The 285,841-nt window shown below is 47.4% G+C and overlaps 6 protein-coding genes across 23 annotated transcripts in view; 2 read left to right on the forward strand and 4 right to left on the reverse strand.

Moving 5' to 3' along the window:
• Window positions 1-54,285: 54,285 nt before the first annotated feature.
• Window positions 54,286-63,919, reverse strand: Fkbp6 (FKBP prolyl isomerase family member 6 (inactive)). 3 transcript variants are annotated; one of them, XM_021663544.2, is made up of 8 exons: window positions 63,809-63,919; window positions 63,493-63,610; window positions 61,761-61,850; window positions 60,894-61,096; window positions 59,143-59,262; window positions 56,535-56,729; window positions 56,075-56,184; window positions 54,286-54,641 (listed from the first exon to the last, which is right to left on the reverse strand). In XM_021663544.2, the coding sequence occupies exons 1-8, from the start codon at window positions 63,863-63,865 to the stop codon at window positions 54,551-54,553; spliced, it is 984 nt and encodes a 327-aa protein (XP_021519219.1). In that variant the 5' UTR covers window positions 63,866-63,919; the 3' UTR covers window positions 54,286-54,550. The 3 variants fall into 3 exon arrangements, with proteins under 3 accessions (XP_021519219.1, XP_021519220.1, XP_021519221.1); XM_021663545.2 differs by lacking the exon at window positions 63,809-63,919 and adding an exon at window positions 63,694-63,785 and having other exon boundaries at window positions 54,290-54,641; XM_021663546.2 differs by lacking the exon at window positions 59,143-59,262 and having other exon boundaries at window positions 54,548-54,641.
• A 2,494-nt stretch (window positions 63,920-66,413) lies between these two features.
• Window positions 66,414-84,033, forward strand: LOC110555863 (E3 ubiquitin-protein ligase TRIM50). 2 transcript variants are annotated; one of them, XM_060382194.1, is made up of 7 exons: window positions 66,414-66,545; window positions 67,864-68,275; window positions 75,277-75,372; window positions 79,756-79,986; window positions 80,077-80,099; window positions 82,648-82,772; window positions 83,177-84,033. In XM_060382194.1, exons 2-7 carry the CDS (start codon window positions 67,877-67,879, stop codon window positions 83,755-83,757), a joined length of 1,455 nt encoding a protein of 484 aa, XP_060238177.1. In that variant the 5' UTR covers window positions 66,414-66,545; window positions 67,864-67,876; the 3' UTR covers window positions 83,758-84,033. The 2 variants fall into 2 exon arrangements, with proteins under 2 accessions (XP_060238177.1, XP_060238178.1); XM_060382195.1 differs by having other exon boundaries at window positions 80,080-80,099.
• Window positions 84,034-85,337: 1,304 nt separating this feature from the next.
• Nsun5 (NOP2/Sun RNA methyltransferase 5) lies at window positions 85,338-90,405 on the forward strand. Of its 4 annotated transcripts, none has more exons than XM_021649331.2 (10): window positions 85,338-85,477; window positions 85,594-85,716; window positions 86,715-86,889; window positions 86,969-87,077; window positions 87,997-88,135; window positions 88,227-88,342; window positions 89,207-89,385; window positions 89,551-89,761; window positions 89,836-89,979; window positions 90,150-90,405. In XM_021649331.2, exons 1-10 carry the CDS (start codon window positions 85,385-85,387, stop codon window positions 90,256-90,258), a joined length of 1,398 nt encoding a protein of 465 aa, XP_021505006.2. In that variant the 5' UTR covers window positions 85,338-85,384; the 3' UTR covers window positions 90,259-90,405. The 4 variants fall into 4 exon arrangements, with proteins under 4 accessions (XP_021505006.2, XP_021505008.2, XP_060238181.1 ...); XM_021649333.2 differs by having other exon boundaries at window positions 89,836-89,971; XM_060382198.1 differs by having other exon boundaries at window positions 88,079-88,135; window positions 88,232-88,342.
• On the reverse strand, window positions 90,404-113,749 carry LOC110555859 (nuclear envelope pore membrane protein POM 121). 3 transcript variants are annotated; one of them, XM_060382196.1, is made up of 13 exons: window positions 113,598-113,749; window positions 105,230-105,445; window positions 104,597-104,755; window positions 101,904-101,984; window positions 99,996-100,167; window positions 98,627-98,718; window positions 97,917-97,990; window positions 97,467-97,591; window positions 97,260-97,362; window positions 96,525-96,698; window positions 94,293-95,900; window positions 92,853-92,975; window positions 90,404-92,370 (listed from the first exon to the last, which is right to left on the reverse strand). In XM_060382196.1, exons 2-13 carry the CDS (start codon window positions 105,292-105,294, stop codon window positions 92,273-92,275), a joined length of 2,874 nt encoding a protein of 957 aa, XP_060238179.1. In that variant the 5' UTR covers window positions 105,295-105,445; window positions 113,598-113,749; the 3' UTR covers window positions 90,404-92,272. The 3 variants fall into 3 exon arrangements, with proteins under 3 accessions (XP_060238179.1, XP_021505004.2, XP_021505005.2); XM_021649329.2 differs by lacking the exon at window positions 113,598-113,749 and adding an exon at window positions 106,845-107,446; XM_021649330.2 differs by lacking the exons at window positions 92,853-92,975; window positions 113,598-113,749 and adding an exon at window positions 106,845-107,446.
• Window positions 113,750-116,572: 2,823 nt separating this feature from the next.
• Hip1 (huntingtin interacting protein 1) lies at window positions 116,573-241,985 on the reverse strand. 5 transcript variants are annotated; one of them, XM_060382202.1, is made up of 32 exons: window positions 189,471-189,692; window positions 172,755-172,853; window positions 167,813-167,876; window positions 165,736-165,878; window positions 164,486-164,542; window positions 162,098-162,178; window positions 160,026-160,102; window positions 159,269-159,330; window positions 155,334-155,474; window positions 150,845-150,902; window positions 146,223-146,298; window positions 146,001-146,141; window positions 144,788-144,885; window positions 142,592-142,664; window positions 141,586-141,769; window positions 141,420-141,508; window positions 140,476-140,592; window positions 139,086-139,187; window positions 138,726-138,869; window positions 137,861-137,996; window positions 136,633-136,719; window positions 136,186-136,293; window positions 135,972-136,108; window positions 133,765-133,875; window positions 132,284-132,342; window positions 131,971-132,064; window positions 129,405-129,505; window positions 128,436-128,541; window positions 126,719-126,842; window positions 123,517-123,578; window positions 122,489-122,597; window positions 116,573-121,018 (listed from the first exon to the last, which is right to left on the reverse strand). In XM_060382202.1, the coding sequence occupies exons 2-32, from the start codon at window positions 172,782-172,784 to the stop codon at window positions 120,966-120,968; spliced, it is 3,024 nt and encodes a 1,007-aa protein (XP_060238185.1). In that variant the 5' UTR covers window positions 172,785-172,853; window positions 189,471-189,692; the 3' UTR covers window positions 116,573-120,965. The 5 variants fall into 5 exon arrangements, with proteins under 5 accessions (XP_060238185.1, XP_060238183.1, XP_021505000.1 ...); XM_060382200.1 differs by lacking the exons at window positions 172,755-172,853; window positions 189,471-189,692 and adding an exon at window positions 241,795-241,985 and having other exon boundaries at window positions 137,861-137,992; window positions 138,722-138,869; XM_021649325.2 differs by lacking the exons at window positions 172,755-172,853; window positions 189,471-189,692 and adding an exon at window positions 241,795-241,984.
• A 28,665-nt stretch (window positions 241,986-270,650) lies between these two features.
• Window positions 270,651-285,841, reverse strand: part of Ccl24 (C-C motif chemokine ligand 24) — an 18,343-nt gene continuing 3,152 nt past the window's right edge. For 2 of the 6 annotated variants that reach the window (XM_060382204.1, XM_060382203.1), the window contains exons 2-5: window positions 281,514-281,672; window positions 273,245-273,346; window positions 272,924-273,041; window positions 270,651-271,277 (exon numbers count right to left, since the gene is read on the reverse strand). In XM_060382204.1, the coding sequence (XP_060238187.1) occupies window positions 271,109-271,277; window positions 272,924-273,041; window positions 273,245-273,314 (357 nt within the window). In that variant the 5' untranslated portion in view covers window positions 273,315-273,346; window positions 281,514-281,672 and the 3' untranslated portion in view covers window positions 270,651-271,108. Of the gene's footprint in view, window positions 271,278-272,923; window positions 273,042-273,244; window positions 273,637-281,513; window positions 281,673-281,792; window positions 281,940-285,841 lie in introns of those variants that run through there. The other 4 variants (XM_060382207.1, XM_060382206.1, XM_060382205.1 and 1 more) reach the window with 3 other exon arrangements.

Genomic DNA, 285,841 nt, shown 5'->3' on the forward strand with positions numbered 1-285,841 from the left:
CAGATATGCGCACAGGCCAATTGGATCTGAGAGATTCCTCAAATGAGACTTCCTTCTCAGGTGACTCCAGGCTGTGTCAAGTTGGCAGTTAAAGTTAATCAGAAGAGGTTCATGGGAGGAGAGTGGTCTGGCAAAATCCACAGCTCACATGAACCGGGTGGGATCCTGTTGCTGGCCTTCGAGGCTTTTCCAGGTGCCTCCCTAGATTTGTCTTCTTTCTTATCAGAAGGTTTGTCACTTAGCTTTCCACTACAGGGCAGGCCGGGGCAGCCTCAGTCCAGGCTGCCTGCCGTGCGCTGCCACTACACCTTGTCCTATCCATGTGGCAGGGGTCCCTCTAATAATTGCATTGAAGGGGCTGGAGACGTCTCTCGGTAGTTAACAGCACTGGCTGATCTTCCGGAGGAGGCACCCCATGACATCTGTAATTCCAGTTCCTGTAATCCAACGCCCTCCTCAGGCCTCTGTGGGCACCAGGCACCCATGTGTGGCTCATAAACACGGAGCACACACATACGTGTAGGCAAAACACTCATACACATAACAAATAAATTAAATCACTTTCAAAAGCATCATCTTAGCCAGGTGTGGTGGCCTTTAATACCAACATCTGCGAGGCAGAGGCAGGGGGATCTCTGTGAGTTCAAGGCTAGTTTTGTCTACATAGGAAGTCCCAAGCCAGTCAAGGCTACATAGTGAGACACCATTTTAAACAAAATGATCACTGCTCTTACTACTTTGGTGGTATTGGGGATTGAACTCAGGGTCTCACATGCCAGACAGCACCTGACTAAGGGCTGACACTCTCCCGCCAGGCTGAGCATTCATCCCTGCAGTCTTTGTTTGTTTGTTGTGTTTTTCCAGTCAGGATTTCTTTGTATATCCCTGCCTGTCCCAGAATTCACTCTGGAGACCAGGCTGGCCTCAAACTCACAGAGATCTGCCTGCCTCTGCCTCCCCAAGTGCTGGGATTGAAGGCGTGTGCCCCCACCACTCAAGGCAGGGTCTTGATAAGTTACCCAGGCTAGCCTTGAACTTGCTCTCGTGCCCAGGCAGGTCTTCAACCTGAATCTCTCCTGTTTCAGCTTCTATAATAGCTGTGATCACAGGCTTGCATCCCAGGCCCATTCCATAAAGGGTTCACAGTAGACAAAAGCCTGGCTGAGACCCAGGCTGAGCGTGGAGATTCAAAGTCAAGCCTCAAGGGGACAGTGCTGAGTCCATGGGGGGATGGGAATAAGGGGTCTGGGTATCTCTGGGGACATCTGGGGACCACCACGGCTCATGTGGCGGGAGCAGAGACTGCTGAAGGCCTTGGGCCTTTTGAGCTTACTTAGGATGTCTGAGCGCAATGCCAGGTTCTGGAATGACTGAGGAACCTCCAGCTGGGGTGAGGTGGACTGCTGGGGAGGGGGGAGGGGTGCAGGGGAGGTGTGGCAGGTGTGACAGTGATTGACTGAGAAGTTATTTGCACGGATCTAGCCAAGGCAGGAAATGGTAAAGAGTGTGTATAGGGGTCACCCAAGGACAATGGGTGTAGCTCAGCATGGAGGACAGACTGAGGTGTAGTCCTTATTATCAGACTCATAGCCATTGTGTCTGCCAAAAAGCACAGTGGTGGCATAAGCCTGTGATCACAACACCTGAGAGGTGGCCGGTGGCAGGAAGATCAGGAGTTCAGTGCTGGACCTAGCTACCGAGGGAGTTGGCAGCCAGTCTGTCTCAGATAAGAAACTGCTTTTGAGCTGGCGTGGAGAAAAGGCTCTTTGGTTAAGGGCACTTAACCGCTGCTCTTGCAGAGGACCCGGAGTTTGGTTGACAGCACTCACTGGTGGCTCACAACTCAGCTCCAGGAGCTGATACCCTCTTCTAGCGCCGTGGAAAACTGCACACACATGGCGTTTGCAGATGCACACACAGAGGTAAAAAGAAAATACAAAAATTCTAATTTGGGGGTGTTGAGACAGGGTTTCTCTGTGTAGCCCTGGCTGTCCTGGAACTCACTCTGTAGACCAGGCTATCCTTGAACTCATGAGATCCACCTGCTTCTGCCTCCCAAGTGCTGGGATTCAAGACGTGCGCCACCACTGCTGGCTAAAACATCCTAATTAAAGAAACTGCTTTTGATACAAGGCACTGACTCTTCACCTGGACCCACAAGGTGACAAAGCCTGAGGAAAGCCTAGCATCTCTGCTTTCACTTTGAGGCAGCTGCCAGCTCTGCGGCAGGCCTGTTAATCACTGAAGACTAGGGGAGCCTGGTCCAGCTCCCTGCCCTCAAGGTGAAGGAGTGGAGGAGTTAGAGGCATCTTACTGCTGGTTTCTACAATGTTCAGGTCTAGGCCCCAGAAGTCGTCTGGGGCTCTCCATCACTTCCACAGTCTGTAGTCCCCTTGGATTCCAGGGGCAGCAGAACTCTGAAGACAGATCACCCAGAATGAGATCACCCACTGAGCAGAAGCAGTCACCTGACCCAGGGTGTCCAGGGAAGCAATAATGACGTCGTCTCTAGACCACCTTGCAGAGCTGAGACGATGCATCCAAAGATGCTTTGGCCAGGTCTACTTCACCGTGCATGCCTGTTATCCCCCCCAATTCTTCCTCTGCTTAAACCTGAAGTAAAGGTCAGTACCCCAAAGACAGTCGTAGGGCTTACTAAACCCCTTTGTCTCTCTTCCAGATACAAAAGTTGATTAAATATCTCTGCTGTCCCCATTGTTCTTCTCTTTAATTGTACTGGGAAGGTGGCCAAGGCTAGTTTGTTGGGCTTTTCCTAGAAAGAGGCTCAGTTTGCAAAGTGCTTGTCACACAATCATGAGGACCGAAGTTTGATTCTGGAATCTCTGAAAAAAGTTGGGCACAGTGGCTTGTGCCTGTAACTCCAGCACTGGGGAAGCAGAGAGAGGGGCAAATCTCATTAATTTACTGGCCAGCCAATCTACCCAAATCCATGAACTTCAGGGTCAGTGAGAGACCCTGTCTTAAGAAATAAGACAGAGCTGAGCACACGCCTTTAATGCCATCACTATGGGGGCAGAGGGAGGTAAATATCCATGAGTTTGAGGCCAGCCTGGTCTATACAGCAAGTTATAGGCAGCCAGAGTGAGATTCTGTCTTTAAAATAAGTCACTAGCTACGATGTGGTGGCACACCCCTTTAATGCCAGCACTCGGGAGGCAGAAGCAGGCAGATCTCTATGAGTTTGAGGTCAGCTGGGTCTACAGAGTGAGTTCCAGGACAGCCAGGGCTATACAGTAAGACCCTGTCACAAAAAACTTCCTGCAGAGTGCTGTAGGAGCTCCTGTCTGGTTCTGGCTGGGGAAGGGAGGTGTCTACCGGACTCAAGGACACACACTGTGCCCTTTGTCTGTTGCTAGGCTCTGTTGCTCCCGAAGTCCCCTGGATCACACCATTATTCAGGTCCCCTCCCTGCCCTTGCAGCTTTGTGCTGAGGCCCCTGTACACTCTGGGAGTGTGGTTATTACATCCCAGGGGCCACTGGCTGGACCTGCCAGCACGAAATGGGCTATGTCGCCCCCTATTGCCTGTGCTCAGCATGAATCAGCTAGATCCTTGTCGACTGGGTCCAAAGAGGTCAAATCCTTATGGGGGTGGGGGGGGATTGTGTGTAATGCACGCTGTGTATCCCATGTTAGGAGGCAGAGGACAGCTTGCAGAAGTCTCCTTCCGCCACGCTGGCCCTGTAGGAAAGAGACACTGAGAGTGAGGTGGAGGGTAGAAAGTTTGATGCCAGCCTGGGCAAGTGAGACTCTGTCTTAAAATAAAAACAAAAAGAAAGGCTGGATATGCAGCTTATCCCTAGGTACTTCCTGACATGTACAAGGTCCTGGCTTCAGTGCCCAGCACTGACAGAAAGAAAAACAAAAAACAAACAAACAGAAAACACAGCAACGGGGGTGATGGCACCTTTTCCAGTCAGAAGCTGGGAGCTGAGAACTGAGGGTGTGGTCCGGTGTAGAACGCTGGGAGAGTGTGTGCTCAAAATGGAGTACTTGAGCTTACTTCAGGCTGCTGGTGTCACCTGACTCAAGTCCTTCCGCCACTGGGACTCAGGAACCCCGGAGAGTCATTCTGGGGCGACAGCAGGCCCTAGGAGGGTCTGACTAGGAAGATGGTTCTGGAAGCTTCCGGTCCTTTCTGGCTTTTTCCATCCTAGGTAAGTGTGGATCTTGCCCGTGGCCCCACACTGGTGGCAGGCTGAGCTGATGGAGCACTGCAGAGCAGGTTTCTGGCTACCCATAGGTGACAAGAGGCATTACTTGTTCCCACACTGTCCACCAGGGAGTCTGGCTATGTGGCTTCCACATGGGCACATTTTGCAAGAACACAAGCAGGAAGAGCATGTAAAGCATGGGGACAGCTGCCACAGGAGGGGACAGCTGCCACAGGAGGGGACAGGTGAGCAGAGACAGCTGCTGGGACAGGTGTAAGTAGCTCCATCATGTATGCTGGAAGTAAGAAAGGGGAGACCAAAGCCCTGGCACCCACCTGACCTGAGAAGGAGAACAGCTGGAAATGATGGCACACACCTGTCATCCCTACTACCGAGAAGGCTGAGGCAGGTGGATTTCATGTTCAAGGACTATCTTGAGTACAGAGTGAGTTCCAGGCCAGCCCGGGCAATTTAGTGAGAAACTGACTAGCAACAGGAAGTAAAAAGAGGGCTGGGATATAACTTAGTAGAAAAGTTGCCTAGAATCCCCCCGTGAGGGGCTGGGGTCATGGCTCAGTGGAAGAGCACCTGCCTAGAATCCAGGGGTTCAAGGCTATCCTGGACTACCGCATAGTAAGATCCTGTCTCAATCAGCAAACAATAAACAAAACTGGGAAATAAATGAGAAAATGCAGTTTGGGTTCATGAATTATAACAAAACCACCGTGATTCTCATGGCCAGCTTTGCCTGCTCTCCTCTGCAGACATTAGAGGGCTAGCTGATGTCTGGGCAGCAGGACATGCTGGACCTTGCAGTGCTTATTGTGGGCGTGTGGGCCATCCTGCTGCATTCAGCAGGAAGATAGTCATGAGGGCACCAATAGCAGATACCATACCCAGCGATATCAGCAACCTAACCAAGCCCTCTCCCTCATTCTTGAACGAAGCGAAGCGCTCCCTGGGGTGGCCACCCTGATCTCTTTCCCCAGTTCCTCAGAAGAATTTGAAGTTCTCTTCTATTTCACTGTTTCTCTAGCCATGGTTGAGCTAGCCTTTCACCACAGTGACAAAATGCCTGCCATGACAAACAACAAAGGTTTACCCTTGTTCACGTTCCATAGGTTTCAGTGTCTGGTCAGCTGGGCTGGGGGAGACAGAATGTCAAGGCAGCTGGACGGCAGAATGCAGTAAAGCTGCCATTTCACGATGACCAGAGAACAAGAGGAAGGGACAGGACCAGGGGGACCTTCAACCCAACCAGGCCCTCCCTCCTATAGCCCTACATAGCTATGAACTCGTCAGTGGGCTAACCTGGATGAATTGGTGCCTTCATGTCGTACTCACCTGTCCCCAGTCCCCGCAGCTGGGGACCAACACTTCCAACACAGGAGCTTTTTCACCAAAAAGACACACCCAAATACTAACAACGGTACAGGACGAGCATCCACTTAGCCTAGTGTAGCTGTTTCAGGAGAATCCTAGAAACGGCAATGCTGGGTTGTAGCGTGTGTATTCTTACTATATTTAAAATGTTTCATTTTAACTGTGTCTGTGTGCATGTGAGTGTTAGGCACCTGCAGAGGCCTAAAGATGGTGTTGGTTCCCTGGGAGCTAGTTGTAGGTGGTTGTGAGTTAACTGACATGTGAACTTGGGTCCTCTACAAGAGCAGGACTCGCTCTTTTTCATTACCATTTAGTCACTTTGTATCCCAGCTGTAGCCCCCTCCCTTGTCCCCTCCCAAGCCCACTCTCCCTCCCTCTTCTCCTCCCATGGCCCTCCCCAAGTCCACTGATAGGGGAGGTCCTCCTCCCCTTCCATCTGACCCTAGCCTATCAGGTTAACCACTGAGCCATCCTTTTTTTTTTTTTAATTTAATAATTTATTTATTTACTATGTATACAATATCTGCATGTGTGCCTTCATATCAGAAGGATGTGCCAGATCTCATTATAGATGGTTGTGAGCCACCATGTGGTTGCTGGGAATTGAACTCAGGACTTCTGGAAGAACAGCCAGTGCCCTTAGCCTCTGAGCCATCCCTCCAGCCCCAGAGCCATCCCTTTTGAAATAGGCTCTCACTGCATAGCTATGGCTGACCTGGAACTTGCTATGTGGAGCAGGCTGGCCTCGCACTAAGACATCTGACTGCAAGAGGGTTAAAGGCGTGTACCACCATACCCGAACTCCCTGTTTTTATATTATCAGTGTGTACATGCAGGCTTCTAGGTGAGTACAAATCCAGGCAAATTGACAATCACGATTGTTCGTATACAAGGGAGCACAGCAAAAAAATGTGGCATGACTGTTCCACTGTATGTTCAAGGTGAAGGTTTTTATTGTAGGTGTGTGTGTGAGAGAGACAGACAGATAGAAAGAGCGAGAGAAAAGAGGGTAGCCAGAGACAGCGTAGTGAGAAACAGCCAGGTTATCAGAAGGATGAATAGCTGAAGTGAGGAACCCTGTGTGCTGGGAGGGAGTTTTCGGTAGAGGAGGAGGCGAGGACAGGATGCTAGCTTAGACTTAGCACCTGTGTGACAGGTACTTGTGATACTGAGGGAGCCTGGAGACAGGCATGGGCTTTGATATGCAATCACAGGTTGTCCTTTCTGCCAGGGCTAAGTGAAATGACTCCTTTTAGCAGATGGGACCTGATCTTACAAGTTCCTGAGGAATGCTGGTTTTTCTGTCACCACCAGAAATCCTTTAGTCTTGGAGCCTGAACTCATTTCTAAATATTTGGAAAACCTATCAAACACCAACAATCTCATCCAAATAGAGCCATTCATGGTGGTGCAGCTTGGAATCCCAGGCCTTAATAGTCAAGGCCAACCGGGATACATACTGAACTCTAGGCCAGTGTGAACCATAACATGAGGCCCTGTCTCAAGGCCCCCCTCCTGAGAAAGACAACTAGGTGGAGGATCATGGGTCGTCACCACAGGAATCAGAGGGTATGACGGTGTTGGGTTTGGGAACCCCTGAGTCTAGAAGGACTGAGGGACATATGCTGCCAGATGAAGCTAGAGCATGCTCCAAATATGAAGGTTAAGGGTTGGGAGTGTCAGGGGGTTCTCAGGGCCTCATGTGGCTCTGTCTTGAGGCTGACGGCAGCATCAGGAGCATCCAGGAAAGAACTACCAGGAAGTCCTCCTGTCCCAACTCCCAGCACTTACCATCTTCTCCAGGCAGAGGCTGCCCTGGCCCACTCTACCCAGCTGGTTCCAGAGGAAAGTAAGCTGCTGGCAGATGGGGCATAACTAGGGGTTTCATTTAGGTCAGGGGGCGCACTAGTCTCCAGTGGTATGTAGCCTCCATGGGTCCTCATCCTCACCCATGTCTTCAGGACATGAGGAATGCTTTTGAGAAACTTTTCAGGGGTGGGAGGTGAGAAGGCTACAGGGAAGCTCTTCCTGAGACCAGGGAAACCCAGCTAGGTGGCAGGTCACAGAAACCTTGCTGCGTTGGAGGCATTTCCAAGCTGTAAAGTGGAGGCCAGTCAGCATTAGAAATGCCTGCTGGATTGCCCTGAGCTTCCAGTGGCAAGACGGAAGGCAGAGTGTGGAGGATAACTGGTTGTGAGGAAGGAGAAAGGCAGAAACAGCAGACAGCATTCCTGAAGGAAGGCCAGGAGGGCAATGTGAAGGGATACAGAGGTTGGCAAAGAACCTGGGAACACGGTGAGAGCTTTATGAAAGACCCTGCAGTCTACTGTGCTGCTGGGAACGAGCAGCTGGGAGGCATCTGAGAAGGAAGAGGGGTCCTTGTGCTTCAGCCCAAAGAGGAAGCACAGGTACTAGGGGAAGACTCCAGGGGTCCAGCAGGAACAATTGGCTTCCAGTTTCTAATTAACTTTCCTGGCCATAGTTCCCTGCAGAGAGGTGTCAAGTGTGCTAATTGTCCAGGTGCCTGGGGAATCTGGGGCTCCAGCAAACTGACCCATTCTCACTCTTGCTGCTCTCTGCAAATGGTTCCCCTTTGCCTGACCATGGACTTCAGGAGTTGACCCCAATTCACACAATGAATTTGTATTGCATACTGCTAGAACAAGAATGTGTTTTATTTACAACAAAACAATTGTAACATAATTCCCTTAAAAAAAAATCCAACAGAATATACAAAACCATTTCTATCTGTGTTGACCCACTGGAAAGGGGGAGGGGTGAGAGTGGCAGGTAAGCCAAGGAGACAGATACACACACAATTTCTGCTGCTGTTTTCTATACTTCGTTACTGTGTATGGACCTGGAGAAACAGTCTGGCAGGGATGCTGTTGTCTTCCAGGCTGGTGTAGTCTGTATTAGGCAGCTCCGTCCAGTCCCAGCCACGGTATGATGGAAGAGTCCAGGGACCCTTCTTCTTTGCAGTGGCTGAAAACCCTAGAAATGAAATAAGAGTGTGAGGCATATGCCAGGAAAGCAGCCACCATACAAGAGGAGGAAGCCAGGCCTCAGAAGGAATCTGTGGTCCAGGGAACAGGTCTAGTTCCTGGCTGACACAGGAAGTCACATGCTATTAAGTATGGCCTCCTTGATGACTTCAGGAAACCAGAACCAGAGAACATGGCTGCTCAAGAAAACAGCAACAACAACAAATATACAGGTCCCGGTTAAGAAATGTTCTAGATGAGGCTCTAAGACGTTGTTTTTTTTCCTTTTTAAAGTTTATTTTTGTGTGTAGAGGTACTTTTCCTGCATGTGCAACATGTGCACACAGTACATGAAACTCCTGGAGCAGGAGCTACAGGCAGATGTGAGCTGCCATGTGGATGCTGGGAATTTGAACCAGGGACCTCTGGAAGAGCAACCATTGTTAAGCACTGAGCCATCTCTAGCCCTCAATTTCTTTCCTTGGTGTGTGGAGCCAGAGGTAAATCTTAGGGGTCATTCCTAAGGGGCTGTCCAACTTGGGCTGTCTTTTCTTTTTTGAGACAGGTTCTCACTGTAGAACAAGCTGACCATCAACGCATATAGATTCATCTGCCTCTTCTGCCTCCCAAGTGCTGGACTAAAGGCACATGCCACCATGGCCAGTCCTGCCTTGGCTTTTGACACAGGTTGCCTCACTGGTTGGCCTGGTGTTCACTAATTAGTTAGGCAGCTGCCCTGGCTATTTCAAATGGGGTAGGGGGCTGTTTCCTAAGGTTGAGTGTCTACAGTGCAGATGCAGGAAGGTGTCAGGTATGACATGGTTGTAGAAGCAGCTACTGGAGCACTGTCGTCCTGCAGAAAACATCTCTGGATTACCAGTCCACAAATAGCATTGCTTTTTTAATATGTCTGCCTGCTTTGTTTCTTACTGTGACTCCATCTTTTTCCTAGTCAATGCAAGTGGGAAGATTTCCAAGGGACTGGGGGAGAAGAAATTGGCTAAGAAACAAACCACTAAGGAGGAAGCAAAAAGGCAGTGAACCCTGAATTACCCGAACAAGAAATTGAATCCATAGAAACCTTTTGTGCTAATTATTCCCTGAAAAACTTTAGTCAGCTTATTGGTATCAAACAGTATCAGGAATTCTTCGAGTTCCCACTCAGACCCTGGATTGCTGCAGTCATAAAGGAATTAGATACTAGAGAAACTAAAACTGGTATCTGGATTTATACTAATGATTAGTTTATGAGGAAGGGGCTAGATATCCTATGAAAAATCACTTGTATTACAAAAGATGTTTAGAAAGCGCTCAGAAAGAACCTGCTCAGCTACAAACAGCAGCTGAGAATTAAGAAGTCTAGTTTGTTTAGCACCTCTTTTTTCTTATGCCAATTATTGTAACCACAACATCTTGCCCAGATGACCTATTATGTGAAGGTTTGTCAGAGAAAAGCACTGAGTTAATGGTTAAATATGCTTGCTTGCTTTCAATGTAATCACTGTACTGTGTATGAAGAGCACAGCTTGCTATATTCTGTTTATTCTCATCTGTGGGTCTTTAGGGGAAAAGTCACTATTTTGGGGAAAGAAAACAAGGTTTTTTTGATCATGTTGCAAAATATATAAGGAAATTATTTAACAATAAAAGACAGATTGACTCTCTTCTCCAGAGCAGAGAAAAGAGAGCATGAGCAGACACCAGAGAGAATGTCGCCTGGGAACAGTCTCTTGAAATGAGTCATCTGTCAGCTTGTACCTCCTGTGTGTAAAGTGATTTTCTCTCACGCAGCCTCAGACCCAATCCTCTTAATCTCAAGACTCACAACTGGCTGAGGCTGGTCCCCAGCAGGAAGGACTTCAAGGCATTTATTATTTCCTATCCAACTCTTTTTCAAAGAGCACTTATGTCTTTAAACCATCTCAAGAAGGAATGATGCCCCAAAGCCACCCATAGGAACTGTTTGACCTTAGGTCCCTACCTGCTACAGGGTGTGGCTGGCATATCCTGCCTTATACCTAGAGGCAGGGCTTTCCCTCTCCCAAAGGCCCTTCACTGCATAATCCAGACATTTTGGTTCCTCCTGGCCCTTGCCCTTTCCTCTCTCTCCCTTCTCCTTTCCCCTGCTTTCCTCTCCCCTCACCTCTCTCTCTGTTCTCCTCTCGTTCTGTGTCTCTCCTCTTCTCCCCCTCCTTCCCTATTCCATGCTGCTCCCAGTAAATCTGCATTTATATAACATAGCTTTGTCTCATTCCACTATCACTTTTTAGTGGACACTGTAACCCCAGGGCATGGTCTGGGCCACGCCACTCCCAATATCAACATCCACACTAGAGGTACAGAACAACCTCTCCATGATCACTAATCTACCTATGCAGATGAACAATTGTTGCGGGACAGAGGCATGTCTGTACAGAGGCTTAGGCCCTTTTCTTCCTCTCCACAGTATGGAGAGAACTGAGCTGGCATACAGACACAGTTGTCTGAAGAAGTACACATGTAAGAGCTGCTGTAACCTGCCTGTCTTAGTGGAGTCTGAAAACCTTTCATCAGCAAGTATCCCATCAAGCAGTTGCTTAGGGAAAGCAGCACCGAGCTCAGGGAAGCTGCTGCCAGTTACAGAGGTACGACACATTTATTCCTGCTACACCAGAGCCAACCACATAAACCATAATGAGTCAAATGGAAAGGGGGAAAGAAATGGGTCTTTGTGCTAGAAGATACTTCATAATCCTTTTGATAAAAGCCCTTAGTAAAATTTTATACTGATGTTGAAAAAAAAATGTCTAAACTCAAGGCTAGCACGATGGCCAAGAGCAAAAGGGCAACAGGCCCACTGTAGGACCACAAGATAGGCCTGGGGTCTGGTCCCTCACCACTGATCAGGGAAGACAAGCTCTGAATAAAGCAAGGATGTTAACTTGAAGGAGGAGAGAGCAATCCCAGACTAGCATACACACACCCCGTGTGTCCTGCAAAGCTGCTGACATAATACAGCCCACTGTCAAGTGTGAGGCAGTTAAAGCAAGAGGCCTGGGAAATGGATCAGTGGAACAGTGTTTGCCCCATAAGCATAAGGACCTGTGTTCGATCCTTAGCACCAAAACATAAAGCACCTCCACTTCCAGGAAAACAAAACAAAACCCCAAACCACCACCACAGTGCAGCGGTGTGGAACACATACATTTGTAATCCCAGATTGGCTCACTAGCCAGCCTAGCCAAATTGATAACTTGAGGTTCAATGACACAACTTGTGTGAAAAAAAAAAAAAAAGAATAAGGTAGATGTAGGGTATGGTGGCACAAACCTTTAATCCTAATACTTGGAAGACAGAGACAGATGGATTTCTGAGTTCTAGGCTAGTCCAGGCTACACAGTATATTGAGACTCTACTTCAGAAACAAAACTGTGATGGTTTGAATGAGAACACCTTCTTCCCTAGGCTTGGTCCCTAGTTGGTGGCACTATTTGGGAGGCTTAGGAGGTATGGTCTTGCTTGAGAAAATGTTGATGAAGGTGAGCTTTGGAATTTCAAAGCCATGTGCCATTTCCAGTTCATTCTCTCTACTTCCTGCTTTCAGTTTAAACCCTTCCTTCTATAAATTGCCTTGGTTGTGATTTTTATCACAGCAACAGAATCCAAACTAACATAAACCAAAAAGTGGCAAAGGGCTGGGTAGGGGGCATGCCTGTAATCCTAGCACTCAGGGAGGCAGAGGCAGGCAAATCATTGTTGAGTTCAAGGCTAGCCTGGTCTACAAAGAGAGTCCAGGACAGCCAAGCCTACACAGAGAAACCCTGTCTCGAAAAACCAAAACCCCACAAACCCAACACCCTCACCAACCAACCAAACAAATAAAATCCAGAGGCAAAGGTTTGCAGAGGTGAAAACTGCAGAAGACAGCTACAGACCAGAATTTCTGACAGTAACAAAGGGAATGGGATGGCCAAGTAGGAAAGCAGGAGAGATGGTTCAGGTATTAGCAGCACTTGCTATACAATCATGAGAACAAGGGTATGGGTTCCAGTATAAATCTTAAAATAAATAAAAAAACAAACAAATCTTTCACCTCTTTCCTATAAAGACTCTATGTGGAATTCCATTAACTTCCTACATAGACTTCTTCTCCCCTCAGTACACATATTATATCTAATCCACTTGTTTTTTTGCTGGATTTTTGGTACTTTGTGAGCTCTTCTTTCTCTACCCTTCTCCAAGCCTTTTCTTCCATCCTTTAAAGCCCCCAACACTAGATAAGAGAAAAAAGGAAAGGAAAGAGCTCCCTGAATAAAATCAGGGGTTGGAAAGGGGATGACGTTATCATCAGACTACTTCCTGCTGATTAGGGGTGTTGTGTTCTTTGAGGGCAAGTTTGATCTTTGATGTCAGGATATCTAATTTCTTCTTCTTTTTGTCATCGTCATCGTCATCTTCTCTCTTCCTCCTCCTCTTTGAACAACAAACCTCAATCACCAACAACCAACCAACCAACAACCCACCAACTTCTAGGGATGCCATAGAATTTATATAACCTCTAAAAAGTCCCCAGAATTCCAAATGTCACACAATCACAGAAACTCTCTGAGCTGACAAAAATCACACCATTACTAGAGGAGGAGGTAAATCACAAGTCAGCTGCTGTGGCCAATCTGAAGCAGACCCATATCCCAAACCTGGAATTAAAACAAAAACATATTCCTATAATATTTCTGGGTTTTTTCTTTTCTTTTCTTTTTTTTTTTTTTTTTTTTGTTTTGTTTTGTTTTGAGACGGGGTTTCTCTGTGTAGCCCTGGCTATTCTGGCAGTGCTTTGTAGACCAGGCTGGCCAGAAGTCAAGAGATCTGTCTGCCTCTGCCTTCCCAAGTGCTGGCATGTGCCACTGCACCTGGCTGCTTCTGTGTTTTTCAAAGAAACTGAAATTCTCACTACACACTAGCCATTTTTTTCACATGGAACAAACACATCAGACATGGTGGAGTCATGTCTCTTTTTCAGCAGCTGTTGCTTCTCACTCCTTTTTATTAAGAAGCCAAAGCTCTATGAAACAATTCCAGTTATCACAGAACTAAGCTCAACAACTGTTGAGACTGTCAATCCTGGGCCACCATCCCAGTGAGTTCTCATCCTAGTGATCTTTGGCAAATGGATTTAAACCACATAAATTCCTTTGGTTGTTTTAGATTTGTTCATGTTTGCACTGATACCTCCTCAAACCTTATTTCTTTTATGGCTCAGACACAAGACTTTGTGAGCTGTCTGCAGACTCTGCTTTCTCTGTAACAGGAGTCCCAAAACAAATGGAAACAAACAGTGGTCCTGCTTATGTATGTACAATTTATCTCCTTTTGTCAACTTTGGGAAATTTATATCTCTCATGGCATTCCTAGAAGTCTCAGCACAAGCCATAATTAATGCCCTAATTTATTACTCAAACTTCAAATACATAAGCAAAAAGGGGAAAACGGAATTGACTGCTCAGGAATAACTTGCTAAAGCAACAAATACTTTACATTTTTATAAAAATTTCCTCCCAATTTCCATACCACCTGCTAGAAAACATAACAAACAGGAAGCTGAACCCCAAACCATGATTTTACATGAACTCCCACAGGGCCCAACCAATGGCTGGGCCTTGTCCCACTCATTAGAGTGGAGGCCCTGCATCTGTGCTTTCTCCCACAGGCCCTCTCTTGATCCCAGCATGACTGGTAAAGCCATAGGACCTGGCACCAGGAGACAAGGAGGAATCATCTGGATTTCAACCTGTGTCGTTAATACTGCCTGGGATGAGTTGCTGCAAAGGAGACAACATACATACTATCAACTTCAAATTCCCCCCTCCCCCAGCTACCAGCCAATCTGGGGAGACATCACACACCCAAGCAATGCAGCTCAACATATCCTAGGGGACACTGAGTCTGAAAACACCCTGAAAAACATTCCTATATACACCCATATAACAAGTCTGGTGACCTGTATACACAGAGGAGCCCAGCTCTGAGTGGGGTGGACACAGGAGGGTCCCTAGGGCTTGCTAGGTTCCAAGCTCACTGATAAAACAAGAGCCCTGGGTTCAGGGAAAGAGCCTGCTTTAAGGCAATGGAAGGAAAAAGATGGAGGACACCAGAACTCACTCGCCTCTGACTTCCTGCTTACATGTGTGTATATTCCCACACAGGGACATGCACATATATAAATAAAATAATCACATCTTTTTTGTTGTTTTCCCTTTTCTACAATAATTAAACATTTAAAAACTCACAAAAGGATATTATGATAATACTCACAGCATGGAACTATGAGGTGGTTCTTCATGTGTTGACTTAAATACTCAAAATGTAGTTACAAGTATTCTAGTATATGATGTATTTGTAGAGAAAATACACAGTAACATAAAAAAATTTTACCAAAAGCTTCAACAGAAGACACAGGGAATACCAGTGCTGGTTGCCTCTGCAGAGTAGTCTCAGGGCCTGGGGAGATTTACTGACCCTTTTTAGAATGTTGGTTTAAAACATTAAGTATGAACTGTTTTGTTTTGTTTTGTTTGTTTTTTAAAAAATCCAAAAGGTAAGTGCAACAGGCAGCTGGCTGGTACAATCACCTTTGGGTAGAAGGCAGGAAGAAAGGTTTAGTGATCACCTAGAAAGAGGAGACAAACAGCTTTAATCTGTTCGATGCCTTAGTCTCAGTGCTCTGAGCACCGAGGAGACAAGAGCCCTTAAAAGGCAAGATTCCAGATCTTTTGTTTGGCGCAATGAGCTCAATTTACAAATTGGAACTAAGAAAATATAACATAGCTTGATAGAGAAGTCAAAAGAGAACTGCTCCTGTTTCACTATGAAAACCCAGTATGTACATCACAGCGGTGAGTGAAAGAAGAAAAAAAAAACAAAAAACAAAACACAAAAAAACCAAACAAACCCAAGGACAGTGCTAACAGGGACCCACAAAGACATGGGAGTGACACAGCCTGGTCCCAAGGGCAGACTCCGGCTGAACCTATGAATACTAAGCAAGCTGTTTTCCATGGCCTCCAGAAAAGGTACAGGCCAGTGTGAAATAGAAACTCAGAGGGTGATAGCATCAGTGTCCACAGTTGTCACGCAACACAATGAGCAGTAATCAAGAAGAGTGTGAACATGTAACAGAGACAGGATGGAGAAGCCAAGTAATCCGGCCTTTTCCAGCTGCAGGCTGCAGACCCAGGATGCTTACAGCACAGAGAACCTGAGGATGAAGAGCTGAGGATCAGGGATGGGAGGCAGCATTCAGTTGGTGGCTGTGCTTCCAGCACTTCCTTCTGGTTCTGTGATAGCCACTCAGTTCTCAGCCAGACAGATGAGAATAACATTAGTGAGAAGCCTCTGGAACCATTTTGAAAACATGAATGATGTGGGATGTGGTGTTGTATGCTGTAATCTCAACACCTGTGAGGCTGAGACCAGAGGATCACAGGTTTAAGGCCAACCTGGACTACATGGTAAGACACTATCTCAAAAAACCAAACCCCACAGATGAAAGCTAATGGCTCCTGTTCCAAAGCCCTCGTTGAGAGATGCAGGACTAGGTGGCTAGGTGGGAAAGCACCTGTCACTAGGCACAAGGACCTGAGTTTAACTCCAACGCACTTATATAAACTCTTAGGCACAGTGACACACAGCTGTAACCACAGTACTGGAGTGCAGAGACAGGTAGATCCCAGGGGCTCAAAGGCCAGCCAGTCTAGCCATACCAGTGAGCTCCAGCTTCAGTGAGGAACACTGTCTCAAAAAATAAGATGGAGAGTCATTGAGAAAGTTACTTGACATCCATCTCTGCTGCGTACACACACACAGTCGTATGGGGCAGATCCAGAAATTCTTTCTTATACCTGAACAAAACACCTTAGGCATTCCTCATCATCTCACTGGAGGAAATGGAGCCCATCACTGATACTGTGCTCTGGCCACTTTGGGCAGCTATGTCTCTGGCCAGATGGTCCTAAAGCTGAGCCTCCCTCCCTGTCAGGTCTCCTCTACTTGCCTCTCCAGCATGATCTAGGAGTCTCTGGTGTCACTTCTGCACCTTACTTGTGGGTCCTCTGGGCCAGCCATCTGCCCCACCTCAGCTATGCCTCAGCATGGGGTGCCAAGACCTCAGCTTCCCCGTGGAGTGAAACATCAGTTTGAGGCATGGTTGAAGCCATCTTTGACATGGTTTAGCTTCACAAGCATCCATCCCCTAGCCGCTTCTCATAGCATCATCCTACCATACTTCCTCAGCAGCTGGAGCTTAAGGCCCAACTTCCACAGGGCAGTTTTAAAAGCAAGGATTACACCATCTAATGTGTTGCCAGTTACCATCTTGACATTCCCATGGTTACATCTTGAGAAAGACCCCACTGCTGGGACCCATAGCCAGTGCAGTCACATGATGACCTACCCTGGGGTCAGAAACAACAATCCTAAGCCCTCTAACCTTTGGCTCACCATCTCTGGGAGAAGCCCAAAGCTGTGTATTGGTTGTGTTCTGCCACCAGGGTAAGGTCTCAGCAGTGCCAGCTCAAGTGCCCTGCATTCTTTCTTCACACCAGGCAGTCTGGCCTTTGTTCATGCTGCAAGTATCATCTTGGTCCTTTACAGTAATTATGAATTCAATCCTTTAATTGCATGCCTTTAATCCCCAAACTCTGAAAGCAGAGGTAGGTTGAGTCTTTGAGTTAGAGGCCAACCTGGTATATAGAGTAAGTTCCAGGATAGCCACAGCTACACAGAGAAACCCTGTCTTGAACTCAAATATAAACTCTGTTGGCAATGCTGTGTTGTGTTGTGGATAATACAGAAGTATGGTCTAATAGTGCTTATTATTAATAGCCCTTAATTATTATGGTGGTATTATCTAACTCACTATTATAACCAATGAAAGACACAAATAGAATAGTCTTATTTCACCTGGGGTAAGGCAGATATATTTACCTCCGAAACCCCATCCCACACCATCTGCTCTAATATTTTCTATCTGGGCTATTTTCCATCCATAATCTGTAAGTGGGATGGATCTTGGGGAACTCAAACTAGCACAAAATGACTGACTGATGCTCTGAGCAGCCTACCAGTTTCCTCAGATGTGAGACTCTCAAGAGAACTGATAAGAACCTTAAAGCAAAATAAATAATCAATTTATAATTTAATTAAAGTAATTTAATTGATTAAACACAAGTCCTTGTTCCTATGCTTTGGATTAGGGCAGCCAAATCCTCAAAACAAATCCAAAGCAGGCTGAGCTACATAAAAAAACTTATCTCAATGAAATTAGTGATTATCTCTGTAAAATAGTATTATTTAAACTCCATACAATTTTGTTCTAATTTATCAACATGAGAATGTTTAGGACGCTGGAGAGATGGCTCAGAGGTTAAGAACACTTGCTGTTCTTCCAAGGGTCCTGAGTTCAATTCTCAGTAACCACATGGTGGCTCATGACCATCTGTATTAAGATTTGGTGCCCTCTTTTGGTGTATAGGCGTACATGCAGGCAGAATACTATATAAACAAGAGATCTTAAAAAAAATAAAATGTTTATACATTCAATAAGGATATTATTCAACCTTTTTGGGGGAAGTCAAATTACAAAAGGCCTAAAACATTGGACTGATAAAATAAATAATTCTATACTTATGTTAACTTCAAACTGGAAGACCAAAGCTACATTATTTGGGGAGGGAAGCCTTATGTTTTTGTTAACAGGAAAAAAGAAAAGGCTTTAGAGTCCATCCAAAGTAATAAAGATCAGATTTAACAGGGGTGGTGGTGGGGAGACCTACCGAAGATTTTGACTACAAACAGAAGGGGAAAAAAAAATCAAGAAGACCAAACAGGACAGGTGAGATAATTTGCTGACCCTCCACATGGGAACAGCTCTGAGGCCGCCTGGGACACGTAAATGTCCCAGCCAGAACTTCAGCTATGCATAGCTAATAAATCTTGTTGGCTACAAAATTCTTAAGATTTATCATGCCATTCTTTTAAGTGGCATAGATAAAATTGATATTACAGTCTGGAATACAATCCAGATTGGCTTAAAGAAAGATGTCTTTCTTCTTCTCATAGAAAAAGCACAAATCACCCTTACCTTGATCTGTGCATCCTGAACATCTCATGCATTTATAATTTTAGGACTGTATATTACTTGTGAGAAATTATATTTTCAGAGCAAAAGACCTGGACACCAGTAAAGTTGAATCAGACCTGTAAAGATTTTCACAGAAAGATGCTGAGATGATGACACAAAATTTTCCAGCATCCTACATTGTCCTGCTTCAGACTGCTTCAGTTACTTTTCATCAAAGCTTGCTTCAGGGACAACTTCAAAGAAAGCTGCTGATCCTAACTGTTCCAGCATTTCAGATTGTTTCAGACAAGACTTCAATTAAGCCTGAAATTTATCAACATTTAGAGACTTGACAAATGTTATGCTAGATTATTTAACCATTTTTCCCCAATTTTCTTTGCCCCCCCAAAGGCATCCTATGCTCCATTTTAACAGGTTGGGGTGGGTAAGTTTTTAGTTGTTTTCTTGGGTAATGGATGCTTATCACTATAAGGGGGTTGTTTATAAGTTATTAATGGTCTTATACAGAGAGAAAACAAGGTATAAAAACTTAGACTCGGATTTTTCTCTTTTCTTTCTTAGGTAAGGAGAAAAGGGCTGAAAAAAAAGAAAAGGGGAATATAGGAATATATTATATGACTAATAAGACAAAAGGAAGGTTATTGAATCTACGTTTCAACTTAGAGCTCTGCTATTTTCCAACAAGGTTATTTTTGTTTACATTGTTATGTACTATTGCATATTGATACAGATTTAAGGTTTTCATTGGTATAAATCTTGGTATATTGATACAGATTTAAGGTTACCTTTAATATACATTTCAACTCTGGTATAAGGTATTGGATCTATACAGTTCATTTATAAATTTAAGGTTTACTTCCAATTCTTTAAAAACTGCCATTACAAATGTTTAGGATAATTAAATGATGCAAGTTAATGGTTAGTACATCAGATTCATGGTCATGTCACATAATAGTCTAGTATATTACAGAAATATACTTGCTAGGTTACACAGATAGTAAATAGCTAGAAACAAGCAACATTTGCCTGATCAGACTTATTATAGACAGACAGACATATGTTTATAGATAGATAGATAGATAGATAGATAGATAAAATAAAGGTCTTCAAAAACCTTGGAGACCTATAAAATACAGCATTTAAAGATGTTATTTTAAGTCCTTTTTGACTTAAAGTATATTGGCTCCTGACAACACTCCTCTCCACTTGGAAGATAATGAATATATATATATATTCATTATAGATGAATATATATATAAATATATATATATATATAAATATATATATGAATATATATATATAAATCTCCATTAGGAGACGGCTTCAAATCTGACAAAACTAGCCACTGGGCAAAAGGTAATGCCCCTACTCTGTATGCAGACAGTATGCTGTCTAAAAATGGACAAAACTTGGACACAGGCTGAGTCGACTGCCCAGCTCTGATAAGACAGGGTAAGCAAGTACTTCATAGTTCCTGCTTCACAATTATGTCTGTCAAATATACTAAGCCAGAAGACAGAAGATGATGCTCCAATGTTATAGAGATGTTGGGTGACTATCCAGGCAGCAAACTGTCGCTGTCACTTTTACTTATTCTGGAAGCTGCCTGCCCACACTTCCTGTTGTTCACTCAGGTATAAATTTATTCCTTCTCATGTCTCTGATGGGAATGAAGACTAGATAGTTATAGTTTTACAATTAAGTTTGGCTGCTTAGGAGTTAAGATGTTTTAAGGTCTAGAAAGCTGTTTTTAGGTTGACAGATAAAAGATATGACAGAAAGTCATTTAGGTACAGAATTTTTGACTCACCAAGATACGATAGACAGTATTTTCTTCAAGGATGCCACATACAAATGGACTAAACATAACAAATATAACTCATAGAATAGTTTCTATGACTGTTTCATAATACCTCTTACTGTATATTGTTTATTATAAAAATGGATTTTTAAAAATAAGATAGAAAGGGGGAGATGCTAAGGCATGGTCTGGTGCTTTGTATTCAGATATTAATTATTCTTAACTGTTCTACGAGCAAACACTCACATATACCAAAGTAATGCTTTGTAATCTTGCCTCCAAATTATCCCTGATTTATTATGCCCACTTCTGTCCTATCCCTGATAGGCCAACAAATGCCTATACCTGGGCAGGGCAGAAGTGGAGTAGGTGGAGCTAATGTTCCAGGGCTTGGAGGACATTGGATCGTGGGAGATGAAGGGGGGAGGGGAGAAGACAGGAGAGGACAACAAAGAAAGAGATGGCCATGGGTTAGTGTAAAGAAGAACCACCTGGCTAGGAGGAGTTTACTCTGAGAATCAGTGATAGAGAAGAGCAGCCCAGATAAAAAACATGTGCAAGTACTTATGAGAATTATGGACGGGAAGCAGCAGAGATAGGAATAATTAAAGCAAATAGCATGGGATATAGGGCTGGGCGGTAACAAGGTAGCTTAGGGGGCTTATTTCTACCCAGTACCAGAGTTTAAGGCATATTAAAAATCTAACAGGTATCTGTGACTTTTATTGGAATGATAGTGGTTCAAGAATAACCACCACAATAATTATATGCTATTAATAATAAACAGTAATAGCCATTTTTCTACAACAATTTGTGAACCTTTTCCCTAAGCCTCTCTCCTCTTCCCTCCTCTCTCCTTTCCTCTCCAGAAGATCTGCTTCTGAAGGATATCTTCTTTCTGGCTTGCTCTCTCTCTCTCAGCTAACTCCTGCCTCTAATCACGGGCTCTTCCCATTTAGAATTAAGACCTCTCACCTACCTTCCCTAATCTCCCCACCCAGATTCAGAGATTTCATTATTGTTTCACTGTCTTACTGCAAATGGCTTGACCTCACACAGCTCAATGGCAAGAAAATGGCACATTTAGTTTCCAAATTATCAGATTATAACAACTTCTGCCACAGTACAAGCAAATGATCTACAAAGTCAATCCCTCTACGCTTTACTCTCCACTTTTAAAAATCTATCTTTACGCTATCTTTACTTTCTGCTCTCAAAAAAAAAAAAAAAAAAAAAAAATCTCCTAGGGCCATTGTTCAAACTCTCTGTACCTCAGGATTTGTAAACTTAGTGGGTGTGGTTAAAAATCTGTAACAAGAAGCTTAGAGCTGGTAACAAAAAGGATTGACGGACTTGCTACAGCATACTGTACATGTAACCTGGATCCAAGTCTTGTTTATAAAAAATAAAACTTACTAACAACGTATGTTTGATGATTAAGTTTATAAACTCCTAAGGTTGCAAGGTCTATTCAGGCTAGCAGAAACTGATGTAAAGATGTATGTTTAGCTCTTTATCTTTGTTTTGTTAAGTTTTAGCTAAACTTTGTTATGTTTCAGATAAACTGAGTCATATAAGAAACTGTAAGATTGTGTAAAGGTACACTGTGTGAGGATAAGAAAAATAAGGTTCCCAGACTCTTTGTAGACTCTATTAATGGTTTAAAGTTTTGTTTTTATGCAAAACACCTTCAATTAAATATTTAATTCAAATTAAAGCTTAAACTTAGGTATAAAACTGTAAAACTTTATTCTTATAAAAGCTACTTCTGGTAAACTGTTACAGATAACTAAGACATGCAAGTTTAATAGTCAGTCAACTTATAAATGACCGAATTCTTTAATGTGCTCAGAACTATGCTCACAGTCATGCTAACTACAAATGTAATTCATTTACAGGGATAAATTTTAACGTGGTGTCAATGTTAAGCCTAAAGTGAGTAACCAAAATCAAACTTTGTTTAAAATTAGGCATACTTAGCTGGTCAGTGGTAGCACACACCTTTATTCCCAGCACTCTGGAGGAAGGAGGAGGTAAATCTGAGTTTGAGGCCAGCCTGTTCTACAGAGCCAGTTTCAGGACAGCAAGGGTCACACAGAGAAACTCTGTTTACAAACAGACATCAGGTATACTTGACAGATTAGATAACAGTCCTCAAACCCTTCAAAGAGATCTGCTAATAAACAAGGCATTTAAAGTGCTGAATGAGAAAGTCTTCTTCTGACAGACAAACACCATCTTCTGGTAGTAGCAGCTGAGCTCTTTCTTAAGAAGTTGGACAGTAAAGGACTTGCTCTGAGTGTAGTAATGCTGACCACTGGGCAAAGAACTGCCCTATGCCTCACCTACTGGCAGGTCCCTGCCCAAACCATGGACACTTTTGGGTTGACTGCCCCACTTCACCTCCATAAGGTATGTAAGCAGTTTCCAAAGTTTTTTCTCCACGAAAAAAAAAAAAAATTCAGGGCTGGAAATTCAGTGGTTAAGAGCACATCTGCTCTTCCATATGGACCGGGTTCAATTCCCAACACCCACATGGCAGCTGTCTATAACTTCAGAGATCTGACATCTTTCCACTAATGCACATAAAATAAAAGTAAATAAATAATTTTTAAAAATCTCTCAGATCTTCTGGGTCTGATATGCTGCTCAAGGCTGATATGCTGCTCTATGTGACTGATGACCTCTGCCCACAACAAAGCCACTGAGATCACCATGGAAAATCCCAGATGCCTGTCCAGGTATCAGGTAAGTCAGTATCATTTTAATTGATATAGAGGCCATTTGGTTTGTACCTACTCAAATTTATCCTTTTCAGATCTCTGTGATGGCACTGCTCTAGCTTTATCATGCTGACAGGGCCAAAACTGAGTTCTTGTCCCCAGTCCCAGGAACCAATTCCTATCCTGCTTCTCCAGGTGCTTCATGCTTTTCTGTTAAAGAATTCGAAGACTGTAAGGAGGGAAGTTGCTATTTTCTAAACTAAGGCACACAAGTAAATGTGTTGCTTTGTCATGATTTAGGACTAGATGCAGCCTTGTCCATCCTTTTGTTCCCTTATCATACTGAATTCCAGGTAGGGACCTGACTACAAAATCCAAGTAAAGGATCCTCAAACAGGGGATCCAGATATAGCCCAGTCACCTTCATTTATTTCTTGGCTCAATCCCTTGTGTCAAAATATAATTGGACAATGTTAAGGACTCCATATTCCCCCTCCGTCTATGGTTCCATCCTTTAAAAATGCTGTACAATCTCCCCTTTGAAGATCCCTAACTGGCTGCCTCCCTGTGTGCAAGGAAAATAAAGCTTTCATTTTAGTTTCTGTCTTAGAAGTTAGTCTTCTCAGCTTCTCCCTGAACCCAAGATTTAGTACACTGGCTGGGAAGCTGAGCACTCACACTTGTTTAGGGGACCCAAGGGAAAGTCTGTGGCAGCAATCAGAGACTCACAGAGGAAAATCTGGGGGAAGTACTGCTCCTAGAGTCAGGATATGTCTAGGTACCCCATTGGTTCCCTGAGAAAACACTTGGTTTTGAACTTTGTTCAGCCACTTATTTTCAAAGTCTCGAGACTGTGTCACTTACTTTGCTGATGCCTCACCATCTGTCTACTCTACTGTTGTCATCTTGTCACTCTGTTCATTTGTGTCAAATTTTTGTTTCTACTTACAATTCTTTTTATAGGCCTACTTCTCATTCTCTACTTTAAAAACATGGGTCAACACTCCTCCTCAGTTTCCTTCCCTTTAAACTTACCTTACAGCATTTCAGAGATTTCTAGGAGGCCAGTACCTTGGGAGACAGTCTATACTGGAAAACTGCACATTCTGCCAGCTTGAATGGCCAGCTTTCTAAAACCAATTGGCCTCTGAGAACTCATTTATGGCATTCCTACTCTGATGGAAGGATGTCCTAGGACTCAGGAGCCCAGGAACCACACATCTCTGAGAAGAAGCCTCCTCAGCAGAGGCCTTGCAGCTCCCAGGGGAGGGTATCCCCAGCTGAGCTCAGAAGCTCAGGAGCCTCAGTCCTGTTCCACTTCTTCACTTCCATTGTTGGTGTTGGCCTGCCTTGCTGGTACTTGGATGGGTGTCCAGGAAACTTACAACTCAGAGGCCTATGAAAGGATCCTAGCTCTGTGGTGGGACAATGTCCCTTCAAGGGTATTCTGAGACTAATAAAGCCCAGGAACCACACAGCTTTGGTGTGGGACAATGTCCCAAGGCTATCCTGAGACATGGGAGCCCCAAAACCACACAGCTCTGAGAGAAGGCCTCCTCAGCAGAGATGTAGTTCTCACAGGAGAGCTAGCCCAACCCTAAGAAGCTTAGGAGCCTGAGGTCCACTCCTTCTTCAGATGATAAACTCCCAGGGAGGGTCACCTCAAACCCTGATGAGATGAGGAGGTTAGGAGCCTGAGCTCTCCTTCTCTAACCGTTGCAGCTATAGGAGGGTTATCCCAACCCCTGAGGAGCTGGCCTATAGAGCCTAAGCTCTGCTCCTCCTTTGTTTTTTCTGGGGGAGGACCTGGGCTGCTGGAGCTTCCCCAGACACAAGTATGGCCACTTTTCTGCCTTGAGGGATTATACAATATATAAAAAGTCCAAAATTTACAGAGTCCACTGTGAAGGCAATAGGCTGAATCAGGAAAGACTGTTGTCATTATGGATAGTTCCCATGGTGGCAGCAGGCATTCTGAGGCAGGAAAGATATCGGCTCCCATCATAGCGGTAGGCTGAGACAAGAATAGTTCACCAGCTCCTGTGGAGTTGCTGACAGGAACTGCCATTTTGTCTCATCTTCACAGCTCTAGGGCAGAAAGGAGGGGCTGACAGCCTTGAGGACTTGAAGTTTTAGTGGCCTGATGCTCAAGGGCTAGACATGGTTCTTGGAGGACTATAATGGCCTGGTTAGTGTGGGGGCAGTGTGCCACAGACCGACAGCTTGCGGCGGGCTGCGGTAGCTTGAGGGCAAGCCGCTCGCTCTCTCTGCTGGCAACAGGGCAGTGAGGCGGCAGGCACCTTGGAGCAACTATCACTGCCAGGGTGTTGGGGTGCTTTGATCTACCTCTACCCCAGCAAGGTGGCTATCTTCTCTTCCGCTGAACACTGCTGCAGTGGAGTTCTGCTCTGTGGCGGCAGGCCACTTTGATCACTGTAATCACCACAGCGGCAAAAGCCCTACAACTTCTTCCCTTCTTCTCTTCATTGCTTCTTGGCTTCTTCTGATAAGTCACATCAGGGAGCAAAAATCGTGAGATTTATTGGGAGGGTCCAGGGTGTGGAGGGATGAATCAAAGGTTGGTTGCCCCGTTCCCCAGAAATTCGGGAACTGAGCAGACACAGTCTTTATATAGGATTTCTTGGAGGGCAGCGATTTTCAGGATGAGCATTGGTGGGATTTCAAGTCCTGAGTTTTAGGGAGCTCAGGGATTGGTGGGAAGCTTAGGGTTTGGTGGGTTTTCCTGTTCAGGGATTGGTGGCTTACTGTTCAGACTTTGCACTTGAAATTAGCATAATCTGAGAAGGGTCCTACTGAGGAGCTGGAGATGACCTTTTTGACAGTTAAAGGCTGGAAACGCTGTTATGACAGTTGAGAGGTTTGGGGGAGGGGTCTGGCTGCTGGAGCTCCTCAGGCAGGGTCCCAACCACTTTCCTTCCTTGAGTGTTTACAAAGTATACAGAGTTTAAAGTTTACAAAATATGCAGTTTACAAAGGAAGTCTATTGTAGGGAAGCCTTTGCATGCCACTTGAGTCAGCATGAATAGCCAACATCATTTAACTTGTCTGATTTATTCGAAGCCCAAAATGTCATCTTTGGACCCCTAGGGATCCAGAGAAGACCTCATACATTGTTGACTGCCAGATCCTGGAGGGAAACAGAACCAAATATGGCTGAGGATCCTGAGCATCAGTAAGTACGATGCAAAAGAACACCTGAGAGACTGTGCTGGAGGGCAGTGTGTTTATTAGGAAGGGGTAGGGAATATTTATACCCTAGGGAGAATGACACTTTGGGACCCATGTGATGGTATGTTATTGGCTGGGGCAAGAACATTAAGGGTGTTTCATTTGCATACTTGGAAGCAGCAGGGGCCAGGAGAAGAAACCTTGTAAGGTCATATAGAAAGGAAGTCCAGCCCAGTGGCCAGAAAAATGGCAACCAACCCTCATAACTCTGGAGTACATGAGCTTATCAGTTGCTACATGCATGGGGTACGTTAATGACCAGAGCAAAGGAGGAAAGCAGCCAAACTCCTGCTGCTCTCATGAGAGAAAATCTGGGCCTTTAGGCATGCTTTAGGCCCTTCTCAGTTCCAGGCCAACCCCACAGTTGCCTAGATTTTCTGTGGAGAAAGCCCTGAAATGGCTCAAACCCACTGTACTGGATGGTTTTGTCAGCTTGACACAAAGCTAGAGTCATCATAGAGGAGTCTCTGTCAAGGGAACGTCTCCATGGGATCCAGCTGTAAGACATTTTCCCATTTAGTAATCAGTGGAGAGGGCTCAGCCTAGGCGGGTGCCATTCCTCGACTGGTGGTCCTAGGTTCCAGAAGAAGGTAGGCTAAGCAAGCCATGAGGAGCAAGCCATTGAGCAGCCTCTGCATCAGCTCCTGTCTCCAGGTTCCAGCCCTGTTTGAGTCTCCTGACCTTTGATGATGAACAGAAACTTGCTTTTTGGTCATGGTGTTTCATCATAGCAACAGAAACCCTAACTAAGACACCCCACCTTCAGAACAAAGGGGGAGCACCCACTTCTCCCTCCTCACTGAAACCTAAAGTACCTGTCCTTCCTACTCCAGAAGAGACCTCACCCACCTCCTTATTCCAGTCCTTCTCAGCCTCTATTCTAGCTCCAGCCTCATGGCCATTCCCCACTGATCTTCACTACTTTTGATCTTCCCTCTGCTTTGCCTCCAGATCCATCCTCTCCTCCCCTCTTTGCTTCTACTCTTAACTCTCTGGCTTCTTCCCCTTCTGCACACTGAAGCTGCCTCCCTCTTTACCCAAACCTCCAACTGGTCCTTCTCAAGCTCCTCCCTCCTAATCTCAGCCCCCTCTCCAAATCTCCACCAGGCCCTCAAACCCTTTCTTTTCACCAGTCCTTCAAGTTTCAGATCCACATAACAGCTACCCAAGGAACCCATGCCTCCACCATTGACAGAAGCCTCTACTATTTTGCTCCTCCATCTGCCTTCCACACCTCAAGGAGGGAATAACAACCCTTTTTTGGCTGATATTTCCTTTACTGATAGTGGCCTTTGCAACTGGAAAAATCAGAATCTTCCTTTTTCTGAGGAATCTCAGGTCCTAATCTCCCTCCTAAAAACCGTTTTCCATACTCACCATCCCAGCTAGTATAACTGTCAGCAGCTTTTACAGACTCTCTTTACATATGAGGAGTGGGAAAGAATCCTCAGTGAGGCAAGAAAATTGGTCTTGGATGATGATGGACAACCATCAACCAGCCTGGGAATGATTCAAACTGCTTTCCAATCCATTTAACCCAAATGGGACCCAAACATGGCTGAAGGTAAGTAATCTATCAACAGATTTTATTGGGAGGTTTCCTGTCAGCTGCTAGGCAGCCCACAAATTCATCTAAGACTATTCAGGTAGTTCAGGGGCCTAACACATCACCCATTGCCTTCTTGGATTAACTCATGAAGGTTTACCACATATCTATTCACCTATTGATCCAGAGGCTCCAGAAAACTGACAAGCAATAAATAGAAACGACCCAATCTGCCACAGATATCAGGAGGGAATTACAGGGAGTGGAAGGATTTGAGAAAGAAACTCTGTCCAAATTGGTTGAAGTAGTCAAAGTTTACAACAACTGTGAAGACAGGGAAGCCAGGAAGCCAGCTAGAATTATGATAGCTACATTCTGGGAAGAAGAAAAGTCTTGGCAGAATAAGCCCTAAAGGCCCCTCTCAGGCAGGCTGTGGCAAAATCTGCCAGTACTAACGAAGAGACTTGACGTACTTACTGCAAGGAGATAGTATTAGCAATCTCCTGGAACCTCCACAGCCAGCCCCAGGAACCTGGTGAGAGCAGGACATGTCATCAGCATCCGCTGCCAAGATGCAACACATTTCTTACTCTTGCCATAAGCCACATGTCCTCTCCCTGGCACATGTCCTGGCTCACCTTATAAGAGGACTTGTCCCCTTACCCACCCTCTCTTTCCCACCACCTCACACAGAAACTTTCTGCATTCCCTTCCTTAATAAACCTCCCACGTGAACCCTGCCACATGTGTGACTTTATGGATTACTCCACATGGCTCCCCTGCACAAATCCCAGCATTCGGCACCATCAATTCATAGACTTCCAGCGTTTATGCTTTTCCTCTTGGGTTTAAGCCACAAAGCTTGTACCTGATTTCCGGCCTGCCCGCCCACAGGCTCACTTTCCAGATACCCAGTCGCTACATTCCTACAACCAACAGCTTCTGATAGGTAAGTTCCTCTTTACTGTCGGCTTCCCTTTGTCCAGAGACTGACTGTTGATCAACCAGCACATCTCTGCATCACTGGGGAGCAGAGGTACCTCCAACTATGGCCTTCACAGCTACAGCTGGGCCCTTCTTGTTGACCTTCATTTAGGGCCTTTTTCCCTTGTGTAAGATTAACAGAATGGTTTCGTCTATCCTTCCCCTTCCTGCATGCCTCTGAAAATCCTAGTACTAGGTAAACTGTGTCTGTCTGGACTATATTTGCCCTCCATTCTGCCAGCAACTAATGAGCCTCTGGACCAGAGTTTACCAATTTCTTGAGTCAAACTTTGTTTTTGGAACGCCTTTAACGAGTCACTGACTTCTACTCTAGCTCATGAGAACAGCCTATTCATCCACCCCTCCAGCTTCCTCTCTGGGATGCCTTCTGGGGAACTTCAGATCCCTATGCTTAGCACCTGCTTTATGGGCTTCCAAGCTACATGCTTCTGTAACCAAGCTTCACCTCAATATCCCTTAAATAACGAATCAAGACTGCCACTTAATGCCACTTTAGACCCCAACAGTAAAAGGGACCTTTTTAATTACTGCCAGTGATCAGCTAAATGAAAAGAGGTTCCCTATGTTCAAGACTTTTTTTCTTCTTCAATCCAAACCTTCCCTCTGTTCTTCCTGTTCCCCAATTCAGCTCCTCCTAGCTATCAAGCCACAACCTCAAGAATTCTCTACTACTTTTGACCCTGCTAAAGAAGCCCCCAATAGGTCCCAACCAACAGATCCTTCCTCCTCTCTGGCTTCCTCAGTCTCCTCACTTCCCTCTCCAGCAACAGGATGCTCTAATTGTCCTACTCTGGTAGCACCTACTTTCACCTCACCAACAGATTTTTGACTCCTACTACCTGCTCCACTCTACAGCAACCCTCCCTCCCCCTACTCAGTTTGAACCAGCCTCAGCTCTTCTTTTGCGGGAGGTTGCTGGGTTTGCTAGCCTAGTCAGGGTGCATGTCCCTTCTCATTAAGTGAACTCTCTCAAGCAAAAAAAAAAAAAAAAAAAAAAAAGACTGGGTTCTTATAACTCTGTATCATTCAATCTTATAGTCTCACCTTTCTCTCTCTCTCTCATCCCTGATTCTTACCAACAACCTACTTCCTGAAGAGTGCAGGTGAGTTTGGGAACAGGCGAGAATGCACGCAGATGAGGTGTGCAGACTAATGCAGCATACCCTGTTGGGGCTGAGGCAGTGCCCAACCAGGACACCCAATGGAGTTATAATACTCTGGAAAGCATTTTAGCTAGAGATCAGTTTATGACCTGCCTCCTGGTTGGTCTCCATAGGGCTGCCCTCAAGACAGTAAATTATGAAAAGCTCCAGGACAAAACCAAAAACCCATCTCAATCCCTAGAGCACCTTACAAAGGCCATCTTACAGTATTCCAATCTAGACCCTGAAAAATCCAGAGGGCAGACAACTGATGATGTATTTCTTTTCCCAGAGCTTCCCTGACATCAGGGCCAAGCTTAAGGCCGTGTGACCAGCTTCAGTGACTGACTACCCAAGCTCCCTTGCTAAGGCCCTGTTTCAAATGTAGTTGGGAGTGTCATTGGGTCCAGTCCTATCCTAATCTTCATAGGCCACTGGGGCCATGTCCAAAATGTCACCAAGAGAACACTGACTGTTGATTGCTGCTGTATTCCCCATGACACAGGAACATCACTCCCACGATCATCCTCCACCTGATCTCCTAGACCTAGCCATGGAAGACTAAAGGTACCCAGGTTCCCTTGGCCCAACCACTCTCATCTCTGACAGGGATCCCCCAGAGAGTCATCATAGTATTAGGGCGACCCAGCTTCTTTCTTCAGGGCACCAGAGCTACTTACTCGGTCCTGACAGAGTTCATCGCCTAATGTCCAGGGTAGGAAGACAACCTTACCAACCTCACCAGACCCCACCACACAATTGTATTTTGAGGGGCATTCCTCTCACCCACTCGGCATTCCTCTCACCCACTCCTTTTTTGTGGTGCCAACCTGTTCTATCCCCTTATTGAGAAGGAACCTTTTAGCCAAAGTGGGAGACTCTATTTCCTTTGCTCCTCCATTTGCCTAATCCCAAGATCATTAGCAGCCCCTCTTTTTCCTATCGATCCAAACTACTGCCCCTAACTTGTCATTTCCTCTGCCAGCCTCTCAGGTGGAACCCCAGGTCTGGGATGTCAAAAACCCCTCTGTCACTGGACACCTTTCCCCTGTCATTCAACTACAGGATCCTACCTGGTACTTCACCCAAGCTTAGTACCCACTCTCTCTCCAGAGCTGCAGGGAACTTAAGCTTGTTATCTCTTTGCTCCATTTCTCCTTTTAACACCCCTACACTGCAGTTAAGAAGCCCAATAGAGGGCTGGAAAAATGGCTCAGAGGTGAAAAGCACTGCCTGTTCTTCCAGAGGTCCTGAGTTCAATTCCCAGCAACCACATGGTGGCTCACAACCATCTATAAAGAAATCTGATGCCCTCCTCTGGTGTGCAAGTATACATGCAGCCAGAACAGTGTGTACATAATATTTTTGGAAAAGCCCAATGGAACCTACTGCTTGGTTCAAGATCTCTGGCTCTGCAATTCTGCATTGGTTCCTCTCTACCCTGTTGTGGCTAATCCTATACCCTCCTCTCCACTATCCCCTCAGGGACATCCAATTTCTCAGTCCCAGATCTCAAGGATGCATTTTTCTCTATCCCCCTCAGATACCCAATCACAAAACATCTTTGCCTTCACCTGGACTGACTCTGACAGCCGCTTCTCTACCCAGCTTACCTGGACTGTCCTACCCCAGGGGTTCTGGGACAGCCTACACCTGTTTGACCAGGCTCTGGCCTCTGAGCTATTCTCCTTATCTCTCCCCTAAATCTAAACTTATACAATACGTAGATGACCTTCTCCTCTGCAGTCCATCCCTACAAACTAGCCAGACTAACACTTCTGCTCTCTAAATTTTCTGTCTATCAGGGGCTATGGAGTTTAACCTTCTAAGGTCCAACTGTTGGGACCCATCAGATCACCTACCTTGGACTAACAATTATCTGAACCCACAAAGCCATTACCTTAGACAGGAAACACCTAATCCAGTCTCTAGCAGTCCCCTCTACTAAAGAAGATTCTATACTTACTTTTCAACCATGCCCCCTTCTTAGTATTTCAAACCTTCTTCCCCGGCCTAAAGCTCACCACTCTCCATCTCATTCTTGCATTGAAACCTCAGAGGAATTATTGCCCAACCCCTCACACTTACAGGAGGGCACACTGCCCCGGGACATCTATACCTGGTACACAGATAGTAGCTCCTTTGTACACAAGGGGTCCCTAAAAGCTGGCTATGCCATAGTGTCGGATCCTGAGGCAGTTGAGGCACAAGCCCTCTCTGCCTACACCACTAATCAGCAGGCTGAACTAAAAGCCCTCGCCCATGCCTTCCAGTTAGCACAGGACAATCCCTAAACATCTACATAGACTCTAAATATGCTTTCCACATCCTTCTTCCCATGCTGTCATTTGGAAAGATCACAGGTTACTTATAACAAAAGAAGGAGCTCATGTATGGATGACTGGCTCAAACTCCTGGCCTTTCACCTAAATCCTCACCTTTCCTCCCAATAGATAGCCACTGGAAGAATCAATGCCCAAACAGAAAGGCCAGCCCCAAAGTATTAAGTCTAGGGGAGGATTAAAGGCATCAGCTTAGCATCCCTCCCTGGGCCCCAAAACTAGAGAAGAAAAACTTCCTAGTCAACACTGGGACCCAACTCTCGGTTCTGCAACAACCTGAAGGAATGCTTACCAGCTGGTCCAGGCTGACCAGGCCATCCAGGGTGCCACTAAATCCAAATACGACCCCTGGACCACTCCCAGAATTAGTACCTCAGAAAAGGTACAGCTACCCCTTCCTTCACAGTTATTCTTGGCAGCACATGTCCCCTACTGGGCAGAGACCTATTACATAAATTAAGGACTCAAATCGTCTTGCAAGAAGATGGGATTGCAAGACACCTAGCCTCCCCTTACTCCAATATCTGTTACTCTGCCTTTTGGGAGAAGAATGCCTACCTAGAGTTATGAGCATTCTTAGTTACTATCAAGGATCTGCTATCACTTGACCTTCTTTGACCTAAGTGGCAGAGCCTGGACAAACAGAAAAACCTGAGGACTCTGCCATGACCAGGCATACTTTGACCACTGCTAGCTTTGTAGATAAGGACCCAGCCAAACCAAAAGTAATTTCTCTATACCCGGAGTTGGATCAACTCAGTGAAGCTGAGACTGAGGGAGGACCACCACTGCCATACCCAAACGGCACGCCTTCAAAGGGAATGATGGCAGCCCCCTGTCCCCTGCAGGGCATGGCCCAATGTGGTCAAGGGAGCAGCCTGCCACATAAAACCTTGGGTGGCTCCCTCTAGCTCTCCTTTGAAACCTATATTGCTCCTCTGCAAGGTGTGTTAAACCCTAAAAGGACGACTCTTCTGCACCCCAATATTTCCCTGGAATTCTCCAGCCTCAGGGTGCCAACAACCCTCAAAGAGTTTGGGAGCCCCATTCAATATAAATGCTACAAAAATTTACAACAACAGTGCGAACAAGTCTATGGCCACCACTTTGTGAAACTGACAGCTGCCTACTGCACCAAGGAGGCAAGTTAAAGCCGCCTCTTTAAATATACCCCAGGACTGGAAAAACATTATGCAAGAAATCTTATCCAGAAGGTAGTTCCTTCAATGGAAATCGGCATTCTATGATGAGGGAGACGTCCTCAGACAAGGAAACTTGGCTTGAAATGTTCAAATCCCTCCTGAGGCCCTCCAGGGAGCACATAACTATGCTTCTCCTGCTACTCAAATGTTAAGCCCTCCTATCAGGTGCACCTGTGTACCAGGCGGGCCACACAGAAAACTACCAAGGGTGCTACAGTACTGCTTGGTTAAAACAAAAACCAAATGAACATTCTGTCAACTTTGTCTATAGAGTTCAAGAAGCGGTCAATTGGAAGGAACAACATTACGTAGCAGGTGCCTTAACAAAAGTACTGGTATGGAAGGCACATAGAGTGATTGCTCCAGTGTGGAGTGGAGAATTGGAGGATTGGCTAACTGCCACTAAGAGAGTTAGGTTCTACACTCAATCATACAGGAAGCTTGGCAGCTACTCTAGCCATGCATTTAAAAACACAGGACACTGGGTAAAAGCAAGGCAGGATGGCAGGAAGAACATGGGAGGGGAGGGGTCAGTGCCACTTTGTCCATCAATGTCTTAATAAGATACAAGGCAAAACTGAAAAAGTCCCCCATTAATCTGGCCTATAGAGCCTAAGCTCTGCTCCTCCTTTGTTTTTTCTGGGGGAGGACCTGGGCTGCTGGAGCTTCCCCAGACACAAGTATGGCCACTTTTCTGCCTTGAGGGATTATACAATATATAAAAAGTCCAAAATTTACAGAGTCCACTGTGAAGGCAATAGGCTGAATCAGGAAAGACTGTTGTCATTATGGATAGTTCCCATGGTGGCAGCAGGCATTCTGAGGCCCAAGACTGCCACTCCAAAACTACTTTAGATGGGCAGTCTTTAAGCTTCTAGTTGGGCAATCCTCAGCCCCAGAATTAAAGGGAAAACCCACAAAAATGGACAATTCCTTCAGTATGCATCAGCCTTTGGTTAAAAATAGAGGATAACATTTTGTGGTATGAATGATACCGGGTGGAGAGAACTTTAAGAAAGGAGGAAGTTTTCATTAATTGGAAACTTCACACTGAACCTCATGTAAATAAAGGGCATTGACGGCCTGACACAGTCTTGGCAAACAGCTCGACCAATCACATAGTGTGACAATGATGGTAATCAAGGAATAATTATACTCCTTGTGTTGGTAGATCTTCCCAATAATCTCTGAGGAAGAGATGTCTATGAAGATATGAATGTAGTCATTACCACAGACAATAAAAGCCTTTTATGACAATTGTGTTGTACAATATAAATTACATTTGAAGCCTTCCCCCCAATTCTAAGGGCCACTGTTCCAATAGGATTCTAATTCCCCTCTAAAATGGATATGGAATTAAGATAATCCTGTGTGTGTGAATCAGTGGTCAATGGAAGGAAGAAACAAGAAATTGCTCTAACTTGTTCCAAGAACAGCTTGAGTGTAATCATATAAAACTTTTTACTAGTCCTTAGAATTCTCCTGTTTTTGTTATTAAAAAGAAGTCAGGCAAATTTAGATTGTTACATGATCTCAGGGTGATGGGGGCTACCCAGCCTAGCATCCCTGCATTATCTGCAGTTCCCAATGGATACTATATTGTCACCATAGATATTAAAGATTGTTTTTTTCTCTATTCTTCTCCATCCAGAAGACAAAGATTTGCCTTCTTTGTGACTGTAATTAATAATAAAACACCTATGTGCAGATATCAGTGTAAATAGTCCCACTATTTGTCAGATTTATGTATGGGAGGTTATTAAAAAGAAGTGGCCAGTGACTGCTGTGATTCATTATATGGATGTTTTTTTGGTCACCCTGAGCAACAAACCTTAAATTAGCTCAAGCTCCAGGATATCTCTACTGCTTTGAGGGTAGTTGGTCTTCACATTACAGCTGAAAAGGTACAATCTCAAGAACCATATTTGTTTTGGGGGCACACAGTTATCCCTGATGCTATCAGGCCCCAAATGTTACAGTTCTCCTTTCTCATTCCCCCTCCACTGGCTTCCATGCAGACCATTTTGGGAACGTGGTATGGATTAGACCTTGCCTTCCTGTACAGCACAGCTCATCCTTCCCTACTTCTCCTGCTTTGTGGTGTCAAATAGCCAAAGGAGATTTTAACCATTAAAGAGGAGGCAAAACAGGCCTCCTGTTTTATAGGATGTTAAGAAAGACCTTAATAAAGCCCTTCTACACTACTTTGATCCTGCTACTGAGGTTTGGGGCCTTGTGATACCCACACAGGAATTTCCTACTGAGGTGTTCATCCAACCTCCCAATAAAATATTATACTGGGTTCATTTGGCTTATTCTACTGCTCCTAATGTTACATCTTTTATAGATAATATTTTTACTCTTTCACTAAAGATACTTAAAACATCCCTTTTATTTATTGGGTAAAAAGCCAGATACAAATATTCTTCTAATATCCCAGGACTTACTTGCCTGAACGTTCTCATCCTACTATATAGCCCAGCTCTTTTTGTTAAATATCCAGGGTAAAGTAGATAACCATGTCCCTAAAAATAAAATCCTATCCATGCTTCAAAACCCGTGATTTAGGTACTTATTAGAAAAACCTCATTCCTGATGCTGTGTCACATTTGGCTATGTTATTCACTCTTGCCATTCCCCCACACTAAAGTGTTTACTAGTTACTTTGAGGGATCTGTGAAGCTAGGAGAACTGTTGGCTATCTTAGTCCTTTTAAGAGATATTTTCAGTGACAGTCAATATACTACTAATGTTGTCAAAGTTATACCTTTACCCCAGCTGAGGGTCCACTGTATTGAGCTATGATTCAACTTTAAACAAAGTTGAACAAAGACAGGCTCCTTTCATCTATGGGAGTCCAGGACATCTTGACCAGGTGCCACACATCACCACATGGCAACATATGGTGCAGAGAACTCCACTTGGCTTGAAGCCCTTCCTAATGCTACACCCTGCGATTTTGCCTATCAAGAAGCCAGAGCCTCCAAGAAACCATAGGCCTCAAGTTCTGGCTCCCTCTGCCCCAGAGTTGAGAACCTCTACCCACACCCTATGTACCTGCCTCAGCGCTAGCGCCTGCCCCAATGGCAGCAGCAGCTGAGCCGGGTCCCAAGGAGGGGGACAAAGATAGAAGGGAAGATCAGGAAAACCCATTGAGCCCCCCTCATACCCAGGCACAGAGTGCTAGGCAGAAAGACTCCACCACCGTCACCTTGCCCTTGCAGGTAACCAATACATCACTCACCTGCCTTTCTCCACCAGTGACTCATATAATTGGAATATACAAAACTCTAAATTCTCTGAGAAACATTCTACCTTGATTGACTTCCTTGACTCTGTGATGGTCACCCATCAACCTACTTGAGATGACTGTCAACAGCTCTTACAGGTGCTCTTCACCACTAAGGAACATGATTGGCTTAGAAATTGGTTCTGCTGCTCAGAAATTGGTTCTGGGTCCCAAGGGCCAGCCCACAAACATCCAGGCAGACACTGATACAGGCTTCCCATTGACGTCCCCAAATTGGAACCACAAACACCCTGAAGGACAGGAGCAGCTGAAAGTCTACTGCTAGGCTCTAATGGGGAGTCTCCATGCAACCGCAAGGTGGCCCACCAATTTGTCTAAGGTAGTGCAAGTACTGCAGGGTAAGAATGAGACTCTGGAGCCTTCCTGGATTGATTAATGGAGGCATACAGGATCTACACTCCCCTGGACCCAGAAACAAAGGACAACCAGTTGGCTGTAAACATGGCCTTTGTCAACCAGGCAGTGTCAAACATCTGTCAAAAACTTCAACAACTTGAAGGATTTGAAGGTAAACAGATGGCAGAGCTTGTGGCCATAGCCGAGGAGGTCTACAACAGGAAAACTCCTGAAGATAGACAGACCAGGAGACACGCCAAAGTTTTGTTGGCAGCCACAGGGGGAAAAAAAAAGTAAAATACAAAGGAACTAAAAAATCTGGCATAGGAGGAAAAGGAACAAGCCCCTCTTAGAGAAGAAGCACAGCTCCACCTCCCAAAGAACCAATGCACCTATTACAAGGAGATGGGGCATTGAAAAAACAAATGTCCCAAACAGCAAAAAGAGAGGGGGCCAAAGGTCTTAGAACTAGAACTCACACGACTCAAGGCGTTGGGGCTCACATCCCCTCCACGACCCCTGGGTAACTCTAAAGGTGGAGGGAAAGCCAGTAGAGTTCCTGGTGGACAGGGGGATGTAACACTCCATCTTAAAACAACCCATGGGGTCCTTATCCAATAAAATGTAGGTACAGGGAGTTACTGGGACTAATCAATACCCATGAATTACCAGAAGAGACATGGACTTAGGAATAAGACAGGTAACCTATTCAAAAAATGAAAGCCCAAAGTTTACTTTGCCCCTGAGGGGGTACAGGTTCTGGATGAAAATGGCCCCACACATGCCCTAACTGTAGCATTGGAAGATGAATATAAATTTTATGTCCCACCTCTACCATCCAACTGCAAGAACTCATACCTAGCAAAATTATGGAAGAAAATTCCAGAAGACTGGGTGAAGAGAAACCTGATGGGGCTTGTCTGGACACCGAGGACTGATCTTGATCCAACTAAAAGCCAACACTAGTCCAGCCAGGGTTTGCCAATAACCCATTTCCTGAGAGGTGAAGGCAGGCATAATTCCCCATGTCAACCAACTATTGGAGCAGGGGATACTGGCTCCATGTCAGTCAGCCTGGAAAACCCCTCTCCTACAGGTAAGAAAGCTCCATTCCAATGACTACTAGCACATGCAAGACTTGTGGGAAGACAACAAAAGGGTAGAGGACATACACCCAACAGTGTTAACCCAAACACTCACTCTACTGAGCAGCCTGCCACCCAAGCAGGTCACTTACAGCACACTGGACCTCAAGGATGCTTTCTTCAGCCTGCTGCTGGCCCTGGCCAGTCAGCCCTTGTTCTCCTTTGAATGGAACGATACTGATATGGACTAGGCTACCACAAGGATTTAAGAATGCCCCCACCATCTTCAATGAGACTCTCCATAAAGACTTAGGTGAGTACAGGCAATCTCACCCCCAAATAAACCTCTTACAGTACGTCAATGACCTTCTTGTAGCAATTGCAGACCACGAGACCTGTCACATGACGACTGCTGATCTACTCAATGAGCTGGGCCAAATGGGATACCACGTGCCCAACTAAAAAGGCACAACTCTGTTAAAAGAAGGTAACATACCTTGGGTATGTTATCCAAGGTATACTCAAGATGTTGATGAACCAACGTCTGTTGTCCCAAGCTTAAAAAAGACAATCCTCAACATCCCTACCCCTAAGACATGGAGACAAGTCTGTGATTTGTTGGGGTCAGCAGGGTTCTGTCAACTCTGGGTACATTGCAAAGCCCCTCTAAGTGACTGCAAGGAGACAGGAAAATTCCTTGGAGTGGACTACTGAAATGGACAAAAGCCTTCCTCAAGCTAAAAGAGGTTTTCCTAAAGGCCCCAGCCCTGGATCTACTGTACATTTATAAACCTTTTCATCTGTATGTGGATGAGAACAAGAGCATAGTCAAATGGACACAGGCCCTGGGCCCCTGGAAAAGACCAGTGGCCTGTGTGTCCAAGAAACTGACCCAGTGGCCCAAGGATGGCCGCCTGTCTCTGCATTGTAGTAGCCACCAAACTGCTGCTCAAGGATGCAGGCAAAATTACCACAGGGCAGAAACTTATCAGCACCCCTCATGAAACTGAGGGTAACTTCAAGACCCCTCCTCCCCCAGAATGATGGCTATCTAATGCCTGGCTAGTTCACTATTAAGCCTTACTCCTGAACCTGACCTGCATCCAGTACAGTCCCTCCTCTACCCTCAATCTGGCTCCCCTGCTGCCTGATCTGGACCTGGATGTAAACCATGACTGACTTGATCTCAAAACTTGAGGCCAGATCTGACAGATATCCCCTGCCCTGATGCAGAGGTAGTCTACTTCATGGATGGGAGCAGCTTTGTGAAAAATGGAACCAGGTGTGCGGACACTGCAGTGGTAACCCTTGGCTCTATAGAATGGGCCTTTGCATTACCGCCTGGGACCTTGGCTCAACAGGCCAAACTGATTGCTTTGACTCAGGCCCTTAAAATGGCCAAAGGTACAACTGCCAATATTTCCACTGACAGCCGATATGTTTTTGCCATGGTTCATGTCCACTGACTCACCTATAAAAAGGGGAGCTACTCACAGCAGAAGGAAAAACTATCAAAACAAGAAGGAAATTCTAGCTCTGTTGGAAGCTATATGGCTACCCCTTAAAGTAGCCATCATCCATTGTCCAGGATATTGAAAGGGGCTAGGCAAGAGGGCAAGGGGAAATAGACTGGCTGATAAGGCGGCCAAGGAGGCTGTGCCAGGCACCACTACTACAGCCCTGTTGGCTATGGCCCCACCAGAGTATCCCCCAGCAGCCCACTATAATTTGGAGGACAAACGGGACCAGGCCAAATGTCAAGGGCTCTATCAGAAGGATGGATGGCTCCACACTGCTGATTGTCCTATAACCCTTCCCTATGACTTTGCCAGACAACTTATACAGCAGATAATCAGAACACCTACCTAGGACTCAGAAAACTCAAAGAACAGTTGTGAAACGCTAACTTCAAAATCCTCCACCTGGGACTATTGGTAGATGACACGATCTCCCACTGCACTACCTGTAAACCCCCTACAAACAGCTCAAGGGACTCCAGGAACCAGGCTTCATGGACAGAGGCCAGGTGTCAACTGAAAAACAGAATACACAGAAATCAAGAAAGGTATGTATGGATATAAATATCTCCTGCTCCTTGTAGATACCGCTTCAGGATGGATGAAGGTGTTTCCCATAAAGAAAGAAACAGCCAACACAGTGGCTAAGAAGCTGCTGGAAGAAATCATTCCCAGGTATAGACTACCTTTGCTGCCAGGATCTGACAACAAACCCACCTTCATATCTCAGGTAACAGTCACTTGTTAGGGTTATGGGGACAGACTGGAAGCTCCATTGTGCCTACTGTCCCCAAAGCTCAGGGCAAGTAGACAGAATGAATCAGACCTTTAAGGAGAGACCTTAACTAAATTAAACCTAGAAACTGGTGGTGACTGTGTGGCCCTCCTTCCCTATGCCCTATATAAGGCAAGAAATAACCCCTATACCCTGGGTCTAATTCTGTTCAAAATATTTTATGAAAGAGCGCTCCCCGTCTACCTTATCTCTAGCCTGAAATTCTTGCAAAATTTAACCACCAAAGAGTTTTGGAATATCTGCAGACCTTCCATAGGATTCAAAAATGGACCTGGCCTGACATATGCTACACTTATGAATCAGTTCGCCTTCCTAACCTCCATTGCTCTGAACCAGGTGATGAGGTCTGAGTTAAGAGACATAACCACAAAACCCTTGAACCCAGATGGAAAGGTCCATAGTCTGTGATCCGGACCACACCCACTGCCATGAAGGTCAATATAGATAGATAGATTTGGATATATCACTCACATGTCAAGCCTGCAGGAGGCTGTCATGCAACACTTTCGCCATGGAATGCAAAGTCCACCCACACCCTCAGGATCCTCTAAAGACAAGGCTTTGCAAAATCCTAACCGTGCTGACTCCCATAGCTGCAGCCAAAGCCGATCCTAACCTCTGCATCCACACCCAGATTCTCAACCATTCCAAAGGGTTTTGTGCACTGGGCCAGATTTCTCTACTATTCAGATGAGGATATGATCACCCAGCTATTCCCCGCTCCTTGCCACCTGAAGAAAAAAAAATGTTACTCTTGCAGCAATCTTGGTACCAGCTCTACTAGGGCTATTTTCAGAGCAGCTAGGGTGGGCACTTTGGCCCTCATCCTACAAGACCAAAATTATAAGGCTCTAAGCTTAGCTATAGAGGCTGATTTAACCGAATTAGAAAAATCCATATCTCATTTGGAAGATTCCTTAACCTTTTTAGCTGAAGTTGCTTTCTAAAATAGAAGAGGACTAGACTTTCTGTTTTTACAAGGGGGATTATGCCTAGCATTGAGAGAATAATACTGTTTCTGAGCCATGGAGGCCAAGGAATCAATGTCCTTGGTTTGAAGAAGATTACAAGATAGGGAGAGAGAAAGATAGCAGTCCCAAAGCTGGTATGAATCATTCTTAAATTGGCCTCCATGGCTCACCACTCTAATCTCAGCCTTAGCCAAACTTCTAGTCCTGCTGATTGTACTTACATGTGGGCCATCCATTATCAATACTCTTGTTAAATTTGTCAAAAATAAAATCTCCACTGTCCAATTCATGTTGAAGTCTCAATAGCAGCTCCTAGACTCTACTCAAGGATTTGGGATGGAACCAAACTCGGGGGGGCGGGGGATGAGAAAACCTGACTCACTTTGTTTTGAGACTAGGCCTACAGCCAAGTCAAAGTTCTTGCCACCTTTCCCCCTTTTTTTCTGCTTGATGAGCTCCTGGAAGAACCATAGGAGATGGGCAGCCAATCAGAGTCTGCCTCAACATCTGACCTGGAACTAAATCAATATCAAGTAACCAACTTGAAAAGTCCCCAAAGTCAGAACCAATCAGAAATGCTTAAGTACCCCTTACCATGAACCCAACCAATTCTAACAAAGGTCGGATGACCACGGCTGGAAATCCTTTAACTGGCTTTAAAAGGAGCCTGCAAGCTCCCCTCTGGGTTGCCATTTTACTCAAACGGTAGCCCCTGCATGCTGGATGTTTCTACAGAGTAAATGCTCTTTAGTTTTGCATACTATTTGAGTTTGGAGTCTTCTTTCAGTGATCCACAGACCCTAACAAAGGTAGACACCTGCATGTTCTTGAGGGAAGACTGTTGCTACTGTATCAACAAATTCGGTCTGCTAGCAACTAATATCAAGTCACTCTGACCAAATTTGCCAATACAACCAGAGCACATTTTCATTCCACTCTTTCTGGCTAATACCCCGTCCACAGGGCTGGTGGCAATAATCTGTCTACTTTTTCTCTTAGCACACTGCCTCCTCTGCTTTCTACAGAAACACATCTGTAAGCTTTCCAGAGTGGCCATTCATCAAATGTTCCTAACACTCCTAGATCTCTGTGCCCAACAATCCTGCCTACTCCCAACATCCCCTCCATTTTAAATCCTGACTCATCTGGAAGTAGTCAGACTTGAGCCCAACATCCCTATACCGAAAGAGGTCAGGATGCCAGGCTCGAAGTTTTGGGGCAAAAGAGATCCCCACCCCCTTGCTCCAACCAGAAGTCTTTGAAAAAGACAAAGAGATTCCTGTCAGAAGCCTCTGTTTACAAAAGCACCCAGAAAAAAAAGGACAAAGCAGACACTTAGTTCCAAATTCCAAAGTGACCACTGAACTCAGAACACATCTATTGGAACCCCAAACCTAGGCAATATTCCAATACACTCACCATCATATCAAAACTTTCTCCCCACTTTTTTTTTTTAATATTTATAGTGTTCTGGCTCATGTACACCTGCTTACCAGAGGGCACCAGATCTCATTATAGATGATTGTGAGCCATCATGTAGTTACTGGGATTTGAATCCAGGATCTCTGGAAGAACAGCCAGTGCTCTTAACCTCTGAGCCATCTAGGGTAGTTAGCCCCTCTTAACTCCCTTTTAAGAAGCCCCTACCCCAGCCCAGCCTCTGAATTTCACAGACCTATTGTGAGACATGAACTAGCCTGGGAGCAACTAATCCCTGAATAAACCCACTTTTTACTTTTTAATTCAATTGGAATTACAGCAGTAGCGATGAGAAGCCATTCACATATATCCAGAAATGAGCTCAAAATGGACCATAGGATGATTTCTGGTGGTTAGATAAAAGCCAGAATTCATTTGGGTCTTCCAAAAGGAGTCATTTCCCTTACTTCTGGCAGAAGGGACTTATGGCTCCACTGACATATCCATGTCGTTACTTACATACCAAAGCCTATGATGGCCTTCAGCCTCTTTCAGTCCTTACTCACAACTACTCAAAGACCATGCCAGCCTCCCCACGCTTCCCTCCTCCCAGATACTTTTTTTGTTTGTTTGTTTGTTTGTTTTAACAATGGCAAGTGTACCCCCCACCCCTGTTATTCTCTCTTCTCTAGCAAATAGCCTTGGCTATGTCTAGTCACTCTGTCTGACTCCTTCAGATGCCTCTGGATATTTTCTTATGCATTTCTTATGTATTTCTCTTATGTATAATAAAAACCTTCCCCATAACAGTGGAGTGGCCATGTCTACAGTTTCTTTATTGAGCCCTCTCACATTTTTGGGGGTGAGGGGTGAATGTCAGAGAAATGGAGGGCATGGGGACAGAATCAGGGAGAATCAGGGAGGGGGGAGTGAGAAGGGAGTCAGACAGACTGACAGTTCAGAGTGCTCAAGAGGCTATGCCTGTTCATGTTGGAGCTAAAGGCCACGAGCCCAGAGCCCTGGTGGTAGTGTGGAGGCATGAGCGGCAGGGATGGCTGGCGGCTGATGTGAAACTTCTTCCATTCACATCACACTTGCTCCCCAAAGAGATGAAGTGCCAGCGTTAAGACATCAGGGTGGTGAACAGCCTCTTATATCAATGCTGAGCAGAACTATTGATTGCTGTTAACGTAACAGGGCTGGCACCTCCCTTCTACTCTGCAATCACACAGCTGTGCCTGAGGGAACCTTTTGGCTCCTAGCTATTTAACTATCTTCAACCTTTAGCTGTTGTATCTGAAATCCTCAGGCTCTCCCCAGTTCACCTCTGCTTCTTCCTGGGTCTGTGACAGCTCTGAGGTTAAGGAAATCAATAAAGGTCAAAATCAGAGGTTGAAGAGGGGCGTGGTGATGCACCCAGGGGGCAGAGGCAGGAAATCTCTGAGTTGAATGTCAGCCTAGTCTACAAAGTGAGTTCCAAAACAGGCAGGGCTACACAGAAACCCTGTCTCAAAAAACAAAGAAACAACAACAAAATCAGGACTTGGGATGTGGCTCAGTATGTAGAATACTGATTTGGTATGTATGAGGTTCCAACTGCAGCACCACATAAATTGAATATAGTTGTGCATTCCTGTAATACTATCACTCAGGAGGAGGCAGGAGTTATCAAAAGCTCAAGGTCATACTCAGCTATACAGTAAGTTTAAGGCCAGCCTAGGACTTCATAAGATCCTGTCTCAAAACAACAAAAAACCAACCCCTACATACAGAAAGAAATCAAACTCAGCATATTATGCAGCTCAGCAGTAAAGTATTTGTTTAGCACATGGGAGGAGTTGAGTTCTACCCCTAGTACTACCATTTTTAAAGAGAGATTTATTTTATGTGTATGACTATTTTGTCTGTATGTCTGGTGCACAAACACCAGAAGATGGTGTTAGAGCCCCCTGAATTGTCATTAAAGATAGCTGTGAGCCACCATTTGGGGCTGGGAATTGAACCAGGACCCCTATAAAGAGAACAACCCATGTTCTTAACCATTGAGCCATCTCTTCTGCCCCTATTGCCAAATATTTAAAAATGATCTTAGCATGTTTATTTCTTTATTGTGTGTAAATATGTGAGTATGCATGTCCACATGTAGTCAACTGTAGAAGGAACCAAACTGAAGGCATTTTGAATTAACACTTCCATTTTGAACATGGGTCAAATAAAGTTTAAGTTCCCAGTATCTCCATGGAGAACTGACATCTTGCTTGGCAGAAAGAGACATGTATGTGGGTAACTGGCATCCTGACTGGAAAGTTCAGATGTGAACGCTAGGCAAGTCACCCCACTACAGTTCATTAACCCAACCATTGGGGCAGAGTAGTGTACCATAAAGACATGTTCCTAAGACGTTTCCTACACTCACGTTTCCTGATTGGTAGGAAACTTAGCATAGATGTTTGTGGACTTGGGGCTTAAAAACACTATACTGCCAGGCCCAGTGGTATGCACCCTTAATCCAGCACTCACACAGGCAGAGGCAATCAGATTAATGTGAATTTCCAGGACAGCCTGGTCTACAAAGAGAGTCCAGGACAGCCAACACTATACTTGAAAACAAAACAAAACAAAACAAAACACTATACCATTCTGGCTTGGGGTCACAGTTCAGCTCCGAAGTCTATTCTGTGGCCTTGATCAATCAGTAATGGCCTGAGTACAATAAATTTTTGTCATCTGTTTAAATACTTACTACAATAAACATTCAAAGACACAGTCAGCTCCTGAGTCTGTGCTGTTGTCTCAGACTGGTCAGTTTTTGCTAATTCAAATAAAGATCTTGCTTTGCTGAACTTTTGTGACTGCTCTAATTGTTTTAGATTTTCATACCCCAAAATGACATGTATATGAAGTCAGAGAAACAGAGCTGTTTCCTTCCACCATGTAGGTTCCTCTCAGGGATCAAACTCAGGTTGTCAGGCTTGTAAGTGCCTTTCCTGCCTGAGCCATCTCACTGCCAGCACTTCCCACACACCACTTCTTGAGTAAAATCAATAGTAGCTGTAACCTGAAGCCATGTGGGCATAGTCCATGCCACAAACCTGGAGGCAAACTCTGGGAAGTGGAGACACTTGTCATCATCCCGCTCAGAAGGCAAGATGGTTACCTTTATTGCTTGGGTCCCTCCTGGATGTTTCTTTTTTTTTTTTTCTTTTTTTAATCCAACATGGTGTAATGGATCACATGTGCTCAATGGCAGGGCACATGCAGTTACTAAGAAACCCATGAAATTAGAAACAGGCTCAGTCGACTGAGTGTGTTTGCCTAGCATGCACAAAGCTCTGGGTTTTATCCTCGGCACATGAGCCAGGCATGCCTGGAAACTTGGAACTTGAAAGGTAAAATCAGGAGTTCAAGGACATCCTTGGCTACACTGCAGGTTTGAGTCCAGTGTAAGCTAATAAAATCAGGGTAAGCAAACACTTAATGGCATCAGTGAAGTACAACCTAATGTGACATAAGACAATCCCATTGAAGCCTAGAAGGGCTAAAATGACTTGGCTAACCTCATAGCCTGAGCACTACAACTGACAATCTGTTTTTTATTTCTTGACCCTGAAATGAAGGGATGGCATCTCTGTACTTGCTCATTCTTTAGATCAGAAAAAAAGCCTGACTAGCTTCCAAGATAATAATAGCCTCATTGATCCCTCACTCACGAAGAACATGCAATCCGCTAAAGCACATCTCAGCTGGACACAGGCTATGGGCCTGTGACCACTGCCAAGAAAGGATGTGGAAGAGGTGAGGGGCCAAAGACACCCTACAGAGGAAATGCCTTCTCAGGAAGGGGTTATCATGAAACAGGAGCTACCTGAGCAGAGGTATTTATAGTCAGACAACAAAGGGGTGACTTCAATGGCACCTCCTGAGCGTGCAGAAAGGCATCTCACAGAAGTCCAGAAGATCAAGAGCTGTGTTTAACAGCTTAAGCTGAATAGCCCTCAGCCAGCAACAGAAGTAGGAAAGGTTGGCTTGACACCCTGGGGAAAATGAGACTCCACAGTCATCAGAAAACACAATGTGCAGAGAGGAAGCCAGAAGAATGAATCCCATATTAAGTTTCAAAAGCACATTTAAACAAGGTATCTGTCTGGGATGCCAACATCTAATTGGATGCACAGAGCATCTTCACAGACTGCATGCTGGGATCGAGGGCTTTCTCCCTCCTTCCTCTCTGGGAAAGAGAGGCTCAAATAGATTCCCCAGATAAATTCAATCACATGCTATAAACAACAAACAACAATGATCACCTCAGGACTTTCTTGGCAACTGGCCTGAGGCCTGGACACTGGAAGGCTGTTCTGAAACACCATTGTCCCAAGACCTCTGGGTGCCCACTGTTCCTGTGCTCTCTCAGCTGACTCTTGAACCAGGACCAAATTACTGGATCTTGGCTTCCAAGGCCTTCTCCACAGCCTGCCGCATTTCCACATGGGCCTCCTGTAACTTCCCAGGAAACATGTTTGTTTTTGTAGTTGTTGTTTAAAATCCCATGAAGATACACTTTTCCCTGAAGCTGTAGAAAGAGCTCGACGTACCCAATCCTCATGTGGAAGCCAGGCTTTCACCTTTACTCCCAGTGTTCAGGAGGGTCTCTGTGAGTAAGGCTGGCCAGGGCTACACAGTAAGACCCTGTCTTGAGGAAAAACAAAAACAAAGACAAAACAGCAAAATGCAATGCTGGGAATGTAAAGCCAGGACGGTCCCTGACCAGCCAGCTTAACCAAATTGTGAAGATCTCAATGAGAGATCTTGTTCAAAAAGGTGGAGGAATGTAATAGAAGACACCTGATATTGATCTCTGGTGTCTATCTCATGTGCATACACACAAAGATACTCTTTTATTAAGGCCGGCTGGCCACATAGCTCAATCTTTTAAAATTTTGTTTTTGTTTGTCTACTGAGTGTATGTAGGCACGCATGTCACTGTGGGTGTGTCAGAAGACAGCCCATAGGTGTCAGTTCTCTCCTTCTACCATGTGACATCTGGGGACTGAATCTGGATCATTAGGCTAGATGGCAAGTACCACTACTCACTTGAGTCACATTGTTAGACCCTAGCTCAATCCTCTGAGTTCTGTGGCCCAAAGGCTTTGACTTCCCTTAAGAATGGAAAGAAGAGAATAAATTCCTTTACACTTAAACACAAGAGACACCATGGCCACACTCGAACTTACATTACACCCAACAAAAGTTATCACAGTGGTCACACAGGACCCAACAGGAGGATTCAGGTGTGGGAGTTCTATCCTTTCCCAACCTATGAGACAGAAGTGTTCACTTCTTTCCCATATCAATGCTGGTGAGTTAAGTGGGTCTACAGATGCCATGGAGCACTGCAGACATGGAATGATGCCGGGACGCAGGAAGACCTGTGAGAAAGCCTTTTATCCCGACTCCTGCCACAAACCACAGACCTCTGCTCTCTCCCACAGGCCAACATCAGCTTAGCCCCAGTTCCTGGAACCACACTGAAAGTCAGAGAAATTATCTGACCTTTTAAAATTGGTATCTAGTTATGATACTTCACACAGAAACCAATTCAGATTATCAACAACAACAACAAAAACCTACCTAGAAATGGTAAAGGGTACTGGTAGGCAATCTGCATAAAGCAGATATAACAGGGCAGCTCACAACTGTCTGTAACTTTAGTCCCAGAAGATCCGATGTCCCTCTTCCGGCCTCTGAGAGCACTCCATGTACGTGGTACAGGCACACGCAGGCAAAACATCCATACATATAAAATGGGGGGGGGGGACGACAATATGGCCACCAAGGTTTATGACTTGAGTTCTATTCCCAGAACCCACATGATCAAGAAATCAAGGACAATGCTGATTTCCACACAAATACCAGGAGAGTCACACATGCACAAACGCACACAAATAACAAAATATAAACAGGTAGAGTTAGGCTGGAAAAGTGGGTCAGTCAAGACAGTGCACAACATGCAAGCATGAGGGTGTGAGTTTGATTCCCGGTACCCAAAGTGCTGGGAAGCAGAGACAGGGTTCTGGGCCTTGATGTTCAGCCAGTTTAGTACAAGCTCCATGTTGAGAGACTATCTCAAAACATAAAGACGGTAAATGACTGATGCTTAATGTTGACTTCTGCATAAACATGGACACACACACAATAGAGTTTAAGATTTGTTGTGGTTTTCAGTTTTTCCAAGACTAAAACTAAGAGTTTCTCTGGCTGTCCTGGAACTCATATCATAGACCAGGATGGCCTCAAATCCAGAGATACCACATTCCTCTGCATCCTGAGTGCTGGAACTAAAGGTATGCGCCACCACTGCCCGGCTTGATTTGTTTTATTTTTGATTATGTGTTTTGGGTATGTGTCCCTAGGACAGTACTCCAGGAGGCCAGAACAGGTTGCTGTAAAGCCTAAACTTTAGTTACAAGTGGTTATGAGCCACTTAACATGGGCTGGGAACTGGAGAAGAGCAGCAAGCACTCCTAATCAATGAACTACCTCTCTGGACCACAAAAGTTTTTTTTTTTTTAACATTTTTTAAAATTCATTTATTTTTATTTATACAGCATTCTGCCTCCATGTGTGCCTCCACACCAGAAGAGGGCACAAGGTCTCACTATAAATGATTATGAGCTATCATGTGGTTGCTGAGAATTGAACTCAGGACCTCTGGATGAGTAGCCAGTGCTCTTAAGCCTTTGAGCCACCTCTCCAGCCCCAACCACAAAAGTTTTACAGCAATAAATAAACAATACAATAAGGGGATAAAGTATCAGTAGGCCATTCGCATAAAGAATACAGATAGTCGGTAAATGTTTACAAGATTTCATCTTCACTACAAAGTGGAAAAACATAGTGAAAAGCTACTTGTATATACGACTTCAAGAAAAAAAAAATGCTTCTGAGGAAATTTAAAGATACTAGTGTTGTGGTTGGTGTTCAATGCAAACCCCTTCCTTCTGCCTTTTGGATCTCAAAACATTCTGGTTGTTTCCCCCTATCTTAGCCTTAAGACCACTTAGTGCAAATGCCTTCACTGTCCAGAGTTGCTAGCCAACGTTTTTACTGGCATGTTTGTGCTATGGTGATGCTTGGGATTGAAGCTAGGCATTTGAGAAATACCCATAACAGAAAGCCAAAACACATAGGCAGAAAATAGCCCAGGCAAGGAAAGAAAATAAACATAGAATGTTTATTTTATGTTTATTATTACCCTTATGAATTCCAAATACCCCTTGGGAAGTGCCTGAGTGTGAAACGTCTACTGAGATCTGTTTTTACATTAATCTGCGTGCCAGGGGTTGGGGACTGTGACAGAAACAAGTATTTGAATATGAAAGTCTACGTGTTTAAACAGGCTTTGTATAATGTGTGGGTCCCCCTTTACCTGAATGTCCTATGGGAACAGATCTTAAATCTTGCCTGGGACCACAGTCGGTTAAACCCTACGAATTGCTGTAGGTGGAATGCAAAGTGAGTGGAATTAAGGTTTACAGAGCGATCTCTTCTGTTGTGAGGTCTTTTTTACCTGTGTTATAGAGAAGTGAACAGTGTGTCTAACAGGAGTTATCCTTACGTGGTTTTGAAAATCTACCCATTTAGCAGTGTTGGCTGACATGCTGAATGGGAGCTAGTAAGGAATCCATGACTATTTCACCACACACAGCATGGGTGGAGGCTGGAGTGCTGGCAAAAACAAATTCTCTGTGCTGTGTATCTATGCCCAATGCAGACTGGGGCTTATGACAAAAGACTATGCCTCCCAGGTACAACTGCTAGGCCTCTGGGCTGTGGAATTTAAATGCCTTACATAGGGCCATGTTGCCCAGGGAAGACACAGAGAGACTCATAAGCAGAGTCCTTTCCCTTGGGATGGAATGAACGGCTTGAGAAGGGCCCCTCAAGCAAAAAGGGCTGCCTGCTGCAGGCACCAGCTGTCCTACCCTAATTTGCAAGTGCTAGGTCCTAATGAGAGACTGTCTCAACAAAAAGGTGGCAGCATCCTGAAGACCACCATGCCAAGTTGGCCTCTGGGTTCCAAGCATATGATCACACATGTATCCCCTCCAAAACATGTTCCGGCATGATGAGCACAATTATGACACATACAATGACAGTGTGTTTTGGTGCACTGGTGACATCACTGCTGCTGTGATGATGTTATGGCAAGTCGTATGTAACACAAGCAGGAGAGTTTCAAGTAGCACCTCCAAGTCTGGAAACACTTCCATGGCTTTGTAACCACAGGAGAGCTGCTACAAATATCCCTTCCCACCCAGCTGGAAACCTGCAGGGCTTCTGACCACTAATGACTTGATTATCCCAAAGCACAGTCCCATTTGGAAGGACATCTTCCTGCCAGGTGGTATGGAGGTCCTCGGGAAAAGAGGATGTGACAGGCCCACTAAGTGTCTATCCTGTCAAGTTCACCTCCTACACCAGGAGCTGGATTACTCTAACAGTGGCTCCTCCAGGTCTTTGTGTCACTGGTAATCACAGAGTCCTGTCAGATAAAGCAGGAGCTATGGAGTGTTTGAAGCAGGAAGTGAAGGAGGAGGAAGGCTCAGTCTTGGCTGTTTAACCTGATTCAGTCTTCACTGGGGCTAGGAAACACACAAATGAGAAAAGACAGGGTCTCCAGTCTTAAACTGTTCGTGTCTTCTATGATAGAAGGCTTGGGGTCGAGGCCTGGAAATGGCTCCAGTTAAGAGCACATGCTCTACAACCACAAGTACCTGACTTTGGACCCAGCACAAGGCAGGGCAGAGACAGGAAAACCACTGGGACTGACTGGCTTCTACTTAGCCAAGAAAATAAGGGTCCCAGGCTCAAGGAGAGGCCCTGCATCAAAGGAATAGGTAAGACTGTAATAGGTCACCCAAATATCTGCCTTCTAGCCTCCGCCTGTTCAATATACTTGCAAAACCTTCCCCACCCAGAGCACACGTATTCCCAAAGAAACAAACTAGCCTTTAAGAAAGACAGAAAACAGCCCTAGACAAAACAAGCACATCAAGCTCACAAATCTAACTTCTTTTAAATGACTGGTCAGTCCCAGCACTTGGGAGGCAGAGTTGGTCTACATAGTGAGTTCTAGGTCAGGGAGGGAGACCCTGTCTCAAAAAACTGTGGTGCTTAGAAAGAGAATGCCCCTCACAGACTCATATATTTGAATGCTTGGTCTCCAGTTAGTGGAACTGTTTGGGAAGGATTAGCAGATGTGGCCTTGTTGGAATAAGTGTCTCACTGGCTTTGAGCTTTCAACAGATTCATACCATTCCCAGCTAATATACCAATTTTCTGTTTATCTCTTTCTGTGTCTCCTGCTAGATGAGTGGTGCACAACTTTAATCCCAGCACTGGGGAGGTAGAGGTGGGTGGATCTCTGAGTTTGAGGACAGCTTGTTCTGTAGAGTGAGATACAGGATAGCCAGGGCTACACAGAGACCCTGTCTTGAAAACAACAAAAAAAAGATATGAGCTCTCAGTTATTGCAGTCCCATGCCTGCCTACCTCATGTTCCTCACACCATTATGGTTATGAACTCTAATCCTTTGAGACTTTAAGCCCTGAATAAACTCTTCTATAGGTTGCTTTAGTCATGCTGTCTTATTATAGCAACAGGAAAAAAAGTAAATAAAATAAAAACAAAAATCACTCGCCAATGGGTAGGTAAGACAGTTCAGTGGGTAAAGGCACCTGCAGTGAAAACCTGGTGACCTGAGTTCAAGAACCCATGGAGAAACATTTGCAAAAGACAGACACACAGTGGGGGCGGGAGGGGCAGACAGAGAGAGCAAACACTATATATACATGCAGCTACACAGATCCTTACACACACAGGTCTGGGAAGCAGATGTCTTTTATACCTACCGAATGTGACAAGAGACAAAGAGAAGAGGTCTTCTGGCTTGCAGCTCAGTTCAGAAGTCCCCCAGAAGACTCAGAAGATGGGGTCAAAAAGTCATGCCTGCAAAGGAGCTGACTGGTAGCATCTGCCAAGCAGACAGCAGTGCTCCAGAGCCTGCCTGAGCATATGGATGAATGAGCCTTTCACAGCCCCTCCTCTCAAGCCCTATTTTTGTAGACACAAAGGGGCAAGCAACAAAGGCAGGATTTACCACAGGAGCCCGCTTAGCAGCTGCTTCCTTCTTCTTCCATATTTAACTTCTCTCCGGAGAGCGGGGCTCTGGACCTGCTTGACTAGGTGTTTAAGGCAGGTGATTTTGTTCCCATTAATTTTCTTAAGTAATAGCAGAGCAGACTGGAAGGTTACCTGGAATACTTGTGGGGACACTCTGCCCTGTGTCTGCCCAATCACAAGCCACTGTTGCCTGACAGCAATGTTAGTATCTGCTCCTTCAGGTTTCCACATCTTCAAACTCTGAATTCTGATAGTTAGCACAACACTGCCCAATTCCTCAACACAGGGATTTTGTCTAGTTTAGTAATGTGTTAGAGGTAACATGAGATCGGAGGCTTTCTAGTTTTGGGGAAAGTCTACATTAACCTGAGCTTTTCAGTGATAGAACGCTTGTCTATACTTGCCTAGCATATCTGAGTCCTGGATTCAACCCTCAGCACCACACAAACACACACACACAGGCTTGCAGCCAGGCATAATGGTGCATCTTTGTAATCCTACCACTCTTTTTGTTTGTTTCTGTTTTTGAGACAGGGTTTCTCTGTTATAGCTCCAACAGTTCAGGAACTCGCTCTGTAGACCAAACTGGCCTCAAATTCACAAATATCTACCTGCTTCTGCCTCCTGAGTGCTGAGAATAAAGACATGCATCACCACCACCAGCCTTAATCCTACCATGACATCTACACCTACACACACCCACACGTACCCCTAAAACAAAACACAAACACCACAGGCTAGGAGTGTGGCTCAGTTGGTAGAGTGCTTGCCTAGCATACACTAGTGCACACACAAGGCTCAGGGTTCCATCCTCAGTACTACATTAATCAGATGGTAATGGTACAAGCCTATAATCTTAGCACTCAGTTGGTAGAGGCAGGAGGATCAAAAGTTCAGGGTCATCCTCAAATACTTAGTGAATCATCTCCAAAACATAGTAACAAAGAAATTCGTTTTTTCTCTTTCAAGCTCAGCCAAACTGTCAACACTAATGACTTCAGTTATAAGAAAATTTGAGTTTAATTTTACCACGCATAAAAAAAAGTCCTTTGAATGAGAAAGCTCAGGACCTCCCAAATATGAACGTAAACTCCAAGTCCTCCACCCTCAGTGACCCATTCGGTGGGAAAGCCCCAACGGCATATTTTGTCCTATGCTGTCCTCAGTGGAGAAGAGTCAGCAGTCACCAAGCCTTGCTGAGGACCATCTTCCCCAATGGATGAAACCCTGAATCCTTTCATGAGTGTCCATTCCTGTAAGTACCTTCAGTCTCCTCCCACCGAGGAGCCGCTCCCACGGGGGGCAAACATCCGGTGACACATCTCTTTCTCTCTGTCCACATAGGCCCTGTAGTGGCTGTGGAGAGAAAGGCAAGCTTTGTAGGTTTGCAGAAGGTGACATCTGGTGGCTGAATATATCTGGCAGCAGCCACTGAAATGTCAGCATTGGACAGCAGTCAATGTGAGATGCAGGGACAGGCAAGGCTAAGGCCACTAAGGAAGATCCTGGACACAAGGCTATCATTTGGAAAGACAGCAGCTGGGAGGGCATAGCCACCATTAGTCTTGCCAAATGACCCTTGCACTGAGTGACCTCCCATTCATTTTGAGATGTTTCTTCCTAAGGAATGGTGAGATCCCCCAAAATTCAGTTCTAGCCTGCAAGAATTCTTTCTATAACAGAATGGAAGCTCCTGGGAACCCCAAATAGATCAGCAGCAAAGAGACTGCATCTAGATAAAAATGATGCGCACACCTTAAGAGACCTCAGCAAAGAGATGGAATGTTTAATGTTAAGGAGAAAAACCTCACCAAGACAGAAAACTGCATGAAAATAGGTAGGGTGTTAAATACAACCTTTTTTTTTTTTTTTAAACAATTAATTTTGGTTTTTAGAGGCAAGGTTTGTGTAGCCTTAGCTGTCATGGAACGCACTCTGTAGACAAGAGTAGCCTTGAGCTCAGAGATCCACCTGACTTTGCCTTTTGAGTGCTGGGATTCAAGACTTACTTACTCGTGGGAGATCTAAAAAGGCTTTTTGTACATTTATTGTATACCTGTGTACACCAGGTATGGAGGCCAGAGGACAATTTGCAGGCCAGTTTTCTCCTTCCTAGGGATCACAATGTCAAGTACTCTCTGCTGTTGAGCCATCTTGCCAACCTTTTGGTTTTTGAGACTGTCTTATTCTATAGCACAGGTTGAGCATTTGTGATCTTCCTACTTCAGTATCCCAAGTTCTAAGACTATTAGAGTAGACCACCGTACCTGGTTAGCACGATGGTACATGGTGGACTACAGAAATAGCTCAGTTGGTAAAGTGAGGACCTAAGTTTGGATCCTCAGCACCATGTAAAAAAATAAGCCCAGTGAATACAGTGTGTCTGTAATTCCAGTTTGGGGTAGGTGGGAGTAGAAGCCAGGGACGGGGGAAAACAGAAATAGGAGGATTTCTGGGACTAGCCACCAGCCCAGTCTAATTGCTGGGCCCCAGGCACAACACTCAAGGTTGTTTTCTGGCCTACACACACACTTACAAATATACACAAAGGAGCTGCATGGGCTCCTCGCTGGGGAGTGCTGATCTGCAGGAAGATGCTCAGAAGTGAAGCTTCCTCACACAAAACAGCCAGTTTAGGGCAATGGGAGATGGACTGTGCAGATGGAATGGCTGTCTCCAAACCACCTTGGGGCAACATTCGTAGCCTATCCTCTATCCAGATTGAACTAGAATTCTCACAGTCACCTCTCATTGTGCCTCTTGTCATGCTCCTGGCCCTTGACCCTTACCTGGACAGCTTCTTCAGCTCATTATTGATGTCATGGTTACAGGGCTGCTCCTTCTGAGCTCGCACCAGAAAATCCCGGGCCTGCTCGTACTCAGTCAGGAGAAGGCAAGCCTGATAGGAAGGGACAGGACATTAGATTAGGAGATTGGCATTTGTAGTAGTGGCCCCAGTGAGATTGTTGGGAGTACACACATGGATGGAGGACAGAGTTTGTCAAACTACCATCCTTCTTGGGAGCAGCCCTCATTTTTCAAGATAAGGACTGCCTCTGGGACTCAGGGCTCCCTAATTCATCTAGGCTAATTGACCAGAAAACTCCAGTCTGTCTCTGCCTCCCCAGAGCAAGGGTCCAGGCCCCTGAGTTCTGGAGAATGAGCTCAGGCTCTCAGGCTTGCATGCCTGGCAAGCACTTTACTGGCTGGGTTACTGCCCAGCCCCTCTCCCTACTACCTTCAACTCACCTGTCCACACCTAAAGAGGGCCTTGGCATTCCTTTTGTCAATGAGCAGAGCCTGCTCCCCATAGCGTAGGGCCATGGCAGGTCGGTCTAGCTTCAGGTACACAAAGGAAAGGTTAAGGAGGACTAGGAGCTCAGCAGGTTCTACCAAGTGCTGCTCCTCACAGATTGCCAAGCGCCGATGGAGCAGCAGCAAGGCCTGCAGAGAAGAGGGAAGGCAAAGGGTCAGGAGGGACAGTCCTATATCCTTACAAGTCACACAGAACTACTGATCTAAGAAAGAAACTCAGCTAGCTCACCGGACACATGGTTAATATATTAAAGACAGGAGGCTTCTAAGATTTATTTTCGTTATTTTATATTATGTAACTATGCCAGAAGGTAGTGGAACACATGTTTAATCTCAGCGTTCAGGAGGCAGAAAGGCAAGCAAATCTGAGTTTGAGGCCAGCCCGGTCTACAGAGGGAGTTTCAGGATAGCCAGGGCTACACAGAGAAACTCTGTCTCGAAAAACCAAATAAAACAAACAAACATGCATATGTGTGGGATAGGATGTGTGCATGTGAGTACAATGCCTGTGGAGGCCAGAAGAGGGCATACATCTTCCTGGAACTGGAGTTACATGTCTGTCTTTGATTTCTCAGCACTGGAATTACAAATAGGCACTGACTGCCACACCTGTCCTTTTTTCTTTCTTTTTAAATATAAATTCTTATGATCAAACTCAGATCATAGTGCTTGCTTTCAAGCACTCTACCAACCGAGTTGTTTTCTTACCTCCCCAGGATGGTAATTATTAAAATGCCAGATTAAAATACATCTGCACATAGGTAAGAAAAAGTATATAGTTTAATGTGTTTTCATAACTCAAACATCCAGGAACACAGCATGAAGAGTTACACAGGCAGACATAATGGTGCACACCTTTCATCCCAGTACTCAGGAAGCAGAGGCAGGTGGATCTCTGAGTTGAAGGACAGTCTGGTCTACAAAGCAAGTGTTGGCTAGATAAAGCTACACAGTGAGACTCTGCCTCAAACAGACACACAAATAGAATCAACGGATAGAGCCAGAGGTTATAGCTCATGCCTATAATCCCCTTTGCGATGAGCCTGAGGCCAGCCTGGGCTAGAGAGTGACAATGTCTTAAAAAACAAAAGGAAAAAAGATCAACATACAGAACATTATTCTACTCCTAGTCATTTCCATCTAACTTAAGGATTTTCTCTGTATATAATGTGTGTGTGGCTTATGTACATATGTGGGTGGGTTGGTGTGCACATGAGGAGACCAGAGGACAATGTCAGGTTCCTGCTGTATCATTCTACCTCAGTGGCTCTCAACGTGCAGATTGAGACCCCTCTGAGGATCAAACAAACTTTTCACAGGGGTCACCTAAGACCAAAAGAAAACACAGATATTTACATTAAAATTCCTAACAGTAGCAGAAAACACAGTTATAATGTAGCAACAAAAATGATTTTATGGTTGGGGGACTGTATTAAAGGGTCACAGTATAAGGAAGGTCGAGGACCGCTGCTCTATCTTGTTCTTTGAGACAACATCTCTCATTGAACTTAGAGCTAGACTGCAAGCATCAGCAATCTTGTCTCCGCCTCCCACAATACTAGAGTTGCAGCATACATGTGTCCATACCTGGCTTAAAATAAACTTTTATGTGTAAGTGTGCATTCCTATATAAACAGATGTGTCCCATGTAGGTACAGGAACTCATAGAGGTCAAAAGAGGTATCATATTCCCTGGAACTGGAGTTATAGGCAGCTGTGAGCCATATGGATGCTGGGAATCAAACTGGGGTCCTCTGCAAGAGCAGCAAATATTCTTAACTATTAATCATCTTCCCAAGCCAGGCACGGTGGCACATGCCTGTAATCCCAGGGAGGCAGAGGCAGGCAAATCTATGTGAGTGAGTTGGAGACCAGCCTGGTCGATGAAGTGAGTCCAGAACAGCCAAGGCTACCCAGAGAAACTCTGTCTTGAAAAACTAAAACAACAACAACAACAAAAAAACAAAAAACAAAAAAAATTTGCAGCATCCACGCCCAGCATTTTATGTGGGTGCTAGGATTTGAACTCAAATCCTCATGCTTATAAAGCAAGCACACTTACTCACTGCTATCTCCCCAGGTACTTTTTTTTAGTTTGTTGAGACAGGGTCTAGCTAAGAAGCCCAAGCTGGCCTGTAATTTGCAATCCTCCTTCCTCAGACTCCTGGGTGGCAGAATTACAAACATAAACCATCAGGCCCAGCTTATATGATCTTTATCATGGCTGCCCATGAAGAGCAGCAAAAGAGATGAAGCTCATGCTCGTAAGTTTTCTGGGCTGGAGAGATGGCTCAGAGGTTAAGAGCACTAGTTGCTCTTCCAGATGATCTAGCTTCCATACTCAGCAACACATGGTGGCTCACAACTTTATGTAACTCCAGTTTTTGGAGATCAATTCCCAGGGATCAGATGTCCCCTACTGGCCTAGAAGTCACCAGGCATGCACGTGGAGCCAGACATACATGCAGACTATACAGTCATACACATAAACAATTTAAAGATAGAAGTTTTCTGGATCATACACTTATAAGAGCATTCTTACCCTTTTGTATCTCACTTTGGCATCACAGAAGCGATTCTGGCGAAAAAGGTAGTTGCCAAACTCCCTCTCAGTTGCTGCTACCTTGAGGACCTTCTGAAGTGGAAACTGTTCTTGCTGCTCCTGAAAAACAAGAGCAGCAACATGGAGCCAGAAGCCCCAAGGGCATAATGGCAGGCATGTTATAGTCATTAACATATCCCTCTTGGACCATGAGCTGTGCTTACTGCCTTTCGGGTGCAGAGGCCACACAGGTGGATGCTATAAGCGTGTCAGCGATCCATCTACAGAGCAGTGCAAGTGATAGTGGCTGCAGTGATCCTTCTCAGTTTCCCCAGAAGCAGAAGCATCCACAGAAACTGAAGGAGCCTGCCCAGCCCAAACCAATTATGCATCAAGAATTTGGCAGGTTTTGGATGGCTCAATGCTCTGGGGTTTTTACATGCTCATGCTGTTAACCCTGGCTTCATATCAGAGCCTCAAAATCAGAATCCCAGGTGAATGAAGAACGTCTACTTAGTGGAAAGATGTGGAAAGGGTGAGATAATCACTTGAGGCACTGACAGTTTAGTGTGGAAGGCCAAATTATTATGAAGTGTCTTAGGGTTGCCACTGCTGTGAAGAGACATCATGACCAAGGCAACTCATTTAATTGGGGCTGGCTTACAGTTAGAGGTTTATTAGTCCGTTATCAGCATGGTGGGAAGGATGGCAGCGTGCAGGTAGACATGGTGCTGAGGAAGGAGTTGAGAGTTCTTGAACATGAACTTGAATTACATCCTACCTTGAACCGCAGGTGGCAAGGAGGGGACTGGATTTGTTTTACTAGGTGTAGCTTGAGCATTTAAGACCTACCCCCATAGTGACACACTTCCTCCAACAAGGCCACACCTCCTAATAATGCCACTCCCTTTGGGCCAAGCAGTCAAACCTATGGGGATAAAACCTATTCAAACCACCACATTCCACTCCCTGGCCCCCATAGGCTTCCAGTGAACTAAACCGCTGAAACTGTAAGCCAGCACAAATTAAATGTCCTTTATAAGAGATCTCTTCAAAGCAGTCAAACCCTAAGAGGACCAAAGCCTTCAATGAATACACACCTACTACTCCGTATGCAGTCGATGGAGGAAGCATCATAGAGACGAATGTGATTGCTGATGGGATCACAAACTCTCCTTCTATGGGCTGCGGAGGGAAAGGTCACCAAGACCTGGGTTATGAGAACTGTGGCTCTATCTCCCAGTTTTCCTGAGATTGTCTCAGCTTGGACCTCATGTCACAGCTATCTTGTCAAGTTAGTAAAAGTCTGTTTCAGTTCTTGAGAGACCAATTCTCTAACTTGATTTTATGGTCCTAGGGATGGAACCTAGGGCTTGTTAATATTGTCACTCTACTGCTGAGCTACGAAGCCCCAACTCCTTAGTGGGGGAAGGGGGGGTCTAGGCAAGAACTCCATCACTGAGTCACATCCTCAAGCCTCGATTACTAAGCTACCAGCGCCTAACTTCCTGAAAAGTAGTCACCATCTTGTAGTGAGAACTAAGCAAAGGGTAACTAAATAGCAAACTGCTAATACAGAGCCAGTCTATACCTTACACTACCTAGCATGCTCTACCTCAAACAGAAGAGAGAAGGCATCACTGTACAGGAGGCCAGGTGAAACCTGGGGCAGGTGATCTAACAACACCACCCAAACATGATCTAATCCCACCCTTCAGAAAGTGCTGGAAAATCCAATGTCTGGAACTTACAGCTGAGAGTGCACAAAACTTGTCTGACTCAGCAGAATCCAGGAAGTCAATCAGCTCAATCTCAAACAGGACAGTGGCATTTGGAGGGATGAGGGGTGGGCACCCTAGGGTGCCATAAGCATAGGTTGGCTTGAAAAGGAACCTGGCCAGTTCCCCTCTGCGCATGCTTAGCAGGCCCAGCTCCATGCCCCAGAGTGTAATATCTGGAAGAAAGGACAGAGAACTCAGCTAAACTCACTCAGCATCCTATGCACAGCTACCTGTTGTTCCCTACTCCAAGTGTGTATGCCAACCGCCCAAAGCCTTTGGTGGGTGCCCAATTCGGTGCTCAGTCTTGTTTCTGCTGTCCTGTTTTCTCCAATGCCACTTCTGCAGGCTCCATCTCTGTTGCATAGTCTGTTCTTTGAAACCCTCTGCCCTCAATGCTGGCAATCTACCCTAACTAAAACTTTTTCCTTCATTTTTATGTGTATTTTTAATGTATATGTTTTGCCTGTATGTATGTGCACCACATTAATGCATTGTCCACAGAGGCCAGAAGAGGGCATCAGATCCTCAGGAACTGGAGTTATATATGGTTTGATACCACCATTTGGGTGCAGGCACTGGGCACATACACACCTGTGGGAAACGTATGCATAAAAGTTTTAAACATCAAGGATAGGAAAAAAATGTCCAGTGGGTAACTTAAGATGCCAAGATAACCTTGCCAGGTAGGTTATCAGTCAAAAAGTCCCCAAAAGAAAAGTGACAAGATAACCCAAGTGCCTCCCTGAAATCCAAACTCAGCTACCAACTGTAAAAACCTGTTCTCTGGACACTGTGACAGTCCTAAAACATGGCCATCATTTGTCCAGATGACATTACCTTCTCCAAGTTTCATCAGCCGGGGTGCTTTTCTAAAGCAGTTAGAATCAAAAGGCTTGTCCATGTGCTCCAGGTATCCAGAATATTTCACTAGGGCAGAATGGGGGGGGGGGGAGCACAAGTGTGAGAAAAACATTCCGGAAGACAGGGAAACACCACAAGTAGTTGGGCATGGTGGAGAATGTCTGTAATCCCAGCACTTGGGAAGTGGAGGTTGGAGCAGCCTCAGCAATGCAGCAAATTCTACACTAGCACCAGACACAAGACTCTGTCTAGGAAAAAAAACAAAACAAACAAACAAAAAAAAAAAAACAACAAAGAGTTTAGGCTGCCTGGAACCCAGACCCACAGGAAAGCTTCATGTGGCGTTCTGAATATCTGACTTTCAACTCTGAGGTTCAAGAGCTCTCCTGATGAGCCTTAGCTAACTGTTCACCATGGCATAAAGAAAAGTGGAGATCAGAAGCCTGCTTTACTTCTTAAAAACCTGAGGCAGACCAGGGTGGCAGCCATCTGTCACTCCAGCTCTGCAGAAGCTGAGGCAGGAAGAGTGGCAATTTGAAGCTGGCCTTGGATACAGAGAAGCCCTGTCTTAAAAAAAAAAAAAAAAAAAAAAAAAAAAAGGGGCTGGGCTTGGTGAGACAGTTTCTCAGTGAAACTGAAGGTTGGCTGGCAGGCAGCAAGCCCCAGCAATCCTCCTGTCTCTTTCTTCCCACACTGCTGGTGTCACACACATACATGGTCATGCCTGGCTTTTTACACAGGTGCTGGAGATTAAAATTCAGGCCCTTATGCACCTAGTGCTCTCACCATTGCACCATCTCCCCAGTGTTAGAATGACCTCACTCATGTCTCCTGCTCCTTTGCAGGTGCTACTTTAGTCTCTCTCTCCCTCTCATCTCTCTTGCCTGTTTTCCTTGTGATTCAGGTCTCAGGTTGGCAGTCCATCTCTTTCAGGAAGCCTTCCTTGACTACTTAAGACAGCAGGATGCATGACTACTTTGACAGTTAATCTTGGTTGTCAGTTTGACTAGATTTAGAAAGAGTATGGATATCCTTTAATCCCAGTGCTGTGGAGGCAGGTAGATCTCTGAGTTTGAGGGTAGTCTGACCTGGTCTACATACTGAGAAACAGACCAACCAGGGCTATAGCTACACAGTGAGCCCATCTCAAAAACAAACAAAAGATAAAACAAACGCTGTGGATGCGGCCCAGTTGGCAGAATGTTTGACTAGCATGTGTGAGGCCCAGGGTTTCATCCCCAACACCACATAAACCAGGCATGGTGGCATAAGTGAGTAATCTCAGCAATTGGGAGGTAGAGGCAGGAGGAACAGAACTTTTGGGTCATCTTTGGTTACGGAGGGTTTGAGGCTAGCCTGGGATATATTGATTCTTGTTTCTCAAAACCAAATCCTCTCCATTCAGGGAGGGCCCATCCAGTCCTAGAAAACACCCTATTTTGGAAATATGCAATCACCTACTTGAAGACACAATCCCCAGCACCTTGGAACAAAGAATACCCTAAATCAACAAGGTGCACAGGAAGTGGGCTATGTCCCCAGCACCACGTCAAACACGGTGGTGCCCAGCCATAACCCCAGCACTTGAAAAGGAGATGGAGTATCTGGAGTTGCATGAGACCGTATTTCAAAACAAAGCAAAGCAAAACAAAACAAAACTTAAAGCACAGCTCCCCAAGGACGAAGAGCAGCCCAGCGGCCACCATACCCAGGACAGAAGCGTCGGGTGTCACAGGGTCGCCGGCGCCCTCTCGGATGATATCCTTCAGCACACCTCGGTCCCCGGAAATGTCCAACATCCGTTGGCTTAATCGCTCATAGGGAGACTGGTAGAGAGAAAGCCGCAAGCCTCAGAGGTGGAAGCCACTTGGCCCATGTCCTCAGGCCAGCGCCCCGTTCCCACCCTCACCTGGCCCAGGACGTCGTCCCCTTCCAGGGCTCCGGGACCTCGGCTACCACCCATGGCCACGCTCCGGGTGCTCCCCAGCTCGTGCTCCCAGGCTTCCCGAACCCCCGCTCTGTACCCGGCAGTCGTCTCGCGACGGTGGAATTCCGTTCCTGAGGCGCGAGAAGACGCTCATCTTGCGGCTCAACCGTCGCCAAACGCCCCACCGGAAACTACTCCAGCGAGTCAGGCGTGGGCGGGCGTATGTGGGGGCGAGCACGAGAGACGCACGTGATTGAAGCAGCGAGCATGCGCTGACCATGCGCTGACCATGCGCTGACCATGCGCTGACCATGCGCTGACCATGCGCTGACCATGCGCTGACCATGCGCTGACCATGCGCTGAGCGTCTCTCAGCACGTGCCACACGTGTGACTGCAGACACAAAGCATGATGGGGTCCTGGGAGGGCTTCGGAATGGCACACAAGAGCGAGACTGCGAGCCTTTGTTTTGGTCTCTGTTTTGCTGATTAGTGTTTTGTCACAGGAGGAACACATCACACAAAATTAATGACTTAACGTGACATCTGCTTTTTACCTCAGTGTTGAATAGTCAGATTTCCAATAGCTTATTTTTCTTTTTTTACTATTTGTTTTGAGACAGGATTTCTCTGTGTGTAGCCTTGGACTCACTTTGTAGACAGGCTGGCCTCAAACTCAAGAGATCTGCCTGTCTCTGCTTTCCAAGAGCTGGGGTTACATGCACATGCCGCCGCCACCCTGCTTTTTCCTTTTTTTTTTTTTTTTTTTTTTTTTTAAAGAGGATCTAATTATGTAGCCCTGGCTCTCCTGGAACTCTCTCCAGATAGCAGCCTAGCCTCAACCTGCCTCTTCCTCTCAAGTGATGGGAATCAGGTGTATGCCACCACAGCTGGCTCCAAGAGTTCAGATTTTAAAAGTTCATAATTTAGTAACATTGACAGAAAGAAGTCCAATGTCAAACAGTACTGTTCATACCAAATTCAACAAACAGGCCCTCTAGCCTGGGCTAAGGGTGCAATTCAGGGATAGACTGCTTTAGTAGCATGCGCAAGACCCTGGTTCTATCTCCCAACAAGACAAGAATCAAACAAGGCCAGGCAAGACTGGCAAGTGGGTAAGGTGCTTGCCACTAAGCCTGACAGTCAGGACCCACAGGTAGAAGGGGAGAACTGAATACTGCAAGTTATCCTCTGCGCTGCCATGCATGAGGTGGCCTGTGCCTGCAAGCACATACAATAAACGTTTAAACAAAGACAGCTCCTAGGAGGATACAAGCCAGGACAGTGACTATCTTGATTGGGAACCTGGACTGGCAGGAGGCAAGGGACTGACACTGAAAATTCCCTATAACTAGATTTTTTGTTTTGTTTTGCTTTTGAGATAGTCTCAAGAGGCCTAGGATGGCCTTGAACTTGCTGTGTAGCTGAGAATGACCTTGAACTCCTGTTGGCATTTCCCAGGTTCTGGGGTTACAGCTGTTCACCACCCTGTCCAGTTTCAACTTGACCTTGAGAGTGAACAAACATAAAGTATACGTCAAACTGTGTGGTTAAGATCTGTTCATGGTACACCTCAAATGAAAAAAATTAAAATAAGCAGGGAGATACATACATATATATACACTATATATCTATACACATATATATACTATATATATACATATACATACATGCGCTGAGCGTCTCTCAGCACGTGTCACACGTGTGACTGCAGACACAAAGCATGATGGGGTCCTGGGAGGGTTTCAGAATGGCGCAGAAGAGCGAGGCTGCGAGCCTTTGTTTTGGTCTCTGTTTTGCTGTTTAGTGTTTTGTCACAGGAGGAACACATCACACAAAATTAATGACTTAACGTGACATCTGCATAGAGAAAAATCTAAATAAACTACCTTTAAGATTCTGGGTTGGAGGCAGGCATAGTGGTGCATGCTTTTAATGCCAGCACTTGGGAGGCAGACACAATTGGATCTCCGTGAGTTCAAGGCCAGCCTGTTCTACAAATCGAGTTCCAGGACAACCTGGACTATTATACAGAGAAACTCTGTATAAAAAAAAAAACAAAACAAAAAACAAAACAAACTCTTTAGGTTGTGTGTGATGGCTCATGCCTGTAATTCCAGCACGAAGGAAGGCAGAGGTAGAGGCAGGTGGATCTCTGTGAGTTTGAGGTCAGCCTGGTCTACAAAGTGAGTCCAAGACAGCCAAGGCTACACAGAGAAACCCTGTCTCATAAAAACAAAAGAAAAAAATATTCTGGGGTTGGGGAAGCTGGGCACAGTGGCACATGCTGTAATCCCAGCACTCAGGGAGGCAGAGGCAGTCAGATCAATGTGAGCTGGAGGCCAGCCTAGTCTACAAAGTGAGTTTGGGACAGCCAAAGCTACACAGAGAAACCCTGTCTCGAAACAAAACAAAAAACAAAACAAAACAAAACAGAAAGTAGAGTTCTGGGTTGGGGGTGTTCAGAAAGCTGTTTGTCATAGGGCATTCCTGTTCTTGTTTGGGTTGGTAAGTATGAGGAATGTGCTTTCTCAACCCTCCCCCATCTGGGCAAGGCCACAATCTGCCTGTCTAGGTTATAGTTATCAGAAGGGACCCAGCAGAGGCTGCCACCTCAGTCTCGTGGTATGTGACCCGATTTCCACCTGATTCTGGATGACCTTGGGGTGTTCCTGCGAAAGGGGAGGGGAGAAGGGCCAGACACCAGGGAGCAGAATCTGTGTGCAACTGGGTGCTCCAGCTCTGTGTGTCAGCTGTCCCATTCTGGGAGGAAGGAAAGACAGAGCTGTCGGTTTGAGGCCCTAGTGGGAGGCCTGGTGGATCACAAGAAACCAGGTAATATTGGGGCTGGGGACTGTGTTACTGTCTTGCTCAGGAGACTGTTTCTGTTTCCATAGAGGAGCAGGTGGGAAGATGAGCACCCAAGACTCCCTGTCTCAGACTTTCTGAGGACAGTGTTACTCTGGGACAATGGACTTTGCTTTTGGTATTGGAGATGTAGCGGTGAGTAGGTACTGACTTGCCGAACATGCGTGAGACCCCACGGTTCTCTACCCAGCACTGTACACGCTGGGTAAAGTGGAGCATACCTGTAATCCCAGCATTCCCAGGACTATGATCCCAGGTGGAGGTAGGAGGATCAGGAATTTATCTATCGATAAATACAGGGTTCAAGGCCATCACCATTTAGATGAGCCCTGTCTCAAAAGAAAAAAGGTAATAAATCTAAGATTGCCTGGGTGGCAGGTCAGTGGTGGCCCAAGCCTTTAATCCCAGCACTTGGGAGGCAGAGGCAACTGGATTTCTGTGAGTTCAAGACCACCCAGGTCTACAGAATTCCAGGACAGCCAGGGATACACACAGAGAAAACAAAAACAAAACAAAGAAAAAATGTTGCCTGTGTAGCAGTTGTGTATTACAGATTTCTGGGTCTCAGGAGAGAAGTAGAATCCCTGGCTGGGGCTGGGGCTCTGGGACCTCTCGACAGCGGTTCTCAGCCTTCCTAACACAACCCTTTAATACAATTCCTGATGGTGTGGAGACCCCAGTCATAAAATTATTTTCGTTGCTATTTCGTAGCTGTAATTTTACTAGTGTTAGGAATTGTAATGTGAACATCTGTGTTTTCCAGTCCTCTTAGGCCCACCTGCGTGAAAGGGTTGTCTGATCCCCAACAGGGTCGTGACTCACATGTTGAGGATCATGCTCTAGGATAGCTTAACATAAACAGCAAGTGGGGAGGGGTGCTTTTAAAACAGGCAAAAAGAAGGCTGAGGCTTTACTTAATCAGAGTGCTTGCCTAGCATGAGCAGGACCCTGGGTTCAGTCCTCGATGCTGGGGTGCTGTGGAGGGGGAAGGGAGTTCACATCTCCATGTGACATCTGTGGTGCTGGTATTGAACCCAGGACCTCATGTATGCTAGGAAAACTTCTGAGTTAGACTGCCAGTTAAGCTGTATATCCAGACCCATGGTGACCATTGTTTTTCCATTTAAGTCCTTCCCCCACCCCCAGATAGGAAAAGTGGGGCTCAGGGTCATAGTAGGTTGAGATCAGAATCCAGGGCTGGCATCCTTTTCTCCCTAAGCTTCCAGCAGCCTTCGAGGGAGGGAGGGAGTGGAAGGAGAGCGACCTACGGCCACCTGTGTTGCAGCTGAATCGCGTGCATGGCTTGGCGGGTGACTGTGCAGGAGCTTCAGGACCAGCTGCAGTGCCCCATTTGCCTGGAGGTTTTCAGGGAGCCTCTGACGCTACAGTGCGGCCACTCGTACTGCAAGGACTGCCTGGATTCCTTGTCCCAACACCTGGACTCGGAGCTGCGCTGTCCCGTGTGTCGTCAGTCAGTAGACTTCAGCAGCTCCCCACCGAACGTCTCCCTGGCCCGGGTGATCGACGCTTTGAGGCTCCCTGGGGACACGGAGCCCACGGTCTGCGTGCACCACCGAAACCCTCTCAGCCTCTTCTGCGAGAAAGACCAGGAGTTCATCTGTGGTCTCTGTGGCCTGCTGGGCTCCCACCAACACCACCGAGTAACCCCAGTCTCCACTGTCTACAGCCGCTTGAAGGTTCGAGGGGCGGGCGGGAAGCTAGGGGGGAGGAGCGGAGCAAGGGGACGCTATCCTGAGCTCTCCTGTGCCTCCACTCGGTGGAAGAAGCCTACTGCACCGGGCTCTACTTTCCAACTCTTTCTTGGTAGCGTATGGCGTGCCTATGCATTCAGTCATTCGTTGGTTTTCAGCATTATGTGTTTGTTTGTTGACTGATGAACCGTGTGCACGCAGCCACGTGGGCCCCATTCATTGGTCTGAGTAGTTATTTATATGCCGGGTGCTGGGGATCACGGCTGCAGGAATGATGGAGAACCCTTTGCCAGACCTTTCCTCTTCTTTTTCCCTCCATCTCTGGTTTGATTTATTTTGTTTTGCTTGCTGTGATAGGATGGAGTCTAAGACTTAGTTTATACCTAAAGCATCATTCTGCCACTAAGTGGCATCGCTAGGTTTCCTTTAGTTCAGTGGTATGGTTTTTGGTAGTGGCTTATTTGGGCCAAGGTTTTACTATGGTAGCTCAGGCTGGCCTGAACTCACTATACAGCCCAGACTGACCTTTAACTCTACATCCTCTTGTCTCATTCTCCATAGTGTTGAGATTATAGGCATGTACCACCATTTATTTTTTCTTTTTACACTTTTTATTCCTGTATGTCTAGACACATACAGGAGACAACTTCAAGGAATCAGTTCTCTTCTTCCATCATGTAAGCCCTGGCTCAGACTCAGGTCATCAGGCATCACACGCTGAGTCTTGAGAGCTCCTAAGCCTATCTGTTCACAAGCATAGGGGCAGGACCTTTGTTCCGGGCTGTAGTTGAGCATCTATCTATAGAAGCCGTTCTCAACCTGTGAGTCACGACCCTTTTAGGGGTTAAACAACTCTTTCATAAGGATCGTATATCAAATAGCCTGCATATTTGATGTTTATATTATAATTCATAGCAGTAGCAAAATTACAGTTGAAATAGATTCATGGTTGGGGGTCATCACAACATGAAGAACTGTCTTAACGGGTCGCAGCATTAGGAAGGTTGAGAACCACCAGTCTACAGCTATAGCTGGCAAGCGGTAAATGTTCGAAATACAGAGATTAAATTTGTAAATTTCTCAGCCCATGGGCTGTTTTTTTTTCAGGTGAACAGATCAACATTTATTCTTTAATTTTTTTTCAAATGTCATATAAGTCTGGAGGTGTGACTCGGTGGGAGAGCACCTGCCTAGAATTACTCAGCGAAGACCTGTGGGCATAGCCTCCTGGTAGAGCCCCTGCCTAGAATCCTGCGGTGAGGGCCTGGGGATGTGGCTCAGTGGGAGAGAGCTTGCCTAGCATATGCAAGGACATGAGTTTCATCCCAGCACCAGAAAGAACTTGGTTTTATTGTTCTTTTTCTGATGCACTTATTTGTTCATTTGACCTGGAGTATAACATCAGGTATAATTCTAGGGCTGAGAAGTTCTGAGCCTTTCACCCACATGTACATACTGGGTGTCGAATATGTGCTTATGCCTGCTACAGCAGTAGGCAAAGGTCTCACCAGGCCTGGAAGATGCATCCCTCAGGGTCTGATGAGGCCCATGTGTCGGATGCCCAGGTTGCTGACAAGAAGCAACTTAAGGGAGAAAGGTCTACTTTGGCTCACAGTTTGAGCACACACAGTCCATCATGGCGGGGAAGGCAGGAGAAGGAGGCAGCCAGTCACATCCACAGTCAGGAAGCAGACAGAGATGAATTCACGTGCTCAGCTTGCTTTCTCCTATTACTCAGTCCTGGACCTCAGCCATGGCATGGTGCCACCCACAGTCAAGCTAGGTTTGTCTTCTTGAATGAAACCACTCTGAAAACACACCAGAGATGCATATCCATACTCTTTCTAAATCTAGTCAAACTGACAACCAAGATTAACTGTCAAAGTGGTCATGCATCCTGCTGTCTTAAGTAGTCAAGGAAGGCTTCCTGAAGGAGATGGACTGCCAACCTGAGACCTGAATCACAAGGAAAACAGGCAAGAGAGATGAGAGGGAGAGAGAGACTAAAGTAGCACCTGCAAAGGAGCAGGAGACATGTGTGAGGTCATTCTAACACTGGGGAGATGGTGCAATGGTGAGAGCACTAGGTGCATAAGGGCCTGAATTTTAATCTCCAGCACCTGTGTAAAAAGCCAGGCATGACCATGTATGTCTGTGACACCAGCAGTGTGGGAAGAAAGAGACAGGAGGATTGTTGGGGCTTCCTGCCTGCCAGCCAACCTTCAGTTTCACTGAGAAACTCTGCCTCAAGAGAATAAGGCAGAGAGTGATAGCGCAGGACACATGACATCCTTTTCTGGGTTCCACAGCTGTTGCAAATGGGCATGCAAACCCATATATCTGTGTGTGCTGGGCATCACACATACACACACTCACATGCTCGTGCGCACACACACACACACACACACACACACTAAATACACTCACACATCATCCCACAGTTCAGGGGGTAAAGTGAAGTGAAGAGCCAAGGGTAAATACCTCTAGTCTTAGCCTTGAAAATGTGGAGAATCAAAAGTTCAAAGTCAGCCTTGGTTACATATCAAGTTTGAAGACAACCTGAGTTACATGAAACCATCCTTTAAAAGAAAGAGAGAATGAGAGGAAGAGGAAGACAGAGAGGGAGGGAGGAGAGAGAGAGAAAAAAGAGAGAGAGAAAGAGAAGAAGAAAGACCTGGCATGGTGACACATGTGAGGCAGAGGTGGGTAGGTCTCTATGGATTTAGAGCCAGTCTGGTCTACATAGTGAGTTCCAGGACAGCCAGAGCTATACAGTGAGACCTTGCCTCAAGCAAGCAAGCAAACAAAGAAACAAAATAAAGGAGAAATTATTGATGATTATTAATATTTAATATTGGTTTATCTTTTAGTTAAACAGCAGTTATTCCTAAAACAGCTGTATACCCAAATCACCACACAGAGACTAGTTTTGTTTAATTAACCTAGTGTACAATGCTGGGCAATAGTTACTCCATCCTAAACCTCTAAGCCTGTGTAGCTTCCTCCCATTCAGTTCCTACATTATACTTGCTTTTTAGTCATATCTTAGATCCGGTTCATTTCTCCTGATGTTTCCAGGTCCTCTCCTCTTGGGTCTCTCCCCTCTTTCTTTCTTTCTTTCTTTCTTTCTTTCTTTCTTTCTTTCTTTCTTTTTTTTAAAATTTTCATCAATTACACTTTATTCATTCTGCATCCCCCCATAAGCCCCTCCCTCCTCCCCTCCCAATCCCACCCTCCCTCCTCCCTCTGCATGCATGCCACTCCCCAAGTCCACTGATAGGGGAGGTTCTCCTCTCCTTTCTGATCTTAGTCTATCAGTTCACATCAAAAGTGGCTGCATTGTCCTCTACTATGGCCTGGTAAGGCTGCTCCCCCCCAGGGGGAGGTGATCAAAGAGCAGGCCAATCAGATTATGTCAGAGGCAGTCCCTCTTCACATTACTATGTAACCCAATTGGACTCTGAACTGCCCTGGGCTACATCAGTGCAGGGGTTCTTTCTTTCTTTCTTTCTTTCTTTCTTTCTTTCTTTCTTTCTTTCTTTCTTTCTTTCTCTTTCTTTTTTTAATCTTTTAAAACTAGTTTATAAAGATTTATTTATGAATTTATTATGTATATAGTATTCTGCCTGCATGCCAAAAGAGGGCACCAGATCTCATTATAGATGGCTGTGAGCCACCATGTGGTTGCTGGGAATTGAACTCAGGACCTCTGGAAGAGCAGCCAGCAAAACCACTCTTAACCTCTGAGTCATCTCTCCTCCCCTCTTTCTTTTCCTCTCCTCCGGACCAGGATGTCCCACCGTATTTTCTCCATTGCTCAGCATTGGCTGATTGTTTTTATTGGCAATACAGAGAACAAATGGTAGCATGTCTATACAAACTTGAGACAGGTAATGATTAGAATGAGCATCACAATGCAATATCCGGAGTGAAACCAGATAGTTCCATAGAGAAATCAGCATTTAAATGAACAAGGGCAAATTGTATACATTCCAACATGAAATTTAAGAAGAAAAAGAGAGGGGAAAGATGGAAGGAGGGAGGAGCTAGAGCCAGATGGGGCAGGATCCAAGGCGTAGAGGCCTGCACGACCCAGGAAGGGACCTGGAGTATCTTTAGAAGCCATGGTCATAGGATGGCCTCTGGAGGGTTTGAAACATGGTGGTGAAGTGGTCACATCTCCCTGGCTAGAGCGTACACTGGCGTGAGGCTGAAGGCTGCAGCAGTGTCTGCAGGAACCAAGAACTAAAAAGTAGAAATGGGGAGGGGGACTGGGTGTGCCAGGATGCTTGGAAGGAAGATGAGGAAAAACCCCAAGGCCTGAAGGGAAGGAGGGAGCATGGGAGGACCCACAGCCTCGCAGGCAGGTGGGCTGGGTGCGAGATGTGCAGTGGTCCACGTCTGGATAAGACCAGTGCTAGGAGACCAAGGCAGAAGAGGCTGCAGAGAGAGAAGGCAGAGATGAATCCAGGAGCGCCAGGCTTAGGATACAGGGAGAGGGCTGGAGAGCTGGCTCAGCAGCTTAATGAGCACATACTGCTCTTGTAAAGGAGCCAAGGTTGCTTCCCAGCACCCATGTCTACTGGCTCACAAGCTCCGGTTACTCCAGCTTCAGAGGAATCCCATGCCTCTGGCCTCCCCAGGCACCAACCAACACTTACACACACATACCCCACCTCAACACACAGATATATACACACAGACCCTCACATGGTGGCACACGCCTTAATCCCAGCACTATGGAGGCAGAGGCAGGCATATTTATGAGTTGGAGGCCAGCCTGGTCTACAGAGTGCATTCCAAGACAGCCAGGGCTACACAGAGAAATCCTATCTCTAAAACCAAAAATAAAAATAGAAAATAATTGTTTTAAAATCCTTTTTTTTTTTATTTTTTTTAAGGCATGGACAAGGGCTGTGGACTTAGTAAAGTTCTTGCTCTACAAGCATGTGGAATTGAGACCCACATAGAAAATCAGGGTAAGGGTAGTATGTTTGGCAATGCCAGCACTGAGGAGGTAGAGACAGGCAGATTCCTGGGGCTCCTGGGCCAGCCAGCCTTCCTAGCTGAATTTGGGGAGCCCAAAGACAGTGAGAGACCCTGTCTCAAAATACAAGGTGGAGAGCATGTGAGGTTGACCCTTGGCCTCCACACACATGTGCACCTGTACATACATGAGCTCACGTGCACACAGGATATCGGGAGAGAGATAGAGAGGGTAACCATGAGAAGGAGCAGAAGGAGCAGTAACTGACTATAGTATCCTGGGAATCAGGGGGCTCAGCTACCTGTCTATGAGGCCTAGAATGGAACCTGGAATGTAGGGCTGATGAAGTAGGGGAGCCTGAGGCAGTAGGATCAAGAATTAGAGGCTAGCATGGAATATATAGAGGGAAGCCTGTCTAAAAAAATAGGCAACAAAAACCAACAACAACAAAAAAATGGCATTTGGAGCCAGGTGTGGTGGTGCATGCCTTTAATCCCAGCACTCAGGGAGGCAGAGGCAGGTGGATCGCTGTGAGTTCAAGGCCAGCCTGGTCTACAGAGTGAATTCCAGGACAGCCAAGGCTACACAGAGAAACCTTATCTCTACAAAAACAACAAAACAAAACCAGCACTTGGAAGCAAGAGGATCTGAGTTAACAGATGGGCCAGTACGACAGCGCAGCACGTAAAAGCATCTGCCATGCAAGTCTAAAGACCTGAGTTCAATCCCCGTATATGGTAAAAGGAGAGAATCCACTCCATAAAGTTGTCTTCTGAGCTTTACACACGTGCCTTGACAAATGTGCACACATGTACACATACACATACACACACACACACAATATTTAGGGGTTTTGGGTTTTTGGGTTTTTTTTGTTGGTTTGGTTTGATTTTACAAGACAGGGCTTCTCTGTGTAGACCTGGCTGTCCTAGAAACTGCTCTGTGGACCAGGCTGGCCTTGAACTCAAAGAAATCTGCCTGCCTCTGCTTCCCCAGTGTGTGTGCTACTACCGCCTGACCACACACACAATTTTTTAAAAAAGACTTTGACTGATTTTTTTTTTTTTTTTTTTTTGAGTCTAGGTCTCAATACATTATCCCGAAGACCTGGGGCTCACTATCTTCCTGTCTCAGTCTCCTGAGAGCTGGAATGTACGTGTGTGGCTTGGATACAGAGCTTCCTCTCCTCGTGGCCCAGTTCACTGATGTGGTCTCAGCCTTCTTTGCTTAAGGAAGAGACTGTGGGTTCCCTCCTGAGACTGCTGGAGATGCTCTGTGAGAGGCCTAGGGCAAGAGCACAACATCAGCCACCCTGTATACCCGGGCTTGCTTACTTCTTTATTTAAAAAAGTATATTTGTTTTATTATTTTATGTGCATGTGTGTTTTGTATGAGTGTATCATGTGCATACCTGGTCCCCAAGGAGATTAAAAAAAAAAAAAAAAAGGCTGTGAGATCCCCTGGGACTGGAATGAAGAAGCCACATGAGTGCTGGGAACAAAACACTGAGCTATCTCTCCAGCCCCTTGCCTTTTCATCATCCTTTCTTTTGCCCATTCTCTTCCCCCCTTTTCTTTCCTTCCTTCTGCCTCCCCTCTCCTTTTCCCTCCTCCTCCTATCTTTCTTCTCCCTCACCTATCTGTCCTTCTTCTTTCCCTTTCTTCCCCTCTCCTTCCTCTTTTACCACTCCTCCTCCCCTCCTCTTTCAACCTCTCTCCTTCCTCATTCCCTTTCTCTTTCCCTCCCTGACGTAGTCTGATTCCATGAGATGCAGGCTGGTCTTGACCTCCTGCCTCAGCCCCCTGTGTGCTGGGATGACAGCTATGGACCACTACACCCAGCTTCCTTAATATTCTTATGTATGGAGGGCACCTAGGAAGCTCTGGTTCCTGCCTGGCTCCGCTGCCATGGGCACTGCAAAAGTCCCAGAAGGGAAAGGACTTCTGGGAGTGGAAAGAGCAATTGTCTAGCTGATTATGGGTCCTTATGTCACCTCCAGGAAGAGCTTGCAGGCCGCATATCTGATCTGAAGGAGGAACAGAGGAAAGTGGAGAAGCACATCGGCAAACTTGTGAACAACAGGACCCGGATTATTGTGAGTCCCTTCCCTCCTCCTAGGGTCCTAAATCTATTCACTCCATTTCCTACAAAACTCAGTTTCCCTCCTCCTTTCTCCTCCCCAATCCCTATTCTGACAAGGTCTTGTGTAGTCCAGACTGAACTCTTGATGTAGCTGAGAATGACCTTGAACTTCTCATCCCTCTACCTCCTCTTGCTGAGTGCAGAGATTATAGGTGTATCCCACTCTCCCTGGCTTGTGCAGTGCTGGCAATGGAACCCAGCACTTCATGCTTGCTAGGCAGGTGCTCTACTGCTGAGCCACATCCCTGGGAGAGTCCAGGTAAGAGCTCAGGTAAGAGCTCTATCACAAAAGAACACCTCTAACCCCTTACTTGAGGGTTGTAAGCAAGTGCTCTACCACTGAGCCACACTCCCAGTCCCTCACTGGGGAATTCTAGGCAGGTGCTCTACTACTGAGTCATGTCATCAGCTCCTTACTGAGGGTTCTAGACAATTGCAATACTGCTAAGCTATGTCTCTGACCCATATTTTCTAACTTTTTTAAAAAATTATTATTGTTGTGCTGCAAATCAACCCAGAGCCCTGTACAATTGATGCGAGCACAGGGTTCTAGCACTGAATGACAACCCCAGCAAGCCCTTTTTTAATTCACCCTTTATAGAAGAGGGTGCCTTCCACACAAAGCCAAATTCAAAGACTACCTAGGTGGCTGGAGGAAAGTTCCCTTCCTTATAAGGGAATTGAATCCAGTTGTCAGAACTGGTTCCAAGTTGGCTTTTGTTCAGTGTCCTTTGGGGCTGTGATAAGGCAGGACCGGAGTCGCAGAGATAAAGTCTCAAAGCTTTGGCCCAGCTCTCCTTTATATCCTGGTGCTAACTGTATCTGTTTGCTTTTGGCAGCTATCATGAGGTAATGGGAACAAAAGCCTGGACACAAAGCTGTCAGCGTAGGAGTGGCAGAGAAGGAAAAGCAACGTTACATATGCTCACTCAGCTCTCCTGAGCCTTAGGGGAAAAATGACGGAGCTTTTTTTCTCTGTGTGTAGTCCTGGCTGTGCTGGAAATCACGGTGTAGACAGGCCAGCCTCAAACTCACAGAGATCTTCCTCCCTCTGCCCCTTAAGTGCTGGGATCAAAGGTGTGTGCCACCACTGCCCCAGTAATGGTGTTTTTTTTTTTTGTTTTTTTTTTTTTAAGCTAGGAAAAGCCTGAGGGTCCTTTAATCTGATTAGCACTGGGTGGTTGTCATTGTCCTACCTGTCACATTAGTAGCTCACACTCAGGGTTTCATAGGGAAGCACGTAATGCCTGACGGTCCCTTTTGCTCTTGCTTGCTTGCTTTTTTAAAATGTAGCCCTGACTATCACTATCGGAGATCTACCTGCCTCCTGACTGCTGGGACGAAAGGCGTGCCACCATACCTGGTCCTAGTTCTTTTCCTATGTGTTATTACAAATCATTTTACTCTTTGGCTATTCTTTAAAAAAAAAAAAATCTTAGTGTTTAAGACCATATATGCGGCCATGCAGTGGTGGTGCACATCTTTAATCCCAGCACTTGAGAGACAGAGGCAGGTGGATCTCTGTGAGTTTGAAGCCAGTCTGGTTTACAGAATGAGTTCCAGGAGTCAGGGCTACACAGAAAAATCCTGTCTCAACAAAAACAACAACAAAAGACCATGTATGATCAAATGTTTACCAACTTTATTTTTATGCTCGAAGTCCACTGAAGATCACGTTAGGGGCTGGATGTAGAAGCCCTTGGCTCCTTTAATCTGTCCTGTACCAATCATGCTGTGGGTATCAGGGTCTTTCTGGCCAGGTGGCGTCCCCCAGAAGTTTTGAGGACATTTCAGTCTGTGGCCATTTTCAGAGTGTACACTCCCGAGAGTGTAAACCCTGGGTCTCCACAACTCTGTCTGCTCAAGAGGATGAGGCTGGGTGCCTTGCCAGAACTGCCCTCTGAGAGGCATCCTACTGTGTCTCAGAGCACAGCCAACCCGGCAGCGTGGGCCAAAGTATTGGCAGCTGTCTGAGCCCCTATCCCCTTATTGGCATTGGTCTCCCAGAATGGTTACTAACCATTCTGAAGGTCACTTACAGCAGCATTTAAGAATGAACAGTGCTTCCAAACTTAACTGTTGATAACACTTTGATAAAGTTTGACAAAGACATATTTCCAAATAAACCTCAATTCTGTTAGGACTCAGTTTCCTAACTAGAAGCCTGATGAGCTCGGTGGGAAACATGAACAATGATCTTGGTAAAACAGCAAACCTTTTTTCTCTAAGCACATTTTTGTAAGCCTTTACTATTTTTGCTAATAAAACAATTTTATATTTTAATGAAAACATAGGAAACTGTAACTTAAAAACAGAGAACATTTATATTATGTCTTAAATATGTAATAGCTATAAATGCAAACAAAATAGTTCTTGAGATAATTTTTTTAAATACCATGCATGGTAGTGCATATCTTCAGCCCCAGCACTTGAGAGGCAGAGGCAGGAGGATCTCTGAGCTTGAAATTATCTTGCTCTACATAGTGAATTCCAGGACAGCTGGGGCGACATGACAACCTTGTCTGAAAAATATTTTTAAAATTACTTTTATTATAACAAGCATTTAGAAACTGATTTTTAAAGAATGTGATTACCTTTTGAGTTATTTATAATTTTTTGTTGTTTTCTTTTTTTTTTTAGATTTAAAAAATTATTTCTTTATTTTTTTATTTTATTTTTTTAAAGATTTATTTATTTATTATGTATGCCTGCATGCCAGAAGAGGGCACCAGACCTCATTCTAGATGGTTGTGAGCCACCATGTGGTTGCTGGGAATTGAACTCCAGACTTCTGGAAGAACAGCCAGTGCTCTTAACCTCTGAGCCATCTCTCCAGCCCCTCTTTATTTTTTATTTTTTTATGTGCATTGGTGTTTTGCCTGCATGTATGTCAGATCCCCTGGAACTGGAATTACTGGAATTATAGACAGTTGTGATCTGGGAGTCTGTGGGTGCTGGAAATATGAACCTGGGTCCTCTGGGACAACAGAGAGTGGTCTTAACCACTAAGCCACCTCTCCAACAACCCCTTGTTATTTTTCTGAGACAGGGTTTCTCTGTATAGCCCTGGCTGTCCTGGAACTTGATTTGTAGACCAGGCTGGCCTTGAACTCATAGAGATCCTCCTGCCTCTGCCTCCCAAGTGCTGGGATTACAGGTGTGTGCCACCATGTGTGGCTTTATTTGAGTTCCTAAGTTAGCCAAAGCATGCTGACATCTTGTCACCTGTCTTTACCTTGTGTCTGTCCTTTTGTTAACCATTAGCTTACTTTTGCAGGTAAGTGTATTAATTCTTACTCTGGAAGCACAGAGACAAGTGACTGTCTCAATTCTTGACTTTGGAGAACAGTAAAGTCTAGAAAGATCAACCCCCAAGTGAGGCTAATTCTCCATTTGGGTGAGATTGCAGGTTGGAGCAGAAGTCACTGTTCCTGAGGGGCAGTTTATTTTCCCCAAGCAATAGGGACTACCTGGATCATTTTGTGGAGCCAGAGGATGACCAAGCAAACAACATTGTAAGAATGTTTAAGTACGTACACATTTTGTCTTATGCTTTAGAGTTTCAGTCAAACTATGGACTAAAATTAATTCAGCCTAACTTAACAGTTTTTATTTATATGACCTTGTTTTAGTTACTGTTCTATTGCTATGAAGAGATATCATGACCAAGGCAACTATTTATAGAAGAAAGTATTTAGCCCAGTGGTGGTGGTGGCATATGCCTTTAGTCCCGGCACTCAGGAGGCAGAGGCAAGGGGATCTCCCAGTTCAAGACCAGCCTGGTCTACAAAGTGAGTTCCAGGAGAAGCAGGGCTACACAGAGAAACCCTGTCTCAGAAAACTAAATAGAAAAATAAATAAATAAATAAATGCATACATGAGTGCATACATACCAGCCAAAACCATGACCCAACAAAAAGCACACCATGACTCAAAAAAAAAAAAAAAAAAAATCAAGAAATCAAGCCATGACTCATCAAAATCACAAACAATGGCTCAGCTGAATCGCCAACCATAGCTGCACACTGCCTATTTTAGGGGCATGGGGTTAGGATCAGAGTCAGGGTCAGGGTTAGGGGAAGATACTTACCTAGCATGCATGAGGCCCTAGGTTCACTCTCCAGTACTACAAACATATATACATATACACATACACATACACGTATTAAAAGTTCATTTTTAGGGCTCCCCAGTCACATGAACTCACTGTTATCATCTGCCCACTTGGCATCTAGAATAAGCCCTCTTTAGGATGCGCCAGACAGGGCCCTGGGGATGCTGAGACCAACCCATTAGCTCATCTGTAACTGTAGTGTGGCTGGCCCTCCTATCTTAGAATGAGTCAGATGTCTTCAGCTGGGTGATCCACAAGGAGTTCCAGGAGCTGCATCACCTGGTGGATGAAGAGAAAGCACGCTGCATAGAGGGGGTCGAGGGTCATACCCGTGGCCTGGTAGCCTCCCTGGACATGCAGCTGGAGCAGGCTCAGGGTACTCAGGAGCGACTGACCCAGGCTGAGCAGGTGCTGGAACAGTTCAGCAATGAGAGTCACCATGAGTTCATCCGGGTGAGTGGACAGGAGCGTGGTCCACAGCTCTCTCTTCAACAGTGCAGTTTCCATACAGCAGTAATCCCCATATCCCTCTCTTTTTTCCAGAAGTTCCACTCTGTGGTCTCCAGGTAATCACCTCAACTGAAGCTGCTGGGAGAGAGGTCAGCTAGTGTCCAGGGGCTGCTGGCCCAGACATCTCATCCCCATGGTTCCTCCATGTGGTCTAACCCTAGGCTGCTCACCATGTGTTGTCTGTCACTGAGCACAAGGAAAATAATGGTTGTCAAGTACCTGCCATCAGGGTTCTCACAGACTAGTGGTGTAGAAGGAAAATTGGCCCCGCTTTGTGGTAGCTATGGCAACAGATACTGTCTCAAGCTATTAAAACACTATGGAGGGGGTGATGACCAGGGACTGGCAAAGGCATGTAGGTGTGACAGCGGAGAAGGCTGAAGCGTGCAGGTAGGCAGAGGGAGAGCCATCTCGAGAAGTGGGGGTGAGGTTGTGTGCGGATCACAGGATGTGACAAAGTTCGGTGGAGTCAACTATTATGTGTGAGGAAGGGAAGAGGAGAGGAAGGCAAAACCAGAATGAGGGCACTTCAAACCTTGGGGCGAGGAAGAGTGAGTCCGTATTAGTGCTGGGAAACTCAACAGTTTCTGAGCCTTCCTCAGAACTGGTTGATGTGCAGCTCCTTTTCTTTCTTTTTAAATTCTTATTTTATATGAATGAGTATTTTGCCTGCATGTATGTCTGTGTGAATGGCCCACAGAGGCCAGAAGACAGCATTGGATTCCCAGGAACTAGAATTACAGACAGCTGAGAGCTGCCATGCAGGTGCCGGGGATTGAACCTGGGTCCTTTGGAAGAGCAGCCAGTGCTCTTAACCACTCAGCCACCTCTCCTGGCCCTCCTAGTTTTCTTTATGTGTGTGGTGTGCATGCACATTTATGGGTGTGAAAGCCAGAGGACATCCTTGGCTGTTGTTTTCAGACAGTGTCCACCTTGTTTGGGTTTTTTGTTTGCTTTTTGAGACAGGGTCTCTCAGTGGCCCACGCTCATCACCTGAGCTAGGCCAGCTGGTCAAGAGCCCCAGGGATTTGTCTCTTCCCACCTTTCCAGCATGCGCCACCATGCTTTCCTTTTTAAGATGTGTCCTTTTATTTTGCGTGAGGAATGTGTTGCCTGCATGTGTGTCTGTGCGCCAACTGTGTACTCTGAAGAGGGAGCTGGAGCCCCTGGAGCTGGAGTTTCAGCCAGTTGTCATGTGCCATGTGTGTGCTGGGAACTGAACCCCGGACCTCTGCAAGAGCAAGTGCTCTCAACTAAAAGTGCTCTTAACTAGTGAGCCATTGTTTTAACCACCACGACTGGCTGTTTTATACATCACCTGGGGATTGGACTCAGGCCTTCATTCTTGCCAGGCAGGCAATTTACCCACTGAGCTATCTCCCGGCCTGCCCTTCTTGTTTTCTTTGTTTCCTTTAGTCTTTGGGGCCACATGCCTAGAGAGCACAGATGGAAATGAACACACAGACAATTTGCCTATTCGGCTGGTCCCCAGCTACAGTGAGGAACCAGGTCACTTGCTGTAGTGGTCTCAGGTGTCAGCACTGGACAGAAACACCTGGCAGGCCGGCTAAAGCACATAACACCACTTTCCCAGGGTGATCAGTTTCTGATCAGCAGATCTGGGGCAAAGCCCAAGGGTCTGCATCTCTGACAAGTTCCCAGGAAACCAGACTCCCGTTCCCCAGACCCGTGCTCTGAGAACTACTGTTGTATAGTAGCCTTGCTGAGAATTACCTAACGCAGATGACGGAAGGGGGAAAGAATTATTTTGGCTTCAGAGGGATTTCAGTCCACCATGTCCAGGACGGTGTGACAGTCATGGCTTGCTCACATGGAGGCAGATAGGAAGCAGAGAGATAAGGCTGAAGCCAGAGGTGGGTATAACCTTCAAAGACCTACTGCAGTGACCTAGTTCCAGCAGCCAGGCCCCTCTTTCTAAACAGCACTACCAGCTCACAAGTGTCAGCACATGAGGCTGCAGAGCCAGGTCTATGCAGAACAGCAGGTGTGCAGCATCTCCTACTTCGTCCTCCATAACTGGGCAGCAGAGAGAGAAGCTGGGGTCAGGTGGACATATATACTCTGACGCACTGGCATCACCTACACAGTGACCTGGAATCTTTGCATGTATATAAAGCGCAGCACGAAGGGCTGCATCTCTAACAAGGGGGGAGTGAAGAGGAGGTGTCTGTAGGCCTGCAGTCTTAAACGGCAAACACCTGGGAGGAGGAATCTGCAGTTTTTGCAGACACCAGTCAATCTTTTGTAAACATGCAAGTGTTTACACACTGTCAACATTTGCACTGGGACAAGAGGAAGGCTTTGCCACTCCATGGGTCTAGTCATTGAGGTCCTTGCTCTGGGCCATGCCAATGTCACGATCACATTCCCTCAAGACTTCACCTGCACTTTGGATTCAGGACTTCTTCAGCATCCAACAGTCCCAATTCTAGGAATCAGGCATGCTCTCCAGGAAGGAGGTGACAAGATAGGGAATGGTGATGTCATGAATGTGTGATCTGAGTGGTGGATTTCCACATGGGAACGAGGGCGGGAGGTAGCCTTGCTACCAAGCTCTTCAACCACTGGGGCTCATGCACACAGGGCAGAGGTCCAGCAGGCTCGGCCTTTGGAAGGCGTGTTCAGCCCAATCTCCTTCAAGCCAGGTCTCCACCAGGCCGACATCAAACTGACTGTGTGGAAGAGGCTCTTCCGGAAAGTTCTTCCAGGTAAGCCTCTCAATTCATCAACAGCACCAAGAAGCATGCAGCAAACTTAAGGGGAGCCTTGCGTGGGGTAGTGAGGAGAGTGCGGGAGTGGTTGCATAGACACATAGACTTGCAGAGCAGTACACACCTGTCCTTTAGCAGAACTCCTTCACAGTGGCTCTGTCTGATGTGCTTCAGGCATCATCTAACCACCAACTCACTCACCCATATCATCCACTTACCCATTTATATCCCATCCATCCTTTCATCCACCCACCCTTCCATCCATACAGCCCTGTGCCTGCCCCTTCCAGGTCCTGGGACAGAGTCAGCAGTTCCCCTTGAGGACACAGGGCTTGCTGTCACCTCCTGGGCAGGGTTTATGGGTTCTCTGTGACCCAACTACAGGCCTCTTTATCTTCTAGCTCCAGAATCTCTCAAGCTGGACCCAGCTACTGCGCACCCTCTCCTGGAGCTCTCTAAGGGAAACACAGTGGTGCATTTTGGTCTCCTTGCCCAGAGACGAGCCAGCCAGCCCGAGCGCTTTGACTACAGCACCTGTGTCCTGGCTGACAAGGGCTTCTCTTGGGGTCGCCACTACTGGGAGGTGGTGGTGGGGAGCAAGAGCGACTGGCGCCTGGGGGTCATCAAGGGCACAGTCAGCCGAAAGGGCAAGCTGAGCAAGTCCCCAGAGCACGGCGTATGGCTAATTGGCCTAAAAGAGGGTCGGGTATATGAGGCTTTTGGCTGCCCACGGCTGACCCTGCCTGTGGCCGGCCACCCCCACCGTATTGGCGTCTACTTACACTACGAGCAGGGTGAGCTCACCTTCTTTGATGCCGACCGCCCCGATGACCTACGGACACTCTACACCTTCCAGGCTGACTTCCAGGGCAAGCTGTACCCCATCTTGGACACATGTTGGCATGAGAGGGGCAGCAACTCACTGCCCATGGTACTGCCCCCACCCAGTGGGCCTGGCCATCTCACTTCTGCACAGCCATAGGCTGTCCTGGTGCTGTCTACCCATTGGTCCATCTTGCTAGACAGAAGGATTTGAGGGGTTCTGCTGGGCCTCAAAAGTTTGGACTGCTTGACAAGGTTCTTCACACCTGCATGACCCTAACGCAGGGAATATAGCTCCTCCCCCAGCACCCAGGGAGATGCATGCTGCCTTTCACCTTTACTCTGTATCCACTCAACCTATGGAGCAGCCCTGTGTATCCCAACTCTTCCAGCAGAGGGCAGAAACATTCCCACACATATTTTATCACAGGGACCTTCAAACATCTATTAAAAACAATACATTTGATATTTTTCTCATTATTATACTACTATTTTCAATATTTTATTTTTAATTAGGTGTATGTTTGGGGGTGCTGTGCACATAGGGCTCAGAAGGAACTATAGGATCCCTGGGAACGGAGTTCTGAGTTGTCTAACAGGTCCAGGAATAGTACCTTAACATCTAACCACCTCTCTTAGCCTGAGTACTGCGATTATTTTGATACATAGTCTCAGGCTAGCCAAAGATTATCTTGGACTCTTTCTTGATCCTCCTGCCTCCACCTCTTGCATGCTGGGATACAGGCATGTGCCATCATGCTTGGTTTATACAGAGGAGGGACCACAACCAAAGGCTTTCTGCCTGTTAGGCAAAGCCTCTATTGACTGAGTTACATCACCAGCCCTCCTTCTCCCCCTCCTCTTCCTCATCAATGTTGCGTATTGATCCCAGGGATTTATTTGCACCTGCCAGGCAAGTACTCTGCTCCTAGCGTCAATCTCTGCCCTATATACTGTTGAACAGTCTAGTGTATTCTTTTCAGTGCTGGGGGTAGAATCCCCGAGGCCCACCTTTACTAGGTGGGTGCTCAACAGCTCCCAACCCACATTAGCAGATTTACGGCGGGTAATCTACCTCTGAGCCACACCCCAACGCCTCACTGGGTGAGTCTAGGCGGCACTCTACCATGAACCACACCCGGAGCTCCTCACAGAGGGGTCCTAGGCAGTGCTCTACCACCGAGCAACACTTCGAACCTCTCAGATGCTTTATCACTGAACCTCCCACCCTATCATTGGGGGAGGCTGAGTCAGGGCTGTTAGGAGTTCCAGAGTCTTTAAAAACTACAAAATAGGGCCGGGCGGAGGGAGGCAGAGGCAGGAGGATCTCTTGAGTTTGAGGCCAGCCTGGTCTACAGAGTGCGGACAGCCAGGGCTACACTGAGAAACCCAGTCTCGAAGAGACAAAATATATATATATATATATATATATAAAATAACTACATGGACTTATAAAAAGAAGACAGAATAGCTCTTTTTTTCTTTTTTAGTCTTTTAAGACAGGGTCTCACTATGTAGCTCTGGTTGTCCTGGATTTCTAGCCTCGATCTCACAGAGATCCCTCTGTCTTTGCCTCCCGCTGGCTAGGATTAAAGGCACGAGCCACCACGCCCGGCTTTAAAACTTCTATTTAGATGCTCAGAATGAAAAGCAGCTACCTTCTCCGGAGTCTAAAAAAGGCGCGAGCCTTTGGTCTCCGGAAGTCCGGCTGCACTGGCTGTGGCAGGGGCCGCAAAGCCACGCCGAGCTTTGCGACAGCGTCGTAAAGACATTGCGGCTGCGAGAGCATGGGGTTGTATGCCACTGCGGCGGCGGTGCTGGCCGGCGTGGAGCAACGCCAGGGCTCCCTCAAGAGCCTGGTCTATTCCAGCAGCTTCCAGGTAGTGGGCCGCGTGCAGGGAGGAAGGGAGAGAAGGAGGGTTGGGGAGCGGGGCCCTGGCGGGCGGAGAGGAAGGGCCGGTGTTGGGTGCAGCGCGTCTCCCCCTCTGCCACCCAGAACGTGAAACAGTTGTACGCGCTGGTGTGCGAGACGCAGCGCTACTCGGCCGTCCTGGACGCGGTGATCGCCAGCGCCGGGCTCCTTCGAGCCGAGAAGAAGCTGCGACCGCACCTGGCCAAGGTGAGTGGCGGCCGGAGGCTGGCACCCGTGCGTACGACTTGCACCTCTTTCCTGGGATCCGAATTGAGCGGGGACAGGTGTGACTCCACCCAGGGCATTGCATGAAGGGTTGAATAGAACAGAGGGGTAGGGTGATGATGGCAAGGAAGGTTGGGGTCTAGAGCTCTGCTGAACAGGTGGCTCTCGGGGGTAGGGAGGCAGGACACGCGTTTCAGTGCCGAATCTGCTCTCTTCTGTTTGTCTTTCTTTTTGTAATGATGAGCATTGAACCCAGAGTCTCCAGCATGCCAGGGAAGAGGTCCATCACTGAGCTACTAATTCGTCATTGGAGGATTCTAGACAGGTGTTATATCCCTGAGCCATGCCCCCAGCCCCTCACTGGGGCACTCTAGACTCGTGCTTACTGCCCAGCTACAACCCCCATTCCTTTTCTGGTGGATACTAGTCAAGCATTCTACCCTATTGCTCTGAGTCTATTCAATGATAAATTATACCGGTGGTAAGTCTTTGAGCCACACCTCAGCCCTTCATTTGGAGATTTTAGGCAGGTTCTACTGAGCTACATGTGCCTAGCCTTTGTTATGTTTTTTGAGACAGTCCTGCTAAATTGTTCCAGAAGGTCTTAAATTAGTAACTAAGGTTGATCTTCAACTTACGGCCTCCTCCTCTTTAGACACAGGGTTTCTCTGTGTAGTCTAGGTTGCCCTGGAACTCACTTAGGCTGGCCTTGAACTCAGAAATCTGCCTGCCTCTGCCTCCCAAGTACTGGGATTAAAGGTATGTGCTACCACCACCCGGCTAGCATGTAGTCTTCTTGCTTCTGCATCTGATGTTTGCTGGGATTATAGGCATTTACCCTCATTCCATGCCATTAATTTCTTGTGTGATCTTGGGCAAGAAAATCCTCTTGACATGACCATTAGGACAGGTACTTAATCCTCCCACTGGAGGGTTCTGTGGTGTTAATATTGGTTTTTGTTTGTTTGTTCTCTGTTCAGGTGTTAGTGTATGAATTGCTGCTAGGGAAGGGTTTCCGAGGGGGTGGAGGCCGATGGAAGGCCCTGCTGGGCCGCCATCAGGCAAGGCTCAAGGCCGAGTTGGCCAGGCTCAAGGTTCATCGAGGTGTGAGCCGAAATGAGGACCTGTTGGAAGAGAAATCCAGACCTGGCCAAGGTAAACTGGAGGTTGGTAGGAGGATGATGGCCCTCAGGAGGAGCTTGCCTTCCTACCCACCCACTGCTGTGGCTTTTAGCCTGCCAGGTGCCTCGGTTCGTGCGTGTGAACACGCTCAAGACCTGCCCTGAGGATGCGATCGATTATTTCAAGAGACAAGGTTTCTCCTACCAGGGCCGGGCTTCCAGGTGAGAGCTGAGCATCCTGTCTGGGTGCCTTCATTTTCCCCTATGTCCAGAGTCTTAGGGCAGTTGGAGTTCATGGAGAGAGACTGGAAACTAGTGACTGCTTTCTCTAGATGTTCTTCCTACTTTTCCAACAACATTTTCCTTCCAAAAAGATGTTGTTTTAAATGATGCATAAGTATATATGTCTATGTGTGAGTGTGTACATGTTCCTGAAGAGGGCATTAGACCCTCTTGGAGCTGGAGTTACAAGCAGGTGAGCTGCTGGACATGGTGCTAGAAAACCGAACTTAGGTCCTCTGCAAGAGCAGTGTATTCCTGACTGCTGAGCCATGTCTCGAGCCCCTCCAGCCCCTCCAGCATTTTTTTTTTTTTTTTTCATCTTCTGGGACCTGTTTTTTACTCTAAACCCTAGTATTCCTGCAGTTCTGGTGACTATTTGTTCTCTAGCTCAATTGCTGTCTCCCATCTTTTCAGTGTCCTGTCTGATCATAGCCTCTTTAGCTGTAAGCCAAGACCCCATAAGCTGGGTAGTTGTAGCGCAAGCCTTTAGTCTTAGCACTTGGGAGGCAGAGACAGGTGACCTCTATAAGTTCGAGGCCAGCCTGGTCCACAAAGTGAGTCCGGGGGCTGGAGAGAGGGCTCAGAGGTTAAGAACACTGACTGCTTTTCCAGAGGTCCTGAGTTCAATTCCCAGCAATGATATGGTGGCTCATATCCATCTATAATGAGATCTGGTGCCTTCTTCTGGTGGGCAGGGATACATGCAGACAGAACACTGTATAAGTAATAAATCTAAAAAATAGAATTAAAAAAAAACACCAAAAAACCCAAAGTGAGTCCAGGACAGCCAAGGCTACACAGAGAAACCCTGTCTCCAAAAAGAAAACAAACAAAACCTAACCAGTGGTGTTCCCTGCAGCCTGGAGGACTTGCGAACTCTCAAGGGGCAACAGTTTCTTTTGGACCCCTTGTTGCCTGAGCTTCTTGTGTTTCCTGCACAGACAGATCTGCATGAGCATCCGCTCTACCACGCTGGACATCTCATCCTGCAGGATAAGGTAGGGAGGACAGGTGGGGAAGGAGAGGAAGGATGGGAAAGTGACTTCAGGGCTCTGTGTTCACCCAGCTGCCTACTGTCTTCTCTGCTAGGCCAGCTGTCTCCCAGCCATGCTGCTATCACCACCACCAGGCTCCCATGTCATTGATGCCTGTGCTGCCCCTGGCAACAAGACCAGTTACATTGCAGCCCTTTTGAAGAATCAGGGGTGAGTGCTGGTGGTAAGCTTTGAGGCAGAGGGGGGGTGAGGTTGAATCTTGTGCTTTGTAGGGAAAAGTTTCACTGAATAATACAGGTGAGCGGCCCAAGCAGCTCATAGTCCCAAGCCAGGCTACAAAATTCCCTCAGCCCTTGGGCTCTTTCCAGGCTGGTTGTCTGTGGCAGGGACCTCTGTAGGCCATTTAAATAAGTTGTGTCCCAACTTTTTGGTTTTGGGTGGTAGTATACTGGGCATTGAATCCTCAAAGCCTTATACATACTAGGTGAGCACTCTACCAGAGCCATGCCCACAGCTCCTCACTGGGAGATTCTAGGCAGGTGCTCTACCACTGAGCCACACCCCAGCCCCTTACTAGGGAATTCTAGGCAGGTGCTCTACACTGATCTACAGCCCCTCACTGGGGAATTCTAGGCAGGGGCTCTACCACTGAGCCACACCCCAGCCCCTCACTGGGAGATTCTAGGCAGGTGCTCTACCACTGAGCCATCTCCCAGCCCCTCCCTGGGGGATTCTAGGTAAGCCCTCTATTACTGAGCCACATCCCCAGACCTGTGTGCTGATTTAGCCTACATTACGGTTTGATGGTATCTGTGGGCCTCCGTGCCCCATAAATTTTCAGTTCAGAAGCTGGCAAAATGGCTCAGTGAGCACTTGCTGCTCTTCCAGAGGACCTGAGTTCAGTACTCGGCACCCGTGTCAGGTGGCTCACAACATCTGTTAACTCTAGCGCCTTGGGTTCCAACATCCTTTTCTGGCCCCCACAGGCACCTGCATTCGTGTGGCACACAGACACTTAGAAGTCTTAATTTAAAAGAATTTCTCAGTTCATTCTGCCTCTGCTCTTTTCCCCAGGAAGATCTTTGCTTTCGACCAGGATGCTAAGCGGCTGGCAGCCATGGCTACCTTGTTGGCTCGGGCTGGAGTCTCTTGCTGCGAGATAGCAGAGAAGGACTTCCTGACAGTCTCTCCCTCTGACCAGCGTTACAGCCAGGTCCAGTACATCTTGCTGGATCCTTCCTGTAGTGGTTCTGGTGAGATGGGGACAGGGTAGCTGTGGTCATAGTCCCACAGTAACTTGGATGCTGAAGGCTACCATTTAGTGTTGATATTACCTGTGACTACAGGCTAATGCTCTCATCTATAAAATGGGGATTCTATTGGGAAATGGCTTCATAACTGCAGCTCCTTCTCCATAGGTATGCTGAGCCGGCAGCTGGAGGAACAGGGAGGGGCCACACCTAGCAAGGAGCGCCTGCAGGCCTTGGCAGGGTTCCAGCTGCGGGCTCTGTGCCACGCACTCACCTTCCCCTCTCTGCAACGCCTAGTCTACTCCACATGTTCCCTTTCCCAAGAAGAGAACGAAGACGTGGTCCAAGAGGCTCTACAGCAGAACCTGGGGACCTTCAGGTAACGGTGTCCCTAGGATCTGAGAGGTCACAGGCTGCTCCTCACCAGGGTCTAAGTCCTTTCCTTCTTTACAGATTGGCTCCTGTCCTACCAGACTGGCCTCACCGAGGTCTGAGTACCTTTCCAGGGTCAGAACACTGCCTCCGGGCTTCCCCCGAGACCACGCTCACTGGTGGCTTCTTCATTGCTGTGTTTGAACGGGGAGATGTGGTGCCAAGGTGAGTGAGAAGCTGTGCTCATTTTTGTTGAGGCAGTCTATGTGAGCCTCGTCAGCTTAGAACTATGTAGGTAGACCAGGTTGGCCTCAAACTCTTCTCAAGAGATCTGCCTCTGCCTCCTGAATTAAAGTAGCGCTTCACACCTGCTAACCTCTGGCCTTTTCTTACAGCCCAGCCCCACAGGCCAAAGCAGCAGCCCCAGAACCTCTCAGCCAAGCACCAAAGAGAAAGAGAAGATGCAAAGCAGCAGCTGGTGCCAGCACACAGTCAGGCACATAGTACTGTGAGCCCTCCAGCCAACAAAACGTGGAAACCCTGCCCCTCTGGGAAAGGGAGATGATGTCCTAGCACTGTGGGTCTCTCCTGGACACAGTTCTGCCAGTCAAGAGTTCTTTGTGTCACAAATAAAGAGCAGACTCAGATCTATGACAGATCACAGTTTTATTTTTAATGACATAAGCAAGAACAATCTCAAATTCATACTAAAAATCTCAGCTACACTCACAGGAACTCAGTCTGTGGTGGGAAGCCCCAGCCTCCCTGTCCCTGTCCAGCGTGAGCACGGACGAATGTGCTCACACACCAAGGCTATGCCAGGACGCCTCTTCAGGAGCCCTGGATACAGGCCTGCTGTGGAGCTGAGGTAATTCGCTCAGACTGAATTTCAGGGAGGCCCCTTCCTTACCTGAGGCATAGGCAGAGGCTTCCTGTGCAGACCCCCACCCATCCCTATCCTCACAGGCATTTGGGACTTGAGGTTCAGCTCTTTCCCAGCTCCACACAACCCCAAGTCTAACGCTGCCACAAAACATTCAACCCAGTCACAAAGGGAAGGGGTAGTTACAGCTACATCACATTGTTTATACGACATTCCAGAAGGAGGAGCTCTGCCCCGTCAGGAGAGCTGCGGGGGAGTCATGAGCCCCTCCTTCACACAGGCATAACTACACCTAATTCCTACTATTCAATAGCATTTATACTTAACCACCTCAGTGAACCAAGCTTGAAGGAATTTAAAAGGCAATTTAGCTTAAATATAAAAATAAATTTTTATTTTGTTAAAAAAATGTTTAAATATTTTTTTTTTTAATTTAGACACACGCATTCATACTTCTCCCAAAAAGGATGGACATGGCAGCCAGGCTCTGGGGCCTAAGGGCATGGTTTTGGAAGGAAAGAGACAGATACAACTACGGACCCTTAAGTGTGGCCATTAATCTAGAACTCCAAACACGGGCTGAAGACGCCCTTGCCTGGAGTGGGATATGTCGGGGAGGACCAACAGAGGAAAGTCTTTGCTCCTAATAGGCTCGTCCCCTGGGCTGCCAGCCCTTAAGTCAAAACACTATTGAGACTTCAGGGGTCAGCACGGTGCCTGTCACGCGGTGCCACTTTCAGCACTCAATTAGCTGGGCCCAGGAGGGCCCGGGCGACATTAAGTCCGGCATTATCAACATGCCGCCACACACAATTCAAGTCTTCCTCCAAACTCGATTCAAGGAGCAACACACATTACCATCAGACAAACAAGGTACAAGGCTTGGAAAATACAATCCCAAGGAGGCAAAGTGGACAATGGGGTGTGGGCAGGTGAAGAGGCAGCTAGAAGCGGTGGTGAGTGGTCTGCTTGCTCCATGACTTCCTGGAGCAAACTTCTCCCCTGGCCCTACCAGGCTAACAGTCTTGAGCCACCAACCTTTTAGAGGCTGGACTGGCAGAGGGCTGGAGATGAAATGGACTTGGCAGAAGAGGCGGAGCAGGGCACACTGGGGTCTCCAAGGCAAAGCAAGATTCACTGCCATTTAAAAGAAATGAATCTCTCAGAGGACTGGTGAAGGACAAAGCAGCAAGAAATAGGGAGAGACTGAAAGAACCAGAGGAAGAGAACCACTTCTTATGGCCAAGCAAAGCGTAGGGACATTCTGTTTCCCCCAATCCCATCCAATGTATACTAGGGATCCAAGTGGGTGCCAGGCACTCTCCAGCAGAGATGGCGCTCAAGGCAAGGGGAAGGCCGCCTAGGTTACACTAAACAAGCGCTGGGGCAGCAGGACGATATGTACAGCTGTTTCTTCAGTTCTTCAGCCTCACCAGTGTGACTGTTCAAGTACAGTGTCGGGCTTCTGCCCCTCCTGGGGCACCCACTTCCTCTACAACAGAAAGGGCCAGGCTGCCATTTCTGCCCTGGTGATGGCTGGGTTCGCTATGGAATTTGAAGGGTCAGAGGCTCTTCCTAGCAGGTGCTGAGGTCCAGTTTCGGGCAAGGGCTAGGGGAGTGGAGACAAGAGGCAGGCTACTTCTTGCGCGTGTGCTGCCTTCGGGCCTGCAGTCTCTGTCGAGCCCCTGGGGTCTTGGATCCAGCGCCAATGGAAAATGAAGGAGCTGCTGATCCTAGAAAGAGTTGACAAGACAGTATCAGGGCAGCTGCCACCCCAGAAAATGTGCTGGTGCCTTGCTCTAGGAAGTCAAGTCAACAGCAGAAGCCTAGGTTTTCCACTAGGGCTTCTGAGGCTGTTGGCAACCCTCACAGTTCTTGGCTACAGAGGTGGCCTGTTCCAGAAGACCCAACCCAGCATCAACATAGCAGTTCAAAACTACAACTCCAGTACCAGAGGATCTGACACCCTTACACAGATAAACATGCAGAAAAACACCAATGCACATAAAAACAAATGTCTTAAAAAAAAACCAAACAAACAAGAAAAAAAACATAGAAAACCAGCACTTGGCTTCCCAAACACTTGAGTTTCCTGAGACGACTCAATTCTGCTGTCCTCCCCTGGACCCTGAGGGCCAGTAACCTGCTATTCTTGAATGAGCACTCCTCATCCAAGGGACAGAGGTGTCATGCTGGCAACAGACTGGCTGCTTACCAAAAGGTACGACTCCAACAAAGCCTGGGGCAGGTGTTGAAGAGGCCCCAAATGAGAGGCTGTTGCCTGCAGTGCCTACTCCAGGAGCAGGGGCACTCTGCCCAAAAGTGGGTGTGGATGTGCCTAGGGGGGAGAGACAGAAAAGTTGCAGAGACTGGACTGGTATCAGGCCTATCACCCAGTACCCAGTGCTGATGAAACTGGCCTCTGCCACCCCTCCATTGTATAACATGGGGCTGTCAGGTTAACCCAGCCCTACCCCTTCCCTCTCCTGCTGCAGGGTCCCTAATCTTCCCAGGATGCCCTATGGGAATGGCCCTCAGCTTGTGTGCAGTTATCTCAGGGCTGCCTTGCTCTGTCATGCTTCCAGACTCCTTCTCTCCCCTCCTACTTAAACAACACCCATTTTGTTCTGCTTTTTTTGAGACGGGCTCTTCTGCTAGGTAGCCCAGGCAGACTTGGAACTCTCCAACCTCCTACCCAAGCCTAAGTGCTGGGATGACAGACACGCACCACCACACTCAGCCCAACTCCTGAGGTTCAGAAGTCCAGGCTCTTAGGAACAGTCCTTTGCAGTGTCACCTGTCAATCATTCCTTTGTTTTTTCCCCACAAAGGACTCTCAAGGGCCTGGAGCTGGTTACTTTGGACAGACTGACCAGTGAGTCCATGGGACCCACTGACCTCCACACATCCAGCACTGACATTACTGGTACACACTGCCACAGCAAACTCTTGAGGACGGGGGACTGAACTCAGATCCTCATATGCAAGCATCAAGTCATCTTGCCCGTCCTCTGCTCGCGAACCCACCGTTCCCGCTCCTGCTGCTATGCCCGGATACCACCCTCCCCTGCAGCAGATGGATGCCTATCACTGCAGCATTTGGGGGGCTGAAATATGAAGATCTTGAATTTGAGGCAGCCTGGGTTACAGTAAGAAACCGTATCAAACACATTCTTTCCTTCTAGTCCTTACTTCCTCAAAGGCTTATGATTTTTGTTTAAGTGAGGCTGCAGAGATAGCTCAGTAGTTCCAGAGAACCTAAGTTCAATTCCCAACACCCACAAGGTGACTTGCAGGTCCCAGGAGACATAACACCCTCTTGTAGCTGCTATGGGCATTAGCACACATGTGGTATATAGACATACATGCAAGCAAGACCCATACACATACACTTTTAAGCTTTTTTACAAAGTTTGTGTATATGTGTGTGTGTGTGCAGTGCAATGCCTGTGGAGGCCAGGGGGCAACAGATACCTTGAGGCTGCAGCTATGGGCAGCTGACTTGATGTGGGTGCTAGAACTGAATTTGAGTTCTCTTTCACCCACTGAGCCCTTTCTCTAGCCCTTCAAAAACCTTTTTTAATCATGAACTTGCTTGAATCAGCTGGCCTATAACAAAGTATAGCATGAACCCTTACCATGTTGCTAATCTTACCTCCAAAGACAGATTTGCTTTCAGGCGTGCTGCCTATACTGAAGGCGAAAGGTGAGCTCTGGCTGGGTGTGCCCAGGGTGTTCTGACTCAGGCTCCCACCAAAGGAGGTGGTGGTGCCCGTGGTCCCACTCTGTCCAGATCCAAAGCTGAAAGTCCCAGAGGTGGAGCTGGTGCCTGGGGTAGCACCGAGCCCAAAGCCTCCAGTGCCCGCAGGAGCTGCTGAGCCACTGAATGTGAATGGGGATGGAGTAGAGCTGCCAAATAAAGAGCTGCTGCTCCCACTGTTGGTTGTCTGAGTGGTGGCACCAAAGCCCGAAGTGGTGGCTGAACCAAAGGAAAACACTGATGTAGTGCTACCAAAAGCTGGCTGCGAGCTGGCAGGGGTACCAAAGGTGGAGGCTGTGGCTTTCAACCCACCAAAGGCCGGTGGTGCAGCACTGCCAAAGGTGGCTGGTGCCGGAGTTGCTGATGGGGCTGAGGCTACAGAATTGCCAAAAGTGAAAGAACTGCCAAAACTTGGGGCAAGCACTGGCTTGGTGGTCCCCTCAGTAGCTCCAAATGTGGGCTGTGGGTTGGCTCCAGGGTAGGCTGGGAGCGCAGGCTTGGCACTGGAGCTAAAGGGAATGTTGAAGGTGGGAGTAACAGTGTTGCTGAAGGTCAGCGTGGGCTGGCTGGTGGTCGCAGGGGCCGAAGTGGAAGTGGTGACGGTGCTGCCAAAGCCACTGAAGCCAGTGCCACTACTGTTGCTGGCCGCTGTCTGGACAGAGCTGGCAAGGGACTGGCTAAAGGAGGTGCCTGCTACAGATGATGCTGGGGCAGGCTTGCCAAACTGGAAGATGGAGGCCAGGGCTGGGGAGGAGCTGGCAGCAGTGACAGGGGGCACTCCCCCGAACATAAGTGACTGGGAGGTGGAAGTGATGGTACCACTGGCAGTGCTAGCCATAGTGTTCAATCCAAAGCCAAACACAGGCTTTGGGGCAGAGGCTGTGGTGCCAGAGGCCACCGTGGAGGTGGCAGTGCCCAGGCCAGTGAAGAGAGGGGCTGATGTGGCTGGAGCAGTGGCTGGAGCAGTTGTCTGCTTCAGGGAGAAGGGAGCTGATAGGGGCATGGGTGTAACTGACTCCAAGCAGTTAAAAATGGGCTTGAATGTGGGAGCAGTGGTGCTAGCTGTCGTGGGGAGGGTGGTGTTGGAGGAAATTGTGGTAGCTGAGGAGCTAGCTGGCAAGGGACTATCACTCTCACTTTTAGGTGTAGCGGGAAAAATGGGCTTAAACATGGGAGAAGCACAAGCTGGGCCAGGAGTAGCAAGGGAGGAAGAACTGGCAGGTGGACTTAGCATCCCAAACAGCATGCTAGGCTTTGCGGGGGAGGAGAGAGCTGAGGAAGCTGGGGTGCTGACAGGCTGCTCAGCCTGGGGGACTCCAGGGGACTTGGTATCAGCGAGTGGTGTTGCAGATGAAGCAGGGGCCAGCCCCAGGAAGGCAGCTGTAGGTTTGGAGTCTGAGGAGGTGCCGGTCAGGGCCCCTGTCAATGGTGAGACTAGAGGGTCCAGGAGGCCAGGTGTCTTCGGAGGTGAAGGGGCTGCAGTTATTGCTGACTCAGCAAGTTCTGCAAAGAAAAGGAAGTGAGGTGAGGCCTGAGGATGTTTGAAGGTGGCACTCAGCATGCTTGCATCTTCCAGCACGACCACTGTACCAGGGGCTCAAGAAGTTTTAACTCCCACAGATTCCAGGAAAGACAGACGGGAAAAGCTGGGGGAGTCTAACTGGGCTGACGTCTGCTTTTACTTACGCACATGTGCCAACCCATCCAATAAAGTCCTATCATATTTACCAACCCAGCAAAGCAGTCTTTGCCTGAGCCCTGAGAGCTGCATCACCATAGTGCAGCTTCATAGGTTGTATCCATGTGCAGGAGCATGAAGGCCTGAGGTTCACCAGCCTTACCGAGGAATGGATTTCAGTTATTCTAGGCTTGAGGTCTAGAAAGCTACCACACCTTACGGGATGGATCTTGTCATATTGCAGATACCTCCCAAGGAAGACATCATTCTCATTTTATCGATGACAAAGCCTCAGAGCAGCTAGGGCAGCTGGCTTTGAAGCATGCTCTCAGTATGACAGCCTGCCTTCCTGTGTTTCCAGACCAGGACATTCTGAAGCCCAGAACTGACTGGCTCACACTCCCTTCAAGTCAAAAGCCCGTCATCCCAGGGCAGACTGCCCTGCTTACCTGAGGATGGTGGGGCTGGAGAGTCCTGCATCTTCTTCAAGCTCTCCAACAGTGGGTCTGAGCTGGGAGCGGGGAGGGAGGCCAGGGAGGCAGCAGGCCCCGCAGTTAGCAGGTTAAAAGTGAAGGGAGGATTGGCGGCAGGTGGGGTGTCAGTGGCCGAGGTGGAGGCATCACCTGGGGAGGAGAGACAGCTTTTTACATAGGACTTCCTTCCACAGCAAAGGTACAGGAAGCTCAGAGCCCAAAATGCTTGTCCAAAAATGCTTCCCTAACCTCACCGGTTGACACACCTCAGAAGACCCAAGCAGGTTTCTCAGAGAAGAACAAACAAGGGAAGCTGGGGGTTGCGGGTGGCACATGGCCTGTGCTCCAGCACAGGAATGCATACAGGAGGACCATGAACATGAAACTACCTGAGTTAGACAGTAACACTACTTTCACAAATAAAACAAAGATTCCACATCCCATGGAAAAGTATTGGTGACAGCTACTTGGTAGTAAGACTCCTGGTGAAATCAGGAGAAAAAAAAAATCCAAGATCTGGTTGTGGTAGTGCACATCTGTAATCCAGCACTCGGGAGGCTGAAACAGCCTTGCATAATGTGACTGGAAACTGAATGGAAAATCAAGTATTCTACAACTTCCCTTCCAAGGGAAAAAGTCCAAAAGATACAAAGGTGTGTAGCCCTTTCGGAGTGTCTGTCCCCTGGAGCGTGCAGCACTGTGAATCCTTACCAGTCTTGTCCTCCAAAACGGTGTTAAACCACTGCAGGGAGGCTTTCCTCTCCATGTCCAGGTCTTCAGCAGTGATAGGATAACCAAGCTCAGGAGGTGGAGGCTGCCCAAGACAACAGAGGTAGGTCAGACTGACCTCCAGAAGCTGGACAAACCTGCTCCCAGAGCCTCTGAGACTAAGAGCTGAAAGGGAAGGACTAGACATACCAGGGTCAGCTGGTCCCCTCGCCGGGAGGGCAGCAACTGAATCTTGCGTTTTCGTTGCCCTGAGCTGCCAGGCGTGGGTGGAGAAGTCCACAAACTCTGCTGCTTCCCCGTGGCTGTATCTGTAACTACAGAAAGAAATATGGAATTGCTGGCCTCCCCCCACCTTCAGGACAGGAAGGTTTTGTTGGAAGACACTGTTTTTGCTGTAGGAGTAGCCTGGAAGTATGTGCAATGTCATTCCAAAGGAGCACACAACTGCTTCTGGTACAGCTGTGACCCCATTCCCCAGAGCCCGACACTGAGCCCATGCCTGCCAGCCCTCACATTCTGTGCTGGACTGTGTGCTGCCTTTCCCTTCCTACACTAGACCTACAAAGGGCCCCACATAGAGCAAAACTGTTACCTTCCACCGTAGATGTCACCCTCAGTGCCCATGGCCTCTTTACTTACCCTTTTCTCCCGGGGACTCCTTGTCTGGCACCACGGGAGCTGAAGAACTGGAATGGTGACATGGCTCCTCCTCTCTGGGGATCATGAAAAGGCTGGATTTTGTTTGGGAAGACTGCCTGGGGGCTGCATGGCACCTCCCTCCCTCCCTCCCTCCCTCTTATATGGCCAGTGTCTAGACAGGCCATAGCTTTGCTTCTCATATCACAGTTCTTGTAGAAATGAAGGTGGGCAGCTGACAGAGCCATAAGCAACCCACCTTTAATCTGCAAAGCCTTACTCAGAGCCTGCCAAGTCCAGGGCCCAGATTGCAACTTCAAGCTCTAACAACAGTTTAGTGCTGGGAGCTAGGAGTGACACTGGTGAGAAAGCAGGCCTGTGACAGGCAGGGCGGGGGGGGGGAGGGAAAGAGCAGACACAGAAAGACCTGATTCCCGAGGAAGCAGAGCTCCAGTGAAGGGTGAATTGATTGGAGCCAGGGACTCAGGTCCCTGCTGACCCAGTCCACTCTGCACTCCACTCCCACTGGAGTATGGGACAGAGAAGGGACCCAGCTTAGACTGTGGGTCAGGGGAACAACTCTAGAAGGTACTTTGCTGCTCTTTTAGGGATTGACTCTTTAGTTGGCCAAGTCACAGTCAACACAACATCTAGTCCCTGTTAAGCCCCAATCCCCTGTCCATACAAAGTGACCACTAGTAAATGTTGAGTACCTTGTTTTCTTGGCTGGCCTCTCTGGTGTCTGGGAGCGGGAAGAGGCTGGGCTGGAAAAGGGGGAAGAGGCAGAAGCACTCCTCTTCCACAGCTGCAAGTCGAGCAGAGTAACACATCTTAGACTACTACTGATGACATGACTGACTACTTAAGACAGATATTCTGAATAGGCCAGGCATGGTGATGTGATGTATGCCTTTACTTCCAGCACTGAAGAGGCAGAGGCAGGTGATCTCTCTGAGTTTAAGGCCAGCCTGATCTACATAGTGAGTTCCAGGATAGCCAGGGTTATGTAGAGACTCTCAAAAAACCAACTAACCAGACAACCAACCAACACACTCAAAGAAAAACCTTTTTGAGAGGCTGGATAAATGCTTCAGTAGTTCAGAAACACCTGCTGCTCTTGCAGAGGACCTGGGTTTGGTTCTCGGCACCCATCCAAGACTCACAAGTACTGTGACCCTATTTCTAGGAGATCGGATGCGTTCTGGCCTCTGTGGGCACCTGTGTGCATATGGTACCCCTAAACTTACACAAGATTGAATAAGAAAAAAATTAATATATATATATTATTATATGTTATATTGAGTCCTTGTCTCACTGCATAGCCCTGGTTGCAATTCACTATGTAGATGAGGCTGGTCTCAAGTTAAAGTATGCCACCACAACCCACAAAATAATAAATGCTAAAAATTAAAAAACAAATAAATATCATTTATAGTAAAAAAAAAAAAAAAACACATTCTCTATTTTCGCAGATTCTGACATACGATCAGAATCAGCTTAGGCATATTAAAAAAATACAAGCTGGGCGTGGTGGTGCACGCCTGAAACCTTAGTACTTGGGCAGCAGAGGCAAGAGAATCACTACAAGTTCAAGCCCACCCTGAGAGGTACTCAAGCCCCATGGAAGGCAGGGTACCTGAGCCCTTGTCTCAAAAACAAAGCCAAACAGAAAGGATGATTGATCCACCTGCACAAGCCTGTGTGGTGCTTGTGTCAATGACACCGTTTAGGCTCAAGCTTGCCTGACAGCAGAGCTGCCTGGCTTCTCAACCTATCGGTACTAACTCTAAAAGCATGATGACTACTTCATGTTTCAAAATGTGCACTAAATCCTAACCGCCTATAAATCTCATCTATATGCCAAACTGAGCAAACCCTTTAACTGCATCAGTACCATCTTTTGTTGGTCCATCTGCAGTAACAACTCCATTTGTACCAGGTTTGCTTTCTGGTCAGTCCCACTGATCTATGTTTTATGTCATTTGCTATTTAAGGCTTTATATTCCTGTTAGCCTAGAGACCGGTCCAATGCAAGGCAAAAGAGGGTGTTCTGCATCATTTGCTCAGGGCCTTGAGACATACCTTCGAGATACCACGGGTGGAGCTGTAGGAGCTGGTGATGGCATTGCGGCTGGAGCTGGGAATGCCTCCTGTGCATGTACTAGTCATGGAGCTCAGAGAGGAGGTTCGAGACCGTTTGTTCAAGTGGTCATCTGAGCTTTGGGAAGCCAGACTTCTCTTCAGGGAGCCAGGCCTAAAAAAGAAAAAGTAGACATGCTACCGAAGGTGTGTTCTTCTAGGATTTCATCCACGGTTCCAACAAACCTTTCTGAATAAGCCTGAAGGAGACCATAACGCTCTGCATGGGCACCATCAGCACTGGACATGGCTGCCCGTATCCAACAAAGTGACTGGGTAAAGCAGAACATGGGAAACACAAACTGGAACCCAAAGGGCAGAGCAGAAGATGCCTGGGGCTAGATGAGAGGGTTATACCTTGATTATGACTTCATGGGGAAAACAATTTAACATCTGTCAATGATCCTTCAATAAAGCTTTTCAAAGAAAATCACAATTAAGCACTAACCATAGTCCTGAGCCTCCAACCCAAAAGAAGTCTCTCATCATCGGCCTGTGCTACCTAACCCTGCTATAATAGGGTCCCCTTGTCATCTCCCAGGGCAACCCACACCAACCACAAACCAGTTCGCTGACACTACAGCGGAATGCGCTCCTTTCACCAGTGCATCCTGTCTGCAGCAACACCAGTCAGTTGCTCTACTCCTTTCAGACAACACCACTTTAGTTTTGGGGAACCATCACCTTAGGTAGCTCCTAGAAACCTGTGTTTCCTCGAGTCTGTCCTCTAGACTGGAGCTCCTCACCACCACCACCCTTTCACCCGTTTCAGGCCCTTTTCCATCTTGGTGGTCCACATTTGTGCATGTCTCCCACAGTGCAGTACAGGGAGCAGAATGCAAGGAACCTCTGCCCCATCCACAACACATTCTAAACCCAAGTATCGGTATTTCGTATTCACCTGAAATTTCAGACTACAACATTCCATGCGTCGCAGAAGCCTTGTGATCCTCTGTGAAGGATCAACTAGAGCATCTGAGTGAAGTGGAGTAAGACACAAGAACAACTGCTAGACGCCTACTTATTGATTTACTTGGTGGTTTACTCAGAGCACTGTTGTACTGCCCAGTGCTAAGCATCCGCTTCACTTGCTACTTGGAACAGAATCACCTGGAGAAACAAGGCATTTTCTGTAACAACCTGAACACAAAAGCTTACACCTGTCAACCATAATATATGCCTTTAAAACATATAAAACATATGTTAAATTGTTTTCCCCATGAAGTCATAATCAAGGTATAACCCTCTCATCTAGCCCCAGGCATCTTCTGCTCTGCCCTTTGGGTTCCAGTTTGTGTTTCCCATGTTCTGCTTTACCCAGTCACTTTGTTGGATACGGGCAGCCATGTCCAGTGCTGATGGTGCCCATGCAGAGCGTTATGGTCTCCTTCAGGCTTATATGACTTGCCACATATGCTCCTATAAAATCTCACTTGCTTGCTCATACCACCTTGTGGTTTTACAGTATGAGAATATAAATTGGGCCCAAGAGCGAGGTCTTTCAGGAGCTGTCCTGGCTTCAGTCCACTAGTGACTACATCTCTCTTCTACTCTCATAGGTGTCAAGAGTGTTTATTCTACAAAGAGTACCACAATATTAGCATGATATACACACACACACACACACACATATGTCATTAAACACAGGTTTCATTCATATTAATGGAAAAACATGAAAAGAAATTGAGGAAAAAGTATCTAATCATGGCAAATTAGTCAAAATACACCTTCAGATTTAAGGGTGTTGACTGGACACAATGCAGACAGCAAAGAAAAAAAAAACCGACAGGGCACCAGTCAAAACATACTTTTGTAAGCAGTTAGTATTTCATTACCAAAGATTTCACTTACTTAGGCACAAATGCAGCAGGGACTCCGTTGGCCACAAGGGGCTCGAACGCTGAATGGCCGCTCCCACTGCTATCATGGCGCCTGTGATAAACAAAAAGTCCTCCGTGAAATATTATGCCTGTTCTCCCAACACCTTTAAGCATTCCCTGGACTCCACACAGTGTGATCAAGCTGTGGTCTGACTTCCATGTGCGAACCAACACATATACAAACATGTAAATAACGTAAAGAGAAATGAAAGTATTTCTTTTTATTCCTGGGGCTCAGCATTACCTCTGTAGAATATACATTTTATACAAAACAACAAAGCTTGTCTCAAACCACTCAGTTCTGGAAAGCACATTACTCTAAGATTGTCCTGCTACCTAAGAAGCAGGAGCAGCAAAAAGCCTTACCTGTTTTCAGGGGCATCACAAGAAGGGAAAAAAATTGAATCAAATTGTTATTCTGCCCCCCCAATAAATCCCACCAGAACTTATTTAATAAGGCTGTATTTGAACTTCCAATCCTCTGGATCATCCTCCACAGCCCTGGGATTATGAGTGCTAGCTACCATGCCTGGCAAGACTTATCAGTTTTTAGTGGCTGACTTTGTATTAAGATATTACCATCATAAATTTAGCTACATCATAGCTAGCAGTTCACATACCCCCAGTGTTCCAGACATGTTAGGAACCTCTACATTACACACCTGGCACACATGGTACCAGTGACCACTGCTAAATTCTAATTAGTGGGAATACGGAAGCCTCAGCTACAGATGCACCGGAGAACATGAGAAACCTACCTGGAGGGCAACGGTTGTCACTGCCTGCCTGGCCATGCAGCATTAGCACAGCTGCTTACTTCCCTCATCTATAACTCCTCTAACGCGCCACTGATTAAGATTTCCCTAAGTAGTGTGGAGCACGGCAACGCACATTTGTAACCCCAGCATTTGGGAGGCTATGGCAGAATGATTATGAATTCTAGTCTAGCCTAGGCTATACACCAAATTACAAGCCAGCCTGTGCTACTAAACAATCTCATAAAAATGTCAAGAACAAAATCTCCTTCACTTCATTTTGTCATCCAGTATCAGAAATGGGCAGTGTAAAATCTACCAGCTCTGAAGAGTCCAGGCAAAGGGGACAAGGGTTATTTTCTTCCTAGGCGTGTGGCCCACTGTCTTCTAAAAGAGCTGTTAATCATCACACCAAGAGAATGCCTCATTATTCCTAACACTATTTCCAATCCTTAAACACTTACAATTTGTAATTACCTTAACCACTTAAACAGTTTGTAGTGGCACATAGAGTGGAGACCACCCTCAAATTTCAGGCCAGCCTGATCTAGATAGCAAGTGCTAGACCAGGGCTATAGAGCAAACCCTGTGTCAGTAACCCCGTCCTAGACAAATGCAGTGGGGGCTGGAGAGTGCAGCAGGTGGGTGTAGGTAAGGTGCCTGCCATCAAGCCTGATGACTTAATGGTCTGGGCCCACTCGGTGGAAGGAGAGCCGACTCCTCCAAGTTGTTCTCTGGCCTCCAAATACCTTCTCTGCCATGTGTGTACCCCTTTCTGACAATCCCCTACGAATAAATGAATACAACTTAATTTTAAAATGTCAGAAATTGGAGCTGGACAAATGGCTCTGTAGTTTAGCACTGGCTGTTCTTGTGAAAGACTCAGGGTCAATTCCCAGCACCCACACAGTGGCTTCGAGGTATCCAAAACTCCAGTTTCAGGAGTTCTGAACCTCCAAACTCCACAAAGACACCAAGCACTTAAACATATCTTAAAAGCCAGGCGTGGTGGCATAAGCCTTAATCCCAGCACTCAGAAGACAGAGGAAGGCGAATCTGAGTTTGAGGCCAGCCTGGTCTACAAAGAGAGTTCCAGGGCAACCAGGGCTGTTACACGGAGAAACCCTGTCTCAAAAATCAAAACTAAAAATATCTTAAACACACACTTGTATACATACACTATACACTCGTACTTGTATATATGTGTACACACAAAGACGCAGACATTTGTTTGCCTCGAAAGTCCCAAGTAGGGGCTGGCACATAATAGGTGCTTGATAAGCATTTGTTAAATTTTAAAAAACAGTGGAGGGCTGGGTGTGTGGTTCAGTGCTATAGAACTTGCCTAGAGCCCTCCAGGAAGGCACCAGGGGTTGTGGCTTGGCGGATGAGCACTTGCATAGCATGTAGCACGCCCTATGTCCCATCCCAGGACCACAAACAAAACCAAAACAAAACACAGGCAAAAAAAAAAAGGTCCTGTATCTCCTAATGAGCATCTTTAAGCTTCCCTTTCTACAATCAGGAAGCTGTTTTTGCCATTCCTACTAAGCTCTTATATAATACAAGAAATTGGTTCTGCCTATCACTGACAGACCTCCTATGCTTTGCCTTTCCTGGAACAAGCACTTCTTTCAGGAAACTAGCACACTTAGCCATAAACAGAACAACACAACTGGGGTGGAGTGGATGACTTTGTGTATTTAGTCTTGCAAAAAGTAACAGATCTGTACCCCCGTCTGATGGCTGGTCACATATGCAGAGGATTCCAGCATTTGGGAGGCAGGAGGACGCAGGAGTTCAAGGCCAGCTTGGGTTGTAGAGCCTCTGTACTTTCATGGTAATCACCAATACAATAAATTCTCCAGACTCCACCAGGGAAGGCAAAGTACTCTATTAGGACCATTACCTTCTCTTGTTTTCCTGGCCATCAAGGTGTAGTTGCTCTTCTTCCTCCACTGTCCTTTTCTTCTTTTCCTTGAGGGCACTCAGCACAGTCTCCTTTGCACAAGGGTCCGGGGCATTACTTGATGGTGAAGACAGTGTCGTGTTGAGTATCTGCTCTGGCCTGTAATGAAAGGCTATTTGAACTACCATGTCAGAACAGAGGCCAACAAGCAAGACCTTAGCTCATGTGTAAAACTATCATAGTTAGTAAGTAAGCATAGTGACTTATGCCTGTAATCCCAAAAGTAAACAGCAGGCAAATCTTCCTGGGTTTGGGGCCAGTTTGGGCTACAAAGCCAATTTAAGGCCAGCCTTATCTAGGAATAGTGTGTGTGTGTGTGTGTGTGTGTGTGTGTGTAGAAATGGCTCGGTAATTAAGAGTTGCACAATCACAAGGACTGAGATCCCAGCACCCACAAAAAAAATCCAGGCATCCTACAAGCCCCTGTAAACTCAGCTCCAAGGGAAAAAGAAGACAGCTGGAGCTTTATCAGCTAGACCAAAGAAACATGAGCCTCAGGTACAGGGAGAGACTCTGGCTTGAAAGGAAAAAAATAAGAGCAATAAAGACCTTCACACACACACTCATACTCACATTGGTGAGCGAAGTAGCTTGCTGTCTGGAGGGGCAATCCTCACTGTCACTGGGCTGCACACCATCCTCGAATTCCGTGCAGACAGCACGGCCTTCTTGTGACTGCCATTCCAGCACACTGTTGGCAATGCCCCAAGCAAGGAATACTGGGCCTGCTGAATGGGATATCGTCTTCGGGGTGTTATAATAAATCGACTGGATAAAGACCCAAAATCTCTGTAGAGAACAGGAGACAGATGATGGATTCATAGTATCTTAAAAGAACCTCAAATTCAACTGACTGCAGAAACAAGAGGCACTCTTTCCCAAAGAGTATCAACCTTTTTTTCCTTTTTTGGTTTTTTGAGACAGGGTTTCTCTGTGTAGCACTGGCTGTCCTAGAGCTCACTCTGTAGACAAGGATGGCTTTTGAACTCAGAGATGCCCCTGCCTCTGCCTCTGGGATTAAAGATGTTGTGCCACCATAGCCCAGCTCCCCCTCTCTTTTTTATTTTTTTGGCAGTGCAAGTAATGAAACCCAGGGGCATGTGCATGTTAGAGAAATCACTCTATGACACTAACAGCTCAGATCTTAAATCTTTCTAAGCAACAGGGAACGTAGCATTTTTATGGTAAATTCCTCCCATTCCATCCAACGACAGAAAATATCAGTTGTTTAATGGCTATCTCTACCATGGACTTCAACAAATTAAGAGGGAAACTGAAAACCTTGCTTTTAAGTAGAAATAGGATGTGCTCATGAAAACTAGTAAGAAAGAAGCAGATGTAATTTCCATTACATTATATGTCAGTGGGATGTATCTGGAATAGAAACACATAGGTACTTCAGAGCAAAACCACATGGGGATGGGGTGTGTTCGGACAGTTTTTGTTTTGTTTTTCAAATTTTCTGCACTAAATCACAGGTATTTACCTCAACTAAGCACACTTATCAGGGCCAGTGAAATGGCTGAGTGCTAAAAGTGCTTGCTACCAAGCCCGATGACCTGAGGTCAATCTCAGAGACCCACATGGTGGAAGGAGAAAAATTACTCCAGTAAGCTGTCCTCTGAACTCTACATGCATATGAAATTGGGAAAAAATGCTTTTATCTAGAATCTAGGCTGAGTGTGTCAGAGCACACCTGTAATACCAGCAATTAATATATGGAGGCAAGAGTTTGAGCAGTCCAAAGTCATCCTCACCTACAGAGTGAGTTCAAGAGACAGTACAAGCTACTTAAGATCCTGTCTCAAAAAACCAAACACCACTAGAGAATAGGCAGAGTGCTTCCCTACTACGGATGAAGTTCTGGGTTTGATCCCAGCACCATACAACCTGATACACTCTTCATCCAGAAGGTGAAGGCAGGAGGATGAGGAGTTTAAGAACAGTCTCAAACAAAGAAATGGTTTGAGACATGACAGCCTGGGCCACCAAACACCCTACCTTAAAAAAAGAGAAAGGAAAAAGACAGGAGAGTAATGAAAAACGATAAGGGGGGTGGGAATAAAGAGAAAGAAAAGAAAGGGAAAAGGCAAAGCAACGAGAAAGGGAAGGGAAAATCGGATTTCCAGGGCAAGCCCGAGGTTAAAGTCGCAGCCACACAGACCTTGGGAAGATCGCCTAGGCTTACCGGTGGGGAGGCCTCCGGGAGGGTCGCAAAAGCGGGGTGGGGAGCGCGGGATACACATGGTGGACTCGCTGGGCCGCCGAGGTCGGCGGCGGGGAGCGTGAGGGTGGGCGGCGGCCCGGCCTGTCCTTAGGGTCCTGCGCGACGGCAGGCTGGGGCGGGCCGGGCTTGCCCAGGTAGCTGCCCATGAGTAGGAGCTCGGCGGGATCGGGGCCTCCAGGCGGGCTGCGGGGCTCACAGAGGCTACCGTTGACTGTCGACTTGGCCGGAGGCGGCGAAGCGTAGAGCACGGGCCGCGGGGGACGGCGCGAGTCGCGCACGAACGAGGACAGGCCCCGCGAGCTGCGGGGTTCGCGGCTCAGGCCCCACCAGGCCGCGCTCGCCCCCACGGCCAGCCAGGCCAGCGCGGCCGCCGCGGGCACCAGGTAGAGCGCAAGGCCGAGCAGCGCTAGGCCGAGTGCCGCAGCGCCCGCCGGTCCTCCGCAGCCGCGAGCCCGGCCCCGGCCCTCCCGGACGCCCAACGGGGGCCGCCGCCGCCGCTCGCCTCCGCCAGCCGCCGCAGCAGCCGGAGACATCGCGGCTCCGCGCCGCGGGGCGACTTAAATATCCCAGGGTACACCGCGCCGCGCGCCGCCGCCTACGTCACTGTCCCCGACGCCGCGCCGGGTGAAAAGGGGAAGTGCTGCGGCGAGGTGAACCAGGCCCGAGAGCCTTGTTTTGGGAAGTGTGCGGGTTCCGGTAGGCGTAGTGGTGCACGCCTTTAACCTCAGAACGCAGCAGGCAGAGGCAAGAGGATCCCTGTGAGTTTGAGGCCAGCCTGGTTCACAAAGAGACACATGCATAGGGACAAAAATTCTGTCACAAAACAAAAAAATAAAAGCACAGCCGGTTCTGACGCTCGAGGTTTTTCCCTCGTGGACTGTATTAGAGCCGCGTTAGAAACCAGGGCACGAGTCCGGAGTGGTTGACACGCGCTTGTAATCTTGGCATTTGGGAGGTTAAGGGAGGAGGAGGAGCGAGTTCTAGGTCAACCTGGGCCGTGTAGCGAGACCCGTCCTCCTTCTCAAACAAAACAAAACTGGATCAGCCAGACCCTGTAGAGAAAACGTCAGTAAGGCCCAGCATGGGGGCTCGCTGTTAATCCCAGCAAGATCAGCCTGTTCTACACAGCGAGGTCAAGGCCAGCCGGAGCTACACAGTGAGACCCTGTCTCAACACATAAATTTGTTTTCTTATGTGTTTTGCCTGAATGTATGCTGGGATTAGTGCGCTAACACATCTGACTTGTTCATTTGTGTACGTACGCGTGTGTATGCACACACGTGTGCAAGCATGGATGGATATGCACATACATATGCACATACATGGAGGTTAGAGGTCAACAGCAAGTGTCTTTGCCAATCGCACTGCATCTTATTTTTGACACAGGGTCTCTTCACTGAACCCATAGCCCACCAACTTGGCTAGGCTGGCTGGCTGGTCAAAAAGACCCAAGATCTTTTTGTGTGTACCTCAGTGCTGGGATTACAGGTTTTCATTGCTGTGCCCATGTTTTGCACGAATGCTCTAAACTTAGGTCTGGTTCATCCTAAATTCATCTTCCCAGTCCTTTTTTGTTTGTTTGTTTGTTTGTTTGTTTGTTTGAGGGTGAGGGATTAAAAGCTGTTTCTTATCGGACGTAGTAGTGCTTTAATCCCAGTGCTCAGGATGCAGAGACAGTTGGATATCTGAGTTCAAGGCCAGTGTGATTTACCCAGAGATCAGCCAGGGAAACCCTGTCTCAAAAACCAAAAACAAACAAACAAACAAACAGAAAAACCCAAAAGTGTTTCTCCACAATCAAGAGCAAGGTAAGACCAGACATGGGTAAAGAAAGCCAGTTGGATGAGAGAGAGAAGTGGGGAGAAGCAGAGGTTAGAGTTCAGAGACAAAGCACATTGTTTAGTTTGTTAATAAACGCTAGCTGAACTGGTAAATGACAATGAACAGAGAGGGCACTGATTATAGTCATGAGACAGGGTGGTTCTCCTCTCCTCAGGTTTTCTTAGTTTCTGAGGTGTAATCCAGTAGGGCTTTATTTTCTGTAAAGGTACACACAGCCTTTCCTGTCAACCTTGGTCTTATGCAGTGGTTCTCAACTTTCCTAGTGAGAAACTTTCAACAGTTTAATATAGTTCATCATGTAGTGTCCCACCACAAAAAAAGGTGTTTTTGTTGCTACATCGTAACTAATTTTGCTACTGTTATGAGCTGTAATGTAAATATCCATGTTTTCCAGTGGTGTTTTGTGGGTCCAGACCCACATATCGAGAACCACTGGTCTTGTGAACTCACTAAAGCACTGTCTCAAGGACACGTGACCAAGCTACCTGGGGTGTGTATTTGTCTTTTGAAAGCTGTGGTTAACAAAACAGCAAAATGGGATGGGCCTGTGCTTAGAACTCCCAGCCTACTCTGTCTGTCGATTTAGCCCTTTTCCATGCAGAGCTGGAGTGAACAGAGCAGGATGTGCCTATTCTGGAGGTAGAGGCAGAAGGATGAACAGTGCAAGGTCATCCTTAGCTACTATCCTGGAACTCATTTGAGGACAACCTGGGTTACATGAGACCCTGTCTCATCCCCCTCCCCAAAGAAGGGAGTCAGGGAGATGGCTCAGTAAATATGGTGGTTGTTTTTTATCTACTTGACAAAAACCTAGTCATATCTGGGAAGAGAAACCTCAACAGAGAAAATGCCTCCATGCCTCCCTCCATCAGGTTGCATGGGTGGCATTTTCTTGGCTAATGATTGAGGTGGGAGTGGGCCCATGCTGCGGTGAGTGGTGCTACCTTTGAGCAGGTGGTCCTGGGAGTACATGTATATATGCAGGCTATGAAGAGCAAGCCAGTAAGCAACTTTCTTTCTTGATCTCTGCTTCAGTTCCTGCCTCCAAGTTCTTGCCCTGACTCCCTTCAATGATAGACTATGATGTGGAAGTATGAACCGAATGAAACTTTTTTCCCCCCAGGTCAAGTTGCTTTTGGTCATGCTTTTGTATTTCTTTAATCACAGCAACAGAAACCCAACCTAATAGGTAAATGACTTGCTTCACTGTAATTTCTAAGACCCATGTTAAAATCCAAGTGCAGACAGCACTTGGTGACACATATCTTTGGTCTCAGCACTCGGGAGGGAGAGGCAGTCAGATCTCTTTAGATCAAGGCCAGCCTGGTCTATAGAGTGAGTTCCAGGACAGGCGGAGCTACACCGGAGCATGGGTATGTAGAGTGCTCAAGGCAAATAGTTAATAAATGTACACTGATAGCACTGGTTTTAAAGATATGCTTTTTGGATTGTGGGGTGTGTGTGTGTGTATGTGTGTGTGTGTGTGTGTGTGTTGCTTACTACTGCTAAGCTATGTCCCAGTCCTGACTCTGGCTCTTGACATGAGATCAGGCTCCTTCAAATACAGGTGCCATGGAGAAAAAGTGCTGCCAGTCACTGGTCTGAGTTGAAGGCAAGACAGATGATTCCGTGGGGTGGGTAAAGGTATTTACCGTGCAAGGCTGACTTCCTAGGACCCATACAAAGATGAAAGGAGAGGACCAACTGCACAAAGTTAGCATATACGCCCCCATATCTACATCATGTAGATATATAACAACGATAATTGTTTTCTCTTTTCGAAACAAGATTACTATGTAGCTATGTCCTGGGATTCACTATGTAGACCAGGCTACCCTCAAACTTAGAGAGCTCCAGCTGCCTCTGCCTACTGAGTGCTGGAGTTACAGGTGTGGGCAACCATGCCTGGCATAAGTTTTTAGAAAAGAATGGAGGGCTTCGATGCCCTTTTGCTGTGGTCTTGCTAGCTCTCCCCACCTGCCTTGTGTGGTTGCTAGGCCTTGTTTGGCCTCCCCCACCCACCAGGGCTTCCCAGGGCATATGAAGGGAACAGGCAGAGGCAGGAGACCCATGGCGCCACGATTCTCTCCAGACTTCTTACTTCATCTGGCAATGAGCAGGCAGATTTGGTTCTAAAGTTTTTCTTTTAAGTTTTATTTTAAATGTTAGTTTTATTTATGTTATGTATGCTGGTATTTTGCCTGCCTGTACATATATGCACAATGTGTATGCCTGGTGCCATTGGAGGTCAGAAGAGGGAACTGGATCCTCCAGAACTGGAGTTAAGGATGGCTGTGAATTGCCTGCCGTGTGAATGCTGGGAACCACACCTGGGTCCTCTATAAAAACAAGTGCTCGTAAATGCTGAGCCCAGTTTTTAGTTTTTGTTTGAGTCAGGGTCCAGTGTAGTTCAGGCTGGCTTCACTATGTAGCTGAGGTTACACTGAAATCCTGACCTTGTATTTCTATCTCCCAAGGGCTGGGATCCCAGGTCTAAGGGCTGCCATACCCCACTTTCAGTTGGTTTTATCTTCTGGGGGACTGGCATCAAACACTCTTGCAACTTTCACATACGGAGGTGTGAAAGGTGCTGTGATTAGCTGCTGCTGTGTTCTCAGTCTCCCTGTTCTGAGACATTTGCTACTCTTACTCAGAGAGTATAACTAAGGACACAGGACATGCTTCCCTTCCCCCCTTTCCCACAGTGCATTGCCTTTTAGCGAGTCTTTACTGCTGCGTAGCTCCTTAGCTGAAGTCCCTCATCCTGTGCTAGCATGACAGCTTATGGCCCATTGTGGATGGATACATTCACTTCCTTCCTTCTCTCTCCTTTCTTGACATACATTCACACATGTGTCAAGTGTGTGTGAAAGCACCTCTGACACAGGATAAGCCCTCCCTCCTCACACAGTGGCGGTGGTTGTGATAGCCTTCAATTGTGATGTCACTTATGTAAAAGGTACACTTGGTTGGCTCTGTTCCCACACCGAGAAATGACTCAGATTCCTGTTGCCTAAAGTTTGAGGATAAACTTTCTATCCATTGGCCAGTTTGTGGCAGTCCACACTTATAATCCCAACACTTGGGAGTTGGAGGCAGGAGAGTCAGAAGTTCAAGGCTGTCCTTGACATAGTTGTGTTTGAGGCCAGCTTTTGATACAGGAACAGGAGGACCCTGTCTGAAGAACCAAAAGTGAGCAAGACACTAAGAAATTCTCAAAGTAACAGGCTAGGGAAATGTTTTGATAGTGTAACAAGCATTAGGAACTGCATTTGCGATAAAGCATGAACTCCTCTCTTCAAACCCACAACTAAAAGCAGGGAAGGGCAGTGAGAAAGATGGCCCAGCAGTTATAAGTTCTCAATGGCCTGTGACCTCTGACCTGAGTTTAATCCCACATGGAGGAAGGCAAGAACCAACTCCTGAGAGTCTCTTCTGATGTCCCCATGTATGTTGTGGCACTCAAGTGAATTCACTCACAAACATTCTCTTTCTTTCTCTGACACACAAAATTAGTCTTTCTTTTCTTATCACTCCCCTCTGAGGCTAAACTGAGGCATCTAACTGTCAGCTTTTTCATGTCTCAGCCTCCTGAAAGATCCCTAAAGTTCACCGTGAACTCATGGAACCACCTGAGAGTCCAGAAACAGAGTAGCTTCCAAGGATGGAGCCATTGCTGCCACCAGGGGTCACTGGTTCACCACAGAGAGGTAACTCCTGGAGTAGGTGCAGTCTCTGGCTTGTCCCCTCAAGCAGTAAGGATTTCTTCAGGACACTTGGCAGAAGCAGAACTCAGGCAACTATCAAACAGAGACCACCCTGCTTTTAATTACACATAGCTCTCTACCCCTGGCCCCTCTAAAACCTAAAACTCATATCAGTACCCTAAACATGGATTAAGAGTCACTAGACCCTTTTGTCTGTCCCACTTTGTAACATACATTTAAATTTATTTGTTTTTTATGTGGGTATCAGCATGCATGCAAATGACAGGGTTTCTCTGTGTGGCTCTGGCTGTTGTCAAACTCAGAGATCTGCCTGCATCAGCCTCCCAAGTGTAGGGATTGAAGGTGTGTACCACCACTTCGGAGGGTATTTTTAGTTTTGTTTTTAAAGACAGGATTTCACCCTATTGCCTTGGCTGGCCTGCAACTCCCAGAGATGCTCCTTCTCTGCCTCCCAAACGCTAAGCTCAAAGGTGTGCACCACGTGCCTGGGCTCAGATTTAAATATGCTAAGAGGTATGCTTAAAAAGCAGGCTTGGTTAAAACATGGTCCCTCCCATCATTATCTTCAGTCCCCCAAAGGTCGTCTGACAAGCTACCAGGACTGTGTGACATCTCTTCCCAGGAGATCAGAACTCCTCTTCCTTGCTGTCTCTCTTAAAGTGGGTTGGAATTCCTCCTGCCTCAGACTCCTGGCTGCTCTGTTACAAGTGGATGCCACCATGCCCAGCACTCTTCCCTCCTTCACAGTAATTAGAAGGGTTTGATGCATCTTTTATTTGTGTATTTATTTTAGATTTACTTTTAGTGTCTTGCTTGCATGTATATGCACTACCGTATACATGCCTGGTGCCAGAGAGATAAACACTAAAAAGAGGAGGCTGGAGAGATGGCTCAGTGTTCATGAGCACTTGCTGCTCTTTCAGAGGACCTGGGTTTGGTTCCCAGCTCCCACATGGTGGCTCATAACTGTCTATAACGCCAGTTCCAGGAGATCCAATGCCCCTTTTTGACCTCCTGATGTGTTCCTTACAAAACCCAGTCATACAGTGCTGCCCATCCATCAAGGCATCTGCCTGGAGTGTTAACCCACCCTCAGCTGAACTTGGCAGACAGGAGAAGCCCGAGGGCTGCAGCAGGGACTTACCAGACCACACCAAACCCGGGCTGGGTCCACGTGGACAAGAGCCCGGACACGGCTGCTGGCCTTGGACCCTAGGTCTTGTGCCAGTTGGCCCTGGCTAGAGCAGCCCACATCTCTAAACAGCGCGAAGGTCTGAGGAGGCAGGGACCCCATAGTCCGAACGTGCACCGCGCGCCTGCCTCTTACATCACTACAGGGCGGCTCCTGCGATAGAAGCGCCAAAGGCAGTCAGTTGCCAGGCAACCAGGCAGCAGCTCCTAGCTCCCAATCAACTGCCAGCTTTTGGCGGAAAGCGGGAAAAGGAGATGCACGTGGTTTGAGTGTTAGGAATACAGTTTCTTTCTTTCCTCTTTCTCATTTATTTTCTTTTCGTTGCCTTCCTCTTCCCCTTCCCTTAACCTCCCCTTCTCTTACACCATTCCTTCTCCTTCCTGGCCTTTTCCCATCTCCTTTACTCCGTTCGGCTATGCTGATTTTCCAATGGAACAGAGTAAAAGGAGCAAGAAGCCGGCCTGCCAGCCATTCACCTTCCCCAGCGAGGTTGTTTCTTGCTGCTGCTGCAGCCTTGGACATCAGACTCTAGCCCCCCTAGACTGGACTGTGGCGGGATCATCCCATCCCTCGGGACGAGGCTTCCAGCGTTTTTAATTTGAACAAATTTCTTGGCCCGTCAGTGATTCTCTAACCTCGGATGATGCAAACGTCATGCAGTTGGCTGCAGTTTGGACCCTCTCAGCCACCGTAGACTTTGCCATTCTTTAATATGCCCCCGCCCCCATGCGCCAAGTCAGCTTTCTTTTGCACACACGTGTGAGCATGCATATGTACCATGGCACTCACGAGAAGGTCAGAGTACAATGTGTGGAGTTGATTATCTTCTTCCACACTGACTCCTGGGGCTCAAACTTAGGTGATCAGACTCGGTCAGTAAGCCTAATTTCTTCCCTGGCCCTCTGCTTCAGCACTTGCCTCGATTTCCCTTCATCTGGCCTACATTTGTTAGCTAAAATACACCTACAACAGGCGTCTGGCTCCTTGCTTTTGACCCTTTATTGAGGCAGGGTCTCGGTTGTCTTTCTACGGCATCTGCCAGGCTAGTTGACTGGGGAACTTGAGTCCCTGGTTTCAACCTCCACTCTGCAGGGACCAGTGTCCAGCCTTGATGTGAGTTCTGGGGATTCAAATCCAGGTCATCACACCTACATGGTTAGCACTTTATCCACTTGGGTTTTCTCTCCGGCCCTCTCTTCTTTGAATATTGCTAGGTCTTTCTTTCTTTTTCTTTTTTGACATGGACTCACTACATAGCCCAGGCTGTCCTGGAGCTTGCAGTCCTCCCAGCCCAGGCTCAAAAAGGCTGGGTTACAAGTATCTCCTTGGCTCTTCTTTGTGGATGAGGCCATCTGGACCATATGTGTCTCACCCCAGCCTTTATCTACCCATGGGCCCCTCCTGGCTTTTCACAGTGGCAGCACTAGGCTGCAGCTAACCCTGCGGCGGCAAACTTGTCAAGCAAACCAGCCTCATTGTTTGTTACTCCAGGAAGCTTCTGGTGGCTGCAAATGGCCTGGTCTGAAAGCTTCTATTATCTGCAGCTAATAAGCATGTGAAGTCTGGAGGGACGGGACAGCACCAGCCTAAGCCCTGGTCTTTATGGAGAGGCCTGACTACTTCAAGCCTTTCTGGTTAGGTCATTCTCACACCGTTGTGTTTAAAGAGGATGGAAAATGTTTAATACAGTGTTTCCTTTCTTCAAGTGTTTTTTGAAACAGCTTCCTGTAGCTCATCCTGGCTTATGACTCCCTGTGTAGCCAAAGATGCCCTTGAACTTCTGATCTTGCTGCCTTTACCCACAAAGGACTGGAGTTGCTGCCATAAGCCATGAGCCTAGTTTCACAAACTGCAGAGAACTCCGTGGCTTTGGGCATACTCAGTGAGCACTGTTTCAACCATGCTACACCCTTTCTAGGATACCGAAGCCAAGTTCCACTATGTAGCCCAGGCCAGTAACAAATGTATAATTCTCCTGCCTCTGCTTCCCAGTGCCAGGAGTACAGGCTTGCACGACTGTGGCCCTTCTTCCTCGCCACCGCTACTGTTTGCAATGCTGCAGATGGGGCAAACAGCTCTGTGCTTGGCAGGCAAGCACTCTACTGTTGAGCTACATACCCAGCTCACAACCAATGTTTCTTTAATTAACAGTAAATTAGTTATCTTTAAATTTATGTGTATATGCCTAATTTATGTGTATATACACCAGTGTGTCCAAGTGATTGCAGAAGCTGGAGAAGGGGTAGGATCCCCTAGAGCTGGACTCAGAGGCAGCTGAGAGCTACCTGATGTGTGTACTGGGAACCGAACCCAGGTCCTCTGAAGAGCAGCAATTGCTTTTTAAGTGGGAAGCCTTTTCTCCAACCTCTCTTTGTGTGTGTATATATATATATGTATTTTAATATTTGTTAAAAAGAAAGCTGGAGGGGGTGAATACCCTTAATCCTGACACTAGGAAGGCAGAGGCAGGAGGAACTCCCAGTTCAAGGCCAGACTGGTTCTCAGAGCCAGTTCCAGGACAGCCAGGGCTACACAGAGAAATCTGGTAAATGTATCTTATAAGTAGTGTGTATGTCTGAGTATATGCATATGTGTAGGAGTCTGAGGTCAGAAGAGGGTGCCAATACCATCGCACTGGAGTTAAAGGTGTTTGTGAACTGCCATGTCAATCCTATGTCTCTCAGACCACAGAAACAAGATCATTGACACCCAGCCTGGGCTTGATTGCACACGCTTATAATCCCAGCACTTAGGGTGGCAAAGGCAGGCAGATCTCTGTGCTAGAGGCCAGCCTGGTCTACATAGCAAGTCCTGGACAGCCAAGGCTACACAGAGAAACCTTGTCTCCGAAAACAGAAAAACAACAATAAAAAAGACATTGGTACCCATTCCTCAGGGCCACTCTGGTTGGTCCTTTAATACCACTCTTCTCCACAGCCAGGCTGACATATTTATTGGAAAAATTAAAAACACAGATGCAATGCATTATACAAAGAAAGGTCTTCATTCCATAATAAAAGTTGTTGGGAGGAAACAAGAGCCGGTAGCTACCTGCCCTGGGAAGGTAGGCACACTGTGAAAAGTGAATTTACTTAGAGGAACTATTCTAATGGAAAATGGTGGAAAAGGTTAAAAACTAAGGGGGAGGGTATAAACAATCGAAAACCAACCCCACCCCTGCATGTCTGAGAGTCTGTTATAAGCTTAAGATATTTAGGTTATCACCAAGATCCAGCCGGATTCCTCGGTTTGTCCCTAGAATGGTAATCAGTTAGGGTCTTCAAACCTGAGGTAGTTGAGGGTCACCTGAAACACATGTCTAGAAGGTTCTATGCTCACACCTGGATCCAGTCATGTCTAATCAAACATTTGTGGCTTTGGCTCCTGGGAGAGGCACTCTACCACTATGTTTGCTGGTCCTGCATTTGGCCTGGACGTGGGAGCCAGGGTGGCACATAGCTGTTCTGGATCACTGTTGAGGGTTGGCAAGTGCGGTAGTGGTTTCCAATGTTACAGACAGCACGGTCTCTGAGAACCACCACTCTGGTTGGAAGGCTAATATGGAGGATCCAAGATGGCAGAGAGGGCAAAGCTGTTCTGCTTGGAAGGTATGGAGACTCCAAGATCAGGAAGAGCAGGCAAAGCTCATTCTTGTTGGATGCCAACATAGAGGATGCTCAAAGATGGTGGAGAGAAGGCAATGCCCACTCTGGTTTGAAGGCCAATAAGAAGTTTCCAAGATGGCCGGGAGGGCAAAGCCATTCTAATTGGCAGTTAGTGTTGTGCCCAAAGACTTGCTTTTCCAGCAAGGTTCCCAGAGATACAGAAAGGCAATAATACAGGGTAGCACATTTGCCATCTATTAAAAATTAGGGTCAAACAGTGCCAGAGACCCTTCCACAACCAAGCTGATGACTAAGTAAAAACTCCCCTAGACAGAAGATGAGGACCAACTCCTCCTAAGATGAGAGGTCACATCACAGTAATGTGACCACAATGACAAATACTTGTGCCTCAGGTTACCTGGCACAACCCCTGGTGCCTGACTCGGCATCCACACCAGTTCTGAGAAAGGGTGCCCTGGAGGTGTCTGGTCCTCTGAGCTACTGGGCTAAGGGTTTAAACACACAGGACTCTAGAAATAGTGATGTGGTGAGTACAGTCAACAAGCCATTTACATTAGTCTTTTTCTTTTTGAGATAAGGTCTCAGAATATAATCCAGGCTAGACTTGAACTCACAACCCTTCTGCCTCCAATTCCCAAATGCTGGGAGTACAGGTGTGCACTGACAAGCCTGGTAGTTAATAAACTCCTTGCTCAGCTATGACCTGACCCCTCGAAGGGAGATCTATGCATACATGTGCTTAATCTCGATGACCAGAAAACTGCAATACCGTTAAATATGAGACATGGCTGGACGTGAGCTTCCTCCTCACCCCACCCTCAGCCATTATTTTGTCAATCTTCTGTCTTTAAAAAGTACTTTTTAAGAATTATTTTTACTTAAAAGGATGTGTGTGTGTCCACATGACTGCATGCCACCAGTGGAGGGCATCGGATCCCTTGGAGCTGGAGTTAGAGGCGGTTGCAGGCCACATGATGTGGGCACTGGGAACAAAACTTGGGTCCTCTGGAAGAGAAGGAGGTGCTCTTAAATGCCAACCTCTCTCTGGCCCCTCAGTTCCCTGTCTTGAGGGTCTGGCTACACCCTTGCAGCACACTTTAGTCTAAGGAGCCTCAGGCTATAAAAGGCTGTGTGTCTCCTTTTGAGCTATAGGGATTTTCAGAGTTTGGTTTGTCCAACCACTGAGTTAAAGACTCATGTTTAGGTAACAGCAGAGCCAATAATTATGGCCTAAGTTGGGTGCAATGGCTCACACCTTTAATCCCAGCATTTGGGAGGCAGAGGAAATCTCTTTGAGTTCAAGGACAATGAGGTGTACAAAGCTAGTTTGAAGAGGCCATCCAGGGCTATGCAGTAAGACCCTGTCTCCAAAGACCACTTATATACAAGATTGTCCTGCTTCAGTCTCCCGAGTGCCAAGATGGCAGGCATGCACTAGCAAGCCTGGCTAGAAAAAGACAGTTTCTGACTTGAGTTACTACAAAGTACTGATGGGACATCAAGCAGGTAGGGAGGGACCCTCCTGTGCTGTTGACTGACCTCATGCTGGGGCTCTTGACTTGGCTACTTGGGCAGAGTTCACTAAGGTTTTTAAAATGATGATGGCTTTCCAGACAGGTGTGTTATTCATTCAGAGTCCTGATCTACTGACCCTATAAGCAAGGGCTACCTAGTTATTTGGAACAGCTGACCTACAGTGATCATGTGGGTTGGCTTGATTGGCACAAATGGGCCAACAATGCCACACATTGTTTGTTCTGGTCCTTGGACTCAAGAAACTCTAAGCAGAGAGACAGTCTTCTGGTATCAGAATGGGCAGCTTCTGCTGCCAATAACTAACTCCTTTTGCCCAATGTGAAGGTCACATGTCTCAGCAGTCATCTGGGTTTCTGGGAGTTTTTAGAATGCCCACTGAGAAAACACCTGGGGACAGAGTGGAGGTGGGTGTAGCAGGAAAAGGGGGGTTAATTCACAGTGATCAAACGTTAGTCTTACAACCCAGTACCCAGCAACGCTGAACCATGCCCCAGTGGGGACAGGCTCAAGGAACTGCAGCTGGCTGCCGCCTATGCATTCACTGCAGATAAAGAAGGAAGAAGCCATCTGTCTGCCCCACCCTACAGATCAGAAGGTCACTTAATTCAGGGGGTCCATTTGGGAGTTGCAAAGTGCCATCTGGTTTCTTGTGTCTAGGTGGGATGCCCGTGTGTGCCCACCCTGTCTGCACAGGAGCAAGAATGGGTGGGTGGTGGTGGGTACAGTGTCATAGCCAGTGGTCCCTTTCTCCTTTTCCCTGCTCCTCAGTGCTTTGAGGAACTTGCCTCCTTTGGGAATCCGAGCCTGGAAATGACCAGGGTTTGGCCCTTTAACCTTGTGCATGATTTGTGAAGAATGATGGCAGAGGGCAAGCCTGGTCAGTCAGCCTCGGTCCTGATTGCCCCAAGCATCTCTGGGGCAGACACTGCGTGAAGATTGTTAGTAATAAATACATACAAAGAGTCCTACACTGAGCAGAGGCCTTTTCCTGATGGAAGCAAGTGGGTCTGTCAGATAAGTAGCACACAGAACCATCTCTTTCTGGTTCAACAGGATGCAGAAGCAGGCCAGCAGGGGAAGGCCCCACTTCTGGTCCTTTATATTTGTCCCTCTGAGGGCCTTGCCTAGGTTTGACGAGAGGCGACCGCAGTGACATGGCACAGGAGCTTCGCTCGGGGGATGTAGTGTCGCTGTTCACACCAGCTCCATTCCGGCGTGTGACAGGAGGGGAACCTGCTCGCAGGAGCTCCTAAGAAATTTGCCTCCTGAACAGCTGCACCCCTGTAGTTTTTCTTTTTCTTCGTCTTTTATTTTAAACTCTGGTGCTCCCTGGCTTGGAAAGAGGCCTTGGGCTGGCATCAGGGTCAGAAAGTAAAGGCACTAGCTCTGCTTCAGACTTCCAAGGAGAGTCGTCACCCTGTGGCGTGGCCTTGGCTGACACAGGGCTGAGCTGGAGCACCACGGCATAGCCTGAGCCGCACCATGGTGTGTGTGGGGGCTTTCCTCTCAGAAGGCTCAGAGCTCAGGGTGGGGCTGAGGGTTGGAACCCTTCTTGGGAAGGTTGGCTGTGTGAAACTTTCGAAACAGGAAACCAAAAGAGCTGATTGGCCACCTAATGATAAGCAGGAGGGAAACCATCCAACTGCCAAAAGTGTGGTGTGGCGGGAAGAACCGTTGCTTTGGTGTTACTGGCCAGGCCGGCTGTCCTTCTGGCCATGGATTCAGGCAGCGGTCTGGTTTGGAATCCAACGGAGTCCAGATGCTCACAAGTTTGTGCAAATGACAAAATGCAAAAGACTGAGGAGGGGGAAAAAAAAAAAAAAGAACAGGTGTAAGATGTCTCCTCTCTAAGCTCCCCGTGACAGGACAAGGACAAGAGCCCTCTCTTAAGAGGGACACGACTGATGAGAAGCGGATATTAGGCAAGGCAGGATGGCCATGTCGCTGTTTTTCTGTGGATCTGAGCTTGCTCAGGCCGACCCTGGTCTGCCTTATGCCAGGGACACGGGAAGAACTCATCATGCGCGAGGAAACATGACGGCCTTCAGCTTTTGTCAATGGAGAGGTCTGCAAGGGACCTGGAGTGCCATGGTGGGATCAGCACAAACAGAAGGGGAACAAGGATTTACACTCTGATGTATTGGACGTTGGCTTGGCTCTATTCTTTTTCGGGTATTGCTTCTTGAACAGTAGAAGGTGATGCTTCTGTCCCTAAAAACAACAACAACAACAACAACAACAAATCACAGGGAACCTCATGCATACATGAACACATGCAGCAGACTGTGGGCACATAAGACTCTCAAGCTCATGACCGCCATACAACGGTGGCATTAACTATGTCCAAGAATAGGGATCATGGTGATGGATATATGCTTAGTGACTAGGGTTTGTCAAATTCTTATAAGCAACAACAATCTTGCCTGTTATGGACTGAACCACTTTGGACATGCAAGAAGCTGTATACAGCAGCAGGTCTCTGGCCTGGGACAAAAGGCAGCTCTCCAGAGTCAGTCCCCTCTTTCCCAATTAGGTTCAGGAACCGGGGTTCATTGAAATATTCCAGTCACGTGCTCTACTGCTGATGGAAGAATCCAAGGGCAAGTATTTCAAAACCCAGCGACATCCCTAGCTAAGCCAGCCTCCCCCCTACTCCCTATAGGCTTTCTTTCCTAGCCATCTGTAGACCAGGCTGGCCTGGAACTCACAGATCCACCTGCCTCTATTCTTAAAAACTGTGTGTGTGTGTGTGTGTGTGTGTATTGGTGTTTTGACTGCATGTATAGTCTGTGTGAGGGTGATCCCCTGAAACAGGTGTTACGGACAGTTGTGAGCTGCCCTGTGGTTGCTGGGAACTGAATTCAGGTCCTCTGAAAGAGCAGACAGTGTTCTTGGCTCTTGACTGCTGAGCCATCTCTCTTGTTTCCTTAGCCCTTTTCTTACTTTCCATTTTTAAAAGAGTCTTAAGTTGCCTACATTGGCCTTGAATTCATTTTGTGGAATGAAGATGGCCTCAAACCTTCATTTTTTTTTTTTTTTTTTTGGTCTTAGACTCCAGGATAGTTGGGAATACAGGCAGGTGCCACCAGACTAAGCTTGGGGGTGTGTCTGAGTATTTTTACATTCCATTCATCCTCTTAAGTCTGTTCACTTTTGGGCATTGTGGCCTTTAAAAAATTATTATTACTTTTTTAATGTGTGCATGTGCTTGGAGGTGGTGGTTCAGTGTTAAGAGCCCCAGAACCCACAAGACAGCACAGATCTGTGCTCACACCCAGAAAATAAAAATAAATCTTTAAAACAAAAAAAACCAAAAAACCACCCCAAAAACAAAAAGACAAGAGGACACTGTAGTGACACTGGTCAGTTTCCTGATCAGCTTAGAGGTTTTTATAACATTGTTTATAACTATGTAGTTGAGGGTGGCCTCAAATTCCCAACCTTCTTGCGTCCATCTCCCAAGCTCTCGGCTCAGAGGTATGCAACCCCACATTACCGAGGCGGCTTTGAAGAGCAACAACAAAAGCTTTTTAATTCTCCATGATGCAGACCCCGGCTTTAGGCTTACAGGTTATTTAGGAATGGAAAGAGGAGAGAAAGGGCAGGCCAGAGGTCCTGCTCTGTTTCGGGAAGGCCCGTCCCTACTGCGGCACCGTCAGTAAACACCCATGGTGGGCTTACCTTCTTCCCAGCCCTCGGCGACGCCGGCCAGCTCGTAGTGTTTCTTCCGGAGCTCTCCCAGCTTCTGACGCTCCTTCTGAAGGTCGTTTTCCAGCTCTAGCACCCTAACCTGTTGGCAAAGGGAGTGAGAGGTTGGGGATTTAAGCTAGTGTCAAACTCATGCTGAATGTTCTACCAATGAGCTGTGTTCCCACCACTGTATCTCTCAGTCTCTGTTACTCTTTTGAAGTGTTTGTGTGTGAGGCTCGATCTAGGGCCTCGTGGATGATAGACAAGTGGCACGCTCCAGCCCCTCACCGGGGGATTCTAGGCAGGTGCTCTAAGACCAAATGACATGCAGCCCTTGTAATGGTCCTTTGAACTTCTCTGGGACTTGTCTTCTTTGGATTTAACTTGGTCTCTCTGTGTCTCAGATTCCCTCTTCCATCATGTCCATCCCATTTCCATAGCTTATTTAAATTTCACTTTACTGACTGATCTATCTCCCTAGCTTGAGACAAGCCTTTTTACATCACAACCCAGCTCCTAGTTTAATTCCTCTTTTAGACCGGGTTACATGAGCCAGAGTAGCCCAGGAACCAGGCTCGTTCCTGTACCACCATAGTGCCAGGATTGCAGATACACAATGCAGCATTTAGCCTTCTCTACCCTTTTCCTTTTTTAACTTTTGTTTATATGAGGGAGACATATGCAAGTGAGTGCCGGTACCCTCAGAGGCCGCAAGGTGTTGGTTCCCCAAGAACTGGAGTTGCAGGTTGTTGTGACAAGTTCTCACTGCTGCTGAGTCAGCACTGCCGTTCTTTTTAACAGGGTCTTGTTATGTAGCACACACTGGCCTCAAACTCATGGCAGTCCTCCTGCCTCAGCTTCCCAAGTGCTGGGATTATCACATACATGCCCACACCAGGCTTCACTTTCCCCCAATTATCCTGTCTCTCTGGCTTCTCCCCTTGGGAACAACACTTGAGGCTGCTGTGCGGGCAGCGGAGACAGCCAGCCTTAGACGTGGTTAGCCATGGTTTTCTCACCTGGGAATCCATCTCCTGGCGCTTGATCTGGGTCAGTGTCATGCTTGAGAAGTCCATACTATCTGCAGGGATGGATGGAGGAAGAGCCAGTCAAGTGATGGCAACTGCAAGCACAGTGGTAGCCCCCACCCCCACCCCTGCAGCGCCTGCCATGCCCTTTGCCACCATCATGGTCTCGAGCTGAACTGTCCCTACAGGCCCCTCTTTGGAGCATTTGTTCCCCAGCTGTTGGTGATATTCTGGGAGGAAGTAGGTTGGGCCCGGCTGGGAGAAGGAGGTCCCTAGAGGCATGCCTTTTTGTGTGTGCACACTAGGTGTATACAAGGGCATGTCATGTATGTTTGTGTGTGTGAGGTCAAAGTCATCTTTAAGATGTTGTCCTTAGGAGCTGACCACTGTACTTTCTTTAATTAATTTGCTTATATTCTCCTCCACCCTGCTTTGTGAACTGGGGTCTGTCAGAGACCTGGAGCTCACCAAGTTGGCTGGGCTGGCTGGTCAGCGAGCTCCAGGGACTGCCCATGCCCACCTCCCTGCACGGAGATTACACCAACGCTCCACCACCACGTCCGGCTTTTTTATGTGGGTTGGGTTCTAGGGATCAAGTCAGGTCCTCGTGTTTGCATAGCAACCACTCTGCTGACTGAGCAATCTCTCCAGCCTGAGACAAGCCCGTTAGGGTTACAGCCCAGCCCGTAGTTCCGGCTGCCCATTGGTCAACTATAATGCGAGCAAGCTTCGCTTCAGGTTGCCAAAGTGTTTTGCTTGAGCTCATGAGCCAAGCAACCATGAATAAAACCCTCCGAAAGTGTGAGCCAAAATACCCCCCCCCCCCGCAGTCTTAAGCTTCTTTCAGGATTATATTCACAGGGATGCATGAGTCACTCATACACAAACACACATGTGCATGCCCAGAGGACAGAAGTGAAGGAAGGCTGGAATTACAGGATGTGAGGGCTAGTTTATTACTTTTTTTTTTTTTTTTTGAAACAGCTAAGCATGATAGCGGATGCCTCTAATCCTAACACCCAGGAGACATAAGACAGGCAGATCTCTGTGAGTTCCAGACCAGCCACTATATACTGAGACCTCACCTAAAATAAATAAATAAATAAACTTAAAAAAAAAAAAAAAAACAAACCAAAAGCACAAACCCCCAAAACAAAACAAACAAACAAACAAAACAACAAACAAACAAACTACAACAACCAAAAAAGAAATTAAATTTATTTTGACTCATAGTTTGAAGGTACAGTTCATGGTATTGGGAGCCAAAATAAAACTTCAAAGGGAAAGGAGCCTGGAGCTTCAAAGACCCCCTGCAGGACCAATTACCACCTACAAAGTTTATCTAAGCTGTCATTTAATGATGGCTACTTCCCTAGCTGGGTGCTCAGTCTCACCCCAAAACAACAACAATTCTATGTATAATTTAGAGGACAACACATTGGTCTTCCCCAGTGACCATACGGTTCCAGGAGATTGAACTTGGATGTCAGCCTTGGTGACAAGCACTCTTCCCAGCGTGAGGGATCACCTGCAGCATCCCCATGGGAACAGGCCTCAGGGGCGTGCTTATGGTGGGGCTTCCAGACTGGTTAACTGAGGTATAAAAACCTACCCTGGATTTGTGTTTGGTCCTCAAATGAATTAATAAGCAGAAAGTGGAAATCAGGTGTGATCGCCCGTAACCCTGGCACTCTGGGAGCAAGAGCAGGAGGAGCTTTATGAGATTGTGGGCAGCCTGAATACATAGTGTGTTCCAAGGCAGCTGGGGCTACACAGTGAGACCCCATTTCAGAAAAAGACAGACAGACAAAAAGAGCAAGAGCGAGTAAGAGAGATACAGAGAGAGGGGTCGAGCTGAGCACCAGCATTCACCTGCCTCTGCTTCCTGACTGTGGTTGCCATGTGACTGGCCGTCTCATGCCCCTGCTGTCAGGACTTCCCAACACCATGAACTATACCTTCAAACTATGAGCCAAAATAAATCTAATTTCTTTTTTGGTTGTTGTAGTTTGTTTGTTTGTTGTTGTTTTGTTTTGTTTTTTGGGACAGGGTTTCTCTGTGTATCCCTGGCTCTCCTGGAACTTACTCTGTAGACCAGGCTGTCTTGAACTGAGAGACCTGCCTGCCTCTGCCTCCGAAGTGCTAGGAGTAAGTGTGTGGTGTGTGACAGAATCACCTAGCTAATTTTTTTTAAACATACTTATTAGTGTCAGCATGCACATACAGGTGCCGTGCTATGTGAGTAAAGGCCAAAGAGAGTAAGGACACTCATGTTTCATCATGTGGGTACTGGGCTTGAACTCCGTCATCAGACTTGGCAGCAGTTACCTTTATTCTTTGAGCCAGCTACCAGCCCAAATCCTTCCTTTTAGAAAGGTGCTTTTAGGGGCCAGGCGTGGTGGTGCACATCTTTAATCCCAGCATTCAGGAAGAGGCAGGCTGATCTCTCTGAGTTGGAGGCCAGCACAGGCTACAAAGAGAATTCCAAAACAGCCAGGGTTCTGCTACACAGAGACACCTTGTCTCAAAAAATGAGGTGGGGGGGGGCTTGGGTGGGGGAGGGAGAGAGAGAGATGCTTTTAGATCTTTTAGATCTTTGATCTGCTCACAAACAGGAGAAAATTAACTAATTCACAATTCACAGGTAACCAGGGTCTGATTCTCTGGGGATAACTAGACTTGTAGAGAATTTTCTCTGATCTCAGAGAAGCAGTGTAAGGAAAAATCTACTTAATAGCCTGGCACTGTGGGAATATAAAATCAGTTTTATGACATCCTACCTTAGGAGATCAGTCTGGATATAAGGACCAAAAGGACAACTGGCTTCGCACACACCAGAGAAGCACTCTACTAACTGAGCGACACCCCTAGCTGCCCACACCCTTCCCAAGAGTGTGTCTACAAAGGGCAGGGTGAGGTGGTGCACGCCTTCAACTCCTGTGTTCAGAAGGCAGAGGCAGGTGGATCTCTGAGTTCAAGGCCAGCCTGGCCTCTCTATCTCAGAGAGACAAAGAGACAGACAGACACACACACACACAGATAGAAAGAGAGCAAGAGAATCAATATTGGAAGAGACTTACATATATTAGTATACACACCTACACTCACACCACACATTCAAAATGAAAAATAAAAATAAAAAACAGAACTAAATTGAGATCATGGAGAAAGAGATGCAGACTATGAAGGCTACCTGTCTCCTCAATCTGAGATTTGCCGGAAATGGTAGAGGCCACCACAGCAGCTGTGGCCTGGTTCACTCCCCGAGAGGCCTGCTGCAGCTGGGTCAGATTGAGGCTGCCCTTGTTAGCTTTCACCTGCCGGGACAGACGACATTGGTGTTCACACTACATCAGAAGCAGCAAGCATGGGACTGAAGAGCTGGCCTGATGGTGCCCAGGAGAGTGAATGCTGTCACCAGTCAGCCTCTCAGTCACTGTTGCCTGTGGGACCAGCCCCTGACATGTCTAGAGTAAAAGTGACCCCTGGCATATAGGTTGGATTAGCCTACACTCTGGCTTGTATAGTTATCTGCATGAACCTCTTCCATGTGTAGAAAAAAAGAACTTGGAATCCTAAGAAATAAGGGAGGGATAAAGAATACTCCGGGGAGTTCCAGCTCACTGCCTGGCTTGAGGATTAAATGGGGCAGTGGTTCATGTTCAGAGACAAAGGAGGGACAGATTAGTGGTTATATAGACTCTAAAGGCCAAGTCAGGTGACCTGTAGACTGTGCCAAGCAGCTCCACAGTAGCCTTGGCTGGCCTGGAGCTTGCTAGATAAGCCAGGTTGGCCTCAAACAGATCCTTCTTTTCTTGTATTTTATTTTTTTGAGACAGGGCCTCACTACGCAGCCCTGGGTGTAGTGAACTCACAGAGACCCGCCTGTCTCTGTTCTTTGAGTGTGGTGATTAGAGCTTGTGTCTCCATCACCACACCTGGGGAACAGATGCTTTTTTCATCTTTGGATACTAGGGACATAACCAGGGCTGTGGGCTTGCTAGGCAGGTGCTCCAGCACTGAGCCACATCACTGGGGGTTTCTAGGCAGGTGCTCTACCATTGACCATGGCCCCTGACTCTTACCAGCAGATCTGAGGCAATTACTCTGACACTAAACTGTACTATCAGACAATTTAAAATTACTTTTTATTATTTATGTAGTGCTTATGTGTAGGTATGCATGTCATGATGTGCATGTGGAAGTCAGAGAGAACAACTCTTGGGAGTCATTTCAATCTAGCATGTAGGTCCCAGGGATCAAACTCAGATCATCAGCTTTGGTAACAAGTGCCTTTCCCTGGCTGAGCCATCTCACTGATCCCTGTTTAAAATTTTTATTAGGAGCCAAAGTCTTATTAGGTTGGCCCTAATTCACTTTAAGCCCAGGCTAGACTTTAACTTTTAATTCTCCTGCCTCATCTTCCAAAGTAGCTGAGATGACAGGCCATGTCATCTGTTTCACCTGAATGCTCCTTGAATGATGGCAATGCTACAAGGATGACATGCCTGGGACCCTCAAAAGCTACCTAACGATAGTGACAAGAACACTAAGGCATGCATGTGATGAGCTGGGAGGAGCTCCTTGTTGGCATATATTAGGGTTGGTTTGTTTGTTTCAGACATTTTTTTTTCTCTGCGTAGTTCAGGTTGACCTTGAACTCAGAGATCTGTCTACCTCAGTCTCCTGAGAGCTGGGATTAAAGGCATGCTCCATCATCATCTGGCATATATCAGGCTTTAAAAAGAGGGTGCTATGGAACCCTTGAAAGGCAGAATTTTTATTCGGGATACCACCAAGCAGGGCTATGGATTATCACCTGTCCCTGAGGTCACTTCCATGGCTCAAGTCCTCTGTAACTCAGAAAGGTCTTACAGTGTGCTGGAGTGTCCAGTACCAGCTGGTCCTACCTTGGATCCAGCCACAAGCTGTGCTGTGCTGGCAGCAATCTCATGTGAGCATACCATCAGTTCCTCAAACTTCCCTTTGCCTTGGACCACAAGATCAGCAGCATCCCTGAGAACCAAGAGTCATGAAGGATGAAGTTACAGAGAGCATAAACTATCATGACCCCAATAACCCCTCAGTCCCTGGCTACACAGAAAAGGCAGCTTACATACCTGCCTACGGCTTATTTTTTTGAGATATTGTTTTTTAAGACAAGTTCTCACTATGTAGCTCTGGCTGTCCTGGAACATTCTGTAGACCAGGCTGTCCTGGAACAGAGAGCTCCTCCTGCCTCTGCCTCACTAGTGCTGGGATTAAAGGCATGCATGCACCACTATGCCTGGCTGAGACACTGTCTCTTAATGAGACTTGGAGCTGACAGATTAGGCCTAGGTTGGCTAGCTAGTGAGTTCCAGGAAGGACTTCTTGGGGCAGGCATGGTGTCACACATCTTTGATCTAGGACTTCTTTGGCCGGCATGGTGTCACACAGCTTTGATCCAAGCAGTTAGGAGACAGAGGCTAGTGGATCTCTATAAGTTAAAGGCCAGCCTGGTTTACATAATGAGTTCCAGGCTAGTCAGGGCTACACAGAGAGACCCTGTCTTAAAAACCGAACAGACAGACCCAACACCAAAAAAAGAAACTTTTTGAAATGATTGGGTCTTGAACCAAGGAGCAAACACAAGCTCATCAAATGCTCTACCATTGACCTACCTCAGTGGCACTGTAAATTCTGCTTTTACACTAGCCCAGGGTGGCCTCTAACCTGTTATACTTTTGACTGAGCCCCTTAAGTGCTGGGACTACAGGTGGGTGGGTACCACCATGCCTGGCTATGAGAATGGTGCTTTTTTCTCTCTTAGCAACCGTCTGGGGTGGATCAATGGGATGGCAAAGGGGGCGTGGGGCACCTTGGAGCCAGACACTTACACCATGATGGTTGCTCCCCAACCAACAGCTTTGGAGGCAGATATAAGCCCTTCTGTCCACCGGGAGTTCTTCGCATAAAATTCTTTAGGGGATGCAGTGCCCTATAGAACCAAAACATAAAAGAGCTTAATTGTTTTGATTTGATTTGAATTGATTTTGAGACAGGGTTTCTCTGTGTATCCCTGGCTGTCTTGGAGCACACTCTGTGGAGCAGGTTGGCCTTGAACTCAGAGATCTGCCTGTCTCTGCCTCCTGAGAACTGGGATTAAAGATGTGCACCACCGCTGCCCAGACTAATTTTAATTTTTTAACATATTTCACATGAGTGTTTCGCCTGCATGTACATGCACCGTATGTATGCAAAGGCAGGAAGAGGGGGTCAGGTTCCTGGATCTAGAGTTACAGATGATTGTGAGCCGCCACACGGGTGCTGGGAACTGAACCCGGTCCTCTACAAGAACAACAGTGCTCTCAACCAAAGGACCATCTCTCCAGACTGCATTATTTGTTGCTATTTCCCCAATTTTTGATCTTCCTACCTTAGCCTCCCAAGTGTACCACCATACCCCAATTTTTGAAAAAAATTACATTTATTGAGGGGGGTCCCTGAAGATGCCATACAGGAAAGTGAACCATATGAAGAGATGAGAATAAAAGCCCAGTGCTGACTGACCTTGTCAACCTGGATCAGACTTCTGGAGTCCAATGCCAGGCGGTCCACTGTCAGCATATTTAAAACACAGTACAATTGGGGAAGAGGTTTCCAGGCAACAAAGAGTCCAGTTCCAGGTGCACAGTAAAGCTTACAGTGTGGCTACATAGAAACTTCTATGTTCTTCTACAAGTACATGTGACCATGAGGGTGGGTTCTAAGCTGAAAGGCCTCAAGTCTAGTGTGGTTAGGAGATCAGTAGGCCAGAGTCCATGTGATATCTTCCCCAAGGATGGGTAACCCTTAGTTAGGGAGGGGAGAGTCTGGGTAACTGTTCTGGGGAATTTGGGTGAGGTCACCCTCCACAGATAGCAGAGAGGTCACCAGGTCATTAACAGTCCACTCCCAGCACAGATAACAGAGAGGTCACCAGGTCATTAACAGTCCATTCCCAGCTTCCTGGATGGACTTAGGTATTCGATTGTATCTCCTCCATTGAGGAGACACCCTGTATGATTAGCATTTCTGGTTCTCTCAGTGCTTCTCTGTGGGTACAAGAACCTCTATGTCCCCAACAATTTATTTATATATTCTGCATGCACATGTGTGTGTGGGTGAACATGCCCATGCCAAGTGTGAAGGTCAGAGGTTAGCTCTATCCTTCCACCTACACATGTGACTTGGAGACTGAACTCAGCTTGTCAGATGCCCTGCTGAGGCAGCTCACTGGCCCAGTACCCAGCCACTAACAGCTAAGTTTATAGAATACCTACCAAGTGCTAAGTGTCTTTACTGTCACTTTATGGATAAGAAAACTAAGGTACAAATAGGCAAAATAACATCCCTAAGGCCATGGAGATAATGAAAAGTAGAGAAGACTCATTTTTTAACTTTTATGTGTTTGTGTAAGAAAGTGCAGGTGGGCCTGGCGAGATGGCTCTGCTGTTTTTTAAAAGCACTGGCTACTCTTCAAGAGGATCCAATTTCAGTCCCCAGCACCCACATGGCAGCTCACAAATGTCTATAATTCCAGTTCCAGAGGACCCAACACCTTTGTACAGACACACATGTAGGCAAAACACCAAAGGACATAAAACAAAAATAAATTACTAAGAAAGAAAGAGAGAGAGAGAGAGAAAGAAAGAAAGAGTGAGCGCAGGTGTCTGGTGACAACAGAGGCATCAGCTCTGCAGCTGGAGCTATATGGCAGTTGTGAACCACCTGATGTGTTGGCTCAGAAGACCAGGAAGTACTCTAGACCACTGAGCCATCCCTCTAGCCCATTAAGTTCTTGCTTTGAGACAGGATCTCTATGTATAGACCAGGCCGGCCTTGAACTCACAGAGATCCGCTTGCATCTGCCTCCCAATGTCAGAGATAGTCCACGCATGGTTTTATGTACAGTTTGGGATGGAGTCCATGGTTTTAGAGATGCCAGGCAGGGACTCTACCAACCAAGCTACAGCCTCAATTCATGAAGGGAGTTTTGAGAAACAGTCCAGTTCCACAGCCGATGCTGAGGTCACACGTGAGATCACTCTGCCTTAGCCTTACAAACACTGGATTATGGAAGGGGTTAAGTATCTGTAGATCTGGTGTCTACAGGACCAGTCTTGCACGTCTGCGGAACATACCAGGTTTATCCCTGAGATCTACCCGTTTTCCCCAAGTCCTCGGTTGTTCCCTGAAGACCTAGACTTGTAATGCTGCATTTGCACAGGTCTGGTCTGTGTGTGGCCTCTGGGATCCGCGGCTAGAAGCCACTGGCTGACTGCTCCCTAGAGGCAGCCATCAGGAATCCTCAACTTCCTACAGTGTCTGCAATTTTCCCTAGGAATGGCAGATCCACCCATGCTGCAGGACAGCCCTGAGCACAGACGAGGGGGAAGGAACCGACCCCACAGCTCCACTTACCCTGCCGCTCTCCACAATCTCCTTCTGGAGGTCCTTGGAGGCCACAACGAGGACCTTGATGGCTTGCATCAGGCTGGTACAGGAACCAAGGATCCTAGTGAAAAGAAAGGTTGGTAACAGACACAGAAAAGCAGGTGGAAGACTTGCTTTTTCATTCCTAAGCCAGGAAACCCTTCAGGAGGAGCTAGGAGCAGGAAAGGCATTGGGATGGCTAGAGGACCCCGAGGAAAGCTGCTAATCGGCACTTCGCTGCGGGTCTTGCTTTCATGCAAGCACCTTGCTCACCTACTGCGACCACAAGGCTCACACTGACCTTTCGTTCACCTCCAACTTGACCCCCGTGTCTCCTGCTCGGGATTTACTGAGTATTTCCTGTTAAAAAGAAGCGTGGCTGGTTTCATTTCTTTCCTTTGTGTGTGTGTATTTCTGGGGATTGAACTCAGGCTTCCTCTGTGCTAGGCAGGGGCTGTGGTAAGCCCCTCGTTGGGAGATTTTTCGCTAGCACTGAGCTACACTCCCACCGGAAGAAGCACAGCTCGCTAATGGATCACAAACCCCATCACCCACCCCTGACTGCCTCGATGCACTCTGGATCCAGAAAGATGTGGTGTGATAGAAGGGTGAATTGAGGTATTTCCACCTCTACCCTTGGGAGTCAGAAAAACTCGTCTGTCAGATGGTAGGCAGCTGAAGCCAACTGCTCTAGCCAGGCTGATGTGCATGGAACACCAAGAGCAGTGGTCAAGTGACCCCCAGATTCACAGGGCAGTTGCTCACTCACAGCACAGCAGGGAATTAGTCTTCCACCAAAGGGGCCTGATGAGTCCTCCCCAATGGGACCCATCCAGCTTCTCCTAAGCCCCTTAACACCTACCAGGCTTCCTTGAAGATTTTATTATTACAACAGTGACGGCTAGCTTTAACTGTCAACTCGACAACCTAGATTCACTCAGCAAGACTCTCGATGAGAGACTGTCCACCTTGGGTTGGCTTGTGGGCATGTCTGTGGGAGGGATGTCTTATTAAATTAATGCCCATTGCGGGCGGCACCATTCCCAAATCAAGTCGCACACAAGCAGGCTAGTGGGCATGTATGAACTGACCTCTCTGCTCTCAACTGCGGTGATTTCCCTGCAGTATCTGGAAACTGTAAGCAAAATTAAACCCTTCTCTCCTTAATTGCTTTTTTGTTAAGATGTTTTATTTTATTAAAGGGACAGGTATGAAACTGAATCAATGTCCAAAATATAGAACAGGATCTAAACCCTAGCTAGGTGAATGTAACTGCATAGGTCATGTAATTATTATTAACCATCCTGGAAATTGAACCCTAGGTGGCCTAACACCAAAATATTGTACCTCGGAGAAAACTATTCATCTTTTTTCATAAGGACTTTGTTTTCTTCCCCTATTGATACAGTGACATTGGGCTTTGATTTTGTCGTCTTCTTCCTCCTTCTTGGTTTTTCAAGACAGGGTTTCACTGTATAGCCCTGGCTGTCCTGGGACTCACTCTGTAGATCAGGCTGGCCTTGAACTCACAGAGATACACCTGCCTCTGCCTCCTGAGTGCTGGGATTAAAAGTAAGCACTACCAGGCCTGGCCCCCTCCCTCCCTTCCTTCCTTCCTTCCTTCCTTCCTTCCTTCCTTCCTTCCTTCCTTCCTTCCTTCCTTCCTTCCTTCCTTCCTTCCTTCCTTTTTGACAGAAGACTCTAAGTCATTCCCAAGGTGCAGCATTGCCAGAGGAAAGCCACAGAGCTGTTGCTCTGGGAAATCCTTCAGAATCTTCTTACTTCTATCCGGGTGGTGGCAGCTTCAATGGCAGCTGAAGTGGCAGCCATCTCCTTGTCCACCAGGTCACCAAGCTCTTCTTGCTTGATGTCTAGGCCTCTGGGCAGCAGTTCCTGTGGGCAGCATCACAGAGGTTAAAAGACAATTGGTCCATCTCTTTGCTTTATCTTAGCCCTATCATGGAAACCTTCTGTAAGGCATGGAAGGCACCATCTGTCACAGACCCCACCTGGAACTTTCCATATGTCAATGTTGTAACCTCACTTCAAAACTTTTTGTTTTGTTCCCCCCTTCTCTGCACATACCCAGAAGCATGTCCAACTGGGAAGCCACCATTGCCTACAGAGTCACTCAGCTACAGTTATGGTGGCCCTATGAGGATTAGCCTTGATTGTCAACTTGGTGGGATTTAGCATCACCATGGAAACAGACCTCTGGGCATGCCTGTGAGGGAGTTTCTAGACTGGGTTAGTTGAGTTGGGAAGACTCACTTGAGAGAAAGTGGCACCATCCCATGGACTTGGGGTTTGGACTGAATGAAAAGGACAAAGTAGGCTGAGCACTAGCATTCATCTCTCTCTGCTTCCTGAGGGTGGATGCCATGTGGCTAGCTGCCTCACGCTCTGTCACCAGGCCTCTACCATAGCCTCAAAAGCTGAGCCAAAACAAGCCCTCCCTTCAGTTGCTTTTGCCTTAACTCCGCTGTCTCAGGTATCAACTGTATTTACTAATGGAAGGGTTTTTGTCTTTGAGTCAGGGTCTCACTATGTAGATCAGGCTGGCCTCAAACTCACCTGCCTCTGCTGCCAAGTGTTGGGATTAAGAGTGTGAGCTACCACACCTGCCCCTCCCCCCTTTTTTTCCTGAGACGTGGTTTCTCTGTGTAGTCCTGGCTGTCCTGGGACTCACTCTGAAGACCAGGCTGGCCTCAGAGCTCTGCCCACCTCTGCTCCCGAGGGCTGGGATTATAGGCGTGCACCGCCACCACCCAGCTTTATTTTTATTTTTGTAAATGGGGTTTCAAAAAGCCAGGTTCAAACTGCCTATGCAGCCCCAACGGCCTTGAACTGCTGGTCCTCTTGCCTCAGCCTCCCAAGTGCGTGACACCGGCAGGCACCACCATGCCCAGTCATCAGACTGTTGAAGTACATCTCTGCTTCAGCTCTAGTGCAAGGAACACAAACAGCTGCTCTTAACTTTCTTTTGCACAGAACTCATGCAGTTTTGTACTTCCATAAATACCTACTACACATTCATTGTGTGTGCATGTTCACGTGTGTAGATGATTATACATATGTGCAGGTATACATGCATATGTATCTACAGAGTCCAGAGGCGCTCTGGTGTAAATGGTGAGATCCTATTTCAAAGTGAAACAAGAATGTGTGTTGTCCTCAGCCCTTAGTCTTTCTAGACTCAAGCTGGATCTGCAGAAAGGACTAGGGGTTGCATAACTGATTCCCTGACAATGCAGCGGCATTCATACTTGGCATGAGAGTCACTTTCTGGGACTGGAGAGATGGTTCATCGAGTAAGAGGGCTTGCTGCACAATCATGAGTTCCGGAGTTTGGATCCCAGCACTGGCATAAAGAGCCAAGCATCTGGCACAGGCCTGAGTGGGACAGAGACAGAGGGTCTGTGGAGGAAGCTGGCTTTCAGTTCAGCAGAGAAGACTCAAAAGTCTCATGTCCAGGGAGTGTCCCAGCAGGAAAAGACTAGGTAGAGCCATCGAGGGCATTTGATATCCTCTTCTGGTATGTATCAGCAAGCACACTGGCATACATATTAGAGAGCGCATCACACACACACACATAGACACACACACACACACACACACACACACACACACACACGACTTTCTGGGTAGGCGTGATAACACACGGGAGGTGGATGCAAGAGGGCCAGCTGTTCAAGGTTATTCTTGGCAAGTTCTAGGCTAGCCTGGTCTATAAGAGACCAAACAGTGCTAGGAACATGGCTCAGTTAGTAGAGTGCTTGTCTAGCACAAGTGAAGCCCTGCATTCCGTCCCCAGCACCTCATAAACCAAGTCCAGGACTGAAATCCCAGCACCCAGGAGATGGAGACAAGAAAATAGGAGTTCAGGGTCATCCTTGGCTACATAGAGAATTCGAGGCCAGCCTGGGCTACACGAAACCCTGGTCTCAGACAACCAAACAAAAAAAAGCAAACCATATCACTAACGATACCTCGCCAATGGCCCTGATCCTGTCCAGGCAGTTCCTCAGGCCTGTGCTGTCAGCTCTCTCCATGGCTCCTCCTTCCTCGAGGGAGGACAGATAGGCCAGGGCTTCCCTGCCACACTGCCTGCAGGCCTCTGTCAGAGCTGTAGGCAGGAGAGACAGACGTTAAGCGCTTCCCGTTTCCTTGTTCTCAGGGGTGTGCTCTCTACTCTGTACTCACAGTCGGCTGGCTCTGGTGGGGCCCGGAGGCTGGTAGTACTCCCCTGAATGATGGTGTCGCTGGTCAAGTGGGCAAGCAGGGTTACTGAGTGCAGAAGGTCACCGATATCTACAGGAAATAGAAATAAAATGTCAGGCCTAGTGGTGAGTGCTGCTTTGTTTAGGTTGATTTTACTTAAAACACACACACACACACACACACAGACACACACCTCTTTAGGGATATGTGCCCCTGGATGCAGATAGCCCTGGGGGTGACAAATCCCTTGGAACTGCAGTTTCAGGCAGCTGTGAGCAGTCTGAAGTGAGTGGGTGTTGGGAACCGAACTAGGTCCTCAGCAAAACTGAGTGCTCTTAACCACTTGGCCATATCTCCAGCTCCCTTTTGTACATCTGAGCCTGGCCTGGTTATTCTTGTGACAGAGTACATGTCCTCTGGTGCTCTTACCTTCGGGGCACGCCAGATACCGGCTGCGGTTCTTTTCCAGTTGTTCAAGGCAGCTGAAAACAGACTTGACTTTGGAGAGAAGGTGATCTGAGGGAAGAACAAGACAGAACAAGATCTCTTAAAATTTGTGCTACATAAGCAGCTAGGTTGGGTGGACTGATGGGCGAGAGTTCCTGTCCCATAGGCTTTTCCTTAAGTATGGGAGGGAGGGAGGGAAGGAGAGAGGAAGGGAGAGCAGGCTGCTGGTTATTCTGGTTCTGATGTGATGTACATAATTTATCTCTGTCTGTCTTTCTCTTTAGAGGCAGGGTCTCACATAACCCAGGCTGGCCTTGAACTCACTATGTGGCCAAGGATAGCCTTGAACTTCTGATCTTCCTGCTGCCTTCCACAGTGTGTTGGGATAAAGGCATGTACCATCATACCCAGGGTACATGGTACTAGGACTAGAACCCAGGGCTTTGTGCACACTAGGCAAGCACTCTAACAACTGAGCCATGTCCCCAGCTCAGAGTCTCACTTCACTATTGTCTCAGGGTCCTGCTCATGATAGGGGCACGGCACACTATAAAGTTTGAATCTTAAGTCTCTATTACAAGCTCATGACATTATGGTTGTTATTGTTATTATTATTATTGAGACAGGGTCTCACTATATAGCTGTCTATCCTGGAATTTACAAAGATCCCCCTGCCTCTGCCTCCCAAGTATAAGTTCATATGACAATGCTTGGTTCACCAGCTTTGGTGCTCCTTTGGGAAGCTATGCAAATGTTGGGGGCAGAACCTATTGGGAGGAAGCAGGTCACAAGGGGCAGATCTTGGTCTGCTCTTCCTGTCCATTTCTTATCTTGCTCTCCGCTTCCCACACTGGGAGCAGCCTCTACCATATATTCTCACAGCCATGAACAGAGCTGCTCTTCCATGCCTTCCTCTTCACTGAGGACCTTCTGAAACTGTGAGCTGAATGAAACTTTCCTCCCTTAAGTTGTTCTGGTCAGGTGCTATGCTCAGAGTGACACAGCAGTGACAGGTACACGAAGGCACCGGGTGTCCTGGCTTGAGAAGTCACAATGACTCAGGCATAGGCCATAGAACTTCTGATTTAACTGACCTAGGATGGAGACCAAGTACACCCCAGGGGCTCCTGAGCTACGTTGCCTGTGGGATTCAGCATGGACAAGAAGTGCCAGGCAGCTGGGCCCGGCCGGTGGACAGCTGAAGACTGACCTGTGGACCCTGCGCAGCTGATGATGGCAGGCTCTTCCAGCTGGCCCAGCGCCTCCTGTATCTCGCGCTCGGCAGCCTTCCTGGTTGCTGTCAAGAGGGTCTCCCTCTGGGCCTTTACCTGCTGGTGCGTGGCTTCCTAGAACAAGCCCCGAGAGGTGAGAGTCAGCCAGGCAAACCTCAGTGAGCCATAGCAGCATATAACCTGAGACCACACCGGGATTCCTGGCCTCTCACTGTGGCACTAATGAGATCCAAGTCAGTCAGTTCCACAAAGAAAACAATACCTGACCTTGGTCCCCAGACACCTACAATGGACCAGAAGCCTGCCTCCACTACTAGGGTGGAAGTCAAATTACTTCCTGAGGACTGCTAACTCTGTGGCCTTGGTTAAGAGAACCCTGGATTAATAAAGCACACCTCGGGCTGTGTCTGGGAGAGTGTTTCTGGAGATAATTAGAACCCGACATGGGTCCTCTGGAAGAACTGCCACCACTGAGCCTCTAAGCCATCTCTCCAGCCCCTATTTTATTCCATTTTATTAGGCAGCGACCTATGTGTCCTAGGCTGGCCTCAAACTCAGTATTAAGAGAGCTGAGCATAACTTGAACTCCTGCTCCTGCTGTCTCCACTTCCTGGGTGCGGGCTGGGATTACAGTGTGTGCTGATGCTGAACTCAGAGCCTCATGCTCATATAAACTGGATAAGCCTACTGAGGTACGCCCCCAGCTCACATGATTTTCCTCTTACACAAAAAGAGGCAAATGGATTTAGGAACTGTGTCCTTAGCCATTAGGCCCAGTGGCCTCAAACCCTTCCCAGCGTATCTCTGGCTTCCATAGTGTCCCAGTGGATGTCTGTCACTTGCCTGGGCACTGGCCAGCTTGAGCTGGGTGCTGTCCAGCTGGTCTCGGAGGGCTGATAGCTCTTCCTCTTTCTGAGCTGCGGCAGTCAGCAGGCCCCCCTGTTCCTTCTCCAGTTCGGAGATCTGGGCCAGCCATTTGGCTTCTGACTGCAGAGGTCACCATATGGAAACAGAGAGAAACTGAGGAAATTAAACAGTCTCCTCGCTAGGACTCCAGACCTACCTCCTGGCTCCAAAGCGCAGAAGGTCACATCTCCTCCACACACCTAACACTGCCCTCAAAAAACATGTGTGGATGACAACTGCAGCCAGCAGGCTCAGGGGAAGGGCTGGTGCAGAGGGCGGAGGTCAGGGGGCACTCACCCGGGCAGAGCTTTCCAGGCTGCTGTGCAGGACCTGCAGCTCTTGTCTGCTGGTGGCCAGCTCATGCTTCAGGTTCTCGAGTACATCCTGCTGCTCTTGAGTCTGAAACAGAAGCAGAACAAGAGCTCTGTGAGCTGGGGAAGCACGAGATGGAATAGCATGTGTATCCATGTCCTATGCTATTGACTGAGACTGTGCAAGCCACTGGTTCTCAGTTACAAGTGTGTACGTACCAGGTGGGCTACAAGGAGATAACCCAGACCTTTCCTCTTCAAAGATTAATTTACTAGCCATTAGTAGGAATTCATAAAAAAATATTACATATGTGCTTGTCAACGTTAATAATTATCTACAACACATTAATAACACTAATATTAATGATAATTAATACAATTAATATGGTATTAAGGAATACTATGGCAATCATACTAGTGATTATATAATTATGTTATATATGTATATGTTATGTATGTATAATATATACACATTATATTATCATATCATGTTATAGTGATATACATATTGTATGATCATATATTATTAACTAATAATAACACTAATATTGATATAATTATGTTATAGTTGTATGTTATATATGTATAATGCATTATACATATTATATCATATCATATATTATTAACTAATAACAGCAACATTAATATATAATCATGCTATATTTGTATGTTATATATCTAATGTGTTATACATATTATATCATATATTAAGTAATAATAGCACCAATATTAATTATAATTAATAATGCCATTAATAATAACACCATTTATAACAATATAATAACAAATAGTAGATTTATTTATTTATTTTCCCCTTTCCTTTCTTGAGACAGGGTTTGAAGTAGCCCAGGCTGGTGTTCAGTTTGCTGTATAGCCAAGGATACCCTGAATGTCTGTTCCAATTGCCCTCACCTCCCAAGAGGAGTTACAGGCATGCACCCCCATGCCCGGCTAATGTGATACTAGAGCTGGAACCCGGCCTCCTAGATGAGCCTGCTAGGTGAACATTCCACCAACCGAGTGACAGGGCCAGTCCCCAGCGCCTGCTCTTCTGGGTAGCCCCCAAAGGCCTCCTGGAAACCACCCATGGAACATATGCTGAAGACCTGATCCAGCCTGCCCCAAAGCCTGTTTATGGGGTTCAGAGGAGGACAGAGGGGCTCAAAGTGCTTGCTGCTTGGTTATGATCTGAGTTCCAACCCTAGGATCCACATGGTGCCACAAGAGAACCCAAACCCACAAGTTGTCCTCTGACTTCAGCATGCATGTGGTTATGTGCATGCTTACACACACAATATATACATGCAACAATAGCCCGGATGAAAGCCCCTTCCAGGAGTCACCTCCCTTCTCACCCAAGTGCCTCTTCTGCTCACCTTCCGCTGGGCCTGGTCATTTACATGTGCAAAGGAATCGGCTAGTTCTTTCTTCTCCCTTTCCAAATCCGCCTGGGCTTGCCTGGCCAAGGACACCTGTTTGGTCACCTCTGCATTCTGAAAGGGGAGACTGTTTTGAGCTGACATCCCTTAGGCTCAAATCACACCTTCCTTCTAGCATCAGTGACTTCTACCAGACTGTGAGTAACAAGGAGGCAGACACAGGAGAAGGTTTTTCTTTTCCTCTCAGAGGGAGCCAGAATCAAGCCATGACCTTCAGATCTTAGACTGTTAGGTATTTACAAAAACACACAGATGGGTAGGGGTGGGGTTGTCTGATGCAGTGGTTTTCACTAAGTAGCCCAGGCTAGCCTCAGACTGCCAGCAATCCTCCTGCCTCTGCTTCCTCAGTTTGGGGATTGCAAATGTAAGACAGTACGCCTACTTATTTATTTTTTGAGACAGGATCTTACTATTTAGTCCTGGCTGGTCTGAAGGGCTGGGTTTAAAGTCATGAGGCACCACAGCTGGCTTCTTTTAGAGGCAGGATTTTGCCCCTCCCCGCTCTGACAGGATTATAGGCACGACTCACTATGCCTAACTCAAATGTGAGGTAATTCTAAGCATGGCTGGCCCATAAGACAGAACTGAAGAAGACTTAAAGAACTTAAGAAGACTTGGGGACAAGAAATGGGAGTCTAAGAGCTGGAGAGACGGCTCACTGGTTAAGAGCATGTACTGATCTTTCAAAGGACCCAGTTTTGGTTCCCAGTTCACAATTGCCTGTATCCCCAGCTTCAGAGGATCTGATGCCCTCTTCTGGCATCCCCAAGCAACTGCACACACAGAGGAATAATTAGAAGTGCAGCTTGGAGAAACTCCTGAGGTTTGCACTGTATCTCCTGGGGTACACGGAAGGATTAGAGAGGGGCCAAAGCTCCTACCTTCCGAAGCAGGTCAGCATGGTTCTGAACCAGTTCACTGTACTTCTCTTTGAGCTTGCTATACCGCTGTTCATTGGCCTGGGCCTTTCCTGTATTGGGAAAGGCCAAGATGAGGCCTGTGGCCTGGCTGGGGTCCCCACACCTCAGTCCCAGCGCCGCCCCTCACTTTCTATCTCTGTCAGGCTGCGCTGCGCCTTCTCTGTGTCCTCTCGCTGCCTCTTCAGCTCCTCCAGCTCCGTGCGCAGGAACTCACAGTCATCTGTAGCTCGCTGCCCCAAGTGCCGCTGCTCCGCCAGCTCTGCCTCCAGCTCACTCACTCGGCCCTTCAGCTGTAGCATGGCCCGCTGGCTCTGTCGGAGGGACCCAGGGTGATGACCCTGCTACCGTGAAGCTACCCCATGGGGGTGCCAGGCAGGGCAGGGCAGGAGCTACTTATCTCATTGCTGGCACTGACCAATTATGGTTGATCTTTACCATTATATTCTGACCCACAGATCCAACCAACCATAGACAATAAAATAAAATAAAATAAAAATTGTTTTTGTTCTTGTTTTTGTGCTCTGGGTAGGAAGCCTGTTAGGCCAGTGGCTGTACTCTGAGCCACACCCCTGTCCCCTTACTGGGAGATTCTCAGCACCCCCATTCCCAGTACTTTTCTGGGAGATTCTAGGCAAGCCTTCCACCAATGAGCCATACCTCCTAGGGGATTTTAGCTCAGCTCTCTACAACTGAGCCATATTTCTAGCCCATCATTGGTTTTCTCTAGGCAGGTACTCTAGTGCTGGGGCATAGCCTCTAGCCTTTACTGAAGGATTTTAGGTAAGCACTCTAACACACTTGTGGCCCTTCTGAAGGATTCAGCCAGTGATCTATCATTGAGCTCCAGCATCAAGCTTTCTGAAGGAGAACTCTTATGAGAAGAATTGGTCTTTCTCATCTCCGTCTGATGGCCAAGCCATAACCACAGCTCTCAGGGACACTGGTGACCAGCATAACTGGACCCTGCAGTCACATGTTATGACAGAAATCCTAAGTGAGATCCTGAGATGACCAGATTGATCGACTCTGGCATATCTGTTGGTTAACTTGTCTTCGGGTAGAGTCCAGCCAGCATCATGAGACATGCGCCACATGCTGCTGAAACCCAAGCGCAGGTGGATCTTAGCATGCACCTCAGTCTTCACACTGTCCAGCTGTCCTGTCAGTCCACTGATCTCTCTGTACAGGCGTTCAATCAGGTGGTCCCTGAGAAGAGAAGAACAGGCTTGGTGTAACTACGCCCCGCCCCTCTTTTCCACGGAAGCTGAGACTGGAAAAGGAGGTAAAAGTCTATGTTAATTTGGGGCCATTCTCTTAAAAGAAAACAAAACCAAAAACAAAATAAATCTCCTTTTGTTGCCAAATAGCCATGAGAAAATGACACTTTCCCTTTCTCCCTCCCTCCCTTCCTCCTTCTCTTCCTTCCTCTGGCAAGCCAGAATTACGGACATAGGCTAGTGTTCCTGGTTTATGTGGTCCTGGGGTGTCCCTGAGTGCTACAAACGAGCCACATCTCTGGCCCGTGAATAGTAATAATTCTTTGCAATATAAATCTTACAGTCAATTTTTCTCATCTGTGGGTTCTATATCTGTGCATTCAGCAGACTGAATATATATACAAAATATATACAATATTTTGAGAGAAAAAAATTGCATCTATACTGACCACTTTTATTCTTCTCATTATTCCCTAAACAACAGAAAAATGGGGGCTGGTAAGATGGCTCAGAGGGTAAAGATGCTTTTATCAAGCCTGACAGTCCTTGTTAGATCTCTGGGACCATACAGTCGAACACTGATTCCTCTAAGTTGTCCTCTTACTTATATACTAACGTCACAGCATGCATGCAGCAACTCCCTTCCAGCACAAATTCATGAAGGAGTCTCAAACAGTGGCTGATTTCCTATCCGGGTCTGTCTGTGGGAGTGACTCTGGAACCAACAACACCTGGATACCTGACCAATTATGGTTGATCTTTACCATTATATTCTGACCCACAGATCCAACCAACCATAGACAATAAAATAAAATAAAATAAAAATTGTTTTTGTTCTTGTTTTTGTGCTCTGGGTAGTGCCAGGTGTTGGGGTTAGGGAGATGGCACCTTAAACATTCAGCATCTTACCCTGAAACCCACAGGGACACAGTTACTGATCTGGAATACAGACGGTCATGTCTGGAGAGGGGGTAAGAGACTAAGAGAACTTTTTAAATGTATGTATGTGTCTCTCTGCCTGTTAGTATGTGCACAGGTGTACAGGTGCTCTTGGAGACCTGAAGAGGGTGTTGAAACCCTGTGAGTTATAACTGGTTGTTTTGAGCCACTCAATGTGGGTGCTGGAAATGAACTTTAGGTAGCAGGGGCTCTTGGCTACTGAGCCATTTCTCTAGCCCTGGCCGCTTTCTTAGTCGGGAGATTGAACCTCAGGCCTTGAGCACCCTCGGTCAGAGTGCCCACTGAGCTGCATCTTAAATGCTTTCTAAAAAGCCCGGTTATTAAGGATTCTTCGTGGGTGAGGTGGCTCTGTAGGGAAAGTGCTTGCCCGAGCCCGACCACCTGAGTTAGACCCTGGAACCCACACACAAGTGGAGGAAAAGATGGCTCCATAAAGTCCTCTGCTTGTATGTGCACACTTGGCACATCCCAACTCACAACACATAACCCAATACACAAACAGTAACAAAACTTTTTAAAAGAAGCGCTGTACCAGAGCTCAGCAGCTCAGAGCGCCTTGTTCTTGTGGAGGACCCAGGTTCAGTTCCCAGCACCTCTGTTGGATGACTCAGAACTGTACCTATTTCTGGATTTCATGGGCATGTGGGCATGCGTGTGCACATGCACACTCACACACCACACACAAGAAAAAAAGGTGGTGAACAATAGGGGAAGACATCCAACCTTGACCTCTAACCTCTACACCTACATGCATAGGCAAGTACACTAGCTCCCCCCACACGTGTGTGTATGTATATATAATACAATTAATAATATATAAACATATTATAATTCTATAATTATATATATAAAATGCCCCCCATGTATATACAAACACATACACACTCACACACAATCATAGACATATAAATACACACATGTATACACAAACATACACTCAAACACACACTTAATACATTCATAGACACAAAGTCAGACACCAGACAAACAAAAGAGGTGGAGGGCATCTGTGGAAGACACCTGAGGATGACTGCTGGCATAAACACACATACGTACACACACACAATTCCTTCCACTTGGGTAACTGCTGCAAGACAGACCGTGGCTTAATCTCATTTTCATACCACACACTTCCGCCCAGTGTGGACTTACTTCTCGTCCTTGTTCACGCCATTTTGATTGTTGAAATTGAAGGGGTCGCTGCTCGATGAGCTGCCGAAGATGTCGTCAAACTTGTTGTCAAACAAATTCTGCAGTGATTGGCAGGGTTGGGGAAGGGTAACGGACAAGTCAGAGACCTAGAAAATTCTTTGGGTGGCGGAGAGGCGCATGGGGAGGCTGTCATGCAATTTACTATTGTAGTTTTAGGCAGGGGTGCACTATGTAGCTCTGGCTGGCCTCGAACTCACTATAAGACCAGGCTGGCCCACACCTCAGAAATATCTGCCTGCTTCTGTCTCCTGAGTACTAGAGTTCAAGTGTGTGCTGCCATGCCTGACTCCTTTTCTTCCTGTCTGTCTTTTTTCCTTTGTACTTAAATAAAACTTTTCAGAAGATTTATTTTTATATGTATGAGTGTTTCGTCTGCATGTATGTCTGTGCACTATGTGTGTGCCTGGTGCTCAAAGAGGTCAGAAGGGGGGGAGCAGTTAAAGATGGTTGTGAAGACAGGCCATGGTGGTGCACTTTGATCCTAGCAGAGGAGGCATCGGACCTCGGTGAGGTTGGGGTCAGCCTGGTCTACAGAGTGAGTGCAGCGCAGCCAGGGCTACACAAGGAAACCCTGTTTCCAAAAAACAAAATGATGGTTGTGAGCCACCTTGTGGATGCTGGGAATCAAATGCAGGTCCTTTGCAAGAGTAACAAGTGCTCTGAGCGGCTGAGCCTACTCTCCAGCCCTTCGTGTTTCGAGACAGGGCCTCACGATGTGCTGAGTGACTGAAAGCTGACCTTGGACTCCTCGCCTGCTCTCACCTTCCAACTACTATGGTTAGAGGTATGAGCCACCACCATGCTTGGTGCCAAGAATCTGTGTTCTTGATTTGGCCGAGACCTAGCTATGAGCCCTCCAGGAGGCCGAGTGCAGGGAGCTCAGCATTTGCTCCTACTTGGTTATGAGAAAGAGGAGCCTGGCTAGGCACTGTGGCACGCACTCATAGTTGCACATCTTAGAGGCAGAGGCAGGAGGATTTCAAGAGCCCAGAAGTTTGAGACTAGCATGGAGAACACAGTGAGATGCCATCTAAATACTAAAATCGAGCAGACCTATGCAGAGCAGACACCCCAAGCTAGGAGCCTCTCCTATCCTTCTGTCTATCCTGGGGGCAACTGGACGGGCCAAGTTCCTCTCTCGAGGAATCTGTACCTGCTGGGAGGCATCCATGTCCATGAGGTCATCTTTCTCCAGGACAGGCTCACTGTCTGGAGACGACACCTCAGCTGGGATCACTACCACAGGACTGATGTGCTCTGACAGCGCTGAGGCGCGCAGGAAGTTGGGTGGATTCTGGAGAAGTGGAACATAGCTTTAAAGGATGCTCAACCACCGGGCACAGCCCAACAGGCACAGCCCAACAGGCACACTCACCTCAGGCAACTGGGGGATCTGAATGAGCCGCTTGAAGTACTGGAGGTTGCTGGAGCGCTGGAAGAGATCTTTCAACCTGGGAGTGCAGGATGATTTCAGGGGTGCTGGGTGTGGCTGGTCCCAGTCTCGGGAGGACCTCCCCAGCATTCCCACCCTCTATCCACCTCAAAGGCAAAAGCTTGGGTGGTTTGTCCTCCAGATGCCAGGATTCAATTATGATACTATCGGGCCAGGGAGATGGCCCAGTGGGTAAAGGCACCATGCCACCGAAAGAAGCAAGCCTGGTGTATCGAGTTTGATTCCTGGAACCCACATAAAGGTGGAAAAAGAGAACCGGCTCCATAAAGTTGCCCTCCTCTGATTGCCACATGCACACTGTCATGGCACAAATACCACCCCCCTCTTTTTCTCAGATACACACACCATCTCTCTCACTGATCTATTTATTTCTCTCCCTCTCATGTGCGTGAACGCACACATACATGAAGTTTCAAAAATGATGTTACAGATTGAGGTATTTTTGTTTTGTTTTCCAAGACAGGGTTTCTTGGTGGGATTAGGAGAAGACGAAGGAGGGGCGGCCCAGCCAGGATACAAAGTAAATTGTAATAAATAATAATAATAAAGACAGGGTTTCTCTGTGTAGATAGAACTGCCTGTCCCAGAACTCACTGTGTCCACCAGCCTGGCCTCAAACTCAAGAGATCCACCTACTTCTAAAGGCATGTGCCACCACGCCCAACAAAGACTGAGGTCTTCACAGTGGGTTCTCAGTCATCAGTGTTGAGAAAAGAGTAATTAATTCTACAGATCCTGTTGATGGCTGGACAATCTTAGAGATGGCCAATCTTGATGAAATTTAGAATCACCCTGGGGACATACTCCTGGTGTTTCCAGAGAGGCTGAACTGAGGTGGGAAGACCCTCCTTCCCCATGAACTTGGCTAACACCATCCCTCTGGGCTGAGTAAGGAGAAAGCGGGCCCTTTGAGAAGGCTCAGAAGGTAAAGGCATTTGCTGCCTGATAACCTGAGGGTCTCTGGGTCTCACCAGGTGGAAAGAAAGAACTGATTCCCTCAAGTTGTTTTCCGGTCTACACATGCTTACTGTGAAGAGAACTGAGGTGAGCAGCAGCTTCCTGCCTGCGCTCCTGCAGCCATGCCATTCCCACCATGCCGGATTAGACCCTCAAACCATGAAAGTCAAGACTTCCTTCCTCAAGTGCTTTTGTCAGGCATTTTGACACAATGACAAAAGCAGAAAACAAGCCAAACCCCCAAACTCATTTCCCCGTGGCTGTTGGCAGATTTCTCTTCCTAGGAATAGTTTGGAGGAAAATGAAAGGGAAGTGATTTTCTCCAAAGTTGTGAGGCATCTGGCCACTGAAACAGGGAAGGAAGTTTACTGACTAATGAGGACCTTCTCAGTGAATCCCTCTGGCTTTAGAACTACTGATCACCCTGTTGGACCAGAAGCTTCAAGTAGACAGGGTCCAAGCACCTACAGTCAGCAAAGTCCAGGCCTAGGTGGGTCCCCTAACCCTGCGTGGAGGCATGGCCTGTCTAAACCATGCCCTAACCCTGGATGAAAGAGCCGTGAGAAAACCAATATTCTTCTCCTCTAGTCTAAATGATTCAGTTTACTTCTATCCTATTTCTTTTCTTTCTTTCAAAAATGATTTCTTTAAAATGTTAAATTTAATTTTGTTTTTGAGACAGGGTCTCACTGCGTAGCTCTGGCTGGTTTGGAACTCATTATGTAGACCAGACTGGCTTCAAACTCAGAGATAAACCTATTTCTTCCTCTGCCAGATTGCAATATGTCTGCCACCATACCCGGGCCTTCTTTTTAATTATAAGTGTGTGTGCGTGCATGAAGGTATGTGTGTGTGAGGGCAGGAGCAACGGGTCCCCTGGAGCTGAGTCACAGGAGGTTGTGAGCCTCCTGGTATATGAACTGGGAGCCAAACGTTGGGTTCTCTGCAAGAGCAACAAATGCTCTTAACTACTGAGCCATGTCTCCAGCCTCATATTCCACCCTGTCCTATGCTTTCCTGTTCATGATGATTAATCTTGATTGTCAACTTGATGGGACTGAGTTATCATGGCAACAAACTCTGGACATGTCTATGATGTAGTTCCTGGACTGGGTTAACTTAGGCGGGAATATCCACCCTGAATGTGGGTAACACCATGCCATGTGCTGGAATCCTGGACTGAAGAAAGCAAAGCCGGGCTGTGGTGGCACACACCTTTAGTCCCAGCACTCAGGAGGCAGAGGCAGGCAGAGATATCCGAGTTCAAGGCCAGCCTGGTCTACAGCATGAGTTTCAGGATAGCCAGGGCTACACAGAGAAACCGTCTCAAAAGAACAAAACATAAATAAACAAATAAAAATCAAATCAAATAAAAATAATTACAAAGAAAGTGAGCTGAGCGCCAGCATTCATCTCTTTGCTTCCCAACTGCAGACATTATCCAGCTCCTGCCACCTCGTGGTATGCAGTAAGGAGTGGCACTGATAGGTGATGTGGCCTTGGAGGAAGTGCATCCCTAAGGGATGGGCTCTGAGGTCTCAGAGGCTCAGACGCGGTCTAGTGGCTCACACTCTCTTCCTGCTGCCTGCGGATTCACATACACAACTCCAGGCTCCCCAGCGCCATGCCTGCCTGCCTGCCGCCATGCATCTCCCCATGATGATAACGGCCTAAAGCCCCGAAACAGTAAGCCAGCCCCAGTGAAATGTTTTCCTTTACAAGAGTCGCCATGGTGTCTCTTCACAGTCATGGAATCCCTAACTAAGACAAACCATTATTTCTATACTAGGATAGACTACACCCTCAAATTCCCTTAATCAGCTCTGTCATGTATTTTGTTATGGTCACTGGAACACTAACATTCTATTCTTATTCTATTCTATTCCGTTCTTCTCCATTCTGCTTTACCTTCCAATCTTCTCAGTTCTATTATTTTTCCCTCTATTCCACCCCATCCTGTTCACCTCCACTCACCCAGACTATTTAATCCACATTGCCTCCGGTTAGAACCCAGGGCTTCACGCACTTTAGGTAGCACTATACAACTGAGCCAGAAGCCCAGCCCCAGAAAGCACTTCCTTTCTTGCCACGCCTCTAGTCTGAGTAAAAAACAGCAAAAAGCAAGAAAGCTAAGGAGGAGCCAAGGTTCCAGCAGTCTTTAGTTGCATCATGGAACTTCTGCTCACTCACCCATCAACCAGCCCCTGCCCAGGCTCATCACAGCCTCAATCAGACCCCAAGATCTAAGTGTCCCTGTGACACTGCTACAGCTTTCCTTGAACTCCAGGACAGCGAGACCCTGAGAATATTCACCTCTGTGTAGAAGAAAAAAAATGAAGCAGCTACTAACAGGAGATGTTTTCATAAGCTGGGGAAAAAAGGAAGGAAATAAAATGAGCTGGCCACACGTCCCGTCTCCCTGGGTTGGTGCCAACAGCAATAGATGTTAGTGCTTTTGCAAGCTACTGGAAGTTCACATTCTAGGAAGCCAGCCCCAGGGCCTGTCTCCTAGGATTTAGTAAGTCATTCATCACGGGACTGACACCAGGCTTCCCCAGAGGAATGAGGAAACTGGGGGGATGGGGGGTTAGTTAGTTCAACCCTGTGTGTCCTCTGAATGTTCCTGAGGGAACAGATGAGTGAAGTACCAGCCACAGTCAAACTTGAAGTTAACAGGGAGAACAAACAAGGTCAAGATGGCTGTCTCACAAATGAACAATTCCCAAGAAATACCAAGTGAACCACGAAGGTTAGTTTGAATCTAGAATCATCTAGAATCATCTGGAAAATGACACAATCTAGAATCATCTGGAAAAAGTTTCATCATGGTACTACTGTCTATATGAAGTTGGCCTGTGGGGATGGTCGTGATTGCCTTAATTGCTGTGGAATGGCCTAGCCCACCATGGGCAGCACCATCCCCTGGCTTTGCGCCTTGGAAGAGGGAAAGCTGGCTGAGTAACAAGCATGCAGACATTCATTCTCTCTCTGTTCTTGGATGTGATGCAGCTAGACGCCTCAAGTTCCTGTCTTGAATTCCCTGAAGCAGACGGTAACCTGGAACTCTACCTCAAATAAACCCTTTTGCCCTTAAGTTGCCTTATGTCAGGGTATTGTATCACAACAGAAACTAAAACAATGTACACACACACACACACACACACACACAGCTCAATTATCTCTAGCTACAAAGAAAATGCAAATTAAAGCTACATTGAGAGTTTTTCTCTCTGAAGTATGAACGGCTGTCATCAAGAAAACAAACATGAGGGTGAGAATATGGGAAAAGAAGAATCCTAATACACTGTTGGTGGGAGGGGAAAGTCGTACCACCCTAGCAGAACTCAGGATGAGGTTCCTCAAAAAAACTAGAAATACCACAGGGTGAACTCGATGCTTGGCTAGTCTGGCTGGCCACTGAGCCCCAGGGGTTACCCTGGCTCCATCTCCCACATTACATGCCTGGCTTTTTACGTGAATGCTGAGAACCTGAATGCAGACACTCACCCTTGTGCAGCAGTCACTCTACCCTAGCCCCGAATAGGACTTCTTGATTGGATTACATTCCCTTTCTTAGGGCCACTTACTTTGTGAACTGCTCCATGAAACGGTCTCGGTGGCCCTGCAGGGTGTCAGCTGGAAGACCTGGAGGAAATCGGTAGCAGTTACGTGAGTATGTGGAGACCAGAGCTGAGAGAAGGGCCAGCCTTCCCCCTGGCACTCCTGGCTGAGATGCTCCGAGGTTGGGTAACTAAGGGAGCCCCACAGGAACAGCGGGGTACTCAGCCTCTGCATTCTTCTACTTCTCTGCTCTGGGCTTGGGAGGATGGAGCTTGTATCCCAGGGGAAGCCCGTGGCTTCACCAAACTGGAGGACTAATGAGAGCAAGCTGAAGTCCAGTTCTCTTACAGGGGTGGGACTCATCCTAGGCTTTCAGGTGTGGCTTGTGACACTGCCCAAGCTGTCCCTCAGGGCCAATCCCCTGACTTCAGAGGTGCTTTTCTGAGGTTCCTTCACATCCCAGACCATGGGATTCTGGCTACACATTTTAACTATGAATCAAAACTCAGTTTTTAGTTTATTGTATTTTGAGAAAAGGTCTTGTTCTACAGCACAGTCTTGAATTCATGAACCTCCTGCTTCAGCGTCGTGTGTGTTGGGATCACCAGCGACTGCCAACACACCTGGCTTGATTTCTTTTATCACCAATTTTAAAAATTACATTTTGCTTTAGAATGTATGTGCACAAGTGCCACAGTGCATGTGTGCAGGTCAGAAGATAACGCTGAGGACAGATCCACAGCACCAGCTTTTACTTTCAGACCCCATGAACTTTCCCCAGTCTCCTTCCCTCCTTTTCTCCTCCCACCCTTCCTCTTTCTGACAGAGTTTAGTAAGTTACCCAGGCTGGCCTTGAACTCCTGGATGGAAGCCAACCTCCAGCCTCAGCATCTCTTGTACCCAGAACAACACACCCTGCCACTGTGCTGTGTTTTTTCTGTATTTGAGACATGGTCTCACACTATAGCCTTGACTGTCCTGGAACCTCTTGTGTAGCTTAGGCTGACCTTGAACTTGTGACGACAAGCTTTGTTTTTAACTGTTTTTGAGTGAGTGATACAATCACAGGGTTTATGTCTAAATGATTATTACTGAAAGTGATGAATGTGAGCCAGGCAGAGAGCTGAAGGCCAGCCAGGACTACATACAGAGACCTTGTTTCAAAAGCAAACCAAAAAAGATAAAACTAAACAGAAGATAGAAATAGCACTTAATTTCTATTCCCAAACCCTTCATCTCAGTTACACTATGAGACTAATACCAGAAAAGCTTAATTGAGAAAGATTCCATTAAAAAAACAAAACAAAAACACAAACAAACAAATCCAAACTCAAACCTATAGAGGTCTTAAACAAAGGAAGTCTGACAAGCTGTCACAGCTACTGGGAGCCTCTGAAGAAACAATGACCTAAGTGTTACAGGATCCCATCTTAGAAAAAGAAAACTGGGTAAGAATGGTGGAAAACCAAGTAAAGTACTGACTTTAGCTGAAAGTATATAATAAAATACTGGGGGTGTGGCTCAGTGGTAGAACACTGGCCTAGAATCCCCCAGTGAGGGGCTGGAGTGTGGCTCAGTGGTAGAGCACCTGCCTAGAATCCCCCAGTGAGGGGCTGGAGTGTGGCTCAGTGGTAGAGCACCTGCCTAGAATCCCCCAGTGAGGGGCTGGAGTGTGGCTCAGTGGTAGAACACCTGCCTAGAACCCCCCAGTGAGGGACTGGGGCTGTGGCTTGGCAGTAAAGTGCTTGCCTGGTACACACAAGGCTCTATACTCCTTTACAGCACACAAAAAAGTATCAATACAAACTCATTATTGTCAAACTTCATGCTAATACATTACCAAGAGAGGGTTGGGTTTGGTGGCTTATGCCTGTAATCCTACTGCCTAAGACGGGGTTAGGAACTCAAGGCTAACCTAGGCTACATTCTAAGTTTAAGGACAAGGTAGTATGTATAAAATTTTTTCAAATAAACCAACAAAACAAAACAAAATATAAAGTGAATAAAAATAAGTTCACCTGTAGTTGGTGTTTATTTTTATTTAACTATTTAAAAAACTATTTTTGTGGACATGAATGCTTGGCCTGCATGTGTGTCTGTGAACCATGTGAATAAAATGTCCTCAGGAGGCCAAAGAGGGTGCTGGATCTACTGGTACTAGAGTCATCAATGGTTGTGAGCCACCACGTGGATATTGAGGATGAAACGCAGGGCGCCAGGAAAAGCGGCCCATGCTCTTAACTGCTGCCCGTCTCTCCATGTAATCCAAGCTGACCCGATTCTCCTGCCTCCTCCTCCCAAGGGCTGAGGTCACAGGTGTGTGCCACATGCCCTGCTCATGTGGTGCTGAGGGAACACGGGTTTTCACACTCACTGGGCCAGCCCTCAGCCAACAGAGCTACATTCTCTGCCTGTAGACGATGTTTCTAAGCAACAGGCTCTTTTCCCTTTGGGATTTGGTCCACCCTCTCTGCTTCCCGTAGTCACGCCCTGTGGCACCAAACCCTTCTGATCCTGGAACAGCAAAGTGCAGTCACCCTCGATGGAAATGACCACAGCTTCATCAGTGACTGCTTCTTTTGTCTAATCTCAAACAACCACGTTTGGCTGAGGAGACGGTTCCAGGTACAGGCACTTGCTGCCAGGCCTGGTGACTTGAGTTTTGTCCCTGGGACTCACACGAGAGAATTGACTTCTGAACATGTCCTCTGACCTCTACATGTGTGTGTGAGCACATACACAGGGAACAAACACACAGATAAATGAAATAAAAAACTGTAAAAACAAAAACTACAACCAGGAAGTTACTTGTAGGTCAACAGTTTTGATGGCACCTGTTTGTATATGGGTGTGCACATACACTCTTTCAAGTTTAATGTTATCTTTTCTCCTTGAGACAAGGATTTACTATGTCAACTGAGCGGGCCTTGGATTCATGTAGCCCTACCTGACAAGAAATTTTCAGTCCTCTTTTTGAACTTCTAAAGTTGTGGGGTTCTAGGCACGACCCCCCCCCCCTCAACCACTGTTCTATAGATCTAAAACACTCCCTTGTCCTGTCTGAACTATCAAACCCAGTATCTATAGAACATACAGATCCATACTCAAATCTATAGAACAGTGTCCATTCTGACAGTATCCCAGGAACCTATAAGTTCTTAGGTTTCCCATCATGCTGTGGGCATTTTTCGGGTGGCCATCACCGCCCACGACAATGAGGGGCTGAGAGTGACGCAGTGATGGCACACTTGCCTAAAACCCCTGCGGGAGAATTTCCAACAGTTTCATCTGGGGAATCTGTACTTACAAATGGAGATTCTGAACTATACCAAAGACCTATCCAAACACAGCAGTAACCTGCTCTTCTACACTTAAAAAACTTGAATGACTGATTGTATGTGTGTGCACGCCCATGCAGTTGCACCCCTGTGCATGGGTGAAGGTCAAAGGTTGACTTGTGCAATAGGTCCTCTCTTTCCATCATGTGGGTCATCAGGTTTGGTGGCCAGTGTATGTCCCCTGAGCCACTTGCCTATCCCTAACCCCCTGCCAGTCCACCACAGTGCCCACATTTTAAACCAGGGCAAGAACGGCAAGAACTTCTGCAAACCAGCAGCTCTCAAAGCATGCTTTATTTAGGGTACAGTAGGGATCTCCACCTGGGCAAAACATAGCCCGCTCTTGTTTAGAATCAGCTGTGAATTATTTATGAATTTATTTTAAAGAAAGTATCTCACTATGTAAACAAGGCTTGTCTAGAACTTAGTATGTACCTCAGGCTGGCCTTGAAGTGGCAGAGATCCTCATACCTTTGCCTCCAAACTGCTGGGACTACAGGCATGTGCCATCAGGCCCAGCTATAGTTCACTATTCTGCACTGCAGGGATGGAACTCAGGGCATTATGCATACTAGTTAAGATCTCAACAGCTAGTCACACCCCAGCCCCTCACTGGGGATTCTAGGCAGGTGCTCTACCACTGAGCCACACCCCAGCCCCTCACTGAGGGATTCTAGCCAAAGGCTGTACCATAAACCTCACTTAGGGAGTTCTCAGTAAGTGTTCTACTGCTGAGCTACACTTGCCCTGCAGCTGTTTTCTATTTTTCATTTCTCCATAAAATTCTGTCTGTCATAAGGGATTGGGTTGCCAGATGCTTTGGAGGTCACTCTATGAGCTCATGCAGGTGTGGGTCAGGTAGGTCTGTTGTCCTTCATGTGGGTCTAAGAACACGGTATCTTTGGTGAATGGAGACATGGTAGAGCTGGAGATGCACAGAGACAACCATCCTAACTCTAAGACACAGGACTGAAAGGTCAGGAGCTGAAATGGGCAATCTAAAGCTTGGGTTACTCCCCTTCATTCTCAGATAACAGGGACCCCCAGGCCCTTTGGAGCACAGCAAAAGGCTAAAGGTTCTGAGTGAGCTGCCTGCGTGCCTCTGGGAACCTGAAGAGGCTGTGACTCTCCTCCCAGCCTAAAGCTCACATGAAATGGTTGAGGCTATAGTACTCACAGGAGTGGAGCTTGAAGAGCAACTTGACAGTGTAGTCATAGAGGTGACTGCAGTCCAAGATGACCTGGATGAGTGGTGCGAGGCGGCACTGCCCAGCTGTGGTCACAGACACAGAACGGGACATGTCCAAGGAGTTGAACACTGTGGAGGACGATGGGGAGAAAGACCACAGTGAGGCAGGAATCTCTGGAGAACTGGGGCATGATATACAACCAAGATATATTCTCTGTGTGTATTCTATGTTTTTGTGGTACTAAGAATGGAACCCAGGACTTTGTATATGAAAGCTGGGTGATCTACCATTGAGCCACACCCTAGTCCCTCACTGGGGGATACTAGGCATCACCTCTACAACTGAGCCACATCCCCATCCCCTTACTGGGGGATTCTAGGCAGGCGGCACTCTACTATCACTGGGGATTTTAGACAGGAGCTCTACTGTTGAGACATATCCCCAGTCCCTGGAAGATTTTAGGCCAGAGCTCCACTCTTGAGCCATGCCTGTAACACCTCTATGGGATTTTAGGCAAGCCATTACCACTGAGCCATTCCCTAATCCTAGGTAAATGCTACAGTCCTAGTAATTTCTGTAATTTCATTTTGTATAGGATCTTTTTATATGGCCTAGCTAAGACTTTGCATCTCTATTCTTTCACCTCAACCTCCCAAGTGCTGGAGGACAAGTGTGTGGCGATGGTGTGGCTGTGATTCATTTAACACTCATGATAATCCTGAGAAAGGTTATCCATCCCCGCCAGAGCGATAAAGAAATACATCCTAAGTCATTCGAAGGTGGTCACATGGCCAAGAAACAGTGTGCTAAGGCCATGTGGTCATCAATGGGCTCCTGATGGCCAGAGCCTTGGTGTGCCATTACCAGGAGAGAGAGAGAGAGAGAGAGAGAGAGAGAGAGAGAGAGAGAGAGGAGAGAGGCTCTACGTTGCTCATGAAAAGCACAAGGAAGAAGATTTAGTAACATATGACCTGCAGCCATGGCACACACCTTTAATCCCAGCACCAGAGAGGCAGAGGAAGATGGATCTCTGTGAGTTTGAGGTCAGCCTGGTCAACACAGCAAGTACTAGGTTAACCAGAGCTGTAGGGAGAGACACCAAACCAAAAAAGACCTGCCACAGCCGATCAGAAACAATCAACATATTTTCTTTTTTTTTTTAATGCCCCCACCTCCTCGGTTCTGGGGGAAGTGTATCTCACCATGCATGGTTTATAGCACAGGGGTTCCCATATGCTAGGCGAACATCACCAGCTACAGGAGTGTGACTGTACACAAGTCCCCCAGCCTGGCAGGGCCTCCAGATGCTCTGCTGTGAAGCACTCCAGACACCACATTACATCATTCTATACCCAGCTACTGGATGCCTGGCTCCAGGTCCTCCCCGCACCCTGTCAGGGCTCTAGGTCCTGCCCCAACCCTGTCAGGCCTCTAGATCCTCCCCCAACCCTGTCAGGGCTCTAGGTCCTGCCCCAACCCTGTCAGGGCTCTAGATCCTCCCCCACCCCTGCAGGGCTCTAGATCCTCCCCCCACACTGTCAGGGCTCCAGGTCCTCCCCCCTGCCCTGCAGGGCTCCAGGTCCTCCCCCCACCCCTGTCAGGGCTCTAGGTCCTTCCCCCACCTGTCAGGGCTCCAGGTCCTCGGCCCTGCCCTGCAGGGCTCTAGATCCTTACCCCACCCCTGTCAGGACTCCAGGTCCTCCCCCAACCCTGGTCAGGATCCAGGTCCTCCCCCCACCCCTGTCAGGGCTCCAGGTCCTCCCCCCACCTGTCAGGGCTCTAGGTCCTCCCCCAACCCCTGTCAGGGCTGACTGTCTTTCTTGCACTGGCTGCCCACGGTCCCTGACTTCTCTGATGTCCTCACATGTGTGGACCTTCCTTCGGATAAGCACAGAGCCCTCACCTGGTCTGCACAGACCCTGTAAGTGGGTTATTCTGGTGGAAGAGAGAGAGATGGAGAGATGGAAAGAACACCAATAAACTGGAACCACCCTAATTAAAAGACAGCTTTTCTTGACACAAATTAGAAGCAGCTGTCATTGAAAGACAGACATCTGTGTCAACTGGCTTCCTAAGGCTCCTACCTGACAAGAAATCACAACTACCGCCACCTCCTTCTGGGAATGCCCCTTGATCCTTAGCAGCAGCTCCAGCATGACTGTAGACAAGTTTCTCAGCCTGGCTGGGATTCCGGAGGCTTTTCCATGAAGTGCTATGGTTATGATTGCCTGTGTCTCACTTGGTCTGATGAGACCAGCAAGCACTTCAAGAGCACCTGTGCTATGCTTTTCAGCTTTGGCTTTGTGGGTAAGAGTGAGTGAGTGAGCAAGTGAGCGAGTGAATGAGTTAGTGTGTGTGTGCATTCTGCATTCAGATGTACATGGGGGCTTGTACATATGGAGGCCAGGTCAACCTTAGGTATCTCAGTTGCTTCCACTCTGTTTATTTTTTGTTTGTTTGTTTGTTTGTTTGTTTGTTTTTAAAGACAGGGTTGTTGGGGCTGGAGAGATGGCTCAGTAGGTAAAAGTGCACACTGCTCTTTCACAGGACCCAAGTTCAGTTCCCAGCACACACATGGGACAGAGTGACTTACAACAATGTGTAACTTTAGCTCCAGGAGATCTGATGCCCTCTTTTGGCCTCTTTGAGCAACAGCACTCATGTGCACATACCTCCACACAGACACACAAGCGTACATAATTTTAAAAAGTTAGCAAGGTGGTGGTGGCACGCCTTTAATCCCAGTACTCAGGAGGCAGAGTCAGGTGGATCTCTCTGAGCTCAAGGCCAGCTTGGTCTACAGGGTGAGGCTCAGGACAGTCAGAGAACCAGTGAGACCCTGTCTCAAAAAACAAAACAAAACAAATCTAAGTACGGGTGTCAGGGTAGGGTTGGGTGTTGGTATCTCTCACTGGCCTGGAGCTCACTAGGTTGGCTAGGCTGGCTAGCCAGGAAGCCCTATCTGCCACCAGTCTCTGCCTTCTGACTTGTAGTTCTTGGGTAGGGGTTATAAATCCTGCTTTTTTTTTTTTTTTTTTTTTTGAGACAGGGTTTCTCTGTGTAGCCTTGGCTGTCCTGGACTTGCTTTGTAGACCAGGCTGGCCTCGAACTCATAGACATTCAACTGCCTCTGCCTCCTTTAGTGCTGGGATTACAGGCATGTACCTCCTTTCCTGTTTTTTTTTTCTTTTGTTGGTTTTTTTTGTTGCTGTTCTTGTTGTTTTGCTTCTCTTGTTTTGAGATAGTATTTGACATGGCCTCAATTTTGCTAGCAGTTTAGAATGTCTCTGATCTTCTAATCTCAAGTGTTGAAATTACAAGTATGTGACACCCAGTTCTATGCACAAACCCAGGGCTGTGTACATGCTAGGCAAGCACCCAACCAGCTGAGCTGTGTCCCCAGCTCAAGACAGACACTTCTTAGCAGAAAACATGCCTGGGTAACCTACCAGCTCTAATCAGACAGGACTGGCGGGAACTGTGACCACCATCCAAAGACTGTCAGAAAGGGCAAAACAGCCTCTGGGCACTTGGAGGTCAGGAAGTTCTTTGGGAAGGGCAGAGTAGCCGGTCTCTCTATCTGATATGAAAAAACTAACTTCAAAAATGTGCAGGAGTTTCCGGCCCTGCCTGCAAGGAGAGAGCAAAGGCTGGTGTAACAGCTCTGCTTTGACGCTCTCTGTTAAGCAGCAATGACAGACAGGGGCTCAGACAGCGGAACGTGGTGGTCAAACCTGTAATCCCATCACTCAAATGGTTGAGTTAGGAGGACTGCTTGAGTGTGAGGCTGGCCTGTGCTACAGAGACTTTTAACAAACGACCAACAAAGGGTCTGGACCAGCTGGACAACACAGAATCAGGCTGGGAATCAGGAGACTGATTCTCACCACAGTCTGTCTCAGCTAAGAGGGAAGAGACTTACCAGTTTGGAAGAGGTTCAGTTCACACTCCAGATAATCAAACATTTCCACGGTGAGCTGAAAACTGACACAAGAAGAAACAGAAACTAAAGTCTATAGGCCTAACTCTCCTTCAAGCCCCAACCCAACACTGGGGCTGAAATCCACGACCCTGCACTTGCTAGGCAAGTGTGATACAGCTAAGTCATACCCCCAGCACCTCCCTGGGAATTCTATGCAATAGTTCTACCATCACGGAACCACGCCCCCAGCACTTCCCTGGGGCACTTTAGGCCGGTGCTCTACCCCTGGGCCACATCCTTGCCCCTCACTAGGAGATTCTAGGCAAGTGCTCAACTGCTGAGCCATACTCCCAGCCACAAAGCCAGGTTTTCACAGCACCCCCGCACTCTGTCCAGCTTCCCCAACCTCAGAGTTCCTCTCAAGCACATACCCCAGCTTCCCCCTAAGCATATATTATTAAAATTATTTAACAACTAAGCCCTCAAGAATACACAGGGGACAAGAGAGATGACAGGGCTTCGTTTTGGGTTGGAAGTGGAGGCTACAACAAGGAAGCCATGGTGAAAAATGTCTGGGCAGGATTCCAGACGGATAAAGCACTAGTGGTGAGTGGCCTTGAGGCTAAGTTACTCAGGGTTCTTCTCTTTCTTCACCTCAGCCTTTCACTCCCACCAGGCCCTCTCGCCATCACCAAGAGCAAAATCCAAATCACAAAAGCTTCCCTACTGGGTCTCCAGTAAAAGGATGGCCACTTACAAGTTGTTAACGTCACTTTCGCCAGCCTCATCCAGCTGCCTGTCACTCATCTGAAGGTTGCCCGGGAACCTGGGATTCTGCGAGGGAATTTGGGTAAAGGAAGGAAGAATGAAGCACCTGAGGATGCAGCTTAGTGGGTAGAGTGCTTGTTTGAGGACATGGCTTTAAAGGTAGAGATAAAGACTGGCTTCAATCCCTGGTACCTTGGGTTGGGGGGAAGCCCCTATACAGCTCAGTGAGACCAGTGCCAATATTAAGCTGCCAGTATTAAGCATGGAGCAGACCCTTTGTCAACTATACCCTTTGGAGGAAAGCAGGACACAGACCCCTTACTGGCTCCTGAGAAAAAACATTTCTTATCCATTATCCATCTTTGGAGCTGAAGGTTCCTCCCCTGCAACATGGGCCCTGGAACACTCTAAGCATGTTCCTCCCAAGGTGCAATGAGTCTCAGTATGTTAGAATGTTGTTCTGCCAATCATCTGGAATCCCTGGGCAGCAGACACTTAGTGCTGGTTCCTTCTGATTTCCAGTCAATCTTCTCAGCCTTGGCAGTTTACCAGAGCTGCTATTAGGCGCTCATGGGAGTCCAGAAGAGACAGACCCATGTATTCAAGTGGTTTGGGTTTTGTTTTGAGGCAGGGTACCATGCAGGCCAGCCTGAACTGAAATACACTATGTAGCTAAGGCCGACTTTGACTTGTAACCCTCTTTTCTCTACCTCCTGAGTGCTGGGATTACAGGTGTGCACTATACAAGTTTTCTGCAATGCTGGGGATGGAACCCAAGGCTGGATATATGCTAGGGAAGCACTCTGCCCACTTAGCTCCTAGATTCAAGTAATCTTCCTGCGTCAGTAGCCAAATAACCATAGGACATGGAAAGCCGTCATAGAAAGATAGGTGGACTCTGCATCAAGGAGCTTCTAAACTCCCCTTGACAATGTGCTAGAAGAAGGTGAGACTGGATTTGTTTTTGCTTTATCACTCTTAAAGAGCTCTCTCTCTCTCTCTGGGTTGTTTTTACTTGCATTTGATGCTTGGGGCTACATGGTAGAGAGAGAGAATAAACTTTTCTTTTTTCCTAATAGTTTAAAGGGTACATTTGATTTATTAATTATTTTATCCTCTAAAAGACTTGTTTTTTCGAGACAGGGTTTCTCTGTATAGCTCTGGCTGTCCTAGAACTCGTTCTGCAGACCAGGCTGGCCTCAAACTCACAGAGATCTGCTTCCTTCTGTCTCCCAAGTACTGGGACTAAAGGCCACCTGTCTCTAAAAAAATTTTTTTAAGATATATTTTTATTTCTGTATATGAGTACTTTGCTTGCACTCACATGTATGTACACCACGTGCATGCTTGGTGCACACAGAGTCTAGAGAAGGGTTCTAGGGATCCCTAGAACTGCAGTGAGAGATGGCTATAAACTGTGATTAAGTGCTGCGAACTGAACCCTATTCCTATTGAAAAAAAGCAGCCTATACTCTGAGCAATCTTTCCAGACCTTAGAGAACTGATTTTTGTAAATTGTTTTTTGAGCCCACCACCACCAAAAATCACACAAATAAATAAAATAAAGTAAAATACAATTAAAAACAAAAAGCCAGGAGGGGGATGGGTTCAGTTCACCCCTAAGGAAGCTCACAACTGTTTATAGCTCTTACTTCCAGAGGCTCTACTGCCCTCTTCTGGTCTTGTTGGGCACTGCATGCACATGGCACACACACATATATGCGGACCACAAACTATGAATAAATAAATCGTGTGTGTGTGTATGTGTGTGTGTGACTATTTCCCATTTTTTAACCCAGGGAAAATGGATGTGTGTTGTTATCATATTTGTAGAATGCAGAACAGAAGGACTCCATGGTCATAGGTCAAAAGGCTGGCCACATCCTGGAGTCTTTGACCACTCTTCTGTCAGTTCATTTCTCCTCACAGAGTTGGGCCATAGCATCCCCACTCCCTGAAGTGATAACAAAGACCAAGGAGAGGCTGGAGGGAGGTCTGAGGGTAGGTTGATGGAGGGGTGGAGTGAAGGGGAAGGTGCCTGGGAGATTGGCAGCTACGCACTTTGGTGTGGTATTCCATCCTTGTTCTCAGCAGTTTGAGGTAGATGCTGCACAGCTGTCCGTAGCCCTCGCTCAGGTGGCCCTTAGGGGAGAAGAGAGGACGAGGCATCAGTTTGGAGGCAGGCTTCTATTAAGTCTTTTACTTGGGCCTGCTGATTGCTGGGTGAGGAAGGAGGGCTGCCAGGCCTGACAACTGGAGTTTAATCCCTGGGACCACACAATGGAAGTGGAAGGGGAGGGCTGACTACCACAGGCAAGGCATTGTCTGACTTCAACATGGTGTCACTCATGCACCCCTACCCATCCCAACACACATAATAAATGCAATTTTAAAAGATGGGGCAGAAAAACAGCAGAGAGTAAAGCGGCTTGCCACCAAGCCGGACAACCTCAGGGTGCTACACGAGAGCAAAAACCCTGCCTCCGGCGGCCATGTTTGAATGTCACCATGTACCCCTCCCCTACACAAAACACGCACGCACACAGGCATGCAACCTAAAGAATAAATAAACATGTAAAGTGTGTCCATCCCTAGCCAGCGCTCTAATACGGAGGAAAGCCTTGAACGCCATCAGTTTCTATTTTCTCTCCCCACTCCTGGGATGAAAAAAAGAATATCCACTGTGGGGAAAGAGACCCAGTAGACAGTCCCCTGGGGGACCTTCCCAGAACTCATTAACCTCGAGCGGTGCGCTTACATGAGAGGGATCTCAATGCAGGCAAGCACAGGTCCTCTCTGGAGGAACCTGTCTTCGTTACTGACTCCAAAGAATTGCATTCCCAGGGTGGGGTGGGGTGGGGGTGGGAGGTGCCGCGATAGCACAAAAGGAAAATGTGAAGAATAACTAAAATTCACCATAAATGCCAGATAGCCAAACAGAGCTCTAAGCACAGATGATGAGATGATAAAAAGCAATGTATGCCATGTGTATCACTAATATAGCTATAAACTATTTGCAAGGACAAGATCTTGTAAAGGGGGTCTGGAGGGATGGCTCAGCAGTCAAGAGTGCATGCTACTCTTGCAAAGGCCAGAGTTCAGTTCCCAGCTCACAACTGCCTGTAACTCCAGCTCCAAAGAATGTGACACCCTCTTCTGGCCTATGTCAATACCCCGCACACACAGAAAAATACAAATAAAATACATTTTAAAGAAAGATATTTTAAAAGAAGTCACATGTGGGCCTGTACATCTGCAATCCAAGCACTGGGGAAGCTGAGGCAGGAGGATTGGGAATTGGAGGCCAGCTTGGGCTACAAAGGGAGACCCAATCAATCTGTAAGAAAGTGAGGGCTGAGATTTTTTTAAAAAGGATAAAAACGTCTGTGGGATGCTCAGGTGTATGGTGCATGCTGAGGGCCAGAGCTGCATTCCTGGCACCCACAGTGCATGTCTGCAATCCCAGAGCTGGGGAGGCAGCGGCGGGAGGGCTCAGTGGACAACCAGCTTACACTGATCGGTGAGCCGCGGGTCCAGGGAGGTTCTGCCTCAAGAAACAAGGTGGAGGCCTTAGTGTGGTGTGATGGCATATGCCTTTAATCCCAGCACTCGGGAGGCAGAGACAGGCCAGCCTGGTTTACAGAGTGAGTTCCAAGACAGCCAGGGCTACACAGAGAAACCCTGTCTCAAAAAACAAAACAAAGCAAAACAAAACAAAAACAAAAACAAAAACAAAAGTACAAGTTCTAGGCTGGTCTGGGCTATGTACGGAAACCTCAAACAAACAAATATTAAAACTTTAGTTTTTAATATTTTTATTATTAGGTGGAGAGCTGCTCTGTGTGTATATGGGTCTGTGTACTGCATGTGTGTATGTCTGAGGAGGACAGAGAGGCCACTGACTCCTGGAGTTAGAGGTGACAATGAGCCACCAACTGCTGAGCCATCTCTCCAGCAATGTACTAAAACTGCAGTGTACTGTGACCAAAGGGCAAATTATAGTGTCAAGTCCCTGTGAGGGATTCTAACTCCACCATATGGAATTCTGTTGTCAGCACAGACTCTGGGGACCCAGGACTTTCCTGTAGCCTCCGGGGACGTGCTGGCATCCTCAGCTCAACCCCAAGACTCATAGAAGAAACTCAACAATCAAGAGAAGGGCTGGGGATGTGATTCAGTGGGCAGAGTGCCCACCCCCACCCCCCCATATAAATTGGACTTGGCCATGCACACCTGTGATTCCAGCACACAGGAAGAGGGGACAGGAAGATCATGAGTTCTAGGCCAACCTTGGCTATGTAGTCAGTTTGAGGATAGCCCATGTTCCATAAGACATTGTCTCAGCCAAACAAAACCAAGAGGCAGGAGACAACTTGTTACATACCATAGTCTGTGTCTGGCTGTGTCTGGGAGTAAGGGGAGGGGGCCCAGGTACTTCTCCGTACTCACCCACATCCTGCTCATGTCGCTTAATTCATTTTTGTATCTCAGAGAGTCTTTTAGCACCTAGAAAAGAAGAGAGGAGCCATAAGAAGAGACAGAGGTGGCCAGAGAACAGTCTGCCTGGGCCTGGGGAGGTGAAGGGACGCATCAGAAGGGAGGCACCCACCGCCTGTGTGCGTGCGTATGTGTGTGTGTGTGTGTGTGTGCATGTGCGTGTGTGGGCGCATGTGCACGCGTGCGTGGATAGGTGCAGGTGCCTCAGAATACATGTGAAGATTAGTGAACAATTTTCAGATATCAGTTCTCCCCCCGATCTTGGGTTCCAGGGACCATCGTGCTGAGCTGGCAGCTGTTTTTCACAGGGGACAGAGGGGATAAAAGTGTGTGGGGACACTTCTATAGTCTGAATTATAAAGACACCTGTACGCCACATTGTTAGAAGTGACCATACATAAACGGCGTTACTGGCTTCACGCAGGCAGTTTGTTCTGAGTGACACTGACTTCAACAGTATTTCAACAAACATTTGAGCCCAGGCATCCATCAATGAGAGAAGATGCATAAATACCACAAAGCGGAACTTCATGATCACAAATATGGCCAACCTCCTGACCGAAGGGGCAAGGCTGAAGCCTGAAATGACTGACAACCTTTGTCTCCAGCCCTTCTCCCTATATAACATGCTTGATTAAGGTGAGCTAGAAGGGGCTAGAGAGATGGCTAGGGGCACTGTCTGCTCTCCCAGAGGTCCTGAGTTCAGGTCCTAGCAACCACATGGTGACTCACAGCCATCTACAGTGGAATCTGATGCCCTCTGGCATGTAGGTGTACGTGCAGATAGCATACTCATACATAAAGTAAATAAAATCTTTTAAAAAGTTTGGAAACTAAAAAGGTGAGCTAGAAGACATGATCTTCTCCAATTGCTGGTTCTCTGAATAAAATAGTTTTAAAGATTCAGTTCCTAGGGCTGAAGAGATGGCTTGGCAGTTGTATTTCCAAGGTCCTGCAGAGTTTCTTTCCCAGTCCCCACACTGGGTTGCTCACAACATCCTGGCAATTTCAGCTCCAGGGGATCTGACACCCTCTTTCAGCCTTGTCAGGTACCTGGACACATGTGGATTGCACTCACAGAGACACACGCACACAAATAAACACATATCTTTAAAGCTTCAATTCATCTGTTCACTGGGTGGGAATCGGGTTCCACTATCCCCACATGTCCCGCTGGTCCCCCCGCAGCCCCAGGGACTCACGTTTGGATGTCCGTCTCGGAGGAGTTTGTGGAATACGTGGCAGAACTTCCAGCACAGCATGGCGTTGCTGGAGAGAGGCAGTCGGTTGACCACGGACCAAAAGGTCTGTGCCCCTTTCTCGTGGTGGGTGCCCAGGATGCACGGTGAGGGGAGTCAGGGAAAACAAGGGCTCGCTGGAGGGGGACGGCTATGGGCGGGGGCCATTGCTCACTGCTAAGACCCCACATCCTACGCGGTTGCCTTGGCAGCTTGGAGGCTGAGGGTATAAAATACCTTGTTCTCTATTTTACATGTTGCCTCTAAAAATGAACTGTCTTTCTTAAAATCACATTTTAACTTATTTATGTATTATTATGTGTGCGCACTCATATGCCAGGTACATGTGTGCAGGTCAGAGGACAACACTGGAGTAGTTCCGTGTGTTGTGGGAGGTCTCGAGGTCATCAGGCTGGATGGCAAGCTCCTTTACCTCTGCTGAGCCATCTGACTGGTTCCTACCACCTGGAGTTTTGAGACAGGGTCGACATTTAAGTAGCTGAGGTTGGCCTGGAACTTAGCGTGTTAACTCTGCTCCTCCATCTCCACTTCCAGACTTCTGAGACTACCGGGAAGCGGGCCCACACCTCATTTCCGTGATGCTTGGGCCGGGACGGAGGGCTCTACGCATGCTAAGCGAACGCTCTGGTGTCTGAACCAAAAGAGCCCTCCACCTCACGGAGATCACCTCCCAGTGGCCGAGAGTCCGGGCCTGTGCCACCACGGCCCCCAGAAGTGGAAGCATCTTGAGAGGGAAGCCCCTTTGTAACCTGCACGTGTGGTCCTGGACAGGGTTGGGCTTGGCTCATCATCTCTGGATCAGCCAGGTGAAGGGTGGGACTGAGCACTGCCAACATTTTAATACCTATTTCCCCTTTCACTTTTTCTTTTGAGGTGGAGTTTCTCGGCATAGCCCTGGCTGTCTTGAAACTTGCTCTGTAGACCAGGCTGGCCTCCAACACACGGAGATTACCTGCTTCTGCTTCCCAGGGTGCTGGGATTAAAAGTGTGAGCTACCCCTGCCCATCTCCTTTCACCATTGTTTTACTCATGATCACTGTTCATGTGTGTGCTGTGCCTGTGTGACTGTGGGGGAGCGTGCTTTGGCACTTGTGTGGATCCCTGACGATGCTTCTCATGCTGTGGGTTCAGTCTTGACTAGCAAGGCATGTACCTTTGCACGCTGAACCTGCTCAGAAGGCTTTTTTATGATTGAAGTGAGGGTACAAGCTGGGCATGGTGACACATACCTATAATCCCAGTGGGATCCTGAGGCAGGAGAATCCCAATTTTAAGGCCAACCTGGAGGACACAATGAGGCCCTGTCTCAAAACCAGCACTATTGAAACCCATCAATAAACAAGTGTGGGCTGGAGAGGTGGCTCAGCGGTAAGGAACGCTGGCTGCTCTTCTAGGACTCAGGTTTGATTCCTAGCACCCACACAACAGCTCACAACTGTCTGTAACTCCAGTTCCAGAAGATCCAATGCCCTCTTCTGGCCTCCTTGTGAACTGCAGGCATGTGGCACTTAGCCATATATGCAGGTAAACACACATACACATAATAAAATAAGCAAATAAAAAAAATAAATGTAGCTCAGTTGATGAAGAATTTGTCTGGTATGCATGAAGCCCCAGATTTCACCCCAGTACTGCATAAAAACTGAGTGTGGTGGTACTCGTCTACAATCCCAGCAGTCAGGAAGTCAGGAGTTCAAGGGTATCCTCAGCTACACAGTGAATCTGAGGCCAGCCTGGGCTACATGAGACTCCATCTCAAAATAAATTTAACTAACTAAATAAATAGAAGAGGCCTGGGCTGGCTGGTGTCCTAGGACCCTTGGACATTGCCAGGCTGGGTTTTCTAGGACCAGCGCTCTCTGGGTCTTCAGCTATACCAGAAGTGGCTTCTGTCTGCAGGCTCTAGTCCCTGGCAAGGGTTACTCTTGTTGCTGAGTAAGGAGCTTCCTCCTGACCTCAGTTCCTACCATCTGACCCCCCATCTGGTTGGCCTCCCAAGGATCCAATCCAAAAAGGATATTCCTGGCATGTTTTTCCTTCACGGCCACTTCCTGCGTATTAATGGCCTTATTGACGCTGACAGTCTGCAAAACAAGGAGGGGGAGGGGAAACAGATGAAATAAATAAGCCTCTAAGAGTGACTGAGACCCTCCCAACTTCCCATCCGTTCCTTTTCCTCGCAACCCCCCTCCTCCAACGACCCTTGGTGCTGATGAGAGCCCTGGATGGTCTCGGGGCCCTAGATCTTCGGCTTAAATCCCGAGCTTGGGGGAGGGAGTGGGCGCAGAGGTGGGCAGCACTCCCAGACCAGCTGTCCCAGGCTGTCCCAAGGGAGCGGGCTTTGCTGCCTGGCAAAGCTGCTGCACCCGCCTGCTACTCACTGGCTTGGCACAACAGCATGGTAATTAAGGGGCCACACAAAGGAAGGCTTCTTCATCCCCAGGGAAACATTATTCCTCAGAGTACAAGAGGAAGAGCTGCTGATGTCAGGAAGCTGCTGCAGCCTGAGACTGGCCAGCCACCCCTGTGCCACCTCTAAACCTTCCCACCTGGGGCTGGCGAGATGGTTCAGCCAGGAAAGGTGCTGGCCCAGCAAGCTTGACAACTGGACCCCATGAAGATGGAATGGGAGAGCCCCATTCACAAAGGTGTCCCTGACCTTCACACAAGAGCTGTGGCAAGTACCTTCCCCCAAATAGTAAACACACCTTCCATGGGCTTTCCCTGACCCTCCATCCACTCCTGGCCATTTTCCAGCTTGAGGGCAGATCCCCTTTCCTTCCACAGTCACACAGAAAAAACATGAAATGATTCCTTTGCAGTTAATTTTAACCTTGACAGATGAATAATTTGGTATCATACCATCTAGGTTATTTTATTGTTGTTGATGATTTTTTTGAGCTTTATTACTTTTCAAAATTATATGTGTGTGTGCCGATGCACAGGCAAGCAGGTGGTGGAAGAGGCCGGGACGTGGGAGCTGGACTCAGGCGCTCTACAAAAACAGTACCTGTTCCTCACTGCTGAGCCACCTGCCAAGCCTCTGCTGTTGGCTTTTTCTGAAAAAGGTTTTATTAAATTACATTTATTTATTCTGTGCATTGTGGGGTGGACTGTACCCCCTTTGTTTTACTTTCACATGACCCACCTGCCTGAGCCTCCTGAGTGCTGGGACTAAAGATGGGCACCCCTACCAGCCGGCACATGGGGCATGCCCAACGCTTACTTTTAGATTTTTGAGGCAAAGTCTCACTAGGTTGCTTGTGCAGGCCTTGAACGAACTTCGTACCCCAGACAGCCACTGATACAAGACCCCTCCCCCCACATCTCAGCCTCCTGTGGTAGAAGAGGTTGTAGGTATTGTACCACCGGGTCCAGCTCCACATATTCATATTAACCAATGTTCTCATATCTAAGGGGTAAGTTTCCAGGAGCGGGAATATGTGCTCACAATGTTTTGTTTGGAGCTGGAGAGATGGCTCAGTGGTTAAGAGCACCAGCGGTTCTTACAGTGGGCCCAGGTTCCGTTCCCAGCACCCACAAGGTGTCTTACAACCATCAGTAACTCTAGCTCCAAGGAATCTGATGTGCCTTTTTGTCTCTATGGTTACCAAGCACAGAGATACAGGCAAACAAAGCATCCATATAAAAAAAAAAAAAAACTTTTTTTTTTAATTTTGTTTGTCTAAATTATTTTTAAACCTTTCATTATGGAAGCACTCAAAAACATATATAAAAACATGCTCGACTGGACTGCTTCAAACTTTATGTATAGCCAGGAATGACCCTGAACTTCTGACCCTCCTGCCTCCCCATCCTGAGTGTCTCCAGTACTGATTTATAATGGTGCTGGGACCCCAGACTTCATGAGTACTAGGAAAATGACCTACTAACTGAGCACCCAGGCACCCTGATGAAGTGGCACATGCTAGCTTATCTGTAACCCTAATGTTTTGGAGGAAGAGGCAAGAGGACCCCTTGATCTTCTTCAGAGCCAGCCTCAGCAATCTAGGGCACTCAAGGGCAGCCTGGGCTAGGTGGGACCCTGCTTCAAAAAAATAAACTAAAAGACGGTGTGACGGATGGGAATTTCTTCTTGCAGTTACTCGGCTCCCACCAGCCACTGACCCCTCATTCCCGGGTGTAAGTCTAGCTCACTTTGCCTGTCAATCACCTCCCTGGCTGACTGAGAGAAAGACGGACAGTTAAAGCTAGAGGAGGTCCCTGCTGTGTGGAACAGGATGATAGATAATAAAGACAGCGTGACTGGTGCTGGCTGGGGACCCATAGAAGGCTCTTGAGCAGGGCAGGGGCTTGCTGCATTGTATTTAGAGAGTCGCTGCCTCTAAGCCTGGGTCCAGCGCACCCGAGAAGGACCTAGTCTAGCACAGGGCTTGGAGGAGAAGACATGTTCTAGTTGTGCTTTTCATTCCTGAGACAAAATACCTAACCAAAGCAACACAAGGGAGACAGGGTCGATTGTGGCTCACGGTCTGAGGGTACACAGTCCATCATGATGGGAAAGCGTGGCAGTGGGAGCGGGAGGCGGCTGGCCACCTTTAGAGTGGGGTTTCCCATCTAAATTAACTCAATCCGGAAACTCCCTCAGAGACAGGTGCACGGGCTGTCTCCGGTGGTTCCAGGTCCTGCCAAGCTGACAATAGATACTAACCACCAAGCCAGCAAGATGGCTCAGTGGGTTAAATGTGTTCACCACCAATCCCCTAGACCTGCACGGCAGAAGAAAACTGACCCCCGACCTTCACACATGCACCCGGCACTTCACTTCCACGCCATACACACACACACACACACACACACACACACAGAATGTAAAATGGGAATACTAACCATCATAAATTGCTTGGGGCACTTGTAGATCCCCTGACCTAGCTATTAACCTACATCCTCTCCTGCAGCTGGGCTACATGTGCTGGGGCTGGGTTGGGGGGAGGGTTCGAAAGAGCTCATTCAGCATTGCCAGTGTACCCCACATTCTCCTGGTGACACTCACTACTGTGGAGGAGCCTGGGAACCAGAGGCCCTGCCATGGTTCGCAGCAACAGCTCAGTTTCTGTAACCAGCAGAGCCGCTCAGGGCAGTGAGGCACAAGGCAGGCCCAAGCTTCAACATTCTCCAGTTTTGGGTTGTGCTGAGACAGAGTCTCATTTATCCCAGGCTGGCCTTGAACTCTCTATGTAGCAGAGGACAGCCTAGAACTTCTGATCTTTCTGCCTCTGGCTCCTAAGGGCTGAGGTACAGGTGTGCACTACCATGCCCTGTTTACACGGTGCTAGGGCTGGAATCCACTGCCCTCACACCTACTAGGCAACTACGCTGTATTCCCCAGCTCACCCAACTCACTACCACAGGCTAACCTGGAACTCACAATCCTTCAACCTCAGTCTTCTCCGAGCTAGAATTAACAATTATGTGCCACCATGTTTGGCTCATGCTGGACTCTATTTACAGCAAGCTGTGACGTGACCAGGCTTAGAGGTGTTAACCTATAACCCCAGCTGCTGGAGGAAGCTGAAGCAGGAGGGCTAGGAAGCGGGTTCAAGGTTATGCTAGGCAATATTAACACCCGCCTCAAGATGGGGGTGGGGACAGCTCTGGGTCACCCAGAGCCCTCAGTCGGTCACTTTTATGTTTTGGGGCAGATGTTCCATTAGGACCAGTGTGCCAGAAGACACCTTCATGTCCCATCTGCCATCACACATACTCCTATATCTACCCACATTACAAAGACTACATTTTGGGGCTGGTGAGGGGGCTCCTCAGGAAAAGGTGCTTGTGGCTAAGCCTGGCAACTGATCCAGTCAATAGAACCTACACAGCAGACTCCTGCATATTGTCCTCTGAACTCCACATGCGCCTCTTGGCATGTGTGAGCCTTAGCCTCTGCATAAATAAATGTTCAGCCAGGTGCAATGGCGCATGCCTGTAATCTCAGAGGCAAGTGGATCTCTGTGAGTTCAAAGTCTACAAAGCGAGTCCAGGACAGCCAAGAAACCCTGTCTGGAAAAACCATAAATAGATAAATAATCTAGCAGCTACATTTTACCAGTTTTTGTACAATACCCTGTCCCCTCTGGTACATAGACATGGGGTTTTATGTAGCCTAGGCTGCACTAGGATGTGCTTTGTCATCAGGCCAGGGTCATAAATGTATACCTTTCAGACAATTGCCTTTCTCCAATGAAGGCTAAAATCCAAGCCAGGTGCTGGTGGTACACGCCTTTAATCCCAGCACTTGAGAGACAGAGGCAGGTGGATCTCTATGAGTTCAAGGCCTGGTCATGGAGTCTACAGCATGGCTCTGGTCTACAGAGTGAGTTCAAGGACAGCCAGCGCTAAACAGAGAAACCTGGTTTCAAACAAAACAAAGTAAAATCCAAGGGGCTGAGGTGTCTTCCCCAGCCTGTAAAGTGCCTGCCATTCAAGCAAGAACCCCAAGTCTGATCCCTAGCACCCACATAGAATCCAGGCGTGGCACACATCTTATAACCCATCTGGGGAGCACAGCACAAGGCAGAGACAGGCAGATCCCTAGATCACTGGTCAGATGAGCCTGTGTTCAGTGAGAGCCTTCCTAGAAAAAAAACAAGACGGAGAGCAACCACGGCACTGGAAGTTGACCTCTGACTTCCATGTGCACACATGAACACATCTGTACACCACACATACACATACAGTGCACATATGCACATACAACACACAGCCAGAGTTAGGCACTGATTTCTCCTTCTACGCTGCCTCACACCCTCTAAAGCAGGACAGGACAAGGTCCCCAGGCCTTACTGCTGCCCACTCCCCCACACCACTCGGCTGCTGCGCAGGCACTGAGGGAAATCATTTGGTCTGGATGGATCTGGTTCTTCTGCAGGCAAAGGACAGTGCGAGCAGGGGGAGGGGTGCTTCCAGGGCAGGGGGTGGAAGTTGGGGGCTCTGTGTCTCACCTCTGGAGAGGGGTCTAGGTTCGAGAACATCCTTTGAGAACACTCTGTTCCCTTTATTCCACTGGAGTCACACGGGACCTAAGGCCAGCAGCAGCTCTCCTGAAAGAACAGCATTGTACAACACTTCCTGGCCCAGCTGGCCCTTGTGTCCCCAGCTGGTCCCTGAGAGCCAATTATCAGCAGGCACTGCAGGAAGGGAGGCTTTCTCTCAAGTTCTCTTCCTCCCTCTCCAGTCCTCTCTATTTACAGGCTCCCTCCAGGCACACTAGCCTGGAAGTGACCAATGGGAAGTTTTGGAGCCTTGCTCCTAGAGGGGGGAGTGGAGACTGTGCTTGCTTGCAGGGCCGACAGGACATTGTCCAGTCACGCACACAGCTTTGGGTGGCAGCCCAGCCTTTGGGCAACCAAGGCCAAACTAGCAGGAGTAGGCAGAGAGGATGTGCACTGGATTGGGATGTAGCCACAGGCAAGGGGCCAGAGGAAGACCAACTGCTGAGGTTAGAAAGAACACCCAAAAAAGGACCAGAGGAGAGGAACAGAAAACAAAACAGGAAGGAGAAGGAGAAGGAGAAGGAGAGGGAGAGGGAGAGGGAGAGGGAGAGGGAGAGGGAGAGGAAGAAGAAGAAGAAGAAGAAGAAGAAGAAGAAGAAGAAGAAGAAGAAGGAGAAGAAGAAGAAGAAGAAGAAGAAGAAGAAGAAGAAGAAGAAGAAGAAGAAGAAGAAGAAGAAGAAGAAGAAGAAGAAGAGAAGAAGAAGAAGAAGAAGAGAAGAAGAAGAGAAGAAGCAGCAGCAGTAGCAGCTATTGCTGTAGCTCAGTGGTGGAGCACCTGCCTATAATTCCCCAGTGAGGGGCTGGGAGTCATAGCCCAGAGACACAGTAGCTACCTAGAATCACCTGGTAGAGGTCTTGGGCATGTCTCAGTGGTACAGTGCCTGTTTTGCATGCAGGAGACCTTCAGTTTAATTCTCATATTACACAAAAATAAAAAGAGTGTCTGGAAAGATGGCTCAGTGGTCAAGAGCCTAGCTGTTTCACTCCCAGCACTTACATGGTGGTTTACAACTGTCCAAAACTCCACTTACATGGGATCCGGTGCTCTCTTTTTGTTGCTGCAGGTACCAGGCACACACATGGCACACATACATGCATGCAAGCAAAACACCATTCACATAAAAAATAAAAAGACACTATTTGTGCTTTTTTAAATTTGTTTTTGTTTCCCCTTTCCTTCTTCCATTTCCTTTTCCTTCATCCATTTCCTTTTCCATTTTTCTCTTCCTCTCCCCCTTTCTGCTCTTCTGTTTTCCATGCTTGCTTCTTTTTAACAGGAAACACCCCAATCAGGACCAAAGAGGAGTCCAGCTGGAAAGTCAGTGTGAGCTAGTGGTGATGCAGGTAGGCTGCCTCTGAATAACCCTATGGGATGGTGCCACATACATTGGGGTGGGTGTTCACCCACTGCAATCAATCTAATCTAGACACAGACAGGCCAGGAAGCGTTCTAGGTCACTCCAGATCCTGTTGACAGTATTAGTCATCATACCATCTGTCTGGAAGAAGTACTGCAATCTCTTCATCATCTTTACACTCACAATCATCCAGAATGCACCCATTCTCTGTCCCCCACATGGCTTATGTGTGAAAGCATTTGTTCCCAGATAGTGACACTATTTGGAAAGGTTGTGGGGTGGGCCTTGAACCTCTGTAACTCAGCCCCATTTCCCATTCATATTCTGCTTCCTGATTGCGAATACAGTGTGGGCAGCCAGGAAACTGCTCCCATCATTATTTCCCTGCCTGCTGCCCTGACTTTCCCACCATTACGGAATGTGCTAGAATAAACCCTTTCTCCTTTAAGTTGTTTTGTTAGATTTTCCAATAGAAAAAGCAACCAATAGAGATGCAAAATGTCCTGCTTCCCTAAGCTAAACTATTTGAATGTAAATTCAGAGAGAAGAGATCTTCCTGGAGGAAGTGGGTCACTGGGTTTTGGGGGTCAAACCTTGACCTGGCTGCACTTTCTATCTGAGCTTTCTGCTTCCTGGTCCATATTGAGAGAAGTCCTGACCACAAGTTCCTGCCATTGGGTACTCCGCTAGGCTTTCCCATCAAGGTAGACTGCATCTTCTTAAACCGTGAGCCAGAATCAACCATTTGAGCCGTAAGTTAGGTATCAGGGATTTGGTGACAATAGCAGACAAGTGAGGCAAAGCCTGAAATCAAGATTTCCATTCTGCTAGCAGCATCTCTTGCCTGGGCTTCTGTGGAAAGTGATCCAGATGTTCAGGGTTGGGCTGTGTCTGCCCTCAAACCACTAAGTTGCCCAACAGCTCTCTTCCCTCTTTGTGCCCTCTGACACACCCCATTTCCACAGCAGCTTCATGCCAACAATTTCACAAAAGTAGGTAGAGGGCTGAAATGGGCAGCACAGGAAGCCCTCAGCACCCAGCTGCATCGCTCACAGAGCTGATTCATCAGTGACCCCATCTGTCCCATGACTGAGGCAGGAAGTCCTCGATGCAAGCCCAGCAATGCCAAGGCCCACCGCCTCTCCCTCCCAAATGTCTTCTGCCTTCCTAACCCTGTTCTAATTCCACAAAGGATACTCTTACCTCATACCCTTAATACTGTAGAACCTCAACTCTACCTCTGCCCTCACAGAGTCAGCTCTCTATAAAGCAGCAAGAATAAAGTTGTTAAGGCTAAAAGCGTCGCTCAGCAATGGAATCCCCCAGTGAGGGGCTGGGAGTGCGGCTCAGTGGTTGAGCACCTGTGTAGAAGGGGCTGAGAGTGTGGCTCAGTGGTAGAGCATTTGCTTGCTTTCCCTGTTAGCAGATGTTTAGTCATTTCTGACTTAATCAGACTCAAAAGGACAAATCTGTCAGACAAGAACAAGAACCCAATGAAGACAACATAACCCTGAATAGCTTCCAAACAAACTGACCTCTCATCTTCAAGGAGACAGTCTGTACTGGTTGCTGGTCCCTAGATTGCTAGCGTTGCTTCAGGCCCTTAGTAGGGACACGCCCTCTCATAGAGGTACCCCAATGTGATGCCCATAGCCGCTCCAGTCACCACAGGCAGCCATTTTAGGAAGTTAGAAAAAACCCCATCAGGAGCTGATCTGTGAGTTTGAGGCCAGCCTGGTCAACAGAGTGAGTTCAAGTACAGCAGGGCTACACAGAGAAACCCTGCCTGGGTTGGGGGGAGGGGTGGGTCAATGACAGGAAGCAAGAGGGAAGAGTTAGGAAAGAGTAAGAAAGAAACCTAAAGACAGTGGTAATGTCAAGATAGGTTCTCTTGACTCCAGTGAGCAGACCTTGAGGTTTTGTTTTTTTTTTAAAGTAAATGTAACTTTTCTCCATGAAAAATAGGAATTGACACCAAGTGAAAATTAAAAGAGTATTTGTTCACCTTAAAAAAAGAAACTGGCATCACACACCTTTAAATAGCGATCTCCACTCGTACATTTAAAATTGGGTTGTGTTTACAGAAGTGTGATTTACTCAAAACCACAGCGGTTACATAAAGCTCAGAAGAGATTCCCTCCCAGGTAAGCATAGAGCCAGCCCAGCATCGAGTCACCTGCCTTCTAGAAGCACTCAGCACCACTCTTGCCCAATACTGAGAGTAACCCCAATCTTAGGAAGTCTTTAGGGGCCACTCCAAGTCTCCACTCCCCTTCAAACTTGGAGAAATGGTTCCACATTTTTCCAACACTCAACACACTTTTTTTTTTAAATACATGTACATTTATTTTGCCTCTTTGTGATACAGTCATGAAATACAGATGGCACTGTAAGTAGCCCAGGCTGGCCCTAAACTAAGGATCATTGCTCCTGCTTCAGTCTCCCCAGTGCTGGGATGAAAGGTTTGTGTCACCACGCTGACTGTTTAATGGTTTGGGGGAACAGTGGTGACTCAGTTGGACTTACTTTTTGTTTTGTTTTGTTTGAGATGTCCGTGATCTCACGGAGCTCAGGCTGACCTTGAACTCAACTGTAGTTTAGGATGACCTTGAACTTTCTGGTCCTCCTGCTTCCACCTCAGAGTGCTGGGATTCCAGGCCTGGACCCTATGCCTGGTTTTATGAAATGCTGGAAACTGAACCCAGGGCTCACTAGTGAATTCGAGGCAAGCACTCTACTGAGCCACACCCCCAACCCTTGTGTCCATCGCATTCTTCTGGCTACTGTGCTGAGACCAGCTGACAGGAACAAGCACCTCAGGCCAAATGCCAGCAGCCTAGATGAGGGCGGCAGCAGGGGAAGGATGAGCACATGCTCATCCTTCTATTTTTTCCTTTTTAGTCAGTGCTAGGGGTAGAACCCAGGGATAGTGTGAATGCTACTGAAATGTATGTTAACATGTGTATGTAGTGTACTTGAGCATGCTTATGCCTTTGTGTGTGCGTGTCTGTGCATAGGAGTGAGCAGGCAGAGGCTGGCATTAGGCCTCTCCCTCCATCATTCTCCTTCCACTTTGTATTTGGAGATCAGGTCTCCCATTTAAACCTAGAACTTGCCATCACGGTTCATCTGGCTGGCCAGCTCACTCCAGGAATCCTGGCTCTGCCTTCATCAGGCTGGGAGTACAGATTTTCCTAGTACCTCCGGAGAACCAAATTTTGATTCTCTCGCTTGCTCAGCAAGCATTTTATCTGCTGAGCTGTCTCTTCATTGTAGAATTCAGGACTGACACAGGATTTGTTGATGGGATGTTTCATGGATACTGGCCAAGAAGTGGAAGAAGCAAAAATGACACCATGAATATCTTCCAGAGGAAACAAAAGGACCAAATTGCCCACAAGATGGAGAGATGCTATGTATGGTGGCATAGGTCTGTAATTCAGACACTAAAGAATCTGTGGCAGGAGAAATCTCAAGTGCGATGCCAGCATTAGCTACACAGAGAGTGTGGGGTCAGTTTGTGCAACACAGCGAGACCCAGCCTCAAAAATAAATAAATGCAATGGAGAGAATCGTGGGGAAAGTTTGAGTACTCGAGAGCTTGTTTTCAGGTATTAAATAAAAGCAGCCTATCAGATGTCCACTCAGCACTATAAATGAGCAAACTAGGCAAGGATTCTACCAACTGACCTACATTCCTAGCTCAGGGTTTCTTTGTTATAAATGGAGAAATGGGCAAGTGGGATGAGCCACATACGGAACTTAGAAGAGTTCCAGTGGGGCTGTGGATATGGATCAACACTATAGCACTTTCCTAGAATCCCCCAGTAAGAGGCTGGTGGTGTGGTTCAATGAGAGGACCTGACTAGCATCCTGGCTGGGTTTGCTTTATTGTTTTTTTGTTTTTGTTTTGTTTTTTTGTTTTGTTTTTTTTTTTTTGGGGGGGCGCTATTTGACACAAGCTAGAGTAATCTGAGATAACGGATAACTGAGAAAATTTTGAGATTTTAGTGGTGAGTTCAGCTGCGCCCTGACTCATCGATAGAGTCTGACCAGAAAGTTGTAAGTTGAAAAATAACCCTTTTCTTCCCAAGGTGCTTAAGTTCATAGCATTTCATCACAGCGCTAGAAACTGTACAAAGACCGAGAATATTCAAGTGAGTGGCCAAGGATAACGCTGCTTCATGAAGAAAACAGTAGAGCTGGGTGTGGCTGCAGCACTGGAGGGAAGGGGCAGAGGTAGGTACCCTGTGAGTTTCAGGCCAGCCAGGTCTACATGGTGATACCCTGTTATAGGGAGGGTCCAAGATTTATAAATGTAGTCCACACCAAAACAGAGACAGAGTTTAATAACGGATCAGCTCTCCAAAGACGCACACGAAAAGTCTGGGAACAAACCAAGGTCACCCAGATGTTTAAGAAGGAGATATAGAAGCAAAGGAGGAAAGGGAAAAGAAAGCTTACAGGGAAGGGAAAACAAAGAGTGTGGTGCCTGGAGCCCACAGAGAGAAGTCTCTCACAAAGAGGGATCAGTGAACGGGATGTGGCTGACAAGCCAGATGAAGAGAGCTAAAAACTGAACATGACTGGGGCTGTGTGGGTCCCTTAGAAAGACTGACCCTTCTCTCTCAGATGCCATGAAAGACAGGAAGGAGGGGATCTATCTGCAGCTCGCTAGGGCTTAGCAGTATTTTTGTTGCTTTCCTGGGGCAGGGCAGGGGGACCCAGCTGGAAAGAAGTGGTGGGTCAAGGTTGGTTTGTTTCAAATGGAGAGATGATAATGTGTTTGCACATTTGGGACTCAACAGATGTACTGGATGGGCACAGGTGGCCCAGACAGTAATAGCTGTGTGAACTTTCGAGGGCCCGTATCCTCAGGGTTACAGAGGAAACAAAGCTGAGGGAGGGATGTACAGGGACCCACAAGGTGCTGGTGGCAGCAGGAGGGTCCTGTGCAGGTGTCTCTGGACATTATCCCAACTACAGTTTCACCTCCCTCCCCTCCAAGCCTCTCCCCCCGCTCCCGTACCTCCCCTCTCCACTGGATCCACCTTCCCATCTCTTCCCCTCAGAAAAGAGCAGGCCTCCCAAGGCCATCAACCAAACACAGCATAACAAGCTACAGTAAGCCCAGGTACATACCGTAACAAACGGGTTTTAAGTCATTATGAAATACACTTCTAGACATGTCTGTGAGAAAACATCTAGATTGCCTTAATTGAAGTGGGAAGACAAGATCTTCCCTGGATGTGGTCGGCACCACCAATGGGCTGGGGCTCCCAAATGAATAAACAAATTAATAAAAAGAAGAAAGTGAGCTGGGTGTGGTGGTGCATGCATTTGATCCCAGGCAGATCTCTGAGTTCAAGGCCAGCCACCATGACTAACCCCACCATGATAGACTGTGAGGTCCAATAAACCATTTACCTCTAAGCGCCTTTGTCGGGTATTTTGCCACGGCAAAAGTTAATGAGATGACCCAGGTTGTAAACAGAAGTCATAATTTGAACACAGATCTCTACAGAGGGCCAAGGCCACCAATCCTACCTAAATCCTTCCTGGCTACTTGATTTTTGTCAGCTTAACCCAACTAGAATCACCTGGGAAGAAGGAGCCTTAGTCAAGAAATTGCCTCCATCAGATTGGCCTGTGGCTGTGTCTATGGAGCATTTCCTTGATTGATGATTGATGTGGGAGGGCCCTGCCCACTGCTGGTAAGTGGACCTAGGTTTATAAGAAAGCAAACTGGGGAAGAGGTGGGGCTCAGCCGTTAAGAGCACTGATAGGCAAGCAAGATACCTAAATGCAGCCAAAACACCCACTTAGATAAAATTTTTTTTTTTTTTAAAAGAAAGCCATGAGAATATGCCAGTAAGCAGTGTTCCCCTACGGCCTTTGCTTCAGCTCCTGTGTCTTAGCTTCCCTTTATGGCGGACTGTAACTTAGAAGATTAAAAGAAACAAAACAAAACAAAAACACTAACTGCTTTGTGGTTCCGGTGTTTATCACGGAAAGCAAACTAGAATGCCTGGGATGGACGGTGCAGTCATTTCCCCAGATGGGAGCACACTGCCAGATGCCAAGCCCCCAATTTGGGGACCAACATAACCAGGCAGCAGAAATTCAGGCCTCACTGATATTATTATTAGTAGGTCAGAAACTAAGAGTATAACTGGGTGTACTGACACACAAGCCTGTCATCTCAGCACTTAGGTAGAGGCAGGGGAGCCAGGAGTTCAAGGCCACCCTCAGCTATACAGTAAGTTCAAGGCCTATGTCAAGAGAGAGGGTGGGATGGGGATGGTGGGGCATAGAAAAAAGGGCTGGGGAGATGGTTCAACATGAGGACCCAAGTTTAATCCTCAGAATCCATTAAAAAAAAAAAGTTTATGTGGGATGGATGGTGATAGCATGTCCCTAGGAAGTGGAGTGGATGATGGCTGAGGAATGTCACCTGCTGTTGGCCTCTGGCTTTCACACACATGTTGCCAGTATATTTTGCACACAGAAAAAAACAGGAGAAAAAGTGAATCAGTATCAAAGGGCATGGCCTCCCTCGGCAGACCACGGAACGTCACACCAACAAGGCAGGGGCAGGTGGTCAGAACAGGGAAGATGCTCTAGAGTCTTCTCATGATGGGGGGATGGGAGGGAGTTGCTAATTTTGGAGGTGGATCTTATCAGCCGCAGGGCTAAGATTTGACTTCCTCAGAAAGCAAAGCCACCAAGAACTCTCACTTCTGTGTCTCCAGGGCCAAGGGTAGAGATGAAGCAGGTAGCAGCTCTCCAAAGTGCCAGGCAGGGCAACCCCCCACCTGGACCTCCAGGCCTGGGAGTTTGCTGGTCATAGGCTCAGGGTGGTAACACCATCAGATCCATCTTTTGCCCGCTCTTTCTCCTCACCACGGTTGTTTCTGACAGGGTCTCACACAGCTCAGGTTAGCCTCAAACTCACCGTACCTCTTCCAGGTGCTGGCTACAGGTGTACACCACCATACCCAGCTCCATGCGGTGCTAGGGATAGAACCCATGACTTCATGCATGCTGGCCAAGCAACCACGCCCTGCTACATGCCAAGCTCAGAGCTATCTTACTAAAGCATAGTTCTAGCAAGATGGCTCAGTGGGGAAGGAGCTTTGTGCCAAGACTTGATGACATGAGTCTGATCCCCAGGACCAACATGATGGAAGGAGAGAACTGGCATCCCCAAGCTGTCCCCCAGCCTCTGGGCATACCCACACAGGCGCACACAGTAAGTAAAGGCGTAATTATAAAAATGTGAACCACTGCTCCAACAGTGCCATATGCTATGGCCTGGGTAAAAGTCCCTCACAGGCCTGTGGTTTTTTGGCTTTTCAAGACAGGGTTTCTCTGTGTAGCCTTGATCATCCTGGACTCACTTTGTAGAGCAGAGCTCCACTTGCCTCTACCTCCCTGAGTGCTGGATCACAGGCATGCCACCACACCTGGATCCTCACAGACCCTTTATTGAAGGTTTGGGTCACCATTTGAGACAATGTTTTTTTTTTTTTTTTTCAGTGCTGGAATTTGAACCAATGGCCCTGCACATACCGGCACTGTACCAGTGAGCTGTATACCTAGCTCTCCTTAACTCTTTGCAAGTCTTTATTTTTTTCAGACAGCATGTCACATAGCCCAGGATAGCCCTGAACTTTTGATGTGATAGGAATAAGAGGCAAGATCTTGCAGGAAATAATGAAGTCATGAGAGCTCTGCCCTCATACTTGGGGTAAAAGCCCTGATGAGACTTAGAGAGCAGCCTAGTCCTCCCTCTTCAGACACAGCACACATCTCTCCTCAGCTTTCCAGTGCCTGGGGATGCCATGAAAAAAATACCATAAATAGAAGAAGCCTCTACTAGACGCCCTATTTGCTGCCTCTGTGATCCTGGACTTACCCAGCCTCCAGAGCCGTGAAAGATAAACTTCTATTACTTATAAATGAACCCATCTCAAGCATTTTGTTACAGCAGTGGGCATGAACTAAGACTAAGTAGAAAACCTAGTTCATAAGGTTACAGGACAACTTACAGGAGGCTGCTCCTGGGCCTCTGCTACCCAGCTAGAGAGACCAACACAAACAATTCTTTCTTTATGTTTACGCATTTTGTGTTTGTGAGCATGTGCCCGAAACACACCTATGGAGGCCAAAGGACAACTTGGGGAAGTCAATTCTCCCCTTCCACCGTGTGGTTTCCAGAATGGAGCTCAAGTGGTCAGGCTTGGCGAAAAGGGTCTTGCCCATGTAACCATCTCCCTAGCCCAAGAGAAAGAATCCTTTTTTTGTAGTTTGTTTCTTTTTGAGACAGATCTCACTACCACACCTGCCACCCACCCCCTTTCAAAGATGTATTTTTTATTTTTTATGTATGTGTGAGTGCCTCCATGTATGTATGTGAGGCCAGACAAGGGTACTGGCTCCCTTGGAACCGGAGTTACAGATGGTTGTGAGCTAACACATGGGTGCTGGGAAGAACAGCCAGTGCTCGTAACACTTTTGTTGAGCCACCGTCGCTCCAGTGCGCCAATTAAATGAATTCCAAGAAGCTGAAACCTTGTGCTGGGAAGATGGTTCAGTGAGGGCCTAAGTCCCGATCGCCCGCACCTAAACAACAGAAAAAGAGAAAAGCTGGGCGCAGCTGGTGGCCATCGCAACTGCAGTACAGGGGTTGGAGATGGGAAGAAGGGCCAGGCCTTGGAGATGGGAGGATATTTGGGGCTTGCTGGCCTGCCAGCAAAACTGGAACAGGTAGGCTCCAGATTCTGCGAGAGAGCTGTCTTAAGGTAATACACCAGAGAGCAACACAGGATCGAAAACTCAAGTCTCTCTCTGCTCCATGCCTGAATGCACAGGCACACACACACACTTGCACACTCACGCATGCTAGTAAGCTGAAGCATTGTGGCTGGAGTCCTTAAAATATGAAGAGGTGGCTTTTAGATGGGCATGGTAGCACATGCCTGTAATTCCAGCCAAGGCAGGAGGATCTCCAGTTTGATGACCATCTGAGCTATACCGTGAGACCCTGTCTTAAGCAGCAGTAATGGATAAACTGTCCTTGATATAGTCGTGAAGATCTCACAGCAACAGTGGGACCTGTATACACAGGAGACTCAGGAGAGAATGGTGACATCCTGTCAGCACAGCTGGACGTGCTGCCACACTCCCTGACTTTCTACCAAGGACCTTCTTTGTGCCAGGCATTGATCTTAATGACTTCACAGTCTCTGCTGAGTAGATTCTTCAGTCCTGGAAGGTCCTACAAGCACAGCAGGGAAGGCCCCCGGGCTTGAGGATTACAGGCAGGAGACCAGGAGTTCACAGTCATCCTTGGCTATACAGTGAGTTTGCGGCCAGCAAGATGACACAGAGGTGAAAGTGCTTGCTGTGCCTGATGATCTGAGTTCAGTCCCTAGAGCCCGTGAGAAAGGTGGAAGGGGACAGAGAGCCAGATCCCACAGTTGCCCTGTGGCCTCCACACACACACACACACACACACACACACACACACACGAAGGCATGAACACTCTCCGCACTAACGGCTCCCAACCTCCCTAACTCTAGTCCTCTAATACAGTTCCCCACAGCTCGGCGCGGTAGCGCACACCTGGGATCCCAGCACTTGGAGGCATAGGCAGGGGGATCTCTCTGTGTTCAAGGCCAGCCTAGTCTACAAAGCAAGTCCAGGACAGCCAAGTTTACACAGACAAACCCTGTCTCGGAAAACAACAAAAACAGTTCCTCATGTCGTGGTGCAGTCCAACCATAAAATTATTTTTATTGCTATTTCATAACTGTAAGTTTTGCCACTGCTATGAATGACAATGTAATAACTGATATTTCCAATGATCTTAGGTGACCCATGTAAAAGGGTCATTGGACCCCCCCAAGGGGAAGTTGAGAACCACTATTCCACAAAGCCATCTCACCCACACAATAATAATAAATCACGTACTTCAACCCCAAGTTCAACATTTGATGGTTCCCCAAGAGCAGACATCTGATGTCATCAAATATTCACCAGTGGCATCAGCTGGTGAATTGGCTGTCCCCACTCATTTGTGTCCTCATTCAGAGAGATAACGAGGCCTGGGAAATTGGTTCCCAGAGCTGTCAGCTAGAACACAGATGAGGCTCTACTTTTCAGGCCAGTCCAGGAACAAAAGGGCTATGACAAGAGCCAGTCACCTTAGGCTGCAGTGAGGCTTTGGTATCATGAAACAAGGACTATGCTATGTAGACCAGGCTAGCTTTGAACTCACAGATATCTGCCTGCTCTGCCTACCCAGTGCCAGGATTAAAGGTGGGCACCACCATACCCAATTACCTGTTTCTTATAAAAATGTCAGAAGTAATCTATGCTGGCTAGTTTGTATCAACGCAACACAAGCTAGGGTCATCAGAGCGGAGGAAGCTCCACTGAGAAAATGTTTCCATAAGATCAGGCTGGTGCTGGAGAGATGGCTCAGAAGTTAAGAGAGCACTGACTGTTCTTCCAAAGGTCCCGAGTTCAATTCTCAGCAACCACATGGTAGCTCACAACCATCTATAATGAGAGCTGGTGCCCTCTTCTGACATGTAGGCACACATGTGGTACAGAATACTGTAAAAGTAATAAATATATAAATCTGTTTTAAAAATCAGTAATAAATAAATAAATCTTTTTAAAAATGCCTGTAGAGCATTTTCTTAATTAGTGATTGATAGGGGAGGGCCCAACCCATTATGGGTGGTTCCATCTCTGGGCTGGTGGTGCTGGGATCTATAAGAAAGCAGGCTGAGCAAGCCATGAGGAGCAAGCCAGTAAGCAGCACCCTCCATGGCCTCTGCATCAGCTCCTGCCTCCAGGTGCCTGCCCTGTTTGACTTCCTTTGATGATGAACAGTGATATGGAAGTGCAAGCCAAATAAACCCTTCGCTCCCTAACTTGCATTGGTCATGATGTTTCCTCACATCAAGAGTAACCCTAACTAGAATACAACCCAAGTACCAGTCTTAAGAACAGATGCAGAGGCGCTGCCTCTAAGCCTGAAAACCTGAGTCCACATGGGACCCACATGGTGGAAGAAGAGAGGTAACTGACTCTTATAAGTTGTCCCCCTATATATGCATGTGTGCATACATATTCACATATATGTAATTTTTTAAATTATCATTCAGGGAATCAGGTGAACTCCAACTTGGCTTTTCTCATTCAACAAAGACCACCATGGGGTTCAAAACCTTGAGGCTAGTACTGATGGGTTCTGTCATGAATGTGGCTGGAATAATGGGTTTGGGGGTCAAGCCTGAAGCTCCAGGCTGCCACAGTGAAGCTTCAACCCAAAGGTGGGGAGGGGGAAAAGGATCAGCATAGAAAGCAACCCAGGCCTCCTGTGGGAAAGGGAAGCAGGTGCCAAGTGCCCGGGCTGGAAATGTTCTGTTAGCGACAGCCCAGGATCTGTGCTCTTTACAAAGAACTGGGGACAATGGCTTCTGGGCTGGGCTCCGGGCTGCTCAATGATTAATGAAAATCAAGCTAAAAGGGGAGTGAGGCCATCAAGACACAAGCCTCTATGCTTACAGTTCCCAAGAGCGCCACGGTTGGCATTTAAGGCCTTCCTGGCCTGGCCACAGCTAACCAGCCAGTTATTTCCTGATCTCCAATCTCCATGCCTCTGCCAATGAGCAATGCCCTTTACTGGTCTAGAACAGCCACCTCACCCAACCCTCCAGGACTTTTTACTGTATTACTGCATGCATGCACACGTGTGTGTGTGTGTGTGTGTGGTCCTCAGCCGTCCAGTGTGATTGTGTGGGCCTATGCTACACACATGTGTACAGTAATGCGTGTAACCATCTATGCGCACTCAAAGGCTGGGCTGATTGACATCAGGACATTTTTCTTCAATCACTTTTCCACTTTTTTTTACAGGTTTATTTATTGTCTGAGTGCTCTATCTGCATGTACACCTGCAGGGCAGAAGAGGGCACTAGATCTCATTATAGACGGTTATGAGCCTCCATGTGGTTGCCGGGAATTTCAGGACTTCTGGAAGCGCAGCCGGTGCTCTCAACCACCCAGCCATCTCTTCAGCCCCCACTTTTTTTTTTCTTTTTTAAAGCAGGATCTCACTATGTAGCCCTGGCTGGCCTCGAACTCACAGAGTTTCACCTGCTTCTGCCTCCCAGGACTGGGATTTAAGGCATGCAGGACTAGACCTAGCTCTACATTACTTTTGGAACATAGATCTCTCAGTGCAACCAGTGCTTACCGATTAGGTAGACTGGCTAACCATCTGCCTCAGGATGACAGACATATGCCACCATGCCGGGCTTTTACGTGAGTGGTGGGGATCCAAGCTTGAGTGTTCGTGTTTGTTAGCTAGTACTTTTACCCACTGAACTGTCTCCCATGCTTCCAACCAACCCAAGCTCTCTCACTGGCCTGGAACCCCTGATTCGGCTAGGCTAGCCGGAAGGCCCCAGAAATCTGCCTGCCTCTACCTTCCCAGCATTCGGGTTACAACTGTTCACCAGCCCAACTCCCCCTCCCAGCCTCCAGTCTACTTCCCACACAGCATCTGAACTCTGCGTTTGAGTGTCTGGCCCTTTATAGCTTCTGCTCAGAGGCTGCACAGACAGCTGCCCGTTACCTGGCCTGTCTGCCCCAGGAAGCAGGAGTCCTTGGGCTCCATTTCTTTGTGCCTGTCATCATTACTGCACTTGGTACAACAATGATAGGAAATAAATACCACAGGATTCAGGAGGGACAGAAGGAAGAAGTAACTAAGTAAAGACAGGGATAGGCAGGGTGGCAAGATGGCTCATTGGGTACAGCTGCCTGTGGCCAAGCCTAAAGACCTGATTTCGATCCCTATAATCAATGTTGACAAAAGGTTACATAGAAGATAAAGAACTGACTCCTGTAAACTGTCACGCAACTGCCATACATGCTCCATGGCATATGCATGCAAATATACATGCATGCATGCATGCAAATAAATGGGGTTTTCTTTCTTTTTTTCTGTCTTAATGTTAAGGGTTTTTTGTTTGTTTGTTTCCCTGAGACAAGGTTTCTCTGTGTAGCCTTGGCTGCCCTGGACTCACTTTGCAGACCAGGCTGACCTCAAACTCACAAAGATGTACCCGCCTCTGCCTCCCAGAGTGCTGGGGTTACACCGAGCCCGGCTGGAATTTTTCTTGAATCTAAAGGCAGAAGTCCCTGACCTGGCAGGTTGGAAGGAACTTGAATGAAAGCAGATGGCAGTTCAGGGCCATCTGCAACAGCAGCCATGGGGCCCTAAACTACAGCTCAGGTTAACTCTTCAGTGTTGCGTGACTCCTGTAGGAAAGGACCAGCCAGTCAGGACTCCCACCATGCCACCTCCTCAGTGTAGAGAGGATAGCTGAGAGTCCGTTCCCTCCTTCCACCAAGCGGGTCCCAGCTATCAAACCCAATGCTTAGCCGCAAGGGTCCACCACAGAGCCATAGTCATCAGCCCTAAGTTTTTATTTTATTATTATTATTGTTGTGTGTGTGTGATGTGTGAGTGCTGTGTAGAGGTCAGATGACAACTTTATGAAGTTGGTTCTCCTTCCACCTTCACAGGGGTTGCAGGCATTGAACTCAGCTTGCATGTCCAGTGCTTTAAAGGCTCAGCCATCTCATCAACCCTCTTCTGCCTTATTTTTATGCGTGTGTATGCATCGGCATGTGTGTATGCAGGTTCAAGTGAGAAGGCCAGGTGCAAATCTCACGTGTTCCCCAGGTGCTTTCCACCTAAGCTTTTTGTTTTTTGTTTGTCTGTTTGTTTTTGACACAGGACCTTCCACTCAGCCTGGAACTTGCAAAGGAACCCAGGCTGGGTGGCCAGCAAGCCCAGAGGGATCCAGCAGTCCTGCCACCACACCTCAGTCTGTTTTCACAGGGCTCTAGGGGTTAATCTCTAGTACTCATGCTTGCACGTCACAGACTGAGTTATCTCTCTAGCCCTCAGGAGTTTTTTTGGGGGGAGAGGTTCTATATTGTCCACAGTACAAACACAATGGGGCAGGCCCTTTGGCACTGTCCCACCATTGACAAACTTTGTCTTCACAGGAAAACAAGAATTTAGGAGAGTCCCCTCACCCAGCCCTCACCACCTAACAGGGGCGCTGAGACTCAGCTTCTTGGAAAGGAGCCTTCTGCCAGAGGAAAAAAAAATTTACACCTGTCACCCAGTTTTGATCCTGAACGTAGAGTGCCAAAGGTTATGTATGCAGGGACCAGAATAGACTTGCCTTCTCTAGGGTATGTTTGCACCCTGAAAATGCACCCTCTGGAAAAAAATTACCCTCAAACCTTCTCTGTAAGCCACGGGTCCCCAAGTTGCCTACAGCCACACGCAGTCAGATTCCAAGTCTATTTCTTTCTTGTCTCCTTGGGGCTCTCAAAGCCATAGCCCACCACTGAGGGGAGCGCCAAAGGTGAAGAACCCCTGCCTAAAGTCAGCCAGAGTGGGAGTGATCTCCCTGGGGAGATCTGCAGCGCCCTACCGAGACTCTCCCTCCATGAGCCCCTAAATGACATCCTGACACCCGCTACGAGTCTCGCTCCTTGTTCTCAATCAATGAGCAACAATCGTGGCTTCTCCCGCAGTATTTGGAGTTGGGGCGGGGCTGCTCTGGGGGCAGGGCACAGACCCCTCCATTCTAAAGGAACCAGAAGATCAGATACTTTAACCGGCCAAAACAGGGGTCGCTGCTCCCAAGGCCCACCAAAGATGAGGCTTTCAAGTGACCAATCTAGCACACGGCCCCTCCGAGAGCTCGCGCTTCATGGGTCTGGGGGTGAGGGTCGTCTCGTTCCTACCCCCTTACTTTGGCCAAAGCCGGGGTTGGTCCTCATTCCCCCTCCTAGGGACACCTGTACCTCCCAGCCCACAAACATTCCAAGTGGATCCCTAGCCCAGTGCTAGCAGAGGGCTCCGAAGGGATAGCAGAAGCCCTTCCGGCAGCGCTCCCCCCACCTCCCCCTCGCAGGTAGACTAATTTAGGAAAGGGAGCCTGGCCCAGGGCAGCCCTGGCAGCAGGCGCGGCGGGAAACCGGGAGCCCCAGGCCCGCGGGCCAGCCGCCTCCAGATCCTTGGCCGGGTTCTCCCTTTCTCCCAGCGCTCTGCGGAGCGGGGCCAACAGACAGAAGAATCAACAATCCAGAAAACTTTCAATGGATCACGCTGCAGACTAGGGGGGGAGGGGGAGAGATGGGCTGCGAGGCGGGTGGGGGCAGGGAGCTCGGGGACAGAGCCTCAAAGCTCTCACTTACCATCTTGTTCATATCCATGACGGAAGCGGTAGGGTGTCCTCCCCACACCCCGGGAGATCCCGGGTACACCCCACAAAAGGCTGGTGGCGGCTACGGCAGCCCCGGGGGTGCCATGCTGCTGGCTGGCAACGGGGGCCCTGTTGGTGGCCGGCGGCACCGCGGCTGGACCGAGGACGGCAGGGGCGGGGCGCAGAGGGAAGGGGATGGAAGGGGAGGGGAGGGGAGGGGAAGGGCGCTGGCAGGGGAGGTGCTGTTGAGGGGAGGGCCCGGGAAACCCCGAGATCTGCCGCAAGAGGTGAGGACACCCCGCGATGGATTCCGGGATCCTGAGGTCCCTGGGAGCTCATCGAGGAGGGTGTGATTTGAATAACAAAAGGTCTCTTTCGGCAGTTGTCCAGGCGGATGGGACGGGATCACTGGCGAGCCAGGAGCTGGAGGCCGCCAGGGGGTGTGTGTGTGGTGGTGTGGTGTGGTGTGGTGTGGTGTGTGTGTGTGTGTGTGTGTGTGGTGTATGTGAATGTCTGTGCAAGTATGCGCGCGTGTTTCCTTGGAGGGCTCGGTGGGACTCAGGAAATGCTCGGGGGAGGTGGCAGAAGGGGCGGGAGAAATGCCCCCTCAATCACCAGCATGCACATTCCAGCGAGGGCAGGGGTCCACCCCCTTGTCCCCTCTCCACTCGGCTCACCCCCCTTGGACAAAGAGGTAATTGAGAGGCTGCAGTTGGCCTCCGGAGGCTAATCCCCAGGGGCCTTCCAATAGAGGGCCGGGGGCTCTATAAACAGATGGGCGAATGGAAATGATGAGACCAGGTAACCCTCCTCTCCAGCCGTTTAGGGACAGGCCCCTGCTCCCAAATAGCCAAAAGCTTGCTCCTTTCTGGAGAGACTGAATGGGCTGGCTTCTAAATTGGGTGTCCACACCTTCTCAGAACCTCTACCTTCACAGCCTAACCCTGCTCCCCACGAACTTCCCATCCTTTACGGAATCCTTGACCCGCTCTCTGCTCTAGCAGACACAGCTGGTGCAGAGAGCAGGATTCCTAGCAAAGGCTCCCATGGTGTAAGGTTTCCCTGGGAGACAAGAGCTTGCCATTTCATTCCTCCCAAATCAGAGGCAGCAAAGGTTGGCCGTGTAGCTAAGAAACCAGGGACCTTGGGCTGGAGAGATGGCTAGGAGGTCCTGAGTTGAATTCCACCACATGGTGGCTCACAGCCGTCATGATACCTGGTGCCCTCTTCTGGACAGCAGTCATACATGCAGACAGAGGAGTGTATGCATAATAAATAAATAAATCTTAGAAAAAGAAGAAGGAAAAAGAAACCAGGGACCTGACAGTCTACTTAGGCCAACTAACTCTTCTTTATACGAGGAGGAAATGGAGGCCCAGAGGAGAGCAAATTGGCCCCTGATAATAAACCTCAATTCGGACAGTTGCAAAGGGCTTCCCCAGATGCCCCACAGCCGGAGCATCCTGCTTTTAAAACCTTTGTATTTTTTCTGTGTGCAGTGCATAGGGAGGGAGATAAGATGGAGGTAAGAGGGCACGTCTTCTTCAGCCCTCCAGCTGTGTGTGTGCATGCGCACATGCACACCCAGGTGTGGTGCGCTCAGAGGGCAGCTTTCGGGAGTTGGTTCTCTTTCCATCACATAGGGCCTTGGGTAACAAACTCGGGTGGGAAGGCTCGGCAGCATTTGCCTTCTCGCCAGCTCTCCGCCTTATTTGTTTGAGACAGGGTCTCTCGCTCTTTGGGCTAGGCTGATTGCACAGGGAGTCCCAGGAACACATTTGTCTTCTCCAGATGTTCACACAGGTTCAGGGATCTGAATTTACATGCTCTTGCTTGCACAGTAGGCGGTAGGCTGTAGGCTGTTAGTGTTTTCATGCATGGATGTGTACCATTTGCCTGCTTGGTGCCCTTGGGGGCAGAAGGATTGGAGTTAGAGTTGATTGTGACCACGGTGTGGGTTCTGGGAACAGAACCCAGGTCCTCTGCAAGAGCAGACGGTGCTCTTGGCCACTGAGTCCTCTCTTTCAGCCCTTGCTTGCCTAGAACTCTATAGAAACCAGGCTGGCCATAAACCCACAGAGATCAGCTTGCCTCTACCTCCCTAGGGCTGGAACAAAGGCCTGCAGGAGCCTTTTGGTTTGTTTTTGTTTTCTGACGCAGGCTGGCCTCAAGCTTACTGTGTAGCTGAAGATGAGCTTGACAAGACTTTCAAAAGGAAGAAGGGTTAGGCCCTACCCCTTGCCAGGAAGTAGACCCTAGGCTTCTCCCTACTGGAAGGAGCCTGCTGGGTAGGTTGGAGTCCCCCTCCCCCTGCAATCTGAGCTCTTATCTGTGAAGTTGGGAGTGGTTATCCGAAAGCCTTCTGGTGGGTGGGGGCAAGCATTCAATCAGAGGAATCTAAAAAAGGAAGTTGTGTTCTGGGAGCTAGGTGTGCTGAGTCCTGTCAGCAATTCCAGCACTCCAGACTAAGGCAGGAGGATCAGGCTTTCCTGAGTGGCCTGGGCTACACAGCAAGGAGCTACACTAGCAAGAAACTGCCTCAAAAAGGGGCAACAAAGTTTGTGAACCATTAAACCTAGAGTTGGTTGACAGATCAAGGATTATTTGAGTGTGGGCTTTTGGGTTTTCTTGTTGTTATTTGGTGTTTTTTGAGACAGGATTTATCTGTGTAGCCTTTGCTGTCCTGGAACTCACTCTGTAGACCAGGCTGGGCTGAAACTGAGATCTGCCTCCCTCTGCCTTTTAAGTACTGGGATCTTAAAGGCGTGTGCCACCACTGCTCAACTTTTTTCTTTTAAAGAAAAAAAAGGTCTCATCTACTCTTTGTAGTATTTCTGTTTCTCCTGTCTCTCTCTTACAAATACTGAGATTATTATTAACACCTGACTGGCCTGGAACTCACTATGTAGACCAGGCTGCTCTCAAACTCACCTTGATCTATCTGCCTCTGCCTCCAGAGTGCTGAGATTAAAGGCATATGTTTTTGTGTCCAGCTGTAAATGCCCCTAGTTTAGGCGATGCTTTTTAAGTTTTATTGATTTTTTTAAAATAATTCTTTTTTTCTTTTAATTTATTTACCTTTATTTCAAGTTCATTGGTGTTTTGCCTGCATGTATGTCTATGTAAAAGTGTCAGATCTTGGAATCACAGACAGCTGTGAGCTGCCATGTGGGTGCTGGGATTTAAACCCTGGTCCTCTGGAAGGGCAGTCAGTTCCCTTAACTACTGAGCCATCTTTCCAGCCCCAGTTTTATTGATTTTTGAGACAGCTACTGCATTGCTCTGGCTGACCTAGACCTTGCCTAGAATTGCCCCTTGAGTGATGGGATTAAAGGTGTGCACCACCATTCCCAGCTGGAGACGCTTTTCAAGACAAGGTCTTGCTATCTCCTCCCCCTCCTGGGACTCACTGTATATAGCCCAGGTTGGCACTGAACTTACAGCAGTGCCCTGCCAAAGCCTCCAGAGTATGAGAGTGATGGGTATGCATCAATACCTAAAGAAAAATGGCATGAGGGATTCAAACTTACATCCTCATGCTTGATAAGCAAACATGTAACTCCCTGGGCCATTTCTTCAGCCCTGTCAACACTTCAAACTTGGGGAAAATGGCTGAAGTGCCATCAGGTTCTCCCTACGTTCTTCATGCCCTACCTGTTAGAAGATCCTTCTGGCTGGCAAACCCTGGCTCCTCCCCTGAAGTCTCCAGCCTAGGAGACTACATAATCCAACCATTTTGGTTGCTGGGCCTCCTGACCTCCTACTCTCCTGAGTCTCCCAGTTCCTGGACCTGGTTCCTGCCGCCTCTCTCTCTCTATCTTTTTCTCTCTCTCTCCTCCTTCTCCCCTTTCCCTCTCTCCTGGAATGGCTCAGTGTCATGACCTCTCTGGACTCTCCCAGATGTGTCTGCCTCTGGCCACACCCTCCTATTTATCTACAATAAACCTTCTCCTCCATCATATCTACAAGCAGTCAGGTCCTTTCCTTTTTATTTTATTTTTTTTCATTCAAACATCTTTGATTGTGACCTAGTAACATAAATTTCCAGTTCTGGCCTCCAGAGCCGTGAGAAGAAAGAATTCCATTTCTGTTTTTATTACATTTGTGTGTGTGTGTGTGTGTGTGTGTGTGTGTGTGTGTGTGCATGCGCATGTGCTCACAAAAATCAGTTCTTTTTCCACCATGTAGGTCCAAGGATCAAACTCAGGTCCCCTGGGCTTGGTGGCAAGCACCCCGACCCACTGAGCCATGCCACTGGCCCCAAAAGTCTACTGAGCTGTGGCCCGATTTGTTGTAGCGGTTACAGGAGAGGCACGCACCGCTCCAAGGTCAACCCGCACTGCAGCCAGCCTAAAGTGCTGTCTTCTAGAGGGTTATTGCTCTCTGAAACTGTGACAAGAGGAGGACCAGCTAGGCCGGGGCAGGGGCAGGGCTACGCCTTCTTGCATTTATAGGGGTAAGGCCTATGCAGAAGTGCCTTAGAAAGCAGCCTGTGGGGATGAGCCAGCTGGATCAGGTGGTAAAAGTGCCTGCTGACAAGCCTGAAGAGCTTGACCGGTGGGACCTGTAGGGTGAAAGGCGTCAACCGATTCCTGTAAATTGTCTTCTGACCTCTACCTAAGGACAGTGGCACCAGTGTGACCTTCCCCACAAATAAACAAGCAAATAAATAAATATAATAAAAATTTTAAACAAAAACAACACACCTCTAGCTTCTTCCTCTCTCATTCTTCTTACAGTAATTTAATTGTAATTTCCCATCAGTCTACCTTAGATAAAAAGGAAATCATAATTTGGTTTACTCTGTACCAAGACCCTTAAACTATGGCCTCCTCTCCCTCCCTTTTAATCTCCCCTTCTCTGCCTCCCACCCCTCCTTCATCAGACTGCTCATATGCAGCAATTTAGTGAGAGCCTGTCTCAAAATAAAAAGCATAAAGAGGGTGTGGCTCAGTGATAGAACACCTTCCTAGAATATCCCAGTGAGGGGCTGGGGCATGGCTCAGTGATAGAGTACCTGCCTAGAATTCTCCAGTGAGGGGGTAGGGATATGGCTCAGTGGTAGAGCACCTGCTTAGAATCCCTCAATGAGAGGGGCTGGGGTGTGGCTCAGTGGTAGAACTCCTGCCTAGAATCCTCCAGTGAGTGGCCTTGGTGTGGCCCAGTGGTAGAGCACCTGCCTAGAAACCCCCAGTGAGGGGCTGGGGTGTGGCTCAGTGATAGAGCGCTATCCCAGCAGGCATAAAACCTTCAGCACCACAAACAAAAGAGTTTTATAGAAAGAGGTTCCTTAACAAACCGACACCGAGGCTGGGGGATGTATCCTGGTAGAGGCTGACACCTACTGGTGACCAGATTTGTGCAGCCTAGCTCTACACATACCACACCAATGGCCTTGGGCGCCAAGCTCACGCAGGACCTTGTTACAGAGTACTGTGCTGTAGAGATATTAAATTTCAGTGATTCCTAGTAATAAGGTTACTTATTAGGAATCAAACAACCTTCTTGTCAAGGAGCTTACTGTAGCCTTAGTGTAATGCTATTGTTTTTTAAAATAAGGCTCTCTGAATGGCTGCGGTGTTTACAAAATGACTTTTGGTCTATTATCTCATTCAATCCCTAAGAGCATCAGGTAGGTTTGGGCAGAATGTACTGTTATGGCTACATAGACATTTGCTGATAAGAGTTACAAGGAAGAATGACTGTGGAACCTGGGGATAAGCAGGGATGGGCCAGCAGTTCTTGGATTTGTTGGGGTTTTTTATTTTTTATTTTTTTGCATTTTTTTTCTCAATGGTTCATTTGTGATTGTGGGCCTCCGTGTGGATGCTGAGACTCAAACCCAGGTCCTCTAGAAGGGCAGTCAGTGCTCTTAAACACTGAGTCATCATCTCTCTAGCCCCTGCATCCAGAGTGCTGGGGTTAGGGGTGAAGGGTTAAGTTCTTCAGGTTTGTCTACTGTGTTTTCATTTTTGTAGTGAAATGATTGCACTAGGTCATGGCTCAGTGGGCACAGTGCTTGCACAGCAGGCATGAAGCCCTGACCTAAACTCTATTCCAGTGTCACAGATACCTAGCATGGTGGTAGATACCTGTAATCCTAGCACTCAGGAGGTAGAGGCAGGAGGATTAGAAAGTCAAGGTAATCTTTGCCTAAACAGTGAGCTTAAGGCTAGTCTGGCTACATGAAACATTTTTTCAAAACATGCAACATGGGCCATCAGATAAAAATCATTTGCCTGTAAAAGCTGGACAACCTGAGTTCTTACCCTGGAGGCCACATGCTGGTAAAAGGAAAGAGCAGACCACAAAATTGTTCTCTGACCTTCCCATGTGGGCCATGGCACAGGTGCACCCACACATATATGTACACACACAATAATAAATTAAATAAATAGAAAAATTATGAAAGGAAGAAATACTGAAACAAAGGAAGGGTAAGAAAAGAGTAGAGAGACAGCTCAGAGGTTAAGGGCGTTCATGGCTGCTCTTCACAGAGGCCTGGAGTTTGGATCTCAGCATCCACAACAGATGGCTCAGAAATATCAATTACTCCAGCTCTGAGGGACTTTGCTGCCCCCTTCAGGCCTCAGTGGATACCTGTAACCATTGCACACATCTGTGGCAGATAGACTGACAGACAGGCACACACAAATGAAATAATAAAAGAAGTCTTTTTTTGTTGTTTATTTGATTTTTTTTTTTTTTTTTTGAGACAGAGTTTCTCTGTGTAGCTCTGGCTGTCCTGGATTCACTCTGTAGACCAGGCTGGCCCGGAACTCACAGAGATCTGCCTGCCTCTTCCTCCCCAGTGCTGAAACTAAAGGTGTGCATCGCCACACCTGGCCTTAAAATAAATCTTTTAAAAGAAAGAATGAAAGAAAAAGAACCACCTACAGACTGGTTAAGCATCCCTCTGGGTGGGTCCGTCAGGGGCCTCCAGAGACAGACTCAGATTACTCTGCCCTACTCAATGGATTCATTATTCATCACATTCATAACACATCATTACAGAAGGCAGCCAGAGGCAGGTGGGACTCAGCTGGAGGAAAGCCACTGGGTATAACTTCTTTTTGGAAACAGCATCTCGAGTAGCTTAGGCTATCCTCAAATTTGGTATGTACTTGAGCATGACTTAACTCCTGGTCCTTCTACCCCCACCTCCTGACTGCTGAGATCACAGGCTCACCCCACCATGCCCAGCGTGTGTGACACTCAAGGCTCTGTGCATGGACGGCAGGTACACTAGGAGTGACAGCTCCAGTCCATTTTCTTGATTTTCTTGTTTTCTTTTCTGTTTGTTTGTTTCTTTGAGACAATGTTTCTCTGTGCAGCCTTGGCTGTCCTGGAACTAGCCCTGTAGGCCAGGCTGGTCTCACTCATAGAGATCTGCCTGCTTCTGCCCAGAGTGCCAAGACTAAAGGTAAGCACCAACACTGTCTGGCCCTGCTTGTTTGTTTGTTTTTTATTCAGTCTGAGGCCCCAACCCATGAAATATTTCTGCCCACATTCAGGGTGGCTCTCCCTCCCTACTTAAATATCTCTGAAAACACCTTCATGATTTTATTTATTATATGTTATTTATATGTTTATTTAGAGACAGGGTCTCATTAGGTAGCCCTGTCTTCATGATTCTATTTATTATATGTTTGTGTATGTACGTATGTGTTTATTTCTTTTGAGATAGGGTCTCACTATATAGCCCTGGTTGACCTGGAACTCAATATATAGTCCAGGCTTGGCTTCAAACTCAGAGATAAGCTATCTGCCTCTTCCTCCCATATGCTGAGATTACAGGCATGCAACCCCACACCTGCCACATTTTAATTTATGTGTGTGTATGTATGAATACAGTGTGTATCAGAGAGAGAAAAGGAGAGGGAGAGAGAGAACACGTGGAGGTCAAAGGATGACTTGAGGGAGTTACTTTTCCCCTTCCACAATATGTGTCCCGGGGGAATTGAACTCAGGTTGTCAGTCAAGGCATCAAGCACCTTTACCACCTTTACCTGCTGGCCCAGGACTCAAGAGTCTAAAAATTATTAAGTAGAGAGTCAAGATAAGTCATTACATGCAGGGACAACAGGGTGGGGCTACGCAACTCTCTTGGGGCAGCTGGTCCCCAGAAGGATGCTCTGTATAGCCATGGACTTCCTGGACTTATACTCAGAAAGACAAATTTAGCATTCTGAATGCCCATGGCTGTTCCTGGTCTTGTCACCCTCTGTGGTCCTAAAAAAGCAGATCATCAGTAGCTCTGGCCAGAATCCTGAGCTGAGCCCTCAGCAGGTGCTGGGCCTCGGGTCCCCTGGTAACCTGCCCCAAGCAATCATGGGGCGAGGACAGTCCCATATGTGTTTTGTTTGCCTAATGGACCAAACAGGAGGGTGGACCGCAAAATCCAGTCCCTGAAGGGCACTGGCATGGCAGTATCTAAGCCCTGGCAAGGGCAACTCAATAAAGACCTAGTTTCAGAGCTGAGAATGTGGCTCAACTGATAGAATGCTTACCCAGCATTCATGAAGCTCTGGGCTCCAAACCCAGCGGCACATCAGCAGGGCATGGTAGCACACGCCTACAATACCAGCACTCAGGATCTGGAGGCAGGAAGATGAGGAGTTCAAGGTCATCCTCAGGTAGAGTGTGAGTCAAAGACCAGCCTGCGCTACAAGAGGCCCTGTGTCCAAAAGCCAATGATAGGTAAAGAGATGGCTCATGTCCTTGCTGCGTAAACATAGGATCAGTTCAATCCTTGGCACCCAATGGGGAGGCCAAGTACTGCAGCACGTGCTTGCAATTTCAGGAGTCGGGGAGGTGGAGACAGGAGGATGCCTGGGGCTCAACAGATTGCCCGTCTGGCCTACTCAGTAAATGCAAGGTTTATCGAGAGATCTTGCCTCAGTGAGCAAGGTGGAGGGCAGGAGACAGCTCAGTGGGTAAGGACACTTGCTGCCAAAGTTGATAACCTCACTTTGATCCCCAGGTACCACATGGTAGAGGGAGAGAATTCACTCCCAAAAGTTGTTCTTTGACCTCCTCGTAAGCACTGGGACATGGGAGTGTGCACATACACACACAAGAGCACATGAGCTCACAAACACACAAATTATATGTGTGTGTGTGTGTGTGTGTGTATACATGTTGGGTTTTGGCTTATGGAGACAGAGGTTCTCTGTGTAGCCTTGGCTGTCCTGGACTCACTTTGTAGACCCGGTCTGCCTCTGCCTCCCCTAGTGCTGAGATTATAGGCATGAGCCACTGTGCTCGTTATATAGCTCTGGCTGTCCTGGAACTTGATAAGTAGCCCAAACTGACCTTGAATTCACAGAGATGCTCCTGCCTCAGCTTCCTAAGTGCCAGGATTAATGGCCTGACACTGACCTGTGGCCTCTAGATAGCTGTTTAGCATCTGCTTGCGCACACACGGAACAACCAGCAAACAAACCTAGTTACAGCTGTCTGAGCCTGCATTCGACCTAATAAGGTCTGTGTGGCCATGCTTTGCCACGGGATCGGGACGCTCACTCAACCTGAGGCATGCCAGGCTGTGTCCCTGCCTCATTCACAGCCCAGACACCAAGCCACAGCGGAGACAGTGCCTCCCCCACATCCACTGTCCACCTCTGTGTTGGTCAGCTCAGTCCTGCAAAGGCTCCAATCACCTTCTGCTGACAGTTTGTCTGTCCTTTGGAAGAGAGGCCCTCAGCAAAGACAGATTTGCCCTGGGGCACTATCTGGGCACCAGCTGGGGATGTCAGAGCTGTCCCCGGGGAAGACTGAGAGCACTGGCATCAATGAGGAAATGAGAGAGGACTGAAGCATCACTCAGAGGCAGCAAAGGTCAAGTGTTCATCAGTCATGTCCAAGGTCAATCTAGGGCACCACCTCCAACAGCCAAGTCACATAATCATTGACATAAGGTGTCTGGTGAAGGACTCCTAGGAGGGACAGCTGAGAAGTTCAGAGTATCTGTCTTCTGGTACCCAATACAAACCCACAGGACTCAGCCTTGATGTTTTCTTGTCTGTTTGTTTGTATGGTTCATGTTATGAAGGGCAGAAGTCAATCTTGTGTGCTGTTCCTCAAGCACTGTTGTACTGGCTAGTTTTATCTCAACTTGATATAAGCTAGGGTAATCAGAGAGGAGAGAGCCTCAATCTAGAAGAGGCCTCCATAAGATCCAACTGTAAAGCATTTTCTTAACTAGTGATCAGTGTGGGAGGGCCCAGCCTGTTGTGGGTGGGCCACCCCTGGGCGGGTGGTCCTGAGTTCTCTAAGAGAGCAGGCTGAGCAAGCCATGATGAGCAGGCCAGTAAGCAGCACTCCTCCATGGCCTCTGCATCAGCTCCTGCCTCCATGTTCCTGCCCTGCTTGAGTTCCTGCCCTGAGTCTCTTTGATGATGAACAGTGATATGGAAGCCGAATAAAGCCTTTCCTCCCCAACTAGCTTTGCTCACGGTGTTTCACCACAGCCATAGAAACCCTAAGACAACTGTGTACCTTATTTATGTTTTATGCATCTATTTAGAGACAGGGTCTCACTATATAGCCCCAATTGACCTGGTACTCAGAGAGATCTGTCTGCCTCTGCCCCTGAGTGCTGGACTGAAGGTCTGAGCTAACTTGCCAGGCTCCTGCCATATCTTTTGAGATAGGATCTCTCAAAAGAGATCTGGGATTAACCTGGCCACTGAGCTCCAAGCTCCACTTGCATCCACCTTCCCTGCACTTGGATCATAAAGCCTGCGCCTCGATGCCTAGCCTTTTTAAAATAAAACTTTTATAGAATGGGCTCCCAGGTCTCAGAAAAATCCACATCTCATAAGAACTGGGCATGCAGGGTAACTCTATTCCTAGTCCCGACAAAAAGTTGGCCTCTGCATTGCAATCTTTTGAGACACTGGTCCTACCCTAGGGTTTCTGATGTCACCTATTTCTGGACAGACTAGGCATCAGCATTTTAAAGCTACCCCAGGACATTGTGACATATGGTCAATATTGGAAGAAAGCTTTCTTTCTTGGATTCTTTCTCTCCTTTCTTTCCCTTCCTTCCTTCCTTCCTTCCTTCCTTCCTTCCTTCCTTCCTTCCGTCCGTCCTTCCTTCCTTCCTCCCTTCCTTCCTTCTTTCCTTCCTTTCTGTGATAGAAATAAAAATCCAGCCATATACTAGTAAATTCAAGTCAAGGACTCTATCACTGAGCCACACCCCTAACTCCTCACTGGGATATTCTAGGCAAGTGCTCTACCACTGAGCCAAACTTCAGCTCTTACAGCCAAGATTGAAAACAACCCAACAATCAGAGCCACAACTGAGGAAACCTACCCTGGCCTTGGTGGAAGCCAATGGGTACAGGACAGGAGGAAGTGTGGGACTTCCCTCCCAGCTTCTCCTAGACTGTGAATTTCCAAGCTTCCACCTGGAATTTTCCATCCCTAAGCCACAGATGGTGTGTAGGCTGTAATCAGAGATCTCTAAATCCTTTCTCCCTCGGATACCACTTTCTCCCCTTTATAATGCCACTCAAACAGGTGGCCAAGGCTTCTGGTGACAATTTCCAAACGGCTGAGCTATTGGGAAAGGCCCCCTCCATCCCCTGAAGAATTCTGCAAGACAGACCCATAAGGGAGAGCATAGGCCCGTTCTTCGGATGCCACCTAACATCATCAGGCTCTACGATGCAACACCAGGGATTCTGAAAGTCTTCTTGTGTAGGATGTGGATGGATGGCAGTGGTTAGGGGACTTATTAAATGCACAGAGACAGCTGGGAGGCACTCAAACAACCCCCTGAGTCAGCAAGTGGCTTGGAAGTCTCGGCCAAGGACCCAAGGCAGCTGGGGCTCCTTGGCCCTGCCTGTTCCTCAGCCTGGGCGTGGTCCTCCAGGCAGGCAGCAATTTTGAAGCTCCTTGGTTGCCCAGCCCAAAAGCAATGAGCTGTATCCTCTAAGAGGCCAAGAGTTTTTCCAGGGCTCTTCCCTAAGAGGCAAAGTCTAGGATTATGCCTCTGTCCCGCTGTCTCGTCTGTTTAGAGGGTCTGAGTATTCAGCCCAGGCTGGCCTAGAGCTACTGCTCCCCCTGCCTGAGACTCATGCATGCTGGGCTCACAGGGGTGTACCATACCATCAGCCTCAGTGACTCGTGAGGTAGAGATGTGAGTGTACAAGTGCAGACCAAGTGAAGGACAAGAATTCCAGCTCAAAGATGTTGGTGAGAGTACCAGCATCCTGGAGCTGGGGAGGATGGCAGCCAGGGTAATTCCATATTATTACAGCTTTACAGGAAGCCAACCCAGCCCAGCTGTCAAACAGCAGCAATTTACAGGCCCTGGGGGAGAGAGACTTAGAAAAGACAAGCCCAGTCCCTCAATTGATCCCAAGTTATTTTTAGCTTCGTGTTCATCCCCTGTGCTTCTTTTTCAAGAGGCTCAACATGGACCCTATAAAAAAACCACTTAGCAGCTGTTCATCCAGGTAGACAGTGGAGGGAGAGCATGCGAGCACAGACCTGCATGAAAAGGAGGAAGGGAGCAGGTGGCTGTAATTCCAGCAATCTAGAGGTTGAGGCAGGGGCATAGTTGAGCTTGAGTCCCGCCTAGGCTATACAGTGAGATCTTGTCTGGCATGGTGGTGCATGCCTGTGATTCCAACGATTGGAAGGTGGAGGTTTAACAATTAAGAGTTCAAGGTCATCTTCAACTATATAGCCAGTTGGAGGCCAGCCTGGGCTATATGACAGCCTGTGTTAAAGAAAGGAAGGAGAGAGAAAGGTGAAGAGAGGAAAGAAGAAAAGGGAAGGGAAGGGAAAGGGAGGGGAGAAATAGGGTGCTTAAGGATACACAAGCCCGAAATACATTCTACAGGATTTTTGTTGTTGTTGTTTTGTTTTTGGATTTTTGAGACAGGATTTCTCTGTGTAGCTTTGGCTGTCCTGGACTAGTTTGTAACCAGGCTGGCCTCCATCTCACGGTGATCTGCCTGCCTCTGCCTTCCAAAGGCTAGGATTAAAGGCGTGCGCCACCATGCCCAGCCTCCTACTGTTTCTAAGACTGAGAAGACTAAACCAGAAGGCCCTTGGAGCTGGAGTGAAGGCTCAGTGGTTAAGAATGCGGCTGCTCTTCTAGAGGACCAGAGCTTATTTCCCAGCATCCTCATGGTGGCTAACAACCATCTGTAACTCCAGTCACCAGGGATCTAATGCCTTCTTCTGGCCTCTGTGAGCATCGAGCATGTATGTGGTGCACAGCATACATACAGCCAAACTACAAATACATGTTTAAAAAAAAAAATTAAACTAGAAGCCACCTCATCTCCTTCTCACCAGAACAGGTGATAGCCACCTCTGAGGGCTGTTTTGAGAATGAAAATATGTGTAAAATACTCATTAAACTCCCTAACAGAGCTAGGGTTCCATAAGCTAGATACCTTCTTAATTAAATACTGATTAGTACAGCCATCAATAATACAGCCAAGATTTAGTTATTTCTGTGGGAGGAGCGTGTAGGTGCCCACCAACCCCAAAGGCGGCTGATCCCCTGGGGTTGGAGTTACAGGCAGTTGTGAGCCACCTGACACAGGTCCTCTGCAAGAGCAGCAAGTGCTCTTAACTGATGAGCCATATCTCTAGCCCCAGCAATCATGGAGGACTGGGGCTGATGGTTCAGTTGGCAAAGTGCTTTCCTTGCACGTGTTAGGTCCTGGGTTCAAGCTCCTGCACTGTGACCAAAAAAAAAAAAAAAAAAAAAAAAAGAAAAGAAAGAAAGAAAGAAAAAAAGGAGGCAGGCAAAGCTGGTATATCTTCCAGTCCCTCGTACTTGGGAAGCTGAAACAGGAGAATCCCTTGAACAGGGGTGTTTGAGGCCAGCCTGGCCTCCATCAAAATCAATAAGAAGTAAATAAGTGGGCTGGAGAGATGGCTCAGTGAAGAGCACTGGCTGCTTATCCAGAGGACCAGAGTTCAATTCCCCATACCCACATGGCAGCTCAGAAACATCTGTAACTCCACTTCCAGAGGGTCTGGCACCCGTGTACAAGCATGCATGCATGCAAAACACCAATGCACATAAGCATAAATAAATATTGAAAAAGAAGTAAGTACGTAAACAGCACAATATGAAAATAAAGGCCACAGAAGGCATGGGGTATAAGACACAAAATTAGCTAAAGTCAGCAAGGATGGGACTTGGCTCACCATGAATGGCCAGTGTTTTCATCTACTCACCTGCTAATCGCCACCTTCTTTTAAGGTTTTTTTATTAACATCGAGTAAATTTTCTTTTTAGTTTTTTGAGACAGGGTTTCTCTGTGTAGTCTTGGCTGTCCTGGACTCACTTTGTAGACCAGGCCTGCCTCTGCCTCCCAGAGTGCCAGGATTACAGGCGTGTGCCACCGTGCCCCGCTAGCATAGACTAATATTATATATAATAATGAATTAATTTTGTTTGCTTTTTGTTTGTTTGTATGAGGTAGGGTCTCACTGTGTAGCCTTGGCTGTCCTGGACTCCCTATGTAGACCAGATTGGCCTCAAACTCAAGGAGCCACCAGTCAGGGAGCCAGCATGCCCCGCTTCAATGGGCTTCCTTATATCTTTATAATGTACTTGATCATATTCACCTCCACAACCTCTCTTGTTTCTCTCCCACTTATCCCTTCCTCCCTCTAACTGCATGTCTTCTCCCCTTTTAGTGACCCAGTGGTTTTAACTCCAGTTGCTTACGGGAGCATGGGTGAGGGGATCTGCAGGCGCACAGGTACCTTACCAGTGTTTACACCACAGGAGAAAATGTCTCTCCCTCCCTCAGGCTCAATTAATGGCCCCAGAATTTTTTTTATCCCTTTTTGTTGTTGTTGTTGTTGTTTTGTTTTTAATTTAGGGTACTAGGGAAAGAATCAAAAGCTTTTCACAGGCTAGGCAAGCCAGCACCGCTGAGCCACATCCCAGAATCTCCCTGGAAGACTCTTTTCTCTTATTCCTGTCCCAACACAGTAGTCTTGTGAATGGGATACTGGTTGTTTAAAGGGAACCCTGCAGTATCACGGTCTTGCAGATTACTTTTGCTCCAAATGCTGAAGGCATTGGGAGAAGAAGGGATAGGAGAACACGGGGCGGCATGGACACAGGGTGGGGCAGGGGAGCTAGGAAAGGTATGGGAATGGAGGAGAGGATGAGGTAGGCCACGATTACAGCTCGTGGTACGGTGTGGCGGTCTCTGCAAACTCCAGAGTCAATCTGCCTGAGGCAAGAAAGAAGTATAGTTCAATGCCATTAAGCAGCTGTTGTTGGTTCAAACTTCTGGAGTCTGACATATATAAGACATTTAAAGGACAGACAGCCGTCGTAATGAGGCATTGGTCACACCCTGAAGGAAAGAAATCAGGGAGAGAGGGAGGAAAAACACTGCAAGTTTTGTTCACCTACCCTGGGTGAGTGATGAAGGAGATGGGTGGAGAACCACAGGAAGCTCCTTAAGGAGATGGAAAATTCCAGAGAAGGCATTGGGGCTTCCAAAGAAAGGAAGATTTGCATGTAGGAATGGGTGGAGGAACTAGACAGAGCAAACCCTGGAGGGTGGGGAATGGATGATGGAAAGAGGACTCAGAGGAGAGACTGGGCCTGAGAGAGTGACAAGGTAAACCAGGCTTAGGGGGAGAAGGCGGCCAAGAGAGGATGGGGTAATGATGTCATGGAGCCTTGAATTATAACAGAAACTCAGAAAACTGCTCCTGCTGGCAGCTGGAGGGATGGCTCGGCTGGTGAAGTGCTTGCTTTGAAGGCACCAGCACACACATAAAAGCTCACACATCGTAGTGAGTGGGGAAAGCGGATCTCTGATGCTCATTGACCAACAGACCTTTTCACCTGTCCCTTTTTCCAGTACACACACCAACTATCCTCTCTCTGCTTTCCACCCTTCATTTATTTAATTCTAGTTCTGGGAAGGTGGCTGAGTCTCATCCTTGGAGACTCAGGAGAAGCAGGGATTTTTGCCCTAAAATTCCAGTTATCAAATCAGAAGTGAAGAGGAGGCTCACACTGGAGGGTCCCCTCTTTCCAGCCTCTACTGAGAGGCAGGAGGGAGGACGAAGAAGGAAGGATGAAGGGAGGGAAGGAAGGAAGATCCGAGAGAAAGGGCGCCCAGAAAGCTAATGTTGGAGAAATTCATTAAGTGTGATAAAACACTACGATGAAAACAACTTGAGGGAGAAAGCATCTTCTTTACAGTTTACAGTTCAGGACACAGCCCATGGTGGGAGCACACACACGCTCAGGAAGCAGAGGGTGGTGGCTGCATGATGCTGCTCAGCCCCTTTTCTCTATTTATCCACTTTAGGACCTCAGCCAGGGAACGGCACTGCCCAGAGTCCACAGGCACACCACAGGCATGCCTTCCTATCCCCATGTACGCAATCAACAGGCAAGTCCAGAGGCCGCCGTAGCAGCTGAGTCTATCAGTTTATCAACATTGATCATCACAGATGGCAAGGAGCGGGTGGACGGCGAGGAAAGGTAGGCAATGTTACCATGGTGGGAGGATGGCTTGATGCCTCCAGGCTGTGCCAATCACCACCTTACATTGTGTGACCACTCGAGTGGCAACCACCAGCTGGACCAGCAGCCCGACTGAGCGGACGGCTCTCATTAGCTTCGTCTTACTAGCATTTTCATATTGTTAGTCTTGCAAAACTGCCCAGTCTTATCATGTACCTGATGCCATGCCAACATCCAGAAACCCCAATGTTCAAAAGAGGGGAGTGAACTTTATTCTGGAACAATCCAACCTATTCCTGGAATTTCCTTCCTTTTTTCCAACTTAACCCACCAACAGCTGCCCCCTTGTTATAGTGCTCAAAAAGTGAACTTTTTTAGGGGTATTTGTGTGTGTGCACGCTCACACTACAGCAATCAAGTGGAAGTCAGATGGCACCTCACTCAGTGGAGCTGGCTTTCTCCTTCCATCATGATGGCAGTGACTCTACTTGAGCCGTCCTGATGGTCCCCATATGGTGATTTTTTTTTAAGAGAGAAGATCTACATAGTATTTTGAAGAAGATGAAGAAGAGGAAGAAGAGAAGGAGGAAGAAAAAAGAAAGAAAAACAGAAAGAAAGAAAGAAAGAAAGAAAGAAAGAAAGAAAGAAAGAAAGAAAGAAAGAAAGAAAGACAGTTGGAAGACAAAGACCCTGCTGCTCACCTGTAGGAGAAAGATCAGACAAAGAACAGCTCCTGATCCTAAGAACAGAGGTCACAGAAGTGGTGATATGGCTCAGTGAGCAAGAGTGTTGCCATTAAGCCTGAGGACCTGAGCTTTATACCTGGACCCCACGTGGAAGAAGGGGAGAAGCAACTCCCTAAAGTTGTCCTCTGACCTCTACACCCAAGTGTAGTATCCGTGTACCCCTCGTCCCCTCCCCCACACAAACACCGATAGGAAAATGGATAGGGAAAAAACAGCAGGGATCAGCTAGGATCAGAAAAATGGCCACAAAATAGTTGAATAATTCCCCAAGGCCCACAGTGAACGGCGCTGCACTCTGGCTCCAAGCCCCAATTAACTTTCACCATTATGCTATTCTGAGCACCACAATACCACAAGAGGTGTGGAGGCAGAATAAAAACCCATTTATAGAGTGTGAGGACAAGTTCGTAAAATGGTATAAATATATACGGGCGTGCATATGCATAAGAGCAGCTGTAACTACAGGCAGGGTATTTATAGGCAGACACTGGAAAGAAAGACTTTAAACTGGTAACCGTGGCAATTTTTGAAACTGTTTCTAAAATAGCTTTTCTAAAATTAGTATGATTAATAGGAAAACATTATTTAAATAGACACAGGAATGGGCAAGTATCAAAGGCAGGCTATAAAACAGACTTTCTGGAAATAATGGTGCCTTGCCAGCCTCGTCTGAGGGCTGGGATAAATCCAAAGCTATTCACTTAATTGACAGATACTGATAGCAGAATGTGAGATCTCTAAGATGTGTATTCTGGCTACTTAGGGAAGTGTTAACCACCATCACCCCTCCAGCTCCTTGCATAAACCCTAGTTTGAAAACAATACAATTTAAGCCATCCAGATGGCTCACCAAGTGCTTGCTGCGAAGCCTGATGGCCTGGGTTCACTCCCCGCACCCACACGGTGGAAAGAGAGAAGTGAGTGACTCCTGCAAGCCACTCTCTGACCTCCATCCAAGCACTGTGGCACATATACATATGTGTGTGTGTTTGTATCACTTATATAATACATAAATATATTCATATATATATAAGGGGTATTTGTGTATATATATATATATACACATATATACACTTTAAAAAAGGAAACAACAGGGGCTGGAGAGATGGCTCAGAGGTTAAGAGCACTGGCTGTTCTTCCAAAGGTCCTGAGTTTGATCCCCAGCAACCACATGGTGGCTCACAGCCACCTATAAGGAGATCTGGTGCATAATGAGATCTTGTGTATACATAATAAATAAAAATAAATCTTTTTTTACAAAAGAAAACAACAAAATTCACTTTGCAAGACTGACCAAGAGACCCTGTAAGATCACAAATGCGAAAACTCTAAAATTCCTTTAGACTGTGCTGAGTCTGTCTTACATGTGGTAAATGCCTTGGCAACTGTCCCAAGTCATAGTTAAACTGTGATTGTAAAATACAACTCCAATTCAGTCAGATTGATTTCATAAGATAGACATGTTAAATCCCAAATTGGCTATTTTTATATTTCAAAAAGCCAATTTGGGGTCAGATGTAATGGCACACTCTTGCCTTTTAATCCCAGCACTCAAGAGGGTACAGCAGGCAGATCATCGGTGAGTTCTGGGCCAGCCTGGTCTACATTACAAGTTCTAGGCAGCCAATGCTACATACTAAGACCCTGTCCAAACAAACAAAGAAACAAAATAAAACAAACAAACAAACAAGGCCAATTTGGAGGTGGGGGCCATAAGCCAGTTGGTAGAGTGCCTGCCGCATGCCTGATGCCCTGGGCTCTCATCCCAACCATGCATAAACAATTACACACCTATAAACCCACGGCTGAGGTGGAGGCAAGAAGATCAAGAGTTCATGGTCATTTTTAGCTTATGTGCTCACGAACAGCCTGGGCTACACGAGACACTGTCCCCAAACCAATCAATCCACAAAAATTAAACAGCTAACTTAAGCCTGACATGGTGGCACACTCCTATAATGCCAGGGGAGGCAGAGGCAAGTCAGATCTCTGTGAGGCCAGCCTGGTCTACAAAGTGAGTCCAGGACAGTCATGGACACACAGAGAAACCCTGTCTTGAAGAAAACAGCGAAGTTAAAGTATTTGAGGCTTCATCGGGACAGTGTCTTTTACAGTAATTCCATGTGTGCATGTGTTTGCATGTGTGTACACTCACACATGTTCCATGGCACATATGTGGAAGTCAGAGGACAACTTCAGAAGTCAGTTCTCACCTTTCATCCATACATGAGTTCTTTGGATGGAGCTATGTCATGAAGCAGGCATCTTCACCTGCTAGGCCATCTCAACTGCCAGGCAGTTCCCATCCCTCCCCCATAGCTTCTCTGGATGATTCCTACTTTTTGTTGAAAACCAGGCACTTCACTGGCATCCCGGAAAGCAAGCTCCACCCTCTGGGAAGGTCTTCATAGTTCAGCTGCTAGTTCCTTGATTTTCCCAGTAATTAAGCCAAGCCTGGTTTCCAGGTCATGTGTAGCTACTGAAGTCTTTGCTCCATTGACCTAGTAGTCAGAGAACGATCAGACTGAGGTTTCCTAAGTCTTCTAGAAACATTATCTCCTGCGCTTTGTAAAGAAGCTTCGCATGAAGCTGCAGTGTGTTGTTTGCAGAATCTCCAAGAGAATCAGCCAAGGGGAAAAACCTTCTCAAGTCTTCCCTGGACATGTGCACATACAACGGAAAAACGTGTGCACATGAACACATGTGAACTCCAAGAATGTGTGTCAGAGTTCTTTCCTTTCCTTTCTTCCTTCCTTCTTTCTTCTTTTTGTTTGAGACAGGGTCTCTCTGTATAACTCTGGCTGTCCTGCAACTTGCTATGTAGACCAGGATGGCCTCACAGTCGGAAAGATCCAACTGCTTCTGCCTGCTGAATTCTGGGACTAAAGGTGTGAATCACTACACCTGGCAGGTGTTGGAGCTTTTTTGTTTGGTTCTAGTTTTTTGAGACAGGGTTTCTCTATGTAGCCTTGCTATCCTGGACTCAATTTGTAGATCAGGCTGGACTTGAACTCACAAAGATCCATCTGCCCCTGCTACACCGGGCACTGGAATTACAGGCATGCGCCACTGTGCCAGGTGTGTCAGAGTTTTTAAAAGGAGTTCAAAGGCTGCGGAGATGCTTCATCAGATAAAGAGCCAAGCCTGATGACCTGAGTTCAATCCCAGCATGCACGCAGTGAGCAGTGGCATGTGTGAGCTCCACCCTACACACACACATTACAAATTAAATAAAAATGTGATAATTTTGAAAATGATTCCAGACCCTGCAACTTTATTCTTCAGCATTCCTGCATCGCACCCCTCTGCTCCAGCTGCTCTGATTCCTTTGTTATCTTCCTCTTCCTCTTCCTCCTCCTCTTCCTCCAACAATCTCAAGTAGCCAAGGAAGACTTTGAACTTCTGATTCTCCTGCCCCCACTTCCTGAGTGTGGAATCCCATGCAGGCACTACCACACCTGATTATGTGGTGCTGGAGATGAAACCCAGGGCTTCATACATGCTAGGCACGCACTCTAAAATTGGGGCTGACTATATCTCTAATCCAAAGTGTTATCGTCAAATCCTAACATCGTGAAGGCTTCCTAACATGCCAGGAAGGCTTTTGGCCTTGGGATCTGGCTGCCCCAGCAGGCTGTTCTCCGAGGCCTTGTTGGGGACCAGTTGGATTCAGCCATGCTCAGATCATGCCTGAGCTTGGAAGGAGAACGTAGTTCTTTGTCTCCATGTCTCCTGAGCCCTGCCATGTCCCTACCTGCCCCCATGATGAGGCTGTGGCCTCTCCTCCTCCCTCTCCATCCCCTTTCGCCCTCCCTCTCCTCTTCCTGCTGCCTTCCCCCCTCTCTCCTTCCCCCTCCCTCGCTCTCCTCTTTCCTGCCTCCCTCTTCTTCCCCTTTCTGGTTCCCGGGACTGGAGAGATGGCTCAGAGATTAAGAGCAGTACTGCTCTTGTGGAGGACCCCTGCACCCTTATCAGGCAGCTCACAACTGTCTGGAACTTCAGCTCCAGGGGATCTAATTCCCTCTTCTGGTCTCCATAGGTACCTGCACTAATATGTACAAATTTAACATCCTGCCCCATTTGGCAGAGGTACCTGTGGATTGCCCCCTTCCCCTGACTCTCTGGTGTTACATCAACACCCAAATGGAACCGTTATCCTTTTCTTGTTTCCTTTTGTGTTTGAGACAAGGTCTCAACCTGTAGCACAAACTGGCCTGAACTCATGATCCTCCTACTGCAGTTGCCCCAAGTGCTGGGATTACAGGTGTGTGTCATCACATCTGGCTGTGATTCTGAGTGTGTTTACTCCTTCACATGTCTTTATACCACTTATCCAATGTGTGTATCCAAACAAATGCACACTGTCTTTTATGTTTTTCAACTACATGTAAATGGAAGTACCACTTTCCCCAACTATACGTAAATGGTATATAAATGGAAGCACCATTTTTTCCAACTATATGTAAATATTTTCCAAGTATATGTATATAAATGGCAGTATCATCTCTGCTGCTTGCTGCCCATTCACATCTTAAACAAAAGTTGACTCCTATTTTTTTTTAAAGATTTATTTATTTATTTTATGTATATAAGTGACAGACAAGGGCACCAGATCACTTTATAGATGGTTGTGAGCCACCATGTGATTGCTGGGAATTGAACTCAGGACCTCTAGAAGAGCAAACAGTGCTCTTAACCACTGAGCCATGACTCCTATTTTTTTTAATTTTTATTTATGTGTATGTGTTTCTGTATGCAGTATGTGCACATGGGTGTAGGTACCTTGGAGTCCAGAAGAGGGCACTGGAGCCCCTGGGAGTAGTTGTGAGCCTTCTGAGATGGGTGCTGGAAACTGAGTTCTGGAACCCTGGAAGAGCAGTACACGCTCTTGACTGCTGAGCATTCTCTCCAGCCCCCACTTGATCCCTGTGAATACTCAACATTCGTAGCTCTTCAGAGCTGTCAACATTGACAGAATCTAAACCACCAATTAGACTTTTCTATGCCAGTTTATCAGGCCATTCTCATACATGAACACCTGGGTGGTTTTCTCTGTATGTGCACATGTTCACATGTGTATAAGTGCGTGTATTTGTGAGTATACGCGCATGGGTATGGTTTATGCTGTGCTGGGGATTGAATACAGGGCTTTGTGTATGCTAGCCTAGGGTTCTATGCAATAAGCAATATCCTCAGCCCTGCACATTTCATAAGAACCAAATGGATGTCTTTGAACTCTCTTGCCCACACTTCTTTATCTTTAAAAAACATGTATTAATTTACGTGTATGAGAATTTTGCCTGTACCACATGTATGCAATACCCTAAAAGTCCAGAAGAGGGCACAAGATCATGGAGTTACAGGCAGGCGTGAATTGAAATGCAGGTACAGGTAACCCTGTAGGAGTAACAAGTACTCGTAATCACTGAGCCATCTCTCTAGCCCCCTCTTCTTTATCTTGCTGGGAGGAGGGAGGAATCTAATTTTCCTTACAACAATTTTCCTACAACAATCTAATTTTCCTGACAGCTGACCTGTCAGGCTGTCCATACACCTTTAAAATATCTGAACACTAGGGTGCACCCCTTTAATCCCATCACCCAGCAAGCAGATCTCTATGAGTTTGAGGCCAACCTGGTCTACATAGAGTTCCAGTCCAAGGCTGCATAGCAAGACCCTGTCGATAGATAGATAGATAGATAGATAGATAGATAGATAGATAGACAGAGACAGATAGATAATCAGCCTCTGGTTGCACACAGTCTGGCCCTGCCCACCCTCCTATGGATCCCGTTTCCCTGTGGCTTCTTCTCTTCCCCACCTTGGTTCCCTAGCTCTCACTGCTCTTCACAGGGCTCTACTTCCTGGCTCTGAGCCTTTGCAGGAGATGTTCTCCTTGAAAATTCTTCTCTCTGACTCGGGGCTGTAAAAATCCTTTGATACTGGAGCCTATCTTCCTCAATGAGAAAGAGCCTTCATATCCTGGGGCCTGACCTCCATACAAGTCACAAATGTTCACACACACACACACACACACACACACACACACACACAATGTTAAGGCCCCATACTGTCCCCTCCACACTCTACAAGGCTACTGAGATTCTTCCTGAATCTCGCTCCACTAAACAAAGACTGGTCTTGCTGTCAGTTTCTGGCCCCACCAAGTCCCCTGCCCACAATGCAAGTGCCCCACAGTCTGGAGGATCCTGAACTGGAAACTGCCTCTCAGGAACCACCCTCCGGCAACGCAGCTTACTGGGAATAGAAATGGAGACTTTGCTTCTATCAAATAGCCAGAAAGCTCTCAGTTCCCAGAGTCTACCCAGAACAGGCAGACTTCATCTGGAGCCCCCAAAGCTGTATGTAGCCATGGAATCAGCCTCTGCAGGGTTGAGTCCCTGGAACATGGCCGAAGGCAGCCTGGACAACAGGAAGCCAGATTTAAGAGAGACCTACTTTACGAGAGACCCCCCCCTCTGGATGAGGGTGCCTGGGACACAAATCCCCACCTGTCAGGACTTCCATGCAAGCAAACCTTGGCCCTGTTTTCGTGGGTCTGGCCCTGCGGCCCAACAATGGCTGCCTCGCTCACTGGCCTCTGGTCTCACCCAGAGACAGCTGCACCAAGTCCTCAAATAGACAAAAATGTATCACCATGGAGCCCGCTTCCGGCTCCTATCCCAGCAGCACCCTCCAGATCACAGGTGTGTCTGGGCCAGCAGCACAGAGGAGCCTCATAGAGTGGCCTCACCAGTGCCCGACTCGAATGACAAGGGAGGACAGGTGCTGCCTACCAAACAGCTGGCTGGGCTCTTTTCAAGGGCCTCTTTGTTCACCCTGATTTCTCATGGCAGCCATGCTAGGGAGCCCTGCTTTCTCTGTGCACAGCCTGCAGATTTTAGCAGGATAGGGAAAAACAGACAAATTCCTAAAGAGTGATGAAGACAGCTGCCTCACCAGGAATGTAGTTATCAATACTACACACACACACACACACACACACACACACCACGTGTATTTATTCACACATAGAAATCACTATGTAATATCTCTCTATATAGCCATATATAGCACATATGCAAATTTGGGCTGTTTTGGCCTCCTGGGGTAGTAAGTCTCCATGGAGCATGGGTAGTGACCATCTCTGTGATTCTACAAAGAAACACAAGGATAGAACTAAAGGTTGCCACTGAATCACACGCTTAAAGCCAGGTATGATGCCTCATAACTTGTCATTCCAGCACATGAGAGGCTAAGAAAGGAAATGGCTATAAGGGTGACATGATGACTTCTAGGCCAGATTGGGTTAGAGTACAGAAATGTCACTAAATTACACCCTTGAAAGATGGTTAATAAGCAGCTCTTTTTTGTCTGTTTGGTTTTGGGTTTTTGAGACAGGATTTCTCTATATATCTCTGGCTGTCCTAGAACTTGCTCTCTAAACCAGAATGGCCTCTAACTCAGAGACCTGCCTGCCTCTACCTCCCGAGTGCCAGGATTAAAGCTGTGCACCACTTCTGTCCGGCAATGGTCAATTTTTAGGTTTAAATATATCAGGGACTGAGGAAATGGCTCAGTTGGTAAAAATATCTGCCATGCAATCATGAGGATCTGAATTTCCATTCCTAGCACCTAGATAAACTTCCAGAAATGACAATACACCTGCAATCCCAACACTGGGCAGGCAAGGACAGGAGGACGCCTGGGGCATGCTGGCCAATCAGCCAGGCTATATTGGTGAGCTACAAGTTCAATAAGAGACCCTGATTCAACAAAGTTTGATGGAGGCCACACATGGTGACAATGTTTTGAATGGCGGCACTTGGCATTAAAATTTTTAAAAAGGCAGGTGGATCTCTGTGAGTTCAAGGCCAGCCTGGTTTACCTAGTGAGTTCCAAGACAGCAGGGAGACACTGTGAGACTGTATCTCAAAGCAAAGACTGATAGAAGATGTCTAATGTTAACTGTCATAGATTCTACCAATCTGACAGGAGCTTAGATGTATCCAGGAAGAGGGAGTCTCTGGTGAAGGCTTGCCTCCATCAGACGGAGAGCCCGGGGGCATGCCTCTGGGACATTTTCTTGACTGCTGATTGATATGAGAGGGTCCATCCCACTGTGGGTGGTCTCATCTCTGTGGAAGTGAGCCTGGGCTATGTAAGAAAGGCAGTTGACACATGCTGGAGAGATGGTTCAGTGGTTTAAGGGCACTTGTTGCTCTTCCAGACATCCTGAGTTCCACTCCCAGCACCCATATGGTGGTTCACAACCATCTGTAATTCCAGCTCCAGGGATCCAGGGCCTCCAAGGCTATCTGTTCCTATGCACATATCCATATACAAACACATAAAACTATACATAACTAAAAATAATAAGAATTAATCTTACCAAGAAGAGGAAGAAGAGGAGAAAGAGGAGGAAGAAAAAAAAGGGGATGAAAGCTTGTAAGCAGAATTCCTTCATTGTCTCTGCCTCAGCTCCTGCCTCCAAATTCCTGCCTTGAATTCCTGTCTTAGATTCTTTCAGTGATGGGCTGAAACTAAGCCAAATAAACTTCTTCCTTTCCCAAGTTACTTTTGGTCAATGTTTTATTACATCAAGAGAGATCAAACTAAGACAGGAGTTCCTAGGAGAGTAGGGTGTTGCTATAAAGAACACGACCATGTTGGGTTTTTTTTTAAGGAATAGGGAAGATTTTGGAAATCTGCAATAGAAAAGTGGTTAGATAGCATCAGCAGAGCTCAGTGGGCTATTCTAGTAGGAACTTGAAAGACAGTAGGGTTGTGAGTATCGGTGGTCTGTGGAGCCCCACATCAAAAGGTTATAGAGGGACACAGTATTAGCAACTAGGCTAGAGGTCATTCTTATGGTATTTTGGCAAAGAATCAGGCTGCCTTCTGCCCTTGCCCTAAGAACTTGCGTGAGGCTAGATTTCAAAGTAATGAACTAGCCAGGCATGAAGACACATGGCTTTAGCGCCAGCACTTGAAAAGCAGATGGATCTCTGTGAGTTCAAGGCCAGTCAGGGCTACACAGTGAGAGGCTGCCTCAAGAAGAAGAGGAAGAGGAAGAGGAGGAGGAGGAAGAGGAAGGAGAAAGAAGTAACAGACTAACTTTCTTTGGCAGAGGAAATTTCAAGACAATGTGACACTAACTCTGTGGTGTGAGGATCACTAACGACACCCGAGGAAATGAGCAAGAGGGGCAGGAAGAAAGACCAATGCACAGTTTGGAGAAAATGGGCACTCAGGAGTTCAGTGCTCCAGCCAAGGCTATGTGCTGAAAGAGAGCCTGTAATTGTTATGGAGATGGGTACCATTAAGGAGGTCTGTTCTGCACTGGAAGTAGTACCCACAGTTGTGAGCTGCCATGTGGGTACTGGGAGTCCAACCTGGGTCCTCTGTAAGAACAGCAAGTGCTCTTAACCACCCAGCCATCTCCAGCCCCATGGACATGATATTTTTCCTTCCTAGAGTCTCTGAAAATATCTTTGCTCTATGCTCACATTCTGTTGGGCTAGGTGAGAAATAGTGAGTGAAGAATTATTATTCCCCAGGTGCTAAAAGCACATTTGAATAGTCTGGCCGCAACTGTTGGTGGTGTTGTTTGTTTCCTTTGTGTGTGGAGGCAACCAGTGGGAGTCAGAATGCACCTTCAGAAGCCGATTCTGAGGCAGGATTGGGCTGTGTACTCCAAGCTAGCTGGCCCAAGAACTCTCAGGTGTTTCTCCCATCTTGGCCTCTCATCTCAGTAGAGGAGCAATGAGAATATAGAGGTGTACTTTTGCCATCTCGATATTTAGAAGATTTTATTTTTAGTGTATCTGTGTGGATTTGCTCATGTGTAAATGCCAAGAAAGGGCAGAGGTGTCATTGGGGACTGGAGGTGCAGACAGTGATGTGGGTGCTTGGGAACTGAACTCAATCCTCTGTGAGAGCACGGAACCACTGAACCATCTCTTCAGACACTGAACCCAGCATTTCATCTGAGTTCCGGGTCTTCAGGCTTGCACGGTAGGCCCTTTTACCCACAGTGCCATCTCCTCATCTTTTTGACTGTTTTAAGAGGGAGTCTCATGCAGCTCAGCTGGCCTCAAACTCACTAACTATCAAGAATGACCTTGAACTCCTGGTCCTTCTGTCCCCTCTTCACAAGAGCAGGGTGACAGGCCTGTGTGGCCACTTCTGATTCTGTTCTCTAATCAATCAACATTTTGTTTGTGTGATGCCTGCTAAGAGTATCCACCCCTCTGATGTCCTCATGTTCTGAAGAGACCGAATTCTTCCCACAGCTCTTACTGGTTCATTTCAGGATGTGCCGAACTCTTAAGCTCTGGGGACATGATTCCAGGTCTCTCCAGCTTTCCTCTGAACGCCTCTTATCTCTGCTTCTCACTGATTGCTTTTTTTTTTTTCTGATGTTTTCTTTGTGCTCTCTTGGTTCCATGTTTTCTTGATTTTCCTCAGATGAAAGTGGAACCCTAGGAAAGTGTTTATGGCATCAGTGAAGTGCTAATAAAAAAAACAGAGGTGGAAAGATGGCTTAGAGGTTAAGACAGTGCACTGTTCTTGCAGAAGACCTGAGTTCAGTTCCCAGCACTCACAGCCTACCGCTCACAATTGGCTGTCATTCCAGTCGATGGGGATCTGATGCCCTCTTCTGGCTTCTGAGGGCACCTACACTCACAAGTGCACACATATATGCACATAATTAGAAAACAAAACACACTTTTAAAAGCTTTATTAGAAATGCATGCATAGTAGTAGGACTCATTTATGGATAAAGGAATTTTCAAGGATGTGGTCGAGAGTCAGACCTCTTCTCCAAAGCGCCCTCAGCCTTCTCCACAAGCCTTTGCCTGGGGCACACAGCAGGCGGCTCACATTTGCTTCATCTGGATGGAGAGAAAGTCCCAGACTTCCAGTTAATCCACTTGTTTTTGGCACCTGCTGTGTCCTACCCTCTGCCAATATGGAGTCCCAAGGTTGATTAGAAACAAGCACTGCTCAGTTTCAGCAGCCAAGTCCACAACTGCAAAATACATGCCTGCCTGTTGGCGTTCAGCTGGAGCAGACTACACCAAAGTGCCTGGATTTGGATGTGGTCACTTTGTGTGTACAGGGTACGAGCCTATGTGAGTGTGTGTGTGTGCACTTTTTAAAACAGTCTCTTAGGCTGGCCGACCCGCTTGCCTCTGCTTCCTCAGCATGGGGATTAAGAGTGTGTTCCACCATGCCTGTTTTGTTTTGTTTGCCTGCTTGATTCTTGTTTTGTTTTGAGACAGGGTCTCACTATGTAGCCCTAGCTGGCCTTGGAACTCTCCACGTGGACCTTGGAACTCACAGAGACCCACCTCTCAGCTCCTAAGGGCTAGAATTAGAGGTGTGGGCTAGCATGCCCAGTTGTTTGTCTGTTTCAACACCGGCTCTAGCCCGCTGTTTTGAGACGAGAGTCTCACCATGTAGCTTAGGCTGGCCAGGAACTTACAGTCTTCCTGCCTCAGCCTCCCCAATGCAGGGGTTACATGTATGAGGACACTACTTTGTCCTCTCATGTGACCTCAGCCAAGTCCCTTCCAATAGGACATGCTCCTATACACACCTCCCTGGCCTCCATTTTGTGCTCAGTATCTGTTCATGTCTTTCCAAAACCTGTTGATATATCTTATTGGGCAAGAATCCCATCCACTCCCCACCCCATCCCACTCCACCTTTTTTTGTTTGTTTGTTTGCCTTGGTTGTCCAGGACTCTCTTTGTAGACCAGGCTGGCCTCAAACTCACAGAGACCTTCCTGCCTCGGCCTCCAGAGTACTGGGATTAAAGGCGTGAATCACCAACACCTGACCTGTACTTAAATGATTTAAAAAATGAAAATTCTAAACAAAACCTAAACAAACAAACAGAACCAGAACATCTCCTTCCAAAAGGTGTTCTCAAATTCTAACTTCCAGTTCCTCAAAATCTGACTTTACTACAGAGGTTACTGGTAAAGAGAAGAGGAAAAACAGCCCAGGCTAGCCTTGAAGTCTTGGTCCTCCAGCCTCAGCCACCAAGCGGCTGACTGGTTCATCTTTACGCCACGAGTGAAGCTTTCATCATTAAAGATGTGTTCTGGGAGCTGGCAAGATGGCTCCGGAGGTAGCGGTGCTTACCACACAGGCATGGTGACTTGTTCAATTCTCAGATTGCAAGCAAGGGAAGACAGAGCCAACTCCACACAGTTTTCTCTGACCTCCACAGTCATTGGCACGTGTGCACCCACACACATTTGCACACGCACATGAGTGTGCACATGCACATAAACAAGTTAAAGTATTTAAAATAGCTCATCAGGCTGGAGAGATGACTCAGGAGTTAAGAGCACCTGCTGCTCTTGTCTCTGCAGGATGGAGGCTCACAACCATCTGTAACTCCAGTTTCTAGGACCCAGGCTGTCTTCTGACCTCTGCGAGTGCCAGGCACACAAATGCTACACACACACACACACACACACACACACACACACACACACACACACATAAGCAGGCAAAACATGTACGCTTATAAAATAAATGTTTAAAAAAAAAGCATTTGAGACAGGGTCTCTCTACACAGCCCTGGCTGTCCTGGAATTCGATATGTAGACCAAGCCAGTCTCTCAAGTGCCTAGTTTATCAAAGATGTGTGCCACCATGCCTAGCTAATAAATTTTAAAAATTAAAAAAAAATAGCTTAATGTCTTTTCACTGCTCCAGTGAGGTAGAGAAGGATGGTGGTAGGGGGATGGTCCTGAGGGACCCCTTCCTCTGCTACCAATCGTCAGGACACACACCTGTCATCTCTGCATGTTTTCCTGACCCACCCCACCCCTCTCTGTCTCTCTAGAAACAACAAAAATTAAGAATAAATAAAATACTCTCTGGAGTTTAGCACAGCATGGACCTCTATGCTGCAATCATTTTCAAAAAATTTTAGCCAGGTGTGGGGACGCGTTGTTGTATCCTAGCCCTGGGAGGTTGAAGCAGGCCATCAGGAGGTCCAGGCTAGCTTCAGTTCCATAACACCTTCAAGGCTAGCCTGCCTCCTGAACAATGGTTTATAATTTCCTTTTGTCTGTTTGTTCTGTTTTGTTGCTGTTTTAGACAGTCTCTCTGTGCAGCCTTGGCTGTCCTGGAACACGCTCTGTAGACCAGGACTAAAGGCTGGGGTACCACTGCCTGGCTACTTTATACTTCCCATCACATAAATTCTATTAATATAGATATAGTGAACACACACACACACACACACACACACACACACACACACACCAGCCATGGTAGTGCATGCCTTTAATATATCACACATCTGGCTTTTATCCACATTCTTCCCTGCCCCTGAGTTTTTCAAAATACAATTTTAATTTTTAAAGACCTATTTTATATGTATGAATGTTTTGCCTGCATGCATCTACCTGCATTATATGAATGCCTGGTGGCCCCAAAGGTGAGCAGAGGGCATTGGATCCCCTGGAACTGGAGTTATAGATGGTTGTGAGTCACCACAGGGGTGCTGGGAACTGAATGCAGGTTCTTCACAAGAACAGCCTGTGCTCTTAGCGGCCGAGCCATCTCTCTAGCTATCCCGCCTCCTACTTTCTGAGACAAGGTCTTGTTTAATGTGACAGATTCTAGCCCTCAATTTGACCTTACTGTTTTTTATTTTCTTCTTGGGACAGGGCTACATTCATCCTGCTGGTCTCCAATTCCTGATTCTCCTGTCTCAGCCTGAAAAACTCTGTGTAAGTATGTGTGCATCTGTATGTGCTTGTGTGTGTGTGTGTGTGTGTGTGTGTGTGTGTGTCTGTGTCTGTGTCTGTGTGTCTGTGTGCATGCAACTTGCAGGACTTGGTTCTCTCCTCCCACTCTTCGGGGCATGGCTGGAAGTCAGGCTGTCAGGCTCTTACATTCTAAGATCATGGCTGTGTGGCACACACCACGCCCGGCCCTTTCTGGTACACTTTCAAGATGGCTGGCGCTGCATCTTCATCTACATCTGCTTTTGACCTCCACACACCTAGTTCCCACCACTTTGATTGACCTTGCACACTAAGTCTCAGACTTCTTCCCGTGCCCGCTGGGGTTTCACTGGACACAACAAGGTCTGGACGCTGTTATTCAATGCACAAAAGGTCAGGGTCAAATGGGAGGGTAAGGACTAGGGGGACAGACATAGTTGAGTTCTCCATATAAAGACATTTAGGTTCTGGTTTAAAACAAAACAAAACAAGATTTAAAAAAGCACTGTGTGGGCCAAACAAAACAAACCCACAGTGATTCCAGCCTCGGGGACGCCAGTCTGGGCTCCTGCGGTATGGTCTCTGCTGCCTCCTGGCTCCAGCCTGGTCCTCCAGCCCCACCTGCCCTGCTCTGGTTCCCTTGGTTTCTAAGCTGAAAGGCACTGTTCAACTCTAAGCACTCTTACAGGTAGCTGGAGGTGATTAATCCCACCTTCCCAGGCTCTTTCCTTGCTGCTGCTGTGAGCCTTGACCACTCAGCTCCCTGCCCTGAGTACTAGAAGCAACTTGAACTCTGCAATCAAGTCTGATTCATCCCTGACTCCCGGCGCCTGGCTCCTGCAGGTATATCTGGCTGAATGGTGGGCATGAGGGAGGGCGTGTTGACATTCCAGAGAACTCACTCATTCCAACCCCACTGGACCTCAGTAGAACAAGCAAAAATGACAAGATGACAGGTCCCAGCCCTCAAGGGACCAGGCAGAGCCTCTATGAGAGGAGCATCTCTTTTCATACCTGGCATAGCAAGCCCTGGAAAACATTATCTGTTGGTTGACTGACATGGAGATTACCATCCAGGCACCAAGAACATAGCCACGGAGGAAAGACAACAGCAAAAGCAGCAAGAAGGGCTCCTGGGACCAGGCACCCTGGCAAGAAGAACCCTGGAAACCCCTCACTGGCAGTTGCTGCTGCCTCTTCAAGGGAACAAGGTGTGATCTGCAGTGCTGGGGATGAAGCCAAGGGCATCACATGTGATGAGCCATGCCCACAGTCCCTCACTGGGGGATTCTAGGCAGGTGCTCTACTGTGCCATCTTGCTGTCACAGCATAGATAGGTTTTTGTGTTGCTGCTGATTTGCTTTTTTATGTTTTTTTCTTGAATAGGTTTTTTTTAAGTTCTTTCTTTTTAAGATTTATTTATTTTATTATGTATACAATGTTCAGTCTGCATGTACACCTGAACACTAGAAGAGGGCACCAGATCTCATTATAGATGGTCGTCAGCCACCATGTGGTTGCTGGGAATTGAACTCAGAATCTCTGGAAGAGCAAGCAGTGCTCTTAACCTCTGAGCCATTTCTCCAGCCCTTGAATAGGTTTTTAAAATATCAACAATCATCATTAAAATTTTTGGAGCCATGGTGATGCATGCTTATAATCCTAGCACTCAGGAAGCCCAGGCAGGAGGATCACCATGAATGTGAGGTCAGCCTGGGCTACAACAGTGAGTTTCAGGGCAGTGAGTGGTATGAGTATGAGAACTTGTCCAGTGATGGTGGTGGCATACACCTTTAATCCCAGCACTCAGGAAGGAGTTGGATCTCTGAGTTCAAGGCCAGCCTGATCCACAGAGTGAATTCCAGAACAACCAAGGCTACACAGAGAAACCCTGTCCCTAACTCCCAAATGCTGGGATTAAAGGAGTATGCCACCATATCCAGCAAACTCCTCCTTTCTGAAGTTGCTTTTGCTGGGCATTTTCTCACACAGTGAGAAAAGTAACACATGCCAGCCTCGTGATACCACAGAGGGAGAGGTGGTGAAATGCACGCTACAAACACCGACACTAGAATGTTCACTTTCTTAGCACTTTGTACAGAAAAAGGTACTTGTTTATTTTTTTTCCCAAAAGAGACATAAATCCAGCCCCCAAAGAAATGTAAAACTCTACCCTCAAACTGTTCTATTTTTAGTTTACAAGAACACTTGAGATACAAAAACAACATTAGCCCAAAAGGGTCAGACTTTCTGGTGTTTTGTTTTGTTTTGACACATGGTTTCTCTGTGTAGCCTTGACTGGTCTGGACTCGCTTTGTAGACCAGGCTGGCCTCAAACTCACAGATATCTATAGGCCTCTGCCTCCCTGAGTGCTGGGATTACAAGTGTGCGCCACCTTACCTGGCTGGGTCAGACTTTCTTAAGGTCATTCTGTCCAGTCATTTTCCAAGATGGAGCTTAGAGGAGAAAGAGCAGGTGGGTGGCCCCAGGACCCCATGCATGAGTGGAATTTCAGGGCACACACACACACACACACACACACACACACACACACACACACGCTGTTTGTTCCCTGCTTCCCACACCTGGCGGTTTGCTTGTTGCCTAGAAGATTCCAGGGCTCCATTCCTCATAACTTGCTGCTCGTCAACCAGTGCTTGAGTGGGGAGAGGGAAAGAAAGGGGGAGACAGGTTCACAAAGGACTTGTTCAAGGCAGGCTCCCCCCTGGAGCCTGGGGTTCTTGAGGTTGTCAGGGACCATGGCTCCTGTGCTATGATGGGAAGGGTGCCTGTGTCAGCATTAGCCAGGACAGGAAGGAGCTTCTCTTGCTTTAGGGCTATTCTCTCATTCTGTTGGACAGCCCAGACTAGCCATGAATTCGTGATCCTCGGGTACCAGGCCTGGGAATGCTGGGATGGCAGGCACGCATCCACACCCAGGCCCAGCTCTTTGAGGTATTTTTAAACAAAGAGTGATTAAGAAATGACTTCCTGGAAACAGAAATTTAAACTTGAAGCCCCGGGCTGGTGACAGGTCTTTGAGGAACACCTGGAAGGTCTGTAATTAAAACGTTGTCACCTGGTCCTGGCTCTGCTCCCAGGAAAACCTGGGACAACTCCACTCTCCCTCCCAGGGATTGTAAAGTTGTCTCTCCCCTTCTCCTCCGTGCAGACATAACAGTGGCACTGCTCTTTAAATATCTGTGCAGGAGGCTATATTTAGAGACTATTTGGCCCTCAAAATAAGCCCGATTTCCTGTGGCAAGGAGAGAGAGCAGGAGGATGCGGGGCCCTGGCAGACAGCTCGGAAGCCAGAGGTGCTGGGTCTGTACACCAGCGGGGGAATGGCACAGGAACAGGGGAACGGCTTCTTCTGAACAGCTGTTCCAGACTGTGGAGAAAACAAGGAAGCGCTCTGAGCATTGTCATAGTCTCATGGGGAACAGCTTGCTGTAGGGTAGCCACATGGGTAAGAAGCCTGCAGCAGGGGGAAAGGACATGTACTTACTCGTTCATTCATTCACTCATTCAGCCAACATGCATTTGTTCACAACTCATTCGCACAATCACTCAGCCATGTAATCACTCACTCATTTACTCATTCACTCAGTCATTTACTCACACATTTACACACTAACCATTCCTCAGTCACTCATTAATTCACTCACTCACTCATTCACTCACTCACTCGATGTTCATGTGCTGAACATTTCTATTCATTCATTCCCTCATTTACTTATCAATCACTCAAGCGCTGTTCATTAACTCATTCATTCATTCCCTCATTTACTTGTTCAATCACTCAAGCACATTTACTCATTTACTCAATCATCAATTTCCTTGGTCAAGCACTTATGTACTCACTCATTCCCACTTAGTCACCCACTTCCCTTTTACTCCTTCATTTACTCACTCACTAGTCCAGCCACTAACTATTTCCTCAATCACTCTACCTCTGATTTACTCTCCCATCTATTCAGCCATTCAATTGTTGGCTCATTCATTTACTAAATCCAGCTCTTGGCCATTCAATCACCCCTTAACAAAAACACATCTTAATTACTTCTTAGTAATGTTAATTAGTCCTTAACAAAACACATGTCTTCAGTAGTGGGAGCGCTCGGAGAGTGCACTGACCCTGGGAGTAAGAGAGCTCTACCTCACAAAGCAGACAAAACACTCAGGCCACGGGGGCCCTGGGAGAGGCAGAAGGTGGAGGGAGGCTGGGGACGTGAGGGAAGGCTTCCCTAGGCGATAGGTGACACCAACCAGCATGGCTGCTGCTGTGGCTGCTCCTGTTCAGTCCCTTCAAACTGTTCTATATTATTGTGAAGGGCTGAAAAGAAACAAAAGTATAAGCTAGATAATAAGCTGAGGCAGGAGAATATCTGTGAGTTTGGGGCCAACCTAGACTATCTAGTGAGACCCTGACTCTAGAAGAACAAGAAGAAATTAAGGACAAAACAAGGGTCTTGGATCCGCTCCACTGGCAGAACACACAAGTGATGACCCTCAACGCCACGGGATGTGAGCGTGGTGGTACACACTGAAATCCGAGCACCTGGGAAGTGGAGGCAGGAGCTCCAAGGCATCCTGAGCTAGAGTGAAACACGCTGAGGACGGCAGGAGAGGAGGACAGAGACGACGCCACCCTGTGTGGCACCTCTGTACGTGGGGTCTCTGCCGTCGCTGGTGGCAAGGGGCCACAGGGCCCCTCAGCCCGCAATGAGGATTTGATTGTGCCATTCAGCTTGCTCTGCTGAGCGTTTGGGTTTGAGATCCCCTTAGACCTACAGAAGAGCTGCTGAAATAGCAGGGCGTTCCTGTGCACCCTGACCCAGATCCCCTTCTGCATTACCCAGCGTCTTCTGGGGGTGCACAGCGTCAGCCTGACCGTGACACTCACCTGCCTTTCAGGTGCGAGCTGCACTGTGCCTGATGTCCTCCCTGTGGTCTTCCTGGTCCACAGTGTACCCCAAGGACCACACTTTCCTTTGCACCCTCCCACCTGCTGATGCCTCAGCCTCTCCTGGCCTTTCACAACCTCACACTTCTACAGAGCCCTGCTCAGGAGTTTTGCATGCATTTTGCTAAGGCACACACACAAGTGTGTGTTTGGTGTAGTTGTGTCTGTGTGGTGTGGTTGTGTGTGGCTGTGTGTGGTTCTCTGTGGCTGTATGTGGTGTGTGTGTATGTGGTGGGAGGTTGTGTTTGTGGTATGTCTTGTGTGGTTTTATATGCAGTGTGTATGTGTGTGGCTATTTGTGTGATATGTATGTTTTGCTGTGTGTAGTGTTTGTGTCAGTGTGTATATGTGTGTGTGTGTATGTGTGATGTGGGGGGTTGTGTGTGTGGTATGTATCTGTGTGGTTATGTGTGTGTGACTGTGTGTGATGTGTGTATGTGTGGTGGGGCGGCTGTGTTTGTGGTATGTATCTGTGCGGTTATGTGTGTGTGGTTGTGGCTGTGTGTGGTGTGTGTATGTGTGGTGGGGTGGCTGTGTGTGTGGTATGTATCTGTGCGGTTATGTGTGTATGGTTGTGGCTGTGTGTGGTGTGTGTATGTGTGGTGGGACGGCTGTGTTTGTGGTATGTATCTGTGCGGTTATGTGTGTGTGGTTGTGGCTGTGTGTGGTGTGTGTATGTGTGGTAGGGGGTTGTGTTTGTGGTATGTACTGTGTGGTTTTTGTATGCAGTGTGTGTATGTGTGGTAGGGGGTTGTGTTTGTGGTATGTACTGTGTGGTTTTGTATGCAGTGTGTGGCTGTGTGTGTCTGTGGGATATGTATGTTTGCTGTGTGTAGTGTTTGTGTGTCAGTGTGTACATGTGCAGGTTGCACATGTGTATACCAAAGGACAGCTTCCGGCGTGCTGATGCTTTCTCTAGTCCACACAGTTTCTCGGGAACAAGCTTGGGCGGTGAGGTTTGGAGGTTTGGAGGTGAGCGCCTTTGCACACCCAGCCAGCTCTCTGGCTCAGGCTTCCTCTGCCTGGGGAACACCAGAACATTCCAGATCTCCACCACAGCCTGAGTGTGTGTGTGTGTGTGTGTGTGTGTGTGTGTGTGTGTGTGTGTGAGGGGGCACAGCTGGACATGCCTGGGAGCGCTCACTGTCGGATGCCTCATCTGCTTCCTGTCTCCACGGCTTTCTTCTCTGCAGACATTCCAGCCCTCGTCTATTACCACACAGGGTTCCCACCCACTTTTTAAAAATAGCACAGCTTCATTAAAAGATGTTTCCCCTTTAAATGTTAAGTAAATGAGGTCTGTGATCCTCTAACCTGGAACTGTATCAAAGAACTTGGTGTCCCAGCAGGGGAAAAAATGTTCTGACAGACTGTTGAATTGTCCTCTCGGTATAAACTTCTGGGAACGAGTGCCAACTGTGGAATTCCAGGGTCTGATCTGTGACCACGATAAGCACACATCAAATCGCACAGGTTCTCTGGGGTCCAGCAATATGGTCCGTCTGTCTGTGAGGCCAGGCCTGGAGTCACGGACAGTCTCACCCCGGAGCAAGGCTTGGTTCGCTTTGTTCCCTCCCCCTTTCATTAATTTACTTCTGTATTTGGTGGGGGCACACTCGGCAGCCAGAGGACAGTGCTCAGGAGTCCCTTCCTTCCACCATGTGGATCCCAGGGATTAAACATCTAACACCCCTTACTTAGCTTATCCCTTCCTTTTCTACAGTCTTTGTGTGTGAGTGTTCACGTGAAAACGGTGGATGTGAGCCACGCTGTGCAGGTGAGGCCAGAAGACAGGCTACTCAGCCTAGGAGCTTCAGAGCGCCTCCTGTCTCTGCCTCTCAGCACTCCGGCGGTGTGCGCCCGTTTATGTGGGTGTGGGCCCCTGAAACTCAGGCCCTCGATCTCTGGCAGCCAGCGCTTTACACACCAAGCCACCCTAGTTAGTGAATTGTTTGAGAGAAGCTCTTATTATGTAGCCCTGGCCTCAGACCCATGGCCCTCTTCCCTAAATCTCCGGAGAGCTCTGGTCAGGGGCCATCGTCATCACCATGCCAATAAGCACCATTTTCAGTCTTATAGCTCTGTATGTTAGAAAGCCAATACAGCTTCCAATGGGCTAAAATCAAGGTGTCCTCCTTACTAGGGACATGAGTTTCCAAACTCAGGTAGAATCCAACTCTTTGTAAGTCCTAGACCAGAGGTCCCTGTCTCCATGATGCTGTCCCCAAAGGCAACCCTTGCCATGCTAGAGGCCTTCCTCTGGTCCTACCCATGAGTGCTACATGGGTAGGACAATGGCAGGAAAAACTGCCTTCTAGTTCTGCGAATCAGGTGCATAGGAAAACCCAAGGACCTACATGTTTAGACCCGAAGAAGTTTCATTATGCATATACTAATATTATGCAAATGCAAACATTGTAAGACCTGAAACATCCCAGTGCTTGGAATCTCTTACAAGCTTAAAACTGTAGGAAAGGTGCATTGCCTGTAGATGGGGTGGTGTCTCTGGGCTCACGCGGAAAATATAAGCACTATTCACATTTTTCTTTTTCTTGCTTTGTGTGTGTGTGCTGCTAGGGACAGAACTCAGGACATCCTGCAGGTTAAGAAAAGACTCTACCTCTGGACCATGCCCTCAGCCCCTCCCAGGGAGATTTTAGGCAAGTGCTCTCCTATTAAGGTCCTCACCATGTGTTTTTAGACAGGTCCTCTGCCACTGAGCTGTGAGCTCAGCCTCTCACCAGGCGATTATAGGCTTGATCTCTACCAACATGCCGTGCCCCAGCCCTCTCTTTGCTCTTTGTTTTGAGAAGTGAGAATGGCTTAGCATAAAATGCTTGGCTGGCATGCATATGTCACCGTCACTAGATGCCATCTTGTGACCAACAATAACAATACAGTCCCAGAACAACCCAAAAGATTACTCAGAGGGTAAAAGTGGAAACCTGACAAGCTGAATTCAGTCCTCAAGACCCACAGTGGAAGGAGACAACCAATTCCTAAAAATAGCCCTCAGACCTCCATGTGTACCTTGGCATGCACACGACCAAATCCCCCCACATGCACAATAATAACAGATAAAATAAAACAAAATAAGAGAATACCACCCCAGTTGAGGCACACCCAAAGAATACCAAAAATATATAGCACACAATTCCAACCGAACATGGCCATGGGGCTGGGAAAACGGCTCAAGCACAAGCTAGCACACCTAAGAAATGTACTCTGTGTGGGCTGGCAAGATGGCTCCATGGGTAAGGGTGCTTGCTACCACGCCTGATGATCTGAGTTTGACCCTCGGTACCCTCGTGGTGAAAGGGGAGAACTGACTCCTAAAAGCTGTCTGTGATGTCTGTGCGTGTACGATGGCACTCACTGGTAAGAGTGTGCGCTGCTGTTGAGAGGACCTGAGTTTGGTTGCCAACACCCACAACAGTGATTCACAACCCAGCTCTATAACCCCAGCTCTATCCAGGAGATCTGCCCTCTTCTGGGCTCCCCAGTTACCTGCAGTCATATGCATACACACACACACACATACTTGAAATAAACATAAAACTTTAAAAATGAGTAAATAAATGTAATAATAAAACACAGAGAGACAGAGAAAGAGAAAGAAAGGGAGAGAGGAAGGAAGGAAGGAGGGAGGGAGGGAAGAAAGGAAGCAGGGAGGAAGGAAAAAGGAAGGGAAGGAAGAAAGGAAGGAAGGAGGGAGGGAGGGAAGGAGGGGGGAGAGAGAAAGAGAGGGAAGGATGGAGGGGGGAGAGAGAAAGGGAGGGAGGGAGGGAGGGAAGGAAGGAAGGAAGGAAGGAAGGAAGGAAGGAAGGAAGAAAAACAAAACCAGCCATCTCACTGGCTTCAGAAATGATTTCTAGCCTATCTTGTTGATGCAGGCCAGTCATTCCCAGCTACTTAGGAGGCTGAGTCAAGAGGATCACAAGTTCAAAGTCAGCCTGAGTTACAGAATGAGATCAAGGACAGCCTGGGTGACTTAGTGAGACCCTGTCTTAAAATTAAAAGTGAAGCCGGGCAGAGGTAGTACACGCCCTTAATCTCAGCACTTGGGAGACAGAGGTAGGAGGGAAGGAAGGAAGAAAGGAACAAAGGAGGGAGGGAAGGAAGGAAGAAAGGGGAAGGAGGGAGACAGAACTTCAAGTAGGTGTGGTTCCTACACTCAGCTGCTTACTCCCTGGGAAGAGTTGTCTTTTTTTTTTTCTTTTTTTTAATCTTTCACAGGTTGAAATATAACATAAATGGAGCTGTATATGGCGGTACACACCTGTGATTCTAGCACCTGAATGTTGGGTGAAGAATCAGAGTTCAAGGTCACCTGGATATGTTAGTGTAGCTACCAGAGAAGGCAAGGACAGGGCTGGGGAGCTCAATGAGAAAGTGCTCAACCGAAAGCGATGGCACAGGGAGGGCGGGGCAGGCACATTCTTAGGGAGGTTCATTGAGCATCTAGTAAGACACCTGTCTTGAAAATCAAGGTGGAGAGGGGCAGGCAAGGTGGCTCAGTGGGTAAAGGTGCTTGCTGCCAAGCGTGACGACCTGAGCTCAATCCCCAAGACTTACATTGGGGGACTCCTTTAAGAAAACGGACTCCTTTAAGTGTTCCTCTACCTCTTCAAACCTTCCATCACACACACACACACACACACACACAAATGAAAGGTAAAGAGAGTTCAAGAACAGCCTGGACCACATAAGGAGACCCTATCTCAAAACACAGAAAGAAATATAGAATGCTCTAAATATAGAAGACTTCAAGGAACACTAAACTCGGCTAACACAGGGGAGGGGGGGTGCTGCCTGGAGCTTCCCGGTTGGTAATCACACAACTGTGATTACTTCCTATGTTTCTGCAGTTTTACTCTCTGAGCTCTGGGCACCAACCCCCTTCTTCCCAGAAACCCTAGCAATAAGGAGGCAGAAGGAGGAGGAGTGCAAGATTGAGGCTATTCCTGTCTCAAAACAAAATAACTGGGCTGGAGAGATGGCTCAGAGGTTAAGAGCACTGGCTGTTCTACCAAAGGTCCTGAGTTCAATTCCCAGCAACCACATGGTGGCTCACAGCCATCTATGATGAGATCCTGTGCCCTCTCCTGGCATGTACATGCAGCAGAAGAATGTATAAATAATAAATAAATCTTAAAAAAAAATAACCTGTGTTTGGCTTTTTTTTTTTTTTAATTAATATGAAGGTCCTGCTGTGTCACTCCTACTGGTCTGTGTCTTCTGGACCTAAGCTATCCTCCATCCCAATACTGGCATGTTCTGTGTCTGTCTGCCCTCTCTTCTGCCCATTGCACTGCCCCTGTTGGCTTGAACTCATGGGTTTGAGCGTCCTTCCTGCCTCCACCTCCTGAGTAGCTGGTACATCACTTGTTTCAGTTTCCTTTCCTGGTGCTGTGATAAAACACTCAAGCTGGGCGGTGGTGGGACACCATCAGTCCCAGCACTCTGAAGGCAGAGGCAGGAGGATCACTGTGAGTTCCAGGCCAGCCAGATCTACAGAGTGAGTCCAGAACATCCAGGGCGACCCACACACCCACACACACACAAATGACAGCACAAACACTCAGACTAGACAACTTATCTGGCTCAGGGCTCCGTCACAGCGGGATGGCACAGAGGGGAGAGAACGCATATCCACACTATATCCACAGCCAAGCACAGAGAGTGATGAGCTAACGGCATGCATGCTGGTGCTCAGGTCCCCGTCTCCATTTTATACTGTCCAGGATCCCCTGCCGAGGGAATGGCTCCACCCAGAGTTACCACGGGTCTTCCCACATCAACTAGTGTAATACTCCCCACAGGCGAACCCAGCAGTTCCTCTCCCTGGTGACTCCAGAGGCCATCAAGCTGACAGTCAACCCTGCCCGTCACAGCTGCTTTCCAGATGAACTTATGTCCTAGGGTATATGTGTGCCCCCCTTTTTTTTTCTGGAAAGAATTTAAGATATCCACGTCTGTCAATTGGAAAAGACTGGGGAAATCAAATCTGTGGGTGCTTTGTTTGTTTTGTTTGTTTGTTGGGTTTGTTTTGTTTTTGTTACCAGCCACTTCAGCTTTAAAAGGAGCTTTTAGAAGCTGGGGGAGGGGGTGGGGAGAGGTGGAGGGGCCAGGGAGACGGCTCAGGGGAAGGCAATTGTCACACACCTAATGACCTGGCACCTACGTGGTGGAAAGTAAGAACTGTCCTTTGACCTCTATGTGTGCATGTTCACAAATTAATTTTTTTTTAATGTAAAGACAGGCATGGTGTTGACCACCTATCATCCCTGTACTCAAGGAGGTGGAGGCGGGAGGATCAAGAAAGAGTCCAAGGTCTTCCTCAGCTACATGGATAGCTGGAGGCCAACCTGGGCAGCAAGTGAGATGTTCTCTCAAACAAAACAGGCAACATCTGTGATCAGGTTCCGAGCGTTCCTGTGCACTCTCAGGCAAATCTCTTAACCTGTTGTACTAGGAGAATGGCCACAGCCAATAGTCATGTGCTGCACTGAAGTCAGTGGTCCAAAAGAGCTTCTGTGCAAATGTGGCTTTGGATACAGCATTAGCCATCACTGAAGCACAGACAGAGCTAGCACCCTGGCTTCCTGAACTGTCTCACTGTCGTATTAGCAGTGGTAGTGGCTGTGAGTCCAGCCAAGAAATACCTGCCTGTCTCTCTCGCTCTCTGAACCACTGCCCTCTCCCTGTACTAGTACCAGACCGAGCTGCCCGGTGCTAGGAACCACGAACCTCCCCGCCTGCACAGTCAGGAAAAACAGGAAGCAGCCTCACCCTGTCGGGAGGTGGGACTGACAAATTCCCTTCGCTGGGTGGGCAATATTCCAGGCCTTCAGAGCTTCTGGAAGCAGCGGCACACAGACTGGCCACCGGCCCACTGCACCGGGCTGAGCCTCGTCAGGCCCACATCTCCTCCACACTGTACCTAAGGAAACTGATTGTGCAAGACCATGACTTGGGTAAGCAGTGCAGCCCTGATCGTTGCATTGAAGAGCAGCCAAGCAAGGAACCTTTGGGGTACCTAAAAGGGTCATGGAATCTTCTCTTTGGGTCCCATGGCTTCCTAAGGTGCAATCCCAAGGGTTCTGAGAGCCCCATGCCTCTAATCCCTGGTCCCTATTCCCCAGACAGAGAAGCTTCCAACAGAGGATGCTTCTAGAGGTTGCTAGAAATACCTTTGTTAAGGGCCATCAAAGAGGGCTCAGCAGGTAAAGTTACTTGCAGCCAAACCTGACAACCCGGGTTCAATCCTCAGGACCCATATGGTTGGAGGAGAGAACCGAACCCCATATGTTGTCCTCTGACATCCGTACAAGCACTATTGCTGGAGGATGTATACACACACACACACACACACACACACACACACACACGAAATATGTCTTAAGACCAGCACCACATATGCCTATAATCCCATAATTTGGGAGGTGGAGGCAGGAGGATTGGGAATTCGAAGCCTGCTTGAGCTACAATGAGACCTTGTTTCCAAAAAGAAAAGGAAATAAAAAATGAGGGGGGGGGGGGAGTGTCTTTTGAGTGTGGAGGACTGCTTAAAGCTTCGTAAGCTGAAACGCTCGAGAGCAGGAAAGATCTAAGACAGCCTGCAGACTCTTGTTCTGAAAGCAGCAGCACAACCAGACCTTTTCTCTTTCAGAAGAACTAGATAGCTTAGGCCATCTAGATGTGGGCCATCCCTTAATCAAATATTCAAAATGCCTGGGGTGTGGCTCAGTGCAAGAGCCCCTGCCTAGAACCCCCAGTGAGGGGCTGGGGTGTGGGTAGAATGCCAGCCTAGAATGCCCCAGTGAGGGGCTGGGGTGTCATAGAGCACCTGCCTAGAATTCTCCAGTGAGGGACCTCACTATATTGCTTGTGCTGGCCATGAACTCCTGGCTTCATTCAATCTTCCTGCCTCATCTTCCTGAGTACCTGGGAATGCCAGTAAAAACCACCACCTGTCACGGTCTCTGACTTCTTTGTTTATGTCTGGCCAATAGGCACACACCTACCTTCCACCAGGGTACCCCAATAGACAATGAGACCCACAGCCATCCCCAAGAGGGAACTACTGACACAGGAAACCAACAAAATGTGGGCCCAGTGTCCCAGACTCACTGGAATAGATGACTCATGTACAACCAGACTGTGGGAGATGCCTGGTGTATGTCTGAGTTATACAAGAGCAGGGAAGGACTAGAGACCCTGGTGGTATCCTATTGCACAGTCTAAGATGACCTTGAAGCTGTTTACTTGCTTGTTTTTTGAGACAAAGTCTCACTATGTAGCCTTGGCTGGCCTGGAACTCCATATGTAGACTAGACTGTTGTCAAATACAAGAGATCCACTTGCCTCTGCCTCCCCCGTATCGGGATTAAACGTGTGCACCACCACACCTGGCTTTCTCTTCTTTTGAAAAAAGATTCATTCCTGAGTGTATATTTGTGAACCACACACATGCTAGTGCCCGCAAAAGCCAGAACAGAATATTGGATTCCTTGGAACTGGAGTCACAGGTGGCTGTAAGTGTTGAGAGTTGAGCCTGTCCCCTCTTCAATAGCTTCAAGCACACTTAAGCACCGAGCCATCTCTCTAGCCTGATTTATTAATGCTGATTTTGTGCATGCGGGTGTGGGGTTATGTGCGTAAGAGTGAAGGTGCCCACAGAGGATCTTACAGGCGGTCCAGTGCTCTGGAGCTGGAGTCACACACGGCTGTGAACTACCTGATGTGGGTGCTGGGAACTGAACTCAGAGACTCTGCAAGAGTGACTGGTATGCACTCTCAGCCACCGAGCCATCTCTCCAGCCCACACCTTGAACTCCTGATCCTGTGCCTTTGCCTCCTGACACCAGGATCATAGACAGGCATTAACAGGCACAGTTTATGTGGTACTGGGGATGGAATCCAGGGCTTTGTTCTAGGCACACAATCTACCAACCGAGCTGTAGTCTCTGCCCCTAGCAAAGGTTCTTGAGAAAAGGGGCCAGTAAGGAGAGAAAATGGGAGAGCAGGACAGTGGCGGCCCATGCATTTGAACCCAGCACTCTGGAGGCAGAGGCAGGCAGATCTCTGAGGTCAAGGCCAGCCTGGTCTACACAGTGATTCCAGCACAGTCAGAGCTACACAGAGAAATACTGTCTCAGAAGGAAGGAAGGAAGGAAGGAAGGAAGGAAGGAAGGAAGGAAGGAAGGAAGGAAGGAAGGAAGGAAAGAAGGAAGGAAGGGGAGAGGGGAGAAGAAAGGGAGAAAAAGAAAGAAGAGTAAAGGTATATAGGACAAGCACTATGAGGAACAAAGCAGACTGGACATCAGAACATCACAGAGTGGAGACAATAGAACACAAGCAGTGTGAGCAAGAGGGAAGAAAGAGGCGTGGCCAGGGACACAAAGAGACCAATGCCTAGGCCCCAGGGCATGGAGGAGGGTGCAGATGTCTTGAGGGAGATGGTCCCACATAAGAGGAAGTCAGGAAGGAGATGTGGTAAGGTGACATCATGGTGGTGAGAACAGAAATTCTCAGATGGAGGTGAGAGCTGAGGAAGTGGACAAGTGTGAAAGAGAAGTGGGGTCAGCATCTTGGGGACCCCAAAGATTAGGGGGAGGGAGGAGGAAGAGAACAAGCGGTGTCAGGCAAGGACAACAGGTAGGGTCTGCAGTTACACGGGAGACAAATCTGTGAGCATGCATATGAAGGAGCATGTAGACCAGGGTGGGCGGATCCATCCCAAACACGGGCTTTGCTGTCCTATGGGCTATAGTCCTAGACTGAAAAAAAGGAGAAAGCAAGCCGAGTGTAGAGAGAACGCATCACCTGTCAACTAAACACCTATGGCCTATAGGAAAGGGTAGACTAGAAGGCGGGACACCTGGCAGGCAGAAAGGATTTTGGGATAAGAGCCAGGTATGGGAGATTTGCCCAGGAAGATGTGAGGAGGGCAGATGCATGGTCCCTGACCAGAGGTAACCAGCTACGTGGCAGAATGTCGGTTAGTATAAATGTGTTATTTTAAGCTATGAGCTAGTCAAGAGAAGAGCCTAGCTATATAGCCTAGGTATTTGTAAGCATATTCTGAGTCTCAGTCTTGCGAGTCATTGTTCTGGTAGCGTGGGGCAGGAAGGAAAAACACACGCCCTCCTACAGCTGAGCACCAGCATCCATCTCTCTCTGCTTCCTGACTGTGAATACAATGTGGACAGCTGCCGACTGCTCCTTCTGCCATGCTGGCCCCCCATGATGGACTGCATCCTTCCTGGAACCATGAGCCACACCCCCAGGCCCTCACTGTGTTCTTCTGATCACTGTGCTCTATGGCTAAGCTACACTTTCAGCCCTTCCGACTTTGGTTTTAACACCCTTAAGTCAACTACTTTGTTCACCTGACCACAACAGACCCCCTCCTCCCTGCTGACTCACAGCAACTCGGGGGCTATTCTTGTTCTTATCCATCTCTGAGTTCACTCCATGGAACATTCTCCCCAAAATAGTACGAAAGAATAAACACCCCACAGAGAAATGGCTTTATAGTTTTGTTTTGTCTTGTTTTTGCCATGTAAATATAGCCAGGGGGTCAAGCCTGGTGAGTGTGCTTTAATCCCAGCAGGTCAGTGGCTGAGGCAGGAGGATCACATATTCAAAGAGATTTATGGTGCAACCCTGTCTTATAAGCTAGAACCAGGGCACCTGCTGCCAAGCTTGACAACCTGAGTTTGATCATCAGGACCAACTGTGGGAGACCAGAACCAAGTCCTGCAATTGGCCTCCAACCTTCACATGTAATACATGTAATACATGTAATACACACACACACACACACACACACACACACACACACGCGCGCGCACGTGCGCGCACACACACACACAGAGAGAGGGCACAAACAAATAAGGCTAAATAATTTGGGTCAAGATATTTTCCTCATCTGATTGGTAACCCCTGACTCCTTCCAGAAGTATCTTCATGGCCAACTGGAGGTCATGAAGGTGGGCTGGGCCTGACATGGGGAGCCTGAAGTCCTGGCTCTGAATCTTCACCCTTTCACTCATTCATCAGATGACAAACTGTCTGGAGGCTGAGGTCATTGATCATCATTCATTATAAACTGTAAAGCATTCTCTTTCTCGCTCTTTTTCTTTCTCTACCCACCCCTCACTATGGACCAAACCAGGTCCTTGTGCTTGTTAGGCAATGTTTTACAGTGAGATAACTCCTCCTTAATGCTACAGTAGCTTTTTGGAAGGGAAGAACTGCTTTTTGGATCCTACATGAAATAATTAAAAAAAAAAAAAAAAAAAGCATAGGGCTGGGGAGATGGCTCAGAACACTACTGCACAAGCATGAGGACACAGTTTCAAATCCCCAGCACGCATGTTAAAACAATGTTGGGCATGGCCACTGCCACCTGTAACCAGCACTGGGGATGGCTTGGTAGGGGCTTGCAGCATAGTTCTGGGCTCGGTGAGAGACATTCTCCTCTTACCTCCTCATGAGCATGCATGGAGGGTGCACTTATACACACATACACACACACACACACACACAAATAAACATATAAACAAACAAATAAAAAAGTTTTAATTAAAAATTTTTGAATCTCGTATTTATCATAATTATACACACATTTTTCATACTGGTTGGCAAAAACAATACTAAAGCCAGATGGGCTAGAGTACATCTTCCCAGGGAGGACCAGGAGTCCAAGGTCATCCTTGAGTACACAGTAAGTTCCAGGCCAGCCTTGGTTACATAAGACCCTGTCTCAAAAAACAAACAGAAGTGTCAGGTAAGTCCCAGTTACCTGGGAGGCGGAGGCAGGAGAAATGCAAACCTGAGGCCAGCTTGAGGCTATATAGCAAGTTTCAGGCCAGCTGGGGTGACCAATGAGAGCCCATCTCAAACTAAAATTTATGGCTTATCTTACGTATTTGTGTATTTGTGTGTGTGTGTGTGTGTGTGTGTGTGTGTGTGTGTGTGTGTTTTCCCTAGAGTTAGAGTTCAAGGTGACTATGAGGCTACTTGATATGGGTGCTGGCAACCGAACTCAAGTCCTCGGGAAGGACTCTTAACCACCTTCCATCCCCAAAACATGAAACTAAACAAAGGCTGGGGATGCAACCTGGTGATAGTGTGTTTGCCTAGTACATGTGAAGCCTAGCGAGGCTTGGTGGAGCATAGCTATAATCCCAGCATTTGGGAAGTGTAGGCAGGAGGATCAAGAGTTCAAGGTCAGCCTCCACCATATATCAAGTTCAAGTCCAGTCTGGTCTCCATGAGACTCTTGTCTCAAAAACAAAAAAAACCAAAACAAAACAAAACAAGAAAAACAAAACAGAAGGGGGGATGGGGAATTTTTTTAAGGTTTTGCTTCTATCTTACTTGGACAACCTTTGTAGGTGAAGAAACAACTTTATTACCACCCTTACCTATTCATAAACATGTTAGCATACGGGTACTTCCCTCTTTCATATGTGTGTATGTGTGTGTGACAGTGTATGAGTGTGTGTGTATGTGTGTGCATAGCATACTACATACAAGGTCATAAAACGACCTCAGGTGCCAGTCAGCTTCTACCTGTTTGAGACACAGCCTCTTGTTTGTCATGACACCTCAAGCCAGCTGGACTGTGAGTTTCCAGGGATTCTGCTGTCTTCGCCTCCCATCTTGCTACAAAGAACACTGGGATTACAGGCATGTGCTACCATGTCCAACTCTACGTGGGTTCTGAGGATCCAAACTCAGATCCTCACACTTGTGCAGTAACCACTGAGCCACCTTTCCAGGCCGTCTCCCTCTTACGTATTAAGTCCCAGGAAATACAGAGTCAACTCAGTAAGCAAAATATAAAATAGGTATTATGTCAAAAAATAAACTACTATTCTTTTCCCTAGTACCCGACCAGTGCTTGTGCTGAACTGAACAGACAGTGAGGGATGATCCGGTACAGCACTGGCTGGGCCATCAGGTCCCCAGTCTGGAAGAGACAGTGGCCATGTGCCATTTTGAAAACAGTGCTGAGAGTTAAGGAGGACAGACTTCCTGGAAGAGGATGCTCCTGGGACACAAAAAACACAATGGTGCCCATGTAATTTGTAAACTGCCTACATGCTTATTATTTAAAGCTTTCTACACCATAAACCTGCAACATGAGATTTTATTTTATATATGTATATTTTATATATGTATATTGTATACTTATGTGTGCAAGTGTCTGTGTGTTTGTGTGTGTCTGTAGAGGCCAGAAGTCTATACTGGGTGTTTTCCTCTATTGCTTTCCACGTTTTTGTTTTTGTTTGTTTGTTTGTTTGAGACATTTATTGAACTTGAATCTCACTGGTTTGGCTAAAACAGGAGCTTCACCTGTTTTGCTTGTTTTAATGTGTGTTCTGGGGATCTGAACCCAGGTCCTCGTGCTGGTGTACCAAGGATAATGCTCACGAAGTCATCTCCCCAGCCCTGGATTATCTTTACTTTACAGTTAGAAAATAAAGGATTAGGGAAGTTAGGTTGTTTCCCTGAGGGTACGTGGTTCCACACATCAAATCACATCACCCTGTGCTGGGCCCCCAAACCAAAAGGTCTCCTATGGTCTGGTCAGGTGGCTCCACTGGTGGGGTGCTTGCCTGGCATGGATGAAGCTGTGGCTTCCATCCTCAGCACCTCATAACCCTAGCCATGGTGGGACACTCCTCCAACCCCAGCACTCAGAGGTGGCGGCAGGAGAGTTGGGAGAATCAAGCTCCCATCTCTGTCTTCATAGCCAGTTTGAGACCAGCGAACTACGAGAGACCCTGTCTCAAAACAAAAAGGAATGGATGGAATGATGTCTTCCGGATCTGCCCAGGACTGAGAGGTAGCTATCGCGAGGCAGGCTGGGTCAAGGTTGGGACCACTTCCAGCTGCATCTCCCAGCAAGCTATTAACCTCAGCAGCCCTCAATTTCCTCTGAATAAAATGGGGCTTCCAACCACTCCATCTGCTCTTGAGAAGAGTAAAGATAGCAGATAAAGCCCTGCATTTAGAGGGCCTCCAAACATCAAAATTAGCTACAATTGCAATACCTTTTATGTTTCTCTTGGTCTCTTAAGATACCAATGGTTTTGGTTCTGGTTACTGAAATTCTTTTTGAGCTCACTATGCATAGCCACCGTTGGCCTGGAATCTGCTCTTTAGACCACACTGGCTTCGGCCTCACAAAGCTCCTCCTGCCTCTGCCTCACGAGTGCTGGGACGGCCAGGGTGTCCCACCCTGTCTGCCAGCTCCAAAGAGTCTCAACAACTGAGTCGGATTGTAGTGGCTCAAGTCTATAATCCCAGCACAAGGGAGGCAAATGCAGGGAGACTGATGAAAGTTTGAGGCCAGGCTGGTATTCAAAGATCCTCAGAACTACAATAGTAACAAGAAAAACAAACAAACAACTTAGCACTTGAGAGATAGAGGCAGGTGGATCTCTGTGAATTCAAGGCCAGCCTGCTCTATAAAGTGAGTTCCAGGATAGCCAGGGCTACACAGAGAAACCCTGTCTCCAAACCCCTACCCCAAGAAAAGAGAGTTTCAACAGCTGTATATACCTCAACACACATACATACACACACACACACACACACACGTCAAATCTGGCTAATTACAAGTGTTCTACACAAGGTAAAGTGAGACAAGAAGGACCATTGTCCTTCTTGGGTGTTCCCTGAACAACTAGGGAAAATGTTAGTCATGGGTAGAAACATCCAAATGCCTAATTTCCATCACTCTATATTAAGTTCAAACTTTTTAAAAATTTTCAAATAATTCTGGTCTAAGTGTATGGGGGGTGGTGTTAGCGTGAACACAGCGTGAGTATGGAGATCAGGAGACAATTCGGAAACGTTGGTTCCCTCCCTGGGATGAAATTCAGGTGGCCAGACTGATAGCAGGCGCCTTTACCCCTCAGCCATCTCCGCTGAGCACAAGCTCAAACTCTCATCCGTAGCTTATTGTGTCAGCTTTAAGTTATCAGAGGTTCTCAAAGAATTGGATGCTATAAAATAGCTCGTTCATTTTCTTCTTTCACTTAAAAAATAAATAAATAAAAGGTGTGTGTATGAGGGGGAGAGGATGTGAAAACTTTTTTTTTCCCAGAAATGCACAAGGTTAAACGCAAATTTCCTTTTTAAAAAGGGGGTCGGTTCAGAAGATCTGAGAAATTAACGAACAAACTCTTTCGGGACGCTGCGAGGCAAGGGAATGGCAGTGTGGCAGGGGCTCCTCCCCTCTCGGAACACAGCTACCCGACTCTCCCTCAGACACTAGAAGTGGCTCCAGGGGTCTCAGAACAAGCGGCGGATTAAAGTCCCCCGGGGAAAGAAAGGGCTTTCTTGCGTGCACAGTCCATTTCCTGAGCACACCCCTATCTCTTCCATCTCTCCTCACAGAGCACAGACCTGCCCCTGGCAGAAGTCAGAGCAGAACAAGGATCTGCACCGCTCGGCAGTCGGATCCGAAGGGCTGTGCTCTCAGAAGTGGGCTTCACATACAGAAGAACTGATGACCGCACACCCCTGCCTCACAGCTCGATTCAGTCCAATCAATGCCGCAAGCAGAAGAGCTGGAGGTAAAAGCGGACTGTGGCTTTTGTTGATAACCGCGGTGGAATTTTGGCCATCTGCCCTGGTGAGACCAGACAAATAAGGCGGTCTGCTTATAGGCTGTCAGGCATACTTCGGGAGGTGAAAACAAGCTCAAATCAGGATTCCGGGTATCACTGGACAGCTTACCCGACCCGACGCGCAGAGGTCTGACAGTCCAAGCGTCTCATTCCCGCCCCAGACTACACGCCTCCACTCCTCCAGTCCCCCGGGGTAATTTTTCAAGTTGGGCCACACTTCACATTTCCTACATTCCTTCTCATCACGCAGACCCCTTCTGCCCAGCCTGAGGCCAACAGCTGGGGCTACCGAGAGGCACCGTTGACTGGGATAGTGAGGGACCGAGGGAGAAGTCAACATGAGCGCGAAGCGACGGAGACCTCTCCTTCACACCCCCAGGTCGGCAAAACCAAGGGGCTCCCCGACCCAAGAGCACCCCTTCCGCCAGCCCCTTTTCGCTGCATCTCCCCTTGGCCTCCCTGTGACCCCTGACGATGCTCGCCGGGTCCGACCTCCCGGCCTCACGGATCCGCAGGTCCCCGGAGTGCACCCCGGTCCCCGGGCCAGCGGGGATGCCAGGTCCGGTACAGCGCGATACTGCCTGCAGTCACCTTGGCTATTCCCCTCAGGGCCTGCAAGACCCTCACTCTCTTCCCAGCCTCTCCAGCACCCCGCATCACTCCGGGTGTCCCAGGGGTGCCTCAGGGTTCTCGACCCTCACCTGAGTCCGCTCGAAGCTCTCGCGCTCCGCAGCCTCCATCCCAGCACCAACCCCGCGCCGGCTCAACACTTTGGGCAGCGGGTTGGGGACCTGCTTTATGGAGCTGGCCATCCGGTCCATGTCGGTGAACAGAGTCAGGGGCCCTCGGCCGCCCCGGGTTCTCCGCGGCGCCTCCCGCCCCGCCCTACCCGCGGGGATCCGGCGCTAACGGGGACAGATTCCGCCTCCCATTGGTTGAAGGCGCTGTCCATCTCCCTCAGGACCCACCTCAACTCTCCAAGAGGCTTTTCCCCACGTGCCTCCGCCCACTTCGGAGAAGTTCAGCCCACTTGGCCGGTTGGCCTGCCTCCAGGCGGTCGTCATGCTTATGACTGGTCGGAAGGTCTGTCCGTGATTGCCAGTGGGCAGAGCCTGGTAGGCCGCTGTCCCAACTTGCCCTCCGAGGCTCCTCCTCATGCCTGGTGCACCGCCTCCTGGGCCCCTCGATGCACTGTGATTGGTCTGAAGACTTACTTGTCCTCACAGCAGGGCTGGGCCTGGCGGGCTGCCCTAACCTTCCCTCGCTGGCTTCACCTTGCATCCATCCCTCCTCCTTGCTCACACAGAACCAAAATGGCATCATGATTGGTCTAAAGGCTTTCCGTCATCTTGATGGGGCGGGCCCCGGTTCCCCCAGACCCGCCCTTGCTGACTCCACCCTACTTTGAAGCACCACCTCCTAGGCCCCAACAGCTGCGGGTATCCGAGCTCTGGGAGCAGCGTTCCTGCGGGCGCCACCTGTGGCACAGAGAGCTCCGCGTCGGTATGACCGGACGAGGCGGCATCAGTGGTCCTCGCATCCTATTTCTGCCCATTCTGGAGGATCGCGGACCAGAGGTCTCCGGTACCGTGACTCTGGTTACTCCCCAGAGCTTTCCAAACTTTGCATCATGCCCACCTTCCCTTGGCAGAACCCCCACAATGCTGGGGGGGTCCACTCCTCCAATTCTGCTAGGACACCCACAGGCTAGGACGTGTGCTCCTCAGCAAAGAGAAAAAGTTACACCTTCTTCTCTAACAGAACTAATGGCACCGTTAAGCATTAAACAATTTGGTGATTCTACCCATCTGCCTATGCAGTAGAACTCAGGGTCTCACTCTAGGCAATGTTTAATTAATTAATAACAGCATCGAGCTCATGATGTAGCTGAGTCCCTCGAATCCCTGATGGTCTTGCCTCTTCCGCTTAAGTGTTAGGATTAGAGGTGTGGGCCACTGTGGGGTTTTCCACCTGCCTCTGCCTCTGCCCCCGGAGTGCTTTAATCAAGGCGTGTGCCCCCACCACCTGGCTGCTTGACTCTTCTTAAGGTGTGTGTATCTACGTACCTGAGAGGGGAGGCTACACAGTGCAACTGCAGAGGTCAGAAAGCAAATAGGATTCTGTTTTCTACCCTGTGGGTCCCAGGGATCTGCCTTAGGTAGTCAGGCTTAGTAGCAATTTACCCACTGAGGTATCTCACCAGCGGGACTCTTTAAAGACAGTGTTTCAAGACTGGTGGTGATGGCCCATGGCTTTAGTCCCAGCACTGTGGAGTCAGAGGCAGGTGGGTCTCTGAGTTCAAGGCCAGCCCAGTCTGCAGCGTGAGCTCCTGCACAGCCAGGCTGCACAGAAGAACCCTGTCTCAAACAAAACAAAATAAGGACAGTGTTTCACTAACTCGTCTAGACTGGCCTTGAACTCCCAGAAATCCTGCCTCAGTCTCTTGAATGCTGGGATTACAGGCATCCATACACCTGTATGCCCACAAGCCACAGATCCTCTAGCCTCCCACAATGAAAGAGGTGCTATTTGCAGGAGTGTGCCGCTTTGTGTGTGTGTGCATGTGTGCGTGCAAGAATACGAGTGCACATTGAGACCTGAGGCTGATGTCGAGGATCCTTCTCTAGCACTCTTACATCTTGCATGGAGGCAGGGTCTCTTATGAAATGCAATGCTTATTGATAGGGCTGGCCAGAGCACCGGGAGAGCTACTGAAGGCTTTTGCGTTGTGGGTACCAAGCTGCCCGGCCTAGAGGGAAATGAAGGAACAGAGGGAGCAGTGCCAGCAGTAGGTCAGTGTCTTAGTTAGGGTTCCTGTTGCTGAGTTGAAACACCATGACCCAAAGCTAGTTGGAGAGGAAAGGATTTATTTGAATTACACTTCCACACTGTAGTCTATCATTGAAGAAAGCCAGGACAGGAACTCAAACAGGACAGGAACCCGGAGGCAGAAGCTGATGCAGAAGCCATGGAGGAGTGAGGCTTACCAGCTTGCTCCTGATGGTTTGCTCCTGATAGTTGCTCCTTATAGCTTTCTCAACTTGCCTTCTTGGCTTCTTCCCTCCTAAGACAGGGTTTCTCTGTGTAGCCTTGGCTGTCCTGGACTCACTTTGTAGACCAGGCTGGCCTCAAACTCACAGAGATCTGCCTGCCTCCGCCTCCCTGAGTGCTGGGATTATAGGCCTGCGCCACTGCCCTGGATTCTCAGCCTGCCTTCTGAAACCAGGACCTACCCACAGTGAGCAGTCTCGTCCCCCATCAATCACTAGTTAAGAAAATACACTACAGGTGGATCTTATGGAGGCATTTTCTCAGTTGAGGTTCCCTCCTTTCAAATGTCTCTATCTTGTGTCCGGTTGACAGAAAACTAGCCAGGACAGCTGGTGAGGCAATAAAGACCTAGAACAGAAGAGGAGAAAGCTCTGCCCATTAGGGAGTGATGTGAGTAAGCTCATGCCAAGGGGATGTGGGAGGAGAGGCAGGAATGCCAAGAGAGGGACTTCAGTAGTCCAGGTGATTTGTGTAAGAAGGAGCTAGTTTATAAACTACTGTGGTGGGAAAGAATGTGTAAGTGTGTTTGGGCACCATGTTTTGGGGGTTACCTGTGTCTGACATGTGTGCAGAAGCCAGACAGGGTGTCAGATCCCTTGGTGCTAAAGATGGCTGTGAGCCACCTCATGTGGGAACTATCAACCTTGGGTCCTCTGGTGAATGCTGAGTTGCTCTCCAGCCTTCAACCTCTACCTTGTGTTTTTGAGACAGGGTCTCTCCCGGGGTCTTGAGCTCACTAAGTATGCCAGCAAGCCCTAAGGCTCCCTCGCTTCTGCTTCCGTGTGCAGAAACCACACGTCTGTTTTGTCTTGTTGTTGTTAGTGGTGGTGGTAGTGGTGTGTGTGTGTGTGTGTGTGTGTGTGTGTGTGTGTGTGTGTCTCATGTGGATTCAAGGAATCGACTCAAGCCCCTGTGCTTGTAAGACAAGAACTTTACCAGCTGAACTACCACCTCCAGTACCCGAGGGAATGAGCTCCGTGAGGAGCACCAGTAGGACAGTCAGGGCTAGCACTCTGACCCCGATGTGGCCATTCTGAGCTCCACACTTGTCTTATGCTCTGGGCTCAGTTAAAGACAGATTTAGGCCTCTTCGTCCAGATTTTATGGCATCAATAAACACCGGCCTTTTAAACAGGGATTAAAGGATCAGCTTGTTCTTATTGGAGTAAACCAGAGTGGGAAAGAGGAATTTGTGGTTTGGAGGCACCGGGTAGGGAAAGATTCAAGAGAGTTAGATTTCCTGTGACACAGAACAGGTCAAAAAGAAGGAACCAGGGTTGTGGGGGGAGAGAGAGGGAGGGTCGCAGCTCACTTGTAGCTCACAGAAGGCCGGAGTCCCACCCCAAGCACTGCATAAACCTGGCATGGTTCGGTGGTGTGTCCCCTACCAACCCCACACACAAGTTCAGGGTCATCCTTGGCTACACAGCAAGTTCTGGCTCAAGACCAGCCTCTGCTACATGAGATCAGTCAAAAATAATAAGACAGTGGCAGTGAGGATCCACACAGAAGAAGACAACCGCCTCCTGCCAGCTGTCCTCCGACCACCCTTCGTGGGCCTCCCAGGGCACCTGTGTAAATGCACAATGACAGGCATAGTGTGTCCCAAACAGTTCGAATCTGTTGGGTGTCCGGTCTGAGAATGTTCACAGCTGTGGGTCGGGGGCTACAAAGCACCTGTTGGGATGGCTGGGCTCTTGTATCCCCGCGCAATCCATCCAGGACCACATGGAGAGCAGTACATATAGAAACCGCTCCTTAGGAAAGAAAGGCACGAGTGAGAAGAGGAGTGGGTCAGCAGCCTGAGGAAGGCCAGAAGTTAAATGGCGCTGGGGCTAACAGCCAACTCTTTTTCCTTTTTCCTTTTTCCTTCCTTCCTTCCTTCCTTCCTTACTTCCTTCCTTCCTTCCTTTCTTTCTTTCTTTCTTTCTTTCTTTCTTTCTTTCTTTCTTTCTTTCTTCCTTTCCTTCTGTCTTTTGTTCTTCCTTTCTTTCAACCAAGAAAAGTTTTATTTTTCCTTTTTATTGCAGTAGCTTTGTTAATTACAAAAATCATGGGTTTTTTGCCATTTAAATGTTATCACACAATCCTACTCTGAAAGACAAATGTTCATCAAAAACGAAGCGAAAATAAGAATTCACAACCTCAATCACCTAGATTCGTCATTTAAAGAAAAGGGAGAGAAGGGACTTCCTTACAAGCATTTTCACAATGTCCTATTTACTCCAGAAAAGGGAAGGATTTCAAAACAAAAGTGAAATAGCCTCAGTGGAAATCATCGTAAAAAGGAAGTTCATAGGACTGTCAACAATAATTAGACAGCAGTGGCTAACCTACAGTGTTTTCCCCCTTGACCCACTAACACCAGGACCAAGACAGGCCGTGTCCAAACAGAAACACGCTCAGCACTGCAGTGAATGAGCAATTGTGCCAACCCCCACAAGCATTCGCTGTTCCGTGGAGAAGCCAGCGCTTTATGGATTGTTTCAATGGCTTGCATGTTCTGCACCTGCAGATATTGGGCCTTTTTTGGACATCCTCACCCCTTCACAAGTGGGTGTGAGGGGGTGTTCGAGATAGGGTTTCTCTCTTCTCAGTAGCCCTAGCTGTTCTGGAACTCTGTAGACCAGGCTGGTCCCGAATTCAGAGATCTACCTGCCTCTACCTCCCTAGAGCTGGGACTAAAGATGTGAGGCACTATACCTGGCCAACAAATGTAATTTTAAAAAATAAGGGGGAAAATTCAAGAAATAGGTCCCAGTGGTCCAGGTACATCATGCCAGGTACTCATACAGCTGAGGAGAGAGGTAGCAGAGTCAAAAAGCTGGGCTAGAGAGTAAGTTCAAAGCCATCATGAGCAACTTGGTGAGGCCCTCCCAATATAAAGCACAAAAAGAGGCATGGGCATGTAGCTCAGAGTTGAAAAACTTCCTAGACTCCCTCAGTGAGGGCTGTGGCTCAGTGGTAGAGCACCTGCCTAGAATCCCTCAGTGAGGGGCTGGGGCTTAGCTCAGCAGTAGGGCGTATTGGCTGAGGGATTGTAACATAGAAGCTAGTATTATTGTGGCACTGGTTTCTGAGGTAGAATATTAGTTATGACGGCACACACCTATATTCTAGTAGCCAGAAAGTAGAGTCAAGAGGATTAAAAGTTTCAGGCCAGGCTAGGCAAAAAAATAAGACCCTGCTGGGCATGGTGGCACATGTCTGTAATCCCAGCACTCAGGGAGGCAGAAGCAGGCCGATTTCTGTGAGTTCAAGGCCAGCCTGGTTTAGAAAGTGAGTCCAGGACAGCCAAGGCTAGATAGAGAAACCCTGTCTCGAAAAAACAAAACAAAAAGAATAAGACCCTATCTCAGATATTGTTTTAAATCTCCCTTCCTTCCTTTTCTTTCTCCCTCCTTCCTCCTTTCCATACTTTTTTGCTTACTTTTTGCTACTTCTTATGTATCCCAGGTTGGCCTAGAATTAGGTGTATAGTCCAAACCGGCCTCAAACTCAGGATCCTCCTGCCTCATCCTCCTAAATGCTGGGATTGCAGGAAAAGCAAAACAGCACAGATTAACAGTTTACAAAATGTAGCCAGTAGGTGGCAGTGGATAGCCACTTTTGGTGTCACCAAGGCCAGTAGATTACAAAGATGTCACCGCCTTTTCTCTCTGTCTTTACAGGGTACTCTGTAGCTCAAGCTACTTTTGAACTCACAGTCCTCCTGCCTCAGCTTTATGGATGTGCACTACCATGCCTGACTGGTTTTGTCTCATCTTAAAAGAACTTCAGGTGTTGGTAGCAGACAAGGAAGATGTCTGGAACTTTTCCAGAGTTAAGTGCACTGGGCAGCTGGCCATGCCTCAGATGAGTGAGGCTACACAAGGGCAGCACAGACTTTGGAATGGGCTAACCTGGGGCCCAATGTTAGGATCACATTTGTGTATTTAACATCCATGACCCTCATTCAGCTTTCTCATCTGTAAAATGGGTATTTAGCCTCTCTGCACTTCAGTCACCTAGTAGACTAGAGGAAATACTGTTATGATGAATCTACCTTCGTGTGTTTTCTGGTCCTATAGCAGAATACCAGAGACTGTGAAACAGATAGAGAAAAGTTTATTTCTCATAAGTCTAGAGGCTGGAAAGTCTGCTATAAAGTGCTGGCTCTGAAGAGAGTCTTCTTGATCCGTGACAACATGGTACATGACAACACATTAAGAGACAGAGTAACATACTCAGATATCTTTTTCCCTTCTTAGGAAGCCATTAACACCACGATGGGAAGTCAGCCTTTTAATTTCATCTACCCTCGATTGCTTCCTGTAATTGTAACTTTTACTCTTGCTGTAACAAAATACCTGACAAAAGCGACTTAGGAAAGTGTATTATTCAGTTCTCTGGAGGTCTTGAAGTGACAGACTGAATATACATCTCTCTCTCTCTCTCTCTCTCTCTCTCTCTCTCTCTCTCTCTCACACACACACACACACACACACACACACGATTATTAGAGTGGCTTACAGGTTCTGGTCCAGCTAGTCCAACAATGGCTATCTTTGGGTAGGGAGATGCTTTTTCCTCACAGCCCCAAGCTCCCAGAATAATGACTCATGAGACTCAAGTTATATTACAAATACCTAGGCCATATAACTAGGCTCTTCTCTGACTAGCTCATAACTTTAAAAAACTCATTACACTAATCTACATTTTACTGCTGGTTACCTGAGCTCAGGTACCATACATTGTCCTCCTCACATCTTGCTAGGACAAATCTTCTTAGGCGTGGCTCTATCCCAGAATCCTTTCTGCCTGCTGGATGTCCCACCTTCTATTTCCTACCCAGCCATAGGCCATCTGATTTTGTTGTTGTTGTTGTTGTTGCATCCATACAATGCACAAGAGATTTCTCTCAACAGCTCTCTCCCATCAGAAGGTTCAAGAATCCAGTAGTTGCTCAGTCCATGAGGCTGGCTGTCAGCTTCAGCATATGCTGGAATCCAGAGGCAGTAGGCTCTAATGCCAGTGGATCAAGTAAAGAGGGCAGGCAGGCAAAAAGCAAGAGTTTCTTTCTTCCTTGTCCTTTACATAGCCTGCCTCAGGAAGGTGTGGCCCAGCTTTAGGGTGGGTCTTCTGACCTCAAATGACCTGGACTTAAGGTGGGTCTTCTTTTTTTTTTATTTTTTATTTTTTTATCAGTTACATTTTATTAACTCTGTATCCCAGCCGTGTCCCGATCCCTCATTCCCTCCCAGTCCCTCCCTCCCTCCCTCATCTCCACCGTGCCCCTTTCCAAGTCCACTGATAGGGGGGACCTCCTCCCCATTCATCTGATCCTGTTTTATCAGGTATCTTCAGGACTGGCTGCAAGGTGGGTCTTCTTACTTCAAACATTCCTCACAGGTGTGCCAATGACTTGGGTCTTTTTTTTTTTTTATCTATTACAATTTTTCACTTTGTATCCCAACTATAGCCCCCTCCCTCATCCCCTCCCAATCCTGCCTTCCCTCCCTTTTCTCCTCCTATGGACCTTCCCCAGTCCACTGATAGGGGAGGTCCTCCTCCCCTTCCCTCTGACCCTAGCCTATCGTCTCATCAGGACTGGTTGCATTGTCTTCCTCTGTGCCCTGGTAAGGCTGCTCCCCACTCAGGGGGAGGTGATCAAAGAGCCAGCCACTGAGTTCATGTCAGAGACAGCCCCTGTTCCCCTTATTAGGGAAACCACTTGTACACTGAGCTGCCATGGGCTACATCTGTGCAGGGGTTCTAGGTTATCTCCATGCATGGTCCTTGGATGGAGTATCAGTCTCAGAAAAGAACCCTGGGCCCAGATTTTTTGGTTCTGTTGTTCTCCTTGTGGAGCTCTTGTCCTCTCCAGGTCTTTCTATTTCCCCCTTCTTTCATAATATTCCCTGCACTTTGCCCAAAGTTTGGTTATGGGTCTCAGCATCTGATTCAATACCCTACTGAGTAGTCTTTCAGAGGCATTCTGTGGTAGGCTCCTGTCCTGTTCCTTGTTTTCTCCCTCTTCCAATATCTATCCCCTTTGCCTTTCTGAATGAGGATTGAGCATCTTACCTATGGTCCTCCTTATTGCTAGCTTCTTTAGGTGTACAGATTTTAGTACGTTTATCCTTTATTATATGTCTAATATCTTCTTATAAGTGAGTATATACCACTTGTGTCTTTCTATTTCTAGGATACCTCACTCAAGATGATCTTTTCTAGTTCCCACCATTTGCCTGCAAATTTCATGATTTCCTTGTTTTTAATTGTTGAGTAGTATTCCATTGTGTAAATGTACCACAATTTTGGGTTTTCAATTAATTCCAGATGTAGTCAAGTCCCACCCAAGAGTAGCCATTACAGGAAGGAAGGGTTTATTTTGGCTCACAGTTTGCAGGAATACAGCCTGTCTTGGGGAAGTGGTAGGTGGCAACATTAAGGTTGAAGTCAGGAAATGGAGAGAGAAATGCTGGTGCTTAATCATTTTCTCTCATTTATTTATTTATTTGTATGTTTTGAGATAAGGTTTCATGTAACCCAGGCTGGCCTCAAACTGGCAGCTAAAAATGATCTTGAATTCCTGTCCTTCTGCCTCTACCTCCCAAGTGCTGGGATTTCAGACATGACACACCATACCAAGCCCCCTCCCCCCTTTGGAGACAGGCTGTCGATGTGTGCCCTGGCTGGCCTGGAACTTGTTATGTAGATCTGCCTGCCTCTGCTTCACGGGTGCTGGGATTCATGGTGTGCACTATGGCCTTTGGCTCCTTTCTCCTTTTTGTTCATTCCTGGGATCCCCGCCCATAGAATAGATCTGTCCACTCAGAGTGGGTCTTCCTGTCTCATGAAAACCTCCCCTAGAATTCATCAGTAGCCAATAGTTTAGCGTAGAGGGATAGGCCCCCAAAAGTTGTCCCCCATCCATGACTGACCATTGACAAGTCCAGTACAGTCTTGTGCAGACCCAGATTTTCTTCTTGTTTGTGTGTGTGTGTGTGAGTGAATGCTCAGAAGAGAGAGAGACTGACTCACTATGTAGCTGTGTCTAGCCAGGAACTCACTAGGTAGAGCGGGCTGGCCTTGAACTAATAGAAGCCCACCAGCCTCTGTCTCCCAAGTGCTGGGATTAAAGGTGTGTGCTACCACACCTATCTTTGCTTTGTTTTTATTTTAATTTTATTTTTATTAATTCCAGTTTATTCACTTTGTATCCCAGTTGTAGCCCTTCCCTCCTCCCCTCCCAATCCCACCCTCCCTCCCTCTATTTCTCCTATGTCCCTCTCTCAGTCCAAAGATAGAGAAGGTCCTTCCGCCCCCTTCTTTGTTTTGTTTTTTTAAGAAAGTGTCTTACTGTATAGCCCAACTCAGCCCATTATCCTGCCTGGGCTTCTGAGACATGCTGAGGTTGCAGGCGTGTAGTACTATGCTGAGCTAATCACTTACTGTTGTTCAGGGACCATGCCAAGAGGGGTGTGTGTGTGCGTGTGTGTGTGTGTGTGTGTGTGTGTGTGTGTGCATGTGTGTGTGTGTGTGTGTGTGTATGCATGTGTGTGTGTGTGTGTATGCATGTGTGTGTGTGTGTGTGTGCATGTGTGTGTGTTTGTGTGTGTGTGTGCACTCGCGAGTGCGCGTATGCACGTGTAGAAGCAAGAGGCCGAGCTTGGCCGTACTGTCTTGCCATAAAGCCCCAAGGACCCGCCTATCTCCACCTCCTTCAGGATAACGATTACAGACACACTGCCCCCAGCTTTTCTAGGTGTGTGCTGGGGACCTCTGTAATCCCAGCCTTACAGAAGACATAGACAAGAACTTTGCTAGGGCTTGCTGGCAAATTCAGCCTGGCTCCAAATTCAATGAGAGATCCTGTCTCAAAAGCCTAAGATGGAAAGTGATGGAGCAGGACACCCAGCATCCTTCAGGGGCCTCTGCTTGTGTGTATGCACACACACACACACACACACACACACACACACACACACACACGGGGGAAATGCAGGGCTGGAGGCATTGTCATTAGCTCAGTTGGTAAGCGATTGCCCACCATCCATGAAGGGTTTCACCCCCACCACCGCAGAAACTAGGTATGGTGGTATACACCTGTAATCTCAGGACTGGAGAGGTAGAGGCAGGAGGATTATAGTAAATTGGAGACCAGCCTAGTCTGTATGATGAATTCTGTGTCAGCCAGGGCTACATAGTCAAATGTTGTTTCAAAAAACAAAAACAAAAACCAAAGAAACACATAGGAAGCTGCTTATCCAGAAGTGACTCTTTCCCAGCACACAGGCTGTAGAAACGGGGTCAGGCTGACACAGAGCTTCCCTCAATCAAGCCCCTCGTTTGCTAGGATTTGCTAGTTGAAGTAGATGAGGTGACAGCACACTTTACCCTGGGAAGGCAGCTGCTGAGCCAGCCCACAGGGCCTCCCCGCCAGCCCTGTCTCTACTCTAATGCACTGGATAGCTGCCTGGCTACACCCAGGGGAGCCTTAATGGACTCCATCCCAGCTCCAGCTGAAGTAATGGATTCCTAATGGAGCAGACGATGTCATTACCAAATGGAGCAGGGACGTGGAGGGCAGAAAGATCCATCTGTTTCTCTAGAGAACTAGGCACATTCAGCCAATCCTTGCTTTTGAGTAGGGGCAGGTTCTCATATAGCCAGGCTGGTCTCAAAGTCACTGTATAGCTAAGAATGCCCTTGAACTTCTGATCCTTCTGCCTCTACTGCCCAAGTGCTGGGATTTCACATTTATACCACTGTGCCCAACACTAATTCTTGGCTCTTAAATCCCCAACTATTTATCGCTTGTATTCTGAACATATTGTGACTCCTGAGGCTTGGGTCCATCTGTCTTTTTGGATGCCTCATTGCCCAGATTCTATCATTTTGTTGAGAAGTTTCTTCGTTATACTTTTCTCCTGGCTTTAACAAAATTGCTGACAAAAACCACTTAAGGAGGGAAAGAAGGGTTTGTTTTGGCTTACAGTTCTGGGCAAGACAGTCCATCATGGTGGAGAAGGCATAGTGTCGAGAATCCGAGGTTGATGATCACAGAGCCCACAGGGCACGTTTCAGATTCATCCTATAACATGGGTTGATGGGCATGCTAGCAAGAGAAGCTTTTAACTGTAATTCCATATATGATATATCTACTAGCCCCGACTGATGGCTCCAAGGTATGGTTTATTGTAGATATGAGGGAGCAAACAGCCAGAGGTTTTTGGAAGAGTAGACTGAACATGGCCATGAGAGGAAAGAGAGAGAAGTGGGGAGAGGGGGAGGGGATGGGGCAAGCAGACCAAGACAGACCCAGGAGCAGAGCCAAACAGGAACAAAGAGGCCAAGCGACTATGTAGCCAAAGTAGCAGAGTTTATATAGGGAAGAGCCATGTGGAGGTGGAGGCGGGGTGGGTGAAAGCACAGCCCTGGGAAGGAGAAATTTAGAATGGGGGCTGGGGTGAGAAGGGCTGGAAAGAAGCCCCAGATTCCTAGTGCAACTCGTCGCAGGTTTCTTTGAGACCTAACACTGTGGTCCAAACAAGTCACCAACTGTCCATTGTTCCCAGTTATAGGTAGGGGCCTCTGAACCTCTTCCCACTCCATGCTTAAACGATCTTGCCCGGGCAACCCCAGCTGCTGCGATATGAGCTCCTGGGTGCCTTGTTTCTGCCATATCCAGAAGGAGCTGTTTCATTCTGGCCCTCCCTATTCTCCAGCTCTTACGATCTTTCTGCCTCCTCTTCTTCAATGGCCTGACCTTTGGGAAGGAGGGGATGGTCGCTCAACTGATGCTAATTCCTGCACTTTGACTGGTTCTGAGTTTCTGCTTTAACCAACATCCACTGCACAAAGAAACCTTTCTTGTCAGACCTGAGAGCTTCACTAACCTGTAGGTAGAGAGAGAGAGATCTAGAAGGCAGTTTGATACTATGTCAGTTTAGCGGAATAATAGCAGTAGATTTACCTCTAGGGACAGTGAACTCAACCTCGGTTCTTGGCCAGGTCAACAGTACCAGGCATGTGTTTCTTACAGTGCAGTAGGTTTTCAATCCAAGCAGAAGGTGATTAGTTACCCAGATAACATTCATGCCTCTATTCACCCGTGGGCATATCTCACCTCGCTGGGCAATGTTATTGTTGTTCACCAGACTCACAGCTGGGTAAGCTGGGAAGCTTCTAGTTAATCTAAGTTTTCTCCATGTCCTATGATTTTTTTTAAAGATTTGTTTTATTTTCATTTATGTGTATGTGAGTGCAGGTGCCCTCAGAGGCCAGAAGAGGGTGTTGCTAAAAGCTAGAGCTACAGGTAGCTGTAAGCTATCTGATCTGGGTGCTGGAATCTGAGCTCAGGTCCTCTGGAGGAGCAATACATGCTTTTAACTGGTGCACTATATCTCTGGGCCCTCCTGTTGGTTTTTTAACTATTCAGGCTTCAAGTTAGGGTCTCATGCAGCTCAGGATGGCCTCAGATTCTGTATGCAGCTGAGGATGACTTTGAACTTTTTTTCATTTAAGTTTTTCTTTATTTATACGATTGCTTTATTTCTGTGATCTGTGTATGGTCGCCACATGAATGGCAGGTGCCTGCAGAGGGCAGAAGAGGATATCATATCCCCTGGAACTGGAGTTACAGATGATCGTGAGCCACCGTGTGGGTGCTGAGAGGTCCTCTTCAAAAGCAAGTAACTTTTAATTGCTAAACCATCTTTCTAGCCCCCATGGCCTTGAACTCTTGATGTTCCTGCCTCTACCTCCCTAGCTGCACCAATCACCACATCCATTGTATTCAATTTTGGGGACAGAACAGTGTTTCATGTATGTTGGCCAAGCATTCTCCCAGTCGGAGCTCCATCCTCAGGCATGTTTGGTTTGGTAAGGGTTTGGGATTTTGGCACTGCATCTAGAGTGGCCCGGACTGACCTTGAGTTGGTGGGTAACCTTGAGCTCTTGATCCTTCAGCCTTCACCTCCCACAGCTTGCTTGTTCACACACATTTATTACTTCTTTTCCTTTCTTGTCTCATGTCCTCACTCCATACTGATTTCTTCTGCATCAATTCTAAAATACATGCAAATTCTTATCTTAGTACCTGTTTCCAGAGAAACTCCAGTCCCTCAGGTAAGATCCGGTGCCTCACAATCTTAGCTAATTATCTTAAGGCTTAGTGAGAGTAGCCATTATTTACTGCTAGTAAAAAATACTGAGGAAAATACAGACAAAGGGAATTATGTCCCATGTTCTTTGTGTTTTTCTGGTTAGTTTTTTTTTATTGCTGTTGTTGTGTGCTCACATAATTGCAGATAGACAGGATGGCCGGCCTAGGATTCCAGGCACAGAAGGTAGATATAAAGCAAGCCATAATGGTAAGTTCTGGGTTTGATTGAGAGACCCTGTGAGTGTGTTGTATGTGTGTGTGTAGGTATTTGTACATGCATGTGCATATCTGGAGGACAAAATGTATCTTCCTATTTCATCGTTTAAATCATTATCATCTATCATCATCACTACCACCACCACCATCATCATTATTATTTCGAAACGGGGTCTCATTTTATATTCCTGGCAGGTCTGAAACTCATTGTGTAAACCAGGCTGGCTTTGAACTCAAAGCCCCCAGGGAGGGTCTGGGGTGTGGCTCAGTGGTAGAGCACCTGCCTAGAATCCCCCAGTGAGGGGTTGTGAATCAGTGTAGAGCCCTTGCCTAGAATCCTTTAGTGAAGGGCTGGGGTGTGGCTCAGTGGTAGAGCACCTGCCTGTCTGTGTCTTCTGGGTGCCATCATTAAAGTTGTGTGCCACTATGCCTAGCCAGTCAAATCTTTTTTAAAATTGCATTTATTTATTTACTCTCTGTGTGTATGTGTGTATGTATGTTTTATGAAATGCACATGGAAATCAGAGGGCAACTTTCAGGTGTCAGTTCCCTTTCTACCATGTGACTTCCAGTGATTGAACTCACGTTATCAGTCTTGGTGGCAAGTGCCTTTACCCACTGAGCCATCTTGCCAGTCTTAGTAAAATCAAATCTTTATTTAAAAACCCTCCAATGGAAACCATACTCTCCTTCCACCAGGACTACAATCCCTCTAAAGGAACTCATCAGGCTCCATAAGGGGAAAGGAGTCAAGAGCTGTGTTCAAGAGTCCTTGAGCTGAGCATTCAGCAGGGTCACAAATGCTTCTGGGATTTCAACAGAGAAATGTATCTCTGTGCCCACTTGGCCTTCAGCTCGACACAGATTTTCTTACCTCTTTTAGTAGTGAATCTGTAAAAAACAGATACAAAGTGAATGTTGACATCCATGGCTTATGCAGCTTATAAAAGAAGAAGGTGGGTAGACTTCCGATTTGTGTTCTTCCGTATCCAACAAAACTGCTACACTCCATTCCTGTCCTGCCCCTGCTAATTCTGCTTCTCCTTTCCATTTCCTCCAGAATCCACCCCACCCCACCCTGTCCACATTCCCCAGGAATCATGTCTCAGAAGGTTTAGTTGCCAGGAAGTAATCTGTATGGTGACACTAGATACTTTGATTTACAATATAACAACTTTATTGAGACATAATTCACTCACTCCATGAAGCATGTATTTGACATGATTAAGGATGATATAGCTCAGCAGTAGAGCACCTGCCTAGAATCCCCCAGGGAGGAGCTGGTGGTATGGCTCAGTGGTAGAGCCCCTGCCTAGAATTCCCCAGTGAGGGCTGGGGTGTGACTCAGTGGTAGAGCACCTGCCTAGAATCCCCCAGTGAGGGGCTGGGGTGTGGCTCTGTGGTACAGCACCTGCCTAGAATCCTTCAAAAGGGGCTTTGATGGGGTATAGCTCAATGGTACATTTGCCTAGCATATAGAAAGCTCTAGGTTCAATCCCCAGTAAGTTAAATAGATAAATAAAATTTGAAAGTGAGCACGTGCTGGTTTAATAAAACTTCAGTATATTCATAGACTACAGAACTATTGCCCAACCAATTTTAATCCTCCACATGTGTGTATGCTTGGAGTATAACCCATGGCTTCACAATACTAAATAAATGCTTTACCACTGAGTTACACCACAGCTCTGAACAATGAATTTTAGAGGGCAGAAAAGAACCCCATAGTAATATACCACTTAATTCTCTTTTTATACTTTTAAATTGCTTTGTAATAAGAGGGAAGCCCACTTGTTACAGTGCAGATATGGGATCAGAGTACAGTTTGCTGGGAACCAGCTTTCTCTCTCCATGGAACCAGAAGATCAAACTCAAGCCGTTAGTCTTGGTGAAAGGTATTTTTATCTACTGGGTCATTTCATCAAACTCAAAAATTTCCCCCTTTTTAAATGACATGGTCTTACCATGCAGCCATGGTATGCTTCAAATTCGATATTCCACCTCAGTCTCCCGAGTACTGGAATTACAAGCTTGCACCACCATATTCAGCTCTTGATTTTATACCATCATCCTCATCATCATCACCATTATTATTTGGTTTTTTGAGACAGGTTCTTTTTTGTAACCCCAGTTGTCATGGCATTCACTCTATAAACCAAGCTGGCCTCAAACTCAGAGAGCCACCTGCTTCTGCCTCCCAAGTGCTAAGATTAAAGGCCACCACCACCATCACCCGGGTGGGCTCTCCATTTTATACCCAGCTCTTAGAGCAGGGCCTGCTGCATGCTGTGAAAGTCAGACTCTTAAGTATCTCAAAGCCACATGTATTTGTACAGAGGCAGAGCTATAGCCTAGGTGGTAGCTGGTTTTCACCGTGAAGTTAAAAATCTAAAATCTGGGAAGTCTTGATGAAAGATTATCTAGATTAGGCTGGCCTGCTGACATGTCTGTGGGACCTGTTTTGAGTATATTGATGGAAGTAGGAAGACTCACCCCCTGTGGGTGGCATCAGTCTCTAAGCGGGGACTCTGAGCTGTGTGAGGGTAAGAAATCAGGCTGAGATCTATCACAATGCGTTGATTCATGGTTCTCTGCTCTTGACTGTGAATATAGGATCAGCTGCTTCAAGATCTTGCTATCTTGACTTTCCAGCAATGATGGATTGTGTCTTGGTTTCATCTGTCAATGTTCATCTTAAAAAAAAAAAAGTAACTCAAAGAATTTCCTCAATAAAATTGGTCTGTGGCTGCATCTGTGAAGATGCAGTCTTTATGAATGCAGTCTTCATGTCTTTATGAATGCAGAAGGGCCCAGGCAAGTATAAGCAGCACCTCATAGGCAGCACCATTGTGGGCCTGAACTATATAAAAAGCTACTAGAGAACAAGATTTACAAAGCAAGCCCAAGAAGCAGCATTTTTTCGTGTTCTATTCTGTTTCTGTCCTGAGATCTGACTTCCCTCTGTGAGGAAGTGTGATCCCAAATAAACCTTTTCCTCCCCAAGCTGCTTTTGGTCATTACAGTTATCATAGCAACAGAAAGCCAACCAGAACAGAATGTCTCCCTTAAGGTGCTTTGATCAAGAGACAAGAAACAAAATGGAGACACCCTCTTCCTAGATTCCTGTCCTCACATCCAGTCTGTCACTGTGGGCATCCACCTAGTTCCTGCCCAATGACGTGCCTGACAATGAAACCTAGAATCACTCACATCACGCCACCTTGGGAACAGCTGCTTTGGGTGACGTCATAGTTGTTCAGCCAGTTCCACGGGACCTGTGGCTGAAAAAGAAGCACAGGGCCTGGACATGCCACTCCCGCCTACAAATGGAGGGAAAGGACTTTGAGATGTTCCTGTAAGAGAGGAAAAGCTTCAGGGAGATACGTGTGGCATCTCTAAGATGGACATGAGGAAGAAGGCCAGAAGAACAATGGGACTCAAGGAGAAGATCTTCATGGTACATTGACCTGGGTCCTTTATAGATGTCTTCTGAATTCCTCCTGTCTTGTCTTCTATGAGTCTGTGAAGAGCCTGAACATTGCAGAAAATTTTATGGTTTAAAACAAAGTAGTGTATGTGTGCGTGCGTGTGTGTGAGTGTGTGTGTGTGTGAGAGAGAGAGAGAGAGAGAAAGAGAGAAAGAGAGAGAGCAGAGAAGGGCATTGGATCCCCAGGAATTAGAGTTAAAGATGGTTATAAGTCACCCAATGTGGTCTTGAAAACCGAATTCAGATCCTGTGGAAGAGAGTAAATGCTCTCAACTGCTGAGCCATCTCTCCAGCCCCTCAACTTGTTTTGGGGGGCAAGGTATATCACTGGAGTTTGAAGTTTGTCAGTTAAGTAGGCTGGTTAGCCAGTGAGCCCCAGGGACATATGGTGGTCTCCACCTCTCCAGTTCAGGGCTGCAAATGCATGTCACCAAGGCTGGCCAGCTAGTGGCGTACACCTTTACTACCAGCTGTCCGAAGGCAGAAGCAGGTGGATCTCTCTGAGTTCAAGGCCAGCCTGGTCTACAGAGTGAGTTCAGGACAACCAGGGCTACACAAAGAAACTGTCTCATAAAGAAAAAAAAAATGAAAGTAAGGAAGGAAAGAAGGGAAGCATGAGTTCTGGGGAATCTATCTCATGCCCTTATGTTCTCAAGGCAAGTGGTTTATTGACTGAGTCATCTCCTCAGCCCCAAAGGAGCTTTTTGAAAAACAATTTTCTTCCCAAGAGAAGGAAATAGACAACTTACAAATATGTTCCGAGAGACAGAGGGTACCACTGAGTATCAACACTTATCAGCCAGGTCAACACTTTCTTATATGAAAATAGAAGCAGAGAAATGAAGTAATATTCTAGAGAAATGACCTGAATAACCTCAGAGCAGAGATTGTTCCACACAGGAAACTGGACTTCTGAACATAATTTTGTTAACCTTCTGCATTGTTTTTAAGATAAAGTCTGTCTATATAGCTCAGGCTGGCCTCAAACTTATGATCCTCCTACCATAGCATCCTGGGAACTGGGATTACAGGTGTTTACGAAATCTATTTTGAGGTGGGACAGTATATGTTGTTTAATTTGACTCTTTTTTTTTCCTTGTTATTTATTTATTTGAGACAGGGTTTTCCTGTGTAGCCCTGGCAGTCCTGAAATTTACCCCTTGGCTGGTCTCAAACTCAGAGATCTGCCTGCTTCTGCCTCCTGGGTGCTGGGATTTGTTGCGACCCGCGTAATTATCTCGCCAGCAAGAACGTACGCGGACAACAGGATCCTTCTGCAGCAAGCTTTATTACAGTCAAGCGATGAAAGGAGGAAGACCCCGAGCCCCGAAGTGGCGCTGTTTATATAAGCCCTGCTCGCACCAGAGTGGTGTGAGATGACGTATCATTCCCTGATTGGCTGCTCACCCATGGCGTGAGATGACATATCATCCCCTGATTGGCTGCTCACCCATCACCCCATATGACGCCCCAGGCTGGGCTCGTGACTTGGCGCGCTATTGCCAAATGGTCATGCGCTCTAGGACTTGTTTACCAGTTTTGAGGGTGGAAGCCAGCGCCATGGCGACCAAACCCCAGCTCTCCACAGGGATTAAAGGCTACTGCCTGGCCTGAACTCTCTAAATAAATAAATAAATAAAAGGTTTCTTTTTAATTTTGATTATTTGCATGTGTGTGGGGAGGTCAGATGTCCTCGTGAATGCAGGTGCCTGTGGACACCTGAAGAGTGGCTGGATCTCCTGGAGCTGGAGTTACAGATGGCTGTGAGCCACCCACAGTGTGTGCCAGGAACTGAACTCAGGTCCTCTGCAAGAACAGTTCTTGCTATTAATCTGTGCTATTAATTTTCCATGCCCAGATTCAACCCTCTTCAAACCACCTCCCTTATCTAGGTTATTGTGACTGCTTCCAATGACAAGGGAACTTACTACCTAATCCATGTCAGCTCAGGATAGCTATATATGTAACCATACTATTTCATTCTTCTAAAAATTCAGCCAGGTGGTTGTGGTGCATACCTTTAATTCCAGAACTCAGGAGGCAGAGGTAGGTGGACCTCTGAGTTTGAGGCCAGCCTGGTCTATGGAGTAAGTTCTAGGGCAGCCAGGGCTACACAGAGATCAAGGTCTAAAAATTGGGTTAAACTATTGGTTGGTATAGTATATGCTATAATCTTAGCACTCTGGGCTAAACCAGGAGGATTACAAAGCTGAGGTTATCCCAGGCTATATTATGAGTCTCTGTCTCAAAATAAAACAAATTAGAAAGACTGGAGAGGTAGCACTATGCTAGAACACTTGCCTAGAATTCCCCAGTGAGGAATCGGGGCAGGGCTCAGCCACAGAGAAACTCTCTAGAAGTCCCCGGGGAAGGGCTGAGCGGAGTCCCAGATCCCAGACTCCACTCTGCTCTTGGGATTTGTCTTCGCTGCTGCTGCAGTCACTGTGGTCCTTGGAACTCAAGGACCTTGGAACTCAAGACCTCTTAGGTGGTGATGTAGCTCAGACGTAGGACACTTGCCTGGTGGGTTGAGGTCCTGGGACCCAAACAAAGCTTCTCTTAGCTGGGAGAATCCCCCCTGCAAAGATTCTGCTCCTCCCATTTTTCTCAGGCTCTGAGTAGATGCTGAGCTCTGAGGGACATGGTTTAACCCAGTAAAGATACAGCTCAAAAACTGCTCTCCAATCTATAAATCAACTTTTTACTTTTTAAAAAGAATATTCCTTTAGTTTCATTTTGTGTGTATGGGTGCTTTGTCTGGTTAGATGTCTGTTTATCACCTGCATGCAGTGCCCACTGAGGCCAGAACTTGGCACATACCATGGGACTAGAATTATAAACTGTTGTGAGCGTGCCATGAGGGTGCAGGATTTAAACACAGATCCTCTGGAAGAACAGCAGTTGTACTTAACCACCGAGCCATCTCTCCAGCATCTACATCCTTCTGTTGTTGTTTTGTCGAGACAGAGTTTCTCTGTTGTAGCCTTGGTTGTCCTGGACTCACTTTGTAGACCAGACTGGCCTCGAACTCACAGAGAGCTGCCCTGCCTCCCCGAGGGTTGGGATTACAGACATGCGTCACCACGCCTGGCTTCACTTCCTGTTTTTTATGGGTGGTTTCTGTATTACATTCTTTGTCATTGTAACGAAACACCTGACAAAAGCAACTGACTAGAAGAGGGGGCTACTTTGGCTCATGGTTTGGTGGCATAGTCTATAATGATAGGAAAGCCATGGCAGTGAAAATATGAGGCAGCTGATCTCTGCATCCAGTCAGGAAGCAGAGAGACAGATGAATGCTGATGCTCAATTTGTGCTCTATTATTGAGCCCCACTAACAAGCCCCTTACTGGGAGATTCTAGACAGTTACTCTGAGGCTGAGCTCCTCCCCCTGCGCCCCATCCATTGCTGGGAGATTCTAGGAAAGCATTCTGCTACTGAACTTATACTCCTGCTTTTGATTTAAAAAATAATTTACTTATTTGTATATTATGAGTGTGTATCATTGGGAGTAGGGTGTGAGCATGTTATGGAGTTCATGTGTGGGTCAGAGGACAACTTTCAGAGTCAGTTCTCTCCACCATGTAAGTCCTGGGAATTGAACTTGGATCATCGGGTGTGGCTACAAGTGCCTTTGCCTGCTGAGCCATCTCTCCAGTACAACCTTTGACTTTTTGAGATAGGCTCTCATTGCCTAATAGGTGGACTTTAAACTGTGATCTTCCTCTCTCTTCCTTCCAAGTGCTAGGATTACATGTGCGCCAAGGTTCCACAGGTTAACTTTGGTTCTGTCTATGACTGCCCTCACTCTGTGGTTGGTGGTCACTGTACTTTTTTGAAGCACCAGGATCCCTCCAGGTAAAGGCTATGACCATAAACAGGCTTCTGCTCGAATCTATGTTCTCAGTACTCATGCACCAGACTCTTCTACAGCTTTGAGGATGTCTTCTTTTCATTTTTGTTGCAGGAGATCCAGCCCAGAGCTTTGTGTTACACCCCCGGGGCCCAGCCACTCTGGGTCCTGTTCTCTCTCCCCTGTGGTCCAAGCCCCTGCTCCATACCCTCCAGGCTGCTGACTGAGAGCTGGCTGCATTTGTGTGGACAGCCCAGAATCCCTCCTCTGGGATGTTCTCCAGGCTCTGGCTAGCCATCTGAACTTCTGCTGCCATGGATACCCTTCTAAAATTCTTCTGTTGTCATGGTCACAGGGACTGGAATAGACTGGTTTACTTGGCCAGGCTCTTCCTTATGGCCCTGGTGTTACACACTGAAGTGTGTTTTCATGCCCCAATAGAATGTGCTGAAACACTAAAACCCCTCAGTGTGTCTATATTTGGAAACAAGAACTTTAAAGATTCATTTTAATTTTTTGAGACAGGGTCTTACTATGTAGACCTGTATGGCTAGCCTGGAGCTTACTATATAGACCAGGCTGGCCTCTAACTCAGAGATCTACCTGCCTCTGCCTCCCAAGTGCTGAGATTAAAGGTGTGTCCCACTGTGTCTGGCTTATTTTTATTTTTATAATTACATGTATGTCTTACTGTGTGTGCACATGAGTGTAGTTGCCTGTGGAGGCCAGGAGTCAGATCCTTTGGAGCAGGAAGTTGTGAGCCTCCTGAGGTAGGTTCTGGGAACTGAACTGGGTCCTCTGAAAAAGCAGTAGGTACCCTTAACCACATCTTAAAGTGTCAAAAAGTGAAGACAAGGGAAGAAGCGAGTCTCCATTACAGTCTGGAAGGATCACCCTCCATCGACCTTCCTCCAGTTAGGTGCTACCTCCCAAAGGCCTCACAAATCTCCCCAAACATGAGAAAGGGTGGTGTGGGGTGGGAGAGGATGGGGGGAGGGTCGCTTTCAAAGCACAGCACAGAGGAAAGGGCAGCCCAGTGTCCAGGCTGGAATCGACCTCAAGATTGTCTTACTTCAGCCTCTCATGAGTTTGGATTATGGGTGCATGTTATTGGCTTAAAGATGGACTTTGGGCTGGAAAGATGGCTCAGCTATTAAGGGTGCCTGATGTTTTGTTTTGTTTTTGTTTTCAAGGCAGGGTTTCTCTGTATAGCCCTGGCTATACAGAATTCCTGGCTGTCCTGGAATTCACTCTGCAGATCAGGCTGGCCTTGAACTAATGCTGGGATTAAAGGCCTGTGTCACCACCACCCTGGCTAAGTGTTTGGTGCTTTTCCAGGGGTTGGCTGATTTTGGCTCCCAGAACTCACATGGATTGGTACACAGTTGCCTATAACTCCAGTTCAGGCTATATCCTCTCCAGGCCTCTGTGGGCACTGACATACACATGCGTCTACCCACAGACATATACACACATACACATGTGTGTATAATGTTAAAAATGTTAAAGACAGACCTGTTTGTTTCAAGGTGCTGTATGACTCTTCAGTGCAATTCTGTGAGGGTGACTGCATTTTTAATTATTTAATTACTTTGTATGTATGGGTGTTTTGCCTGCATGTGTGTCTGTGCATTAGATACATACAGCTCTCAGAGGCCAAAAGAGGGCACTGGATCACCCGGAATGGAGTTAGTGATTGACGTGGCCATGTGGGTGCACGGGATTGAGTGTCCTCTGCAAGAGCAGCCAGTGCCTTCAACTGCTGAGCCACTGGGCCAGCCCGAGCTTGGGATCTTTTTAATCCTTGGCCATTAATTAAATGGAGATCCAGAGAGAGGAACTGATTCATCCAAGGTCAGAGCTAAGGCTGAAGGTATCAAGTCTTCCGTCCCTCTCTGAAGAGTCTTGGAAGCTTGTCCCCTTACACCATGAGAACAAACCTCAGAGTCTGTTTCCCCCAGGCTCTACCCAAATGGCTCTGTAGCTGAGAATTCCAGTGCAAGTGGGTAAATTACAGTTGAGTAGATGAGGCTGGACACATTTGAAGAGCAGAAAACCACTTCCAAACTATCAAGAGCAGGAAGGGAGAAATGCTAGTCTAGAGATTGCAACATCCATGGCATAAACATAATCCCCCAGTCACCTAGGAGACATGCAACTGTTTTCACTAGCTCACTCCCGTTCTGAGACATGGTTTCCCAGGCAAACTTGGCAGCAGGACAATTCCCACAGCATCCTGAGTGTGTGGGTGTGTTTTACTGGGCTTGAGATCACTTGGGAGTTAAGGCTGAGGATGTGGCTTCATTGGTAAAGTATTTGCCTAGTGCCTTAGTTAGGTTTCTATTTTGGTGATGAAGTGCCATGACCAAAAGCAAGTCGGAGAGGAAAGGGTTTATTTGGCTTACACTCCCACAGCGATGTTCATCATTGGAGGAAGTCAGAACAGGAACTCAAACAGGGCAGGAACCTTGAGGCAGGAGCTGATGCAGAGGACACAGAGGGGTGCTACTTACTGGCTTGCTCCTCCTGGCTTGCTCAGCCTGCTTTCTTTTCTTTTCTTTTCTTTTTTTTAATGATTTATTTATTTATTTGTAAATTGTTTTGCCTGCATGTATGTCTTCAAGAGGCTGTCAGATTATTGGGGTCTGCCAATAACACTCAGACCCCTCAGACTCAGGAAATTGATTCCAAACTGGTGATTTGTTGAATGTTCTCTTCGAAAAGATTTTGATTAGGGATGCAGCTGGACTCAGGAACCAAGACTATGCCTCTAGGCCATTCTCATGGCCTGTGTTTATATGGAAAAAAACACAAACGGGTGCATTTACAACATTTTAGCTACCTAGACAAAGCAATGTTCTCTAACCTTGGCTAGGTCTAGCTTCATAGGAGTCTAGGGAGTTTCCAAGACAGGAGCGCCTTGTGATGGGGGTGGGTGGGGTCTCTTAACCACTGAGCCATCTCTCCAGCCCCCTCATGTTGCTTTCTTATAGAACCCAGGACTATAAGCCTGGGATATACATGCCCAACCCTCTGTGGGTGTGGGTGCCCACAGAGGCCAGCAGGAGGAGCTAGTCCCATAGAACTGGAGTCACAGACAATACCATCTGAAATGGGTGCTGGGAACAGAACTCAGGTCTTCTGCAAGAGTAGCACATACTCTTAATCACTGAGCCATCTCTCTAGCCTCATCTCATTATTTTATTTATTTTGTAATTGGCACTCAAATTTTCATATGACATTTTCATACAGGAATGTCATAGACTTTGCCAACATTCACCCTGTTACCCTCTCTTATCTCATTCTGACCTCCTTTTTCTCCCTAAATAACCTACTTCTACCTTCATGGTGTGTGTGTGTGTGTGTGTGTGTGTGTGTGTGTGTGTGTGTGTGTAGCTGAGAGTTCTACATCTGGATCAGCAGGCAGCAGGGAGACAGAATGACACTGGGCCTGGCTTGAAGCTCTGAAACCTCAAAGCCCACCCCTAGTGACACACTTCCTCCAACAAGGCCACACCTCCTAACAGTGCCGCTCCCTGAGTCTATAGGGACCTAACGTACATATGTTTAAACACAGGTATAGATTGTTTGAATAAATTAAAATATACAAGCTTTTCATCTGAGTCTGGTTGATTTCGTTTTCCATAATGATGTCCAGTTCCATCTGTTTTCTCCAAAATGACATAATTTCATTCTTTCAAGCCAAGGGGCCAGTGAGGTAGCTCAGAAAGTAAAGGGGCTTGCTGCCAAGGCTGACAACCTGAGTTTGATCCCTGAGACATACACACTAGGAGAAAACCAATTTCTGCAAGCTGTCTTCTGACCTCCACACATCAATTAAACCCAGTAAAACCCTCCATGCATAAATGTGTATTTAAATGATTTTTAATTTTTATTTCATTTATATGTATGGGGGTTTTGCCTACATGTAAGCCTGTACACCATGTGTGTGCCTGGTACCTGTGGAGGCCAGAAAAAGACATCGGATTCCCTGGAACTGGAATGACAGGAGGTTGCGAGCCCCCTGGCGTGGGCGTTGGGAACAGAACTGAGGTCTTCCGGAAGAGCAGGAAGTGTTCTTAACTGGCTGAGCCACCTCTCCAGCTCTGTGTTGCTGTCCTAGTGAGAACTGTTCTGGTGAGAGTCATGTGGAATCTCGGTGTTTGGGTTTTCAGTTCCCTGGTGGCTAAAATAGGATATCAAACTTTTTTTCATGTATTTGCTGGCTGTTTGTACTTCTCCTTTCTAGAACTGCCTTTTCAATTCACTTGAATTTTGTTTTTCTTTTGAACTATGGAAAATCACTCTTCCCTGTCACCAGCTGGCACAGATCAATGGCATGCTTAGGAATGGTGGCTAATTCTGAGGGCTGGGCCTCAGTCCATTCCTACTAGGCTGAACTCCGCCTTTAGCTATTTCATGTCTTCTTTTTATCTTTATGTCATTAATTTATTATTTATTTGTTAATGTCTTTATTTATTGTGTAGATGTGTGTGACTGTGTATATGGACAAGTACACAAGTGTGAGGCCAGACATCCGCTGTCTGCCTCAGTTGCTCTCTACCTTAGTGTGTGTGTGTGTGTGTGTGTGTGTGTGTGTTGTAGGAATGTGAGTGGGTGGGTACACGTATATGAATGTGAATATGCAGAGGCCGGCGGAGGACATGATGAGTTCCTCTCTTTTCTATATCTTGTTTCCTTGGAATGGGGTCTGTCACTGAACCAAACCTCACCGTTCTATCTAGCTGGTTAGTCTGCTCCCAGGATCTGCTCCTCTCTGCCCCAACACAAGCAACAGGTACTCCCAACCATACTTGTTGTTGTTTTTTTTTAATGTGGATGCTGGAATTTTTATGTTTTAGCCTTAGATCTTGTCTTGTGGCTGTGGAGAGACACCATGACCATGGCAACTTTTATAAAGGAAAACATTATATGTGGGGCTGGCTCACAGTTCAGAGGTTTAGTCCATTATCACCATGGCAGGAAGCATGGTGGCATGCAGGCAGACATGGTGCTGGGGGGGAGCTGAAACTCTACATCTGGAGCCACAGGCAGCAGGAAGAGAGTGACACTGGGCCTGGCTTGGGATTCTGACACCTCAAAGCCCTCAGGTGGCACGTTTCCTCCAACAAAGGCACACCTACTCCAAGGCCACTCCTTCCAATAGCGCCACAGCATGTGAGCCTATGGAGGCCGTATTTATTCCACCATCACAGGTCCTCATCTTACACAGCGGGCACTCTTACAGCCGGGCCACCCCTCACCCGCAACATCTACTTTAAAAAGACAAAAAACAAAACAAACAAAGAGCAGGGCCTCTTCCTCACGCTGGAAACTGACAGGCGAGGCCGCCTGGCCGGCGAATCCTAGGACCCACCTGTTTCTACCTGCCTGTGGGTGGGGTTACAGACGGGTGCCTCCATGTGTGCGTTTGTATGTGAGTTCTAAGGACTGAGTTCAGCAAGCACTTTGCCGGCTGAGCCATGCCCTTTTGACTCCCCTACCGTGTCCTGCTCCCTGGGCCATCTCTCCCTGCCCTGCCTGCAATACCACATCTGAATGCATAAGGTTTGTACTTTTGGGGAATGACAGAGTTAGAGGGTTTTATCCTCCTTCTGCAGTTGAATAAAATTCATGCTGGAAGAGGTTAAACATTGCCCAGCCTGGAACCTAGACACTTCCCGGGGAGATGGAAGCAGGAGAACCCCAAGCTCAAGGTCAGTGTGGGAAACTGAGTGAGATCCTAGCTCATGTCTTACAAAAGCAGGAGAAGAGGGGGCTGGGGTCATGGCTCAGTGGCAGAGACTGTGTGTGGGCAAGGACTGAGGCACAGTGTCCAGTTTTGAAAGAGAAAAAGACAAAGTGTTGTATTAAAGACAGTCAGCGGTGCAAGGGCTCAAGCATGGGAGGGCGGGCCTAGGAGGAACGGGAAGCGAGTGTGATCAAGGTACATTGTATGAAATTCCCAAATAATCATTAAAAATATTATGTTGGAGGAAAAGGTGGACCATAAGATCTATGTATGTATGAATGTACGTACATATGTACTCTCTGATCCCAGTTTCTGACACAGAGCTTCCAGAATTTCTGAAGGGTTGGAGGTTAGGAGTATTTTACAGGGAGACCCTACATTCCTACCACTGAGCCACATCCTCAACCCCTCACTGGGGGATTCTAGGCAGGGGCTCTACCACTGAGCCACATCCCAGCCCCTCACTGGGGAATTCTAGGCAGGGGCTCTACCACGGAGCCACCCCCCAGCCCCTCACTGGGGGATTCTAGACAGGGGCTCTACCACTGAGCTACGTCTCAAGCCCTTTTGATCTTTACTCCAGGGTTGTCAAGGAAGGCCAAGGCCATGCCCAGCAGGATGCTCTGGGCTCTCATCCCCTCCCAGCCCTGGACATGTAGCCCAGGAGCCTCTCTGTAGCACACCTGCTTTCTTCATAGTCAATCCTGTTTCCAGACAGCTGAGAACAGTCAAGGGACAACCATCTCTGTGGGAAAAGTTACATTTTACTTGGATTATTGAAAATAGTGACCATGTCTATGCTCATGATGTACCCCACTCTACCTCATATAGTAAGAAAAGAAAACCTTGGTATTTCCTTCCCACCATATCTTCCCCTCTCTAGGAAAGAGAATACTAGGGAGAGCCCAGTATTAAAGGAATATTAACTTCTTGTTCCCAAAAGTTACAAGGAGCAAGCCATGTCGCCAAGTAGGACACTGTGAAATTAGATATTCACAAAGGAACCAGACTCCCTAGGCTGGGCCTTCATCCTGGCATCTGGATACTTTTTAAGTTAAAATTATTGTTATTGTTTTTTTTTTTTTTTTTTTTGTAAAGTCTTGCTATGTAGCCCAGGCTGGCCTGGGAATCATGTTCCTCCTGTCCCAGACTTCTGACTGCTGGTTTATAGGTGTGGGTCATCATACTCAGGTGTATGCTTCTCTACTTTCTCCTCCATCTTCTCCCTCCATGTTTTCTTGCTTCCTTCCTTCCTTGATTCCTTCCGTTCTTCCTCCCCGACAAAGTCTCATGTAGCCCAGGTTTGCCTCAAACTAGCTATGTAGCCAAAGATGCCTTCCCTTCCTGGCAGTCTCATAATAGCCCAGACTGGCCTCCAATTTGCTATGTAGCTATGTAGCCTTGGATTTGTTTTTTAGGCATGGAGGTTTGAGGAAAGGTCCCACCAAAGCCAATTGCAAGCAAGGTGCACCTGCAAGCAAGGTACACCTGCAAACAAGGTGCACCTGGAAGCTTCTGTGTAACCCTGGCTCTCCTGAAGCTCTTGCTATGTAGACCAAGCTGTCCTCAAACTACAGAGATCTTCCTGTCTCTGCCTTCTGAATTCTGGGATCAAAGGTGTGCACCACCATGTCTGGCTAACCTTGAAGACATTCTGCCTGTATCTCCAAAGTGCTAGGATTAGAGGCATGCACCATCATGCCTAGTTTTTGCAGTGCTGTGGTTGAAACCCTATGACCTGTGTATGTTAGGCATGTATACTACCAGCTGAGCTACAGCCTCAACCCCCTCTATCCCCCCTTTAAAAATGATTTATTTATTTATTATGTATACAGTGTTCTGCCTGCTTGTACACCTGCATGTCAGAAGACGGCACCAGACCTCATTATAAATGGTTGTGAGCCACCATGTGGTTGATGGAAATTGAACTCAGGATCTTTGGAAGAGCAGCCCGTGCTCTTAAACTCTGAGCCATCTCGCTAGCCCCTCCATTCCCTTTTTTACAACGGCTGACAATTTTGAAAATGCTTCCATTGAGTCCTCCATTTCAGCTGAGTTTTTATTTGTTCAGAGTTCTGGAGGTGGGAACATGCTTGGAAGTTACTATTATTGATAGATCTTCACCCACAAGTGGACAGACAGAAACCCTCAGGCCCAACCCCAAGGACCCCATCAAAGCCAACTGCATGCAAGGTGCACCCGGAAGCAGGTGCACCCGAAAGCAAGGTGCACCTGCAGGTGTTTGGGTCTTATGCACCTGGGCTTGGGTGACGCCTTCAAGCCACACAAGAGGAAAACACAGGATATGGAACCTTCTCACTCAGCACAGGAAACACCAGGTCGCTAGCATGCTTGGAGCTCCCTTGGGTTCTCACAGAACCCTAAAAGAAATGCTGACAGTGGAAAATGAACTCAGGCCTCATCCCAGCTGCTGTGCGAGGCTCAAAGCTGCTTGGCAAGACGTCAATGCCTATGTTCAGTTTCGGGGACAGAGGAGAGGTGACTAACCCTCTGTGTTATTGCGGTGGTGTCTCTGGATGGAAAACCTGGTGCCCACTGCCTTGGCACCTGCAGAAGTCCGGTTTCTCTTGGCATCCAGGTTTCGGATGTGCCTCTGAACCCACAGCAACTTGGGGTCACTACAGATCTTATGGCCTTTCTTGGTGATGAAGCTGTGGGGAAGAATGGCAAGGGTTTTAGTTTGAGGTCTGGCAGGGTCCTGGAACTAACTTTTCCTTCATGAGGAAGTGAACTTGGGGGACCAGGAATCTCAGCTGCTCACCCTTGGGGCTAGGAATCTCAGGATATGAGGCTTTTCTCTGCGCACTGGGGGAGGGAGGACGGTGAAGTGTGGGGTGCCACACTCATTCTGTGACCTCCCTGTAGAGAGGAGTCCTGCCTTTGAGTTACAGTGCTGGATATGAAGAGCTATGTCAGCAGGGAAGATGAGCAGAGCAGACAGCTCGTGGGTAAAATGTTTGCCTTGCAAGGTGGGGATTCAAGTTCAATCCTCAGAATCTGCTTTTTAAAAAAAAAAAAAAATCTAGGCACGGCCAGGTGTTGGTGGTGTGAACTTTTGATTCCAGCACTCCGGAGGCAGAGGCAGGTGGATCTGCAAGAGTTCAAGGTCTATAGAGCTAGTTCCAAGGTAGCCAGGGCTACACAGGGAAACCCTGGCTTGAAAAAGCAGCCAACCAACTAAATATAGAATCCAGGTATGGTGATGGCTGCTTTTAATCCCAGTACTGGGGAGGCAGATCCGTGGGGCTTGCCAGCCAGCTAGCTAGACTAGTTGGTGAGTTCTCTGGTGAGAAAGCCAGAGAAAGCTTGCTATCCTGAGTTCTATTTACAGGACCCACAGGGTGGAAAAAGAGAGCCCAATTCCTCAAGTTGTCCTCTGATCCCCACACATGTACATGCATGCGTGAGCATGCGCACGAACACACACTAAATTTAAAATGTTTTTTTAAGACCGTTATACTGAAGGAGGTGCATGGCACACTTGATGACACCCAAGACTGCCCTGTGTTCTCCACAGATATACATGCAAACATGTACAAAACACACAACAGCATTTTAAAAGGCAGACATCACCATCTCCTCACACTAAGCATGGAACATGGCTACAGGGTGTGCTGAAGCTGAAAGGGGAGCCTGGGATGTGCCCTTCCATGCCAGCTTTCAGGACCGATCTGATGCCAGTCACTCCCTGTGCACTGTTGCCTGAGACACAAGTTCATGCTTGCTACCCCAAGTGAAGGGGTGGCTCTGAAGCTATGTGGAGTCTAGAGGCCACTGGTCTTTCTGAGTCTCAACTGCCTTCAGTAAAATGGAAAAAGTTATCTGTTCTTTATATGATTGTTTTTGTTTTTCCATGCTGGGGATGAAACTCAGCACTTTGTGCATGTTAGGAAAATACTTTATTGCTGAGCCACACCCCTATCCCTCACAGGGGGATTCCAAGCAGTCTTATGGACTGTTGAGAAGATTAGTTAGGCTAATGTCATATCATGTATTTCCCTCCATGAACAATGCCTTGCTTACATTTGGTGCTTGGCGGATGTTCTCAGCCTCTTGAGTGTTGGAATTAGTGGTCTATATGATCATGTCCTGGTTGTCATGTGATGCTGGGAATGGAATCTCAGGCTTCATGTATTCTGAACAAACACTCTATCAGCTGGCCTACCTCATTGCCCTGCTTCCCACTTAGTCTTATGGGTGAGGAAGCTGAAGTCCAGAGAGGTCTAGCATCCTTTTCCAAGATGCACAGAGATGCACTTCCTAGGGGACTCTAGAGGTTCTTGGGTTAGATACTCACATCACTCCTGCCTTGGGACAGACACTGCCATTGGCCAACTGGTAGCTAACCACTCGGTTTTCTGGAATTTTCTTGGAAATAAAGGAGATGCAGCAAGAAGAGGGAATGGTCACAGAGTCTAAAAGAAGAGAGAGAGGAGCTGTGTCAGCATCCAGCCTGCCATAGGCTCTTTCTCAGCTGCAGACACTGAGCATGTTCTATGCCAGGCCAGTTAGAGCCTCCCCCGCCCCAGGCTTCTCACTTCCCTCACTCTCCATCGGGCTGAACCAGCCATGCCCTTAAAAGCTGCCAGCAGCCCCAGGCTGGGTCCAGAAGTCTCACCTGTGAGGAAGACACAGCACGTGCAGGCTACCAGGAGAAGGCTGGCAATGATGGTGGTGGGGCCTGCCATGTCCTGGAGATCAGACACAGCTCAGAGCTCAACTGTGGAGTGCAGAAAAAAGGCCGAGGCATATGAGAATGCTTCCTTCAGGACACCCCAACCTCCGTTCCATTGGCCTTTATATGGGCAGCTCAGGAGTTGCAGGCACTGGTGTTTCCCTTCTCCTTCTCCCTCTCCCCCACTGATTTCCTCGAAAATCATGAAGCCTTCTGTGGTCCAAAAGGGGGAAGTTGTCAGTTTCTTGTCCAGCTGAATCAGGATTATTTTGGGGCTCTGGCAAGACCTGAGGAAGGATTCTCATCCTGCCTAGGCCAAGGCTGAGGGCATATGCATCAGATGACTTGGCTCTGCTGCTTATTGTGTGGAATCCTGGGTAAGTTATTTACTTGAGTCTCGGTTTTTGTAGATGCACAATGGGTAAGGTCCTCCTTATCTGCCTTTCTTCCAGCCAGCCATTCATCCATTAATCCAACTGTCCTTCCATGCATCTGTCTACTTGTTCATCCACCCATCCATTGATCTACCTGTTCATCTATCCATCCATCCACCCATCCACTGATCTACCTGTTCATTTATCCATCCATCCACCCATCCATTGATCTACCTGTTCATCTATCCATCCATCCACCCATCCATTGATCTACCTGTTCATCTATCCATCCATTGATTTACCTGTCCACCCTTCTATCCATCCATTCATCCATTGATCTACCTGTCCATCCATCTATCCATTCATTCACCCATCCATCTGCCTGTTCATCTGTCCATCCATTCATCCATCCATTGTTCTATCTATCTATCTATCTATCTATCTATCTATCTATCTATCCATCCATTTATTGATCTACCTGTCCATCCATCCATTCTTCACTCTACTTGCCTATCCATCTATCCATCTAAAGGAGACTTAAAGGGGCAAAATCAGGCTCCATGAGGTGGTGGCATGTTCTCACAAGACACTGGGCGAAGAAATGGTGAGAAGACACAGTGGTAGATACCTAAACAGGACTGGTAATGATGAGGAGAGAACCCTGGGACCCTACAAAATACCCAAGCCAGTGTCCATTTAAGGACTTTGAACCTTAGGGCCCTTCACAATCTGAAAAGATAAAGTGGTTAGTTTCTTTCTCTGTGGCTTGGTTTTCTGTCTTTCCCAGAAGTTCAGTTCTTTGTCCATGTGGGTAACCAAACGTGTCAATCTTCTAGACCCATCTGTCATCCACATCTATTTATCCATCCATTCATCTACTGGTCCATCAGTCTATCCATTTATTCACCTACCCATCTACCCAGGCATTCATTCACCTATTCATTCATTCATCAAAAAAAAATTTAAAGCATGTGTTACGGTGGACTGGTCTATAGAAATAAATGTTTCATTTCTATGCCTATCAAGTCCCTAATCTTGTGTCCAGCATTTTTAGAATATAAAATAGATCAACTCTGAACCAGACATCTCAGAGACTGGTGCTCAGAAGGACTAGAACTAGGGTAGTCACCAGAAAGCCGGGAGGTGGAGGCCCAGATGAAGGTAAGACTGACATCAAGGAATCCAGATAGACTCAGACTCATTGCACATCCTTCAACCTCATCCCCTTTTCCGTTTCTCTTTCTTTTCTTTTCTTTCTTTCTTTCTTTCTTTCTTCCTTCCTTCCTTCCTTCCTTCCTTCCTTCCTTCCTTTCTTTCTTTCTTTCTTTCTTTCTTTCTTTTGAGACAGGACCTCATGCATCCCAGGATGACCTTGAATGTCTGATTCTTCTGCCTCCCCTTCCTCTGTGCTCAAACTACAGGTGTCTACCACCATGCCTTGTTTTCTAACCATTCTGCGAATCAAACCCAAGCACTCTGCCAACTGAGCCACATCTCTGGGGATCCTACATCCCTTCATGGCCTTTCACTAGAGAGTGAAAAATAGTCAATGCTTCACTGCCTTCACACTCACCTGCCTTAGCCTATCTCATCAGCCAGCAGTGGGAATTCTCATCTGGCACAACAAATGTGCCATAAGTGCTGGAAACTGAACTGGGGTCCTCTGGAAGAGCCTCCAACTCTGTTACATGCTGAGCCATCTCTCCAGTCTAGGCTTCAAATAAATTATTACATTTACTTGGACAGTGATTTAGTTAGATGTGTGTTTGCTACAGTGTATGTGTGGAGGTCTGAGGATAACTTGCAGGAATCAGTTCTCTCCTTCCGCCGTGTGGATCCTGGGGATGGAGTCAGGTCGTCAGGCTTGTCAGCAAGCACTTTTATCCCCTGAGCCATCTGACCAGCCCTGATGCAAGGGCTTTTCATCCTTGCAGTTTTCTAAAACTTTCTTTTACTTTCCTTATTTTTAATTAAGAAAGTTAATTTTAGGATTTGTGTGTGTATGCATCTTAAAACTTTTATATTTCTTTTTTGGATAGGAAAAACAGTTTATTAACTACATTACAAGCAATGAGTGGGCAGGCAGTAACTAGAGTTCCTACAATCTGTTTTGACTGTCACCTTTTTATCAGTGTATCTTATGTGACGTGTGTGCAGTGTGTGTGCATGAACATGTGAATGCGTTCAAGTGAGTGCACATGGGTGTGGGAGCCAGAGACGGTGATGCTGGGTATTTTCTCTCCACATTTATTTATTTAGATTTTATTTTCATTTTAAAGTGTGTGTGTGTGTGTGTGTGTGTGTGAAAGTACAGGTACCATGAGAGACCAGAAGAGGGCGTCAGCTTGCCTGGAGGAGGAGTTGTAGATGGTTATGATGGCTTGGAAACTGGGAACTAAACTAGAATCCTCTGCAAGAGCCGTAGGCACTCTTCACAACTGAACCATCTCTTCTCAGTCCACCTCAGTTTTTGAAACAGGATCTCTCATAGACCCTGGATTGACTTAGTTGACTGGGTGGCCAATGAACTTCAGGAATCACCTTTCTCTGTCTGCTCCAGGGCTGGGCTTATAAGGCCACACTGCTAAAGCCCAGCTTAAAAAATAACACATTCACTGATTTATGCATTTGTCAGGGGACAGGGAATCTGTGTGCTGTAATGCACATGTGGAGGCCAGAGAATAATCCTGTGGGACCAGTTCTCTCTTTCTGCCTTTGCCTAGGTTCTGGGGGTGAAACTCAGGTACTCATGCTTGGACAGCAAGTGCTTAACCACTGAGCCATCTCCCAGTTTTCCCCATTATTGCATTTTATTTCTAGGGTCCACCCTAGCCTTTGCTGCCTAGCAATTCTGAGGGGCAAGTCCATTGTCACTCTGGGTCTTGGTGCAGTAACACATGGCAGAAAGAGGAAGTGGAAAAACCGTGTCTATCCGGAGAGAGAAGTACATGGCAGGACAGGGCAGGGATGAGCAGGGCCTAATGTTGTAACTTAAGTGGCTTAGCAAAAGGTCATCAGTGGGAGGGCTTGGTGTGGGTGTTGCATCCCAGAGATAACACCTTTAGGGGTTTTCCAAGGCCTTAAAATGCCACCCACTCCATCTTTATAGTCTATCTAGAGGATTAGGTTGGGGTTCCCAACCCTGTTTGTTGTTGTGTTGTTGTTCAGTTGGTTGGGGTTTTTTTTATTTTGTTTTTTGTGGCGGTATGTGTGTGTGGTGTGCATATGGGTATGCTTTGGACCTGTGTGTGTGTACACATATGCATGCATGTGTGTGCGCCTTTGGAGGCTAGAGGTTGATAGTATCTTCCTCAGTCACTCTCCACCTTTTCTAATGTGGCAGGGCTCCTCACTGTTTCCAGAACCCACTGGTTCAACTATTCTAGCTAGCCAACCTGCCTCAGGGACTCCAAATGCTAGGACTGTAGATGGACCACCACTCCACACATCATAGGCGTGAATGCTGGGGATTTGAACTCAAGTCCTCCTGCTTGCACATGCATTGAAGGCTCCTACAGCCATAGTTTACAAGTAGAAAATGGGGCTCCTATGAAGGGAGATGAACAAGGCCAGCAATCCTGGGACCCCATGAGAACATGTATCCTTTTTCTTGCAGGTCTGTGATGTGAAAGGCAGAGGAGGAGAGTTTAAAGAAAGAATGAGAAGCAGGGCCTGGTGGCACATGCCTGTAATCCTAGCAGAGAGACTGAAAGTTCAAAGCTAGCCTGGGCTTCATGGAGGGGTACAGTTCAGCCAGGGCTGTTTAGTGAGAGAGTGAAAGAGTGCAGGGGAAAGAGGAGGGAATGGGAGAGAGGAGAGGAAGTGAGGGAAAGGGAAAAGAGCAGAAAGAGGAGAGAGAGAAAGGAGGGGGAAGAGAGGAGAGCAGAGCTGGAAGCCTGGTGTGCTGTGTCCCAGAGCCTGAGGCAGGAGTTCCAGCAAAGGGAAGAGACACTGAAAGAGAAAGAAGCAGCAGGTGTCAAGAAGGCAACGAACACCCCGGGAGAAGCTTCTAGAAGGAGGATGGGCAGGAGGCACGTGGCAAAGGAAGCACTGGGAGGAAGCAGCTCTTGACCCCAGCTCCAGCTCAGACTTCCCACTTCTGTGAGTCTGGGTGCTGCTCTGACTCAGTGTGAAACACTATATCTCACAGGTGACAAAAGAATGGACACTGTAGCACTGAACCTAAAACATGCCCTGTTTTGTCAGCCGAAACTGAAGCCTGTTTTTAAGTTAATTCTCAGATTTCTAGCATTTATTTTGCTTTATGTTTGCTTTTGTTTTGTTAGTTTTCTTTTTTCTTTTTCTAATATAATTCTTGAAATGTCAGCTGCATCGTTTGGAATTTTTAAAAAATTTGTTTGCTTTTAGAGTGTGTTCATGTGTGCGTGTGTGTTTGTGTGTGTGTGTGTACTCATGTACCATAGAGAATGTGTGGTGGTCAGAAGACACCTCTGGGGCTACATGTGTGTGCTACCACACTACTTAAGATGACAGTTTGCACAGATGCTTCTAGATTTCTCTAAGGTCAGATATGAGTTGAGCTGGGTCTGTTAGTGCAGGCCTGTCATCCCCGCAGCTTGAGAAGCTGAGGCAGAAGGATCACACACAAGGTCCAGGCCAACATCATGCTACACAGTGAGTTCAAGGCCAGCCTGGGCAACTGAGTGTGATCCTGTCCTTAAATGAGAAAAGAGGGCAGGGTGTACCTCAAACCCCAAGCACCTGCCTAGAATCCCCCAGTGAGGGGCTGGCTTAGTGATATATTACTTGCCTAGCATGTACATGAAACTGTACTGAAGAAACAAGAGGGGAGGGGGGAAATAAATTAGTCCAAAATATCTCAGAACCTATGTATGTCCCAGAAAGAGAATTCTTGACATCACCTGACAGAAGCAACATAAGAGAAGAAAAAATTATTTTGGGTCATGGCTTCCAGTAATTTAAGTCCATCATGGTAAGGAAGGCATGGGGGCAGGAAGGCATGGGGTAAGGAAGGCAGGAGAGGCCCAGGCCATGTTGACATGTTGACAGGGGCCAGACCAGAGCCTTCAGGATCCACCTTTAATGACCCACCAGCTGAAGGGAGGGGAGACTCCATGCCAGAGAGTTCACATCCTCCCCAGATCAGAGCCACCAGCAAGGGCACAAATGTTCAAACACATGAGTCCTTGGGGACCATTTCAGATTCAAACCACAGCTATGGCAGCTGTAATGCCACAAAAGCAGAACATAATGTAATGCACATTATATTTTCATTGTCACGTGCTGTTTGAGCTCACTGAAAAGCTACTCTAGAGGCAGGGCTTCCCTTCCCACATCTCAGCCCCAAGCACTTTTGTTTCAGTGTCCTGTGAGACCCCATGCCTGGGCATCAGCTGCCAACCCCACCACCACCAGCTCTGTGACAGGGAGGAAAGAGAGTTGGCAACACTGTGGCCTTGAGGACAGCTTCAAGGTGACCCATTTCTAAGGGAGGTCACTAGTGTTCACACCATGATACAAAAGTGCTGGTGGTGGGAGACAACAGAATCTGGAAGTTCAAGGCTGGAGAGATGGCTCAGAGGTTAAGAACACTTTCTGTTCTTCCAGAAGTCCTGAGTTCAATTCCCAGCAGTCACAGGGTGGCTCACAACCATCTATAATGAGATCTGGTGCTCTCTTCTGGCCTGCAGGCACACATGCAGGCAGAATACTATTTGCATAATAAATAAATCTTTTTTTAAAAATCTTGAAGGTCAGCCACGAAAATAAAGTTCCGTGGGAAGCTCCAGCTGACTGTCTCAGCTTCCCCAATAAGATGCTGAGAGATGGCTCAGAGGCTAGGAGTACTGGCTACTCTTCTAGAGGATTCAGGTTCAATCCCTGGCACCCACACAGCAGATTACAACTGACTCTAATTCCAGTTCTAGGGGGATGCAATGGATCCAGATCTCCTCTAGATTCTGTGGGCACTAGGCATGTACACATCTCTTTGTAATTCTAAATTATTGACTATGTGTCCCATGCATAAGGCCAGAAGAGAGCATCAGATCCCCTGAAGTTGGAGTTGTAGGAGCTCGTGAGCCACCATGCGAGTGAGGAGAGAGGAACTCTGTTCCTCAGCAAAAATGGCACATACTCTGAACCACTGAGCCATTTCCCCAGTTCCTTTATTTGGAAACCTCACTTGATGGGAGGCTCTGCTCTTCCCTGGACTCTTGCTCAGAAACTCCAGGCCACTGCCTCAATCAGGTTCCCCAGTTGGTTTCTGCTGGATATTTTAAGCACCTGCTTTGATAGTTTGCATTTTCTCTTTCTCTTTTCTTATGCTTTTACTTCCACTTGCTATATAACTACATAAACTCACTCATTCAAAGCCAAGTATGGCCATCATAGACATTTCAGAACACACAGGCTAGGGCTCTTAGTATGAGGGGGGTGTAGGGTTGGAGCCAAGCCCTGGTTGCCTAGGAAACTGAACTTAGAAGCTCATCTCCATTCATCAGCGCTGTTATCAATGGAAGGAAAGGGCGGCCTGCTGCAGTCAGAAAGGGTAGCGCTCACGTGTGGAATGAGCTGGGAAAGTCTCCCACAAGCCAGACTCAGCCTTGATCTTATGGCAACCACTCACAGTTTGGAGTAGGTTAATGAGACCGGAGCTGTGATCTGGTAACATGGTGGCAGTGAAGGGAAGGAGCTGGGGCCTGAGTGGCTGGCTGAAGCAACTTGAGGGAGAAAATGTGGCTGCTCCAGGGGCTTACAGCCCATTGTGGCAGGGTCAGTAGGTGGCAGGAAGGTCCTATTGCCAACCTTGCTGATGTCCAGGGGGCCTAGACTTGGATGGGAACGAGAAAAGGCCCAGGTGCGTTCTCTAGAGCAGAGGTTCCCAAGCTGTGTGTCATGACCCTTTCTGTGGCTAAATGACCCTTTCACAGGGGTCGCCTAAGACCACCAGAAAACACAGATATCTACATTGTAACAGTAGCAAAATTACAGTTCTGAAAGAGCAAGGAAAACAACTTTATGGTTGGGGGTCACTGCAACATAAAGAACCATATTAAAGGGTCCCAGAATTAGGAAGGTTGAGAAGTACTGTTCTAGAGGGACTATGCCTTTGAAATACATAGAGAAGAGGGAGGTGGAAAATTTGAGATGCCCTGCTCAGGACCCCATTCAATCTGCTGAGGTTAGCATCTGTTCCCAGATGCTAACACTTTCCCAACTCAAACGCAACAGTGTTGAGAAACAAGACCTCTGGCTGGGGGTGGCTTACTGGATGAGGGCACAGGCGTGAACGCCAGTGCCACATATGGCTGTGCAGCATGAGAACCCAGCTCCTGGGGGCAGTCACAGGGAGGCAGGGGGACCACCAGCACTTACTGGCCAGCTAGCCTAGATAACGAACAGTGAGCTCAGGTTCAGTGAGGTCCCGTTTCAAGGGAATAAACCAAAGAGTGATGGGACATTTGACTTCCTCCTCTAGTGTGTGTATATATATATATATATCCCCACAAACACACACACACACACTGTGATAGTTGGCGTAACTGTCATGTCAGCTTGCCACAGTGTTGAATTGCCTGGGAAAGGTCTCATTGAGAGACTTTTTTTTTTTTTTAGATGGGGTTTCTCTGTGTAGCCTTGGCTGTCCTGGACTCGATTTGTAGATTAGGCTGGCCTCACACTCATAGATATCTGCCTGCCTCTGCCCCCCAAATGCTGGGAATACAGGCGTGTGCCACCAGGCCCGACCTGTGAGGATTTTCTTAACTGTCCTAACTGACATGAGAAGACAGCCTGGAAAGTGGAGACACTATTCTTTTGTTTTGGGCCTTGGGCATGGAGGCAGCCCCAAGCACCTGTGCTTGCACTGTTCCCGGCTTCTGACACTGGAGGTGATGTGACCAGTAGCCTTCAGTTCTGGCTGCCTGGACTTCGCTGCTGTGATGGACTGGAACCTGGAATTGTCAGGCAGTAAGTCCTTTTCCTCCGAGGCGCTGTTTGTTGATATATTTGTCCTAGCCACAGAAACGAAAATAAGCATGTGCAACAACAGGAATGCATACTCCCCCCTCCCTCTCTCTCTCACCACAGAGAAAACACACAAGTGGGGGAGGGTAAAAGAGATGGGACCTTACTGGTCATCAAGTGCTGAGAGCTCTGCCCTCAGTAGCAGAGGAGTACTGCTGTGGGAGAGGGCTTGTGATAGAGGAAGGAGCTGGGACTGAGGAGATGGTTCAGCAGTTAAAACGCTTGCCTCACAAGGATGAAGACTCAAGTGCAGTCCCAAGAACCTATGTTTAAATAAACAAACAAAAGAGCCAGATTGCTGGGCATGGTAGCACACGCCTTTAGTCCCAGCACTCAGGAGGCAGCACTCAGGCGGATCTCTGAGCTCAAGACCAATTTGGTCTACAAAGAAATTTATAGACCAGCTAGAACCACAATAGTGAGACCATGTCTAAAAAATAAAAATAAGGCAGGTGTGGTGGTGTATAGTAGTAGCCCCAGAGCCCCCAGAAACAGGGAGGCAGGAGGCGCTCTAGAGCCTGCTGGACAGCTAGCCTAGGATACACGGTGAGCTCCAGGTAATGAGAGAGCTCGTCTCAGAAACAAGCAAACAAATAAGTGAGAGCTATGATGGCCCCTGAGGCATGACAGCTGAGGTTTCTACTCCCTTTCTCTTCCCCTTCTGCCTTTCTTTATATGATACAGCAAGAAGATCCTTCTGAAACGTCCCTTGACCTTGGGCTTTCCCGGCTCTTGAACTGCAAGAAGTAAATTCCTTTTCTTTATTAATCCAAGCCAGGCGTGATGACTCACTCCTGTAAGCCCAGCAGTCAGGGCAGGAGGATTGATCAGAGTCTGAGGTCAGCTTGGGTTAGAGAGTGAATTCCAGACCAACCCAGGCTACAGTGTGACACTGTCTCTACAAGAAAATGGAGAGATGAGATAGCTCAGTGTTTACTGCCTTTACAGAGGACCAGAGTTCAGTTCCCAGTTCCTACATTGATTGGCTCACAACCGTCTACAACTGCAGCTCCTGGGCTTCTGACTCCCTCTTCTGGCCTCTATGGGTACTGCATTCATGTGCACATACACATATAACAGAAAATTTGAAAAAACATTATCTAGTCTGTGCCATTCAGTTACATCGACACAAAACAGACTAAGACATTGTTATGCTGCTGTTTACAAATACTTGAGACTAGAGAAATGGCTCCGCAGTTAAGAACACTGTCCAGACATCCTGAGTTCAATTCCCAGGAACCACATGGTGACTCACAACCACCTGTACAGGGATCTGATGCCCTCTTCTGGCAGACAGGTGTGCATGCAAATAGAGCACTCATCTACATAAAATAAATAAATAATCTTTAAAAAAAATACCTGAGAGGAAACATTTAAAGAAGAAAAGGTTGTGGGATGTGGTGGCTAATGCCTTTAATCCCAGCACTAGAAAGGCAAAGGCAAATATATCTCTGTGAGTTCAAAGACACCCTGGTTTACATAGTGAGTTCCAAGACAGTCAGAGTTATATATTGAGACCTTGTCTCGAACCCCACCCCCCAAATAAAGAAGGAAGGCTTATTTCACTTACAGATACAGTGGTTTCGGTTGATCCCAGAGTTTAGGTCTGAGGTGAGGCTGAAAATCACAGCTGAGGAACCATGTGATGGAGCAAGGCTGCTCACCTCATGGTAGCCAGGAAGTAGAGGAGAACAGGAAGGGGTGAGGCCACATGCTGCTGAGTGACAGACCCCCAGGAACTTACTTTCTCCAAGCAGGCCTTTTGTTCCACAGTTCACCTCTTCCTATATAGTCTACTGGAACCTTTTTTGTTTTTGTTTTTTGAGGGTTTTTGGTTTGGTTTTGTTTTATTCAGGACAGGTTCTCACTATGTAGCTCTGGCTAGTCTGGAACTCACTCTGTAGACCTGTGCTCTCAAACTCACAGAGATCCACCTCCCTCTGCTTCCCAAGTGCTGGAATTAAAGGCGTGCAACACTACCCCCAGCTTTAAGCTTTCTTTTAAACATCTGTTTATTTAGTTAGTCATTTTGTGTTGGTGTTCATTCACACATTCCATAGTATGCACGTTGAAGTCAGAGGATAACTTGTGTCAGTTCTCTCCTTCCACCACGTGGTTCGGGCTCATAAGCAAGCAGCTGCTGAGCCACCTTGATGACCCCGCTACTCAACAATTGGTCCATCGGTGGATGGCTCTACATCTAAGCTACATCCCCAGTCCTCCATTTCCGTGATGTTAGGGGCAGGCGTTGGGAAGCCGTTTGATGGGCACAGAGTTCTTTTGCAAAATGCAAACATTCTAGAGAGTTAGAGGATCTGTTGTTATTCAATAATATGAGGGTGTTGAGCCTGCTGAGCTGGGTTTGAAGGTGAGCCTACGTGGGGTTTGGTTTGGGTACTATGATTAAACAAGAATGGAAAAATAACAAGTGCCGTCAAGTAACTGGGAAGTTCCATTCTTCGCCTGCGGAATAAAAATGTCATGACCGCTATGGGAACCTTAACAGTTCCTCAAGTTAAGCATAGAGTAATGCTATGACTCAGCAGTCTTGCTCCAATTGTATACCCAAGCAAATAAAAACAACCGAATTCACACAAAAACTTGTGCCCTAATATTCATAGCTGCATTTTCATAATTGCTAAAAGGGGAATGGGGAAAACTGTGCAATATTTATGCAGTGGGATATTATTCAGCTGCAAAAAGGAATAAGGTGCTGGGAGACGCTGCCCTCAACTTCCCCTGTTAGAAAGAGTCCTTTTTGTTGGGGGCAATAGTGCTGGGGGACTGAGAACATCACACTGAATGACAAAAGTCAGGCATGAAAGCCGCACTATTCCATTTGTAAGATGTGACTGGATTAGTCACTTCTCAGTCTTTTGGCTAAGGTCAAGTGAAGAAATAAAACAGGAAAATCCATAGGGATGAACAGTTGCCAAGTCCTGGGAGTTGGGGGGATTGGACGCAGGGTTTCTTCTTAGGGGTGATGGGATGTTCTGGAATTAGACTATGGTTATAATATGTTCACTATTTGTGACTAATGCACTCAGTATACACTATTTTATCTTTCAATATTTTTCTTTTTATTATTCATTTATTTATTTATTTAGTATGTGTGTGCGCTCAAGTGAGCATGGGTGCACTGTGGGGAGGGGAAAGCCAATGCCTGCCATGCCACAGGTGTGGAGGTCAGAGGACAATTTGCAGAAGTCGCTTCTCTCCTCTGAGACAGGTTCTCTCTGTGTAGCCCTCGTTGTCCTGGAACTCATTCTATAGAGCAAGCTGGCCTCAAACCCACAGAGATCCACCTGCCTCCCGAGGGCTTCTCAGTTCTCTCTTTCTACCATGTGGAGCTAAAGGACTGAATAAAGGTTCTCAGGCTTGGTGGCAAGAGCCTTTACCTGCTGAGCCATCTTGCTGCTTCAACTTACCCTTTTAGAAAGTCCTTTCTAGGGCTGGAGAGATGGCTCAGTGGTTAAGAGCACTGTCTGCTATTCTTAAGGAATTCAGTTCCCAGCACCCACATGGCAGCTCACAACTGTCTGTAACTCCAGGCCTGACACCCTCACACCAATGCATATTTAAAAGAAAAAAAAATAAATTAGGAAGTCCTTTCTGTTGGTGGCAGTGTGTTTGAGGTTGAACCCAGGGCAATTCTCCATCACCACACCTCTAACTACACCCTTCAATTTATACTGTAAAAGGGATGAAAGAGTGAATTCTATGTTTGTGTATTTTTATTGTCATTAGAAAAAGACAGAAAAGACAGGATGCTAGGGTTAATTGTTTGTTTGTTTGGTTTGGTTTTTCAACACAGGGGTTTCTCTGTGTGTAGCCTTGGCTGGCCTGGAACTCACTCAGTAAACCAGGCTGGCCTGGAACTCAGAATCAGCCTTGATTCTGCCTCCCAAGAGCCAGGAGAGCTGGAATCAAAGGCATGCAATAACACTGCCTGGTGCTAAGGTTTTAAACAAATATTTATGTAAATAGCTGGGCCTTAAGGCTTTATTCAGGCCACACCCAAAGCCAAAGACCTGATCTGTCCCCCAAGGTGGCACAGATTCCACCCAGCAGTCTGCTTTATCAGATTGGAACCTGGCATGACCCAGGAAGGTGGGGAGTATGGGGATTTCCCCTCATCTTCCCCCAAGTCCAATCA

This window comes from Meriones unguiculatus, chromosome 4, assembly GCF_030254825.1.
Source record: "Meriones unguiculatus strain TT.TT164.6M chromosome 4, Bangor_MerUng_6.1, whole genome shotgun sequence".
Classification (NCBI taxonomy): domain Eukaryota; kingdom Metazoa; phylum Chordata; class Mammalia; order Rodentia; family Muridae; genus Meriones; species Meriones unguiculatus.

Coding starts and splice junctions, on each gene's coding strand:
- Fkbp6 (XM_021663544.2), bottom strand. CDS start 63,865: ATGAGCGTCTTCTCGCGCCTCAGGAACGGAATTCCACCGTCGCGAGAC. Junction 61,851..63,492: donor ACCCGACGCTTCTGTCCTGG/GTATGGTGGCCG, acceptor ATTCTGCCCTAG/TGAAATATTCTGGATACCTG. Junction 59,263..60,893: donor AGTTTTGTGCACTCTCAGCT/GTAAGTTCCAGA, acceptor CTTGTTTTTCAG/GAGCAGCAAGAACAGTTTCC.
- LOC110555863 (XM_060382194.1), top strand. CDS start 67,877: ATGGCTTGGCGGGTGACTGTGCAGGAGCTTCAGGACCAGCTGCAGTGC. Junction 79,987..80,076: donor GTCACCATGAGTTCATCCGG/GTGAGTGGACAG, acceptor TCTTTTTTCCAG/AAGTTCCACTCTGTGGTCTC. Junction 82,773..83,176: donor CTTCCGGAAAGTTCTTCCAG/GTAAGCCTCTCA, acceptor TTTATCTTCTAG/CTCCAGAATCTCTCAAGCTG.
- Nsun5 (XM_021649331.2), top strand. CDS start 85,385: ATGGGGTTGTATGCCACTGCGGCGGCGGTGCTGGCCGGCGTGGAGCAA. Junction 86,890..86,968: donor GAAATCCAGACCTGGCCAAG/GTAAACTGGAGG, acceptor TGTGGCTTTTAG/CCTGCCAGGTGCCTCGGTTC. Junction 89,762..89,835: donor CAGAACCTGGGGACCTTCAG/GTAACGGTGTCC, acceptor CCTTCTTTACAG/ATTGGCTCCTGTCCTACCAG.
- LOC110555859 (XM_021649329.2), bottom strand. CDS start 107,416: ATGTCTCCGGCTGCTGCGGCGGCTGGCGGAGGCGAGCGGCGGCGGCGG. Junction 105,446..106,844: donor TCCCGGAGGCCTCCCCACCG/GTAAGCCTAGGC, acceptor TGTTCTCTACAG/AGATTTTGGGTCTTTATCCA. Junction 98,719..99,995: donor CCACCCGTGGTATCTCGAAG/GTATGTCTCAAG, acceptor CTCGACTTGCAG/CTGTGGAAGAGGAGTGCTTC.
- Hip1 (XM_060382200.1), bottom strand. CDS start 241,914: ATGGACCGGATGGCCAGCTCCATAAAGCAGGTCCCCAACCCGCTGCCC. Junction 144,886..146,000: donor ACATGGATGCCTCCCAGCAG/GTACAGATTCCT, acceptor CAATCACTGCAG/AATTTGTTTGACAACAAGTT. Junction 138,870..139,085: donor GCCTGGAAAGCTCTGCCCGG/GTGAGTGCCCCC, acceptor TGACCTCTGCAG/TCAGAAGCCAAATGGCTGGC.